Raw genomic sequence first — 288,358 nt, forward strand, 5'->3', positions numbered from 1 at the left:
TTTCTTGCATTTTAATGCATTCTCTCATTGATTCTCACAGCTTTCATTTGCATCTTGTCTTTGAATCATCCGTCCACCATAGCTTCTTGTGCACGTGCTTCTGAGAGCACCCTTAATGCAAAAATAATATCTTGATTTGGCAGGATAACAATGGAGGCAAATCCTTGTTAAGATGCATGTGTATGTGTGTGTTTATTTTCCTTTTTATTTAGTTTTACATGCGAGTTCTTGCTTGTACTCTATTGAGGATGACAAAGAAATCTAAATCTTAATTTAATAAGATCTCGACTCTTTCCAACTGTCTTACATTACCAATTAATATGTCATCCACTTGCAACACATCGATAAAAACTTATCACCTTCTTGTTTAAAATAAACATATAGATCAACTTTAGTTTGGTGAAGCCCAAGTTTTATAACATGTTTATTAGATTTTTTTATTCCAAATCCTTTGTGATTGCACCAAGCCATAAAGGAAAAATTTCATACTACACTCCAAGTCCTCCTTATCCATCACCTACAAATATTGGCTGCCCCATATAAATTTCTTACTTGAGCTTATCATATGAAAATATTGCCCATATGTCCATTTACTCCATTTCAAGATCAAAAGCAACTACAATAGCCGACAAGTATTTGATTGAAGTTAATTTGGAAATAACAAAAAAAAAAATCCCTCCATTTGAGAGAATCTCTTTGCTACCAATTGATATTTATACTTCTCCATGTTATACTTATTCTTAAATACCAATTTGTTACTAACAGTTTTTATGTCATGAGGTGATTCCATCAAGTCCCTTGTTAGGCTTTCATCCAAGGACTCTATTTCTTCCTCAATACAATTCTTCCAAGATTTATTTTTATTTGAGCAAAGTGCCTTGTTTACAATCTCGGGGTCCACATCATTAATCAATAAAGCTAATAAAATAACTGCATAAAAAAATTAAGGCTTATAACTTTTTGGTATTCTTCTCACTCTAGTTAATCTTCAGAGAGCTAAAGTTTCTAGTTATGTATCTTCTAGTTCATCCTCCTTTGATTCATCATAATCTTTCTCACACAATTGTCTTTGATTGAAATTTTGTAAGTACATTGAATTCATACGTAGATTCTCACCCTTCTTATTTGACATGAACATAATTTGGTCCTTCCTTTGGTCAAGTACTTCTAATTTTAGAATCCTCTTAAATGATTTTAAGATTACATTATGATTGTAAATAATGTTTTGTAATTTTGAGTTACACAATATATATCCTTTAACACTAGTAGTATATCCCATAAATTTATGCTTGGTTGATTTATAGTCTAACTTAGTCCTTCTCTCTTTTGGAATATACATATAAGCATTACAATAAAAAAATTCTTATTTTTTAAGATGGGGTTTCTTACTAGTCCATGCTTCCTATGGAGTTTTATTGAACAAGGCTGAGGTGGGTGACCCATTGATAAGGTAGCGAGTAGTCATTATTTCTCTTGCCTAGAAATTCCTATTTAATCACGCAGTAAGCATACTTCCAACTTTATTAGAGGTGTATCGAACCTTTCTACAACTTAATTCAATTGTGATGTATATGGAGTTATCTTCTACATTTCTATTCCAAATTGCATGCATAATTACTCAAATGCACTTTCATAATACTCTCCACCACTGATATCTTTTTCAAAACTTAAATATCTTCTTCTTTGTCTAGTTTTGTACAAAAGCCTTAAACTCTTTGAATTCTTTGAAAACTTAGGTTTATTCTCAAGCCATCCTTATCTATAGTAACACAATGCATAACTTTTCCAAGTGATGGAACCTCGGCAGGTTCAAACACATACCCATATACTAGATGCAAAATCCTTTCTAATCTTGTAGCTTACTAGAAAAAATCACTTGAGTTTGCTTACTAGTTACATAATGCTCACATACATCAAATTTTAATAGGTAATCTTAAATTACCTTAGCCATACCTTTTATTTTTAATTCTTAAAGGCATTTCTCTTTAGTATGTATCATTTGCTAATGTCACACCATTTCTTGTCTTTAGGAAGTGTAGGAGCTTGATCTATAATATTGCTAACCTTAGGAGTCGTAAAACTATTGCACCCATAAGTTACATTACTCGCCTCAAGCTTGAACACCATTCTTATATGAACTCCTCTTGTCAACACCATTGCTCCATGAATAGTGTTGTAACTTTTCCTATTAAATACTACTTGCACACTTGCAACATTCATCTTGCTAACCAAAATTAAGTTTCTAGCCAAACCTAGAATGTGTAGAATACCTATAAGGGTTATAATTATTTCATTTTGAATATAGAATACCTATGATCTTATTTGCCAAGTTGTCTCCTAAGAAGACTCCACCTCCATTAATTTTTTCATATTCAATAAACTACTCCTTATGGGTAATCGTATGAAAAGAGTCACTCAAGTTAATAATCCATGAATCATGACATTCATGTGAGCATAAAGTAACTAAGAATATATCCCTCAAGTCTTTACTGAAGGTCTCTTTCATTTTTAGAAAATGGGCATCATCAAATGATTGACTCATTTCACCCTTTTTAGACCCATAGTCTCTCCCTAAATATCCCATTCACCACAATTCCAACTCTTCCTTTGAGTTTTATTTAGAGTCATAGATTCACCTCTACACTTTCACTTCTTGTTTCTCGACTTCTTTTTATTTCTCTATTGGGAATGACCTCTCACAAATAAGATATCATTTGATTGATAGTCCTTAATGAGTGGGTTTTTTCCTCACTTTTTTTGATAATAAGGTTTCTACTACATTTTCAACTTTTTATTTAGTAATACTAGTAATTATGACAACTAGATTATCCCAAGAGTCAAGTAAAGAGCATAGCAAAATGATACACTTTTCTTCTTCATCCTTCTAATACCAAGAAAAAGTAATTGACTCATCACAATATTGAAAGTATTAATATATTTTTCATAGAGTCACCATCATTGATTCTTAGTGAATATAAAGTTTATAATAAAAAACAATGTTCATTAGAGACTTTGTTTGATATAATGTTGTCCCCAAATTATCCCATAACTCCTCTACAATATTTTTTGAGACTACAATCAATAAAACCAAATCCAATAGACACAATTTGAATGGGCCCCTCAATTTCCTATCATTCTTTACCCAATCCCCATCCTTCATATATGCAAGCTTTGCTCCTAATACAACAACTCATTAATCTTATCAACAAATAGAACTTATAACTTGAGCTTACTCAATATTACCAAATTGTTAATCTCTTTGTGCTTCCCATGAATCTTCTTTAGACAAAATATAATCAAAAGCACAACTTCCACTTAAGACACAATTTATCATAAGACACATAAACTCCAACTCTTCAAACAAAACTAAAACCTACCCTTGACACCAAATAAAGAGAAAAGAACTCAATAAACTTATAGAAGAAAAGTATTATAAACAAAATATATAAGCTAGAACAAACTTAAAAAAATAAGGCTTCACCTAGAAAACCCTTTTGGATAAAACACCCAACATATCAATCTTCTTCCTTATTGCATATTATTTATTTGTTTAGAATATAATAACATAATTTAAATTTTTACTCAACACTAATGTATGTGTGAGTATATATAGACATTTCACTAGATAATTGCTTAAGTAGTTTAATGATATCATGGACCTAGCATACAACCTATAAAAGGACTTAAAAATTTATTTCATGAAAAGTATATAACACATTTCCAACAACTTCAAAACATTTCACTTACACAAATTTTAAACATACACTAGTTTGATATCATAATCTTTTTCAAAGACACTCATTACTTGATCATATAACTAAGTAATCTAATTGTTATAGTTATATTTTCTAGAATAATAAGTAAAATTTTCAAATTATCAATCCCAAATATATTTGATTAATCTAAATTATGCTTAGCTATTTTCAAATTATCAATCCCAAATATAATTGATTAATCTAAATTATGTTTAACTATTTATTTACTTGATCTATATTAATTTTAAGAAAGCCTCATTTTTCTTTACAAACACTTTCTTTATTATTCACTTTCTAAATTAAAAAAATCAAAATTTAAAATTACAATTTATAATTTTTTAAAATAAAACATCAACTTATTACAATTTAATTGATGAATATTCTAAATTCTATTATGACTAAATAAATAGTAAAAAATCTATATCCCTTAATACTATCTTGACCTCATAAATGAAGAAACACATTATGAAGCTTTATTGACATAAACAACCTAGTTTTCCTCAAATTAAAAAAATAAATCCAATTAATCACTGCCTATTCAATTGGATTCTGTACTCTAATAATTTAGTAAAAAACCAAAACCAAAATAAAAATTCCAGTTGAGCAATTGCCACACTTAATATCCAAATTTGCAATTTACTCTTCACGGGACTTAAAGTTACTTCCGTCAGCTAAATTCAACAGGTATATGCGTGGTTGAATACGAAGAAACACAGGGAGATAAAATTGAAGAAAATTAACAGAGCAGATCTGTGTTGAAGCTAAAGAGAACGGGCGGTTTTGCTGTCCAATCGGGTACTTCACATGAATGAGCTATTTTTCCCATAAGATAAATATATTTTTCTTTAAACTAAATTATGTAGTCTTAAGTTCGAACCTTAAAAATTTTGCTCTTTATCATTAGCACTAAAACTGAAGATGAGATCGGAAAAAATTGGAGACAAATTATAATTTGTTGAACCCTTTTTGGCTGATCTTGTTAATTCTTTACTTAAAGCGCGTTGTACGACATAGGATTTGATGATGTTGAAGATTTTGCCCGTTCTGCTCAAGTGCATTGCTTACTATTTCTGCGGTGCGTTACATGAATTGATATCTTTTCTTGAATTCAGTATATTCATTGTGTATAGGACATGCTTCGCTTTTCAAATGCTGGGTTTTCTGTTGCATAGTTTGGACGATTTAGGTCAGGGTCGTACGGAGGGGAATACCCCTAATTTTATATATGCCCTGCTGGTCATACGAAATGAGATTAATTTTGGAGAATGAATAAAATCTTAGGATGTGAGTGATTTGCGAAATGCGAAATTCCCAATCCATAAAACTTGGATTGTATGTTAGTCACCTAATTGGGTGAAATGTATATCTAATTAGTGCTAATCGGAATTTCATTAATTAGGATTAACTAGTGAGGAGGCTTGTAGCAGGACAGGGGGACAGAGAGTATTAGTTTGGAAAACTTGAATGGAATCTCATCATAGAGTAAACAGTTACAATTATTGACATTGCATAAATAATCACCACACGCTAGAGGGATTGCGTGGAACCCTGTGGCATTCTAGTACTGGAGATCAGGAGGAGGCCAAGACATCAATAGGTTTAATTGCCAAGTGTTGACCTGCACAAGGGGTATTTTTTCTTAGAATTTCTTACTAAAATATTCAATGGGAATTTTAGATGGAGCCTTTTCAAGTCTGTAGGGAGGCTGGAATCTCCACATCTCATGGACCAATTTAGTTCAAAGACTCCTAAATTTACTGAGCTGCACCTGCTGAAGATTTTTAAGCAGCTCTCCTCCATGCGTCACTAGGTTAGAAATTGAAAGATTGAAACTACAGAGGAGTTTAAAATAGGGATTTATTTTTTAAGTAAAATAAGTGTTTATCAGAAAGGACCCTTGTGCAGCACTTTGATTCTATCTGATGGTCACGAAGTGTTTTGCATTTAATTCATGCGAGGAAGACGCTAGTGTCAAAACCCTTACACGCTTAAGTAATTCAATTCAGGGAAAGGTATCCAAGCTGGCTTATTTGGACTGAAAATGCATGAACCAAGGTATAACAGTATAATACTAAACAACGGTGTTCACACTCAACCAATATTATTAGGGTATTCTTATTATCCTCTCTGCAGCACGAAAACAATGGTGTTTGCACTCAACCAATGTTCTTAGGGATTCTTATTATCATCCCTGCAGCCTGCGCCTCAACATTTTGAGTACCTTTGGTAGCATTGCAGAAAAGGGATTCATCCTTATCTATGTTGTTGTTTACCGAGCTCTTTCAAAGCATGGTTCAAGGACATGTATCAGAGCTCTGAATAACGTATAACTGCATAACTTTGTTTGCTATAATTCCTACTTTCTCCCTGCACCTTCTTGGGATCAAGTTTGGAATGTTCATCCTATGGATTATTCTCCCTTGACTTTTGGTACTGTCCGCTGCTTATGATAACTGCTTTTCATGTCACATAATGTGTGATTTATGTTATGTTGTCAGTGATTTTAAATCCCATTGCTGTTTCATTACTCTGCTGCCCATCTGCATTGTAGTTTTTGCCTTTCAGTAATTCAGTTAGGGTGAACTCCTCGCTTGCTAGCCAAGGAGTTGGTTTTCTGGAAATTTATCTATGGATGCTCTGCAAGTTTTAACTTTATGTGGTCGCATGGACTTTGTGTAGTTATTTGTAAATTCTCAATAATTGCTTTGAATATGCCCAAACTCTAATGAATTTTAGAGTATGACTTCACATGTAAGAGAAATATGAGTCTTGTTTACTGTAAAGTATTGTTTAAGCTAATGATAGTACGAGGCCTTCTGTTATGCTTATCTTATTTTTATTTAGTCTAAAAGCTGTATTTATTGGTACTTTCAAAATTTGTTTTTTATCAGGATGGAATGATTTTTAGATACAGGGGGTACCTCTGGAAGATATTTTTTGCTTATATATGTTTCGGGTTGAGCTTAATTGTGTTCTCTTTGTATAAATCAGGTGCAATTTTTTTGCATAATGTTGATTAGTTGAAATTTAAGCTGTTGGTGGACCAGCAACCATCAAAATTTAGCAGATTGTTAAAATTCGTGAATGACATAAGTTGAAATTGAGTGGTTGGAGGGTATTTGTTCAGTGAAGATGGACACAGGTGGGTCACTGTTATCGCAAATGTTGCTTGAGACAATGACACCAGTTGTGATGGTGCTTCCAACACCCTTAGCAGAAAAAGCCTTCCGAAAGAACAATTTGAATTTAGTTCAAATTTTGCACCCATTCTGTATCTGTGATAAAATTGATGGTAACTCCTTTTTGCTTGTCTTTTTTCTGTTATTGAACTGATCACTCCGTTTTTGTTTTATAATGACTCATGGCATCATGCATGACACACAATATATGCTTCTCTTTGTGGAATTTGATGAGTGCTTCCATTGGTTTGAAAACTTTCTTTTTCTGTGATTCATTTTGTCTGCAGTTCCAGTACGTACTGCAAGTGATCAACCTTACAGATTGCAGAAGTTTAAGTTACGGTTGTTTTATGCTTCCGAAATTTGCCAGCCACCTGTTCAGGTACTTAGTTTATTTATTCTTATTTTATTTTCCATTCCAGTGTCTTTTTCCATTGCTTACAGCACATCCATTTTATGGGTTCTTCTCTGATTCTAAAATTGATTGAGACTGTCTAGTCATGTCACAAATGGTGTCATTCCATTCCCACATATCTGGAGTAAGTCTATACCAATGATGCAATGTGATCTTCGTTCCTAGATGTTTTCTTCTTAAAATTTTTATAACTTTTCTTGTGTTCATATGTTTGCAGTTATACTCTATGCATTGGTTTTTTTTGTGCAACAGATTGTATTGTTGTTCATTAAAGAGATTATATGAGTGGAACCGTTTTTAAAAATAAATAACAGATATTAGCTTCGGCTAAATAGTCTCTATATACCTACAATAACCTTTAGTTTGCACAGAGTTAATATGCTGCCTCAAGTTATTAGCTTCAGTTGCAAGTTACTGTGACCCATGCCTTAAAGAATGCTCCTTCCATGAAGAAATGTGAAATCTTATGGGGGTGTTATAAGCAAGTAAAAGTGCTAGGAGATTTATGGTGCAGCAATAGTAGGTAGAAAGTTTCCACTACCTACAATATTTGAATTGTAAATCTCCAAAATTTTTGATCATCAAGAGCTACAAACGTTGGAAGCAAAAATGACATAAACTGCAAACTGATGCATGCAAATGAGGATGCAAAACTTCAAGGTCAGAAGACTGGGTGCAAGCAAATATCCTAAAGGGTCATAAAAGATAGCACAGGACATCTGAAGGTCAACTCCTACAAGTGCAGAAAATATGAGGCATTATAGAAGGTATTTTCTTGAGTCATCAAATGAGAATTCTTCATAATGATGGTGGGAATTGTGACCACATTGAAAGCCGGTGATTTTGCAATTAAAAAAATTCAGTATTTGTAGTTCTACCTTGAAATTAAAGATTGGCATGTGTCCTGACCTTGAAATTGAAATGAGTAAAGTGAAACACTAATTGGAAGTCATAACGGTCTTGCAAGAGGGAAACAAAGGAAATACAACAGAAATTCCAAGGGAGAAGCAATTTCACTCCATAACTATAGAGATGATAATTTGAAAGAGGTAAGAAGGGAAGCATGCTTGATAGTCTGATAAATTAAGTGCTATAGCTGGAAATACCAGTGAAGGCAGCAACATTATTTGTGTTAGAGACGGTATATTTTCTGGTCAAACATGCACAAGTGATGTTTGAATTTGGAAATGAATTGTGTTGGTTTGGTTTTAGCTCCCAAGAATTTTTATAATTCCAATGATGAACTGCTTTTGAAGTATGAAATTGTGGATAACATGTTAGAGGATCATAATCTTTTTAGTCTTCCAGAGGTCAATATTATTAAAACAACAACTAAAGCACACACATTGAAGGCATACGATCCTATAAGTTCTTTCAATTCAACAACTGAAGCACAAAATCTTGTAAAATCTTTATACAACAACTGATCACAAAATTCAAACTGCAAGTGTATTAATGTAAAACTAAAATTTGCAACAGAGGGATTTTAGAAAAACAATTTAAATCTTTTATTACCTCTACACTAAGACAATATAGTGAAATATAACAGCAAATCCTTTACTATAGCCTTTTGTGCATCATACTAAGTATTTTATAAACAATTCAACAACTTTTAAGTTTTAACTTTCAATCCTTTGCAATCAACATCTTTCAACATTCATGGTTCTTTATGTGCTACCCTACATCACAATCAGTTGACATGAATTGATATTTTAGATTTCCTACTCTTTAAATTCACTCTGCACCACTACATTTGACTATTTTGATAGATGTTATCAATTTCAAAATCAACTTAAATGTTAATTCAATTTCAAAGTCAACCTAAATGTTAAGTACTAAGATCAGAAAGTTGTCAACACATTAATAGTATATATTAATGACTCACTAACCAAGATTGTCAACATTAATTTACTCATTATGTGACCACGACTAAGCTTGGCTAGTTATGATATGGGTGGCAACTAGCTCATGCCAAATTAACTACAAAGAATGTTGTTACATCTGACAGATCACTCTTGCAAAGTTGCCAGTGATATTGCCACTGAAGAGAGGATCTATATAATTGTATTGCTTTGCTTTCAGGATTGTATATGCTTTATTCGGTAGCTTACAAATGGAGTCCTTGGGTGAATAAAGAATTGGACAGGCAGCCTAAAGAGTGGTTTAGTAGGTGATATAGGGAAAAATTCGATGTTGCCAATGTTGTTACCAGAGAGGAAAAGTTGTTAAGTAAAATGTTGATTCAAACTTTTTTAGTAGACTAGATACGTTGGGATTATAGTCTGACTCTAAAGTGTTGTCAATACTGAAATGGCTGTCATGAAATGAGATTCAAAGAATTGATAGGGGTAGAAAATTGGTTGTGAAAGTATGAAGGTTTTTGCATAAGAATGCATGTGAATGCTTAAATTATTTGGCAGTGGTGGATGTTATTTTAATCAAGAATTTGTGTATTAAAAGGCAGGATTTTGGGACAGGTTTGTACATAGTTTGAATATACAGACTTGGCAGCTCAAAAATTTGACTCAGACTTGGGACTCGGTAAAACATGGTTGAAAGAAAATTTACTCCAAAATTTTTTAGAAATTAATGCATTTAGAGTATGTTACTGATCTTGCAACTGGTTTGGATAATGGGGTTGAATGTTCGGTTTTTTAGATTTGGTCAAATTCTTTTTATGGGATTGGGTTTGTCCATACAAAACTTATAAAAATCAGAAATATGCACTTATTTGTAGCAGTAATTAAGTTTACAATACCACACAGCATCATATGATAAACAAAACCACCATAGAAATTAAGAATTCTACACTTGTAATTAGTCAAACTTGAATGTCATGATATATATTAAAATTAAAAATAATATTAGATGTAGGTACTTGTATATTAGAAGAACCACAAGTAGTGCCATTGACCCTTGCATGCTTGCGAGCCACATTGTCCTAAACATCAAGTGGAACAATTTGGGGAGTGGAAGTATCCAAGTCAATATTGTTCTCCATATTTCATTTGCTTGTGTCCACTTCCTTCTAGCTAGTTTGTTTGTGGAAAAGAAGGCACAAGTTGGAATGCATGTATTCTAAGTCCTCTACCTTTCTTGAGTGTAGTCACTTGCACTTTATTGAGTGGATGGAGGAGTTTGTGCTCCAATTCCTCTTAGATGTAGATAAACTAGCAATCAATTAAGACAATGTTAGAGAGTTAGAATTATAAAATTATTATTTTTTTTAAAATGAGACTTCAAAGGTAAATATAATAAAATATATAAACTTGTGATAAAATTTTGATCATAAGAGATTGTAGATGTTGGAATTGTTGGCCATGAAAGTAACACCATCAATGAGCATATTTCTTGAACTTCTCACAAAGAGTTTCTCAAAATTTTTATTATTAGATTGTACAAAATCAATGAACTCATTCCTAACTACATCTTACAAATTGGGATTAGGGAGGAGTTTACAAAATGTTGCTTTGTACCCTTTGGTAATTTCAAATCTCTATATGGGGCAATTCTCATTATCATAGAAAAGAACTAAGCACTATAGGATTTTGGACTCAATGCAAAAACAAGATGTAGTATTGTGGTCATTGTGTTCCATATTTCTTCACTAATTTTATGCATTTGTTGGAAGAAAGTTTCTTCAAGGTTTTGCTTTTTTACATTTATGATGGTCTTCATCTTCCCAATTATTGAGAAACTATCCATGTTAGTAAAATGGATTATACTCAAAACGGTCTTAGTGAAATTAAGGAGATATTTGACATGATTCCACCAAATATTATCTAGGATTCTATGCTTAATATATGTGTCCCTCAATGTTGGATTGCCTCCAAATGAACCAGTTTTTGCTTGTTGGAGATTATGGAAAGTAAAAAAACAAAACTAAAAACAAAGAAGATAACATAATATTAGTTTTTTTTTTACTAAAGTGAAACATGAATATTAAAATAAATCTTAATGTTTCACTTACTTTCAACAGCTCCAATATCAAGAATGATTTGAATATGCCCTGTAACATGTGGTGGTTGGTGACAAACATTTGGATCTCTTTGTCCTCGACATACACTTGTCCAGAAGATGTGTGAATAACACTTCTCAACCAATAAACCAATTGCACTATGATTTTTTGCATTGCACATTATGACTTGAATAATGTTTTGAGGTCCCACTTCCTCACTAGCTGCCATGAGGAGGCTAGCAATAAATTCACCATCTATTATCTGACCTCTCTCTCGCAATCCATTGTTAAAGTGAAACATAAATATTAAAATAAACTTCAATGTTTCACATACCTTCAATAGCTCTAGTTTAAATATTGATTAGACAATGCCTTTCGACATGTGGTGGTTGATGATGAACTTTTGGATCTCTTTGGCCTTGACATACACCTATTTGATCTAGTAAAATTTTGTACCAATTTTTTGTAACATAAGGTTAAGGGAGTGGACAACAAAAAGTGCTCAAAAGTTGCGCGAATGATGTTCAAGCAATAAATTAGTTGCTTTATAATTTTTGGCATTGTCCATTATGACTTGAACAATGTTTTGAGGCCCCACTTCAATGGCTGTCATGAGGATGTTAGCAATAAATGCGTCATCCTTCACCTCATTCCCCCTCATAATCCTTCACCTCACCTTCCCCTCACAATCTACTATTCAGTCTCTCTTTAATAATTTTATGCAACTGTTTCTTCAAGATCTTACTTTTTCCTATTTATTGTGGTCCTCATCTTTTCAATCATTGAGTTGATCCTTGTAATGTCCCCTTTTGGGAGGACACTAAATCTTGCCCACAACACATGTAGAATTAGTGCAGGTTTTGTATTTTCAATCTGCTGTTGTAATTTGGAGAGATTCAATTCGATGTTGTTTCCCTCTTTGAAAGCTGAATGCTGCTCTCTTGGGTGAGTGCTATTACTGAATGGTTCGAACTGTATTTGATTGTTGAAGATTCTTTGCTTTCTTTGGAGAATTGATGTTAATCGTATTGATTTCCCCCATTGATTGATAAGTCCTCTTGAATGCTTGGAATGAATTCTCCTTTATACTTTATTGGTGGAAGGGTCACCACCTTTCATAAGAATTGAGTCACCACTTTTCATGTTGCCTTTGAGAATAATTTATTATTCCCCAAATTGATCTCCCCATTTTTTTTTATCTCAAATGAAAACTTATCCCCTTTACATCCTCCAATGTGGGGGAGTGTCACACCTCTTCATAATGGTTACAACCTTTCACAATTACCACCCTTCGAAAGGGTCACAACCTTTCATCATTGCTGCCCCTTTGAAAGAGTCACTTCCTTATCTTCTTCCCATTAATGCTTCCTTAATTCCTTTGCTCCCTTCTTTCTCCCTTTTCCCCTTTTTTCCCAAAATGAAGTTCTCTTCTCTCCCTTTTATATCTCATGTTTGAGGGAGTCACAACTTTTTATTTCATGTCTTTTGACTATTCATTAAACTTAACTAAATTTTAATTATATTAAATTTTATTTTTATTCTTTTATATTTAGTTTATTATTATTATTTATGAATAAATCCTATTTCAACAAGGGTGCATCACAATCCTATCACATATCTCTTCCAAACAAGGCTTATCCATGTCAATAAAATGGGTTAATACTCAAATGGGCTTGATGAAATTAAGGAGATATTCAATGCGATTCCACCAAATGTCGTAATGTCCCTTTTTGGGATATTCCTGATTGTTGCCTTTAAACAATAATATTTACTCAAAATGATAATAGCTTTGTCAAAGATTAATAATTCATGATAATATTCAAAACAAAAATCTTAGCATGATTCTCAAAATCAATCATATCGTGGATTCTTTGTGAATATGTACAAATCTGCTGAATTAGAGGTTTTCGTACTTGTTGATGTGTTTTTTATGACACCTCGAACATAGAATAAAATACTAAGTATTCTATCCTCTCTTGAACAAGGAAACCTCAAATGCTAAACAATGTGATCAAATAAGGCAACCTCAAGGTTTCTTTAGTCAGGCTTGACATGCACTTGGATAGTCTAAGTGAAATGATGTGATTTGCTTGTATCACAAAGGGACTTACGCTTTGCTGGAACTGGAAACTAACTTAACTCCTCAAACAAAGAAAGATCAAAAGGGATAAAGGGATAGGAAATCTAATCTAAGATCCAAGGACAATGATGATAATGGATAATGCTTTAGATAGACAAATTCCTTATGGATAGCTCACAATGCCATAGAAAGAGTGCAAGCTTCTAAGGTAGTGAAAGATTTTCATATTGCAAACATTCATTCAAATACCCTTTCGATGCAATCCAAATGAAACATGCACAATCAAACTATTACAAATTATGATGTTCAGACTAACCATGCAAAGCAACTTGCAATCAACAAATCACCAATGGTATGAAACAAGGAATTCATCAAATATCTTCACATATCACCATCATAACCAATGAACTTCAACTAAATTTGAGAAGCAGAAAGAAACCATGCAAAATATAGAAACAAGACACAAAGATCCACCATATCTTCAATGAAACTTATGTATTAATTTGAACATAGTCTTGGCAACAATTTCTGCTCCTCCTACTCTAATCTATTCTACTCTAGTACTTCCTAATTATCAACTCTTAACCTTTACCTCGGAAATCTTGGTCGCCAATTCACTTATGACAAGGAATCTTGCAATATTTCCAAGTGTTAAAAGGAAATTCCTTGAGTGCTAATTCGACTAGGAAGTAGATTTTGTTGCATTTCCATGCAATGGAAAAGAAATTTCTTGTATTCCACAACTTGGAAGTGGAATTGCTAACTTCTCATGTTGGAGAAGGATTTTCCACCATTTTCTCTCTATCTTACCCTCATTTTCTTTCACAATTCTTGATTTTTCCATGATTTTCCTTGGAATTTCCCTTATTTTTCCCTTGAAATTTCATCTTTCAATTGAGCAATTTTCCTGTTTACGGCTACAACTGGTAAATTAAATACAGAAAATAATAATGTACATGACAATGCATACCAGACAACAGTAAAGTATATCCTTATTCGCACATGCAATTACTACAGAGAAGAAGACCAGAGATGGTCGACCAAGGATTACAATAGATCCGACTATATTGTACCACTTTTTGGTGGTACATGACATATTTAAAGGACCCGATGGTTGTTGAGAGGTACACAACTGTTAACCAACTGACACATAACTACCCGAGAGTGACAACCCACTTAACACAATTAATTAATACATTGTCGGGTAACCAAAATTATCAAACATAACAATACGTATTTTATGCCAACTACATTATCCCCCTTAAAATAAAAAGTCGTCTTCCAGATGACAAGTAAACAGCAAGTAATATTTGGAAAGACTAATGACAAGAGTGTAGACAAATACTTGTACTTGACAATCCCAACATGTAGTGTACTTGCCAAATCAAAAGGGGGTTTGGGGCCAATGACCCAAACGGGGTCAAGGGGCAGCGCCCTCGTGGGGTCTTGGGGCAGCGCCCAGGGCGCGCTCCCTGTCGCGGTACAGGGCGGGGTTGAGGGGCAGCACCCCCGTCGCCAACACCAAATTACAACCTTCAATACCACACGAAACTCCACGACGCACATGATTTTTTCGTGATTTTTTAAGAAGCCAAAAATATCGTCGATGAAGCCAAAAAATCTAGATTTCAGTCCCACCACCTGCTTTTTCCTGTCCTTCTTGTATGGCCTAACCACGTACGGCTTGATACACATTGCGTACGGGCTGAAACATGACATGTACAACCTGCACACCTATGTGCCTGTATGGTTCGATGGATGCCTCGTATGGCCTAGGCTTGTCCTTACGTACTACCGAATTTGCATGTTTTTGATGCTCTTCATGTACGGTTTCCTACGAATTCCTAACAATGCTGCCTTGCCAAGCTAATGATTCCGTATGGATTCGTACGACGATTCTAAGTTCCATATGCCCTGCTTTCCGTATAGTAACTCGCCTTTGCCACTGTCCTCTTTTCGTACGGGTTTGTATGGTGAATTTGTCTTTCTTGCAATCACCTCTCACCATACGGATTCGTACGACAACCTTCTGCCAACACCTTGCTCCTTTTGTACTGGTTTAATACCTCCATTATTAAATATTTTCTCATTGGCCAACTCCATATTTTGCTGTCTAAATATTTTTATTTGATTTGATTCCCTTTTCCTTTTACTTCCATTTTCCATCATCATATTGTCAGATGTATTGTCCTTAACTTTACACGCTTTCATTGGTTTCGCTTCAAGGAAATTACATGTTGGCGAAAATACCTCATAGTCTTCCATCTGCCAGTGGAATAGTCCATTCAGGGAACTCGTCTCATCTTTAGAGCAATCTTCCAGTTCAAGCACCCCTTCATCATTGGGTTCCATGCCTTTACTCCCTTCGTCCATACCTAACTCTCCACCCTCAAACTCAGAGTCAAAGGGTGCCAATTCTTCACTCACCGCCTGGTTCCTCAAGTCAATAACGTGCTTCCTCCCATCACTCTTGATTGAGAGTGTGTTTCGCTTCCAGTTATGATTCGCCTTGGCAGTAATTAACCATCCCCTCTCGAGGAGTGCATTGTATGCCTTCTTTTGTAACCAGATGACTACAAAGTCCAAGAAAATTGTTGTGTCCCAATCATTACTTTTTGTGCCATCAATGTTCCCAACAATTGGATGCCATGTTGGTCGGCACCTACCAAGTGGAAGGCTGGCGGCCAAAGCGTCGACTTCCCTAGACATTTCCACGTGTCTTCTGGTAGTAAGTTTACTCCCGAGCCTCCATCAACAATGTTGTTTGTCAACTTCATCCCCATTATTTCCATCTCGACGACTGCCGACTTCCTCCTGATGCTCACTGTGAGCAACATTGGATCACTGGACTCGTTCCCTTCGGGTGGTGGTTTTCCCGTCAGTTCCTCCTCGTGTGGCTTACATTGTTTCTGGATGACTGTATCATCACTAACTGTGTTGGCAATTGCCATTCTTAGTTGCGGCATAGTTTGAAGAAGGTTTGCCACCTTGATGGGTACGGTTGTTTGTAGCACCTGTCGGACTATGTTCTTCTCTGACTCCCACAATGACGTACGTGCAATTCCATTGGAAGTTACTTGTTCCTTCGCCAACACTTGTTTTACTTTGGCTTGTTCCTTTTCCGTACCAGAGTTTGGATACATCGCCTTCTTTGTCTGTGCTCTCGTGATTGCCAAAATTGCGTCCTCTTGTTCCTCCACGTCCAGCATATTAATACCCTTTTGCATCGGGCAATTGGTGTCTTCATGGTCACCTGGTCCACACCATTTGCACAATAATTGTGCGTTGTCTTTCTTGTTCTAGTAGTCTCTCGCAAAGTGTCCCCATTCACTACATTGTCGGCACTGTATGATAGGATGCCCTCTGGAGTTGTACTGTATTTGGTTTTGCTCTCGTTGATTTCCATTGCCGCTAGGTGATACATTTTGAGGTTTTGATGGGCTGGACTCTCCCTGTGTGAAGAGTACTTGTGTAATTCTCATCTTCAAATTGCATGGGCACTCCTTGATTGAATGCCCCAGCATTTGGCAAATCTCACAAAACATATTTCTAGGACAATTGCTTTTCGTGTGCCCCTCCTCACTTTTGCACTTAATACACCATAGTTCATTACCTTCTTTGCTGGTTCCTTTCTCAGCCTTCAATTCTTTCATCATTCTCAACATATCCCATCGAAGGGCTCGTATGGTTTTGGATTCTTTGTCACTGCTACCTTCGGTGCTCTCATCATCATCGGTCTTCCTCTTCTCTCGGGAGGAGGTTTTGTTTTCACTCTCGATGTCCATTGCCTGATTGTAAGCATCGGCGTACGAGGATGGAGGCACTACTTTCATCTTCTTGCGCAATGAGGGTATCAATCCCTCCATGAACCACCTCTTCTTCAACCCATCGGCTGGCTGGTTCTCCATCTTATTCAACAGTTCTTTGAGCCTACGGTTGTAAGCGTGTACACTCTCATTTTTCCCTTGCTTGGTATTATAGATTTCAGCCACGATCTTGTTGTCATCCCTTAGGAGATTGAATTCCTCTTGGAACGCCTTCTTCAGATCACTCCATCTCGTCTTGTGTTGGGTGTCGAGGTCCGTGTACCAGTCAATGGCGATCCCCCGAATGGTGGTGGGAAATGCCTTTAGCCAGTAGTCCTTGTCATCTTGGCCACTCGCCTCCCATAATGTTTCACATGTCTTACAATGCTGTACGGGGTCCTCTGATCCATCCCCTATGAACTTGGGGAGTTTTTGCTTCTCCTGGGTGTTCTATATTGTTTTCACTCGGAAGGTATCATGTGTATTCGCCTTGTGTGCCGGACTTAGGTGGACTGTTTCAACCGCTACTTTCTGGTGCTTTCCCTGCACTCTTGGCTACGTAGGCGTCCTCTACACATCCACCTTCAGCATCCCCAACCCTCCGAGGACTTCCTGGTGTGCCGGACTTGGGTGGACTGTTCTGACCGCTACGTTTTGGTGCTTTCCTTACACTCTCAGCCACGCGCATGTCCTCTACACGTCTAACTCCAGTGTCCCAACACTCTGAGTACTTCCAGGCTCCGACTTGTCTCTGTGTTCCCTTCGACCGAGGGTCGGGGGATCACCTAATTGCTTGGTCTTGACCACCCTATGGCCTCTTCTCACCTTTAATGGGGTTTACAGGCACAAATCACTCAAGGCTGACCCAATTTCTTTTAAGGCAATGACGCCAAAATGTTTACCGCTACAACTGGTAAATTAAATACAAAAAATAATAATGTACATGACAATGCATACCAGACACGACAATAAAATATATCCTTATTCACACATGCAATTATTACAAAGAAGAAAACTAGAGATGGTCGGCCAAGGATTACAATAGATCCGACTATACTGTACCACTTCCTTGGCGGTACATGACATATTTAAAGGACTCAACGGTTGCCGAGAGGTACACAACCGTCAACCAACCGACACATAACTACACTCTCGACAACCCACTTAATACAATTAATTAATACATTGTCAGGTAACCAAAATTATCAAACATAACAATATGCATTTTATGCCAACTATATTTCCTTTCACAACTTTCAAATTCAATTCCTTTCTTGACAATTTTTTCTCTCACAATATTCAACTGCATGCACTATCAATTGAATTCCCATGATCTCACCCCATTTCTCATCCCTTGAAGGTTGTCTTGGATCTTGCAATTTAGACAAAGATTTCCACATTTCAACTTCATCAAACATGGATTTCCAATTAATCATTATCTCAATTCTGGATTTTGGAAGGGGAAACTCAACTTGTGTAAGGATTGAAGGGAAACCCTGACCTAGAGGTGGATTTCCCTTGCCACCTCAAACATGGATTTTTGTCCTTGAGAATAAATCCTTGGAAAATTTCGTCACTCTACATCTCAGGCTAGGAATTCTTGACTTAACTCACCTATTCTAGATTTGAACAATAGCCTAACCAAGGAAGAAATCCACACTTACTTCATGGGTTGACTCATGCATTCACTCCGGATGGACCAGACATCACTACCTTCCTAGGAGTTGGAGATTAAAACTACTACCAAGCTACACAAAACCAAGCAAATGACTAAGCTAACAAGCAAAAAAAGAGGGGGGTCCCCTTTTGCAATGGGGCGTGTTTGTTTGCAACACAACAATCCCTAACTCAACAATGGCAATATCAAGGGTTTTCATCCTAACTTGCCAAGAGCATTCAAGGGTTTTTGACCTTAAAACTCTTAGTCAACCTTGGAGGGTTTTCGCCCTCCTTGATCAAGATTTGGGTTTTCGTTCAAACTTAGTAAGAGCAATAATAGTTTTTGTACTTATCCTCTTGTGAATGTGGAAGGGATTTCGTCCTTAGTTGCAGACACTTCCTCAAATACAAAACTGACTGCTTGATGTATTTGCTAGATTATTGCTGATAGCTTGATTTCTCTTTGCTGATTGATATTTCTTGATGGATTGGTAAATGGATACTTGAATGATGTTTGAATGAATTGATGCTTCAATGATGTCATGGAATGATCTCCATATATATCTCTTCTTTATGGAAGAGTCACACCCTTTCTCACACCATTGCTACTCTTGAAAACATAATTTAATTTACTTGGAAAGTCACACAATTTCCATTCCCAATTGATTGATTGAATGCTTGTTTCCTTTATGAATTGATGATTTATTCAATGATTACCTTAATGAAATGTTTTTCCCTTTATATCCTTTTCTTGCAGGAGTCACCACTCTCCAGGAAATGAGTCACCACCCTTCATTGCTGTTTTTTGAGAATAATCATTTATTTCCAAATTGATTGATTGCTTCTTTCACGTCGTCTTCTCATAGAATGATCTCTCCTTTATTTCATGCCTTTTGACCATTCAACTTAATTAAATTTTAATTATATTATATATTTTTAATATTTTAATTTATTATTATTAATTATTAAATCCCATTTCATTAAGGGGACAGTACCAATGTCATCGAAGATCTTACACTTAATATCCAGAATCCTTAGTGATGGATTTTCTCTGTAGACCAATTTTGGCCTATGCCCATGTTAGAAAGTTCCTCCTGAACCTTTATAAGTTGTCTCAAGATGATTATGTTGGAGGCAAAATGGGTTTCAACAATAGATATGCAAATTAAATAGAAAAATAAAAAATAAAGAAGAAAACGAAGGTAATTTTTTTTAAAACTAAAGTGAAACTTAAATATTAAAATACATCTTAATGTTTCAGTTACCTTCAACAGCTCCAATTTCATGAAGGATATGAATATGCCTTGTGACATGTGGTGATTGGTGATGAACATTTTGATCTCTTTGGCCTAGGCATACACATGTTTGATCCAATCGATTTTTGTACCAATTATCTGTAGCATAAGGTTAGGAGTGGATGACACAAGGTGTTCAAAAGATGTGTGAAGAATGTTTCTCGACCGATAAACCATTTGCTGGACAATTTTTGGTGGTGTCCGTTATGGCTTGAATTGAGGCTCCATTTCCTCAATGCTCGACATGAGGATGTTATTGATAAATGCACCATCATTCACCTCACCTTTCCATACAATCCACTAATCTAAAAAACATAACCTTTGTAGGGGACACTGCAATAACATTTATCAATGACCAACTTTTTGCATCCATATGTCCATTGGAAATGATGAACACCCTTGTATTGGTCCATGAATTCCTTATGGGCTTCAATGAATCATTCCTCTACAAACTTCACCTCCTTTTTCAATTAGGTGCTATGTACTTTCTCAAAATTTGAGCTTTTGTGCCCCTTTGGAGCCCTTTCAATTGTTTTCATTCTTTGTTGCCAATTTGGTGAGCAAAGAACATTGAAATCCAATCCATTTGTATAGATACATTTTACAATCTGTTAGTCGACAATCTCTCAAGACCCATTGTGAAATGACATTTCCAATCGTCCCGAGTCCCTTTAACCTCTTATGTGTAATGGCTGTGGGTTGTTTCTAGGTATGGCAGAAAATGGGAGGCTTTCTACCATAAATTTAGGATTAGATGGGAGAGGCGGGGACCTGGTTTTGATCTACGACTTGCTGCTTCATTTGCTTTCTCCTAGTCGCTAATATATGTGATGACTTGCTCACATGGAATGGGTACTACTCTTTCCTAGGCAAATTCTGACACCTTGTTCAAGAATGCCACATAAATGGGCTTTCACCTGATGTATGAGCTTAAATACCTAATAGCATAGCCATTGCGAATCCAAATATAACCCCCACCACTTGGAATCTGCTATACCATTTCAACATATTTTCAAAGGGGATAATTTGTCTGTTTTGAAGAGGGTTGGCCCATGGAGCTAGAACTGATTGCCATTGTAACCATATGGCAACAAGTTTGGTAAAGAACACATTTGAAACCAATGAAAAAATATAGAACCTAACATAGTTAAATTTTTTAAGTATATGCTAAAGATTAATAGAAGAATGAAATCGAAACAGGAAATTCAAAACAAAACAAGAGAGTTCATTAGTAAAACAAATATGTAGGAAAAATCCAAAAAACTTACTTCTTTTTCAAAAAATCTTCATTTACGATATCCTTGGCCTTTTCATTAGCCCCATATGTATTAGAGAAGTAGAAGTTTGGCTTTAGGTAGTAGACCAAAGCATGTATTGGTTGGTGGAGTTGGTTTGTCCATGTGTGATCAATGATGTATCAAACGATCTCATCTTTTCTTTTGTTTATGCCATAGTAATGCAAAGGCCTTGTTGGCCCTAGCTGTGGCCTCATAGAGGTAACCTATTTGCATGCCATCTCCATCTGCTAAATGCAGAAAGATGATCAAAGGATCTGTACGGCAATGTTAGTAACTTCACTGCATATCTCTGCAACTAAGTATGTAGACAAACTCTTGTTACAAGGACTCTCTGTAGGTGAATATCACCCAAGTCTTAACAATACCACTATGCAGTATGTCATCACATATGCAACCTATTCAGGGATTCACTCATAACCCTTGAGGCATGTTGTGATGACAAAGTACAAGAAATCTACAATATTCTATGGGGCATGTAGAGAAAGCTCTGACATTATCTACTCTTCTGACTTATAGAGCTAATATAGATCACATTATTTAATATTTTGTTTTTTCATTGATTTGCAATTGAGGCATTTTCTTGTAGTACTGCAATTGTTATAATGATTTAGCTTATAATACATTAAAGTTCAAACAATTTATATTGTACCTCCCCGGATACTTATGGATCTGGATTAAGTGCACCTTGAAGAACTTCATACTCATAGTTGTAGATAATGGACAATGTGTGGTTCTTTTCTCTATAAATTTGGTGTATGATATGATGCTCTAGGCATATGGGATTGCTCGTGAGGCTTGTCTTTGGTTCTTGTTTCCAGGTAATGATCTACAGTCTACTAAACTGTGAGCTTATTAAAATAATATTGTAATATTGATATAATGGTCATCTTGGTCATTTAGTTAGTATTTAGAAACTTCCCGTTTATGTCTGTTACAAGCTAGGGTTGCTGTTGCACCAAAAGATCGATCTGTCAATGCCCGATACAACCACTAGACTTACAAAATCCACAGGAGGCTGTTAAACCATGTCGCGAATCCCCGCGAGGGACGCTGGCCCACTGCCAACAATCCCCCTCCCAGCGTCACTCGCCGCGGCCTGCGTGATTCAAACTTGTGACCAAGCTCTGATACCACTTGTTACAAGCTAGGGTTGCCATTGCATCAAAAGATCGACTTGTCAATGCCCGATACAACCACTAGACTTATAGAATCCATAGGAGGCTGTTAAACCATGTTGCGAATCCCCACGAGGGACGCTGGCCCACTGCCAACAATGTCTTTGTTTTTAGTTAGTTTTAGGAAGTTTCCTTTCTGTCTTTTGTGTTTCTATTCTCAATCATTTCCGTTATGGAAAGATCGTCTTGTAATTTTCTATATAAGGAGTATTCCTCTCCTTAATTAATTACAACATCAAATTATCATTTCATGTTATGAGAGCTTAGGTTTGTAGAAACTTCTGTTTATGTCTTTCAACTTAAGTAGTTTTAGGAAGTTTCCTTTCTGTCTTTCTTGTTTCTATTCTCAATTTTTTCTGTTATGGAAAGATCGTCTTGTAATTTTCTCTATAAGGAGTATTCCTCTCCTTAATTAATTACATCATCGAATTATCATTTCAGAGCTACCATGTGATTAGATGATTGTTGGAGTGGTTGTCAGTTTTGAGTTTCATCTTCAGATTTGTAGTTCCTTGTTGCTTTATTAATATGCATGTACTCACCGCTTGTGTGGTTTGGTTTTTATGAATTTTGGGCAAATAAAATCTCCTTTGTTTATCGTTCCATTGCCCTATGCAGAATGACCCCATAGTGTTTCATTCTTGCAGATACCAGTAATGTTTTTGCATCTTCCTGACATATATATTTGCAGCAATGGCAAATATAGATTTGTGGTTCTGTTTACACGTGTAGTCCACAGATGAATGATTTCTGTTTTTGTTTGTGTCAATACACATAAACATTCAGTTTTTACTCCTTGCAAAGAGATCAATGCTTTTATTTCCTTTGTTACTTTTGGATGTTTACTGTCACTAAAAGTGATGGAAAGGTTTGTTTTATACTGAGATATGTATGAAATCTTTGTGAATTTGAACAGTCTGCAGAAGACCATCTAACACAAGTTGTGGAAAATGCAAGTGACAAAGCTTTTGCTGAGATACAAGAAAATCCCCAAGAACTTGAAGTTGTTCGGAAAAGTAAGTATCAATCTCTATTTACACATTGAATTTTCTGTATCAAGAGTAATGTACTGTAAACAGTGAAGCCAAATGGGAAATATGGTTCTGGAATTCATTCCACCTGTTATTTGCAGTAAATGAAAAGGATGTTATCTTGATCCTTAAAAGATGCCATCTTACTTTTGTAACAAATTTGTTCTTTAGGTGCTTGTGATTTTAGTTAACAATGCTCTATTTTTAGAAATTGCCTATTTCTATACAGATAAGTAAATCAAATGATGTCTAGAATGATGATTGAAGAGAAAGTCAACCTTCTAATACATTGATGTGACATGCAAAGATCCATTTTTATTCTATGTTATCTCTTCTTTCAAGGATACAACTATATTTAAGAGCCCATTGGACAGAGAGAGTCAAAGAAACTTATTGTATGGAGGATTTAAAATTTGTTCTCTTGGCAAGAACTAAAAACAAGAAATAGTTTGATACTTGTGCAGTGAATGCAGTCGACATATATTAAGTGTCAATCATCAACATGTTTATGTTTGAATGCAGTGGCAGATTCAGAGTCTCTCTCATCATGGCTTCAGGTATACAACAAGGAATTTATTCACACACTCTCATTTTCAGAGCACGAAGCATTTGATCACCCTGTTGCATGTAAGTTTAGAAAACAACATTCACATGGTGTATACATTTAGTTACCTGGTAGATTCGGGTGGAGGGTTGCTATTCTGTGAAGCTACTTTCTTTTGAGCTTTCATTCAATAAATATGTTTAGGAATATCTTCATTGATATCTACAATGGTTAATGAAGATGATTAAAGAAAATTAAATAGTATAAAAAGCTGGCAAATCATTCAGTTTTATCTTTATACTCACTGTTTCTCCCTTTTGTCAGGTCTTCTGCTTGTATCTTCGAAGGACGAAAATCCTGTTAATAAATTTGTAGACCTCTTCAATACAAATCAGCTTCCATCTCTTTTAAATGAAGGTGCAATGGATCCAAAGATATTGAAGCATTATGTGTTAATACACGACAATCAGGATGCGCCAGCAGACAAGTATTTTATCCCCATGATTATTTTCTATGCTATAGAATAGACATTAACTGTCATTGAATGATATTTTTAAAGCTTTTGGATTAAGCATTTTCAATAAATGATATGTACACTACAAGCATAAGGTTTATTATTATTAAACTAAATCTAAATAAATCCTCTATCTTGCTTGGTACTCTTTTAATAACAGACTTATTCCTTTTAATTGCTAATGTTAGTTCCAATACATCCTGCTTCTTCTGGAAATAGAAAAGAAATCATATACATATTCCTGCATGTCGTTTATATCTAAATCAATAACATATACCAGTGATCAAAATATTTTGTTATAAGATGTCTTTCTGATGTTAAATGGAAACATAATACAATTTACAAGTGTTATCAACATTCACACTTGATCCAATGTGGTCAGTGATGAATTCAAAAGTATTATCCTTTATAGTGATAAGTTATTGCTGTGGTTTTAACATTGATGGGGCATTTTCACATTGAAGTAAAGATCTAGTATAAATTTGCTTTGCAAGGCTAATAAAACTAAAGAGGACCAATAGTAATTTTTGATAAATAACTGCTTGGAACATCGGCAACTTGATCACAATAAGATATTATTAACTGGATATAGTTAAATAGGCGATTTAATCACAATAAGATATTATCAACAGGATATAGCTAAAAAGGTTTAGTGGTGCAATGATAAGTATAGTTTTAGGGGTGAGGCCTCAATTTCAATTCACATAAAGAAAGAAAGAAATTGTATTAAGATCTACTGATGACCAAAAATAAGTCAGTGGGGCTTGAAAAATACATTCTGTTACAAAAAGTACTTTAAGAAGACTCTAGGCTAGAGGGTACTTTACATACACACAAAAATAACAGTTCATAGAAACAACGTGGAATGAGGTGCTGCAAGAAAAATCTTTAGGCATTGGTGAAGGATTGGTATTCTGGCAATGGTAACAGATTATAATTTGCAAAGGGATGACCATGAGAAAATATTAGAAATGGTTTGAAAACAATTTATGGAAACTGAAGACTAGGGAATGATTGATAATAGCAGCAGGATAGATGCACTATAATAAATGGCAACAAAAATATTTAAAAACATGCAGGAGAGATTTAGCATGTGGTCTGCAATGGGAAATCTCGAGGAACATGATGCAAGTATGATGGAGGAAACTCAATGTGGGAATGTAAATGTAGAATAACAAGTCAAATACCCACTTCTATATGTGAGGAATCCAATACAGGTTTATGTCAGCAGGATGATCATTTGAATAAGGAAGCTGATCTTGAGGCTGAAGTGGATTCTTCATGTATTCAGACAAACATCAAAGAAGATGGAACCGATGTAGTATTATTTCAATAGAATGACACAATGGGTTGCAAGGAAAAAGAATCAATTGTTGCTTTAGGTAAAGGTTGCATGAGTCTCTTGGTGGGTAATTTAGAGATTATGATTGATAAACCTTGTAAGAGATGGATTCTCTTGATGATTCTATGTTTGATTATAACGCTGTCCCACCACTTATGCATGAAAAGTGCATGACATCATCTAGTGAGACAGTTGAGTTTGATGGAGTACAAGGGCATAATTGAGCCTAGTTGTGTTTCGACACCGAATGATGATGATTCTGTGTTTTAGGCCTAATGCTGCCTTAGTTCCAAATCAGAAAACCAGTCTTCTATGGCAGCCTCATGCAAAGAACAACAATCTATACAAAGATAATGGAAATCAAACAAATGATTGAAGGAATTAGTGAACTCTATGTGGATGAGATTTTGCACGAAGATTCTCCATACCAAGATGACTCCATATGTTGATAATGATTGGGAAGTACATCAAGAGTATGAACTCTTGAGATTGGAGGAGAAATGTTAATAGGAAGGTGCAGATTGCAGCCTTGGAATAAAGGTTATGACAAGTAATGCATATAATTTTCAGCACGATACACCTCTTGGATCAACATAAGGATAAGTATCCAGCAAGTGAAGAAGTTGTACAGATCTTATGATACACCTCTTGGAGCAACACATAAGGATAAGTAGCCAGCAAGTGAAGAAGTTGTACAGATCTTGGCTTGATAGCATAGACAAATTCATTGAATAACTCATCTGGATAGTTTGTTTTGAAGAGCGACAAAAGGGTCCAAGGTTTGGAGTCTTAGCATCAAGTTTGCAAGCAATCAAACATGCACTCAAAATAATAAAATCAGATTACTTGCATTTGCTTCAGATAGAGACCATGACATCATGTTCGCAAGTAAGTTTTATAGAGCATTTGCAGAGAAAGAGGAACAAGAAGCTACTATGATCATAGAGATTGAACATGAAAATAACACTTGGGTAGAGCATAGTGAGTGCAACTCAGTTGGGCTTGATAAGAAGATTTTGCATGATGATGCAAACTTATTTCTCCACGATTTGAATTGTGAGACTTTTGATTCATGTGGTGAGAATGGTGAGATATGGAATCCTAGTGTTTGTTTAGGATTTGCAATGGAGCTTGTTGATGCATTCCACCATGATTACATTGTGAGGTATGCATATTGTTTTTCTTTCAGCCTAGTTACTAATGATTTTGACCATGTTTTGGATGACACATAAGAATGGGTTGGATAATTGGTATAGGGGTTCCATACATCACTATGTTATGAGGTGCTTCCTTCTATGGAAGAAGGAGCCAAATCTTGCAAGTCTCCTAGGTTGCTTTTAAAAGATGGTTATTATGTTGGGATACAGGATAGAGAAGCAGAGTTTTTGTAGATTGGTATTCCAATTGTAATAAGAGTGGCACAACAGAAGCCATCTGATATTGGAAATAGTGGACTAGAAATTTGGCCTTGGGATTCTGGGATGTTTATTTTGAGTGGATTAATTTACAGTATGCTAGGATTTGATAGAGATGATGGGTCCAGTTGTATCGAAGTAGTACAACACATTTGGTGGTATATTAATGAGATTGATATGGGATCCTGGTGGTTGGTAGATAGATGCAGCTGGTAATTGGTTTTGGTACAGAGGTGCAGATTGCTTGAGGGAAAGCAATATCCTAGAGGGGAGGACTGTACTGCCCCCTTTTTCTGAGTGATTCTTCGACAGGGATGTCTGGTATATTTTTGTTCCGAGTGGATTATGATAATAAATTATAAGGGAATAAATTAATTAAACTAATTATTATAAAGTTGTCTTAATTAAATCATGAAGAGGGCTTTATAAGGAGATTTGAGAGCTCATTTGCATTTTTCTTGGTTTTGTTGTTTTCACTTGGAGAGCTTGAGAGCGTTTGGCTTTCGGTTAAAAAATCTCAGGATGGAAACCCTTAGGATTTCTTGGGAACTGGATGAAAACCCAGTTATAGATGGAGGTTGTTAATCCTATGAGGATTCGGTCAATACTTGAGAGGGGGGGGTGATGAATCAATATTAAGACCAATTGATACTTTAACTCAAAAACAAACTTATCTTAAATCTGAAATCATTTAACAAATAACTCAACTTCTGTAATCAGATCTAATAACCTCTTTATCAGATTTGCTTAACACATTAATCAAATCATTTACCAAAACTTTCACCACCAAAGCAATCATATAAACTTGATCATTTACCAACTCATTAACCTTATCAGTAAGATCAAATACTTTCTCAAACAACTTCTTATCCGTACCGGTAACCTCTAATAAACTTCTGATAAAACATCATAACCGGTGTCTTAGAAATAATGCATGAAATGAAATATAAACAAGAACATCACATGAAAAACATTCCACACATGAACACCATAAGTTTTTGACGTGGAAACCCAAATAGGGAAAAACCACGGTGGGAGTTGGCACCCACAAATATTTGTACTCTTTCGAAGTACGCCTTGTTAGGAGCTTCGCCCTGTTAGGAGCTTACAATACGCTCGGTTAGGAGCAGACCTTGTTAGGAGTTACCCGGTTAGGGGATTTGCCTTGTAGCTTGGTTAGGAGCTTGATGATCTGTTAGGATCCACTCTTTTGAGAGCTGCCCTGTTAGGGGACTTAAATGTTTCAGGCCTGTTAGGACCTACTCGGTTATGGGATTTAACCTGCTGCAACTGTTAGGGAACAACAGTGAAAGAATGATCTGTTACTTGCACTTCTTTGCTTGCTTGATCAGATCCAGTTATACACAACACTCTGCAACTCTCAGGCAGATCTCACACTTCACTTGGACGGCTTAACACAATCTCTAAGACCACTGACATAATGAACATCAACTGTGTCAACATAAATAGCCATCTCAACTAGGCCGGCCATAAAACCTAATTACATCATGAATTTACAATTCAAATCATAAGAGATCATCGTAGATCATTATACAAATCATCACAACAAATTACAATGCAATATCAACCGTTGGTTGATCATAACTCATCATGGAAATCCGATCTGTATCCTCAAAACACTCTACTAAGCATTTCGCTGATTCCCAAGAAATCTTCCTTAAATTGCGCCAAAACAGCTATCAAATCTTTCACGTGGGTTTTGCCGTGTTACCAACTTGATGTAGACTCGCCGTCGATCACCGTCATAACAAAAATCATTACCGGTTTGAGGATTTCATCACCGGTCCTTAAACCCTACTAAAACCTTAGCAAACTTCATCAGAAATTTGAAATACGCCTTCCGCTAGTCTTCTCAAGATCCGGTTCCGGTCATATACACCTCGCCATGATACAAGTTCACCATTCAAACCGCAAATCACCAATCATTGCCAATCGACCGATTTAATTAAAACAACTCCGTTTTACCGGTTAAAGTCCTATGTCACAGACTTTGGTTCTCTGCCGGTAAACCTTGTCTTCCGGTAAACCAAATCACTTAGATGACAAAACAAAACATCAGGAACATCAGTTGACATCAGTTGCCATCAATGACAACACAAATAACTGATCATGTCATCTATTCATAGAATCTCAATCTCTTCATTACAAATAGACTTCTATCCTTTACGGGTGCAGTCATCCTGACTTCACAAATTTGATATTTGTCTATGCAAACCTCTGTGAGATTCCTAAATGAAACCTCCATCTATAACTGGGTTTTCATCCAGTTCCCAAGAAATCCTAAGGGTTTCCATCCTTAGATTTTTTAACCGAACGCCAGACGCTCTCAAGCTCTCCAAGAGAAAATAACAAAACCAAGCAAAATGCAAATGAGCTCTCAAATCTCCTTATAAAGCCCTCTTCATGATTTAATTAAGACAACTTTATAATAATTAGTTTAATTAATTTATTCCCTTATAAAGTTGTCTTAATTAAATCATGAAGAGGGCTTTATAAGGAGATTTGAGAGCTCATTTGCATTTTGCTTGGTTTTGTTATTTTCTCTTGGAGAGCTTGAGAGCGTCTGGCGTTCGGCGTTCGGTTAAAAAATCTAAGGATGGAAACCCTTAGGATTTCTTGGGAACTGGATGAAAACCTAGTTATAGATGGAGGTTTCATTTAGGAATCTCACAGAGGTTTGCGTAGACAAATGTCAAATTTGTGAAGTCATTTTCAGTGACAAATTTCAGAATTTATTATTTTTGAATTCGGGAAAAGAATGAAGTTATTTCTGATATCCATTGCTAAGCAATTTTTGAGTTATTATTTTGATTACATTTGGTGTGGGCTTTGAGATACAGATTGCTCAGCTTTAATTAGTAAAGGAGTTGATTTATAGTTTGTGATACATTAAAATATATTGCCAATTTATTGGAAATAGTATTGAAGTCACTAACTTGCTATGGGCGAATAAAGGAAATCGTGAATATCAATATCATGATGTTAATACTATGAACTGATTCTATTGAGAGTAGGCAAATACTTTTATTTGCTTTCACATGGTCTATATTATGCTAAACCAAAGTTTGCTGGTCACATGCATATTCAGCGTGAGGTTTATTGTAGGAGGACGTTTTGGTGGCTGCCAACCCTAGGAAATGGGTTGTGGAAAATAAGGAATGGTCATGGAGTTCATACTTGGCATGAGGAACCAATTTACATGCCGCTGATATTTTATGAATCTTCCTAGTTTGGATGTGGCTCCTTCCTATATGCAGATATTGTAAAAAATCTTTCATGTTTGGGTGCGGCTATTTCTGGAGTGCTTAAAATCTTGGTGTGAGCTAACTCTCCTGGCATGGGGACATTGCTTTGAATTGACCTGAATTAGGTGAGTCTTCCATTGCCTCTATGCCAGACATGAATGATTAGAAAGTTGATTATTACCTCCAAAGGTAGTGATTTGGGTATTGTATAATGATCTTAATTGCTATATGTCTTGTCTATGGTGGTTTTGGAAAGAATTGGATGTGAGAAGATTTCCGAGTATCTTTGAACGCATATGTCAGATGACAATATTAAGAAGATCGAATTCTAGTTTACTCTTTGGCAAAGTATGGCATTTCTTCCTATTTGAACGTGGTCTATCTATCAGTAGATAGAAACTGCAGTTTCGTGCATCAATATTGACAACCATTAGAAGCCTCGGCTGGATGTGGCAATACCGGAATAAATGGAAAGGTTTGAACAGCATTTGATCCTGTTCGTGGCAGTGATAAAGAAATGTTTGAAGATCAAAGTGCCTCATGGTTGCTGCTGTGTATTTCTCAAGAAATTGTCTTCTATTGTTGCTGTCGAGAACATTGGGATCATTGAATAAGACTGAACACCTGAAGATGAGGCTGTAGCTGTTATTTTTTGTTATGAATATGTTGGTCACTGAGATATACATGTAATTTGCTGTGCATCATTCATATTTGCTGATCAATGAACTTCTGGACTGATATTTGTATCTCAGTTTCATGCAAACAATGCTGCTGTTATATTAAGGTTAGAGTTTTAATTCCAATCTGAATCTGTGCTAGTTTGATATTATCCGAAATATGTTCCTTGATGAAGATACTGCTGTCTTTAATAATTGCATATATGATTGAGTACAAACATCTCAGTTCGAGCTAAACATTTCAAATATATCATCGTGATCTTGTATATTGAACTTCTCTCAAGGAGGAGTCCTGCCAACCGTTTGACATATTGCCTGAATAGCAGAACATTGGAAAGTTAGATAGGAAGGTGCAGAAATTAGGTGCAAGCAGGGTCGCATCTTACACTATTATCCCACACTTTTTTAGATTCGTCAATATCAACTTCTTGTGTTTTCTCAAAAAGTGGAAAGATGAAAATACTTTGTATTACATGCAGATCAAATTTGCAAAGCACTTGATCACACATTGATGGAATTTCTTGCTTTTCGTGATCATAGAATTTAACAAATAGAAGAAATAATTCCTGACTTCATACTCAAATGGGAAAAATGCCAAAAACCTGCTTCGATGAGACCAGTATCTCACAATGTCTTTTCCATTTTTAATATTTTCATGCGAATTCAATTCTTCTACATTCACATGACATAAATTAGTTTCCTTTATTTTGGTAAATTCAGTGACCAAAACCTATAACATATCACTGTTTCGAAATAAAGCTGCATTTTGAAGCCTTAAGGGTTTTATGATAAGCTGCTGTTTTGTTTTTTAATGGATCAATACATGGAGATAAACTTTCTCATTGCTGTCACAAAGTTGCCATGATGACAACAGCTATCGAACTTTTAAAAAATTATTTATGAATATAGGGAAAATGCCTCTTGAAAACCCTCCAATATGGTCACGTTTGTATGTTGATATCTTGCCTTTGATAACTGAACATACTGAAATAGCGACAAAATCCTAGGCAGTTTTTAAGTGCTTAAACAGTTAAACATTTGATGAAAATAAGATGACTGAATATATCTTCAAACCCTAGGCATTTTAGCAACAATACTTTAAAATCTCTGTTTGATGTGTAGAAGAAAATCTAGAATGAATTGCTGCAACGATGAAACTCAGCTGAAACACTCCCAATGCCAATTGAACAATATGAAGACCTTTTAAAACAATGGAGTGAAATAGAGAATGATACAGGTATTTATAAACAAACAACACCTATTTTATCTTACTTTTCTATCTCCTAACACTTCTATATAGAGAAAACCTGTTATTTTTACTTGAGAAATCTGCTCAAAATCTTTATTTTCTTCCAAATGGCACATACACACACATACAAACCTTAAATATCCTAGAACCCTGTCAACCTTTGGAATGGCATGTGCTGGTCAACAGGGAGCGGTTTTTTGATTTTCAAATGATAAATATGTTTAGCTTCTATGAGGCATATGCTTGCAAACAGCTGAACATTTTTATTTTCTGTAAGATAATGTCGATCTTCTATATGGTGTGCACTGTTATATTGGCATTGCATTTTTAATCTTTTGAAAAGTTGTCTTCCTTTTAGGTGGTCTGTGGTGGTCTATTGATTTGAAATCTCAAACTATAAACTTCATATTTACTCCTTACTATAGGCACAAGCTTCTCTACGTGCATTTTTCGCTTAAAATTTTTTATGTTGGTCTTTAACTGGGCAAAACTCCACTATACTGAGATGCAGTTTTTGACTTGAATTTTATTTTCTCCTTCTATCAAGGGTGCACATGTCTATGGGGCAACATATTTTATGACTTGAAATTGTCATTGTTGACATAGGCACACTGCTTTTTATTGAGTGACATTTTTGAATTTTTCACATCTTGATGAATTTTCACCTTTTCTCCATCATCCAAACTTTGATATTCTCTTTGTTGGATGTGTTGGAAAGCTTATTTTGTTTGCCTTGCAAAGACATTGACTATATATGACAAAAAATACATGCTTTGAAATATGACTTCTGATTGAAGAAATTACATGGTTTTAGCTAAAAGCTTGACTCAATATGAGTTTTTTTCATATGGATACAAGAAGCCATTCATATTTAAAGAGGCTGGAACTATAACTAAAATGTGACTATCCAGCATGCCAAACCTGTAGATGTCTATAGAAAATTAAAATTATAATAATATGAAATTTCCAGTGCTCCATGGAGTTTCCTGACGGGGATGGGTTTCGGGGACGGGGGGACCAAGGGCATAAATTTTGGGACGGTGGGGGGACGGCGGCGGAGTGGTGGTGGGGGGTGGTGCTGATATAAAAATTAAAGGTGAATTGAAATCTTCAAGGCAAAATCTGCAATATAACATCTCAATGAGTGCCCCATGAAAGGCCAACTAGTTTTCACGAAGTTAAAGGTTGCAATCAATATGGAATAGCATGTAACATATAGCAAGCGACGCAACAATGTCCCTACCAGAGGTGGCAAAAGTGGTGTTGTTGTGGGGGGACGCATCTCCGTGGTGTTGAAAATATTAGCTAAGTTCGGATATTTGATTATCGAACTTTGATGTTAAATAATAATCAAATATGTATATGATATCTCAATGTATTTGCTAAATGGGCTGGACCCAAATGTAACGTGGGAAAGGCAATTTGATGTGTCATTGGGCTGGGCCCAAAATGTAATGTGCAAAGGCATGTCAGTAACTATTGGTCTGGACCCAAATGTCCAACGTGGCAATATGCAATAACAATATAACATGATTTAAATAAATAATAAGTATTGCAAGCCGACCTAGATGTCTACCGCCAAAAGGAGGATATAAATATAACAACTTCAAGATGAAGTAAAACATATTCATTGTTACATGCAAATGCGATCTCCTCTCCTATCTTAGTGATCTGCTCCTCTACTTTAGCGATCTGCTCTTCTACTCTTGGCGAATCTGCTGTTCTACACTTGAGCGAACTTCAAGGACATTGTTAAGCAAGGTTGTCAAGATTGTTTATAATTCTGCTCCAGTCTGTTGAAGTCATCTTCTGCTGATCTGCACCTTTGGTCTCCTACTGCTGGTTAGGGCAGCATCCTCCATCTTCTTGGCAACTTGCTGTTTGGACAGCAATAAGAGATAAGTCTGTTATGTTGTAATTGCCTATCATTGAGATAATACATTATATAGTTTAAGGCTGGGTTTTTCACCTCCAAGAGGGAGGTTTTCCCAGTGTATTGGTGTCTTGTGTCTTGCATTTCATTACTATTACTGTTTATTCACAGTCTGATTATGGTTAATTAGTTTGTTTAACATCTGAGCACTTAAAATTAACATGGTATCGGAGCTTTAGGTTCATTGCATAATCAGATTATTAGTTGCTCTTCACTTTCAGTTTGTTGTTTTAGTCTTGCAAGATGGTTACAGGTCTGAAAGTAGAGGATAGACTTGAAGGTGCCCTAAATTTCACGTCATGGAAAGTTCGTGTCCTCCTTGCCCTTGAAGAGTTAGAGCTGTTACAGTTTGTGGAAGATACGGATCTGACTGAACCTTCGGATCCGGAAGAGTTAAAGCAACCCAAGAAGAATGCCCTCAAAGCGAAGAAGTTCCTTATTGATTCCGTGAAGGACTATCTTGTTCCAGTCATCTCCAAATTGAAGACAGCCCAAGAGATGTTCAAACATCTAGAAGGGATATATGAGATCAACAACATCAGCCGGACACTCACATTGAGGCAGCAACTTCTTCAAGTCAGAATGTGCAAAGGAGATTCAGTCATGTCCTTCTTCATGAAGATTTCAGAATTGAAGGACCAACTCAGCGCCATTGGAAGTGAGGTTGTGGACAAGGATATTGTCATGATTGCGTTGAATGGTCTTCCCGACTCTTGGGATCCCTTCATTCAAAGCATAAGTGGAAGAGCTGAATTCCCTTCCTTCGATCGTCTTCGGTCAGATTGCATTCAAGAGGAGTCTCGCCTAGCTGCCAGAGAAATGCATAAAGGCTCTCATGGTGGAGATCAACATGTGCTTGCATCTCAACATGTTAGAAGGAAGGGAGGCCATTGGAAGAACAACTTCAAAAGAGATAGAGACTTCAGACCTCCAACTTTCAATTCAAGGAAGAAGCCAAGAGATCTTTCACGTGTCCGTTGCTTCAGATGCGACAAGTTTGGACATTATGCCAAAGAATGTCAGAATTCACCCTTGCAAGGGGAGGCCAATCTGAATGAAGTTGCAAACTCAGAGGATAATGAAGACTATCTCTTCATTTCTGCTTTGTCCAACAATGTGCCATCCGATAGCAACACTTGGTTGATCGACAATGATAAAGCTAGACACATCACGGGATATCAAGAGCATCTCTCAGACTTGATGGAGAAAGAGTCCAATCTTCATGTGGTAATTGGTGATGATGGACAGTATTCGGTAAGAGGCTTTGGTAGTACTTATTTAAATTTAGAATCTGGTATGTCCTTGCATCTTAGTGATATTTTATTTGTCCTTGGAATTAAGAGGAATTTAATTTCCATTTCTGCCCTAGAAGATAAAGGTTATCAAATAGCATTTTCTGAGGGTAGAGTACTTGCATGCCCTAAGAAATCTAGTATTAAATCTGCTCGTGTTATTGGAAATAGATATGATAGTTTGTATAAGCTTTCAGCTAACCCCATTCGAGCACTCATTCATGAAGCTCCTGAATCTAGCGAGTTATGGCATAGAAGGCTCGGTCATCTTCACTATCAGGCACTTCCTTCACTTGAGAAGATGGTTAAAGGTATGCCTAAACTTAATCAATCTCATGATGATTCTTGCAAAGGTTGTGCATTAGGTAAGAACACTAAACGTCCATTCCATAAAAGTGAAAGTAGAGCTAAGGAAAAATTAGCACTTGTTCATTCTGATCTATGTGGGCCTATGTCTGTTCCTTCACCTAGCGGATTTCTATACTATGTTACATTCATAGATGATTTTTCTAGAAAGACTTGGATTTACTTTCTAAAATCTAAAGAATCTGATGAAGTGTTAAGTAGGTTTAAGGAATTTAAAGCTCTAGCTGAAAATATGTCTGGCAAAAGAATCAAAGTGTTAAGATTTGACAATGGTGGTGAGTACACCTCAAGTAGCTTCAATGACTTTTGTGTAGAAACATGAATTAAGAGGGAGTTCTGCGTTCCCTACAATCCTCAACAAAATGGTGTAGTTGAACGAAATAATAGAACCATCGTTGAAGCTGCTAAAGCTATGATTCACGATCAGGACCTACAGACCTTCTTATGGGCTGAAGCATCCAAAACTGTTGTGTACATTCGGAATAGATGTCCTCACCGTGTCTTGTAGAACGTAACTCCCGAGGAAGCCTTCACAAGAGTCAAACCAGATATCAACCACCTAAGGATCTTTGGGAGTCCTGTCTATGTTCATGTGCCAAAAGAAAAGAGGAATAAGTTAGAGCCTTCCGGGAAGAAGGGTATATCCTTGTTGGGTATAGTGAATCCTCCAAGGCATTTCGCATCTACATTCCTGGTCAAGGGTACATTGAGGTAAGTAGGGATGTCACCTTTGAAGAAAATATTGCTTTCAAGAAATCTAAAGGTTCTCTTGTTGAAAATGATAAAGAAGTTAATGATAATCAAAATATGGATATTGATACTAACCCTGAGATTCAGAGGGAGCCTATTGAGCCTCCTGAACCTATTGAGCATGATGATCCTCCTGAGCCTCTGGTTCCAACTGATGGACCTAGAGATATTGCAGTTAGCAAGAAAAGACCACTTTGGTTTAGAAGCACAATTCAAGATGTAGAAAAGTTTGCAGCTCCTAGTGGCACTTTCAGAGAAAGTAAGAGACCTCAGAAGCTCTCCAACTATGTTGCAATGATGTGCAACATCATTGAGGCTGAACCATCCAACACAGAAGAAGCTATGAACTAGCAAGCTTGGAAGTTAGCTATGGACGAAGAGTATCAATCCATCATCAAGAATGATGTCTGAGATGTTGTGCCTAGACCTAAAGGTAAGTCTATTGTTTCTTCCAAATGGTTGTTTAAAATTAAACATGCTGCTGATGGTAGTATAGAGAAATATAAAGCTAGATTTGTAGCTCGTGGTTTTTGTCAAAAGGAAGGTATAGATTATGAAGAAACATTTGCTCCTGTTGTTAGATATACTTCTATTATAACTATTATAGCTATTGCTGCAGCCAAAGGTTGGAAATTACATCAAATGGATGTAAAGACCGCCTTCCTTAATGGTGTCATTGAGAAAGAAGTCTATATTGAACAACCTGAAGGTTATGAGATCCACAATAGAGAAACTCATGTGTGTAGATTGAAGAAAGCTCTCTACGGCCTCAAGCAAGCTCCTAGAGCTTGGTATGAAAGAATCGATAAGTACTTAGTTAGTTTAGGATTTTATAAGAATGATGCCGACCCTAACATTTACTTCAAAGTATTTAATGGTGAAATGCTAATTCTAGTTCTATATGTTGATGATTTATTTCTAATTGGTGAAGATAGTCTCATCATTAGGTGTAAGAAAGAATTAGCTACTGAATTTGAAATGAAGGATCTAGGTCTAATGCATTACTTTCTAGGGTTAGAAGTATGGCAAAGACCTAATGAAATTATTCTAAGTCAAGGAAAATATACTATTGATATATTGAAAAGATTTGGTATGATGGATTGTAAACCTATGTCTACTCTGATGGAAACTAACTTGAAGAAGTTGAGTATTTCTGCAACTAACTCTGATTTTGCAAATCCCTTAGAATACAGGCAGTTGATTGGATCCCTGATGTATCTAGTCAACACTAGACCAGATATTTGCTATGCAGTGAGTGCACTTACCCAATTCATGAACCGACCAAAGCATGTTCACCTGGTGGCAGCCAAGCACATCCTGAGATACTTGCGTGGAACAATTGGCTATGGGCTGAAGTATTCAATCAACACAACAATCAACTTGGAAGGCTACTTTGATTCTGATTGGGTTGGAAGTGTTACTGACAGAAAAAGAAGTTCAGGATTCTGTTTCTGCTTGGGTTCCGCTATTATCTCTTGGGCCAGTAGGAAACAGTCCTCAGTTGCATTAAGTACTGCAGAAGCTGAATACATTGCCTCAAGTGTGGCAACTAGAGAAGCAGTTTGGCTTCGCAAGCTTCTTGCTGGGTTGTTTGGACAACCATGAGAATCCATTGTTATTTATTGTGATAACTAGAGTTGTATTAAAATGTCTAACAATCCCGTGTTTCATGACAAGTCAAAACATGTGGAAACTCATTATCACTATATTCGTGATATGGCACAAAGAGGTGCTATCCAGCTGAAATATATCAGCACTGGTGAATAGGTTTATGATGTTCTCACCAAGCCTCTAGCTCGGGTGAAGTTTGAGTACTTCAGAGAGAAGCTTGGAATGGTGGAGAACACAGTATCGATTGAGAGGGAGTCTCAATCTTAGTAATGCAATTCAGTTTGCTTCTTCCACCTCTGTGGGCAATGCAAGGTGGTGTCACCCTCTGCGGGCAATGCAAGGTGACAGTGTATCCTTCTCTGGGAGAAGGCTGAGGTGTAAAACCTCTTCCACCCTCTGCGGGCAATGCAAGGTGGTTCCATCCTCTGCGGGCAATGTAAGATGGACATCATGAAATGAGTTCATGATATTTATGTGTTTTTGTTGCAGGTATACTCTATGAAGTCTATACATTCACTCTTGCGGGCAATGCAAGATGAAAGTCATGAATGGATCATGACATGTGGCAGTTATCCTCCTTAGCTAAGAGGGAGTGTTGAAAATATTAGCTAAGTTCGGATATCTGATTATCGAACTTTGATGTTAAATAATAATCAAATATGTATACGATATCTCAATGTATTTGCTAAATGGGCTGGACCCAAATGTAACGTGGGAAAGGCAATTTGATGTGTCATTGGGCTGGGCCCAAAATGTAACTTGCAAAGGCATGTCAATAACTATTGGTCTGGACCCAAATGTCCAACGTGGCAATATGCAATAACAATATAACATGATTTAAATAAATAATAAGTATTGCAAGCCAACCTAGATGTCTACTGCCAAAAGGAGGATATAAATATAACAACTTCAAGATGAAGTAAAACATATTCATTGTTACTTGCAAATGCGATCTGCTCCTCTACTTTAGCGATCTGCTCTTCTACTCTTGGCGAATCTGCTGTTCTACACTTGAGCGAACTTCAAGGACATTGTTAAGCAAGGTTGTCAAGATTGTTTATAATTCTGCTCCAGTCTGTTGAAGTCATCTTCTGCTGATCTGCTCCTTTGGTCTCCTACTGCTGGTTAGGGCAGCATCCTCCATCTTCTTGGCAACTTGCTGTTTGGACAGCAATAAGAGATAAGTCTGTTATGTTGTAATTGCCTACCATTGAGATAATACATTATATAGTTTAAGGCTGGGTTTTTCACCTCCAAGAGGGAGGTTTTCCCAGGGTATTGATGTCTTGTGTACTATTACTGTTTATTCACAGTCTGATTATGGTTAATTAGTTTGTTTAACATCTGAGCACTTAAAATTAACACGTGGAACACTGGAAATTTCATTAATATGCATGAATGACCCATGTAGGTGAATGCGATGCCTAAGTTCACAACAATGTAGAGATGCCTAGTTTAATGCCAAAATGAATAAATAAAGAGAGAAAAATTGGAATTTTAATGTTGAATCTGAAAATGCATATTTGAGACAGTAATGTAGAAACAGAAACCCTGTAAGGAGAAACATGTATTGTGGCAAGAAAAGATAGAAGATTCATGAGTGGAAAGAACTGAACTGGCATCCAAATCACAGGGGGTGTCAGCATCCCTGCAATCTACTATAGTGGTGCTGATTCTAAGCCTGATAAACTATACAAAAACCTCTTGTGGATGACATCCTCATGAGGTCATACCTTGATACCATCTCACAGACCATTTGAGCTAAGCATAGAAAGAGTTTATTCGAACCTTTTGTTTAGTGTCTCAACAGAGGGAACATGCATATGGTTTGAAACTTTGTAAATGTATTTTTGTTAAAATTTATGAATAATTTATACTTACCTCTAGCCTTACAAGTGAAAGATAAATTCTTGAGATAATATATATGAATCTCAACGGTCATGAAAACCTTTGTTCTAAGAGTTATATATGTATCTGCAGGGCAAATGAAATTTTACAGGAAATGAAGGCAACTTTTGGACCAAATGATTGCAAGCTTCTCACTATTAATTCTTTGCAAATGGATGAAGACCACTTGCCAGAAGATATCTGGTCGCCTTTTATTTCTCCATCTTTGGTAATTTCTCCTTCCCTCTTATGCATTTCTTATGCATTCATTTTGATGTTGGTTACTACCATCATATGTATATTTTTTCAGGTTTCAAACGTAGGAATATTATGGCATGTGTTTTCTTGCAGGTAAGAAACTCCATGTCAGATAATATTCTAGGCCATTTTCTTAACAAAAAAGACTTGGAAGAGGTATGATTGAGTTTAAGAATATTTGTTTTGTAAAAGTATATACTACTTCCTTGAAGGTGATTAGTTTTATTGCATTTGCATGAGTTTTCTTATAAGCTATTGTGAATGACATTTGAAAATAGGTCTTTGATGCACAAGTGCAATAAATTGAAATTTGTTAGTTGAAATTATAAAAAGTTTTCTGGAATCAGCTGCATGTACAATACTAACTCCACGCACTTTCTTCAAGCAGACTCTTACACTGTAACACACTGGGAACATTCATTTAGAAATTTAGTAAGCATTGGTTACTGGAAACACATTTATGGCTTACTGTTTGGGTCATAATGCAGAATTTAGAAGCATTCTGATGTTATTTGCTTATCTTTGCTTTGTGAATTTGTGCATCGAGCACTCCAAAGATTCTAAGGAATATCTTGGCCTATAGCATTTTTCTTGCATTATTATCACTATCAAAAGAAACAAAACACTGAATGTTTTGGAGACAAATTTTGTCAGCATTAATGATAGTTGTCACTTGAGAATGCCCTAGATCATTCTTTGTGGTCATTCGCAACCAGTGAAATGGGAAATGAGACAAACAGAGGCAATAAAATGGGATGTTCTTAGGGTAATTGAGATTCACCGAGATCAGATGATTGTTTTTAAATCAGGCAAGACATGATGCATGGAATCTAAGGAGGCTAAGTAGAGGCTAATTTCTCATTCAGGGGATTATGCAAGTCTGGGTAAAATATCATATATCTATTTCAAATCCTGATAACAAGTAATTACCAGGATGCTATTTGCCTCGCACTAAGTTAACCTTCAATATGGATGATGCAAGAATAGGAACGCTCTTTACTTCAATCTTAACCCTACTCATTATGGTTTTTTCTGATTTATAGTCTGCACATGTATGTTTGGCCTGGTATATGAGGTCTACTTCACCAATGGCTTCCTTATTTATTACTTTTGGAAATTAATGGTCCTCCCATTGGCCTAAACTATCCTCTAGCAGTGATCTTTGAGCACAAAATTGGCAAGGGTTCCTACTTTTCTCTTGCATGGGGATGTAAGAGAATGCCTTTGTTCATCACTTTTGGTCGGAGTGTAATTTTTTAATATTTTTACCTCTCTCCTTTGTTTCTTATATTGTTGTCTTCTTTTTTTTGGGTGCTCCTATGTGTGATTATTAGTGTTAACATATTTATTTGAGTGATATAATATTACGTAGTCCAACAAGCCCCTCCTTATTACATCATTTTATCAAGAGAATAAATCAAGAAAGTTCAAAAAGCTTTGTACTTCATTGCTACAAGAGATTTAGTAAAGATGTTAGCATATTGCTCTTGAGTGAAACAACACTGGAGCTGAATATTCTTCTATTGGACATGTTTGCAGATGTAGTGGCATTGAACCTCAATGTGTTTAGTGCACTTATGCAAAATCTAATTCCAAACAAGGTTCAACACCACACTTTGATTGTTGTAGAACAAAATTTTAGGATGCATCTTAGGAACACCTAGGGTTGTCAAGATGCAATGTAACCATCTTGCTTCATGGATAGCTACACGTGCTGTAATGTGTCATTTTACTCTTTAAGGCTAAAATGGTGCAAAAGAAATTAAAATTAATTATTTAATATCTTTACTCTAAAAAATAAACTAAAAGGTAATTTTATTAATAATTAATTAATATGACTAAAGTCATTAACAAATAACTGTGTGGGAATGCAGAAACTGAAAATTTTATAAAAGCAACTTTGGGAATTGGTGAAAGGGAGGAAATGAATTATATTTTATTCAGTGAAGATTTGGGAGTTTTCTCAAATTTATTTTCTCAGGGTGTGCATGAGGTCTCCGTTTTCAGCAGTGAGAGATTTGCCCTAGGTGGACCTGGATAAATCAAACAGATTTCTCTGTTGGGCTAAATATGGAGTTATGGAGATTTGAAGATAATTTCAGGGTTTTAGAATAAACTGCCAAGTTTCAGGAAAGGTTATACTATTCTATTATTAAGGTGTTCATTGTTTATTCTTGGTATTATGCAGTTTTGGAAGTTCATTAGTCATTATATGAATTGATGACATCAAAAGGCGATTTATCTTTATTGATACATCTAACATTAGCAGGCTGAGTATTCCTGGTCACGTTATATCTCAATGGAGGCTAGCCTAATAAAAGAATCCTGTTCATAATAAACTATCTGGCATTGTGTGACGTTGTCATCCTTCTTGAAGAAGATTATTATTGAAAGTTTATATTCAATCTATTGGGACAATACATATTGTTACACTCTTTGCAGCGGAACAAAACAATAAGGTTATGGCGGAAAGACCAAGGTACAAAGCATTATTATTCGTAGTTTATTTGAAAGTCAAGACTATTACATGTATTAGTTTGCAGATTATGTGATCACATTCTGTTGTGAATAAATATTGGAAATCATTCCCGATATCGGGAAAATTGGGAGCATCACCAACTATACAAATATCCGCTTGGACTTCGGAGGACGTATCTGTAAATTTGTGAACTGAATTCGAGCATCTTATATCTCTTAGTGCCATCACATGTGATGGTTTTCTGCAAAGTAACAGCAAAGGAAGCACTGTTTCGGGAGTCATTTATAATCTCCTATGACTGGGTGCGGACTCTTTGAGAAGCATCTGTTATATGAGATTCATTGGGAGTTCTAAGTTCGTGAAGCTACTTTTATCACTTCCTTTCTGGTTAATCATCTTTGCTTCTTATTTGCTGGTTGTGGACTATAGCTTATGATAATATTTTCTGATGAGAGTTCGAAACATGTGTGTGGATACTGAAGGAGAAATCGACTAGTGACTGTGGAGTATATTTATGATAGCTGTATCATTTCTAGAAGGATATTTGAGGGAATTAGTTGCTTCTCAGCGTGGTGCAAACTGTAATAGCAAGTCAATTGTATCTTGGATGAGTCTTGGAAGAAAGGTATTTTGAGTTTTTTTGACAGCAATCATTGGCTTTGGACGTGAATGTTAGGTACACAATTATATACATAAAGATCATACAGACATTGTAATACACTAAGATTTAGGATATAAATGTTAAGTTATTTCTTTATCAGCTGAAGACTGTAATGTTTTCTTATTTATTGCCAATATCCGTGTTCGTGTTGAATTTGCACAAATACATCAAAGAGACACAATAGTTTGAAATACATTTTCTGCAAACAAAGGTACTGTCCAGTCCAGAGTATACAAACTGTTTCATGAATTTTTTTAAGGAGGAATAGTGAAAATTTAGATAAGACTTCATAGGGGTATTAGAGCTGGTTTTCCTGCCAGCCTGTTCCTTTCTTGAGTGAAAGGGAGAAGAGGTACTATAATAGAGAATTAAGGAGATAGTGGCAGCCTGCACAGGTCCCGTAAAACAAAACAGCCTCCAACATTTCGGGTATACATGTGAGGTCACATTCAGATAATAGTGCAAACAATTCTGAGATTTTGACAGAGTAGTGAACCAAGGGAAATAAATATGGGTGAAAAGAGTGCCAGAGATTAGGGAGAAGAGAGGTTCTTGAGTTTGTTGGAGACATTGGTCAAAGGGGAGCAAGCTGCCGAACAAAGGGCACAACAAAAAATCAATGTCTAGAGTTATTAACAGAAATGATGGCACGTCAACTAGGAATGAATGTTGGTGCAAACACTAATGGGAGTAAGAATGGTGATAATTCAGTCATTGGTAGGATTCCCAATTGTTGTGACGTTTTCACACATCGCCCATAGCAAATGGGGACCCGCACTTTTTTTTGCTTTCTAGCTTAGTGTTTTGTTTGGCAATAGTTTTAGTCTTTACCTTTTGCTTGTGAGAAGGGTATGTCTTGTCAGTCCGGGATAAGGTGAGTATTGATTACAATGGCTTGTTGTTAGGTGTGTTCATGTCAGGAAGACATGTTTCATGTCTGAATCCACAATCAGGTGTTAGGATCGAGGATTGAAGTTGAAAATGCAAAATGTGGTCTTAGAGCAAGAAAAGTTGTAAACTTGTCAAAACTTGTCAATGGTTGTAAATATTGCAAAATGTCGTCACAACTGTCAAAATGCAAAAAAATGTTGCAAACTTGTGAAGAAAATTGTCGAGTTGAAATGCTGAGTGTGAAAAATGAAAGGAATTTCAAGGAATGTAGCATCTTGACAAGGAAAATTTTCTGACCTTGACAGGAGGGAAAATGAGAAGATTTTGTAAAATTCTTGGGCACAAATGTAAAATGTAAGTGAAATTCTTTGTGTGAGGGATAAAATTTCAAAATCCAACTCAAAGATCAATTTTGGTTGTGGATTTTCACAATTAAAAGATGATTTCTCTTAACAATGATCCACAAAGATCACTTGGAAACAACTCTTCACCAAGGGTTTTGTCCATAACAGGGTTGAATTAGCACTCTATATTCCTTGTTCACTTTGTCCTAGAACTTGTCACATTGGAAATTCCTGTCAAGGTCGGATTTTCTGACCTTGATAGGAGGCAAAACGAGAAGATTTTGTAAAATTCTTGGGCACAAATGTAAAATTTAAGTGAAATTCTTTGTGTGAGGGATAAAATTTCAAAATCCAAACTCAAAGATTAATTTTTGTTGTGGATTTGCACAATTAAAAGATGATTTCTCTCAACAACGATCCACAAAGATCACTTGGAAACAACTCTTCACCAAGGGTTTTGTCCATAACGGGGTTGAATTAGCGCTCTATATTCCCTGTTCACTTTGTCGTAGAACTTGTCACATTGAAAATTTCTAGCTGAACCAAGAATTTGTGCACATGAATCCAGCTGAACCAAGGATTTGCACTCATAAATCCAGCTGAACCAAGTATTTGTGCTCATGAATCAAGCTCCACCAAGGATTACCACTCATCAAACCTAGTATCAGACCTGATTCGCACATGCAGATCAGACCTAAAAATCAGAAAATCAGACCTAATTTGCACATCAAACCTAAGATCAGACCTGATTTGAGGCTAAATTCCATTCAGATTTGAGCTGAGAGCATTCATTTCCAGATTTTTGATTGATAAAGTGTTGAGGTTGTTTTTGTTTATATTTACATGATTCTTAATTCATAATGTTTTCTTTCCAGGTTTGATGCAAGGATGAAAAGCTAGGAAGGAGAGGACTTCACAAGGATGCTCAAGGAGGCAATCAAGAATGTAAGGACCTCACCACATGGGGAAAGATTCAACAATACAAGCTTGCTCAATGATGAAAGAGGATTCATCAACACAAAGAAAACTCAATGTTGCAAGGATATTAGATCAAGATCAAGGTCCGAGTCATGCAAGGAAAGAAGATGGCGAGGAATGAAGATGCAAGATGCAATATGGAAGAGACAACATTATTCTACAAAGCGTGAAAGCAAGCTGATTGCATTTGATCATGGATTTACCTTGGAAATCCAAGTTCAAAATGCAAATTCAAGGTCACACATTGAAGTCTAGGTCTACATTCCAAGGAAAAGACATGTTCCACATTTCAAGATCAAAGACCGTCAAGAGGAAGGAGTCAAGATGTCCAAGATCAATGGAAGATCAAGGTTAAGGACTACACCAAGGAATCCATGTTCAAGACATTCAAGAAGAGGGCAATCAAATGAATGGAACTCATCAAGAACGTTAGAAGGAGATCAAGACAACATTGCTTTACAAAGGAATATTTTACATTGACCTTGGGTTTCCCCTAGAAATCCAAGATCAACATGAGGACTCTACAATTTGTGAGATTGCTCTATGTCAAGATGCACATACATAAGATGATTGCAACTTTGAGAACTACATCAAAGAAAGACAAATTCATGATATGATGAAGATGAAGGCGAGACAAGGATCATTAAAGAGGGAACTTGTTGAAAATTCCGAAACATGAGAGTGAAATGCAAGGCATCACAAAGAATTCCATGCATCATGAAGAATGTCCAAGGCGAGAAATTCCAAGACAAGGTATACATTCCAAAGTGAAGAAATGTTTCAAGATTCAAAGGTTGAAAGTGGAAATGCATCACAAGAAGAAGAATTCCCAAATGTGAAGATGGAAAGTGAAATGTGATTAAGGACATTGTGGTAGTTTTAGAAGAGTTAAGCAAAGTTAGAAACTTGATCACCAAGATGATGCAATTTGGGAATATGTGTTGGTTGAAAATTTCGTACACTTGGAGAAATATACAAAATTTTGGTTTCAACCACAACACACGAGTAAAAACTCTCCTAATTAAGGGAAGGCTCCCCCTATCTAACTAAAACTGAAATAAAAACAGGATGGGACAACAGTCTTCCTTCTTTCTTCAAGAAAGACAATATCCTTTTCTCTTCACAGAAAAGGATAGCGATTGAATATGAATAGCAGTAACTACTTTCAAGTGAAATGAGAGAAAGGAAATGAAGTTTCCTGAAAGTGCAAAGACTTCCGTCACTTCCTTCGGGACGGGACAGCAATATCAAGCTCAAAGACTTGACTATTGAAAATCCTATCTACCCTTTACTATACTAATTTTTGCAATGAATAAAAGACAACAGCTCAAAGATTGGAATAATCTATTCTTTCGACACAAAGACAAGAACTAATGCAAGCTCAAAGACTAGCTGCTATTTCTCATCAAACAATAATTTTTCCTCAAGAATAGACGCAAGCTCAAAGACTTGCTGCTATTTCTCATCAAACAATAATTTTTCCTCAAGAATAGACGCAAGCTCAAAGACTTGCTGCTCCTTCTAGAGATTTTCCTATTTTAATTAATCTTCTCTACTTGTAGCTCAAAGACTTCAAATCAGATTGGACTAAGCTCCTTTAGAAACACTTTGCATAGAAGAAATAAAAAGATTCAAACTCAAACATGTAGCTCAAAGACTCAAAACTTGAGTAATCCTTCTTTATTATTCTTCAAAACCTTCAATTCACATACATAAGCTCAAAGACTTCTTGCTGTAAATTTGGCAGAGTTTTTGCTTGCTTTCCAAAAGATGATATTACAATAGACCTCTCAAGTATTTATAGAAGAGGAGCCTTGAGAAAAAGGTGGGATGATCCTAACTAACTTGAGAGATTCTCTCAACCACGAAGACTCATTCAATAACTAACTGAGACTTCATTAACTAACTAAGAGTTACTCCAACTAACTAAGACTTATTCCAACTACAGTCCTAATCGGACACAACTTGTAGTTGTCTTACATGTAATTACAAAAGTGCAAGTAATGTGTAACTTGCATTTTACAAAAAATACTTTTACATGTAACTTGTCAAAACTAAATTACAACTAAAGATTACAAAAAAAGAATATTCAACTAAGCGTTGAAAAACACTTAAGTTGTATTTTATGAAGACACAAATCCTTGAAATTTCCGGATGCTCGCTTGTAGTTCCTCGGGATTCAGTTCATGGGTGTTCTTAGCAACAACCATAGTTTTCACAATAGTGTCGTGACAGCGGAGGAGCGCAGAATTGTTTTTATCCAGGATAGACTGGATTTCATGCAGAAAGGCTTGGTGTTTCATCAATGCTTGAATCGAAGCTGCCGAGAATTGTTCGCTCCTCCATTCATTATGAATCCTCATCTGTAAATCAGCAAGAACTTCTTCTTTTGGAATCAGCTCTCCATCCTGACTTACTATGTTGCAAGAGGTCCTTTCACAATGTGAGACAATATCTCGGTAAACTTCGCCCCAAAATCTCTTTGCATCACCGATCTCCTCAATGAGGGATTTAAGAACAAGGGTCTTGTTTTCCAGGAGTTCTTCAAATTCCAAGTACATAACCCTGGAAGAGATGATGGCATGCTCCTGCAAAATACTCAACTGTTTTTGGGGCATGGTACGCCAGATTGTCAAACTTTCTTCAACACTTTCCAGATTCTTTTTGAAAGTATTAGAAGTTTGATCTAGTTTCTCCTCAACAGTTTCCAACTTAGACATTATTTGAAAAATGTCTTTCATTACTTGTACACATTGATCATGAAGCTGATCAACCCAGGAATCCAGTGCTTGTACTTTCTGAGCAGCCCTTTCCACTCCACGAATTGATTCTTGGGAACCAGAGGAACCTATGGAGTTACTCCCTTCAGCAGCAGGTTTTGTAATTTTATGAACGGCCGCCATAAGCTGTCGGTTTTCCTCTTCTAGCTTGTCTTTCTTTGCTAGAAGATCATCACACCTTTGCACCAGTGAAGCAACAGAAAACTGAGCATCATGTTTAATGACCTCATGCGTTTGCTTGCCCAACTCTATCCTTGTAACTTTATAATCAGCATCTGACATTTCTTCAAGTGGCTTATCTGCAATAGGTTCCACAATTTCAGCTACCTTTATCTTGTTGCTATCAACAGTTACCCTAGAGATAGTCTTGGCCTTCGTAGCAACTTTGGATCTGGACTGTTTGAGTTGCTGGTAATCAAAGGCATCAGGTGAGATTTCTTGCTTCTTCCTTTTCGGGGTAAAAGAACTAAGCCATGGAGGCAAAGTCATCAACTCCCCTCCAGTCACAGCCGTAGGCAAAGGAGAAGCAGTTTTTGTTTGAATTACCGTGGTCATCCTAGGAGAAATATCTGTTTGGACAGCGACCACGGTTTGCTCAGTTACCAATGGGCATGAAGATTGCCTCATGAATTCTTCAAAACCAGAAGTGGAAGTATCAATTTCTGATAACTGGATGCAAGTAGGAATATCTTTAGGAACTTTCAACACACTTTCTTATTGATGATCAGGAGATGGCTCGTATGTTGAAATGGGAATTGCATTCCGAGGAGACTCATCCACAAGCAAATCAAGAGGAGAAAGAGGCGTCTCAATGGAAACTGGAGGAATGACCTCATGAGGCGAGTCTGAAACTGGAGACTTAGGAGCATCATCAGATTGCTGCCCCTCTTCTGGATTATCCAGATCAATCACCTGGACATGGAATCGTGATTTTTCCTTCCCATGAACAGTTGTCTCCTCAGGAGGAAGCACTACTGCACGACTGACTCGTAACTTGATCCTTGTGCCCGAAGAGGAAGCACCCTCCTTGTTGTTAATCTGAATCTCAGATTTCCGTCCAAGAGGCCCCGTAGAATCATCTTCGTTACCAACCTTGATTTTGATAAGTCTAACAGCATTACTTTTCAACCATGCGTTAGTGTTGGCCAAGATAGGCTGAAATCTGTCAAGGATGGATATGCACTCCTTGTGCGACCATTGGGTCAAAGGAAGTGGAGCTTCCTCAACCCTCCGTGAAGTGTATTCAGGATCAAGTATATGCCCGTCATCAATCATCCCTTGTGGGATATCTGCCAAGTTCAAATCAACAATTTGCTCAACAGTGAGCCTGCAGTAATCCATCTTGAGGACTTCGGCCTCTGTGCGGAGATCTACCCAGATGTCTTCAATGCGATGAACATGCACAAAGGATTTCTCGATTTTCTCCTTCATTCCTCTATAATCAAAATCAGCTCTAGGTTTAAACCTTTTAAGCTTGATTTCCTGCAATTCAGCCTCCATGGCCTTAGCCTTCACAGATGTGACAAGGGAGTATCGACCAATTTTCAATGGGTTTGTGGTAGAGATCCCCATTCCAACCTTGTGTCTAGCAGACTGAAAAGTGTGAACAACCATGATCTGTCTTCCCAACTCCATAAGAATTATCTTATCGGTTGGATATCTCGGAAGCATGTATGGCTAACCATCATAGCATCCTATCCTCATATAGGTGAAGGTGGGAAATTGCAGAAACAAACACCCATACTCAGACACCTTGACCCATGCCTCATTTGATACTCTTTTGTTCCTGAGATTTCTGTCAAACTGACACATGAAATATCTGAAGAATGCATCTTGGACCCTTCTAAAATGCAGTCTACTGGGTCTCAATGGCAACTGGTCATAATATTCCCAAACTGGTATAAGCGAGCGATCACCCTTGGTAGAGAGACCTGGAAAGTGTCTAAGTGATGCTGCTAAATATACCAAATAGGAATTCATGAAGAAGGTCATGGTGGTAGGAACTGCTGCAAGTTGTTCGCACAAGGCATCGCTGATGACTTCCCCCCATGAAATGTGATGTGACTGCCGTATGAACATAATGAACTGATACATCCATGGCTCAAAGACATTGGAATGTTCAAGGCCCATCATCCTGTTGAGAAGAGTGATGGTGTCTCCTATCTCCCATTTGAAATCACAACGGTACAACTTTGCCCACCTTGAGAAGGAAGGTCGTGGCTCTTGGATCCACCTATTGATGTGCCGCTTGCAATCTTTTTGCCTCTTCACGTAATATTCCGCTGCACTTTCTTTGGTGATTTCCATATAAACAGGTGCAAGAGGTATTCTGAAGACCTTCTCGATTGTATCCGCATCGAGACGAATTATAGCTTCACCATCATCATTTTTGATGACTCTTGATTCCTTGTCAAAATGATGGGCGCATGCAAGAACGAACTCAGGTTCTAGGGCTGCCACTGGGAAGGAAGATACATGATGGATATGGCTGTCCAACAGCCGTTGCAAGTTATTATCCTGTGGATCTTCTACCCTGTTGACAAATTCTGCCATATCAACATGCCCTATCTCTGTGTCTCTGATGCGATCCAAAGGAGAAGAAACCTGGGAAGGTGCAACCTCATTTTGATATTTGTCATATTTGTATTTCATTTTCTTTGGAGTTGGAGATGCCGGCAAATCTAACATTGATTGTGAACCTGGAATGCTGTGATGAAGACTTAAGAGAGTTAAGGCAACATCATAGTCAGCTGCAAATATCATTCTTCCTTCTCCAAATGGGTAAAACTTTGATTCTTGAATTTCACGATTTTGTGAGAGGAAGAGGGGAAATATGTAGAAATGGGAAAATCTTGACTTTGACCAATTTCGGATCTTGGGAGAATTTTTGCAAGTATACAAGTTGGAAAGGACATACATGCAATTGGGGTTTTAAAACCCGAATACAAGTACACTTGTAAATTCGAAAATGGAGAAATGGACGAAAAATGAGATTTTGACTTGCGGAAAATGACGGAAATGGAAAGTACGGATATGGGGAACATGAATGGATAGGAATGGGAAAATCCGGGAAAGTCATTTTCATGAAAATGTGAAGAACTCTTCAACATGTAATCCGGTTTTCAAAAACCTGAATTTGCAAGGGAGGGGTATTTCACACTTTTCAACTTGGAATTTTAACCAAAAATGGTTAAATTCCTTAACCGTAGGGGAAGAAAAAGAATTTCCAGCGAAGTTGTAATCGAGATTAAAAATCCCGAATACAAGTAAAGAGGGAATTTTGGGAAGAACAATGCAATTCAAAAATTGCATACCAAGGGGAAAATTTCTCTCACAAAAACCGATTTTTGGGGGAAGAACAACACATGCCAAAAAATGCAACTAAGAACGAAAATGAAAGCAAGAAAATAATAAAATAAAGAAGAGAAAGGAAAGAAGCCATACCTTTCTTGAAAATGCAAATGCTTCTCCAAAAATGCAACCAATTTTTGGAAAAAAGAAGGAAGACCAAAAATAGAAGCAATCCGCAATGCCAAAACCCTTAACACGTTTTTGTAAAAATGCCCCAAACTGATAAATGTAGCAGCAATCCCAAATTTGGAAGATCAAAGTGCCAATGAAAGAGCACGCCCAAAAGGATTGGAGCAAAATGCCTAAGTAGGGGTAGGAGAAATGGAGACAAGTGTTGCAAAACGTAGACAAAGGAATCACGTGAAGAAAAACGTGGCCACCATTTCAATCTTCAACGACATCATTAAATAGCTCAAAACTTCCCCCAAACTCCACGCCTAGGTGAGAAAGGGAAAAACAATTTAGGAGTTTGTAGTTTGTTGAAGATTTAATCCCTCAAAAAGTGGCATTTATGAAAAACGTGGTTGCTGATTTAGGGCGAAAAACCAGTCAATGCATCCTCCAAATGTCATGAAAGGTGTCCAAGAATGCATGGAAATAGGATGCAAACCAAAACGCCTCCTCCTTCCAACAATCTCTCCACAAAATTTGCTTTGAAATGGTCAAAAATCGTTTTTCCTTGCATTTCGGGTTTATTGGAGCAAAAGACAAGTTCAAATTTGCATAAGGGAATGCAAATCGGGTTTTTGGGAGAGAATAACAAGTTTTAATTTCACTTTTTCCACTTACAAGGCAAAATTGGGATTTTTTAGACAAATGACAAGTTTTATTTTTTACTTTTTCACTTGCCAAGCCAAAATCGGGTTTTTTTAAACAAATGACAAGTGTAAAAATTGTCAAAAATGCACTTGCAAGGCAAAATCGGGTTTTTTGGAGCAAACTGCAAGTTTTAATTACTTGTAAAAGGGAAATAAAATCCCTACAACAAGTTAGAAATACTTGCACATATGTAATGGGGATTTAAAATCCCTATTACATGCAAAAACCATTAAAGTAGGGGTTTTTTGACCAAACTGCAAGTTTACTTGTAATTGAGTCAAAAAATCCCTATTTTAACTAAAAAAAGACCAAAAAACAACAAACAAGACACAAACAAGAAAGGGAAATTTAAAACAAATTGCAAGTAACATAAGCTAAAAGTTCCCCTACAACAACCAAAACAATGAATATCATTAAAACTTGTAGTTTGAAGAAAATTTTCCACCTGCAGTCGGGATTTTAAAACCCGAAATTGAAGGAAAGACATAGCAAACGAACCTAGAATTTGACAAAATTCAAAACGCAATTCGAGAATGGACTGAGGATTAAGCCAGTCCATGGATTAGGCAAAATTCTGCCTCGAGAAGCGTGCCACAGAGTAAATTTTTTCATTTTTTCCCAAAATTTTTATGTAGTGGTCCTTCATTTTTGGAAACAAAAATGAGGACAACAATTGGCTCTGACTGGGGAATTCTTTCATTTATCCTTAAAGATTGTGAAAGAAAAGAATCCAGAACTCTAAGTGCCTTCCTCTTATCCATTGGGCCACAAAGTCAAACAAAGCAAAACAAACAAACAAAAGACGCAAAACAAACAAGAGAAAGACATTATTTACAAGAAGTTACCCGATTAATCCTGAATCTTGGAGCTAGTCGATTTATTCCCCAATAAAATCCCGATTCATGAAAAAATTGTTGACCCAATTTTCAATGATTTTTTTGCATTTAAATCACATTAAAAACCCCCAAAATGGTAAAAAAACGTGAAAAAAATCATTGTAAAAACTTGCAAAACCCTAGGAAAATGCGTGAAATTACTGAATTCCTTAGGAATAGGGTTGATTCGAGACGAAATCAGAGTCAATGTGGAATCAACGTTGAAAAAGTTTGTTATTTTGTCCATTCCCCACACTTAACTTGTTCAAACCCACGAGCTCAACAACCCAACAAAGGCGGGAAGCCTGCGAGCTCAATGGCCTAGTAGGGGTTTGAACCTTGGTGGCTGCCTCACCAATGGAGTGTTTCTACCACAACACTAAACGTTTGAAGACATATTTAACATATATAGATATAGATATATAATTTACTATTTGCTCAAACAAAGACATACAATTCATTATGTGAGCAATACATCTAAAGTGCTCCGTGAAATAAATATGAATGACAACAAACAAGCTTACATAGTTGTAATAAAAGAGCCTCCAACACAATCATTAAAATTTGTCTCTACCTAAAATAGTAGTTGCAAGCTAGGTATTGCCAAAACCTGTGGCTTGCTAATTTTTTACTTCAGCTAAACAAATGCCTTTTGTTGAATTCTACCCCATATAAAAGACTTACCAATTGCCATCAGGGAATGTAAAGTGTTGCAACTGTGGAATATGATTGGATAAGCTTTCTCAAATATCGAACTACCCCTAGAAAACTCCTTGCCTCAATCACTTCAAAATGGCTTCCACTTTTACTAAATTCCTAACAATAGCTGGATCTCTGTCTGATAAATTTTGATCTCAGCTACTTCATAGACTTAGCTAATCTTTGATCTCAGACTTAGACAACTAATTGGTGTATTTGGTGACTGCCCTTTTAAAAAGTTAAATGAATATTTGCCTATGTAATCAGCAATATGAATATAAACAACAAAAATCTATTTTCTACAATTCCTGGGTTAAAATCTATTTTATTTACTCTCTATATCTCTATGCTATGGAAATGCCCTTAAGTTTTAAAAAAAATAGTTTTTGTCTATTTTTCTACAAGTTATTACGACTTTTTAAAATCCAATTTTTACCCCTTTTTTCAAAAAATATTATACTTTTGGTTTGCCGATTTTTTCCCCAAACGATTTTTGTTGCTATGATATAAAGCATTGCAATTGTGAAATATGATTTGATAAGCTTTCTAAAATATTGAATTAACCCTACAAAGCTCCTTGTCTCAATCACAATGAAATTCTTGGATCACTTCAAAATGGCTTCCACTTTTACTATTTGTCTGTTAACTTTTGATCTTATTTACTTCATAGACTTAGTTAATATTTGATCTCAAACTTAGACAACTATTTGGTGTATTTGGTGACTGTCCTCTTAAAAAGTTAACTGAATATTTGCCTATGTAATAAGTTTTATGAATATAAACAACAAAAAATTATTTTCTACAATTCATGGGTTAAAGTCTATTTTATTTTCTCTTTATATCTCTATGCTATGGAAATGACCTTAAGTTATTTAAAAAAATAGTTTTTGTCTCTTTTTCTACAATTTTTTATGTTTTTTTTTTTAATTCTGATTTTTTCATGATTTTTTGTCAATTTTTTCAAAAAATCTTATACTTTTGGTTTGCTGAATTTTTCCCCCAAACAATTTTTTGCTACTATGATGTCAGAGACCACAATAATGATCTTAGGAGGAATGTTGGCAAGCTTAGTTTGCCATCCTTTAATGGTTTAGGGAGGATGCCTGCGTGTGCCTGGGTTCAGAATGTTGACACATATTTAGCTTAATCTGATGCTTGAAGATGAAGCAATCCAACACGCTGCTTTACATCTTGACGGAGTTGCTCATGAATGGTGGCATTATGGTATGATCAGCATGGGCCATGATGAGATCACTTCATATGCTGATTTTATAGAGAGACTTATAGAGAGGTTTGACAAGGACCCCAAACTCCATTTGATGGAGTTGGCACAGCTGAAATAGTGGGTTATAGTTAATAGCTACATTACTGATTTTCAAAGGTTCTTTGTGTTGGTCACCGATATATTTGAGAGGAGATTAATTTTCTTGTTCATGGATGGATTAATGTACCCTTTAAGGGTTTGGATCAAAGTCCCTAGTCCTAGCTTGCTTCAGGAGGTAGTCAAGAAAGCTAGGGCCATGGAGTCTTTGACTTCAAAAGATAGGAATCCATCAAGAGATTTCCCACCTAAGAATGAGAGGCAAGATGATAAAACATATATGAGAACTCCCAATCTGCCTAAAACTACACCACTAAAGTTGGATTTTGTATCGAGCAGTGAGTTGTGGAAGAAGAAGCTGTTTTTTCACTTGCCACAAACCATGGGAGTCCAATCATAGGTGTCGTGCGAAAGGCAAAGCTTACTACATTGAGGTCACTTCTGATGTAGAGGACAAGGTAACAGATACCGGATTGGAAAGCGAGCATGAGGAGGCACATGGTACCATTGCTTGCTTATCAGGAGGTTCTATGCATCATCCTTTCTGAGTAAGAGGAATTTTGATGGGACAACAAGCGATTTGTCTGTTGGTCAGTGTAGCAACTCACAATGTCATTAATGAAGATCTTGTAGTGAGACGAGGAATATGAATTGAGGACACTCTAGGATTCAGGATTGAGATGGTAAATGGATTGAAAACACGTTGCACTAAGACGATACTGCAACTAAGTATCTAGTTGGGTGGATACACACTCACCCATGATTCCATGTGATTAGGATTGGGATTGGTGAGACAGATATGATATTGGGCATTCCATGGTTGTTCTCTCTTGGTAAATACAGTCAAGATTTCCAAACAAGAGAGTCAGAATTCACTACTAATGGAAGAAAGGTAGTGTTGAAGGCATGGAACGATGATCCTCCAAAGGTAGTGATAGCAAAGAGACTGGAAGCAATGTGTGCACAGTTCAAAGTCGTTCCTGAGATATGTCATTTCAGTAGACAATATTTTCATGATGGCTCTTCCTTGTCTAGTTTTGGTGAAGACTTGAGAAGTGTGAGAATCAAAGTAGGGTAGCGGTCATTGGATAAGAACAAGAGGTAGGATAGAGAGTTTGACCGTTTGATATAGATCGTTATTCGTTTGATTTATAGGGGGGATAAGTGGATAACAGTTACAGGTATCTTACAATGCAGTGTTTCTAGTAGGAATTCCAACTGGCCTTCGAGATTGGTATCCTTTTTTTTTGGAATTTAAATGCAAGGATACCATTTAGTTTTAGCATGTGATGAAGTTTTTGCCCTAGATGCTGGATTTTGCAGCCCAAATGAAGAAAAATGTAAAAAGAAAAAAAAAAACTGACTTGTGCTTCAAATTTGCCTTCCAAATTCCCTAAAAAACTAGTTAATTTCTTTGCTCCGAGATGCAAAAGCATTTGGAATGTTGTGTTGAAGGTGGCAGGGGCATTGGGGGCTTCAAACAGGAGAAATCGTTTTTTTTTTCACTGTTAAAAAACGTTTTTTACCTCTTTTTATTGACGTGGCCTGCTATCATTCCATCCCTTGTGAGTTTTTTGCTTAGACTTGTCAAGTTTTTGACGTGTACTCACCTAAAACTCGACAAGTTTTTCGCTCAAAAACTCACTGTGAGATTTACTTGGCAAGTTTTTGGCGAGTCTACCAACTGTGGTTCATCCTACATATCTGGTTGAGTTGGAAGAGCCCGAGCCATCTTTCACTACCTTATTATATTGTTTTTCATATAATGTTGACCATGACAAAGAAGGTTGTTTTGTCATGAAATGAAGAAAGACAATTGAAAAAAGTAAAACACAGGAATGCATGCTTGACAAAGAGAACATTAGAGAAACAGAAGATATAATTCCATTAGGCTATCTTTGAGACATTATAAGAAAGAGAGAACTGACATATAGGGGTTCAGGGTTATAGGGAAGGGAGGCCTCTGTCTAGATTACAGATAGCAGTCACATATCTTTTGGAATGTTATAAAGAAGACCCAATATTTTTATTTAAAAGACTGCTCTCCCTTTACTGATATTGACAAAATTACTTTGTATATATTGATTGTAATGTCCCCATTTTGAAATAGGATTTAATAATAAATACCAATAATAAATTAAAATATAAAAGAATTAGATTAAAATAATTAAAATTTAGTTTAGAGTAAAATAATTAAAATTTAGTTAAGTTTAATGAATGGTCAAAAGGCATGAAATGAAAAGTTGTAACTCCCTCAAACATGAGGTATAAAAGGGAGAAGAGAACTTCATTTGAAGGAAATAAATAATCTATATTGAGAAGTGCAGATCTGATTTGAATAATAAGACAGCAATGTGGAGACATGACCCTTTAAATGGATGTCTTTTTCCAAAGAGATTTGTCTCCTCAGTAGAATATGAAAGTATAAAAGATATGGAAGGGAGGAAGGAAAAAAAAGAATGGAGCATAGGAATTAAGGAAGGATAAATGGAAGAAGAAGGGGAAGGAAATGAGGAAGTGACTCTTTCAAAAGAGTATAATTATGAAAGGTTGTGACTGCTACAAAGGGCAGAAAATTAGAAATGAGGAAGGGTTGTGATTCTTTCGAAGGGGGGGTAATTGTGAAAAGTTATGACTATTGCAAAAGGGCAGGCATGATGAAGAGGTGTGACTTTCTCTCTCACATTGTAAGATATAAAGGGGAGAAGGTTTCATTTGAGGGGGACATCCAAGGGTGATCAACTTGGGAAATAATTTATTATTCTCAAAGGTAGCAACGAAGGGCGGTGACTCAATTCTAATGAAGGGTGGTGACTCAAGCCTTATGAAAGGTGGTGACCCTTTCACCAATGAAGTATAAAAGAGATCATTCCAATCATTCAAGGATCACTTATCATTCATCATTCCAATCATTTAAATCAGGCAAACAATCAATCAGAAAATCATTCTATCAAATCAGCTTTTGTTCAATGATCATTCACCAATATATGAAACCAGCCTTCATTACATTATCACTCACCAACACCTCAAATCATACAATCAAAGCAATTCATTCAATCAATCAAATAAGATCAGATTTGGAAATTATAAAAGATTGAACATACAGCAGTTCGATTCTATACTTAGGTTGTGGTATGAGTTCCCCATATATGGCATAATGAATACTATTAATATCTGCATACTACTGACTGATAACATATTGCTGTTATGATTATTTAATATATCATAATGCATGTCACTTCTAATCTGTTCATTGCTGATTCATGTTATGTTTTTGCTTGTCTGTTTAATATAGGATATGTGACATATAATAGGATGCTCTCTCTATATATATTCTGTCTGATTGTTATAAACAGCCATGGTAGGGAAATGAGGGATTACAAGGAGGGGAATGGCGATGGGCAAGGAGGGGACGGCAATGTGGTACTCTTCTTAGTATGCCACCTCATGGTGGTGACTAAATGGTCCCATGAGGCCAAGGGGGTACAAGGGGTATTGCCTTTGGGCTTAGAAGAGATGGGCCTCCGGGGCACCCTATTGTGAATACGCCTCATCCCTCTATCATGGTGAATTAATACACCAAGAAGTCCAATCATAGGAAGTGTGAGATGAATGGCAAGATGAAGGGGGAACAGTTATAGGACACCTCACTAGGTACACCACCTCATATGGATGGTACGGGCCACATGAGGCCAAGAGAAATGGTATATCCACTCTTGGGCCTAGGGTAGAGGATCTCTAGGACAACCTCTCAAGTCACCTTATCCTAGCTCTTCTATGGTTGAACTTCCTTAAACATATTTAAGATATCTTACGATTAAATTGATGTTTCTGCTATATGCTTAATGATTCCTAATTAAGGTCTGCTTAGTGAATTATTGTTGTAAATGGTTTCTAATCTGTTTTGCAGGGCTTCAATCAGGTGAAAGATATCTCCAACCCTGCTCTTGAAATTGAGATTTAGGGCTAGATTAGGGCATTCCCAAATAGGGGACATTACATTGATATTTTTATCTACTTCTTATCACAAAATTGCAGGTTTTTATCATGCAGAAGATTTTTTCTAGTGTAATTATGAGAGAGGATTGTATTACATTACAAGTTTCTCTACCTTGGAAGAAAGTAGTGCTATCAAAGTCCTGCACTCGTGGCCATTATCTGTTAACTTGTTTAGTTATGTAGAGATGAGCTGGAATGGAATAGATTAAAGATAACCCAAATTCAGGATAAATGCCCTTTACAAATATATAATTTTCTATTGTGCTTTTGCATCATATTTTCAAATACTGCAAGACTTTAAACTTTTTCCCGGTAATGTCTTTGTTTTTGTTGGTGTTCTATATTGTATTGGATTTGTGCATCTTCCAGATTTGGGACGTTAGATACCTTAGTAGTACTTATCTTCTGTATGAAGATATTCCTTGAAGTTTTCTAAATATTTTTATGGTCTCTGACTCTTTAACCTGAAATTTCATAAATCAGAAACATTTAACATTTATAGGTCGTTCACATCAAAGTGGTAGTTGAACGTAATATACAATTGGCATTTTGGCAGATGAATGAATTCATGCAAGAACTATCTGTAAAACATATTATCCCATACATGGAGCAGAAAATACGTTCCTTAAATCAACAGGTATGACTTTCCCATACAATTTATCCCATATTTGTTTCATTCTTTGGGTTTCTTTTTTGATTTTGTAGTCCTATCTGTCAGGAATATTGAATACCAAAGTATCTGCTTGAATTGTTTGCTACTGTTTTTTCTGGATAGGTTTTGGCAACAAGAAGGGGATTGAAGAATCAGATTAAAAATCTCTGGTGGCGTAAGGGGAAAGATGATACCTCTGATGTCTCAAATGGCCCGTTGTATGAAATAGTAAACTCCACCCAATCTGGCAAGCAATTGTTTTCCTAGTGTCCTTTGGCCAGTGGCATCAAGTTAGTTCATGTTAACTACTTTTTTTTGAAGGTACACATTCAGCTCAATAGAGTCTCAGATTAGAGTATTGGGAGACTATGCCTTCATGCTGCATGATTATGAGCTTGCATTGGCAAATTATCGATTGCTATCCAGTGATTACAAAATTGATAAGGCTTGGAAGCGTTATGCTGGTGTCCAGGTTTGTGTATTTTTTCTAGAATATTAGCAGTGTAGGAACATTAGGAAAAGGATCCTCTGAAGCTATATCAGTGGGATTTTAGTTTTGATATTGTACTTTTCTTAACACCTTTATGTATTTTGTTGATATGATATTTAGTAATTCCATGTTCTACATTCATTATATAGCAAAAATTTTAGTAGTTCCTTGTTGTTACAAGCAATGGCTTTAAGTTGAGGGCACAGGGATTAGGCATGGACTTTGTATGATATTTGATTCTGTATGTAAATGATCTCTGAGGGTTTATTTGAAAAAGGTTCACCATTCTTATGATTTCAATAATCTTAGAATTTTCGAAAAGAATATATAACCTTTTCATGTAATATAATTTTTTGGGATTCAGTTGCATTGTGTCAAGTCAATCTACATTGACCCGCATTTCATGAGAAGTGTTTCACATGAACTATCCAGGTGATTATCTGTGATGTCCCTTATATTATGTCTATTTATATATTTTAGATATATATATATGTGTGTGTGTGTGTGTGTGTGTGTGTTCATTTTGTGATTACTTTAATCATTTCAGTACATTATTATTACTAAAAAGATTATTATTATTCCCAAGTTAATATTAAAGAATTATCCATGATTTATTATTAATACCCTTGCCTATTAGTGTTTATTATTAACACCCTTGTTTAGTATTAATATCATTGATTATTAATACTTATTATTAATATTCATGTTTATTAATGTTCATTATTATTAATATTCATATTTATTAATGCTCATTTCATTAATGATCATATTATTACTATTCATATTTGTTAATGATCATTATTATTAATGTTCATTTTTATTCACTACCCACCCCTCACCCACGATGGTCAATGCACCGATCTGCATTCTATTGGAATAGATGTGACTCATTGGTGAGGCACGTAGGGAGAAGCAAGGCTTTTGAGAGGGGTCACAAACGGTCAATGGTTTTAAATACCATTGACCCTTCCTCTTCTAGGGACATATAAGAGGCTGTCACCCAAAAGAAGGAAAGAAAGGGACACGGGAGTTAGCGCAGCAGTCAGATTGACTGTAACAAGGAGATACACAGCACGGTAAGGATGTTATCAGCAATTAGTGTTTACGTGGATGCTCACTCCTTAATTAAGCACTATTCTAACAACATAATTAACAATAATAATAATAAAATCTGATCTGGTTAACATTGACAATACTGTTATAAACTAATATGCTTGATACAATAAATATTATTACTGTAATTAATATTAATACAGTTTAAATTACTAACACAATTCAATTATGACGGCATATAATGGTACTATTAACATAAGGTTACCAACATAATATAGTAATCTAAAGCTCACATTGTTAATACAAATAATTATGATATTAAATTGGTATAGTTTTTTTAATACAAATTCAATATGGATAATTCAAGACCAAGCAGATAATATTAAATTACTACCAATATTGATAACATTTATTAAAGTTAATTTATAATTAATATTATACTGAACATAAATGTTTATTATAACAATTCTAAGCATGGTGATGGAAGTATGAAAGTATTGTGTGAGGGGTACGATGTATGAGCACTCTTCTAGATATGCCACCCCAAAGTGGGACAAGATGAGCTCATAGAGGCCAAAGGAGTACAAAGGGTACAGTCTTTGGGTCTAGGAAGAGATGGTTGCTAGGGCACTCTCCGCAATCTCTTTCACCTTCTCCACCATGGCTCTCACATGCAAGGAAGCAAGTCATAAAGGGACTAGGATGATGACTAGATGAGGGTCAGAGGCTTCTTATTGTTGAAGTGAATCAATCATAAGAGGTGAGAGGTTGATATGATGGAGGGGAACGGTGTAAAGCCCTCACTAGGTATGCCACCTCATGATGATGGTTAAGGACCATCAGTTAAGGACCACATGAGGCCACAGAGGATAAGGTCTTGCTGTTGGGCCTAGGGTAGAGGATACTTGGGGCACCTCATCATGTCTTCCAACCCTCGTTATGGTTGAGTCTCCATGTAATTTTTTATATTGGTTGTATATATATATATCCCAAACCTAGGATTGAATGTATTTCATGAGTTATATCTACATTGTTGTCTAATCTCATTGTGGATCTCAAAAAAAATAGACTAATCTTGTTCATAAATGAAGATTATATCTCTAACTATGTTTTGCCCTCATTTCATTCTGGATTTGTGAATTTAGGGCAAAGTATAAGGTGATCCCAAAAAGGGGACATTACAAATGGTATCAGAGCATGTTCCTTATCAATTTTGGAAACCCTAATTAGGTCTTTGTTGTTTTAATCTGGACCTTTGATCTTTGTTTGATCTCGGCCGTTCGTTCTTTTCATGGTGCCTATATAAGACTTCCTCCTCTCATTTGAGAGTGTGAGGTTTTGTTAGATTGTTGCGATAAACTGCTCTGATAATAAAGTTTCTTATGTGCTTATTGGCTTTTAAAAATATATTGTCTAAGTAGTTTGCATGGTTTCCAATTTCTTCAACAAATAGAATAGAATTTGTTTAGAGTTATTAGATGAATGCAAGATTTGATAAGTGTTGATTATGGTAAAATTTGTATGCTCATACTTTTGATAAATAGACGAATTCTATTTATTGTGCAAAGTTAGCTTGAGCCCATTTTGTGGATGCTTAAGTTAAATCTAGATAAATATTGTTCGAATTGATGGTAGTTATTTTGAATATGAAAATCATAAGCACAAACTCTTGAAGATTGCACCTACTTTGTTAAGTTGTTTAAATTGGCGAGCCAAAGTGTGGTTCATTGTACCTTAATCAACGTTGTCTCTTGAATTTTCTAGGTTAGAATAGAATTTCTCAACCCTTAGTCCCCTTTTTCAGTTTCTTTTGAAATCCAGAATTGAAATCTATTGTCAAATATGTCTAAATCCTCATTTGCGAATCAAATAAGTCAAGCGTAAGTTGCTTGGCAGTTTCAACAAACATCACCAAGGAAGCTATATCCAACATAAAGCCGCTTGTTCGCACATATAAACCTTGGACATTTTATTCTGTGTTTGGTGGGTATTAAAACACACACCGACAAGAAGGAGATGGAATTACTCCAAATTTACAAGATAGGAGTTTAAATGAATCAAATGCAGTAAAATGATGTGGAAGTCAATTCACCACCTCACAACGAAGATCCTACACACAATCAGCAAGTAAATACTATTGGAGAGATGCTAGGGATGAACGTAGATGCTCATGAGGAAGAGTTCCATGAAGACACAATCGCAGCCTCAAGAAGAAATCAAGAGCAAGCTGAATTCGAGGAAGATGATGAGCAGTTAAGCCAAGTACTAGAATGGCTAAGGGAGAGAATGAAGAAGCCTATAATAGTGATTCATGAAGTAAAAGATTTAGATACTCTCCTAGCTTGGGTGAGCCAAACTAAAGAAAAGAAGAAACCTAAGAAATATTCCAACATTGTAAATGAAGCTTTTGGTTCTTGGGTGGTATAACTGGCAACTCCAAAAATTGATAAACCAAGAGAAGAGATCACATATGAAGATTATGATGTAAGAGAGATTGATCTAGGTCCTATCACTGAGAGTCGAGCAGTTGATGAGCTATGGGGTTCATTCTTTGACATGGAAGAGCAATTGAGAATGGAGATTGAAAAGAAAAGACAATTGAAGAAAGAAAATAAACAGTTAGTGGACTATATACAATGTTTGACAAAGCCACTCCAGCAAGAAGGTGAGACATTTGTACCTCCTAAAATACTTGACAAGCAAGCAGTTGAAGGAATTGAGGAGACAAGGGTGATGGCTCAAACAACCAAAGGGTGGATTAAGGTACCTTTGATCAAGCAAATGTGTTCACTGGAGAGTTTATGCAAACATATGATAAGGTCACATTATTCTTGTGTTGGATTCATAACACAATAGAATTGTGGGAAGATTTCCAAGTTGTTCAAGACAAGACTATCCCACGTTTGCAAGTATTGAAAAAGATTCCTAAGCAAGCTTTGGTAGATGGAGGAGTAATGGAGGCAAAGGCAGTTGATGACTTTAGCTGATGGTATTGTGCCTTGATAACTAAGAAGGAAACTCTTGAAAGGGTGAAGGATGATTGTATCAGAATGGAAGAGATGCTTAAGGGGATTCAAGATCAGCTCCTTGTGTCAATCAGAGAAGTCTATGGGCAAGAGATACTTGATGAGAATGGCTTGAATGTTGACAATTTGCAAGGTAAAGTGAAATGCAATTTCTTTCCAGCTACAAGCTTTTTGGCCAATCTCTTGAGCAGTGTTTCTTCATTCAGAGTCTTCATGGAAAATTTTCGAAAACAGGAAGTGGAATGGCAAAGAATCTTTGCTACTTGTGCTGAAACATTGGATGTTATTGAGTTCAAGCTTGACATCATGCCAAGTGCATCCATGGAAGAGCTTGAGATGGTCATGTCTAGGTTCATTGTATTTGCTCTCCAGGAGAGAGACATAGGGAACATTTTCCTAGAAGAAAGTTTGTTGGAATCCTAGTTGGCATGGAATTTTTCCATTCGTTTTCTTTCCTCACACTTTGTGCCAAGGAAGATGTTCATCTTTTATTGGCTGGTTTTTAATTATGTTGGGTAATTAGTTAGTTGGTTACAACTAACCCTAATTAGGGTTTAGTTGTCTCAATCTTGGCTGTCGGTTTTAAATCGATCTTGGCCCTTTATTTGTACTTGGAGCTCTATATAAGCTGCCATTTTTTCATTTGTAACCAATGAGAGACTTGTAGAATTGTCGCTACATTGTTACTGGATTAATATAAGACATTGAATCTTGGTGATTTTATGTTCTATCTTGGAGTATTTGCATGGTTATCCATCTTCTCAATTTAAAGTTTAAATTTGCTTAGTTACTTTCAATGAATGAAAGATCTTTGTGCATGACTTATGGTGAAACTTTCATGTTCATACTACTTGTATTTGGCTTATTGTTAAATACTTTGTGTGGTCAATTGAACTCTATAATCAAGCTTAACTTCAGTTGCTATTCATTCATTAGTATGCATTCTTTTGATGGTATTGATGATTGTGAGTAGTGATTTGAACATCATTAGCTATCCTTAGAAGATCGCACTAGCTTTGTGGAGTTGTTCATTGCATGTCAAAGCAAAGCCTAGTTGAGTTTCACCAAAAAGTTTCCCAGTGTCCTTGCATTCGTAGGTTTAGTTTAGTATCTCTCAACCCTTTAGTCTTTCGCACTTTTTTATCAAACAATCATTTAGTAGTAATAAGCAAAGCGTATCATTGAAAAAATCATTCAAATCTAGACTCATTGAGCATTCTTTGTGTTTGAGTGATTCATCTCCTAAGATCAACTACGTAAGTCCCCTTGGATTACTAGCAATCACATCAACCATTGAGCTATTTACACGTCAAGACTTGACAATAGAAACCTCGGAGTCATCTTCGTTGATCACATAATTTACCATGTAAGGAGATTTTGATCAAGAGAGGATATAGTGCCTTTGGTATTTTATTCTGTGTTGCACAGTGCATAAAAACACATCAACACTTAGTACTCTGAGATGTAGTGTTGGTAATTTTGCATTTTTCATCTATTGCTCTTCATTGAGGCTTGTAGCTTTGAGAAAATTACAAGTTAATTGAAATATTTCATAATCTTCCATTTGCCAATGAAATAGGCCACAAAAAGAATTTGTTTCATCCTTCAAACATGACTAACTCCAAAATTACTTTGTTGTTCAGTTGCATCAGACCCTAATTCTTTGTCCATTCTTCTCTAGAATGTGAATCTTACGAATCCAAGGAAGCTGCTTTGTCATTGACTACTTGATTCCTCAAATCAATTATATATTTCAGACCCTTGTTCTCAATCAAGATTGTATTCTTTCTCCAGTTGTGTTCAGCTTCGGCTGCTACTAGTGAACCCCAACCCAGTAATACATTGTACGCTTTTTCCCTAATGAAATGACCACAATGTTCAACAAAAATGATTGAGTTCCAATAATTGCCTTTTGTCCCATTAAAACTTCATGCACCTTAATATCTTGCTGATCTGTAGCCATTGGTTGAAAAGTTGGGGACCAAATGGTTTGCTTACCGAGACTTCTCGAAGTGTCTATTGGAAGTATGTTCATGCCAGACCCACCATCAACAATTGTATTGGTGAGATTCCTTCCAAGGATCTTCATATTCACCGCCATTGGTTTCTTTGTCTTGTTAACAATCAATAAGATTGCATTGATCACTTGGTCATCTGATAGCAAAGGTTCGGTTATTTGATCTTCATTCTTGCCAAATTTCAATTGAGCCGTAGCATGCACCATCCTATTTTTCCCTGATACAATAGCATTTCAAAGTTCAGAATAGCATTTCAAAGTTCAGAAATACTTTGTAATAAATCCTCCACTTTAATTAGTATTGTAGTTTGAAGTAGTTTGAGAGGATGTGTTAGACTGCAGCTGAAAGAAGCACCTTAGTTTAAGGGATATGATAACAGCTAGAAATGACCAAATAAGGATATGATATCAAGAGGTTGCATTGAGAGATGTGCATAATGGAGTTATATGTGGAATCTATTTGGTGATCTATAGAAAACACTACACTTTAAGGTTAAGGATCATTAATGCTTTTGGCCTGGCCACAGCCCAAGTGATATATCTTGTGATGTGATTCAAACATGCCAAAACTCTCTTGCAAACTAGTTAATGATCATTCTTGGTAAATTTAATTTCCTCCTTGTTGAGAGCAAGATTTTACACTTATACAGTAGATGAGTAAAGGAATTGTTTAAATGCCAGCAAATAACAAAGATAGGTTGATGGTACCGAAATATACATTTAGTAACATTACGAGAGAGTCAAGAATGAGCTCTAATAACGTCTACAAGAAAAAAGACAGTAACTATTTAAAAGCACAAAGATGAAAGATCTTAAGCAACTAGAGGGTGAACCCTTAATATTTAAATCTTATATATGGAAGAAAATACAATGCTGTGTTATACAAAAACGACCAAAAATTACGGCCAGGGAAGATTGACACATGCTACAAAAATCATCTAGCAAGGAATATCTACAATAATACAAAACAAATGAAGAAAATAAAGAGGATGCTGCCAAAATTAATACTTTATATGCATTAAAATGAGTATAATGATGGGAATGCATTGTATCTGGATTATGCCATGCATGTGCATCAAGAAAAAAACAAAAAGCTTTAAGTTGATTACATAAATATTTAATAGAGTGAATCTCATCATTTCTACTTGACTTAGAACATGGTCCCCACTTCTACATTAGATGAGGGAACTTTTCTCTATGAGCAGCCTCAAGAACCACTTGATTTATCAGCAGAAAACCTTTGTGACCAAACAAGTAAGAAGTGGCTTACTTATGACTAGTGCTAGTTAAAGATTGAGAAATGTACTGTCAACCTACATATGAAGATATTGACTAGTACATGCAGGATGAGTGATGGAAAACATCTTCTTCCAGGTGAGATGTATTGTACAATTTGATCGGATTCACTCTGACAGCAATGATTGCACTGCTGCTTTAGAATATGTAAGCAAAAGGCATTGGGTCCAAATTTTGGAGAATATTGTAAAACCAATATCTAATGGATATCAGCTAGTGGTATTTTTTGGTATGAAACCTTTGTTTACCTAAGTGAATCCAAACACAGACATTCTTGGAAGGGAGGAGGTATTCAATGACAGTCTCTTGGAGAATATTTGGAATTTTGGCATGAAGCATGCCTAAATCCATCACAGAGGAAGAAGATGCCTAAATCCATCACAGAGGAAGAAGCTTTGTCCTTCCCCTGCTGTGGGATGCATTTGTAGATGGAACTAAAATCGGGGATCTTATAAGGTGCTAAAGGTTCAAAACCATTAGATATTTCAAAAGGTCCAGTAGAGATCTTATAGAGATATGTACAGCCTGATTGTAACAATGTTGATTGATACGTAGAAAGCTGTCCCACTGTTTACTTTGTTAGTTATATATGTGGAAAGCATGGACTAAGGTGTGATTAACAATCTCATTGTATCCATAACCCCTTGATGTATGAATATGATTTTTTAGGTATCTCCTTTTGCATTTTTTCACATGTCTATGCAGTTGTAAGAAAGCATTTTTAGAATTGCTTATATTTTGTTTACTTCCTTCACTTGGGATTTATTGAATTTTGTGCAGTAGGTATCCATCTGCTCATTTGCTAGGGTGTGATATTATGTCACACTAGAGTGTGATATGTGTGTGTGCTTCTTGCTATACTGTATTTTGACGTTTTATGAATCTCTCTTCAAATAAAGGAGAGGAAGCCTTTAATGTCAAATGTTCATTTCATCCCGTGTTGACTGGCAAAATATTATTGAGGGTTAATTGAATTTCAATTTCCTATTCCTACTTATTTTCCATTTTTGGGTTTCAGAGTTTGGAATAAATCCTGTCATTTGCATGCAAGTGGGTTATAATTTTAATATCATTTACAATTGATAAGGAAAATAAATCTGAATCATATTAGCTACTTTGAATCAATTTATCTATACTTTGACTTACCTTTACTGAATTTCATGAAGCAATTAGTATGATGATAAGATTACTGTACTTATTGTGCATGATCATAATATTGTGACTCGCGATTACTCATGCAGGAGATGATTGGTTTTTCACTATTTATGCTGGACCAATCCAGAAAAGAGGCCGAGTATTCTATGGAAACCGCTTTTGCTGCCTATCAGGTTTAATTCTGATTACTTTAACTTTAAATTGAATTAGTATCTGAAGACAAACAATCTCTATTCTACAATATATTTCTTACAAAATTGAATAATATGCTCTACATAAAGAACAATTTTATGTGAAAATTCCTTAGATATATTATAACTTTCTTTATTTCTTCTATAGCTTTAAAAAATGATCATTAAAATCTTGATATCAGGAGATATCTTGATGAGATTGGTGTCATTTACCAAGATTCGTCAATGTGGAATATGTTAGCAACATTAATGATCAAATTGAGCTGTTTCTACTTGAAAATTGAGTGGTATATTTAAATATTGATAAAGTGCATTAATATAGCTCAAAGAGCATCAATACAACCAAGATGACCAGATGAACCAAAGAACCTTAGTGGACAAAACAAGCCAAATCTTATCAACTTAGAAGAACTAACATCAGACCTCTCAGTACAACCAGACAAAATATTCCACCAATATTTAGAATTTTGTCAATGATGGCAGGCTATAGAGGGGAGTTTATTAATTGCGTTGTTGCTATCATATGTTCATCCACCTATAGGTGCAAGGAAATCAGAAATAAAATAAAATAAATAAATTTGTTGCTGAGGGCTGACCCTTAGTCTCTTGGTGCCCTCCCCAAATGATTTAAGAATTGTAAGATATTTTTTTTACTTGATGTGGCTGTAATTTCCCCACTTTGAAATAGAATTTAATAATAAATAATAATAAAATTAAAATATAAAAGAATATAATTAAATATAGTTAAAATTTAATTAAGTTAATGAATGGTCAAAAGATATAAAATGAAAAGCTGTGACTCCTTTAAAATATGAGATATAAAAGGGAGAAAAGAACCTCACTTGAGGGGGGATAATTTGGGAATCAGAAGTGCAGATCTGATTTAAATAAGAAGGGCAGATCTGATTGTGAAAGGTTGTCCCTTTCAAAGGGCAGAAATAATGAAGAGCTGCACTCTTTCAAAGGGTGCTAATGGTGAAAGGGCATGTTTCTTGCCAAAGGGCATACATGACGAAGAGGTGTAACCTCTCCCTCACATTGAGAGATATAAAGGAAAGGAATCAAAAGCCTCCAATGACAGCACCATCAATCACATCAGATCAGAACTGTTATTAAGTTACAGGGAGTAACATCCTTGTTCTTGGTGGTATGCATGCGGATTATGGAAAAGAAAGGAAGAAGCATACACAGCAGATATTATCGAATCACAGGATAAATGTAAATAACAACCTTCAGATAAAGGAGAAGCATCTTCAATAATCAGCTAACTGAAGGGATCAAGAACAGTGGAACACCAAGACATAAATATACGACAGACTGCTACAATAGGCAAACAGGGAGAAATTAGTATTAATATTATAGTTTCCTAAGTTATTAATGCTCAATAATGTAATATATTGTAATTTTAGTTTCTTATTAGAAACTTTCTATTTTGTATTTCTTTGTAATTCTTTATAATGATCTTCATGATCATTCGTAAATACACAATCATTTTTTACCAAATTACTTTCGTAATATGGTATCAGAGCAAAAAAATTTGAATAATTTTTTTTTAGATTGTGAAACAAATTTTTTCTGGGCAGATTTTTCAGATCGTTGTTGAGTTTCGGTCTATGATTTCCTAAACCTGCGTCGGCCTCTGCAATTCTGTGTCGTGATTTTTTCGCGCTCTGTTCTGCGCGATTCTGCCCTTTCACGATCTGCTTATCTTTGGCGTGTTTTTTTTTTTTCTGTGACGGCCTCTGACGGTGCGTGTTTTTGAGTCGCGCGACTGGCTCTCTTTTTTGCACACGACCCGCGATCTCTCCTCTCTTCCGCGCGAGTTTGTGTCGTGATTTTCTGTGCCGACAAAGTCTTTTTTGGCGATTTTTGGTTAAATCCGCGATGCGATTTTGCTTTTTGACTGCGGATTTTGTCCTCTTTCTTCGCACACGCGACAGTTTTTTTCCATGTTTTCTGGTGGCTATGCTCATTTGTTTTTCTGCAACCTTCAAACCTGCGAATTTTTTCACGACCTAGGGTTTCTGTGTTTCGGCTAGGGTTTATACCCTTGTTTCAAGTCGGAATTTTTTTTTAATTACAGATTCCTTCTGTGTTGTTCGAGATCTCAATTGGGTCATCGTCAGAATTTTTTTGGTGCATCGTTTTCCGTGCCTCAATTTTTGAGCCAGCAGATTTTCAATTTTGATTTCAGATTTTTTCTGGGTTTTTCGCAAAGATTTCTGGGTTGTCTTTGTATTTTTCTGGGTCAGCCGAATTTTTTTCTTGAAATCCGTGCCAGCCGTACTTCATATTTTTTTTGAAGTCTGTACCTGTATCTGCCTCTGTTTTCTGCATTGGGATTGTGCTTTGTATTCCGTGCTATCGCCTCTTCTCTGATTTTCGTTTTCCGTGCATTGGGAAATGTGCAAGATGGTGTCATTGACCAACTTGATGTTGGAAGGCAGTTAACGATTTAATGGCAAAAATTATAACACCTGGAAGCAGCGCATGCTGACAATCTTTGAATATCGCCGCCTAGATGATCTTGTCTTGGGAAAATAATCTCGTCCTTCTATAGCCAGAGCCGATCAAGACAAATTTGATGACCGCAATAGGGAATCTGTCATGCTTCTCAAGCTCTCTGTCATAGATGACCAGCTACCTCAAATTCCTTCTAGTCAATCAACCTCAGAAATTTGGAAGCATTTGAAGGAGTTGCTTGAGACATCTGACAATCATTTTTTACCAAATTACTTTCGTAATAATTAGAAATATAAAGGACCAGCCATCATTACAACCATATTATCAGTTAATGCAGATCTGGTATGATCTTTTCTATTCACGACTTTATAGCATAATAGACTATAATTGGAGATCAATGTCTTTTAAGATTATACAATACCTTGTGGCCAATTATATTGGGCATATCATTCTTGGTAATAAACAATGCAATAAGAATTTATTTATAATTACATAATTAGGAATGATATACGTAATTCTTATTACATCTGGCATAGGGAACAATCAATGACGGACAATTATATATATTGAGCAAACTACTATCATAGTAATATAAGGAAGTACAAGGAGGGAGAACAATGATGAGGTCCTCCTCTAGGTAGACCACCTCATAGTAGTTGACCGATGGTCCCATGAGGCCAGGGGGGTGTAGACAGAGTCCACCACTCTTGGACTTAGAGGGGAAGGATGTCCAAGACACCCTACTGTATCTTTCCAAACACTATCATGGTTGATTATTGAATTAAGGGAATTCTAACCACAAGAGAAGGATGAGGATGGAAGTGATGAAGGGGAACGGTGATAGGATACCTCACTAGGTAGACCACCTCATGGCAGTTGACTGATGGTCCCATGAGGCCAAGGGGGCTCTAACTCGCACTCCGCTCTTGGGCCTAGGGTAGAGGTCTCTTGGACACCTTATTGTTCCTCCTTACTCCCACTTTCTTATGGTTGAGTTTCGATAAGGAATTGGACAAAAACTATGGTTAAGTTAATGTTCCTAACCCTAAGTATAGAGCATTTATGCTAAATTGTCTTTCTTAGAAGATTCATATTATTAAATAGATACATTTCAATAGTTTCCTAATCTATTGCAGGATCTCAATCAGGTATGCATCCCGTTCCATTTATTGTTTTACATGGAAATGGTGATTTAGGGCAAAAATTAGGGTTGTTACTAAAAAGGGACATTACAATGGCCAATTCCCTCTCCATCTTGGCACCCATTTTCATATGCCAAAAATAAATAAAACATTTTTGTATACTATGGGTTGACCTTCCCAAGTGTGGTGCCCAACTTTTGTAGCATTTAAAATTAAAATAAAAATATTTACAAGTGGGCTGACCCCCTAGAGATGATCGCCCTATCTTGGTAAGCAAATAAAACTTAAATAAAAAACATTTACATGTTGGCTTGGTCAACCTAGAATGAAGTCTTGAGCCAATTTGCAAGAAGAATTAGATCCTTTTTCAATAAGAAGATCAAGTAATCATTGCTTTATTTTTTTGGAGGTTGGTGCCTACAAATCATCTAGGGGGGATTGGTTTCTCTTGTCGGTTGGTGCCTATGAAGTTTGTAAGAAGTATCTAATATAAGCAGTGAACCATGGGGACATGTTCCCCTCCAATGCCCCCAAAATAAAATCCTTCTGTTTCTGTGATAGGGACATTTTGGGGATGCGGGGGAACATCTCCCTACCGCACCACCATTACCGTGGAGATGTCGTTGAGACTTCAACGACGACGGGGATGACTGGACATCCTGGGGATTTCCAAGAGCCTCCTTATTGTCTTGGGGATGCCTAGGAGTCTCTTATAGCCCCAAGTTAGAAACTCCAACCCTAGTAAAGGATTGGTGAAAAAATTGTGAAAATGACATTTGTAATGAAGTTTTGTGAGGTTTTGGAGGCCTTACTTGTGCTTCTTGGCATGGGCTCCACCCCTTGACCCTGTGTTGTGCTTGACTAATTGTCATTGATGTCAAAGTAGTCTAGCTTGATTGGCAAAGGAAATTTAATCATCAAGAGCAGTGATCAGTTTTAATTAAATAAATTCAAAAATATCCTTTTTGTTTAGGGCCAATCCCCACCTGCTGCCTCCATTTATTATGTAATTAAAACAATTTTTTATTTATTTTTTGGAGCCCCCCTTCAAGGGATGCTCCCTTGTATGGAGCGCCCATCTTGGGCAATACTAAAAGAAAAACTTGTTATTCTGGCCGACTTAGGGTTTTTGAGCGCTCAAATTGACGGGTCGATGTAATTAAATAAAAAATATATTCTCTTGTTGCTGGCTGACCTCATCAAGGAGGTATAACTGTTGGGGTGAAAAGGCACCTTGAAGGTGTACAAATATAGGTTGATTGGAGGTCATTTGAGAGACAAGGAAACGTTTTTGATGCTGTACCATGCCATACCATATTCATACTAGGTACGATAGTACACCTACCAGCGATTGGGGGGGGGGGTGGCGTTTCCGATAATCCTGAATTTCAATGCCATCATTTTCATGTTTTAATGTTTATTAGTATAAACCTTACATGGTGTTTCAAAGTTTCATTTATAGTTCTTATACTTATTTCTTACACATCTTTTTATAACTATTTTTTCAAGTACTATATATATTTGCATCTCTCCCCTGTCACTGTCCGCCCATCATCCCTAAACTTAGGTCCTTGGTCCCATTGTCCTTGAAATCCATCCCCTTGTCCCACCGTCCCTTTGTCAGAAAACTTTGTGGAACTATGGATATAAGCAATATTTTGTTGTGCTTTTCTCCTGCAAGGGTTTCCATGTAAATCATGTGTTCTTCTTGTGTAACTATTTGCTTGATCTTGCATTTGTATTATTGCTATTGATGGTTAAGTTTTTGAAAGTATTGCTATTGTGATTAAGTTTTAAAAAAAAGTTTGTTATATTGATTCAGTGTAAAATTTTCTCTAAACCTGTGAAAACCAGGAATATAGGTAGAGCTGCAAATTACATAATTGCATAAATTGAGATGAGGAAAAAATTGTGTAACTGCTTAATTGACTTAGGAATGAGTACAATATATAAAGAAAGAGACGAGTTGTCTAGAATGGCAATTGCCAACTAGAAAATAGGCATGCAACTCCATGCAAGATTTCACAACTAAGCAATCATGATCTCAACCACCTAACAACTAGCAAACTTATCTAGAGAAATATTGTAGGCAAAATATTCTACACTAACACCCCCCCTTAAGTGTAGCTAGGTGAATAGAGAGATATGGGTCCTGACAACAACGCCTGATCAATAACCCAATTACAAAGAGGAAAGGAGAAAACCTAAGTGAGAAAAAATCTTAACCATTTATTCAAACTAAAGAAGAAAGCCGCAACTGTCGATGAAGAACTGCAAATGAATCTACACTAGAACAGGATTATATCAGAGTCAGAAATCACTGCACAAGTGCTCCAAGGTGCTCTCAAATGTTCAAAATTGCAGTTGTACATATTCTGCATTGCTCAAATGGATGAATAGACAGGTACACAGTCTATGAATACAGAAACTGATTGTCTGAAGACATGAAGATATGATTCTACAGAAATGTGCTCCAAATTGAAGAATTGCAAATATGTCTCCTGGTTGGGATGATGCCATTGTTTATCCAATGTTCAATATTGTCCCACTAGAAAGAAACTTTGGAAGCAGATGAGGATGCGACACTAGAATCTCATATAGTCAGGAACCTTGCTTGAAAGAATCTCAAGGAGCAAACAAAGTTGCAACATTGGAATCTCATGTAGATATTTAGAACAAAAGAACCCTTTTGGCTGCCTATTGGAGAAAGAGTGTGGAGCTTGGTGGTTAATTAACAACTTTTAATATTCTAAGTTTTTTTATTTAGGAAGCATATTAAAAGAAAACTATACTAGATGCTTTAAGCAAAAACCCCCTTATAAAACTTTATATAAGTTCAATTTTTACAAAGCCTCGAATTTTCCCAGATCTTTATCATGTGGTGTTTGCAAAGCATGTGCAATTTTTAAAGAATCAAAATAGGAAGAAAGCATGAAGCGTGCAAAAAATTAGGTGAGGAACATGCATGTCTCTAGAAACAAAGGACTACATTTGCCTCCATGATGATGATAATCTTCACAAAAATATGCCTGTAGAATAAAGAGTAGAATTCGCTTGCAAAAGAGAAATTGAAATAAAATGCAAATCAATGCTGCCTTGACAGAGAAGATAAAGGTGGTCAATGCTAAAATGAAGATCACTTAGCATCCATGCTGGAAAGGCAAGGGATTTAGGAAATCGTGGCCAGCAAATAGAAGATCACGCCATGAAACGCCTTCTCCAAACAAGTCGCCTAGCAGATCACGCCTAAACATGCAATAAATTTGCACAATATACAAACAAATCTGCACTCGTACTAAACTGAGTTCTAATACTATGTAAAATTTTCTCTAAACCTATGAAATCCAAAAATATAGGTAGAGCTGCAAATTACATAATTGCATAAATTGAGATGAAGAAAAAATTGTGGATAATTGCTTAATTGACTTACAAATGAGTACAATATATAAAGTAGGAGATGAGCTGTCGAGAATGGCAATTGCCAACTAGAAAATGGGCATGCGGCTCCATGCAAGATTGCACAACTAAGCAATCATGATTTTAACAACCTAACATCTAGCAAACTAATCTAGAGGAATAATCTAGGCAAAATATTCTACACCAACATTCAACCCCCTAGCCCTCTCATTATAACTGAGTGGTCTTCAATTGATATTAGAGCGGGTTTCTTTGGATATAGCCTATACGTTTGGAGGAAGATTGAAAAGAGTACTTATGGTGGGGCAAGAAGGATGCAAATTGTCAACAAACAAGGCACCATTTTTTGATGGGAGAAATTATGCCTTTTGGAGCACAAGGATGGAGACCTATTTGAATGCCCTAGAGTATGATATTTGGCAAATGGTTGTAAATGGCTATATGGTCCCTTCAACTCCCCCAATGGATTAGGCTGGGAAGAAAGAAAGTGAAAACAATGCAAAATCCAAGCATGCGATTTTGTGTGGATTATTCGAGTCGGAGTTTGTAAGGTTATGCATTTCAAATCAACTAAAGACACGAGATAAGTTGAAGAATATCTATAAAGGAGATGATAAAGTGAGAGAGGCAAAGCTTCAAACCCATGGAAGACAATTTGAAAGCATCGAGATGAAAGAAGCAGAGAACATAGCCTTCTATTTGCTTCATGTTGATGAGATCGTAAATACAATAATAGGTCTTGGTGAAGAAGTTGATGAAAAAGTCGTGATTGTTGAAAAGGTACTAAGGTCCTGCCCTTTAAGATTTGATTCCAAAGTTTTTGTTAATCGAAGAAATGAAAGATCTAGGCAAATTGATAAAGGATGAGCTGCATAGAATTCCTACCGCCTATGAAATGAGGATTGAAGACAAGCCATCAAAAAAGGAGGCATCCTTCAAAGCATAAAGAAAGGTCTAATGCCCCCTTTTGTTTGACCCTCAGAAATAATTAAATGATTTAAACCAAGTGTTCAGAAAATAAATACATTATAAGACTACTAGTTTAAATTATTGAAAAGGGTCACGAAATTAATTGAATACTTGCTCAACTATTTTTTTAAGTGACTTTATATTATGGAAATTTATTAAAGGTCACTTTATTATTAAAATGGATTAAAATTATACTCTTTCTGGAAAGTTCTAGGAAAGGTTATTAAAGGAGGATTGAAGGAGTCATTTGGTATGCTTGGTTTTATTATTTCTCTTGGAGGGCTTGAGAGATTTTGGCTTTAAATTGAAAAACCTAAGGACGAAAACCCTTAGGATTTTTTGGGAATTGGACGAAAACCCAGTTCTTCTTTGGAGGTGGATTCATGTCAGGATTGACTAGTCGCACTACATTGTTCAAAATGTTGGAGGTTTATAGCAAATTTCTGAAGTCTCATTCTGAGGCAAATTTGAAGAACATGATTTCGGTAGTCATCTACAAGCATTATTCTGGAGGTCATTGAGAGTTGAATATATCTGCAAATTATAAGGTAAAGAATTGGTTGCCCTTTTGCTACTATTGGCTATTGAATAGTCTAATTGATTTAATTATTGGAGGAGTCTACTAAATACTGTTGGGTATTAAAATTAAGATTCTTAATGTTAAGCGATAAAGTATTATGTGAAATATATTGAAAGTTTTAAGAGAGAGTCTGGCTCTTCTCTTGGCCGTTTTATGAAAGCATTGTCAGCACTCAAGATAGAGAGATTATTTGGGTGATTTTATTAATGCATTGAATACTATCAATGCTTTGATCTTGGCATATAGGCAAATCGTGGAATATTGAAGGGCAATTGTTGATATTAGAGATTGATGGAAAATTATTTTAGTTGAATAATAATATGGGTGTGAGTTTATTTTTGGTGAAAAATGTTGTAATAATAAGAGCAGATAAATATAAGTTGGATGCCTTTCATTAACTTGATGTTATTATAAGTTGATTTGGCTATTTCTTATAGTCGCAAATATCAAATGTTTCACTAAAGTCTATTTTTGCATTAAAGGAACAAGTTGGGCGATTGAATACATATGCTTGGGGTGATAATAATATTTGCTGCACATGGTGTGAGGTAAGATGAACTGGAGTAGGGGCTTTTGCTAATCACACTATGATGTTCCCTTCTTAGCCAGCGTCAGTCGATCAAGGCTAGTCTATCACCAGTTATGTGTTGACTAACAAGATGGGCAGAGGAACCATTTAGGGTTGGTTTTCTCAGGTTTTAGACTGGATCAGGAGATATCAGGGCATTATTTTGTGATATTAGAAAAGGTTGCTAAATTAATTCAATATTGAACTTATTTAAGACTCCTCGAAAGTACATATTATGATATGATTCTAGAGAGAGAGTATGGATGTCCTAGCAGAGAAAATGGAGCTCACTGCATTTTGTGGTTATTTGTAATATTACAAATGATATTAAAGGTGACTTTGAAAAGTCAGAATTATCAAATTATGAAAATTACTTTATAATAATGTCATTGGGAATAATTAAGGATGAATTTAACTCAATGTGGACGCCACCTTATATGGGACTATTATGTCATAAAGTGAAATATTAGAGGGAGAAAATAAAAGTAAATAAAGTTATAAGCTGGGCACTAGAGGAAACCCTAATTAGGGCGTACATTTTGGGAGACTATTTAAAAGCAACTTGGAGTTCATTTTGAACATGTCTTGGTGAAATATTTTCTTACTTCTGCCTCCTGAGAGTAGCTTCTTTGGACCCTAGGGTTTAGAGCTGCTTGTGGGGACAAAATCCTCCATAAGTAAACACATGTGCAGTTGTGAGAGACCACCTCAGGGTGTGCAAGGGAATCCTATTTGCAAGGATTTCATTAAGGATTAAAAGAAATCAGTTTAGACGTGATCTTGCTGGTTGAAATCTGAAGGAGGTGCTTGCTTGCCTAGCCACCCCCTTTCCTTGACAGTTTGAAGTTGTTTGAAGCCCAAACTTGCTTCTCCAACATTGTTTATTATCAGAACTTCATTTTCAGCATGTGTGGAGTAGCCTTCAACCATTTTGAGTCAGTAGAGGGGTTTCCAACACAAAAGGCCAGTCCATTTGTAGGCCATACAGCTCAAGGGTATTGGAGCTTCATTCCTACCAAACGTTGGGGTTTGGTGAACCAATTTTGACCAAATTTTGGTATCCAGAGTAAACTTATATTTTGGGCAGTATTTTGAGTGGAAAGATGCAGATTTTAAAGTGCTTCAAACATATTTCTGGGTGAGCTACTTGGCTGCCATCTGTCATTAATCATACCTCCTTATCTGCTGTTCTCAAGCACATCAACTACCAGATTCAGGAGTAAACTTTCTGGGTATGTCTGAATTAGTTTTGTAGGCATTTTCTAGTCTTGGGTATCATTATTATCAGGAAATATTGTAAAACTTATCCCCTATCTAAATCTGGAAATTTTAAGGTCTTGGTTGCATACTTTCAGTTTGTTTTTCAGTTTGTTTCTTGAATGCAAAAATAGCTCATTTATTCAATATCATTGTTCAAACATCAAACAAACAAACCATTCTGCAACTTCTGTCTAGCTCTGAAAGATTACAAAAAAATGAAAAGAAAACATAGTATGTTTAATTAGAAATTAATCAGCAGGTTGCTACAGAACAGTTCTCAGTGGTTTCACCTGGGGTGGGACATTACACACTCCTTCTCTGAAGACGCGGGTTTTGCCTGAGCCACACTTTGTAGTGAAGTACTGGGGCTGTATATGAAGCAAAATTATTAGTTTTGCACAGTATTCAAACTCCCTTGGTGCCGTGAGTTGTGGTGTAGTGCTTGGCTTCAACGTGAGTTCCATCTAAGTCGTGGGATCTTGTTTGGTGTGGGTAGGTTACTCTTGGTGTGGACATTACTACCTAAATGTGAGCTTCAGACAGTTTATTCTTTCATTGACAGCAGGGCCTGTTGCTTCAGATAGTATTTCGAAGATTGCAAATACATGGTAGAAGTGCTGGAATAATATCATTCAAGTCTGAACCCTGGGGTGGTTTTCTGAGCATAATATTTGTTGATGATCGTCGACTTTGCTCCTTGTATGGACAAGAGGATCATATGAATGCATAGACAGGGGTTATCTCTGCTCTTGTTACTGCTGTGCATTAATCTGAGCATTCTCTTGGGCTCTATTGAAGTTATATCCGAGAAATAATATGGTTCAATGTTTATATCTGCCGCCATTCTGATTCTGGAAATTGTCATCCCTATTGCAGAATGGAAGATGCAATTCTGGTATTCTGAATGCTGCAATAAAACTTGTATATGTTTCAATCAAAGAAAGAAAACACAATAACAATATTCAAAGGTCAGATATATTTTTCCTTGCTAATAAATGTTATCAGTTGTTGTGAAAGAAACAATCTTATTTCTGATGCATGTGTAAATAATTATATCATTGATTTTTTGTTTCTATCTTTGCATACATATATTAAAAATCAGTAGGGGACTTAGAATAAAGTTTTTGAACTGAGTGAGAATTCAAGCAGTGAAATAGATGAGGAAGAAGCTCAATTCATGAGAAATCTAAAGAAAGGATCTAGGAAATGTCAAGGTAAGTTACCATTCAAATGCTTTAATTGTGGTAGAATAGGACATTTTTCTTCTAAATGTCCACCTGATAAGAATTAAAGCAGCAAGGATGAAGAGGATCACTACGTAAAGAAAGGAAGAAAGCATCATCAAAACAAGAGTCACAAGCAAGGTCAATATGAAAAGAAGGAAGAGGGATTTCACAATACAAGAGTCTCTATTCAAGGAAAGATGATAGTTCATTGAAGGGAAGTAGGAAAGAAAGTTCAATCAGTTATGGAGAATAAATACTCTTCATGGCAATGGAAGTAAAGGATGATAGAGAAGGAGAAAAAGAAGAAAAAAAAGTGTGCAATGAAGAGGAAGTAGATCTTGAGGAGGAACTTCATTATGTTTACAATGAAAATGAGAAGATCAAGAAAAGAATTCCAAAACAATCGGTAAGAATTCAAGAGGATTGTGAAGCCCAAGAAAAGTTAAAACAATGTCTTGAAAAATTGGATAAAATGATTGTAGATCTGAAAGTACAACTAGAAGAGGCAAACGGATTGAGTAGGTTATAAGAGATCTGCTTTAAGGCAAAGGAATCTGATTGTGAAAAATTGGAGCTTGAAATCATTTCTTTAAGAAAGGAGTTGAGAAATCTATTGAATAGTTAAATTGAAGCTTGAAGTTTGACAAAACCATTGAAATATTGAATGATATCATCAATTTGCAAAGGTCACCGTGTATTAAAACTGGTCTTGGTTTTGTTGAAATTCAAAAGAAGACAAAGGAGGCTACAAGATCCATTGCTACGAACCTGCCACAAAAGACAAGTGAAGAAGAGCCAAAAAGCTACATTATGGCTCTCAAGAGTTCCACCAAAAGGGAAGGCAACAAGGAGGAGAATCCACCTTGAAAGGAAAACAACAATAACTTCAGAAAGCCCTATCGTCAACAACAGCCACGTATAACCAGGTTCCATCATTCCTTTCATGGCCATTGTTTTTCATGCAATCATTTTCGTCATAAAGTAGTAGATTGCAGAATCCATACACAGGATAATATTGGTTTCTCCAAAAGGAACTATAATTCATTTGCTCCTCTAATGGATTATAACATTATATGCTACAAGTGCAACAATTTTGGGCACAGAAGATGTTTTTGCAGAACTATTTTTCATTAGTCTGAGACAAAACAAGGAGGAGGATGTTCATGAGAAAAAGAAGAATCAATCAACTAAGGTTTGGAAGAGGAAGGTGCAGGAGCAAGAAAACAAAGAAGAGTCCATGTTTGTTCAAACAACTCTACATGCATGAAACAAAGGAGATAAATGGTATGTTGATAGCGGTTGTTCAAAACACATGGCAGGTGATAAGAGTAAGTTTCTTACTTTTGAACAAGTGGATGAGGGAACTAAGAAATTTGGAGACAATACTAAGGCAAATATAAAAGTTAAAGGCACTCTTAGTCTAGATATTGGAAAAACAAGTACTAAGAATGTCCTATATGTTAATGTGAGTCAAATGTGTGACCAAGGGCATGCTCTCACATTTCATCTTGGAGGATGTGAAATCAAGTAGGATGGGAAATTGATAGCAGATGGATACAAAATAGCTAGTAATTTCTACATCCTCAATGAAATCAAAATTGAAAAACGTTATATGGGGCTAGAGGATGAGAGTTGTTTATGGCATAGAAATATGGGGCACCTTAACTTTGACAATCTTGTCAAGATTAGCCGTTTGGAAGTAGTGATATAAATGACAAGGACTTAAAAGCTCACAAACATCACTTGTAAACAATATCAACTTGGGAAGCAAACCAGAGTAAATTTTAAATCAAAGGAACACTCTGCATTGAAATTGTTGGAGCTTGTACATACGAATGCCTATGGTCGAACTGGAACAAGAAGCATGCAAGGAGAAAGGTATTTTACAATGTTACTTGGGGACGCGTTCTCGGGCCTAGAACCCCCATTCTTGTTTCTGGGATGTCCTAGGGATGTGGGGATGTCTTGGGGACTTCCTTGGGCCATCCTTGATGTCAGTCCCCACGTTGAAAAAAAAAACAATTTCAACTTACAAAAAAAACCATTTTTTTAATGTTTGTGTGGGCCGCCACCTCCTGGCTCGTCCTAAAGGAGGAATAGATGTCCCATTTTCTTTCATTTCAGCATTTGTGTCTCAATAAAAAAAGAGGAGCAATAGGGACTAAAGAGAGAACTTCTTTTGAGTAGGGATAGGAGGAGCCGGTTGTAAAAGAGATTTAATTTAGGACAGTGGGGCTGCAAATCCTTCAAAGAGGTAAGTTTTATCTTTTCATTTTAGTTTTTTCAATTTTTTTGCAAAACTTGGAGCGTGACATGTCTGGCTTTTTTTTTTTTGCATTTTTTAAGGTTAAAGTTGCATTAAATCTCAAAAAAAACATGAGCAGCAATGAGAATGATAGTAGTAGTGAAAATGAAGTGGAGGAAATTGGAGGAAATGCAAGTACAAGTGTTGAGGGTGGTAGTGGACAACAACCAAATCCATTTAAGTGCCCTTCAAAAACCTAAGATATATGCAAAGCGCCCATTCAACAGAAAACAAAATCTCTTCTCCAACTTGTTACATATATGAATAAAAAGGAAAAAAAAAATTGGGGAACCTAGGTGTGGTTTTGTCACATATGCAAGAAAGAGTTTAGAGGCAGCTACACAAGGGTATGGTCCCTTTTTTTGATTATTACAGGCTGTGGAGTTAAAATGTGTCCAAAACTAAAAGAAAATGAGAAGATAGAATGCCATAGACTGCACATGGAGGTGGAAATGGGGGCACAAGGTGTGTTAATGCCGACACCTTTTGCAAGTGCACAATCATCTATGCCTATGCCATCCACGTTTGGTAGTAGTGAAGTTGTCACAAGAGGAAAGAGGAAGATGAGCGGTGGTGAGAAGCCAGGGTCAGTTTAAGCTATGTTTAATGTGCAAGCACGAGATTGTACAAAGTCTTCCATTGTCAAATTCTTTTTTGCTCATGCCATCCCATTTTATATGGCCCATTCCTCTTCCTTCAAACAAATGATTAGAGGTGTAGCCTCTATTGGTCCCTCATTCGTAGCTCCTAGAGATCATAAGCTACGTGCTACCCTCCTAGACAAAGAGTATTCCAAGTTTAATGTGCTAATGGAGGATATGAGGCAAACTTGGATGAGGATAGGTTGTTCTATTGTGATGGATGGGCAGTCTGATATTAGATATTGACCACTAATCAATTTCATAGTCACATGCCTTGTTGGTTCTTGTTTTCTCAAAGTTGTGGATTGTTCAGGGAAGCATACGGATGCAAACTTGTGGTTTAGAATTTTGAGAGATGTCGTAGAGGAGGTTGGGCACTCAATTGCTGTATAGGTGATCATTGATTTTGCACGTGTGTGCAAGTTGGTTGATTTGATGGTGGAGGTGCTTACAAGCACTGCTTTTGGATCCCATGCTGTGTTCATTGAACAATGCATTGAAAGACATAAGGAAAATAGATTGGGTGAAGCAAGTGGTTGTAGAAGCTAGAGACATTCAAATGTTGTTCATTTGCAACCACCACATGTCGCTCTCTTCAAGACATTTTCAAAGGACGAGTTCCTCAAACCTATTGAGACATGGTATGCCACTTACTTCATCTTGTTAGAGGGGATGCTTGAGGTGCATGAGCCTCTACAATTGATGATGGTGAATTTAGAGTGGACTAAATGGCCTAATTCAAGCTCTACTCAAGGAAAATCCATCAAACAAAAGATCCTTGATGATGATTGGTGGTCCACTGTGAGCTAGTACATTTATGATTTTATTAACAATTGAATATTAGATTGCTGATTTTATTTCTGATATTATTATTTTAATTTTATTGTCCAATGTTCCAACTTTTGAAGTTTCTAACATGCCAATTAATTCTTTTGAACTTGTTTGCATTTTGTAGATATTTTTTCTCTTTCATCTCACCTATTGTAGATGTCATTAGATATGCTGATAGAAACTCTCCTAGTCTTGGAGAGATATATGAGACATTTGATAGTATGCTTGGGAAGATAGAGCAAACAATTTTGGCTAAGGATATTGTTTTGGGATCATATGAGCAACATATTAAGCCCATTGTGATGCGGAGGTGGAACACAATGAACACCCCGCTTCATATGGCAGCCTTTGCTCTAAATCCCAAATGGTATGCACCAAGGGATGGAGGGTGCCTCGATGTGACGATGAAGTGGTTGTCAATGGGCTAACACAGGCCTTTGATAAGATGTATTTAGATGAGTCTTCAATACTTCACACACAATTCCTTGACTTTGCAAATCTTCTTGGTCCAACATTCAATAGACCACATGAAGGATTAACAACATTATATTAGCTCAAACAGACCCTAGTGGATGGTGGACATGGCACAGGAGGGATACACCACAATTGAAGATTGTTGCCACTCTCTTCCTTGCACAAGTTGCCAGTTCCTTTGTTGCAAAGACGAATTGGTCCACATATGGCTTTATCCACTGCATCTAGAGGAATAGACTTACCTCTAGAGGAGCAGAGAAGCTAGTGGCCATGCATAGTGCTCTTTGACTTTAGGATCGTCAGACTCTAGAGTATCGACAAACTCCAACTTTATGGTGTTATATCGATCTCGAAGACATGGCCTAGGTAGATGAGGAGATGCCGATGGGATTGGTTGAGATTCTGTTGGACGAGGTGGATCATCATAGTGGCAATGACTTAGAGGAGGATTTTGATTTTGAGGCAATGTTGGAAATGCAGATGAGGGCTAGCAATGTACTTTGTTTTTTTATATTTTCATATTGTATTTGAAATTGAAACTATATGGAAACAATGTAGCCTTTGGGCACTTTGTTATAAGTGAAATTTTTTTTAAATGAATGATTCAATAATCGGATAATTACATTGAACGATATACACACGCATATATAGAGGTTACAAGACGATGTTCTATAATTAGAACATAACGTTAAAGTAAAAGATTAAAGAGCTAAACGCTAAATTAAGCATGAAAGCTAAATTAAGCTTAAAAGCTAAATAAAGCTTAAAAGTTAATCAACTAAAAAGAAAAAGCTAAATGCTAAATAAAGCTTAAAGGCTAATTAACTAAAAAGCTAAATGCTAAATAAAGCTTAAAAGCTAATTACATAATAAAAAGCTAACTTAACAAGCTAAATAAGTCGACAACTTAAAATAGAAGATGACCACTAAAAATAGAAGATGACCATTATAGAAGATATTAATATTATTTTAACAATAAGTTTATAACTTGTATATTATTTTTTAATGTCACATGCATATTGACAGTGAATTCTAAATTTTGAATGCATATTGAGTATTGACAACGAATTTGAACACAAATGTTAGTGTTAAGGTTCTATAATGTATATATGCATTCTTTATCCATGTTTTCATATGAACGTTTAAAATTTCCCCATATATTTAAAATTTTTCCTATATTTTATATAGACGTCCCATATACTATCCTCTAGATGTCCCCAAAAATGGCTTGAATAATTGGGGACATGGAATGTGTCTTCCTGTGCCCCGATCACAGAAACTCGGGGTAATATAGGTGTTTTGTGTTACGATCTGCGATTGGCTCCTTCCTTTTGCTTCCTACAAATAGCACACATTGAAGGCCCTTGGACAGTTGTAGTATCGTCCAAGTCAGTATTTTTCCTTTAGGGTTCTAGCCAGGTGAATGTGTAGGAATCTGGAAGACTAGATTTTGTATGAATATTTTTGTTGCACTATTCCCTGTATCCCCTTCTCGTATACCTTGTTTACCTTATAGGTTTGTGTCTTGCATCATGTCCACCTTAGGAATTGGAATGGAGCATGAATCTTCTTTCATTGCCTTCTCTTAGGTTGATAGTTCCTTTAGTAACAGACTAATGGTGATATTGCCTCTCTTAATTCTTTAGTAACAGACTTGGCAGGGGCTGGTGGCATGGCCAAGAGTCATTAGAAACAAGGGCTTTTGTGCACCGTGTAATTATATTTCAGATGATTTTAAACCAGAGGTTTACTGTACGTACTACAATTTCAAATATGAGATCCTGTTGTATATGGAGAATAAGATTCTTTCAGAATCTGGTGACTCTTAATACTTTTTGCAGCTCCATTGCTAGGAGGCTTCCATAGTTCCATGTACACTCTCCAAGTTAGTTCTTTTGCAAGAACTATGTTCCGGATCTATGCCATTGAGTCCTGCCGCTCCTGAGGATTTTGGTTGGCAGACCCTCAGTTTTGACAGTGGAACATTCCTTTTTGTTGAAATTCTATGGCACTAGTTCTTCATAGTCCTATTTATCCTTACTGTCCATTTTCTTGCGGCCTCATCACAGAAAACATGTAGGTTGGAGAGTATTTCAAATTGTTTTAAGACGTTTCATTCTTCATAGACAGATTCATCCATAACTTCACATTTCCAGCTCCCACAAGGAGAGGACCTCCTAGATACCTGCTACATAAAGAGTCTGTGTAAAATCCCATGACTTTGCAAGTCTCTGTTGATTTTTTCCCCAACATTAAAGGAGATTTTTTATTTTTTATTTTAAAGCATTTTGATTTATTTGCTGTTGTGAGGCTTAAAATAACTATCTGAAATCGTTTTTACCTTTACAGCTCCTTGGAGTTCCATTTCCTAGAGAGTAATGCATAATCCAGAGCTGAAGATGCAAGATGGGATCCATATGTTGGGTAATTGTTGATCCCTTGATTTTGGGGTGTGAATTGAGATGTTTTCTTTGGTCATATTTCCCCACAGTTTCTTTGAGTATTATAAAGAGGTATGGAGATATTGGATCTCCATTACATATGCCCTTTGATCCTTGGAAAAGTAATGCCAGACTGTTTATCCATGGTTTAGAAATATGATCCTGGATGCAATTCAAAATGCACTCACACCATTATTTAGAAAAGCGAAAGCATTTCAGCACTGTTTGAGAAATTACCAGTCCACAGTATCATAAATAAAATTTCCCTTGTTAGCTCGTATGCTCTTTTATCTTCAATGTTGAAATTTCGTTCAGTTTTTTTTGTTTTTGTTTGATCATTTTCGAAATAGTTGACGTTGATAATAAGATCTGATCCAGAGAGTTAGGTAACTCAGGGCAGGGATATGCTCTTTGATGGGCAGAAATGCATAACCATCTTTTCTGTTTCACTTATTTTAATGAATGGGGGAATTAATGTAGAATAAATAATATTTTTTTGTTACCTTTTATTGTCCTTTGTCTTCTTAAATGTTCATTGTTGCTTAGTTTGGAGTGTGTTATGATTGACCTTCATGAAACAATAGATGTTGATGATAAGATCTGATGCAGAAAACAGGCATCCCGGGACAGAGATATGCCACAAGATGTGCTCTTTGGTGGGCAGAAATGCATAAGGCAAGGGGACAGTTCAAGGATGCTGCAAATATATATTTACGTACATCAAGTGAGGTAGATAAATATCCAACCTGTTTGGAATAGAACTGTGCATTGATAGTAGTTCATAAGCGGAAAGATGATTAGTACTAATTTCTTTGAATTTACAGGAACCAAATTTGCGTGCAGGTGTATTGCTAGAGCAGGCAGCCTATTGCTTTCTGCGTGCAAAACCATCCATGCTGAGGAAATTTGGATTCCATCTGGTGCTTGCTGGAAATCGGTACAATATATGTGGCCAGGTGTTCATATTATTAAATAGCATTTGTGCTTTTTTTTTCGCCTGCCACCCTTCTCAAAGTAGCATCAGAATGTATTATCACGTTTTATAGAAAATGAACATGTTCTGATCATGTTTCTCCCTTTTTATGCAACAGAGAAAGCATGCTGTTCGGGCATATATGAGTGTTATTTCTGTGTTTGACGGCAATGGATGGAAATATATTGGAGACCATGTTCATTTCAATCTTGGAAGGTGAGCGTCTCTACTTGATATTTTTTGAAATTTAATGTATTTTTATTCTCCTTTGTACTTTATTAGAATTTGTTTTCATGTTTCTATGCTTTGGTGACATCCTAGGTGGTATGCCATTCTGGGTAAAGCTGACCTGGCAATTGAGCATTTCATGAGTTTACTTCCATGTAGTCATCAACCAACAGTAACACAAGAAACATTTCTGAAGGACTTCCTTCAAATCTTTCAGGTAGTGTTCATAGTTTCCATTGAAGTTAATTACTGTTTCCTCATCTTTTTAAATTCAACTCATGTCATGGTTCTTTTTTTTTAATGATATGCAGAGCCTGGGTAAGAGGGATGAAATGCTTAAACTGGACTTGCCTATTATCAATATGCAATCACTGCAAGTACATTTTCAGGATCATCGCACATATGCCTCTCCTGAAGCTGTAAGCCCTGAATTAATTATTGTGAAATAGTATCTTTCTATTTTTGCAAAAACTTTTGATTGCTCAAATATGAAATGTATGCAAATATAATGTTGTAACACTTTAAAAGTGTCATAGGTTGGGAGATTTCCTTTAGATAAGCTCTTGTACACAGGCTTCTTGAAAGATGAGCAGATGGATTTGTCATGGTCACACAAAGGAAAATGCATTTGGCTCGTTACGATATTGATAAATGTTTACTTAAGAATGGATTTTTAGCCCTGCAATCATAGGTGTGTTCTGGGAAAAGGAAAATCAACATTTTCATCAATTTGTCACCGCAAAATACCAATCAAGCTTGAAAGATACAGTCTAAAATGCATGATAGGGAGTGTACGAGGCATATTCAAATTATAGCAGAAGAATGCAAACAGAGTATAGGCAAATGCTAAGCAAGAAACAACCATCACTCTAACAACTTTAACAAATACAGGTCTACACTGCAAGAGGTGCTCATGGCCTTGCCTGTGGCCTGAATATAATTCAATGACATTCTCTAAAGTCTCACAATAATGTCATGCCTTAGTATTATGCATTATCCAAGGATAGCACTCCAGTGTTACACACATATTAAATGTAAGTTGCATTGTATGGATTGAATTAAGCATATGCTTCAATTACAAATGCTTGGTCATTTGTTGCTACCCTATCCATTTTACTTATATACAAACGCAAAGTGTCTCTACGTTTGACCCATCACAGCTAATACATGGCGATTCTCACCTTAGGAGATGGCCATGCTCCTCTTAATGTGCATTGCCTACAATTGATAAATGTCATTACATTCATTTATATAATTCTTTGTCTGTTTCTATTGTTTGTGATGCCTTTATGCTTAATTGTATAATGTTTCACCTAAATAGTACTCCACTACAAATCTACTGTAACTTTTCTGCCTCTTGTTGGACATCGTAAGCATGGTTTGATGACTTGCTGCATACTCAACAGGGCTAACGGGTCTCGATAGTCTAGAAGCACGCCTGTTTCGTCTTGCCAAGGACTTGTGAGTTGAGTCTCGGAGAGTACTCAACCGATTCTCGTCCAAGGTCTTGCTTAGTCATATGGGCTCAAACTTGGCCGCACAGGAACATCAGGCAAAAAAAAGTGGAAAAAAAGTCAATTAAGTCATAATTTTGCCCTATAAATGCATTTCTTTTTCATTTCTGCTCCATCTTTTCAATCATCCATGTTTTTTCTTTAGAGGCATAGCCTCCAAACCCCCACTTTTGGCCCACAAGGGAACGAAACATTCCCTGACACCCCTTCAATCATTGGGTTTTTCTTACATCTAACACCTTGTGCAACTTATCATTGCTGCCTCTCAAACCCATAGGGTCTCCACTCCCAAACCCCCACTAGTTATTGGGATCTTGTCATATAAAATTTTTTATTACAATGAGGGGGTCTGGGAGTGGAGACCAGAATCGAGAACTTAGACAACTAATTTTATCACTATCATAATATTATTGATCAATGATGGAGTATCATACTATCAATATCAAAGATTCAAATGTGATTATTAGAACCTCAACTCAAGTTTTCACTATACCAGGGAAGAGGAAGGTGTAAAATGCTGTAATATGCATTAATTTCTTTTTTTTTGTGTAATTAATTTTTGTTTTTGTTTTTGCCAAGTCCTTACCGAGTCCGGAGGAGTCAAAATTTCTGAGTTGAGTCCAAGGCCAAGCCATCAAACTTAGATCGTAAGAATGATGATAGAAAAGGCTATGTGCTATATTCATGTGGAGAAGATGAGATGGTACTTGATAGGGGTGAAAGTGTTGATGTAATGGATTTGATTTGATTAGTTGTCTCTTTGGGCTTCTTTATTAGTTCTCTTATTGGTAGGGAGAACCTATCCTCTAGAAGTTCTAATATTGATAGAATTCATGACTATTAGTAGCAACCAACATAATAAACATGATAGGGAAAGTAACGGGGAACGATGGACAAAATAAAAGCTAAGAGAACACTCTAAGAGGAGGGTGAAGCAACTAATTCTGAAAGGATTCTGTTAGACATAAGTAAGATCTTATCATTGACTAGCTATTAATTTGCTGAGGGTGAACACTAGTTAGCAATTATAATGTTGAACAAGAAGAAATGTAAAATTATATTCCATAAATGGACCAAAGCAGGTCAATGTGACTCAAAAGTTCATCCATTTTAATAGAAAACTAAAAAAGGAATCTATTTTTTAAAATATAACTAAGTTAAAGCAATTAAACTAGGGGGTAAACCACAAACCATTGAACCCATGTAATATCCCCAAATAGGTTTATGTAATGTGCCCTCTTCTTAGTCATATCAGTATTTAAGATTAGTCTATTAATGAGTCCTTGTAGACTGATAGGAGGGATAGAGGACACTAGATTTGGTGATTATTCTCCTGTTTCAAATGGCACTCTAGAGTAAACTTGGTGGAATCAGTTAATAGTTATACTATCACCAAAGTTGCCAGTTTAAAACTACATTAAAATCAAGCAAAACACCTCCTAAAAGTGACTTAAGTCTAGTGAGAGAGTGAGGTGCCTCCTTGCTAGACGCCCTTGAGGAGAGAGAAAGTTAATTATGAAAAAAGCTTTTTAAAAAAAAGCAATTGCGTGAGATATTAGAAGAATTAAATATTCGCAAGGTTTAAGGGGGTATTTGTGAATATTAATGAAATGGCAAATTCAAGACATGTTTAAGTGGACGCCCCTTGGAGGAGAGAGGGTAAAGCATGTGAAAATAAAGTTGTAAGAAATACATTAGTGAGTTTATTAAATATTTCATAAACTTAAAAATAAAACATAAAGTGGGCACATGACGGGAACCCTAATTAGGGCATAGCATTTGGAGGATGTTAAAAGGGCAACTTGGGAACCAAAAGAGACATTTTATGGTTGTTATTTTACCTTGCATCCTTAGAGGAGCTTGCTGGACCAAGTTTGAGGAGCTTGTGAAGACGAAAACCTTCACAAGTAATCACACTTGCAGTTATGAAAGACCAACCCAGAGTGTGCAAGGGAATTCCATTTGCAAGAATTTCATTTGGGCTTCAAAGAAATTAGTTTAGAGGTTAATTTGCTGGTTGAAATCAGAAAGAGGTGCCTGCTTGAGAGGCCGACCCCTTTCTTGGTTTGTTTGAAGTGAAGAAGAGGTATATTCTTGCATTTCAATATTTGGGTCTTCAAGTTTCTTCATTTCCAGCAGATTGGTTCAAGATTTATATCAATTTGGGGAAGTTGGAGCAATCTATGAATCATTTTCTGAGTGAGCAGCTTGCTGGTTAGGCTGCACCATTCTTGGGTGTTTGGAAGCTGTTGGAACCTTTGGAAGGCTATACAAAGAAGATCTCAGTTGCAATCATCATCAAAATCAAGGGCTAAACATTACCTAGCTGTGGGAACCACCTTGGAGTGGAAGAAGATGATTAGTTGCTGCTGCAAAAAAGCTTGTTGAGTAACTTATGTGGCTGCCTTCTCCTATATCATACTTGCAAACCACCTTTCTAATCCATTTTCCTACAAGGGTATGCCTAGAACTGTATTGTAATTTTGCATAGTAATCTAGACTACATTTTACTTCAGTTTATGTATTTCAGACTTATAGACTAATCTGAAAACTCTGATTTTAGAAGGCAAATCATCTTGTTAAGTTTCAGATTCACTATTTGATAGCAACATCTATCTCATGCTCTTATATATCATTCAGACTCTGTAAACACAACAAACTAGCTCTGAAAGAACACAAAAAGAAAGAGAAAAGATAGTATGTTTAATTTAAATAAACAAGCAGGTTGCTACAAAGCAGTTTTCTAGTATTCCACCTAGGGTGGGACATTACAGTTTATTGTATATTTCTATTGATTTAACTCCATGGAACACCAATGGCTGAATCTTAATTCCAATTGGATCTAATGCAACAGGTAATATATTTAATAGAATATGCAGAAATGAATTATAAACTCTTGCAAAATGGAAAATCAAAGCAACTCGCTATAACTGATTACTCCTCTTATTACAATGGAGATTGCATTTACAGACAATTCAGTTTTCCAGGCTTTTGGTAACAATATCAGCAATATTCTTATCAAGAAATATGATGAATCTATGACCGATAGTACAACAAAAGCCACCTGAGAATTACAAGCCCTAGGTGCTAAGAGAGCCACTTTAAACTTAGTCAAACATGCACTGTAAGAGCCACTTAAACAGAAAATCAGTGAAACTCAATTATGATCCTTGTGTAGAATTGCTCATGACTGGTTTAGGGGGGTTTTGTCCACTAACCAGCTATGGAAGTCAAGGAGTTTCTGTTTCCCAATCTCCAATGATAGACAAATAGGGTGTGCAATCTATTCAAGTAAAATTAATGGTTAAACAAGCATGCCTACTCTTGATCCCTGTCTTGATTAAATATGTAATTTCAAATTCTTCTCCCTTACCTCCAGAAAGTACACTCACAATCCTTGGCTGACACTATTATTTTTAAATAATCATTTTGTTACAAGACACTCATGTCCCCCATAATTTGGGCACCCAATTTAAACACTTTTCCCTATGATGCTTTCCCTAAGACCATAGGAAATGAAAAAATGGGCTTATTGTTTGATCTGGAATCCTAGGGGAAAAGGGGACATGACAATCCAAGTACAAGCAGAATAGCAATATTGAGTGATGAAGAGAGGTGTGAAATATGGTTATGCATTTGTAGATGAGGATAGTTATGGTAAGGTTGGGGTTAAAGAAAAGGAGATAAAGCCAACTAGTTAGAGGCTTATGACACTTTTGAAAAGGATCTAAAGATAAAGTAGTTCTTTTAATCTAGAGTATATTTTGAAGGCTTATTTGGAAACTGAGAGAAAAAAGTATCTAATGATTATTTTGCATCTCCTTCCTATGTGTGGTGAATTGTTGAATAAGGTACAGCAATGACAGGTAACTTTCATCTCCATTAGGAAATTATACTCCCATTTGACAATAGAATAAAGGCCTTAGAAAGAGGACATTAGGTATGATGAATGTCAAAGATGGGGATAATGATTATGAGGTTGGGGTTGGAGAATACAATGTGAAGCAACATGATGGGGAATTGCGTTGCTTTGGAAATTGATCCACAAATGAAGGATTTTATTTAATCTAGTGCATCTTTTGAACCTTATCTAGAAACCAAGAAGAAGAAGCATGGAATATGAGTATTTTGGACTTTCCTCCCATTTTCAAAGGACTTTCATATTGGATCAACTATAGTAATCATTTATTCAATGGCATTAGAGAATTAAACCCAAATGAACAGGTAGAATGAAGGACTTAGGGAATGGGAAGGTACTAACAAGTAAGATATAGGGTGATCTTTTTTTATATTTAACCATAGTTTCTTTAGTGTGGGAAGGTGTAAGAGTTATACTAATGTTTGCTAATGACCACATTAGATCAAGGGCACCCAAAAATACAAATTATAAGAGTTGGTTAAGTCTATAAGAACAATAGGGAAAAATAAATAAATCTAGATCTGGATCTAAGAAGCAAAGTAAGCTACTGTGTGATAGGTTAACCAAAATGGGTACAAAGCAAAGTTGCGAAAGGGAGGTCCATTTCTTAAAAGAGAACCACTAATAAAGACGAGAGGGTAGGGTCGATGGACCACAGGGCTGTAGTTGATGATTTTCAGGAGAATGACACGGGTCAGGAGGACTTGACTTAAGGATGATGGAGGAAACAAGGTATTCCATCCAATGTCACTTCATATATCCATAACTGATAGTCACCCAAAAGTTGGGAGAAAATTGTGAATGCAGTTTGCTTTTGTAGACTTGACTACAACCTTATACCATAAGAACAAGATTAAGAGGTTTAATAGTTGTTTTGGTTTCAATTTATGTATTTTTGCATATAATAAATATGTTTTGGATTCAACTGCATGTATTTTTGCATATAATAAATATGTTTTGGATCACACTTAGAAATCTATCATCAAACACTTAAAATAAAAATAAATTTTGAATAAGAAATTATATAGATTAGAATATAATATCTATGTATGAAGCAAAGGAGTAAGAAATTGAAAAGTATATGGAATAATCTGAAATGATAATTTATTGTTGTTATAAACAAAGGAGAGGAATACTCCTTATATAAGAAATTACAGAGGATCTTTCCACAATGAAAATGATCTAGAACTAAAGACATAAACGAAAGTTACTAAAATAGACTAACTGACATACATACTAGAAAGTTACTAACTATACTACTTAAATGACTTAAATTACCATTATAAGCTAAATATTACAATATTACTTTAATACCCTCTCTTAATGGTCATTCTACTAACTACCCTACTAAAGACTTGACATAATCTGTACGTCATTTGTATTAGAATAATATTCTTTATTGTTAATTAATGGTCAATAATGTAAATTTTGTAAATTTAGTTTCTTTCTATTTTTTTATCATTGTTTCTTTTAGAAACATCGTTATTGTAATTCTTTATAATGATCTTCATGATCATTTGTAAATACAACTAATTTTTTACCAATTACGTCTCCGTAATATGGTATCAGAGCACATAGGTAATTATTCGTTTTTCTAAAGATTTCTTTCGATAAATATTTCAAGTTTTGAAAAAAATGTATTTTTTAAGCACAAATTTTCAAAAATAATTTTTTTCTGAGAATCGCGTTTTTTTGTGAGCCTATTTTGTGCAAGGTCGCTTCCTTCTTCCGACAGTATTTTTCTATCCGATGCGACTCTTCTTTGCATATTTCACGATTTTTTGTGCTTTTTTACAACCCGTGTCGGATTTCTGGGCAGTTTTTTGTGATTTTTTCATTAAATCGCGTTTTTTACTGCCCTCATTTTTTCTACGCGTCTTCTTTGCTCTGCATGACGTATCTGCAACCTCTGTGTGTTAGTGGTATTTGTTTTTCGTGTGAGGGTTTGTTTTGGCTTGCACGATTTTTCAATCTGTTATTTTTTTTAGTCGCCTTTGCTCTTCCCACGTGATGGAAATAATTTTGGCGGATTTTTTTGGTGACGGCTAGGGTTGTAACCCCTATATTCTGTGATAAATATAAATTTTTGACAGATCCAACTAGGGTTTTATCAAAATCCTTAGATTTTTTGGTCAGAATAAATTTTAAACCATAGATTCTTGGTGGGTTTTTCGAGACCTCAACTGGGTCATCGTCAGATTTTTTGGATATATCGTTTTTGGTGCCTCGATTTTTGAGCTGTCGGATCTGCATTCTGATTTCAAATTTCTTGTGGGTTTTTTGAAAGCTAATCTGGGTTGTTGTTAGATTTTTTTGGGTTAGCCGAATTTTTTTCTCGAAATCTGTACTAGCCGTATTATCTTTTTTCGAAGTCTGTACCTAATTGTGCCTCTATTTCAGATTTACGCCTTTATTCAGATTTTCTCTTTTTTTTGTGCATTGGGAAACGTGCAAGATGGTGTCATTGACCAACTTGATGTTGGAAGGCAGTCATCGATTTAATGGCAAGAATTATAACACTTGGAAGCAACGCATGTTGACTATTTTCGAATATTGCTGCCTTGATGATCTTGTTTTGGACAAAGAATCTCGTCCTATCGCAACCGGATCAGATCAGGATAAATTTGATGATCGCAATCGAGAAGCTGTCATGCTTCTTAATCTCTCTGTCACAGATGACCAGTTACCTCAAATTCCTTTTGGCAAATCAGCGTCAGAAATTTGGAAGCATCTGAAGGAGTTGCATGAGACATCTGACAAAAACCGAGCGTTCTTTTTGAAGAACCAGTTGTTCTCCATCATGATGGATGAACGCATGTCCTTACAGGAGCATCTCACGAAGATTAAGGACATTCGAGATCAGCTTGAAGCTATTGGTTGGCAAATGGACGAAGAGGATATGGTAGTAATAACCCTGAAGAGTCTACCAAAATCCTACGAGCACTAAATAGAAACTCTCAACATTATGTCTATGAATGTTGATCTGAAGTTTCCTGAGTTATGCACCAAACTTCTATAGCAGGACCGTTGGAAACAACAGTTTGGTAGCAGTGCCACTTCGTCCTCCTCAGAGCAAGCATTTGCAGCCAAATACTTTCACAAGGATAAAGGCAAATCTCAGTCCTCCCAGTCATCTCAGTAGAAGGGCTCCAATCAGTCTCAGGATGGTTTGAAGAAGAAGAAGGTTCAGTGCAACTATTGTCACAAATATGGCCATATGATCAAAGATTGTCGCAATCGCATAGCTTCCGAACAATGGAAGCAAGGGGGGTCTCAGCCTAAAGCTAATGTCGCTGAGCACACAGAGCAGAAAGAGTCTCTCTTTTACGCCTTTATGGCTAAAAGACTTGTAGACCATGTGAATGTTGAGACATGGACCAGCTAGGACTCGAACCTAGGACCTTCCATATGCTGCTGGAGTGCTCTACCACTGAGCTATTGGCCCCTCTTGGACCAGTCCATCGTCGGTCTGGGTGTGGCTTATTTCCAACACCAACACCAAGCCAACACCAACAACACCCCTTAAGCCACACCTCTCGTGTGCTTGGTGTTGGTGTTGGAAATAAGCCACACCCGAACCGGCGATGGATTGGTCCAAGAGGGGCCAATAGCTCAGTGGTAGAGCACTCCAGCAGCGTATGGAAGGTCCTAGGTTTGAGTCCTAGTTGGTCCATGTCTCAACATGGTATCGGAGCCTGGTCCAGGCTAAGAGCCCCAAGCACACGAGAGGTGTGGCTTAAGGGGGGGTGTTGGTGTTGGAAATAAGCCACACTCGGACCGATGATGGACTGGTCCAAGAGGGGCCAATAGCTCAGTGGTAGAGCACTCCAGCAACGTATGGAAGGTCCTAGGTTCGAGTCCTAGCTGGTCCATGTCTCAACAGTGAAATCTTCTGCTTGGTATATAGATTCAAGTGCTTCTCGGCATTTCACTCACAGGTGTGATTGGTTTACAGAATTCTCTCCCTTTACTGATTTAGTTATTTTTGGAGGTGAAGAGTATATCGTTGTCGGCAAGGGGAACGTTCAGATACAGTCTGGTGGGAGGAATCTCATATTCCTCAATGTATACTACGTTCTTGGCATGGAACCGAATCTTCTCTCAGTGAGTCAGATAATGCCACATTCTCCTCAGCTTGATCTCATCTTCACTGCACATAAGTGTTCGATAGTTGATTGTGCAACATGCACTATTGTTGCTATTGGTATTGAGGATCATGGTCTTTACAGACTTGTGGATACAAGTGATTCTCTTGAGCATGCCTTCGCAGAAAATCCTCTTCTATCACCAGACTATGGCATCAACGATATGGTCATATGAATATTTACAATCTTTCTCAGCTTGTTCGGGAAGCTTGTTAGGCTGGAAAGCAACACAGGACACCGTTCAAGGATGGTGACTCATGGCGAGCATCTAAGGTACTACAGTTGGTCCACGCTGATTTATGTGGTCCAATGACTACTCCATCTGTTACTGGATGCAAGTATTTATTACTTTTTGTTGATGATTACAGTCGTAAAATGTGGGTGTACTTTCTTAGACAGAAATTAGATGTGTTTCGTGTATTTCAGAAATTTAAGGCCTTAGTAGAAAGAGTCTGGTTGTTCTATTATTACTCTTAGGTCTGATAATGGGGGGAAGTTTTGTTCTACTGCTTTCTCCACTTTCTGTGATACACATGGCATAAAACATCAGTTAACGACACCATACACCCCTCAGCAAAACGACGTTGTAGAACGTCGTGACCACACCATTACAGAAATGGCTACGTCTATGCTGGAACACAAGAATGTTCCTAAGAAGTATTGGGCAGAAGCAGTGTTTACTGCAGTCTATCTCCTTAATATGTCTCACACTCATGCTGTTAAGGGAAGACTCCCGAGGAAGCATGGACTGGTCGCAAACATTCATAGTATTTATGAGCGTCTGACCTATATAGAGGCAAAAGGGATTCTAGAGTGGGAACATGCAATGGAGGCAGAATACCAGAGCCTTCTAAAGAACAAAACCTGGGTTCTCTCTGATCTTCCTCCAGGGAAGAAGCCCATTAGCTGCAAATGGGTCTATAAGGTCAAGTATCATGTAGATGGTACTTTGGATAAGTTTAAGGCCAGATTAGTTGCTTGAGGATTCACACAGCAGGAGGGCATTGATTATGAGGAGACATTTGCTCCTACTGCCAAGATGAGTACCATTCGTCTTCTTCTCGCTATTGTAGCTCAGTTTGGATGGAAAGTCCATCAGATGGATGTTAAGACTGCCTTCCTCATTGGGGAGTTGCAGGAAGAAGTCTACATGACGCAGCCTCCTTGTTTCAAGGTTGCCGACAAAAAACATCAAGTATGTAGACTCCAAAAAGCACTCTATGGACTTAAACAGGCTCCTCGAGCGTGGTACATTAAGATTGATCAGTACTTGGTTGCTCATGGTTTTCAGCGTTGTCCTTCTGACAGTAATTTGTATATCAAACACTCTGGTGACGATATTCTCTTTCTTGTTGTCTATGTGGATGAATTGATCATTATTGGCAGTTCAACACATTTGATTGTAGAAATCAAACAGGACCTGTGCAAGGATTTTGATATGACAGATTTGGGGCTTCTCCATTATTGTTTAGGTGTTGAGGTTTGGCAGACTGATAGTAGCATTTTTATTTCTCAGTCTAAGTATGCCAGGAACTTTCTTGACAGGTTTCGAATGCAGGATTGGAAACCTGTTTCCACACCTATGGAGACAGGATTGAAGTTGTCAGCCAAGTCTGATTCTCCTTTTGTAGATGAAACATAGTTCAGGCAACTAGTGGGCACTCTCATCTATCTTATTGCCACTAGACCTAATCTTAGTTATGTAGTGAGCTACATTTCACGCTTTATGACAGCTCCCAAGGCTGATCATTAGGTAGTAGCGAAGCGTGTGCTGCGTTATGTGAAGGGCACATCTAATTATGGACTTCTTTATACTAGGAGTCATAATCCTAGACTCAGTGGGTTCACAGATTCAGATTGGGCAGGGCCGGTTCATGTCAGGAAATAAACCTCTATATATGTGTTCAGTTTGGGATCCGGTGCAATCACATGGACTAGTAAAAAGAAGCAGGCAGTGGCTCTCTCCTCGACCGAAGCAGAATATCGAGGAGCAGTTAAGGTAGCATGCGAGGCAGTTTGGCTTCGCCGGATGCTTGCGGATATGCAGATATCTCAAGCAGGTCTGACTTCCTTGTTCTGTGATAATCAGGGAGTTCTCAAACTTGCCAAGAATCGTGTCTTCCATGAAAGAACCAAGCACATGGAAACTCACTGTCATTTCATCAAAAAGCTTGTTGAAGATGGTTCAATTCAGTTGCTGTATGTTCCAACAACGGAGCAGACAACAAATATTCTCACCAAGTCGCTCAGTCCAGATAAGTTTGCTAAATTTAGGGGCAGCTTGGTGTTGTTGACAAATTGACCATTAAGGGAGCGTATTAGAATAATATTCTTTATTGTTAATTAATGGTCCATAATGTAAATATTGTAAATTTAGGTTCTTTTTATTTTTTATGATTGTTTCTTTTAGAAACATCGCTATTGTAATTCTTTATAATGATCTTCATGATCATTTGTAATACAACAACTAATTTTTTACCAAATACTTCTCCGTAATAATTTGGCCACAAATGCATAGAAGGCTGACTCCTATTTGTAATGATATGCGACACGAGCATGTTGTTGAGATCCTCCTTGGTTGGACTTCTGATCAACCAATCGCTTTTTGCACAACTTCTTTACATGACCAAGTTTACCACAATAATGACATGTGATAGATTTTAGATTATTTGAGTGGACTCGGCTTTGCCTTTGTTTTTGGCAGTAAATGCTTGTTCCTCACTGGCCATGTCATTGCTGCTACCAAACTGCTGTTTCCACCTGGTTTGCTATAAGAGCTTATTGCACAAGTCATCAAACTTCAAGTCAACATTAGTGGAAGTAATGTTGAGAGTTTCAGTGGAGTGCTCATAGGATCGTGGTAAGCTTTTTAATGTAGTAACTACCACATCCTATTGTTTCATCTTGCGACCAATTGCCTCCAATTAATTGTGAATGTCTTTGATCTTAATGAGATGATTTTGCAAAGACTTTTTGTCATTCATTATAATCGAGAACAACATATTCTTAAGGAAGAAAGCTTTGCCTTTATTTGACATCTCGTCCAGACCCTTCAGGTGAGTCCAATTTCGTGCAACAATCTTGCTAGAAGACACTTCAGAAAGCATCTCATCGGTGATTGATAATTTGAGCAACATAACCGCTTCACGGTTACGCTCATCAAACTTGTCTTGGTTTTTGCTTGCTACTATGGGACGAGCAAATTTACCTAGAACAATTTCGTCTAGACATCGTTACTCAAAAATAGTGAGCATCCTTTGCTTCCAGGTATTGTAGTTCTTGCTGTTGAACCTCTGAGTGCCTTCCAACATAATGTTGGGTAAGGAAGCCATCCCTCCCATTATCTAGAGACATGAAAATCGAGATTAGCTTGTCAAAAGGTTTTGATTTTTGTTGACAAAAAATCAGCAAAATAATCGAACCTACGATTTTGTCCAAAAATCATCAAAAAAAGCTTCTTAAGACCACTAAAATTTTGTGAAAAAATTGTCAAACCTTCAATGTGATGCTGAAATCACACACGATTTTTTGAAAAAATTGGCAAAAACCTTCTTTTTGTAGAAAAAAGGGTTAAAAACCTTTGTTTTGTGGAAAAACGGTAAAACCCATGATATACAAATAATTGTCAAAAACAACAAAAGAAGACCATGATTTTTAGGAAAAAATATTGAAAAATTGCCATGATTTTTGGGAAAAAATCATGCAAAAAACCCTCCATGATTTTTTTGGAAAAACAATATGCAAAACCTGCCAGCAAAGAACCTTTCGTTTAGAAGATCGCATCTTGTGCAGATGACCCGACACGATTTTTCTTTGTTCAAACCCATGTTGCAATTTACAAGAAAAATCGAGGAAAGATAAAGCAGACAAAAACTCGCCAGCTCAAGAAGAAATAACCTTGGCAGCCTGCAATCTCAAACAACAAAGAAAACATGATTTTTAGCAAGAAAAAGACTTGTGATTTCCACACTCAAACCCTCACAATTTTTCATAGAGACATAGGTTGCGATTCACAAAATAAGAAACCTGGGCAACCTTAAAAAATGTAGATAAGAAACCCTAAAAAATCCTTAGAATCAAATCCACAAATTTCACACAACAAAATAATTACAACCTTTAGAAATGACCATGGATAGAGCCGTGATTCTAAAAAAACCTTCGAAAAATCTTTTTACGAATGTGTACAGTAAAAACCCACGATTTTTCATAAAAAGTCGTTTCAGAAAACTTCAAGAAATAAATTTGAGGTAATGTAATCACAAATTTTACGAAAAATTCACGAAACAATTACCTCTGGTCTTATACCATGAAATGATAATTGATTGTTGTTATAAACAAAGGAGCGGAATACACCTTATATGAGCAATTACAGAGGATCTTTCCACAACAAAAATGATTGAGTACTAAAGACATAAACAAAGGTTGCCAAAACTGACTAATTGACATATAGAATAGAAAGTTACTAACTAGACTACTTAAATGACTTAAATGACCATTATAAACTAAATATTAGTAATATAATCATCTATAAAACAATATAGAAATGTGAATGGAAACAAGATATATATAAACAATGAGGTATATAGGAATATTGCAGAAAGAAGATATTGACAGTAAACAATGAAAACAATGAAATTAATAATATGTGTAGAGATGCATAATGACAAACCATATTGAGAATTATTATTTATGTCAATAACGTATGCTGATATTATAATATAGACCCATGTGGATATATATGAGGGATAAATATTTATGTATATGGTAAAGATATATGATAGGAAAATTTTGTATGCAATATATGGATGGATATTTGTAATGTACCCACTTTGAAATACAATTTAATGATAAATGATAATAATAAAACAAAAACAAAAATATAAAAGAATACAATTAAATATAATTAAATTATAATTTAATGAATGGTCAAAGACATTAAATGAAAAGTTGTGACCCCCTCAAACATGAGATATAAAAGGGAGAAGAGAACCACATTTGAGGGGATAATTTGAGGAATCAGAAGTGCAGATCTGATGTAAATAAGAAGTGCAGATCTGAATGTGAAAGGTTGTGTTACTTTCAAAAGGCAAAAATAATGAAGAGTTGCACTCTTTCAAAGGGTGCTAATGGTGGAAAGGGCGTGTCTCTTGCCAAAGGAGCATACATGATGAAGATATGTGACCTCTCCCTCACATTGGAGGATATAAAAAGGAGAAAGTCTCATTTGAGGAGGACATCCAAGGAAGATCAATTTGAAGAATAATTTATTATTCTCAAAGGGCAGCAATGAAGAGTGATGACTCATTTCTTATGAAGAAGTGTGACTTCCCACAAATGAAGATATAAAGAAGAGATTAATTCAATTGAGAAGGGGGAATTGGAGGAACCATCCATAAGATCAAAGATGACAAGAAAGTCAATGGACCAATATTTAATATCAGAATTAATAAGGGTGAAAATTAGCAGAATTTGATATTTACAAAGGCAAGATTCAGGGCAATCCCAAAATGGGACATTACAAGTGGTATCAGAGCATGATCTTGCCAGCTTGCAGGGTAAGGATAAATCGTTTATGCATTCTAATCAATGAGAAGGGATGTATTAACTCTGTCCAAATATACAACTAATTGACAATGGCAAGACAATATGAGAGATTGTTAAACATACGTGTATTGTGCAAAGAAGACAATCAAGTATATAATATATATAATATACAGTAGATTAAGAGAGAATATCATGGAGATCTAAGGTGAAGTATATGAAGAGTTGGTGATAGGCTTTTGAGAGGAGATTGTGGATACTTTATGACAATCTTATGATCAGTTTATGGAAGACTTTATAGCAGATTTGTGGAAGAGATTTATTGTGAATTATGGATTAATGATTACCCCAAGAGATGGTTCTGGTCCTGGTTGGACACTCCCGCCTCTTGTGGATAAAGTGAATTGGCCAAGAGATGCTTATGGTCCAGGGTGGATGTTCTTGCCTCTTGTGGATAAAGTGAATTGGCCCAAGAGATGGTTCTGGTCTTGGTTGGATGCTCTTGCCTCTCGTGGATAAAGTGAATTGGCCCAAGAGATGGTTCTGGTCTTGGTTGGACGCTCTTGTCTCTTGTGGATAAAATGAATTGGCCCAAGAGATGGTTTTGGTTGTTGTTGGACGTTCCTACCTCTTGTGGATAAAGTGTATTGGCCCAAGAGATGGTTCTGGTCTTGGTTGGACGCTCTTGCCTCTTGTGGATTGGTTACTCTGAGAGATGGTTCTGGTCCTGGTTGGATGCTTTTGCCTCTTGTGGGTAAAATGATAGATTGTCTGCCCCAAGGGATGGATCTACTCTCGGTTGGATGTTCTTGCTTCTTGTGGACCAAGTAAACTATATCTACATGTGCATGGTTGTATCTGAATCAAAGTTCCCAGACTCGGACTCGGCAAGGCCAACTCGACTCATGACTCGGCTACAACTCGGCTACAACTCGGCAATGACTCGGCAAACTTGGCAACGACTTGCGGCGAGTTTTGGAACTATGATCTGAATATATCCATGTGTCTACTTCTTGTTTTCATGTGTATGCTTCGTGTTTTATGTGTATACTTTGTGCTAGGCATATCTACTACATGATAATTTATGATTACTGATTTCTATCATTGTGAATTCCATTTTTTTTGTTGACCTAGAAAGATGAGCTTATTTGGGAAAGAATATTGCAATTAAGGTCTTACATGTGTGTCATGCTTCTAATCCTCTTCTCAATGAATGAGGATTTCACCTTTGTTGTCTCAAGGAAACAACCAAACATAGTTCTTACAATTACAATTGACGAGAGGGAACTTGTCTTAAGTTTACATATCTTCAGGGGCTAGTTAGGAATCCTTGCGTTGGGAAAATTTAGTTAAATTGATCATGGCTTGAGGGCAAGCAATCTTGAGTGGGGCGGGCTGTAATGTCCCCACTTTGAAATACAATTTAATGATTAATGCTAATACTAAAATAAAAATAAAAATATAAAAGACTACAATAATATATAATTAAATTTTAAGTTAATGAATGGTCAAAGACATGAAATGAAAAGTTGTGACTCCCTCAAACATGAGATATAATGTTAAATTTTAGATCAGACTGTTAGATATAGATAGCAATAACAGAGAATCAAAGTAATGAACACAAGGAACACCAAAAATACCCTGGGAAAACCTCCCTCTTGGAGGTGAAAAACCCTGCAATAATCTCAGATATGCAATAATCAGTAGGTATCTTTACAAATCTGCTTCAACACTTGAAGCACTTAGAATAGATGAAACCAAACTAGGGCACAATAGTACAATGTACTTATCTGCTGATCAAGGAGGACAGATCATCAACACCATTCGCTGATAATGGATTGTTTGTTGCCTCTGAATGGATTCGCTATCTCTTGAAATTGGTTCTCTGTCCTTGGAATGAAGTTCGCTGACCTTGAATGATGTTCGTTGACCTTGAATGATGTTCGCTGACCTTAGGATATGGTTCGCTGCTGATAAGGATGGAATTCGCTGATCACTGCTGGTGTAAGATCGCTGTGTGAGTGAATGTGAGTTATGCATGATGGATGCTTTGAATATATATGTGCCTTAGCCTTCCAATACACCCTAGGTCGGCTTTCAAGGAGAGCAATTTAATTACAACATAATATCTTAAGTTTGGCGCCCAATATAGGGTCAGCCCCATACATTACAAGTATATTATATTTATCTCCTGATATAGGGTCAGTCCCAAATGTTACAAGTTACATTGTGTTTATTGCATATAAAGCGTGACTAAGACCAAGGGTTAATTAGCCACATACACGTGCTAGGTCGGCCCTAGAAGGGATCCGACCTAGCTATAACATCAACACTCCCTCTTAGCTAGGGAGGAGACCTTCTGAAGATCTGAGTCACATAGTGACAACCACCATGGGTACTCCCAGAGGGTGGATCCATCATGGCTACACCCATGGATGGAAAACAAATGAACACAAGTCCCCATCATGCAATCGTGATTGTCATCTCAACATGACGTTCACCATAGCTACTCCCAGAGGGTGAATAAACACAAGTGCTAGATCATGGAATTTCATCCATGACATCCACCATACCTACTCGCAGAGGGTGGATCCACCATGCCTATTCGCAGAGGGTGAAAGAGGGCTTTCACCTCAAACTTCTCCTAGAGAAGAGTGCATTACCACCATGCCTACTCGCAGAGGGTGGTTCCACCAAGCCTAATCGCAGAGGGTGGTTTCGCCATGCCTACTCGCAGAGGCTGGAAGATACATCTCAATGTATCACTGATGCTGAGACTCCCTCTCAGCTAGAGCTTCATTCTCCACAACTCCAAGCTTATCTTGAAAGTATGCAAACTTCACTCGAGCAAGAGGCTTGGTGAGAACATCTACTGTTTGCTCATCAATGCTGATGTACTTCAGCTGAACAACATTCCTTTGCACCATATCTCTGATATAGTGATACTGGATTTCCACATGCTTTGTTCTTTCATGAAATACTAGATTGGCAGAAAGCTTCACACAACTCTGGTTATCACTATGGATAACTGTAGGCTCCCAAGGTTGTCCAAACAATCTTGCAAGGAGGTTTTGAAGCCACACTGCTTCTCTAGTTGCCACACATGCTGCAATGTATTTTGCTTCTGCAGTACTCGATGCCACTGAAGACTGTTTCCTGCTACACCAGGAAATCATAGCGGATCCCAAGCTGAAGCAAACTCCAGGAAGTGTTCTTACGATCAGTGACACTTCCTGCCCAATCAGAATCAGAATAACCTTCCAAGTTCAGTACTGTGTTGGCAGAGTATGTCAATCCATATCCAACTGTGCCACGCAAGTATCTCAAGATATGCTTGGTTGCAACTAGATGAATCTATCTAGGTTCACACATAAATTGACTGAGAGCACTCACTGCATAGCAAATGTCAGGTCTAGTGTTAACTAGATAAATCAAGGATCCAATCAACTGCCGATACTCAGTATGATCCACAAGATTTGAACTAGCTGTAGATTCACTCAAATTCTTCAAGTATTGGAGTAGACATAGATTTACATGAAAAATAAATTGAATGAATGATTCAATAATCGGATAATTACATTGAAAGATATACACACGTATATATAGAGGTTACAAGACGATGTTCTATAAATAGAACTATTCGTTAAAGTGAAATCAAATAAGCTAAAAAGCTTAAAAAGTTAAATATAGCTTAAAAGGCTAAATAATAAAAAGCTAACTTAACAAGCTAAATAAGTCGACTAAAAAGCTAAATAGCTAAATAAGTCGACAACTAAGATGACTGCTAAAAATAGAAGATGACCATTATAGAAGATGTTAATATTATTTTAACACCCTCCCTAATGGTCATCGTACTCAATACCCTACAAAAGACACTGTAGGTGTTATGATCACAAATGCAAAGACCATTTGCTGCTACAGAGACCCTCCCAGGATTTGCAGAATGTAAATGACCAAGAGTACCAAAAGCCATCCAAGCTAATGTAGCCTTCACACGCGAATTAGAGATTTGGCACATGCGAATTACTGAAGCCTAAAACCATGATTTTGAGGAAAAATCAGCAAACCCTTTTGCAAAAGAGTACCAACTCCAAAATTGACTGCAAGATACCACGGTTGCAGATGTTCCCCCTGGTAGGTGCGACCCAAACTGACTGCAACAAAGCACGATTTTTGAGGAGGAAAATCGGTCAAAACCAGAGAACTTCACGAATCACTAATCCCACGCGAACTTTGCGTATTACAGATGATTTTTGAGGAAAAAATTGTAAAAACCATGCAAGCAATTTTTCAAGAAAAAATCGTGAAAACCCTAGAAATCTGAGGTTACAAAACATCGTTTTTGTGGAAAAAACATAAAACCCAGATAACCAAAATCTTACGCGGACATCGCGGATTATAGATGAGATTAACCCTGTGAACAATTTTTGAGGAAAAAAATGTGAAAACCTGGGACCTATAGGATGAGGTTTGCCCTAAATCAATTTGATCAAGGCGATGATATTTAAATATCGTGAACAAGCGCTGTTTCCAGGTGTTGTGGCAGCTGTTGAACTTGTGACTGTGTTCCAACATGATGTTGGTCAAAGATGCCATCACGAAAACCAAGGTTGAACGAGGTCAACCTAGTGAAGGCATGAGACAAAAGAATCTGATTAAAAAATCAGAATAGAAGCAGCTGCAAAATGAATCTGAAACCCTGGAGTGGAATTCTGGCACGAATTCCAAGGCGCAAATTTCGAGGTTTGGAAGAAACCTAGAAATTAAAATTTTCTGCAAACTTAAAATAGCATAAACGGTGCCCAGAAGACAACATAATTCCCGATGTCCACAAGATTAGCAAAAATCGCTGTCTGTTTTTAAATCCCAAGGCAAATTCGTTGGCACAAAATTCGAGGCATGGAAAACGAGGCACCCAAAAAATTTGAGACCAACCCCAAAAAGATCTCAAAAAACCCACCAAGAATCTCAAATCAGAATGCAGATCCGATGGCTCAAAAATTGAGGCATAGAAAACGATGCACCTAAAAGATCTGACGACGACCTAGTTGAGGTCTCAAAAAACCCACCAAGAATCTGCAACCAAAATAAAATTTCGACTTGAACTGAAGGGTGAAAACCCTAGTCGAAAATTGTAGAAACCTTAGGAAAATTTTCAACTTGCAAAAAAAAAAATAATTTCTAGGTTGCAGGCCCGAAAATCTCCTGAACCCTAAAAAAACATGAACTGCTGCCCAGCACAAAGAAATTCGCCCACGAACCAGAAACCCTCGAAACCCTCAAAAAGCCTTCAAAAAGATAAATCGTTTTTTTATAAAAAAACAATAAAAAAAATTTGGAAAATATTCTAGAAAGAAGGCCATGAATTTTTATTAAAAAATTCTCCAAACTTTAAAGAATCCCATCGAACCGCTCTGATACCATGAAAAATAAATTGAATGAATGATTCAATAATCGGGTAATTACATTGAATGATATACACACGTATATATAGAGGTTACAAGACGATGTTCTATAAATAGAACTAGTTCGTTAAAGTGAAATCAAATAAGCTAAAAAGCTTAAAAAGCTAAATTTAGCTTAAAAGGCTAAATAATAAAAAGCTAACGTAACAAGCTAAATAAGTCGACTAAAAAGATAAATAGCTAAATAAGTCGATAACTAAGATGACTGCTAAAAATAGAAGATGACCATTATAGAAGATATTAATATTATTTTAACATTACAATCTAACATTCCAAACCTCTTCACAATATCAATGGTATATTTTCCTTGACTTAGAATAATCTCATTAGGTCTTTGCCATACTTCTAACCCTAGAAAGAAATGCATGAGACCTAGATCTGTCATTTCAAATTTTGAAGTCAGTTTTTTCTTACATCTAAGAATGAGATGATCTTCTCTAGTCAGAAATAAATCATTAACATATAAAACCAGAATTAACATCTCACCATTGAATTCCTTGAAGTAAATATTTGGATCAGCATCATTCTTACGGAAACCTAAGCTTACCAAGTACTTGTCAATTCTTTCATACCAAGAACGGGGAGCCTGCTTAAGGCCATATAATGCTTTCTTCAATCTACATACATGAGACTCTCTCTCATGGATCACGAAGCCTTCAGGTTGCTCTACCTAAACCTCTTCTTCAATAACTCCATTGAGAAATGTTGTCTTTACATCCATCCGATGTAACTTCCATCCCTTAGCTGCAGCAATAGCAATGATAGTCCTGATAGAAGTATATCAAGCCACAGGGGCAAAGGTTTCCCCATAATCTATGCCTTCCTTTTGTGAGAAGCCATGAGCCACAAACCTAGCTTTGTATTTCTCAATACTTCCATCAGCAGTATGGCTAATTTTAAACAACCATTTGGAAGATACAACTTACTTACCTTTAGGTCTAGGCACAATATCCCAAACATCATCCTTGATGATAGACTGATATTCTTCATCCATAGCATTCTTCCATGCTTGCTGGTTCATGGCCTCTTCAACGTTGGAAGGTTCAGACCCAATTATGTTGCACATCAATGCAACATAGTTGGAGAACTTCTGAGGTCAACTACTTTCTTTGAATGTGCCACTTGGAGCTGCAAACTTTTCTACCTCTTGTACAATGTTTCTTTCCCAAAGGGGTCTCTTCTTGCTCACAGTAATATCTCTAGGCCCATCAGTAGGATCCATAGGTTCAACTGGATCATCATGCTCTTCAGGTTTTGTAGACTCTCTCTGAATCTCAGTATCATGATCAATATCCAAGTTTTGACGGTTATCATGAACTTCATTGTCAATCTCCATACTTGAACCTTTAGACTTTTTGTATGCAATATCTTCTTCAAAAGTAACATCCCTAGTAACCTCAATATACTTCTAACCTGGAATGTAGATTCTGAATGCTTTTGAGGTTTCGCTGTAACCCACAAGAATTCCTCTCTTTCCAGAAGGTCCCAACTTGGTTCTCTTCTCTTAGGGTACATGAGTATAGACAAGACTTCCAAAGATCCTCAAGTGGCTGATGTCAGGTTTGATCCCTGAAAATGCTTCTTCTGGAGTCATATCCTTCAATACACGGTGAGGGCATCTATTCTGAATGTATACTGCTGTTCTAGATGCTTCGGCCCAAAGAAAAGTCTGCAAGTCCTGATCATGAATCATAGCTTTTGCAGCCTCAACTATAGACTTGTTTTTTGTTTCTGCAACCCCATTTCTTTGAGGGTTGTAGGGAACACAAAACTCCCTCTTGATTCCTGCCTCAATACAAAAATCATGAAAACTACTCGAGGTGTATTCACCTCCATTGTCAGACCTAAAAACTTTAATTCTTTTCCCAGATAGATTTTCAGCTAAGGCCTTAAATTCTTTGAATCTACCTAGGACTTCATCAGATTCTTTTGACTTTAGAAAGTAAATCCATGTTTTCCTAGAGTAGTCATCTATGAAGATTACATAATACAAGAATCCACTTGGAGAAGCAACAAACATAGGTCCACTTAAATCAGAATGCATAAGAGATAATTTTTCTTTAGACCTACTTTCACTTTGACAAAATGGACTCTTAGTGTTTTTACCCATAGCACAACCTTTACATGTATCATCATGAATATAACTAAGTTTAGGCATACCTTTAACTATCTTCTCTAAGGTAGGAAGGGCTCGGAAATGAATATGTCCAAGTCTTCTATGCCATAGCTCGCTTGACTTAGGTGCTTCATGAATGAGAGCTTGAACTGGACGAGCTGAAAGCTTATATAGGCTCTCATATCGGTTCCCAATGACACGAGTTGATTTGATGCTGGACTTCTTAGGCCATGCAAGAACTCTTCCCTCAGAAAATGTAATCTGATAACCTTTATCTTCCAATGCTGATATGGAGATAAGGTTCCTCTTGATTCCCGACACAAACAATATATCACTGAGGTGAAGAGAAATTCCAGAATTTAAGTTAAGGGAAGTAGTACCAAAACCTCTTACAAAATAGCGTGCATCATCTCCAATGATCACGTGTAGGTTGGACTCCTTCTCCACCAAGTTTGAAAGATGCTCCCGGTAGCCTGTGATGTGTCTAGATGCTCCACTATCAATCAATCATTTATGACCTACAAGGTAGGGATGAAGAGGAAGTCTTTAGTATCATTATGATTTGAAACTTCATTTATGTTTGCTCCTTGTTGCTTTGGCTGGGATAAGCAGTCCCTAGCATAGTGATCGAACTTGTCACACCTGAAACACTTGATGTGTGAAAGATCCTTCTTCTTCTTCTTTGAATCAGGGGCTGGATCAGACCTTTGGTCTCTATTTCTCTTGAAATTGTGCAGCAAGAACATGATTATCTTCTCCATGAGTGTTTTTGATAACTCCTCTTGCGGCCAGTCTTGATTCTTCTTGTATGCAATCTGCATGGAGGCGGTCAAACTTGGGAAATTTGGATCTCCCACTTATGCCTTGGATAAATGGCTCCTAGGAGTGAGGAAGACCATTTAATGCAAGCATGACAAGATCCTTGTTCACAACTTCATGTCCAATGGTGCTGAGCTGATCTTTTAAATCTGAAATCTTCATGAAGTAGGTGATGACTGATTCTCCCTTTGTCATCTGGACTTGATGAAGTTGCTGCCTCAATACAAGTGCTCTACTTGTGTAGTTGATCTCATACTGCCTTCCAACGCCTTGAACATATTTCTGGCTGAAGACATCTTGGAGATGATAGGAACAAGATGTTTTTTCACGGAGTCAATCATAATCTTCTTGGCTTTGACATCATTCTTCTTGAATTGAAGTAATTCATCTTTGTCTTCAAGCACAGGCTGATCCTCTCCTTGCACAAACTCTAGAATACCATTTTCTTCGAGGGTGACAAGGATTCTGAATTTCCATGAAGTGAAATTCAAAGCTCCTTCAATTCTGTCCTCAACTTTCAGACCGTATACCATCTTGGATGCTGGAAAATGGCGTGAAGAGGATGAGGAAGGAGTGCTGCTATCACAAAGTCTGATCACAACTGAGTCAACCTTAGCTTTGATACCTTGTTAATTTTAGATTAGATTGTTAGATATAGATAGCAATAACAGAGAATCAAAGTAATGAACACAAGGAACACCAAAAATACCCTGGGCAAACCTCCCTCTTGAAGGTGAAAAACCCAGCAGTAATCTCAGATCTTATTATGCAATAATCAGTAGGTATCTTTACAAATCTGCTTTGACACTTGAAGCACTTAGAACAGATGAAACCAAACTAGGTCACAGCAGTACAATGTACTTATTTGCTGATCAAGGAGGACAGATCATAAACACCATTCGCTGATGATGGAGTGTTTGCTGCCTCTGAATAGATTCGCTGTCCCTTGAAATTGGTTCGCTGACCTTGAATGATTTTCGCTGACCTTGAATGATATCTGCTGACCTTAGGATATGGTTTGCTGCTGATAACGATGGAATTCGCTGATCACTGCTGGTGTAAGATCGCTGTGTAAGTGAATGTGAGTTATGCATGATGAATGCTTTGAATATATATGTGCTCTAGCCTTCCAATATACCCTAGGTCGGATTTCAAGGAGAGCAATTGAATTACAACATAATATCTTAAGTTTGGCGCCTAATATAAGGTCAGCCCCATACATTATAAGTTATATTATATTTATCTCCTGATATAGGGTCAGTCCCACACGTTACAAGTCACATTGTGTTTATTGCATATAAGGTGTGACTAAGACCAAGGGTCAATTAGCCACATACATGGCTAGGTCGGCCCTAGAAGGGATCCAACCTAGCTATAACATCAACATATAAAAGGGTGAAGAGAACCTCATTTGAGGGGATAATTTGAGGAATCAGAAGTGCAGATCTGAATGTGAAAGGTTGTGTTCCTTTCAAAATGCAAAACTAATGAGAGTTTCACTCTTTCAAAGGGTGCTAATGGTGGAAAGGGTGTGTCTCTTGCCAAAGGGGCATACATGATGAAGATTTGTGATCTCTTCCTCACATTGGAGGATATAAAAAGGAGAAAGTCTCATTTGAGGAGGACATCCAAGGGAGATCAATTTTAAGAATAATTTTTTTTTCTCAAAGGGCAGCAATGAAGAGTGATGACTCATTTCTTATGAAGAAGTGTGACTTCCCACAAATGAAGATATCAAGAAGAGATTAATTCAATTGAGAAGGGGGAATTGGAGGAAGTTGGAACCATCCATAAGATCAAAGAAGACAAGAAAGTCAATGGACCAATATCTAATATCAGAATTAATAAGGGTGAAACTTAGCAGACTTTGATATTTACAAGGGAAAGATTCAGGGCAATCCCAAAAGGGGACATTACAATATTAAAGATATGTAGAAAGGCAACCTAATATTATATACAAAGAGATGAAATATAATCATATAAAGTAATAATTGATGATTATTTATATGGATATATAGGGTGATATAGATGTTGCAAGATAATATATGAGCCAAAATTCGATATAAATTGAAACAAGAAAAGTTTTAAGAGGTATGAGATGCCTTGTGGGTGCTCCTCATGAATGTTTTAACATTTTCTCTAGTGACTATTGTAGCTAGTGAGCGTTGACCTTTCTAGAGGCTGAAATAGGATAAAATAAGGAAACAAACAATTTTGTGGCTCAAGAAGTGTTGTAAAAGAGACCAATTCTTAGAAGTAACTACTTTTCTATTGTAAAGGGCCTGATGCCTGTTTGTTTATGGCGTAAAAGTGGCTATGAACACTCTTGACCCTGTTTACAAACAATGATATGTCTCTCATAATAGACAGTTTAGATCCATAGTGTTTTTAAAATTTGCAAGGCAGAAACAGGTTTCATATATATCCTTCTTGGACTTGTCTGGTAATGTCAATTAATGATAACACCGAAGCTACATGTCTCTGCTTCTAGATTTTGGTCACCTTATAAAATTATTTGAAGAAGACGACAAAATACTTATTCAATTCACATAATATTTTAGAACTCTAGTACCAAGGGTACCTCTTTTAGCACCCTGTCTGAAGCGGGTGAACCATAATTACTTTTCCAAATCATAATTTCAAACTGATTTGTTTGTGCACGATGCAACTCTACAATCCCCTTCATTATGAAAATCTAACAGTTTTGAATCTTCTTCCCTTGTTGGGAGGTAGGAGGTACTTTTCTAACATGGCCCCTGAATTCAATGTACTAAAATTTGTCAGACATTTATTATGAGTAGATTATCGAAGTAAATATCGTGGCATGACGGATAAGGAATCAGATGATGATGCTCTTTAAAAATATCAGTGTCCTATTATATACTTCTGAGCATGCTTGAGTGTGTTTTGCATATGATCCAATATAGGATGGAGCCATTGATATCACTTCTGTATGTTTAAATTAACCTGCACAGATAAAAACAGTAAAAAGCTCAAAGCATAGACTCTAACAAGATATGTAAAACCTGTTGAAAAACAATTCGAACAATTTTTTTTATTGGGCTTTGTATAATTAAAAAGTTGGCTTTAAACAATCCTCTAGCTCAAAAATGATTTAAAATGTCTAGTGTAATGGCTATCTATTTTGGTCTGAAACATTATCACACTGTTGAGGTATAAGGCACACGTTGAAATGACAACTATGAACATCCATGAAATGTATGTACAGTGGGCATCAAAAGCTGCATAAGTGCTATATATTTGTGTTTTTTAACTATATTTTCTCCCTTCAAAGTTCACAATATAAACCATCCATATCTACCTGCTATTGCTTTCTAACATTGCTACTGATTGTTGCCCATATGTATCTGATTTTTATAGCTGTATCATATGTTCATATAAATGATGCTGTTCTTTTCCTTGCACTGTTTTGTTCAGGCTGTCTTACCAGAAAAAATCTGGCAAACTTTGGAGGAAGGACTTGTTCCATCAATGCCTTCAGCAATGACCAACTGGCTGGAATCTGCTACCAAGTCTTCTTCAATATCTGGAAAAGGAAAAGATAGGAATGTCTGTATTGCAGGAGGTAATTTTATTCTTGAACTTGATTGAATGGAGTTCTCGATTATTTCAATGATGGTTTGAGTTATATTTTGATTTTGCATGTTAAAATAAGCTGGCTAATTTGTAATTGTTACATATATAGAAAAATAAGGACTTGACTTGTGAATCTATTAATTGATGCAAGGGTTGGACCTAGAGTGGCTTGCATTGTGCAGAGGGTCTATGAACATATCTGAATGGCTGCTTAAGGATAAGAAGACAGCATTCTATGTAGGGGAATCCTCTTTCTGCAAAGGAAAGCATAAGATAATGTCAGTCAAGTCTCATTGCGCAGGATACTTGGACGTGTGCATGGATCAGTGCATGTGTGTTAGTGTTTTAATTCATAACTTTTGATGTGATAGAGGACATAACAAATCTGTTTTAGATCTTGCTCTTTGAATTAGAAGATGAAATTCTTTGTAAACAAAAACTAACCTAAAAACGCTATTCCAAATAATATATATTTACTATTTACAATTTGTGCAAGTGTGTTTTTTGGGGTTGTTTGTTGTAATGCCCCCTCCTTAGTCCTCAATTTTTTGGTGGAGGTTGACCTACTATTGGGGTCCCGTAGGTCAGCAGGGTGGTTTGGGACCCAACCCGGGGTTGTGGGATTCAATTTGGGAGCTTCACAGGTCTTCCAGTTGATTTTTGGGAGTTATATCTATGAATAAATTGAAATTCTAATGTTGTCCTTGTGTGAATAGTGAAAAGTGAATAGTAATTGAAAAACATAAAGATGAATAGTGGAAACTGACCCCCTACCTAGTAACTCAAGTTGTTTTTAAAAGGGGTCCCGTAGGTCAGCAGGGTGGTTTGGGAACCAACCCGGGGTTGTGGGATTCAATTTGGGAGCTTCACAGGTCTTCCAGTTGATTTTTGGGAGTTATATCTATGAATAAATTGAAATTCTAATGTTGTCCTTATGTGAATAGTGAAAAGTGAATAGTCATTGAAAAACATAAAGATGAATAGTGGAAACTGACCCCCTACCTAGTAACTCAAGTTGTTTTTAAAAGGGGGCCAAATTGTCAATGAAAAAATAGACCCTCAAGCTCATTTTAAGTTTTAAAGGCCAAAAAGTGACTCCCTTATGGATCGAACTTCTTGGGGAGCTTATAAAAAGCAACTTTCATAACATTGCTCTCATTCTTATGCCTCTATTTTCAGATCAGCAGCTTGCATGTGGTTTTCAGCAGCTTTGGACTTCCAAGAACGCCAACTTCTGGAAGAATTGGGGGATTTGAACAAAAACCCATTTCTCTGGGTGTCAGTTGCCATTAGTATTCAGCTTTAGTGCGCATTTGACAGTGCCTTCTTTGGAGATTTTTGAGCAGATCTATCAGTTTGAAGGCAGGTTTTCTACAATCAGTTACAGGGCAGACCTTCTAGAGGTCATTACCATCTATTTCCAACTCGATTTCAGCTAGCCGCTCCATTTTGGGAAAGAAAGAAAGAAAATTATTTTAATGTCCACGAGACTTAACAAAGTCTATGGGGAAGAAGGGCTTCAAACCCTAGAGTGTATTTAGGGTTTTAATGTTTATTGGAGCTGATTTCCATATTTCTATTGGCTGAAAATTTACATCAGACTTAGAAGTTCATGTTAATGGTATGTACATTGCTCTTTTAAGAAAATGAAAGTTTCTTGATTACCTTCCTTATGTGTTATGCATTATGTTAGATTAAATCAACAATCTCCTTATGTAATATTCAACAAATCTTGCATACAACTTCAAAACCAATCAAAACAAAACAAAACCAGTCAAACCCCATCCAAATATACGCTGGCCAAAGACTTATCAGCAAATAAACATTGCACATAACCTCCTATGTTGGATCAGATTGGGTGAAAATTGGAGTGGGGATCTTTCATTTGTGCATAGCAAACAAAACTGATCTATGTTACCCCGAGTTTCCGGAATGGGGACGAAGAGACGAGTTTTCGGGACGACAAATTTTTTTGCCAATTTTGGGGATGGCGGGGGACAACAAAGGGGACGACTATATAAAATATAGGGAAAATTTAAAATATGTAGGGAAATTTTAAATGTTCATATGAAAAATAGATAAAGCATGTATATATACGTTATATTCATATGAAAACATGGATAAAGAAGGTATATGTACGTTATAGATCCTTAACATACGACATTTGTGTTCAAAATTCATTTTTAATACTCAATATGCATTCATAATTGAAAATACATTGTCAATATGCCAACACTTGTTTGCATGTAGTTCATTGTTTCTTTTTGGTTGGAGGATATTTTGATAGTCTTCCATTTCTATTATGAGTCTATGACCTACAACTGCTTCTTTATGCACTACAAAGTTTTGGGTTTTTGTGAAATTCTATACCAAGATGTTATTCATATTTCTGAGTGCTTTTGCCTATGATTTAGACCTGTTTACCTTTCATAATTGTGAAAAGTCCAATATTGCAGACCTGCAACGAACTTTTTTATGCATTACTGAGTTCCAAGTGTTTGTGAAATTTATTACCAGGCTGCTGCTTATTATTTCTAAGTGCTTTTGGAAGCGATTCAGACATTATTACCCATCATATTAGTGAAAATCCAGTTTTACAAATCTATAATAAAATTAAAAAATGTTTTTTTTTGAGCATTTGAGTCTTTTTTTAAAAAATGTGCTGGGAAAAGGGGGACAATTGGCTGTCCTTGGGACGGTTAGGAGACAGGGGGACGTCCCCTTTGAGAATCATTGTCATCCCCAAGTTTCCGTGACGTTTCCTACAAATTTTGCAATTTTAGGGACGGCGGGGTGACGTCCCCTAGCCGTCCCCAAGTCCTCTAAATGTCCCTGGTACGGGGACGAGAGATTTTAGCCGGGGGACGTGTCCTCGGGTTACGTAGAAACTAAGATGTTTCTTATTGGATTCACCTAACGCAAAAGGCTGACTCACACTTTTACTCAAGTGAAAGGTTTTATGTTTTTGATTGAAAGTAAACTCTACAACAACTATTATGCTTACATTGTTCAGTTAAAGGCAAAGACTGAGCAGTGCAAGTACATATAAAGCTAGGATTGATATAAATAACGTAAAAGTCTTGGTACTTTAGAAGAAGGGAATGGGATAAAAAGCAAAATGGTCCACTTCATTGTGATCTACAAAGAAAAGTTTGCAGCTAACAGTAAAAACATTTAAGTTCACTTCATCTATACATACATCAAACTTTATGAGCTAAAAATATCATTCATATTCAAAGCTGCAACAACCAACTTATCACCTTATTACAATACGTACCTTCCAATAATTTTTAAGTGATATTCAACTTAAAAAAGCACTATAACATATAAGAATACATAATATTTCAACAACAATACAGCAGCAAATCAGACATACTAAATTCTATTGAATGATACTGAATGAATAAACTAAGTGCCAAGAGCATTTGTTCATAACGTTGACAAAAGTATTGCAGGAAAAATAATAAACATGCTAACTACAACTTGTACCCCAAAAATAGTTTGCTTGCATGCAAAACAAAATTTATGGCACTGTCTTGTCCACAAACACTAAATCTAACCGAGGCAATTTTCAGTTGTATAAACAATCACTGAATAATATGAAAAGAGGGGCAAGTGAGGTTCCTTTCTACTCAATTTGTTCACTTTCCCTTCGATTGACAATTGGATGAAAGACACATAAAGGCAAATCAAGCTGCTGTTGGCACTCTTTTCTATTGTTGACTTGCCACCCCATCCTTCCTTTGGACCATACTGAACCCCTTGGCTGGTTGGGTTTCAAAGGCTTTAGTGGAATTGAAATAACTTATTTTTTTGCTATTGGTTGGCAGATTGATCTTCCCTATGCCACCTAGAACTAGGAGAATCACAACCGAACTCTCAATAAATATAACTACCAACTAACAATCGGTGTTTCTCCAAGTTTCCGAGATGGGGGGATGGGGGGATGAGGGACGTGTTTCTAGGGACAACAATTTTTTTCTATATTTTTGAGGGTGACGAGGGGACAATTATATATATTATATATATTTATATATAGTATTTTGAATTTTTACTAAATGTACCTAAATTTCATATTTAAAATTTAATCCAAAAAGTATAAGTTAAATATCAATATAAAGTTGTACTATACTATATTATTATTTTTAACATATTAAATATAATTATGATTGAATTCAAAAAACTGAACTTATATCCTAGTTTTGAAAGCATGGTTCTTTAAATATTAATGCAAAAAAATTTTAAAATGACAAATTAAAGCAATTGCAAAGTATACGAGTCTCAAGATTTTTAAAGGCATTAAAATGTTTTCATTTTTAAATGACAAACTAAAGTTGAAAGTTCATGGCTCAATGTAGAGACATAACACAATTGACAACTCACATGTAGAAATAGAACACAATTGACAACATACACTCAAAAATAGAACAATAATGCAATACAGTTGAACGGATTCTAACTATGAATGAGGTTTCAAACATGAACAATGTCACAGCACATTAAAAGAGGAGACAAGGTTTTTGGAATGAACTTTAGGGTTATTCAAATTAAAAAAGTCATCACAAGATTGTCGAAGATAACCTAGCATCCCCAAATGGGGGGCATTCTTTTTGTAGAGGGGTGTCCCCAAATAGATTTAGAAAATCAGAAACAAGGGGAGTTGAGGGGGTGGGTTATTATATCCTCAAGATGGTTGAGTGATGTCTTAGACTTCCTTGACTATCCTAGGGATGGACAAAGGTCATGTCTCATTGATGTGTGCACCCCCCATGCCCCTTTTAAATGTTTTTGAATAAATGGAAGTATTTTGTTCTGAAAAAGTAGATGATTATTTTTTGAGTCAAGCATGGTTGGATGTCCCTAAGATGCTATAGGGACATCTTAGACTTCCTTGACATCCTAGGGATGGTCAAAGGTCATGCTCCACTAATGTTATACAGATTTACTAATGTTGTATGGAGGTTACAGTTTCTGCAAAAAATGGGGATGACTAGGGGACATCCTAGAAATATCATCATAGATAGGGATGTAGTGTAACCTTGCTTTGTGAAGATCATCTACTGGTGTAAAAATAGGTGCTAAAAATAGATTTCTAAAATATGCTAATCTTGTCGAAAATGGTGATGGCTAAAAATAGTGAGCTATTTTTAGCATAGGTGAAAAATGAACTATCGTGCAAATTGGCCTTGGTGATGATTTTGATGAAGCTTTTATGCTCTGTTAATGGCAAATCCTCTGACCAAATTCTAAAGCTCTTATACAATGCTTTGAATCTAATAAATCCTTTGTTCAAATGATCTCTACACCAAACTCTTCTCTATCATCTACCATCTATACAAACTTGGCAACACCAAATTTCTATGATATTTGCCTTTGATGAACATGGACAACAAACCTTGAAACATTTTGAATGAAGAATGACAACTTGTCACTATTGTCTCTAAACTGAAATGACAAATTGCAATAGTTGAAATCCTAGAAAATCTGCCAGAGTTCTTGGAGTAATACCTCTTCAAACTTGCCTTTACACCAGTAATTTTGCTTGTTAACTTTGTTGAAAAGACATCAAAGTTAATTCAATTTCAGAAGACAACTAGTGCTTAAATCAAAGAACAGCCCCTAATTTTTTTTTGAAATTTTATTCCAAAGTGCAATATCATGCAATGCAATTGAACATGTTTTTACATATATTGACTAATAGAAGTTCTGATATAAATTAGCAAGATGCAACACAAAGCTGATACAAGTTGGATGATAAGGAAACATTCAAGAAAGATTTTCATTACACATAGTAAGCATTGAGCTCTGTACACAACATGGAAAGTACCTTAAAATAAAGGATAACAGTCTGTTTGGGACTGCTATAGCAAAACAGAAAGAACTAAGAACTTGTGAACCAGTAAGAACTTCATTCCATGCCAATGGTAGCCATCCACTGCAACAATAATTCTCAGTACATTCTACTACACCCAGCTGGGTCGTAGGGACTGAAAATCAATTTTTTTGAGGTCTGCAACAACACTGAAAATCAACATCAAAATTTCTGAAGGCAATCCTAGCACCTACAAGGCATTTAGTTTGAACAATCCATAACTGATTCCCACCAAACTAGCTTGCAAAACAGTCCAAATCACTCAACCAAGGTGCCAAAATGTATGTCGTTATTCTGGAAACAAAGGACAGCAAGAATACGGATTGCTACAGCCAAGGGAAGTGCAAAACCAACTTCATAACCTTGTTATGGTACTCTACAAGGGACACTAACAGCAAAAACCCTCAAACAACTATCATATCCTGGTCACCTTGCTTTGGAAAACTGTATGATTAATCATCCACAAATTTAAACTCTTTCTAGCTTCTTTTTTTTTTTACTGCCAAAAGAAGGTTATGCCACTAGGGCATCAACCTAAAGCCTCAGTTGTACAGCCAACATTAAGAGCACCTGAAAACACCACCAAAAACAGCCAAAAATCTTTGCTAATCGCCAAAAAGCAAACTGACAAATTTGCAATCAAAATACCTTGTATATTTTCATTTTCTTCAAACCCTGATTTCGAGAAATCTGTGAAAACCAATGTATTTCCTGAGTGAAAATACCAGACCAGCTAGGGAGGGTTGCTCATTACCAAAGCCAGCAAGATTAAAGCGAGTTTTGTCCTCAACAACACTTCGAAGAACTCCTTTGTTCATTTTGATAGCATCTCCAAGTGTGCAAAATCTAAATAAATTCTAATGGGAGCTTCTGTCCTTTTATAACTTTTTGTGAGCTATTTTAGGAAAAAATGTTTTCATTGTTATGCTACTTTTTCAAAAAGAGTTTTTTTGCTTGTTTTCTGCTTTTTTTTAAAAATAGTGTTTTTTGCTTTGTCACAACTTTTTTGAAAAAACACTTTTTGCTTTTTTTTGTTACTTTTTTGAAGAAGCAATTTTAACACTCGAAAAGGCTTCTTTGAAATATTAGAAACATTTTATGTGCAAAGGCCCTAGGCATCCACTTGAGGGACATTCACTTTTTGTTTAAAAATATTTAAACACTGAAGTGAATAATATAATGTCAATTTATTACTTAGTGCAAATATTAAAATAATATCAATCACCTTATGAAAAGCTTGCCAAGACACTAGAAATGGAAACCACTCACATTGAAGCAGAACTAGAGACAAGGAAAGATTCCCAACGCCAAAAATAACACTTACTAAAAATAGTAGTGTTCTCCAAACTCTGTGGAGAACAATCTAGAAGGCCAAAACACTACAACGAGTGTTGCCACCATGAAGACACCAATTGAACATCCAAGCTGTTGTCAAAAACCAAGAAATTGAAACTCGAGCTGTCCAAGAACATTGGAACACTTCCTGCCAAAGTTTGAAAACTCGGACTTGGCGTGGACTTGGCAGCCCAAAATAGGACTCAAACTTGGGATTCAACACAGACCTGCCAAAAAACTCGGCTAGGACTCGGCAAAAAAGAAAACATTATTTGAACCATTAAAAAAAAGAAGAAATTAATTCATTTAGATAACATGAAAGCCTAATTTGACTATCAATTTGTCACAATTCAAACATTACACATGCGTGAAATTTCATTATTTGTACTCATAGTTTCAGACTTTCAAATGTATAAGAGCATCATAAATTTATAAATGTTTGCATATAATGATATGTCAAAATGAAAAAAACAACCAAATACAATCTACATCTTTCTCTTTCCCCTTCTAATGTAACTCAATTTGTTAGGCGTCAAACTAAAAGGTGCTACAACATAAAAATGATGATGAATTGTTTCTTCAACATTGTCTTTTTGGATCTCAAATGCTCCTCTTTTCCTCTCCTTTCCTATTTTGGCGTTCAGCCTTGTTTTGGCCAAGATTGGACAAAAAAAGGTGAAGGAAAAGTCACTTTTTAATGTTTTTTTTGACCTCGCTAGTGGCACCCAAGTGGACTTTAGAGTCCGTGCCCAAAACTCGGGAGTCCGAGTATGGGACTTGGAGAGTCCTAGGGGGAGACTCGGATGAGTACTCCACAAAACTCTTTCGGACTTGCCTTGGGAGTCAATGGCAAGTGGACTCGGCTAGAGATAGGACTCGAGAGTCTAGAGAGTTCTAGAGAGTCCTCAACTATGCTTCCCGCACACTCGGGAACTCAAGGAAAACCCTGGGAAATTGTCATGCTTGCGGAACAAGATGGTGTAAAAATGGGGACATTACATTAAAGATACCAAAGAGGGAATTGAAAATTAGTTTGAAACCCCTAGGTGTTTTTTTTTGTATGAAAGTCTGAATTTTCCTAATGTAAACATTGTGGAAAACAAAACCATCTTGATAATGAAGGTGGAACCCTCAATCATAATAGAAAAAATCTTTTGGGGATAAAACTAGCAAACCAAAAGATTAAGATTTTTTTAAAAAATTGGGAAAAAATTGTAAAATAAAGGAAAAAAAATTGTAAGTTAAAAAAGGTCATAAAACACCCAAAGAAAGAGAGAAGAGATTGCTACGCTTTAAATTAAATGGCATTTTAATGGCACAAAGCTATAGTGAGCAAACAAAAATGAGAGTTTAGTCTATGCAATATAGAATATAAATTTTTGTGTTTATGTTCATATCACTAATCACATTGCATTGCATAGCATAGCATAATGCATATTGAGTGCATAAATGATAACTCGATACTAATTTGCATTGCACCAAGTTTCTAGGACATGGATGGTAGGGAATGGGAGGATGAGTTTCTAGAACAATAATTTTGGAGACTAGTTTTTAGGTATAGCTGGGGATGACTAATAAAAAAGAAAATTTAAAAAATACAGGAAATTTCAAATATTCATATGATGACATTGATAAGGCATTCATCATATATATTATAAGACTTTAATACATAACATTAGAGTTGAGTTCAGATTTCACTTGAGAGTTGACAAACAAATTAACAAAATTTAATTGCTTTAGTTGTCAATGTGGATATCTATTATATAAAAGGTATAACAAAATTCTCAGAGGCTGCAAGTTTTAACTAGAAAATGACAGAAGCATAGAATATATGCTACTGCCTCTAATCATCATTTGCTAACTTTGCATCAAAATTGGAGTTTGAGTATGAGCCATTGCCATTATGAGGTATTGCATCATCTGATGAAACCCCATACAATCCTTTTTGTGTCACTTCCTAACCAACTCGCATGACATCTTTGGGATCAACATCTCAGTGGCTAGAGTACAACAATACTTAATACACAACATTTATTATTCATGTTGCTTCCATAATTCATTGTGTGTTTTAGTGTATATTGATTAATTTGTTCGTCTCACATGTGAACAAATAATTAATGATCAATTTCAAACTTGTGGTGTTAGAGCCTTGTTCTCTTTGTTTTTCTTCACTTTTTAATATGGTATTAGAGTAGGTCTTTGATTGTCTTCTATCCACTTGTTTTTCCTCTCCAAAGTGGTGTATACAAGGGCCAAGCGGTGCAAACCATGTGCAACAGCCATAGATGTTGATCCGACGTTCTTGCATTTTGACCACAGAGGAGCAGTGTGGACCACATGCAAATCTGTGATGTACTCCATCTTGTGCGCTCTTTTCATAATTTTTCATTCCATTTTGTTCATTCTCATGTCAAATATCAGAAAAGTAAGATTCTAAGGTAGTTTCAGGTGGTTGAGAGGAGCCTTGAGTTTCTATTTGTAGTTGACTTTTTGTGTGTAGCAATTTTCTTTATGTGGTGATGAAAATGTTGATAGGAGACCATCATTCACTTTCACTACAAGGGTGTCACCCATCCAAATCTAAAGCCTAACAATATTCTCTTCACACCAGCCATTGTTCTTTATTTATTTCTCAATTTGATTTTTTCCTTTAATGGCATAATGGCATAAGGTCTATTAGAAGAAGAAAGTACTAAAATAATATTGTTACATTGATATAATGGTCATCTAGTCTTTTAGTTAGTATTTAGAAACTTCCTTTTATGTCTTTCGTCTTTAGTTAGTTTTTAGGAAGTTTCCTTTTTGTCTTGCGTGTTTCTATTCTCGATCGTTTCCGTTACGGAAAGATCCTTTCGTCTTCTTTGTAAATATCAAATATCAACCAATTATCATTTCAGAAAGGCGGGTTTGATATCCCATGAGAATGGGGGAAATGATAAAACATGGCGAAAGTGGAAACAAACAGCGTATACCAGAGAAATATGATGAATTTTAGTTATTGGCTATAGGCCACAACACATTCATGTTAGTTTTAACACTTTCAGATTAATATAAACTCAGAAAACCAGAATTTAGTTTCTAACTAACTTGATTAGATGAAAGATTTATAGTTTTCCAGATTTAGGCATAACAAAGAAATGAGCAAAATAAGAACAAGACATGGTTACCCTGGGAAAACCTCCTAGGAGGAAAAACCCAGCTAGAAAGGATCCTCAGATCTGATTATGGATTATATTCATATGAAGATTACAACACTTATCTCAAGTACTTGAAGGTGATTGCACTTAGGGCTGATAATGTCTTCCACAAGACTGCACCTTCACAAGCATCCCTTTACCACTTCCAACAGCAATCAGATCCAAACCCTAGGTCTGCATAGGAAATCTGCACTTTGTTGGACTGCAACCTTAGCCCTCAGTTCGCTCTCCTCATGGATGAATTTCGCACCCTTTAATGGCAGATGTAATTCGCTGGTATAGCAGATGTGATTCGCTGTGATATTGCTCCTTCAAATTCGCATTAGGCAGATGTAGATATTTCGCATGATGATGTCTTGAATGTATTTGATTGAGGTGAAAGTATCTTTATTTATATGATGCAATAACCTTTTATGTTGGCTTATACTAAAATCCATTTATGTCGGCTTGACCTTTAATTTATTGTTTTTCCTTTAACTGAAATGCATTAGATAGGGTTGGCCCTATTATGTTTAGCACGCTATCTTGAATGAGGCGTGGGGTTTCATTTATGTAGCATGGAGTGAAGTGAGGTATAGGGCCCAACCCTATACGTTGGAGAAGGGGGCTGGCCCCCTTGGGCGGATTCCAATGTTGCCCAAGGCAATTGGAATCCGCCATTCCCTAATTATAATCAACAATTCATACATCTGCTATAATCAAATGATGGTGCAATAGTTTTTGAGAGAATTGTTTCATATGATGTTTCTAAAAGAGATATTATTATTTTGGCAGGCAGTGGCACCATGTCTTTTGCACTGATAATTTCTAACAGCAAGCAATGGCACCATGTATTTCACTCCAACGGTATATTTGGAGATTTTTTTTCCAACATTTTTTGTTGTGAAACATAAAATCGTTCCTCTCTTGTCACTCATTTGCAATATGTCCAAATAAATAAGCCAGCGAGTATCATTTTTATGTCACTAATTGTTCCATATGATTTTGTAGTTGTGTTGGGCATTGAAGACAATTGTAGATGATTTGTTTAAAATCCCTGAAGAAGTTATGAGAGATAGCATATCGACCTTGAGACCAAGGGCATGACTTGATGCAATTTTAGATCTAATGTTTGGAAAAGGCATTAATGTGTCATTTGGAAGAAAGGCACTAGGCATGGCTTTTTAAGTGATGAGCACCAAACCTGATATTAAACTTGGTGTGCAAATACAACACCCATTAGTTTTCCAAACTTGTATACTTGAGAGTCTAAGGTTGTTAATGGAGCTTAGAGGATATTGGAGGGGGCAAATATGGAATAATGGGGCTTCTTACTATATTTATTTTTTCTCTTCATAAAGTTTTGCTGACTTGGTGGTCAACACCTCCTTGGGGACTTGTGACATGGCTTAATCGCCTCCCATGGGTTGGGTTAAATTTGGCGTTTGTATCGGGTGTTGATAGTTCGAGCTTTTGGCACAACGACAATCTATTCCAACAATTGGTATCAGAGCCATGGGTCACGGGTTCGAGTCTCCCTTCAGTGGGTGTTGAAGGCTCAGTTGTTGCTGAGGGGGAGATTGTTGACTTGGTGGTCAGCACCTCCTTGGGGACTCGTTACATAGCTTAATTGCCTCTTGTAGGTCGGGTTAAATTTGGCGTTTGTTTCGGGTGTTGATAGTTCGAGCTTTTGGCGCAAAGCCAAACAATTCCAACAAGGTCAAATAGAGAAATCGACATCCATGAAAAACTAAAGTGTGACAAACAAAAACTTCTTATGTTAGCTAAGATCAAAATTTATTAGACTGAGATCCAACTATTGTTAGGAATTTAGTAAAAGTGGAAGCCATTTTGAAGTGATCCAAGACTTTCATTGTGATTGAGGCAAGGAGTTTTCTAGGGGTAGTAGCTAAGTCTATGAAGTAGCTGAGATCAAAATTTATCAGACAGGGATCCAACAATTGTTAGGAATTTAGTAAAAGTGGAAGCCATTTTGAAGTGACCCAACACTTTCATTGTGATTGAGACAAGGAGTTTAACCCATGAATTGTAGTAAATAGATTTTTGCTGTTTATATTCATATTGCTGATTACATAGGCAAATATTCATTTGACTTTTTAAAAGGGCAGTCACGAAATACACCAAATAGTTGTCTAAGTCTGAGATCAAAATTAGTTAAGTCTATGAAGTAGCTGAGATCAAAATTTATCAGATAGAGATCCAACAATCGTTAGGAATTTAGCAAAAGTGGAAGCCATTTTGAAGTGATCCAAGACTTTCATTGTGATTGAGGCAAGGAGTTTTCTAGGGGTAGTTAAATATTTGAGAAAGCTTAACAAATCATATTCCATAGTTGCAATGCTTTATATTCCCTGATGGTAATTGGTAAGTCTTTTATATGGGGTAGAATTCAACAAAAGGCATTTGTTTAGCTGAAGTAAAAGATTAGCAAGCCACTGGTTTTGGCAATACCTAGCTTGCAACTATTTTTGGTAGAGACAAATTTTAATGATTGTGTGTTAGAGGCTCTTTTATTACAACTATGTAAGCTTGTTTGTTTTATTCAGATTTATTTCGTGGAGCACTTTAGATATATTGCTCACATAATGAATTGTATGTCTTTGTTTGAGCAAAAAATAACTATATCAATTAAAAATTAAAAATCATATATCTATATCTACATATATTAAATGTCTTTGAACGTTTAGTGTTGTAGAAAAACTCCATTGGCGAGGTAGCCACCAAGGTTCAAACCCCTACTGGGCCATTGAGCTTGTGGGCTTTCTACCTTCGTTGGGTCGTTGAGCTCATGGGTTTGAACAAGTGAAGTGTGGGGAATGATGAACCCCCCAAAAATGGACAAAAGAACAAACTTTTTCAACGTTGATTCCGCATTGACTCTGATTTTGTCTCAGACCAACCCTATTTCTCAGCAATTCAATAATTTCATGCGTTTTTCTAGGGTTTTGCAAGTTTTTACAATAATTTCACGCATTTTTCTTTGGTTTTGCAAGTTTTTACATTGATATTTGGGGTTTTTAACATGATTTTAACGTGATTTAAATGCAAAAAATCTTTGAAAATTGGGTCAATGCTTGGTCAACTACTTTTTCATGAATCGGGATTTTTTCGGGGAATAAATCGGCTAGCTCCAGTATTCAGGATTAATCGGGTATAATCGCGATTTTTTGCAGACTATTGCTTCGTTTGTCAAAATATTACTGAGAAGGAATTGGTAAAAATTTAGTTGTATTAACAAATTATCAGGAAGATCATTATAAAGAATTACAACAATGATGTTTCTAAAAAGAAACAATCATAAAAAATAGAAAGAAACCAAATTTACAATATTTATATAGTTGACCATTAAATAATAATAAATGTTGAGACATGGACCAGCTAGGACTCGAACCTAGGACCTTCCATACGTTGCTGGAGTGCTCTACCACTGAGCTACTGGCCCCTCTTGGACCAGTCCATCGTCGGTCCGGGTGTGGCTTATTTCCAACACCAACACCCCCCCTTAAGCCACACCTCTCATGTGCTTGGGGCTCCTAGCCTGGACCTGGCTCTGATACCATGTTGAGACATGGACCAGCTAGGACTCGAACCTAGGACGTTCCATATGCTGCTGGAGTGCTCTACCACTAAGCTACTGGCCCCTCTTGGACCAGTCCATCATCGGCTCGGGTGTGGCTTATTTCCAACACCAACACCAAGCACATGAGAGGTGTGGCTTAAGGGGGGGTGTTGGTGTTGGAAATAAGCCACACCCGGACCGACGATGGACTGGTCCAAGAGGGGCTAGTAGCTTAGTGGTAGAGCACTCCAGCAACATGGTATGAGAGCCAGGTCCAGGCTAGGAGCCCCAAGCACACGAGAGGTGTGGCTTAAGGGGGGGTGTTGGTGTTGGAAATAAGCCACACTCGGACCGACGATGGACCGGTCCAAGAGGGGCCAGCAGCTCAGTGGTAGAGCACTCCAGCAGCGTATGGAAGGTCCTAGGTTCGAGTCCTAGCTGGTCCATGTCTCAACAATAAAGAATATTATTCTAATACAAAAGACATGGAATGAAAAGTTGTGACTCCCTCAAACATGAGATATAAAAGGGAGAACAGTACGTCATTTGAGGGGGAATAATTTGGGAATGAGAATTGCAGATCTGATTTAAATAAGAAATGCAGATCTGATCATAAAAGGTTGTGTGCCTTTCAAAGGGCAGATATAATAAAGAGTTGCACTCTTTCAAAGGGTGCTAATTGTGGAAAGGGCATGTCTCTTGCCAAAGGGCATACATGATGAAGAGGTGTGACCTCTCCCTCACATTTAGAGATATGAAGGAAAGGAATCAAAAGCATAGTGAGAACACCATCGATCAGATTGGATCAGAACTATTATTAAGTTATAGGCACAAATTATATCTAATATTGATATTAATCGATTTCCATTATGAATTATATGCTGATTATATGTATCCTTATGTAATAGTGATTATTATTGACCGATTCATACTTAATTGTCAAAGGACATGAACGAAGAGACACAATAATGTCTCTCCTTAAGGGATGTGTTGATTAAGGAGTCTAAATGGGATTGAATTATGGAAGGAAGTAATAGGGAGGAGGATATATTATTCTTTTGGAACGTTGGAATCAGGATTAACGAATCCCAATAGCAGCAAGTCAGAGACAATATTCATTCGCAGCCGATATATAAATATATAGATATTTGTTTCATTTCCAGAACTCGAATCAAGGAGAGTATTTGACACTTTCACCGTTCAAGGACTCGTTCTTAAGCCTTCATTCCAGCCAAGGGAAATACAGTATTCAGGAGGCACGTGAGCAGATCGGATTCTTCAAGCAGGCAGAGAAACATTACAAGGGAGACAGTCAACGTCCATTCATCAGCAAGATATCTGATCAGATCAGGGTTCGGCCCTGACATTTCAGCAGAAGATTCTCACTGAACAGTAGGTATTTACCATTATCAGTGATTAAGGTCATTCTTAGTGAATGATAAGATTGGATCAGGGACATTCTTAGTGAATGTTGAAACTAGATCAAGGACATTCTCAGTGAGTGTTGAGACCTTGTCAAGGATATTCTTAGTGAATCTTGGTGGCAGGGGAACATTTCATCCTTGAACCTATGTCCTTGAAACTTCCTCATTCTGGAAACTCGCCAAATTCAGGGATTTGGGGGTTGTTTCACAGAAGGGATGCATCCCTTTGGAACTAAGATATTGGTTAACTACCACCTGGAGTCTGCAAGTAATTCATTTACTGAGATTTCTTGTTTTTAGGCAAGAAAACCTGAATTTGATATCTTTGATGATGTGAAGGCAATTTTCTGTATCCTTTAGTTTGATTGATTAATTTTGGACTGATTTTGTTCTGAAGTAGTCATTTTACCTACAAGAAAAGGTGAGTTATAGTGGTCTGATAAGCAATATGGTTTTTGTCTTATTCATTGCAGAAATGATAGATGTGGAGCTTGAATTCAAGAATCCTCTTGAGATCCCCCTCAATATTTCTTCTGTTTCCCTCATATGTAACTATGTTCCTGAAACAATGACAAACAGAGTTGGTATTATTCATCTCTTTGATATACTCCATAAGTGATATAATTGGTCTGTCATGGTATTTTACAAAAATAGTTATTGTTTGATATAATGCTGACAAATTGCTGTTTCCTTTAGATTGTGATGATGTTATGCATGAAAGTGAAGACATATCTGAACATGCCCTGGCTAATCAAGAAGCAAGAAGTATCACAGCAAATGAGTATTTCTGCGACCTAGTATCAATTACATTTGATTTGTTAGTTAATTGAGATATCAGCTATGCAAGTTTAGAATGCTTATCATTTTAAAGGAGAATGGCATGCCTTTGTGTACATTGAATTAATACTGTTGAATATCCTATCCATCTGAATTTTAGAATAATTTTTTTATTATTGACAGGAACACAATTGATCGTGATACATGCTCACTGATTTTATCTGAGGAGGCATTTACTCTCAAAGGAGGCCAATCTATGGTGGTAGGTTTTGCTTTGCATGTTATTAGTTTCTACCATATGACACATTTACTGCCAGTAATAATGCCTTCTAATCGAGCATTGATGAAATAGCTGTCGATTAATTTTCCATTTATTATTTTAAATTTCAGAATATTAAGTATTTTAATGCTCATCATTGAATATTCTTTAAAAAACTCCTTTTAAAAATTAATAAAGATACTGTATGCTAACAAGTCTGTAGGCTGACATCTCTGCAAAAGCAACAGAGTCTTTCTTTTTTATAATCTCTAAAAAATATTTATCCATCAATGGCCAAAGTAGGTAAATGGTGTTGGCAGTGGGCCAGCTTCCCTTGCGGGGATTCGTGACATGGTTTAATAGCCTCCTGTGGATTCTATAAGTCTAGCGGTTGCATTGGGCATTGACAGATCGATCTTTTGGTGCAACGACAACCCTAGCTTGTAAGAAGTGGTATTAGAGCTTGGTCACAGGTTCGAATCATGCAGGCTGTGGCGAGTGACGCTGGGAGGGGGATTGTTGGCAGTGGGCCAGCGTCCCTCGTTGGGATTCATGACATGGTTTAACAGCCTTTTGTGGATTCTATAAGTCTAGTGGTTGTATCGGGCATTGGCAGATCGATCTTTTGGTGCAACGGCAACCCTAGCTTGTAAGAAATGGGACTTGAAAGTACAACCAATAACAATAACATGTACTAGCCAGAAGGGAGCTTGAATTTCTAAAAGGAACTAGAGGTTACAAGCTAAAAGCACAACAATAGGGCATACTAAGAAGGGCTAGTAGATGCTCTTAACATGTTGTGGAAGCTCTTCTAAATAATGATAGATGGCTCTTTAATAGTAGAGAAGAAAATGACTGTGGATGCTCTAGCCCAAGAACAGCCAATCTGTGGTTGAAACACTTGAACTTGGCAAAAGCTTGGCTGATCCAAAATGATTAAAAAACTTGGACTCAGCAAAAACGCTCAATAACTTGATAAATTTTCCAAACATTAAAACATACATAAATTTGTAAGTTTTATTTTCAAGAAAATTCATTCTACTTGATTTAGGTAACTTATTGCTGATTTCCTTAATATAGATTAAAATTGCTGTTTAGTACACATCATAGACCAAAAAATGATCTCAAATACATATCAAATTCAAGTTTTAATATAAATAAAAATTACAAATTATAATTTAGTGTTCGTAATCTACAAATTTCTATTACAATTAAAGCTCAAAAGACTGCCATTATGTAGGTATCTTCTAACTAGATGGTACTGCTGCAACTTCTTGTTGAGTAATAATATCATTCTTAACAAGAGCATGTTGTGAATGCGATGAACTTCTTGTTGATGGCCCATCGTTTACCTTCTCATATGTTGCAACTTTTTATAATGTTCCCTTTTGGGATTACCCTAGATTTTGCCCTAGAATCACATATTCAATTAAACAAGAGGTGTAATAGAGTTTGTAATGTCCCCTAGAGTTTTTCAAATGAGGCCTAGATTAATGCCTTGATTTTGAGCTTTGCAACGAGGTTAGTTTTTAATAGATAAATAAACATATATTTTATCATTGTATCAAAGAGAGTCTTAATCATTATTATGATAGATGAGAAAATATATGTAATTCCACAATGTTATAGAAAGAATCCCTAGCATCACTATTCTTAATATAATATATGATTAGGATTCTCTTAAGATCTTGCCCAATAACTTACTTGCATCATTAAGTACCCTTGTTGATCATACAAGGCACCTTGAGCTTGTCCATCAGGCTCAAGAACACAGAATGACACTTGTTACTCAGCCTTGCAGTCCCTCTTGGTCACCACTACCCAAATGAACCTTATGCCACTTGCCTTGTATGTACCTATTGTGACGTTTTCACACATCGCCCCATTGCAAATGGGGATCCCTTGTTTTGCTTTCTAGGTTAGGGTTTTGGCGTCTTAGCATTTTGTCTTCGATTTCTCATGTCTGCAAATGAGTCAGGGTTTCAAAATTTGAAAGTCGCCAAAGTCGGTAAAGTGAAGGAATGGTCAAAAGGGTGTTTTGATGCTACAGATGTGCATAGAAAGGTCGAAGGAGTAAAATTGCAATTTCTTGAGGTCAATTCTGACAACTTTCTATTTTTAGGAATTTTCCTTTTTTTCCTTTTTTCTAAATTTAGAAAGTTTTGTTTTTGGCATTTTGGGGCCAATTAGGGAACCTTCTTTTTCAGTGTACTTTTTGCTAAAAATAGAAATTTGCTTTTTGCTTTTTCTGGGATCATAGGTGGTCATCAGGTTAGGAAAAGAGTTAAGTCAAAAAGATCATTCAGAACAAATCAAGTGTGAAATAGCTTTCGAATCCAGAGGTAAATTTCTAAAAACCTGTAATGTTCCTTGACCGTACGGTGGGAGACGAGTGGTTGTACGGTGGTAAGAGGAGAGGGATCGTACGGTGTAAATGTCGTATGGTGGAGTGAGGGGTCGTACGGTGTAAGGGTTGTACGAAGGGGTGAAACAGGCCATACGGTGGAGTCAAGGCAGGCCGTACGGTGGAGAGAAGGCAGGCCGTATGGTGGTGAGAAGAGGAGGGGTGGCAGTACGATGTGAGACCGTACGGTGAGGGTGCAGAGGTATGGTGGAATACCCGTACAGTGAGCTTCAGCGGTTGTGTGGTGATTTCCTGTGAGTAATGGATTCTGAATATTAGGAATTCCCCTTATGCATGTACACTAGATTAACAGATACGCAACTGGAGAAAGTAAACAATGCTGAAATTCAAGATTTGCCAGATCCGGAACGAGTACAAAGACAGAATAGGGTGAGAGGTGAAATACCAAATAGGGAGGGTCTTTCACCTCCGAAATGGCGGATAACAAAACTCCAACAGAAATTTGCACAATAAAGAAAAATACCAAAATTCGCATACCTACAACAATGACTAACACGGCCATATATATGGGCTCCGGGAAACTTCTCGAAGGGTTATAAACAGGCCGACACGACCAAACAAAACTTGCCTAATCTAATTAAATAAAAGGGCTTGGAAGATTTGTTATTAAATTTGGGGCCTTACAATAAATTAATTAGATTTATTATTTAATTATATCGCGGACATCACAGTCCTCCTGGGCCAAAAATTGCTTGCTCTCAAGCAATTGCAGGCTTGGATGCTCCAGAATTTGCTCACCTTCCTAGGTGGCATCTTCGATGGGTAGATTCTTCCAGCGTACAAGGAACTCCTTGATTGTGCGTGTTCTCAACCTCTTTTCTCTGACATCGATGATCTCCGTCGGCTCCAGAATTAGTTTCCCTTCTTCGTCGATGGGTGGCAGATCCTTGGACACTGTGACGCTTTGCCCGACAACCTTCTTCAGACATAACACGTGAAAAACATTGTGAATCTGACTCCCCTCAGCAAGCTCCAACTCGTAGGCAACTTCACCCACTCTCCGAACCACCCTGTAGGGTCCATAGAAACGCGGGTTCAACTTCTCCTTACCACTTGTTTTCAAGGAGGATTGTCTGTGTGGTTGAAGTCGGGGGTAAACCAGATCACCAATGTCAAAATTCCGTTCAATCCGGTGTCGGTCAGCATACATCTTTTGCTAGTTCTGAGCCCTCTGCAGGTTGTCTTTGAGAGATGTTAGGATGTCTAAACTCTCCAGAAGCCAATCTTTGGCCATCAATGCACGACTGTCTCCCAATGCTAGGTCAACAAATGAAGAAGGTTCATAACCGTACAGTGCTTTGAAAGGTGGCATGCCTATCGACATGTGATAAGTGGTGTTGTAACAGTGTTCACCCAAGTGTAACCAACAAACCTAAGCCTTCTGTTGAGTTGAGACGTAGTTCTTGAGATAACCCTCTAGCCATTTGTTCACAATCTCGGTCTGTCTGTCTGTCTGCGGATGGTAGCTCGTGCTGGGCGACAACTCGGTTCTTGCCAACTGAAATAACTCCATCCAGAAGGTACTCAGAAAATGGCTATCCCTGTCAGTGACTATGTTTTGCGGTAGACCATGTAGGCAGAATACCTCATGGAAGAACATCTCGGCCACGTGAACTGCTTGATATCCCGCATGGATGGCAAAAAAATGTGCATACTTGGTCAAGCAGTCAACTATGACAAAAATGCAATCCTTTCCTTGCACTCTGGGGAGCCCAGTAATGAAATCCATCGAGATGCTATCCCATTTCTGGTCGGGAATTGGCAGTGGTTGCAGCAGTCCGGTCGGTAGGTTATGCTTAGATTTGTTCTGCTGACAGGTGGAGCATTCCCGCACATACTGCAGGACGTCGTTCTTAAGCCCCTTCCAAGAAAACCTTTCATGGATCTGTCTGTATGTTTTCAAGTATCCCGGGTGTCCAGCCAAGGGAGAGTCGTGCATTTCCTTCAGAATCTTTTCCTTCATCTTGGATTTGGGTACTAGATAAATTCCGTCCGTATAATAAATGATGTCGTCAACCACCTTGTATCGGTCATCCTGCACTTGACCATCCATCAGTTCGCAGGCAAAAGTGTTCTTGGAGTATTCAACCAACAGGTATTCCTTCCAGTCCGCCGAAATCTGGGATAAAGAACATATGGCAGGCCTTCTTGACAGGGCATCAACGACCACGTTATTCTTGCCCTTCACATATTCAATGTCAAAATCAAATGCTTGGACTTTGCTCACCCATTTCTGTTGTCGTTCATTTAAATCCCTCTGTTCCAAGAAGTATCGCAAGTTGTTGTGGTCTGTCCGCACAACAAACTTTGCTCCGACGAGGTACTGCCGAAACTTAGTCAGTGCGTGTATGATGGCGAGCATCTCCTTGTTGCAGATGGAATACAACCGCTCAACTCTCGAACACAATGGGATGACGGTCTTGCATCAACACCGCTCCAATGCCTTACCCCGAGGCATCGTACTCCAAGATGAAAGGGCGAGTGAAGTCTGGTAGTGCCAAAATCGGACACGTACTTATAACTTCTTTTAATTTGTCGAAGGTCTATTGCGCTTGCGCATTCCAACGGAAGGATCCTTTCTTTGTCAGATCTGTCAGTGGTGCCCCAAGCTGTGAAAATCCTTTCACAAACCTTCTATAATAACTGCACAAACCAAAAAATCCACGCAGCTTCGGGAGAGTCTTGGGTGGAGGCCAATCCAAAATGTCCCGAATCTTCTCCTGGTGAACTTGTACCCCCTGGGCGCTGATGACGTGACCCAAGTACAGGACCTCGGTCATTCCAAATTCACATTTGGACCTTTTGGCATACAGTGATTGTGATTCCATAATCCCCAATACTTCATTCAAATGCCCCACATGTTCATCCCAGGTCTTGCTGTAGATGAGTATGTCATCTAAGAATACCAATAGGAACTTACGCAGTTGCTTGTTGAAGATGTGGTTCATGCAGGATTGAAAAGTGACCGAAGCATTCGTTAATCCAAACGGCATGACCAAGAACTCATAGTGTCCGTAATGGCAACGAAAGGCTGTCTTTTCCACATCTTGCTCCCTCTTATGGATTTGATGGTAGCCGGAGCAGAGATCAATCTTGGAGAAATAGATTGCGCCATGTAGTTCGTCCAGTAGCTCATCGATCTTGGGAATGGGGTATCTATTCTTGATAGTCTTCTTGTTCAGTGCACGGTAGTCGACACACATTCTGAGAGTTCCGTCCTTCTTTTCCGGTACCACCGAGGATGCAAAGGGGCTAGAGCTGGGCCGGATCCATCCTTTATCGAGGAGTTCCTGGATCGTTTTCTCTATCTCATCTTTGAACTTCTTTGGGTGGCAATAAGGTGTGGTGATAACGGGTTATGCTCCTTCCTCCAACTCGATGGTGTGCTGAAACCCTCGGTGTAGGGGTATACCAGATGGAATATCAGCGAAGACCAAACTATGCTCATCCAAAATCGACTGAAGTTCCTCATCCTGGTAGTAGGTCGGTTGCTCTTTCACAGGTTTTGTTGAGATCAAGCAATGTGCTGCCCAGACTACTTCATCATGTCTGAAGATAGCTTCCATCCTTTTGGCGGAAATCTCCCTCGGGCCACCATTCTACATTCCCCTGAGAACCACCTTCCTGCCATCCACCTCGAATGAGAACTCCATCCTTTTGAAGCTCTGCGTGTACTGGTCGAGGGTCTCCATCCATTGAATGCCCAATATGACATCCATGTCATCCAGATCTACAACAAAGAAATCGTCGGTCACCGTGTAATTTCTCATGGTGATGCTCAGTTGCGGAACCAGGTGAGTGCATGATAGGAGATTGCCTCCTGCCACCTTGATATCGAACCCTTCATGCTCCTTTGTACGCAAACCCCTTCGGGTGACGAGTGATGAGTTTATGAAGTTGAGCGAGGCCCCACTGTCGAGCATAACAAGAACTCGTTGCCCTTGGAGTGTACCACGTACTCTAAATACACTGCACCTTGGGGTACCCGCCAGTGTGGCAATGATGCCCCCCCTCCGTGCCAATGTGGAGATTCTCTCCGCTAGGCTGGTTTCTTTGGCAGATTCTTCCCTTGGGGGTTCACTTTCCTCATGCTCCTCTTCTCCATCGGACATCACTTCAATATAGTGAATCTTTCCTTTGCCCAAGCATTGGTGTCCTGGTTCCCATGGCTCCTTGCAGGTGAAACGAAGCTTCTTCCTTCTAAGTTCTTATCTTGTGGGTCCATCAATCCGCCCATGAACAAGACCACCGACCTCCGCTTTGAGATGTCAGTTACCAACATGGATAGTCTCTGGAATTCTATGATGTAACTGTCCACAGGTCTCAACTGCTTTAGTTGCGCCAACTCCTTGAAATTGAGTTATGGATTCCCGTCAAATCGATCTATGAGCTTCTCTGTGAGTTCGACATAGGAAGTTATCTGGTCATGGCCAAGAGTGACCATTCCATGATGCCACCATTCATGCGCGACCCCTTCCAGGTGGAGTGCTGCAAACTTGATAGCTTCATCTTCAGGCATCGAGTTGAGTTGGAAGTAGGTATTTGCTTTTTGAACCCAGGCTCGTGCCGAGGTTGCTCCGGCCCCATCAAATGATGATAGGTTGATCTTGCCAACCTTTCGCTTGATGTCATTGTTATAGTGTCCAAAATGGCTCCGACTTTTGCCGTCTGAGTATTTCATCTGGAGCTCCACATAATCCTTGAAGGATATGTCCCCCTCAAGATTTGCATCCCTCCAATCTTGGTTCAACTATGCTTGCATCTCCTGAAAGGTGGGCTCGTGCTCCCTGAGTGGAGCTGATTTCTGAGGAAAAGTTGGCATCAACGGCCGTGAATGTGAGCGTTGGACGTTTGACCTTCCCATGATCGAATCATCGCCCTGCCCATTCTGTTCTCCATTCGTTTTTCCCAAGGCCAATTGTTGTAAGGTTTCCTCCATGATTTGTTGTCGTTGCTCTCCTTTGGTTAAGGTGTCGTTGAGCTGAGCGTGGCTTTTGGTTAGCTCCGTTAATAGTGCCATGACTTCTCTTGCAGGATCCTGTGGTTCCCCCTTTCGATCGGCCGAACGGTACCTCCTTCTGGTGTACACTTGCATTCACTACACGACAGGTTGGCAAGATCACAAGCTCTAATACAACTGTAATGTTCCCTGATCGTGTGGTGTAACTGGCAAAGGCGAAGGGACTATTGAACTGGCAGGGGAAAGGTTGTACGGTGGATAGACCGTACGGTGAGAGAGGAGTGGTCGTACGGTGGTAAGAGGAGGGGGATCGTACGGTGTAAATGTTGTACGGTGGAGTGAGGGGTCGTACGGTGTAAGGGTTGTACGAAGGGGTGAAACAGGCCGTACGGTGGAGTCAAGGCAGGCCGTATGGTGGTGAGAAGAGGAGAGGTGGCAGTACGATGTGAGACCGTACGGTGAGGGTGCAGAGGTACGGTGGAATACCCGTACGGTGAGCTTCAGCGGTTGTGCGGTGATTTCCCGTGAGTAATGGATTCTGAATATTAGGAATTCCCCTTATGCATGTACACCAGATTAACAGATACGCAACTAGAGAAAGAAAACAATGATGAAATTCAACATTTGCCAGATCCGAAACGAGTACAAAGACAGAATAGCGTGAGAGGTGAATCTCACCGAAACTGCAAATACCAAATAGGGAGGGTCTTTCACCTCCGAAATGGCGGATAACAGAACTCCAACGGGAATTTGCACAATAAAGAAAAATACCAAAATTCGCATACCTACAACAATGACTAACATAGCCATATATATGGGCTTCGGGAAACTTCCCGAAGGGTTACAAATGGGCCGATACGACCAACCAAAACTTGCCTAATCTAATTAAATAAAAGGGCCCGAAAGATTTGTTATTAAATTTGGGGCCTTACAATAAAGTAATTAGATTTATTATTTAATTATATCAAGGACATCACAAAAGCTAATTAAAGATCACCAAAATTTGACTAAGTTTGGAACTCAAATTAAGAAATTCCTTGTTCAAATCATGAAGAATGCCTATCCATGGAGGAATTGCATGATGAAGTTCTCTATGGGAAAAGAAGAAATCTCCTTGGTCAAGTGATGAGTTAGCCTTACGAGTCAAGAAAATTCTTGACCAAGCATGAAGTTTGCTCAAGAATGGTGAAATTTTCTTGTTTAAATGTCAAACTTCACTCAGCATGATGAAATGTTCCTTGTGCACTAGCAAAGTCCGCCCAAGGAGTGGGTTAAGAAAGTGATTAAGTGTTAGCACTTTGACAAGTCCGCCCATGGCATGGTAAAAAAGTTTGTATCCTACTGTCAAGTCCGCCAGGGAGGTTGGAAGAGTTCCTTGTCAACATGTCAAGTCCGTCCTCAAGCATTTAAAACTTCCCTTTCCTAATGCAAAGTCCACACATGCTTGGAAGGAAATTCCTTGTCCATTGCCAAGTCCGCCCATGGTATGAGGAGGATAATCCTAAAGCAAGTCAAAGTCTGCCCTAGGTGGATAAGTGAGATGTTAGGCTAAAGATGAAGGCAAGTGTTGGATGTCAAAAAAGAAAAGAAAGCAAAGGGAAATTCGTGCAACTTGAGAAGGAAAAGTCGGTAGAAAATCAAAAAGACTAAAACAAAGTCAAGTTCGCTCAAGAGAGGAGGCTCATTAAAACAATAAAGCAAAGGTGAAAAGCACTAAGAAGAATTCGCTTAAGTGTTGAAGGCATAAATGATTAAAGAAAAAAGGCTGCCCAAGTATTGCAAAGAAGAGATTTTTGCTAAGTAAAAGATAAATAAAACGCAAAAACGAAACAAAAAGGAAAAAAGTGAACTAAAACAAAGGTTGAGCTCTTTATAAGCACAAGCATTGGCATTCATTCATTCACAAGTTGCTTCTCAGAATTCGAAACTGGAGCTCAAGAAAGAATTTCTTTCAAGTTGCAAGGTAGATTCTCGAAGTCAATTTCAGGTGCAAGATGATCCAAGGAAGAAATTAGGCCAAGTTGGAAGCAATTCTTTTTAGGAATTTCCTTAATATTTTCAGGTTTATAAAAAGTTCTAAGGCAGACTTTCAAAGTTTTAAGTTCAAATTGCACTTTAAGACTTCCTTCTTAGTCTAATATTTCTGATTCTCAGACTTGCACATGATTTCCCACCTCAAAATCTTCAAGGAATAGTGTTGCTTTTTGTGCCTTTTCAATTTTGAGGGTGAAAATTTCATAAATTAGACTCAGTTTCACAATCTCCAGAATTTTCCAAGTTTGATTTTAGTTTTCAGAATTTCTCTTACTCTGATTTTTGTTTTTCAAGATTGGATTATGTTTTATTCTGGTCCGGTCCGCCTGTGGTCCGGATAGGGTCCGTGATTCATAGTTCTGTGTTGGTGTAATTAATTATTCATGTTGGATATTATTACACCTTACTTAAGTTTACTTAGGTACATGCATATCATAGTAGTTTGGGTATGAGACACTTGGGTGTTTGTGCCACATTGGGATAGTGTGTGTAGGAGAATTTCCACCTTTTATGATGTGATCTTGTTACTACTCTATCATATCCACTTATTGTGGAGTGATAATTCCACATTTGGTGGGTGATCCACCTCATGTGGAATATTCTATTGTTTCTCCCATAGTTTTAAAACTCGTGGACTCGCCAGGACTCGTCGAGTCCTGGCGAGTCCATCTGAAAGACTCGCGAGTCTTGTGCAAGGACTCGCGCGAGTCTTGTGCAAGGACTCGCGAGTCTTTCAGATGGACTCGTGCGACCTAGAGAAAATGTCATGCAAGCTTTAAAATTGAGTTTAACATGTGAAAAAATTAGGTCTCTCCGTTAGGATTCATATATGGAATATAACATTTAAGTATAAGTGACTTTAAGTTATATTCCATATATACTGTCAGGATGTTTGAGAGTGGTTTCGGACCTCCAGGAGTTATAATGCAAAATCTAGTTTTTGGAGGATTCTTCAATTTTCCAGACTTAGTCAGATTTCAGGATCAGGAAGACATTCCAGACTTAGCCAAATTTCAGGGCATTTGAAGATCAAGATGACATTCCAGACTTTAAGTTATATTCCATATATACTGTCAGGATGTTTGAGAGTGGTTTCGAACCTCCAGGAGTTATAATGCAAAATCTAGTTTTTGGAGGATTCTTCAATTTTCCAGACTTAGTCAAATTTTAGGATCTTTCGGCGATGCCCCTTGACCCCAACTTGGGGGCGTTGCCCCGAAACCCCCGTCGAAAAATATGGGGGGAAATTGCGCCGATGGAAGTAGGGAAAATTTAACCTCCGAGTCTGATTAGGCTCCATATAAAAGCATAATTAGCATTGAAGAAATCTTGGTATTATACATTTTAGAGTTGAAAGTTTGAAACTATGAGTATGTGACATGTGTAATGTTTCAATTATGGCTCTTATGTTCTCTTAATGCATTAATTTCTTTATGTTTTTTTGTAAAACTACGGTTTTTTTTTTTGCCGAGTCCTTGCCGAGTCTTTCACGAGTCCGAGTCCGAGTCCAAATTTTTGGTTTGCCGAGTCCGAGGCGAGTCCGAGTTTTTCAACTATGGTTTCTCCTACCTACCACACCTATTTCCTACCTACCTTTGTTTCTTATTGAGCCACATGTCATGTTTGTGTGCTCACATATCCATATAGACTTGCCTATATAAGTGTTGACGTGTATTTTGTACACTATCAAACACAGAATAAAATACCCAAGGGTACCTTATCCTCTCTTGAGTAAAGTCTCCGAATGCTGAAGATGTCGCGAAAAGGTTCAATCAGGGTGACTTCAAGGTTCTTCGCTGTAGGATCTCTACGTGTGGATAAGCTCTCTATGGTATGATGTGATTTTGTTGGAATCACAAGGGGACTTACACTTGATGACTGAACTTCTGATTTGCTTTGAATATTGCTGGAACACAGGATTTTACTAGCTTTGATTTAAAAAAAAGGAAAAAAGACGAGGGCGAGGAAAGGATCTAATCCTAACACTAAGAATGTAAGAGCAATGAATGATCTTTGATGAAATTCTAACTAAGTCTTGTTTTGACATCCCAGGACCATCTCCACAAGGTTAGTGCGATCTTCGAAGGAAAGCTTTATGATGTTCAAATCATCACTGCAGGCATAGACACCATCAGGCTGATGCATATCAATGAAGAAGCGACAATTGAAGTTAAGCTTAAGCTAAATGATTCCAGTTGACTACGCAAGGCAAGTCTGCAATCAACAAACTGCTAGTAGTATGGATATACGAATTTCACCATCAATCAAGCACATTTCTTCTAGTCATCTAATAACACGAAATCAAATATGAGAAGTATAGAGACCATGCAAATTGTCGAATCGACCCATAAATTTCACCATTTCTTCAATGAAGTTACAAGTCTTTTACAACAACATCTTGGCAACAATCTTTGCCTTCTCTCTCTACTCTACTCTAATTGCTATTCTAATCACCTTCTAACTACTCTCTATTCACTAACTCCTTTCTAACTGCTTCCAACTTACTGCCTTTACAAAATGAAGAGTCGAGGCTTATATAGTGCCCTTAATACAATTCGATGGCTGAGATCAATTTGAGATCAATGGCCAAGATTCAACAATGAAAACCCTAATTAGGGTTTGTTACAACCATTACATAACATTTAATGCTCAACCAATGAAATAATTGTATTGCTTGGACACATGTCCTCTCTGGAAAAATCGACCAATGGATAGCCAGGGTAGGTACATCGGAGTTTGTGCCATCTCCCATGAGTTAGGTACATTGAATCTGGACATGCTGAGGTGGACCACACTGACTGGAGAAATGATGACTAGGATGCCAACTCGTCAGACACTTGGTTGATACTCAATTTGGTAATGTTGAGAAGTTAGCTTTAATTAACTCTTCTGGAATTATCTGCGTCTTCAACGAACCCTTTGCTCTGACTTCTTGTGTCCATGATTTGCAGGATGATGATGTACCTCGCCTTGGAATACTGGACTGGAAGAGGTCGCCCTTATCCTGATGATGCTGGATCGAAGAAGGTCATCCTTGTCGATGCTAGACTGGAGGAGGTCGCCCTTATCCTTGCTTGATCTTCTTGGAGGAGACCGTCCTTGATCTGGCTTGATTTTCCAGCTCCGGGATCTCCATTTGATGCCTACACAAAATATTAAAGTTAGTCTTTTGAGCATCAAACCTCAAAGCATGAAATTTAAGACCTTTCAAAGGTAAAACTTAAGTTATTAATTTGAAAAAAGTCATGATAAATCAAGAACTATACATTTTCAAATTAATAATGAATGGAATTTGGATCTTCAAGACTTAGACTTTACAAAATTGCAATGGGATCATAATAAGTCTTGAATGAGATCTTCAAAAAAGTAATTCTTCATACCTTACCTTGAGTATTAAACTCTAAGAAATGATGCAAAAATAGATGAATTTCGCTAGGCAAAGTGTAGATCATAGCCTCCTCTTGGATGAATCACGCCTCCTCTAGCCTTCAAAAGAATTTCGCCCTCCTTAGTCTTTAACACTTCGTAGAAACTCGCTCCAAACAAGCTATATTTCGCGCCTCCAATTTGCTCTCCAATTTCGCACTTAAAGGAATGATTGAATGATTTGAAATGTGAAGCAACACTCCTCCAATATATAGAGCGCTCACCTTCCACTTACCCATGAGGCCGAGCTAGCAAATAAAAGGTGAAATAATAAATAAAACCTCAAAAGGAGTAGGCCGACTTGTCAAATAAAGGCAAAATAATGCCTTGTGCGCTCAACTTTTAATTTTTTAATTATTTAAATTAATTTTAATACCTCTAGGATGTTTATTTTGATTATTTCATGGTACAAAATTAATTTATTAAATTGAAATGCCTTTAATTTAATGTGAATTTGATTTAATCTTTCAAAGGCTTCGAAGTGAGTAAATTTGGTGAATTTCAAGGAATGTCAACGTTCAATTAATGCAAAAAATGAAGGATATTACCAATTTCGCCCTGGACCCTTGGAGAGGGACAGGAGCGAATTTGCAAATTGTCATCAAAATTTGTAAATCTTGCATCTTAATTCCACCTCAAGGCGTTTCAAACAACATTTCAAACTTGTGCCTTGGCCTAGATTTGTCCAAACTTGGAGAGAAAGGCTAGATATTAGGTTTTTCGCCCTGGTCCCTTGGAGAGGGACAGGAGCGATTTTGGAATTTCAAACTTATCCGTCCTTTGCTAGCCTTCCAAATTATCTTCAACAGGCTAAACATGCCTTCTTCCATTCATTTCAATCACAAAACTTGCCTTGTCTTTGCAAGAAATTTGCACTTTTTAGAAAATCGCTCTGGACCCTTGGAGAGGGACAGGAGCGCCTTTAGTCATTTGGGTTGATTTCCTCCTTTGTGGACTACTCAAATTATATTCAACGGACAAAACATGCTTGCCTTGATCTCTTCTGATCATAAAATCACTTTGATCCTGCAAGAATAGTGCAAATTTGAAAATCAAGCTCCGGACCTTCAGTGAGGGACAGGAGCGAACCTTTGCCTTCTAGGCCAAAATGCTTCGTCTTTCATCATGGAATGTCTTTGCTAGGGAAGATTTCATCTTGTTACATGCCATGAATAAGAGTTCAAGTCCAAGAAAGGTCTAAAAATATGTATATAAAGAAAATCGCTCTGGTCCTTCAGTGAGGGACAGGAGCGCCCTTTTGTCTTTGTTGCCCAAAATTCACCATTTTTCAAACTTTCAAACTTTCAAATGCATCCAGTAACGTCCAATCTTCTCTCTGGAAAACCCTGCACAAAACGAGTTAGCCAAAATTAGTGAGAAATAAACTTGAACAACATTTTCGCCCTGGACCCTTGGAGAGGGACAGGAGCGAAATTTACAATCTAGGCTAAATTGCTTAATCCTTTAGTTTCAAATCACTTCATAGGGCAAGGTAAGATCATTTTCAAGGCTAGGAACAAGGTTTCAAATTCAAGCGAGTTGGCAAACGAAATCTACAATGAATTTCGCTCTGGACCCTCAGCAAGGGACAGGAGCGAAATTCCCAACCTTGGCCAAAATTCATCATTTTCTTGAAGGTGTTCAATCAATTCCAAAGTCCAAACAAAATGCTTTGCAAATCTAAATTTGGTCAAATAAGGCCAGGAATGAGTCCTAGGTTGATTTTCACCCTGGACCCTTGGTGAGGGACAGGAGCGAGATTCACCTTGGACCCCCTGAGAGGGTCAGGAGCGAAATTCGCTCTGGATCCTCAGCAAGGGTCAGGAGCGAAATTTGACTTTTTGAACTCTCTATCAGGATAAATGTTATATTCCATATAACATTTAAGTATAAGTGACATTTCCTTCTTTCTTCTTTCTTATACTTTAAGTTATATTCCATATATACTTTCAGGATGTTTGAGAGTGGTTTCAGACCTCCAGGAGTTATATTGCAAAATCTAGTTTTTGGAGGTTTTTCAGTTTCCAGACTTAGTCAAATTTCAGGATCAGGACATTCCAAACTTAGCCAAATTTCAGGATCAAGACATTCAGACTTAGCCAAATTTCAGGATCAGGACATTTAGACTTCATCACTTACCAACTTGACCTAACTCAAGCAGAACCTGCTATCCAGGTGATCCCCTTGGCGACACTCAAAATGCAAAGGCTAACTGACAAAACCCTAAAAAACCTAAAGAACAAACCCTAGAAAGCAAAAAGCAGGGGTCCCCATTTGCAATGGGGCGATGTGTGAAATGGTCACAACAATAAGCAGGCTCATATTCATTGTATGTAACAACTATTGAACAACTATTTTTATCTATGGATGAGAATACAATTTATTCTTGTTCTATATTTTGTCTCTCTATTTTGTACTTTTCATTGAGCTCTTGATCTTGGCAAAATGTCACCTAATATCAGAGCCATTAGAGCGTCATTGATTCGTCTTTGAGAGGCATTATTGCGACGTCAAGAGGCAGATCTGAGGAGCAACATCTTTTGGAGGCATCCTAGACTAGATTCGACCTTGCCATTGCATTCGGGTGATCGTTTCCATGAAATTTGACTATAAATTCGCATATATTTAGTGAAAAGTCAATTTCGGGTTTGGAGGAAAAAATTTGCCCAATTTGGGCGGTATGGTACGATTTTGCAAAAAAAAAAAAAAAGAAAAAAATTTCTATTTTCTGCGAAAAAAGAAAATGAAAAAATCATTCTGCATAAATTTTTTATTGAAAAAGTTCAAAAAAAAAAATCAAAAAATATATATTATTATGGGGCGGGTTTATTTCACTCCGCTTGACCCGTACCGTAGATTGTTCGTGCAGGGCCCATACATTTTTCTTGGCCACGCGACCGCTCCTGGCTCCACCGGCGGCCCCTCCAATTGCCAACACCGTCTTTCGGCGATGACACCTTCCACGACTCCCGGTCGCCGATTGCCTTATTCTTGCTGACTGCCGCTGACCATCTCTGCTCCCACCGACTGCCGTTTCGACCCACCTTGTTCCTGCCGACTGCCGTCGGCCCCGACCTGCCGCCTGCCCCGACCCGCCGCCCATCGAACTCCTCGCTAGCTCCTTTGCTACCGACGACCCATCTCCCGACGACTCTCTCTGTTTTCCGGCTGCAGGTCCCGTCCGGCCTGTCGAGTGTCTGCCTCCTCCGCCGTGTGCCTTCCTCCCGCCGACGTGCATCTCCCAACTGTCAAGTCGGCGATCCCCGCCGACCACGCGGACCCCGCCATGCTGTTCGTGTGAACCACGGGGACCCCACCACGCAGCCACGCAGTCAGCCTGGTCTTTTTCCAGTAGGCTCTACATGCGAGCAGCCTAGTCAACACCTAGTCATCTTGCCACGCAGACGATGTACGTACGCCCAATCAGCACGACACACAGATCCCACGTCAGTAGCCATACCAGTGATACAACATCACTCAGTATTGCCACCTCGTCATCCGTACAGGACATGTCACTGTCTCATCAAATTTCAGTATAGGCCGTAGAACAAGTGGCAGTATTCGATTGACCCATGTCATTCGTCCGTATAGTAAGGACGCCACGTCAGTAGGGGGTGAAGTTTTTGTGATTGCCATACGACCGTCAAATTTAGGCCCACAGTTCGCTGACGTCATCATTTCTCAAAATTTATCAGCCCCCTCCCGTTGAGCTTTTCAGTTTTGCAGTTCAACTTTGAAAGGCCATATCTTGCTCATTTTTGCTCTTTTTTTGGTGCAATTATTTTTGAAATGGGCTAATTTTTCGTGTACTTTCACATGGTGGCATTATTTTTTGATTTTGATGGATAGATTTTTCAGAATTCTCAGTTTTTGGTGACTGTACCTGTCCAATCCCCGTTTCTGCAACTTTCGGGACTCCGTTTGGGCTCATACGAACTCCTTTTCAGGTGCCGTTTTTTTTGAAAGTGCATAATTTTTTGTCTACTAGCCTTATTTGCTATCATTTTGCAGTGATTTTGAGTAGAAATTGTACTTTCAGCATATGGTCCTTTTTGGCCAATTTGGCAATTGTATTGCATAGATCTATCTTGCTGGTCTTTTGCATTGTAGTTCTCAGCCTATTGGGGCAGTTGTAAAACAAAATCAGAAGTCCACCTTGCCATTGTTTGCAAGTGGCGTATTGTACACACACTACATATAAAGTGCCAAAATCATCAATTTGGGGGGGTGTCTCTTGTGCTTTTGTGCTCTTGTGTTCCTTCCTTTTCATTGCTATGGGTTCTCCTAAGTTTCCTCTCTTAACTCCTCATAATTATGCTACTTGGAAAATTGATGCATGGAGTAAACTTATGGAAAAAATGACTAACTCATTACATTGTTGGAACTATTGTTGCTCACGCTGATCCTAAGGCTGATCCTATTGCTCACTTGGATTGGCTCACTAAAAATATCATGGCAATTAGTACCTTAAGAAAGTATGTATCAAAGGATCTCATCTTTCATATTGAGAAATGTACCTTAATTAAGGATGCTTTGCAAAAGTTTCAAGACTTGTATGATCAAGTTGATGAAATTAGGGGATATCAGATCGATAGTGATCTCACCATGTTAGATCCCAAGAACTTTGATACTATACAAGATTATGTCACTAAGGCAAAAGTGTTGAGGGCACAACTCAAGGATTGTGGCATTGATGAGAAGGATACTCAATTGATCTTCAATTTGATGGGCAAGCTTCCACAAGAATATGCAACATTTGTTTCTAGTTTCCAAACCCATAGGATGACAATGGGTTCAAGCTACACAATGCCTACATTTGATGCTTTCGCTGAAATGTTGATGATGGAACAAACTAAGTTGATAAGCATGGACATTCTTAAGACTTCTAAGTCTCAAGCATTAGTGGCAAATCAAGGGAACAAAAGAAATCAAGGAAAGGATAACTCAAACAAGAAGAAATGGCAATCAAAGCCTAAGGACAAAGCACCACCTTCTACACAACAAGGAGATTCATCCTCTTCTAAGAAGGACAATTCACCAAAGAGGGAGAGACCTAATTGTCCTATTGTAAAATGTTTGGTCATGAGGAGCGTCGTTGCCATTCTAAAAAGATTGATGAGCTCTCACACATCCTCAAAAAGCACAACATTGATTTGCCTAATGCCTACAAGAAGAAGGATTCATCAAATTCCACTTCCTCACATTCAAAAGGAAAAGGGAAAGCATTCATGGCTTCTACAAGTGGGAAGACTCAGTCTTTTGGGACAAGAAAAGGAAAAGCTCTTTGTGCTACTGCAAGTCATGATTCAGGGAGATGGCTTCTAGATTTAGGGGCTTCTCATCATATGACATCTTCGCAGTCTATGTTCTCTTCATTTGAGCCTTGCACCATGCCGCAGATTTTGATGGGCAATCATACATACATGGATGTGATTGGGAAAGGATCTATTGCCATTGGGGATAACTCCTTCAATGATGTGTTGTGTGTACCCCACTTGACAAACAATCTCCTTTCCATCTATCAAATGACACATGGGGCAACTAAGAGAATTGTGGAGTTCACATCCGAGTCAGTTTTCATTAGAGACTTGGAGACTAGAGCTATCATTGCGACTGGGGTGGTTGATCATGCATCTTGATTATACTCCTTTTCAGATTTTGTTGATGAGGATGATTTCACATATGATGATTCTACACATGATGATCACACTTCTTGTGATGATTCAGATTTTGAGGAGAACTTTGGGTACTTGAACTTGGGGATTCTCACATGTGACCCAGTTCTTTAGCCTTGTGTTTGATCTCCTCCTATTGATATCACATCACCTATGCACCTGATGATGTGGATAGTGCGATAGTTTTGGCTTCTTGTGATTCAGTGCAGCAGGATATACCTTGTCTTCCAGCTTCAGTTTCATGGGATGATTACTTGACAGACATTGCAGGTTTGTTTGTGGAATCCTACATTGCAGATCTGGGGGACATCATTGATGATATTCATCTTCTCTTTGATGAAGATGATCCTTCTTCGATTGTTGCGAGGGAACACTCTGACCCTCTTGTTCATTTTCTACATGATCATTCTTTCGAGGTTGACATGATTGTGGTACTTATGTACAACAGCTAGAGGAGGTCTCTTTATGCTTAGAGGAGACATGTGAGTCTTTGGGATTTGTTCTACATTCATCTCCACTAGATCTTGGAGTGCCTTTTTCAGCAGTGTGGAGCAGTTCACCACCTTTGGAGGGGGTATCTTTTAGCTTCGACATGGGGACACTAGAGCAATTTTCAGAGATTCCTTTCGTCATGAGTTTTTTTCATACATATTCCCTTCATGATTGGGGTGACTTCATGGATACACCTTTAGTTTTATTTCTTCCTAAGGGGAGGAATGTTGTTCGACGTTCATGGAGCAGTTTCTTCATACATCATCGAGCTTCTATCATTGGTGCAGATTCTACATTGAGGGGGGGCTACCTAGTCTCTCTTCTTCTTCTCTCATATGGGGGGGACTTTTTCCTCACATGGGGTTTTGTTCCTCACACACTTCTATGAGAGTTCTCTTGTATTGTTTTCATCTCTCTTTTGGGGGAGGTTTTTTTCCCATTGGGTTTTTCTCTCTTTCCCTGCTTTGTGAGAGATTTCATTGCATTGGTTTGCATGCATTTGCATTTGTACATGGGTACCTAATATGGCCTCGTAGCTGGGACCCATCTTGCATTGTTTAGTTGCATTGTAGACTTAAGTGCATTCCCCTAAGTTGAACTTAAGGGGGGGTGTTGGTGTAATTAATTATTCATGTTGGATATTATTACACCTTACCTAAGTTTACTTAGGTACATGCATATCATAGTAGTTTGGGTATGAGACACTTGGGTGTTTGTGCCACATTGGGATAGTGTGTGTAGGAGAATTTCCACCTTTTATGGTGTGATCTTGTTACTACTCCATCATATCCACTTATTGTGGAGTGATGATTCCACTTTTGGTGGGTGATCCACCTCATGTGGAATATTTTATTGTTTCTCCTACCTACCACACCTCTTTCCTACCTACCCTTGTTTCTTATTGAGCCACATGTCATGTTTGTGTGCTCACATATCCATATAGCCTGGCCTATATAAGCAGGCTCATATTCATTGTATGTAACAACTATTGAACAACTATTTTTATCTATTGATGAGAATACAGTTTATTCTTGTCCTATATTTTGTTTCTCTATTTTGTACTTTTCATTGAGCTCTTGATCTTGGCAAAATCTCACAGCTTGGTTCAGACCCAGGTCGAACCCGAGGGTTTGACAACCCAAAAAAGGTGTTTTTTTGCAAATATTTTTTTTTTTGAAATCCACCACATAAAAAATTAAAATATAACCCTAAAAGTGAGTTTTAAAACATTAACTTGGCTCATTTCACGCAAGCAACATGTCTACAAGCAAGGGGAAACGAAGATGTGGGATATAGAGCCAGAGCATACTGATTTGGATGCTTTCGCTTCTCAACTTGCTGCATTTGATGACTCGGATAGCGAGCAAACTTTTAGTGCAAGTGTAAGGGTAAGTAAGTGGCATTGGCTTTGGTTCATCTAATATCAATGTCAATGATGAGGAGAATGAGGAGGAGGAGGAGAATGAGGATGATGAATTAGAGAATCCATTTGATGATTAAACTTTACATTGCTGAAAGTTGAAACAATGATACTTGAATATTTTGTCATTTTGATATTAAACTTGATATATATGATGCTATTATGGTATGATCATGATTGTATGATTACAAGTTTATGCTGGTTTTGTTGTTTATATGATGCTATTATGGTATGATCATGATTGTATGATTACAAGTTTATGCTGGTTTTGTTGTTTATATGATGCTATGTGACATGCTAATCTTAATTCATGCTCATAGGCTGCATATATATATATATAATTTACATGTTTTTGTACTAACGAACCCAAACCCCTTTTCAAAATTTTGCCATACTGGCGTGGCGGTTCTTCGAACCCGAACCCGAACCCGAACCAGCAATGTAGGATTTTAAGTCTGATTTCAAGAATTTAATGAGCAAAATCAGAGTTATCCTTCAAAATTCCTCAAGCGAATATCAAACTCCCTTGTTCTAACTTAGGAATTTTTTCATAATTTTCAAGAGATGGATGTCAGCTTAAGAAGGGATTTCCAAAAAGGTTCAGATGAAGGACAACATTCACGCTTCAAGGTGAAATCCAAGGATGAGAGGAACAAAGAAGGACTTACACTTCATCAAGGCATTCAAGAAGATCAAGTCATCCAAGGATGAAAGGCTCTACATCGACCTTGGATTGTTTTTGGAAATCCAAAATCAAAAGAAAGAACTTGTTAGTATGGAGGATTGTTCAAGAAGCACAAGATCAAAGTGAAGATGAGGATTAGTTCAAACATAAAGAAACCTTTAGAATGATGGTGAACACAAAAGATTCCACACCAAGGAGCGATAAGTTCAATGAAGAAAATGTTCTAATCATCTTGAATTTCCTTCGGAAATCCAAGAGTAAAGTATCAACACTTCTTCATGATGGGGAATCAAATTTGCAAGGCAAGTTGAGGTGGCATCCTAGTCATCAATCAACCAATCCAAGGGTTCCAAGTCAGACATGTCCAGGTGCAATGAACCAAACTTAGCAAGTGGAAGATATTAAATGGCTCCTATTTTCTCATTGGTTATCCAAAACATTGTAATTTTCTCGTTGGTCGTTGCTTTGTAATGGGGTGCCTATATAAACCCGCCTCCTCTCATTTGTAAAGAGAGAGATTTCTAAGAAATTGTTGTAGTGATACTTCCTAAGTGCTAAGACATAATTCATTGTTCAATTGTTGGTGAATCTTGTCTACTTTTGCAAGTTAGCATGATTTTTTTGGCTTTCAATAGAATAGATTTTATTTTCAAGTTGTTAGATTGAATGGAGGTTTTGATGGAATTGCTCGATGTGGAATGATGTGTTCATATTATTGATAACTGGATGATTTTCAATTATTGTACAAAGTTATTCTGAACCAGTAAATGGAAACTCAACTTCTATTGCTATGTTCATTGTTCAAAATGTTGGTGAATATGAGCGATATGAATATCTTTTAAATTCCTTAGAAGATAGCACCATTATTGTGTAGTTGTTGAATTTGGCGAAGCAAGGATTGATTTTGATTCCACGTTTGCAATTTTTGTCTCCAAAGTTAATAGGACTAGCTTAGGGTTAGAATTATCTTCCTGAACCCTCATCTTTTGCCTTTTTTTCAAGTCTTCGTAGAAGTGGGATTGAAAAGAACTTATTGCAAAATTATTTCAAAAAAGAGAAAATTACAAGTGTCGGCAATCAAGAGAATCCTTTGATTGATTCACTCCTCGAACAATTGTGTAAGTTCCCCTTGAGATTATGAGCATATCACAACGAACCAACTGAGACTATTCACATGAATCTGGAACCTTGGAGTCGTCTTTGTGATCACACAGTCCGTTTGTTTAGCACATAGAAGGTTTTGATTAAGAGAGAATAGGATATCTTTGGGTATATTATTTTGAGTTGCGCGTGCATAAAAAACACACCAATAGTACCCTATCCCCCCTCAATAATGAGTTGGTAGATTGGTTGAAGCTTTAAAGGAATCTTTATGATCATTAATTATGCATATATATATATAGTAATGTATATATTAACTTTTATATGTTAATTACATCCATTTATGTATGAATGACAAAATTGCAAAGCAGTAAGATCATGATCCATGCAATATGCTTAAGACCCATACACTCATATAATGCACAGGGACTGTATGCTGAATATCATTTATTTATTTAGATTTCTACTTGATCTCCTTTCACTTCCCCTTCTCAAATGAACCTTCTTCCCTTTATATCTCACAATGTGAGGAAGAGGTCACACCTCTTCATCATGTATGCCCTTTGGCAAGAGACACAAACTTTTACAATTAACACCCTTTTGAAAGAGTGCAACCCTTCATAATTTCTGCCATTTGAAAGAGCCACTTCCTTATCTACTTCCCATTCCTTTTCTTCTTCAGTTAATCTTTCGTTGATTTACATGCTGCCTTCCTTCTTCCTTTCCCTCTCCCCCCTCTTAAATGAGGTTCTCTTCTCCCTTTTATATCTCATGTTTGAGGGAGTCACAACTTTTTATTTCATGTCTTTTGACTATTTAGTAACTTAATTAAATTTTTTATTATATTTTTTATAGCTTAATTTAAATGTTATTTTTATTTTTTTGTATTTTAATTTTATTATTATTATTATTATTTATTATTAAATTCTATTTCAAAGTGGAGTCATTACAGTCCACCCCACCCAAGATTGCTTGTCATCAAGCAATGATCATGGAATGTTCAAAACTATTCCCAATATGAAATGGCTTTGCAAACAAACATGGAATAAACATGCTGGAAACACATCAACTATGAACACAAACAGGAAGCATACACATGGATATATGCAAACACGGAGCATAAACACGAATACACATATTATTAGATTCCTTCTCATTGACTAGAATGTTTCATTGATGCATCTTTACCCTATAGGATGGCGGGATCAAAGCTCTGATAGGATTACAACTAGTTACTAGACCCCAACAATAAATAAAAATAAAACAAAACCAAAACCAAAAACTATAACAATCTAGCAGGAGACATTTAGAGTAAATCCACAAAAACAAAAAAATGGAAATGTGGGGTATATAAACATACTTTAAAATGCCATTGAAAATGTTGCTGAATAGGAGTTGATATGAGCTGATTTGTTGTTCTCAAAGTTTGCAAATTCGAACACCATTACTAAAAAGAAGCATTGTTCCATGGAGTTTCAGAGTGGAGGGACGGGTTTTAGGGATAGGGGGACTGAGGATCTAAATTTGGGGATGATGGCTCAAATATTATATAGTACCTGAAAAATTAGTTATAAAACATTTATAAGAGATAACAGAATTTGTAAACTACATAATAGTAAACACAATGCATTGAACAATGAAAATGTTGAATACCAATATGATATTATATTCTAAAAGTCAATATGATGATTACATTCAGAATTGAAATACAATTGGCCAATCCCTCTAATTGTGATTGCCAATATTGTGGCAAAACTCACCATTGGGATTGTTGGTTCCATCTATCTCAAGCTTCACCAAACAAATGTCAAAAAACCCTATTTCTGCTACATTAATAGCTGTGATGTCCCTGAACTGAACCTCATCAGATATTGTTGATATTGAGAAAGCTCCTTGTATTATCTTTATGATAAACTGATGCAATTGAAACCAAATGATCTATTGACAATTTGATGAGGAATTTGAAGCAGTTAGAAATGCATAGGTTAATAGAGATGTATAAGGAAGTTAACTAATCCAATTAAGAGATAACAATAATCCTTAGTGGTGTGATTTAAATGACAAAACCAATCGATGGTTATGAAGGAACACAATAAATAAATGTCCTATCCTGTAAGACTTAGAATCACCGTTGAGGAAGGTGATTATCAATAGCACCAAGATTATCGACTAGCAACACATAATAGTGACGGGGTTGAAGATAGCAGATCCGACAACAAGCACAATCATTTAAGGGTGCGATTTGTAAGAGGAAGTAAGATAACCACTCCACTAGCATGAGAGTGAATAAGGAGCGGTCAAAGAATATTGACCAAGGCAGAGTCACCATGTACGATAATGAAATTCAATGATTAACAAGCCAACAGTTATGTGTAACAAATAGCGGTGATTACCGGAAAGAACATTACAAATATACTCAGCTATGCTAGAGACGATGAAGGAATCATGTTCTAAAGAACCAGTGATTGGATTTACTAAGCTACTATCCATCCATATGTATGGTCGATGCCATACCATTACACACCGTCGTGGATATGAGCAATCATTCTGGTCACTATAATATTGAGATGTTGAAGACTTAGCCTCCAATACACCGAGGTCCATATTGTCGCCACAAGATAGATTATAGTCACCACATGAATCGTCGGTTGGATAAGAGGTGTTGCTAGACATCGATAAGCACTATCACCGCCAAAGAATGAATGTGGATTAATAAACTAATCGTAGATTTAGGATTGAGGGGACTATTATGGGATCGGATCTCGAGAAAATTCATGTAGCCGATTTGTCACAATCAACCAAATCGGTCGATATAGCTGAATCATACTAATTAAAAGACAACTCTACAAACTCCATTTCTTACGAGGCACAACCAGAAAAGGTATAAGTTCGCAGAAGTAAGATATATTAAGGGTTAACTTCTCCATTGGGAGGGAGAATGGGGGATAGATATAGAGAGGAATTACGTGGGAATTTCCAGACAAGCCGCACAACGGAGAAAAGAAAAGAAGAGAATACTGCCAGAACGTATCAGGTATTTAATATTTGCCAAGGACGTCCTGCCAAGCCACACACAGGTAAGAAGTTTAATCATTTCCATCACAGCGACTATCAAATTCCTTATGGTTTATCTGTAGTAAGGGAATTAAGATATTAAAAGATAAGGAAGTTATTATATTTACAACTCTAAACTATAATAGAATGGTATATTTGTATATACTGGTGTTTGCTAGCAATTGTGTAATATACTGCTAAGTCATTAGGCATTTTTCTGTATACCATATAGAAATGTTAGGATTGTGTTTTTCAACTCTATCTTGGGGAGAGCACTAGAGAAGGTAACCAGTGGCAACACGGGGCTGTCATGTGGTCAGAGACCCATGAAGTCAAGGAGCCAGTTACTATCTCCCTGCCAGTCTTCTCAAGACAGAGAAGTTATTTGAGTGTCTGAAAGTATTAAGGTTTAGAAGGGAAGCATAGGTAGACTACCCATCTAGCAAGAGGGTTAGAAGCAACCGGCCCTTGGATTTGGTAGAGAAGCAGTCCCGTGCTCTCCTTTTTCAGCCTACAATACTTTTTCTCAGTCTGCATGTTAGTGCTGAAAGTTTATGCTGATCTGTAATATAATATATATATATATATATATATATATATATATATATATATGCTTGTAGGTATTGTGTGCATCCTTGTGATTGCAGGGTTATCATCAATCGAGCCATCTATTGCAGATTTTAAGGCCCTGTACTGGTAGGGGACATTACAATAGCATTAATTTGTGTGGCTTCACTAGCTTTAGATCCCATTGTGTTTTTGGATTATCCTTGTATGAAAGCATGTTACGGTCAATTGGTTGCAAGATGCTATGTACAACTACAAGCTTTTCTGCCCTTCTAGAGATATGTTTGTTCCTCTTGATATAATAGATAAATTTGAAAGTAAACCAGTTTCTCTTAATAGTAGAAGAACGAGAAACCTAAGATGGGGCAAATGGTTAGTATGCTTCTCAATAAATGAGGCTCAACATGTAGTCTACTATAGTATTGGGTTCACTTGTCCCATTGTTTTCCTACCCATCCTTGCCTCTTTTGGATATCCCATAAGTGTGGTAAAGTTGGTCCATTCAGTACAAATGGTGGTGGGATCCTTACATTGTACATCTTCTGAATTCCATAGGCCTTCAACATCAATATTTGGCATAGGGGAAACTCTACTAAGCTGATGCATGTATAACTTTGGGTTCAATGCACAGGCAGTTGTAGTCAACATACAATTCTTTACTATGTTTTCTTAATATGATTGTATCCAACTAAATATTAATTGTTGTCAATTTTTAGGTGGTCATAGGAGTTGGTTGATAGATGGTTTTATTCTTGTGGTAACCATTGAATCTTTTAAATAGCCTTTGTATGGTCAAGAAAGGTAGTCTAATGCTTGGTAGACTGGCTTTGGTCTATTGCCATGATAACTTCATATGCGAATAAAGATATACTTTTACTCTGTCTAGTATGCATTTTAATTTTTGTTATTAATCCAAGTACCAATTTTATCAAATAGAAGAGCAAACATTTAGCATCGCCGACTTAAAAGAATTTGGGTTAGATTTAAAAGATTCATGTCTTTAGACCCCAATAAAGGCTGTAAGAGACCACAATGTGGTCAAGATTAAGAGATTAGATAGTCCTCGAGGATTGTAGAACAAAGAGAAAGGAGGAGATAACTATGGGAAAAAACTGAAGAAATCCCAGTCATACAAATCCAAAATTAGAGCTTGTCATGCCTTTGACTTGAATTGCAACACTTAGGAAATTGTAGCATTTAGCATATAAAATCACAGCTTCTATCAGTATTAAACCTAAATGATAATTTTTAATGGAAGTTTGACTAATTTCAAGGAAATGATATCAAGAAGGCCAACTAGTTTAAAAGACAATATTATTTAAAAAGGTGGACTCTTTTAAAGGAAATACAATTATTTAAAAGCACTCAAAGGCAACAATTAATTATGAGATGTACCTCTTGCAAAGGAGGTGATGCTGTTGATACATGATAGCTTCGGTAAGATAAATGATTGAATGAGAGATAAATGAAGTCTCTCATTCAATCATCTATCTCATCGATAGACTATGATAAGACTTAAGTTATCATTCCTTTATTTGATGATTATTCTTCGATATATATATATATATATATATATATATATATATATAACCTTGCATGCAAATTCTGATCAACATCGGGTTCTTAACCAATGCCTAACTACCGATTAATATTGGTTGCAAATCGTAAAGCACAGAATACCGATTGGTATCGGTTTTACTTGTTAATTATATGCACACCGATTGGTATCGGTTAAACTTGTTAATTATATGCACACTGATTGGTATCGGTTAAACGCGATTATGGTTGAAGAGGTGCAATCAAGTAATATCTTGATCGGTCATGACTAATAGACATGACCGGTCAAGGTATTGCTTGATCCTCCTTATTGGCATATATATATATATCGATCGGTGATTGTGAGAAGAACATCGAAATTTATAAATGCTCCTTCTCCATCTGCAACATACCAGATAATAATCACATTTATTATATTGTGAATTAACATATACTTGAAAAGAAAAATAACCTTGAATATAACTTGCAACTTGAATTGAAAAATTGAAATACATTTACAGATGCTAGTGAAAAGATGTGACATTCCCCCACAATCAAAGATATAAAACGGGAGACATTTCATTTGTAGAAGGCATCAATCAGCAATTGAAGGAATTTAGAAATCCATTGAAGAATAAATTTGGAATAGTCAAGCACAATGAAGGAGAAATATACCACAGCATTTGACTATGATAATAATCTCTTAAAAAATTGCCATATTATCATTAATAACTTTGTAAAACACCTTGTCAAACCATTCTACTGTATCTTCTACAAAACCGTTTGTTAATCATTTCTACAAAACTGCCTGGTAAAAACTTGATAGTTTAATATCTCTCAAACGAAATGTATTTTTGATCAAAAAAATTTCCATATTGCATTGAATAGACTCATAAACATCCCTATAAGGCTCGTCTAATTCCTTTCTACCCAATAATTGAAATGCTCGAAAGCCTAGAGTACATCAAAGATCAACATTTAAGTTGTTTTCACAGCTACAGAGCAATTATAGTTTCAGCCAGAAAACATTTGATTTAAATACCATACTGGAATGATATTGGAAGGGAAAGCAGACAGGGTAATGCTTCAATTCTCATGCATGCAATCAGGATTAACTGAGGTTATTAATATTGTGTAATACCAGCTGCAATAGAGCATGCAATACTTCAAATTCATAACATAAATTTATCCTCACTCTATGATTTTCAAATCATGATTTTGACATCCACTTTATCTCCTTGAGATGGAGTATAATCTATCAAGTCCCAAAACTACTCACCCAAGATCTTAGAACATTTCTCACCTTCGAGGCCATGGATTTTCCCTCAAGACGATAAGAAAGGGGGTTCATCAACAAGTTACGTATGGTTAAAGGTTTATGATGAGAGTGGGTAATCTTTCCCACACTTCAATTTGCACTTAAAATCAAGAGGGTGTTTTAGGAGGTCTCCTTAACTATTCTTTTTACATTATTTAAATGCAACAATGAATAGAATAAATAGCAACTATATATTTAACCCCAATTCTCTTAGTAGGTTAAATTTAATTGATTGCAAAGGACATGTATATAGTTGATCATATACCTTTCACATGCACTTCATATATTAGCTTCATTGTAATCCCTTAAAGTGTTCTCATTTTTCTTTACATACATAATGGTAGGGTGCAACCATATTGGTAATGACATGAGGATTTGGTGAATCATGTCTCCCTTCAAGAAGTTAAAAATGTTGTTTTCTTGTTTGGGGCTCTGATCCATGCATCTTACCATTCCTAGAGGACATTGGCACAAAAATAGGACACATGCCAGGATTACCCTTAGAACACACATCAAAAATGCTTTTCACCTGGATTGCCCTTATGGTGTTTCATCTTATGAATTGCTTCATTCAATTTATCTTAGTTAAATCCTGATTTATACCCTGTAGTTGCTTTATTTTGAGCTCTTTATAGGTAGGCAAATTTTTGGAGTAGCTATAATCACCGACATTAATATTTTCCTAAATTTTCTGTTTAATGGCCATATACACATCCTCGTTGTTTCTCTAATCATCTCTGAAAATTCTATTATTTGTCTCTTTACATAGATCTCAAGCCACAAAAGGAGGAAATTGTCTCCATAGATCAACAATGATATTATGCTGAAAGGCGCAGCTGTACTAAATTTCTATAAACTTCTATAAAGACTTAGGAAATACCCAATCATCATAAGTAAAGAAAGGATTTGTGTTCAGAAGAACGCTACAGATTGCTTCAGCCATATATATATATAGTGTCCTGCAAATAGGAAGGATGGCCAGCCTTTCGAGTTAACGGGAGACAAAGGACGACTAGACTATCATGCTCTTATTGGGTTGGACAAAAGGTGGGACGGACGGCCAACCTCCCATGCTTTTGAAACAGGAGCTGGAAGGACGACCACCCTTCCATCCTCTTGGACTCGACCAAGGAGGATGTCCAACCTCCAAGGCAAATTGAGGGATGGAAGGGCGATCAACCTTTCATGCTCTTGTCAAGTTAAAAATGGCGAGCCTTGGGAATTACTAGTTTGCAAGCATTTCCAAGAAATTCATGATGTGATTTGGTATGGGGAACATGCTATAATGTTTTGATTCAAATATTAACGATTCTGTAATATTATGACGTTTTTATGTATGAAATTTGATATTATTAAAATTTCTTTTTACCTAATAATACTATTATCAGTTTTTGGCGAATAATATTGTTTGCAGTCCTAAAATAAGGAATATCTCAAGAAAGGGACATTACAAAGCCCATCCAAGGTTTGTGGCATTTTCGACAACTGTTCCTTGTCATTGTAGGAAAAAAACATGGATGCCAGGTCAGAATTTCTCTACTTCGCATGTTTGCTATCACATAGTCTGAGTATTGTGTGATGGATTGCCTTAATTGGATGATTAAAACATTTTTTAATCAAATCTCCATGATTGAGCCCTAAAAGACCACTTCCCTCCTTTTGTTGAAAAGGTGGAACTTGGGCCTCATTTATAGAAGGAAGTTTTCTGCAAAGAGACACAAAAATTTCACTTGCACATAGGAGGCAAGAAGATAATATTTGGTTGACTGGGTGGCCACTTCATGAAGAAGGCCATACCCATGTGCAAAAGGTGCCCATTGGTGGTGTCGGGAGTGAAAGAACCTCTTGTGCTTTGCCAACATCCCCAACAAGGACCCCCCTTTTCTGTAGTCTGCCCGTGAGAGAGAGATCTCTGAGCAAAGTTGAGTTCTTTCAATCCCTGGTACGCTCGAAAAGAAGCCTCAGGCCATGTTTTGTATTAATGAGTCGAAGCAAATATTGTAGGTTTCTAAGTGCATATACCAAGGTCGAAATTCACGTTAGGGCACAAAAACAACACAAGGCGAAATCTCGTCAAAAGCATCGAAAAGCCAACGCTTAGAGAAGGAAAAGGATAATAAGTTCGAACTTTTTGATAGCACAAGAACCAAAATATGAAATGTATGGATTTCGAACCTTTTAAACCCCGATAGAACCGCCAAAACCAATTTCGGCATCGCATTTTGAATTAAAAGGTCGCGATTTCTGGAGGGGAAGTTAAAATCGTGAATCGTTTGCTTCTTTGTTCCCCCGATGAGAATACCGTAAAATGTCAGGCAACAAATCAAGTAATAATATCCAAGCTTCTTAAATGTAGAGAGCAAATAAAATCGTAGAGGTAGAAAAAATGAAGTCGTTTTTTAAATTTTTATTTCCCTTATGAGCCTCGATAAATATACCAAATTGAGGCAATCAAGGTGGAAATGCAGAATTGTGAAGATGGCTTTTCCACGTGAAGTGTGTTCATTGGCCTGTTGCAATTCTCGTTTTAATCTTGCCTTCCAAGCCCGCGGAAAATAACGAAAGCCAACACTTAGAGCAATAGGAAATAAGTTTAGGTTTTTCCAAAATGCAAGGGCAAAATACTAATTGTATTTATTTCGACCTTTATTACCCCATGAAAAACACTAAAGTGGTGTTGTGGATTCAATGTTTTAAATAATGGGGAGTATTAAAGTTAGAATGTTTTATTTTCTTCCTTGTTCCCCCCCAATATAAATGTTGAAGATGTGTTGGGCTTTAGTAATGAAGTTCGTTTCCAACGCCCTTTCTAACCCTTGACAATACCAAAATATGGGCATTCAAAATTCAAAAGGAGGCAAATAGAGTTTAAAACAAAATTGTATATTACTCCTATTTTGCCAAAGAAACCTTGAATTTCTTCCTGTAGAGTCGTGTTTTTTGAAAAAAAAAATTAATTAAAATTTTCCAAGGCATTTGTGGCTTTTGAAACATAGGCTCCCCATTTAAAACGCATAAGACTCTACAACATTGTGCTACATTATAAATTCTTTGATGAGAAAAACCCTAAATTATCACGAGCGCAATGACCCCAATTCCCCAACATGTATATATTGACAAAATCTTGTGACCTGTGGAGGTTTCGTCTGTGATTTTGACGACTTGGATTATGACAATTATTTAGATATTCTAGGGTAATTGGTTCAGATTGAACTTTCTTTTTGTAGATGAATGCCACTGGAAGGACTTAAAAGGAAGCCTAAGGTGTGGATTAAAGATGTGATCGTGATCAAGTTCAGAGTGTGAAGATGTAGCACGCAAGAACAAAATTATGATCACAAAGTAGTGCCAATGAAGAATGTACTGCAATCTAGGGCACCGACGAAGAAGGGAGATACAACTACCAACAACAAGATTGAAGGCTGGTGATTACACACAATGCTACAGAAGTATCCAGAAGCAGAAATGCACAGTTGGAAACAACAAGAAAAAAACAGTTTGTAAAAACAAAATTGCTTTATTGTAAAATGATTACCTGTGGGCCTGTTGATGTGTTTTTTATGCACAAAACATTTCAGAATAAAGTACCAAGGTAATTTACCCTTTCTTGAACAAAATCACCTCAGATGCTAAGAATGAGATCAACTAAAATGATTCCAAGGTTTCTACATGTCAGGTCTTGATGAGTGGGTAAGTTCAGTGGTTGATGTGAATTGCTGTGTTTCACTTGGGGGCTTACGCAAATGTTTGGATTATCATGAATGATGCAGAATAGGTGTGCTGACAACTTAAGATTTATCAATATGGCTCTGGATTTACTTCTTACTAAAAAAGGACAAAAGGAATAGGGTTCAGGAAATCTATTCTAAGACTAGGAATGTAGGAAATGATGAATGGATAAAGTGGAATCAAACCAGGCAAGGTCTCACAATCAGGTATTGACACAAGCTTAGTGCAATTGTCTAAGGTATACTTAAAGATTTTCAGGTTATCACCATCAAACGTTGACACCATCCAAATTGATGCTTGTCAAGGGACGAGTAATAGTTGAAGTTATGCTTACTCAAATTCCAGTTGACCACACAAGGCGCACTTACCAGCGGCAAGAGGCTAGTGGTATGGATTAAGGATTCCACACAAATGAATTCAACAAATCTTCCACTCAATCTAACATACATGAAAATAAATTCTAATCTAAATTCTAATCTAACTTGGACGAATTGAGAACCATGAATGTAAAGACAACATTTGAAGAGCAAAATCACCAACAATTGAACAATGATTAGGATTCAAATAGTTGTAGCATATACCAACAATTCTACAAAAACTCTCCCTTACAAATGAGAGACAAGGAGGCATATATAGAGTCTCTTACAAAATGGATGGCCCAGATTGATCTAAGATCAATGGCCGAGATCATGCCAACAAAACCCTAGAATTGCCCTAATTAGGGTTACATAAAAAATGGCGCCACCAACATATGGCCCAATGAAAAGATACCTAGTCATCAAATAGGGAATCTTCTAGAAGATTCCTCCCTGCATCTCTCTCTCCTAGCATACTCCAAGAATCTAGCCAATGCTGAATCTAACTCCTCCATGGAAATGCTAGGCAAGGTATCCTGCTATAAATCAATCACGTCCAGTGAGTCCGAGCAAGCATTCAAAGTGTTCTCCCATTCTGGCATGAGCTTCTGTGAACTATGAACATGAATCAACAAAGAGACCAAGTCATCTATCTGACTCTTCTTCAAAGAGTCCAACTGGCAAAAATACATAAATTTCATCTTGTCTCTTAATTCGGCTAAGTGTAAACCACTAGCATCACTAACATCAACACCCAATAATTCCTCAATTGAGGCAAGGATCTTCATCTGAATGTCTTGAATTAACCCTTCCATCTCCATGCAACTCGACTAGGCGTTCTCATAAGTTGATTTCTTCACGGCTAGTGAACAATACCAGCCATGGAAATCGTATCTGTCTCCACTGTGCACAATGTTCTCACTGACCAAGGTGGAATTAGGAACCTTCTTCAAAGCCTGGAGGCGTGGAATAGTCATCTCTTGGATAGGCCGGAATTCTTCCCAAACTCCCTCCAAATATTGGATTTTGAATACAAGCCTTGTTGTCCTATCATATGCATGAACAAACTGAGTAAGGAAATCATTTGCCTGCTTTCTTGTGCTATCAATCCACTTCTCCACCTCCGAGTGTGTACCTCTCGCTACCTCGCAGTGTGAATGTATTCCATGGTCAACTGCAATAGGGGAAATAAGGGTGGGATTTTCATGCCTTGTCCCTGCAATATACTCTCTAAGTCTGATATTCTCTTCTCTATACCTTTCTTTCTCCGCAATCGCTCTGCCTAACCTCGCATCAATTGCCTGGAGGTTTTCACCAATCTCCTGGAATTCCTGTTTTCTGGATTTACGACCAAGGGCGACTGAAGTGATCTGGAAATCCATAGGAGTAGCAATGTCCGCTGTCATGCCTGTAATAGGAACAACAATTTGCGCAATCCACATTCCTGTCTCGTCTCTAGCTATGTGCGACAAAATCTCCGCTCTCTTGGGCTCCTTCCCCTTAGCACTCCTAGCTAGGTAGTCATCAATATCATCAATAGGCTGTACCTCTATTATTTGTTTACTTTTCTCCATACTTCTCATCAGCCATTCAGGAATAGCGGCCATCTCCATACCATCATCAAGACATACTTCTCGATCAAGCTCTTTCAATGCCGAGATAACATCATCATCATCATTAGGATTATTCTTGGTCCAATCATATACCTCATTTCCCAAGCTAACTTCCAAAAGGACAGTAGGGGATCCCGACTGATCATCTTTCTCATTAGGAGGTGCAGATGTCGCTGTGGCATGGAACTCCTGAATATTCTCTGGTAGTATCACTGTGTTGGAACACTGCTGAGTCTCCTTGTTCTGTTCTGTTACTTCAATCACTTCGATTGATGAGACACTAGGAGGGGGTGAAGGAATGATAAGTGGAGGAATGATAGTCTTTTGTTTATTCTTCACCTCCTCAATCTTCTTCCCTCTGGCCTTGACTTCTCTTGACGCGTTCTTCCTTCTCTTGGTTGCTTGACTCTCTTCGTCTACATGAATCCTGACATCATTGATAGTCCTTTGATCATCCTCGGAAGTAGACTCTTCCGGCTTCATCCTTTCATAAGTGAAGGGAACACCCATGTCAACTAACTTATTCATCTGCATATCCACCCATATGCGGGAGAAATTCAAGACTTCTCTCATCAATATATTCAGGTTAATCTTTTCTGACTCTGACCAATTAGGCAATAGGATTGCCTTCTTCATTTCACTCTCATACTGTGGATGTGTATGATCTCTATCATTTAATACCTGGTCAGGAATGAGGAAAAGTCCACACTTCCTCATGAAATCCACTGACATTCTGGACCACATTCTTCTCTTCACTTCTTGCTCGTCCATCAAGTTAGCCCAAGAATCTTCTATGTCAATCTTGTGAGTGAACTTCTCTCCCCTGATCCTTCCGACCTTCTTGTTTGGATCAAATCTTTCTCTCTTCTTATATGTAGCAAATCGATAGAATTCAAGCTCCTCACTCGCATTGCTGGCGGCTATGGCGGACTAACAAATCTCTGACGTCTTCCCAACTGAAATGGGGAATGTTATTCATGTCTGTGCTTCTCTCTCTGAATAACATCGAACTCTAGAAGTTGTCTCACCACTTCCAACAATATCATTCTGTCTGTAGGATACCTAGGAAGTCTGTAGGGTTCAGATTGAAACCCATGAATCCTGAGGTATGTGAAAGTGGGAAACTGTATATACCATGATCCATATTTTTCTAATAACTTTGTTGCCTCCTTGGACAATCTTCTATGGATTCCGCCTTGCAACATCCGTGTGATGTACATAGTGAATGCATCATTCACTCTCTTATAGTCTTCAATTCTATACATGCTCAGCTGGGGGTAGCACTCATGACTCCGGAATTGTCCTTGTCCATTCCCGACTTCACCTTTGCATATTAATCCTCTATATGAAACAAATCGTGCAAGCAGGTACACCAGGTAGGGAGTCATGGCGAATGACTTGGACTGCTCTACATTCCTCAACTAAAAATCCAGGTTGTCACTAATAATCTTTGACCAATTTATTAGTGTTCCTCTAAGACAATCCTGGATGAAGTAGAACATCCATCCATCAAATATTGCTCCCTGCAGCATCCCCATCACTTTGTTGAGTAGGAATATCAAATCACTATATTCTTCCTTAAAATCTATGCACATGAGTGTCTTGGGAGCCGTGGAATGATGAGACCTAGGCTCAATCATCCACTCTTTGATTAATTAAATTCTTGCATACACCCATCTTCTTCGTGTATCTTTCTGCATAATCCTCCTTGGTCACATCCTTCATGTTTGTTCCGTGTGGAATTCCGAACACCTCTGCAATAGCATCATCAGCAAGGTAGGTGATGACAACGCCCTTAGGAGTCTTAATCATTCTTGTGAGTGGATCGTAACATCGTGCACACTCCAGGATAAGCTCACTGCACTGTATGGATTGTGGAAACCCAACAGCATGGAAAATGCCACTCTTCTTAATGTTCGCATAGGCTGGGGAAGGAACTTGATCTCCGACTCCGAACATCCGACGTTGCTTCTGGTCGAAATCTAGGAAATGCATGTTTGTATCTGTGATTTCCTTCCATCTGGATGAAATCTTAAGTTTTGGATAAAATCCAGTCTCCAGCATCTTCAATAGTTATTTCCTTTCCTTATATCCTGACTTTGACATCGCACCTGTATGAAGCTCGAAGTTAGACTTAGGAAAATAAATAATGTTCTTTTAATAAAATTCCCGACTTTCTAAAGATTTTAGTTAACTAGGGCATGGAGTCAGGAAAATAATCCATACACTTGGCAAATTTTAGCAATTAAGTTCAAAGTGTGACAACACTAAGGCATGGAAGCCTTCCATAAAATTCATTGAATACCTCCTTATGCTTAGTAAATATGCAAGCTAAAATGCAAAGGAGTATACCGGATAAATGATGACTAAGGAAAGCTGTGAAAGGTTGTGTTTTCACACAATCAATGTTTGAAGACACCTTCCGCAGTCAACAATGGAGGTCAACAATTTTGAAGACAACCTGAAAATCAGACTTTTAAAACATGTTGCAATCTTAAAAAATGTGCATAATCTTGATATAAATCAGTTCTAATGACGAAAATAATCATATTCAGGAATGTAAGTGTGGCTGGTAAAAATTTAATTTCTGAGGACAAGTCTGAAAATTGAATACTTCAGACTTACCAGCACTTTGCAAAGTAGTTAAAAATCCCTGAAAATGATGAAAATGGCTAAGGAATCATCTCCAAGCAAAATTGCCAAAATGGTTAGGTGGTTGGAAATGAAAATTTCTGAAGACAGCCGCCTAACAATGGAGTTTTCAGACCTACAACATTGATAAAATGGTCTAAAAAATGCACAGAAAACTCATAAAACACCTCCAAATGCAAAATGCCTAAGTTAGAATTGGCTGGGCAATAAAAACTTAAGTCTGAAAATTAATGGCAGCCATTAATGGAGGTCAAGATCTGCAGCAAACCTCAGATCTGAAGCGAATCAACAGGCTAGAAATGATGGCAGCCACCAAGAATGCATGAAAATCATCAAAATGTACCAAATCACTCTCAAACTAAAATCGAAATTTTCACAACTATGGCGCCAAAATGGAAATCTGAAAATGTTGTCAATGGCAGCTTAGATCTGCAGTGGCAAGGATGGCAGCAAATTGGAAAATTGCCCAAGTTGGGATTGGATACCCCAAACACAAAAAATTGCCTTCCTTAGCAAAAATTGAATTTTTCAGCTATGACGCCAAGGTGAAATTCTGAAAAATGTTATTAATGGCAGCCTTGATCTGCAACAATAGAGGTCTGGACAGCAAGCAAATAATGGAGGAAAATATCGCCTAAGTCTCCAAACATAAAATCGGCAACTTTCACCAAAAAATGCCAAATTTGGAAAAATCGCCAAACTTAGCAAAAATCGAAATTCTGGAACTGGTCTTTAATGGCAGCAAAGGGGAATAGATCAGCAAGCTAGAAAAAATAGAGGAGGAAAGAATCCTCAACCCAACACTTCACTTCAATCACTTGCTAAAATTCACCCAACTTGGAGAAAAAATCGCTTTCATGGAGACACCAAGCAGATTTAATAATAAAATAATGCTAAGTCTCCTCTCTTATACTTGCTTTCACCTCTCATTTTCACCACACAAGTAATGTGGGATAAAACATTTGTATAAATACTTGCTTGGTGAAAATCTAACTTGCTTCTAGAAGATTAAAATATTAAATGATTATTGCAAGTTATTAAATTTTGCTTTTAAATTTTAAATAATCATTAATAATTATTTAAAAGAAATTAAAAATGAGGTTTACTTATTAAAATATTGCAAATTAAATCCAAAATAAGCCTCCAGGGGAAAATCGACTTGGGTTGGGATTGAAAAATACCTTCAAAAATCATTAAAATATCAAAATTTACCCCATAAGGGAAATTCGACCCTAGCTTGGACAAAAATCCATGCATAAATTCGTCAAAATTGCACACAAAAACCTCCCAGGGGAAATTGATATGAGCTTAGACAAAAATACACTCTACTTGCAAAAAATCACCCCTAGGGGGAATTCGATGGCAGTCTGGATTGAAAAATCCACACTCCAAACTCACTTAACTTGGAAAAAACCTCCCTGGTGGAATTTTGACCTCTGTCTGGATGAAAATCCGGACTCAAAACTCTTCAAAATATTCCCAGTGGAAAATCGATCTCTGTCTAGATGAAAATCCGGACAAAAATCCTTACAAATGCTCTCAGGGGAAAATCGACCTCTGTCTGGATGAAAATCTGGACAAAAATCTGCACTTAGTTGTCACAAAAATCCTGGTGGAAAATCAACCCAGGCATGGAATTATCCTCAACGTTGTCCGCACTTCAGTCCGTACTCCACTCTGCACTCTTGTTGGAAAATTGATGGCAGTCTGGATAAATCTTGACACTTAGCCAAATTTTAGCACTTCCAGGGGAAATTTGACTTGGGTATGGATAAACAGTGGGGGAAAATAGTAGCCAGTATGGATTTCAAGGGAAACCCATGTGTAGTATGGATTTTGAGTGGGGGAATGGGTTGGGTAGTCTGGAATGTGAGGGGAAAAGCACCTCTAGCATGGAATTTGACCCTTTAACCCTTGGAATAAGTATTTCCCTTAAGATTTTATCATTTTAATCACTCAAAATCACTTAGAGACATTAAATTTACACTGGACTCAGGCTAATTGTCCAAAAATATGAGCAAAACGCTAGGAAAATATTGGAATAAAGTGCGAAATCATCATAAATAATACCTTAGGAGCGAGAAAACAACTCCAAAAGGTCTGTGAATGTCTTGGCACTTTAAAATCGCTGCTGCGTGTGTTTAAAAACACGTTACGCTCAAATAGGTCTACACTTAGACAAAGCTTAGGATCATTAAAATATCAACATTTGCAACATGATCCTATAACTTCAAAAACCCTAGACGGCACTAGGCATGATCAAAACTCCAAGACTCGGGCACGGGAAACGCAAAATTGCCCACTAAGCAGCCAAAACCCTAACCTAACAACGTAGAAAGCCGACAAAGAGGGGGTCCCCATTAGCAATGGGGCGATGTGTGAAAAGGTCACAACAGGGCCCCATTAATGTAATTCAAATCAAAAGGGGGACACATGTTTGTTATTTCTCAGCTACCTGATTTACCTCGAGCCTAGTGAAATCTTGTCTTCTAGCAAAATTGATTGAGAACAGTTGCAGGTAGCTGAAGTGGTTGAAAAGGGATAGCTGGGAAGTTATGAGAATTGCTAGGTATGGGTTAAAGCTGCCAAAAGCTTCTAGAAGGCATACCAGAGCCATTGGATGGATTCAATCGTGGCCACTGATTCAAAATGTAAAACCTATAAATGGCCAATGCCTCTCTATTTGTAAGGGGTTAGATAGTTGGAATTTTTAGAGTTAGCAGGTTAGCAGTTAGAATTAGAAGTAGTTGTAGGTAGAATAGAATGGCTGGACATAAATTATTGTAATGGCAGTTAGAACAAATGAATGAAACATTGAAGCATGGTGTTTTGTCATGTGTCCTAATTTGTTTGCATGGTTTCTCTTCATCTGTTTAATTAGAGTTTAACGATCTTAATGGTGAAATGTGAGGGTACCTGATTTGATTTCAGGTTCATACCCATTGGAGGCTTGCTAATTGTAGGTACTCGTGCAGGGTTAGTCTAAACCAATATTGTTCTTAGTTCAATTGTGGGTGTTTGTCTCACACTGCGCCAGAATTGGGTGCCTGAATGAATATCCATAGTCTGAAATTTTTTATTTCCTAGGAGCTTTCACTATTCCTTTGGAGTTGTGAGTATACCTCTGGCTAAGAAGGAATTAGTTTATTTAAAATCTGTCTACCCACAGCATCAATCATTATTATCATTGTCCTTAGGTTTCCTAAACCCTATCATTTTGCATTTATTTCCCCCGATTTGAGAGTTAAAGCATCGCCAAATGCAAGCCAACTTGTAGCATTTGTAAGTTCCCTCGTGTTTACTAGCAAAACACATCAAATCGCCGAGTTATCCTGAGAAGTCAAGACCTGACAGTTGGAACCTTGAGGTTGCCCCTATTGATCGTTCACAACAGCATTAGGGATTTCCTTATTCAAGAGAGGATACAATGCTCAGCATTTTATTCTGTGTTGACCAAGATTAGAGCGTGCACTTTTCCCACGTGAACAGATCCAATACCCATTGATCTCCTATTCATTCATCATTAAGGCAAAACATTGTAAATTAATATATTTTTTCAATGTTTGCCAACTCATCAAGTAGGAGTTATGTGTCATGCTTCAAATAAATCCTTTGAATTAAGAAAAGGTTTGGTATATTAGAGCTTTCGATAACACCAAAGGCTCCAATTCTTACTATCACTCAATCCTGTGGTCAATGATTAAATCTTTTGAGTCACCATTGTACTATTCGCCAACCAATCTGCTGCTTTGTTTCCTTTCTAAAGCATTGTCCTGCAAAAAGAGATTCCAGCTTCTTCTATAGCTGCCAAACAACCCTTAGAATGCTTTCTATGTTCCAATTAGGAGATCCTTTGGTTTGTATGGCATTTTGATTTAATGTAACCATCAAGTCCCCTTCAATTATGATGTGTTTGATGCCACCTTGTTGTTCCTCCACTTTGTTTGTTAGTCCTTGGTAGAATGTAATAGAACAATTTTATCAATTATATAAAAATATTTAATATATAAATTAGTAATTGATTTACAGTCATATAATAATGTATTATGTTAATTATGTTATATTGATATTGATGAGGAAAAATATTTCACATAACTCAATGGATGCTGAGTTTTATAGGAGCATACATTCACTTCATTCACAATCACAGTACAACTGACCTCATTATGTAGAGACACAAACCCAGTGACCTATGAAGTACAATCCATGTTGGATAAATTTATAGGCCTTAACATACATTAAATCACTGTTAAGGCATAGCTACAATGCAATATTAACATTCTACCATCCTCACTTTGTGTGAAATCAGAGGATTTACATTACAATAGTACAAAGACAATTAAGAGAATACCATGATGATAATCCCTCTTCATGACAAGCACTTTGAGGCACAATTGTTGCTGAAACTTCACAAACTTACTCTTCATCAATGACTTGGTGAAAATATCTGCCACTGAATCATGTGTTTCAGCAGAGCTAGTCAAAATCTTCTAATATTGCTACAATTCTTAAAACCTTGTGATACTTGATCTCAATATTCTTAGTCCTTGCATGAAAGAGTAAATTCTTGGCATCTGAAGAGCACTTTGATTGTCATAGTGAATCATTGACACATAGTTTGTAGACTCTGATTTGGAGAGTACTCGGCAAACCCAAAATGTCCGACTCGTAAAAAACCCAGCAAAAACCAGGGTTTCTCGGAGGGGTAAATCTAGGGTTTTAAATTTTTATAGAAAAGATCCTTGTGAAATACACATTTTAACCTGCATTTTAACCCATGTTGGCATGTTTCAATTCCACATCGTGAATTTTTACCTTGGAAGACTTGTAAGTTAAACTTGAGAGTACTCGCCTAGCTGAAAAATCTGCTAGTACTCCGCAACTTGGTGAGTACTCATAGAGTTTTCTATCTATACATTAACACATGCAAGTGATCTAGTATCTCTTGCAACCACATTGCTTCATTTGAAGCTTGAGCCAATGTACTATCTTTGCTGTCGATTTTGAAACACTGTTCTTCTTCTTGTAAGCTGATGAGATTAAAAAAATGTCCAAACATGAAGATATGACTTGAAGTAGACCTGTTGCATCACGATCTCCTGCCCAATCTGAATTTGTATAGCCATGAAGAATGAAAAGATCAGGAAACATGATGTTAAAGATCTTATCGATGTACCATGCCTCATAATCCCTTATCTGGGAAGCTAAAGAAGATGTTAAAAAGGAAATAGTATCTTTCTTATGGAATGCATTTTCACAAAGTTGCTTTGTTCATTCCTAGTATCTTTCTTATGATGGAAAAATTGATTGCTATTTCCTAGTTATGGAATGCATTTCCACGAAGTTGCTTTGTTCATTGTAGAATCAACGAGAGAAATTATATTAATGATTATGAATAACTAAATCAGAAGAATGGTACTTAATCATTCTGTCAATTATAATAGCAAGAGGGAATGAGAAATGTATTCCAACACCTAATGAATCTAAAGATCACAAGATGAAATTACACCTAGAAAATATTCTAACCAGGTCAACAATAGTTGATTGTACAGCCAATTATAATAGCAAGGGAGAATCGTAAATGGACTCCAACAAATAAATGACTAGACGATGAAAACAGCAATGTGAAACTAACAAGCTTTTTAGGAAGTACAGTTTCCTTTTACAAATAGCCATGTGAAATGAAAATCTATCACTGTAAAAGATGGGTCGATGCATACCAAATTTAATTTCAAGTTTTCTTTGCATTTTGGTAGGGTCAGATACCCGTGAATTTGCTCAGTACATAATTATTATGATTGATTTTTGAAGTGGTATGCCGTAAACTTTGCACTGCAGAAAGTGTGCCTATTTTCTGGTTGATATAGACTAGTGCCTTGTTCTGATCAGCTTATTTCTCTGGGATTTATCAATGGCTCTCCTTTTAGCATGAACGATAGGAATGGTTATATGTTTATTAGTTTAAGCCTCTATTATTAGTGTCTTGTACTTCCTAGATTTATAGTTTGAAAAGGTGTTCAGATTTTTTCTTTGTTTTTAGAAGTCATCTTGTATCACCTGATTAGGTATTTTGAGAACCTTGTATCATCTTATATTGCTTGCTGTTTTGAGAACCTTCTGTTGACCAATCTGCAATTTGTGGTTTTCAATATAATGTTTTTCTACTTTTAGAATGTGGTTATTCATTTCAATTATATATTTTATGTACTTCGTAGGGGAGATGAGCCATCTGTCTCTGCTAGCAATGGATGCAGAGCCCATGTCACAGAAGGACTTTCAAAAAAATTATAAAGATAATCTGTCATATGTAAACGAATAATGGTTCTGCTGTAAACATATGAATCCCACAAGGAAATTTTTTTTTTGACATGTCTTTTTCATGTGGATTATTCCTGTTAGACATGCCAAATGATATCTATATATATGTGCAGGTTCATTTGAAAGCCACTCCAAAAAAGGAAGGTTTCCTCGACATAGTTGGTGTGAAGTGGTTGTTGTCAGGTACTGTAATGGTGCGATGTGATTTTGTGTCCGAGATACCGATGAAGAAGAGGACGAAAGGCAGGATTAAGGATTCTATGGAGCATCCACATAAATGTTTAAATTTTTCTGTACTACAGGTGCAAGCTGATATTTTATGAAGAATTTATTTAGAGTAAATGGCATTTGTGTAGCATATTTTTTGTGAAGGCTATTTGATTTTCTGTGGATAATGTGTTGAATGCTTTGTGTTATATGCAGCCTTTGCCTAGGCTTGAGGGTACAATACATCAAATGCCAACCAGAACCAGTGTTGGAGAACTTAGACGTTTAGTATTGGAGCTATCAAATCGATCAGCCACAACAATAAAGGTATTCCTTCTGAAGACTAGCAATATGAGACAAAAGTGCCGTTATGAATGTTACATACAGCACATAGGTTGTTACTAAATGTATAGTTTGTTTTTTATCAGTTCCTTCATGTGCTTAGAATTTCTGAAGTTTTAATCTGACTGTTGTATTACACAAAATGTTTACAATTTCAAAAATATTCTTTCTAAATCTCAGATTTTATTTCAGGATACAAAATTGAAGATTAACCATCCACGTTTTCTCATTGTTGGAAATCTGGAAGATCTTGATGCTGAATTTCCTTTTTGTCTAGAAACCCAACAAAATGATAAAATTGATGCAATACGTGGCAATGGAAATGATTCAGACATCATGACCAATTCTAGCAACTTCATTTTCACTTTTCCAAAGGTTCTGTAATGTTATTTATAGATAGATGACTATTGTATTAAATCTACAATTTTGCAATTCAATGATGAAAATAATGACAAAATCCTACTTACCTTCAGGATTTCAAAATTGAAGGGGGATCCACAATCTTATGGCCTCTTTGGTTACATACTGGCGAGGCAGGCAATGTATCTTTGAACATATCAATCTACTATGAAACAGAAAAAGCATTGGAACAAATGACTTATCGCACACTGCGAATGCATTATGATGTACAGGTAATTTCTTTATAAAGTCATCTATATGAAGCAATACAAATTGCTATATTCATTTTACTTCTAGCCTTACATTTCTACATACAGAGAAGAAATCTAGTGAAAACAGCAGAGCATTGCTAGAACAGTTTCGTCCACATTATTTTGCATTCTATTCCTTGGAATGTTGGAAGAGGACCTGTAAACATAGTTTCCCTCAAAAAGATGCGATTAATTTTGTTCAAAATATTAGGTTTTATATAGTCAAGGCAGAGCTCCACACTCAATGATTAGCATATCCTTTGTTTATGGGAAGTTGTAATGGAGAATCATTATATTTTTGGATGCATTATGAGTTAGTCGATAGAAGGTTCATGTTTTTGTCCATTGGTTTATTAAAATTTTGACATCTTTATGGAGGTTCTTTACTTTAATATGGCTTATTTTTTATCAAATTGATCTGGCATGTGTTACGTCAAAGAATGCTAGAGTTAGATGAACATCTTGAAAGTTAATTGCCAAATTTGAGTCTGTAACATAGATTTTCATATGTCAGAGATAACCTACGATAATATGTGCAATAGGTTTAGAGTTGTAGTCAGCCAAGACTTCAGGGTTTCAATAATTTATGCTAGTAATACCAGAGTAAATGCAGTTTATCTCTTGGTATTCATTATTCATGGTATGAAATAGGGTATCAGACTAAGTTGCTGGACCTGGTAGGGTTTGTATACACAAACATATAATTGTAACTTTACATATATTGAGTGCGTATATCAAATCTGAGATATACAAGGAGTGATATTCAATAAGTATAATTTATAATTTTTATATATATAAAAATAATTAATGTATAAAAACAGTAATACTCATAATGCCAAACATATATTGAGTGTGTATATCAGATCCAAGATATATAAAGAGTGATATACAATATAAGTATAATTTTTAATTTTTACACAAAAAAAAAATATTAATGTATAAAAACTGTAATACTCACAATTGCCAATAAAAAAAATACCTCGGAATTTGAAAAAAAGATTAGTATTTATAAATTCATAATTTATTGATTTGTCAGATGTCAATACAAAATGAAATTTAATATTGTTTCCTTTTTAATACTTATGTTTTCATCTTGACATGTTGCTTCTATAATAGTTTATACTATATCATTGATTTTGAGCAAGTGTTTGGGAGTATTCCTTAAGTAAATTGTAGTTCCAACTACAAAATTTATTGTAAATTAATTTCATCATCATTTAAGCGTTCCGCTCTTTTAAAAGTTTTTCCTTTGTTTTAAAAAGAAAAAAAGAGTGTCTTGCTTTGGGGCCTGCCTGGGTTTGCCCAGTAATACCTATGTTACCATGTCCTGCTGTTTAACATCTCTTACCCTTGTCCTAATTCTGGCCCCAGATTGGGGCTGCATTGGCCTGGGGTTTGCCTGAGGTCCTCCATGAGCACCCCCAGTACATTGTGCAAAGAACTCTGTGGTAACCCCAGGCCAACCCAGCCCTGAAGTGGACCTGGGTAAATAGCAGGACTTGGTAATATAGGTATTATATTCATCAGAATGGTAATATTTTTTTTTTTTTTCATTTTGGTCAACTTTAGTTTATTTTATTATTCGATGGTTGGATACATTTGAATATGTAATATTTCAATGCTTGCATTCTGAAATTTTCCTTACAGCAAAACTACTCTTTTTTCATCTTACTCTGCTTGCTGCATTTTTTTTTCCTTAACTCGTATTTTAATCTTATTCTAGATTTATCTGAAAAATTGAGCTGTTTCATCTTGAGTTCATTTCTTAGCTATGTTTCAATGAAGCCTATTTAATGCTCTTAAAATTAGATTGGGGAATATTTCTTTGAAGATTATATATTGTTCTTAAAGTGTATCTAAGAGATTGATGGTATCCATGTCAGGTTGTTCCATCATTGGATTTATCTGTGCACATCATTCCCTGCCCTTCAAAGCTGCAGGAATTCCTTTTACGGCTTGATATTCTTAACCAAAATAATTCTGAGAGCTTTTGGCTTCGTCAAATATCTTCTGTTGGAATGCAGTGGAAACTTGCCTCTTTACAGCCATCTTCATTTGATATAAATGCATGTGATAACAATTCTGAATTAAGTGCACCGAACACTGCTTACCTGTCGGCATCTGTTTGCCCCTCACAACTTTTACCTCCAGGCCAGGCGCTGTCTCTTTTCTTCAAGCTTATGGTTGGTATTTGAATTATATTCATCCATTATAAAGTTATTCCAGTTTAAATTTTATACAGGAGGGAAACTTTAATGAGAATATGTGCTTCTATCTAAGGTGAAGCTATTTGTTAGAGGAACGCCAAGTCTCTGTTATTTTAATCTAGAGATGTACCTTTTCTGCCTCTTTTCTATTCTCTTCATCCCTATTTAAAGAATGTTTCCTGTGTTAAATATATTATAATTCATGGTTGTCAATATTCAGACTTGGAAATCATTTGGCAGGCCCTAAAATTTTAAAAACTTGGGATTCGGGAAAACTTGGCAATAACTCGGTGATTTTATCAAACATTTTAAAATACATAGTTTTAAAAAAATATTCTTAAAAAATGCATATTACTAAATTTGTAGAACATATTATTGATGTCCATAATATATAAATCAAAAATTATAGTTTAATGCATATCATAGACCCCAATAAACACAAAAACTATAATAAATGAGGGAAAGAATAAAAGCGGGTACAAAGTCAAACAACAGTAATAGTGATTAGTATCAAAGTAAAGTCAAACAAAAGTGGGCCTGTACAAGAACCAGTTGGTTTTGTGAATTACTTACCATTTCATGAATATTGATTGCAGAAAATTCTGAGTTGATCATGCATTAGATCTACCAGTTATGTGGGCCACAAAAATCATCTCAAATATTTATTCACAATAGGATTTTTTAATGACAAACTAGGGTAAATATTGTCTTATACAGAGAAGCTAGAATAAGGAAGATGGTTCATTTGCACCTTCTATTTGGTGAAGCACATTAGGAAATATATAGAGGATATACATAATAAAAATATACCATTCATATTTCCCCTCAGTTTTTCCAGAGCCTGAATTTTGAAGTTCTTTTTGAAGAACATGAAAAAATGCAAATAAAATTAGTTTTTGAGGTTACACTAATTCATCAGAATTCATGATTCTTCCCACAAGGATTCAAATTGATAGATGTTTGTAAATTGCTAAAAGATGCAGAATTATAGGAATTATAGGAGATATGGTTTTCCTGAAGGCTGCTTCACATTTTCAGGCAAGGTATCATAAACATTGCATTACAATGCATAATCTACCTAAGGCTCATCCACCATTAAATGTCAAAGAATTTGGCCATCTCACAGTGTCTCAACTAGAGTCAATATTTTTGTGTGGTGAATGCTAATAGCTGTAGATTTATGCATTTTGTTTGATTGACATGCCATACTTAGATGTGTTGTATGTTGACATAGGAGCCTTTGATTATTGAACATCTGTATATTGGCCTCCAACATAACAGAAAGATTATTTTGACAAATATGTATTTGTTGAAATTAACCTGTAGATATGCATTATAACTCGTATCATGTAATGTGTCTCTCCAGAGGTAGCTGAGATAGGTTAGAATTTGATGAGTCTGTTAGATGCAAAATACATCTAGACAAGACAAGTAGTTGTGTCTAAGATGAGTCTGTATATTCAGTGTCTGATATTATATAACTGTATGGAAGTCTGTCATTTCTCATGCTTTTAGATGCAAGTGTATATCCATTTCTTATGTAATACAATGTCATCATACTAGTTATAGATCTCTCTTGTGTATATCTAAGTGGTGTTGGTTGTTTCATTATTTCAACTTTGGTCTAGTGGTCTGGTATGGTTAGAAAACAACATCAATTTCATTTTTTCCAATCATGCAATAATGCAACAATTTTATGGTTAAGGAAACTAGAGGACACCCTTCTTTTGCAGATTTGACCCTTGTGCCTTAACCTGAAATTATGGAATTTGTGAGGCCCTTGCAATTATTTTCTCATCAACCACACTATATTTATTTTGTAGATAAAAAATTATCAGCATTCCATGGAGCTGCATTCCCAGGGATCTGAGTTATGTTCCTGGAGACTTGGAGGGGATGCCCCTTGTTTTCAAGACTTATCAATATTTAAGCCTCATTTAGTTTGTTAAAGCTATTTTAATAGCCATCCCTGAAGCTATGTTCCCACATCCATGTGTTCCTCATGCCGTAAACTCAGTGAGACATTGTGAATTAATTCTTCTTTTGAATGAAACTTCTGTTTATCCTTTGTAATTTTGTGCATTGTACTTTCGTCTTGCATCTCTTGTACACTATATGGACATTCGATAGTTATTTGTTCAAACTTCTAAGGTACTGCATTTGTAGAGGTACATCACCACATGTTCTGTTCACCATCACCACATGCATTTGTAGGTTGGTGAAGAGTAGGTTGGTTCCTTGAGACTCGGCTAGGGTCCCTTGAAGTAGTTGATAGTAATCATGCTCACCCATTGATGAAATTGTTATTCACAGTGCTGGGTAGAATCAGATAATGGGGTTCGCTGTAGGGGGCATGACATTTTATTTATCTTCAAATATTTATTGTGATCTTTATATATATTTTATTTTCATCACAAATCTTCTGGTGCATAAATGATATATCTTATTACTACACACTCACACTTCTCTCCATTTTACTATCACCTTTAATATCTACATATCCTTATGCCTCTTCATGAAGAGAGACATCTCTTTGAATAGAGGTGACCTTTTGAAAAGGCATCACCTTTTGTTAACAATTTCTTTATGTTGATTGTCCTTTTAAGAATGCTTTTATTTATCTTCAAATCAATCTGATTTTATATCTTCTTAATTTCAAATAATTTTCATTACAAAACTTATTATATTTCCCATTCATCTTCTATTTATACCATTGCATGGTCTTATGAAGAGAGGCGTCCCAGTCATATAGAGAGACAATTCTTCAAGGGAGACATCCTTTGTTAACTAATCGCTGCCTTCTCTTTTAATTTGCTATTTTAATCGCTGCCTCAACATGGTCGCTACTTTTAAATTTAACAGCCGCTCCATTAATTAGATTACTCCTTTATATCGGTGAAAGTAACTTGGGCGATTATATTTATATTAACTTTGGCAATTATATGCAAAATAAAAGGTGGTTGGCCATCTTGCATAAATTAAATGCCATGCCAATATGACATTAATAAACTTGTCTTGAATGAAATCTAAATCTGAATTGGATTAGCCTTTGAACTTCAATTAGTGGCCTTTGGCCATTATCAATTGTGTTCATATACCTTTGACATCAATCACAATTTTTTCCAATTGTCTATATACCTTTGATGTTAATGACAACATTTCTATCAACAAATTTCTTTGACATTAATGACAACTTCAACTTCCCTTGCGACATCAATGACAACTTCAACTTCCCTTGCGACATCAATGACAACTTCCAACACATAATAATAACAAAACCACCATAAAGATAAAAAATCCTTCTTCAATCTCCGTTTACTAAACTCAATTGTCATGATAGGTATTCATTGCTCAATATTAAAATAATAATATTAGCTGTCAATGTCATATGGATCTCTAGAAATGTCCTCATCATCATTGACACCAAAGATGAAAAACTCTTACTTGGTAATAACTCTTTTGGCCCAAATTTTTTGAAAACTCGAGACTCGGCAAAAACTCAGCAAATTTATCGAACATTTGAAAATATATATCTTAAAATATTCTTGAAAAACACACATATACACTGAATTTGTAGAACATATTACTGATTTCCATCATATATAAATCAAAGTTTGAGTTAGATACATATCATATGCCAAAAAATAAGTGCAACCTCTAAAAGATTACCCAACAAATCATTAACGCAGGTTCATTTGAGTTTTTCTCCCGATTTTTTGCGATTTTTTTCAATAAATCTCCCCCTTTTTTTCAAAAAATTTGCCCAAGAGTTTTTTGCAGATTAAATCGTGGCCATAAATGACTCGCAATGAATCGGGAGTTAAACGATTTTTTGCAGATTTTTTCATCTATTATTGACACCATGATGTAGGTAGAGTAGCAGAAATAGTAGCAACGCCACTACCACTTGCTCTAAAAGAATGTTGGCTATCTAAATCGTCCAAAAATGAAGAATGTTTGGAAGTGCAAATGTCCAAGTCAGAATGCTTTGGCGCTATATCCCACAATGTCAATTCCCTTTTCCTAATCATTTTGTTTGTGCAAAATAGACACAAGTTGGAAAGCACTTACACAAGGTCCCTTGTTTTTCCTTGAGTGCAATTTGTTGCACTTTATTGGTTGGATGGAGTATGCACTCCAATTCTACTATGTAATGTCCCCCTATTGGGACTTATTCTAATCCTAATGTAGGGCCTGCAACCAGGTTAGTATCACAAGATAAATAAACATATAAACCAATATTGTACAAATAGAATTCAAATGCACTATTGTAATATTCAAGAAATGCATATGGGATTCCTTTGAAGCTCTATCCGACCAACTTATCGTCATTATGGAGCACTAGTTGGGAGACCATACAAGGTGCCTCGAGTTGTTCCACCCAGCCCAGGTGCACGGAATGATAACCTTCATCCGGCCTCCCAGCCCCACTTGGGTTGTCTCTACCAGTGTGGCTTCCTAGCTACTTGCGTCCTTCATATGTACTATGTCTCCCCTCCAAATCAGATGACCCAATGGATGAGAATTCTTAAGGAAATTGTCATATGTGTCACATTATATACAAGTAGAGATATAGTAAAGTTATCAACATACAATATGTTGTCTTCATTTTTGTTTTAAAAAATGAAGGACCATTACATAAAATTTTTGTCAAAAAATGAAAATTTTACTCTATGGCACGCTTCCCGAGGCATAATTTTGTCTAATCCTTGGACTGGCTTAATCCTCAGTCCATCCTCGAACCACGTTTCGAATTTCATTGCATTCTGGGTTCGTTTGCTATGTCTTCCCTTCAATTTCGGGTTTTTTCTCCCTGACTGCAGGTGGGAAATTTTCCTCGAATTGCAAGTTTTAATGTTTTCCTTTGTTTTAGTCTTTGTAGGGAAATTTTTGGCTAATTAAAAGTGCACTTTATTCAAAATAGAACTTGTAACTTACCTTTTATTTCCCCCTTGATGCCTTTTGGCTTTTTAAGTTATGATAGGGATTTTTTGGATAAGTTACAAGTTAATTTTAAATTGCATATTTATTTATAACTTGTAATTCTTTTCTAAAACCCCTATTTTAATGTCTTTTGCTTGTAATAGGGATTTTAAACCCCTATTACATGTCTTAAGTTATTAAAATTTCTTGTAGGGATTTTATTTTCCCTTTACAAGTAATTTGTAACTTGCACATCTCTCTCCAAAACCCGATTTTGCCTAGAAATGAAATAAAGTGACATTTTAAACTTACTATTATGCCCAAAAACCCAATTTTCTCCATAAAGTGCAAATTAGGGAATTTAAACTTGTAATTGCATTTCTAAAACCTGATTTTGCCTTGTTGAGAGAAAAGTAACATTTTAAACTTGCTATATGGGAAATAAAACCCGATTTTCTCTATTGCATGAAAAATAAAACTTGCATTCCTTTTCCAAAAACCCGACTGGCTTAAGGAAGGCGATTTTGTTGGAAATTTGAAGCATTTTTTGTGGAAATTTTTTGGGAGATAGAAGGCGTTTAGGATTCTTCCCTATTCCCATGCATTTGCAAACACATATCGTGCCATTTGGGATGAATGATTGCTAGTTTTTTGGTGTTGAATAAGCAAACACGTTTTTTGCCAAAACCACGATTTTCTCTCCCAAGTTGCCACGGATCTCCAATCTCCTAAAACGTTTTTGTTTGCTATGCTAAGGCGTTGGGGTTTGATGGAGGTTTGACCACTCCTTGTGCCATTAAGTTTGCTTTCGTTGCCACGTTTTGCTGGCCAAGGCGTTTTGGTAAAACGTGGCTAGGGTTTGGAATGCGGTTAATCTCTATTTAAGAGTTCTTCTTCCTTCTTTCTAAGATTGATCATCTTTTTGAAAAGGCATTTCAGTTTGAAACAAGGTATGATTTCTCTTCTTTTCTTGTTTCATTTTCTTGTTTTCTTGTTTTTCCTTTCTAGTTGTAAATTTGTGTATATATTTATTTTGCCCCAAAAATCGGTTTTGTGAGAGAGATTTTCCCCGTTGTAAAGCAATTTATGAATTGCATTATTCTTCCCCATTTTCTCTCTTTGCTTGTATTCGGGATTTTAAATCCCAATTACAAGTTGGATGAAAATCATTGTTCTTCCCTTACGGTTAAAAGAATTTAATTATCTTTTGTTGAAATTCCAAGTTGCAAAGATGAAAAATACCCATGCTTCCAAAATCGGGTTTTTAGAACCGGATTGCATGACTAAAGTTCTTCCCATTTTCTTGGAAGTGACATTCCCAAAATCTTCCCATCTTTATCCATCCATATCGCCTATATCCATACTTTCCGTTCACGTCATTTCCCGCAAGTCTAATTCTCCTTTTTCATTCATTTCTCCATTTTCCGTTTTACAAGTATACTTGCATTCGGGTTTTAAAAGTCCGATTGCGTGTGCATTCTTCCCAACTTGTATACTTGTAAAATTTTCCCCAAGATCTGAAATTGGTCAAAGTCAAGAGTCCTAGCATTTCCCATTTATTTCCCATCTTTCTCTCACAAAATCGTGAAGTGTAAGGGTTGGAGTTCTTCCCATTTGAAGAAGGAAAAATGTTAGTTGCAGCTGATTATGATGTTGCCTTAACACTTTTAAGTCTTCATCGCAGTATACCAGGTTGCCCTTCAATGTCAGATTTACCATCCTCTCCTATTCCAAAGAAGATGAAGTATAAATATGACAAGTACCAGAATGAAGTTTCACCTTCGCAAGTTTCCTCTCCTTTGGATCGTATAAAAGATACAGAGATAGGGCATGTGGACATGTCAGAATTTGTCAAGAGAGTGGAGGATCCGCAGGATAGTAATATGCAGCGGCTGTTGGATAGCCACATCCATCACGCATCCTCTTTTTCAGTGGCTGCCCTAGAGCCTGAATTTGTTCTCGCTTGCTCTCATCGCTTTGACAAGGAGACAAGAACCATTAAAAATGATGATGGTGATGCAATAATCCGCCTTGATGCAGATACAGTTGAGAAAGTCTTCAGAATACCACCAGCACTTGTTTATATGGAAATTTCAAAGGATAGTGCAACCGAGTACTATTTCAAGAGGGAAAAGGACTTCAAACATCATATTAACAGATAGATCCATGAGCCACGAGCCACCTTCTCAAGGTGGGCTAAGTTGTATCGCTGTGACTTTAAGTGGGAAATTGGTGACATCATAACTCTCCTCAGCAAGATGATGGGTCTTGAACACTCCTATTTTTTTGAACCTTGGATGTATCAGTTTACCATGTTCATAAGGCAATCCCATCATATATCATGGGGAGAGATTATCAACGATACTTTATGCGAGCAACTTGCAACAGTCCCTACCACTATGAGTTTCTACATGAATTGATACTTAGTGTATTTAGCAGCGTCACTTAGACATTTCCTTGGTCTTTCTACCAAGGGTGATCGCTCGCTTATACCTGTATGGGAATATTATGATTAGCTGCCTTTGAGACCCAACAAATTGCATTTCAGAAGAGTTCAAGATGCATTCTTTGGCTACTTCATGTGCTAGTTTGACAAGACTCGAAAGAACAACAGGGTGTCGGATGAGGCATGGGAAAGAGTGAATGAGTATGGGTGCTTGTTTCTTCAATTCTCGACCTTTACCTATATGAGAGTCGGATGCTATAGTGGGTAGCCATACATGCTCCTTAGATACCCGACTGATAAGATCATTCTTATGGAGTTGGGAAGACAGATCATGGCTGTGCACGCTCATCAGTTTGTCAAACATAAGGTCAGAATGGGGATTTCTACAACAAACCCATTGAAAATTGGCCGGCATTCTCTTGTCACATCCATCAAAGCCAAAGCTATGGAGATTGAGATGCAAGAGATTAAACTCAAAAGGTTTAAGTCTAGGGCAGATTTTGATAACCGGGGTATGAAGGAAAAAATCAAGAAATTCTTCATACACATGCATCGTATTGAGGATATCTGGGTAGATCTCCGTACAGAAGTAGAGGTTCTCAAGATGGATTACTGCAGGCTTATTGTTGAGTAGGTTATTGATTTGAACTTGGTGGATATTCCACAAGGGATGATTGATGATGGGCATGTACTTGATCTTGAATATATTTCACTAAGGGTTGAGGAAGCTCCACTTCCTTTAATCCAATGGTCGCATAAAGAATGCACATCCATTCTTGAAAGATTTCAGCCTATCTTGGCTAACACCAACACTTGGCTTAAAGGTAATGGTGTCAGACTCATCAAGATCAAGGGTGGGAAAGAAGATGACTCTACGGGGCCTCTTGGACGTAAGTCTGAAATTCAGATTGACAACAAGGAAGGTGCATCATCTTCTGGTACCATTATCAAATTGCGGGTTAGTCAGGCAGTAGTGCTTCCTTCTAAGGAGGCGACAGTTCGTGGAAAGGAAAAGTCTCGGTTTCACGTTCATGTGATCGATCCTGATAATCCAGATTAAGGACAACAATTTGATGATGCTCCTAAGTCTTTAGCTTCAGACTCACCTCATGAGATTCCTTCCTCAGTTTCCATTGAGACGCCTCTTTCTCCTCCTGACATAATAGTGGAAGAGTCTCCTCAAAATGCCGTTCCTATTTCAGCATTTGAGCTGCCTCCTGATCATCAACAAGAGGGTGTGCTGGAAATCCCTGAGGATACTCTTGCATGTATCCAGTTGTCAGAGATTGATACCTCCATTTTTGGCTTTGAAGAATTATGAGACAATCTTCATGCCCATTGGTTATTGAGAAAACCATGGTCGCCATCCAAACAGATACTCCTCCCAGGGTGACCGTGGCTGTTCAAAAAGAAACTGCTTCTCCTTCGCTTTCAGCAGCTACTCAAGGAGAACTAGTTGCTTTACCTCCATGGCTTAGTTCTTTTACCCCAAAGAGGAAGAAGCAATAAATCTCTCCTGATGTCTTTGACTATCAGCAACTCAAACAGTCTAGGCCCAAGGTTGCTAAAAAGGCCAAGACAATCTCAAGAGTGACTGTTGATAGCAATAAGATGAAAGTGGCAGAAATTGTTGAGCCCCTTGTGGATAAGCCACGTGAGGAAATGCAAGCTGCTGATTACAGGGTTACAAAGATAGAATTGGGCAAACAAACGCATGAAGTGGTTAAACACGATGCCCAACAATCTGTAGCCTCACTAGTGCAGCAGTTTGACAAACTTCTAGCAAAGAAAGACAAGCTAGAAGAGGAGAATCGACAACTTGTTGCAGCTGTTCATAAAATTACAAAACTTGATGGTGAAGGGAGTAATCCTACAAGTTCTTCCGGTTCCCAAGAACCGATTCGGGGGAGTTGAAAGAGCTGCTCAAAAAGTACAAGCATTGGATTCTTGGGTGGATCAACTTCATGATCTATGTGCACAAGTGTTGGAAAACATTTTCCAAATGATGTCTAAGTTGGAGACCACTGAAGAGAAATTGAATCATACCTCCGACACTTTTAACAAAATTTGGAAAGGGTTGAAGATAGTTTGACAATCTGGCGCACCATGCCCCAACAACAGTTGAGCGTTCTTTAGGAGCATGCCATTATTTTTTCCAGGGTCATGTACTTGGAATTTGAAGAACTTCTGGAGAATAAAGCCCTTGTTCTCAAATCCCTCATTGAGGAAATTGATGTTGCAATGAGATTGCGGGGTGAAGTATTTCAAGGTATTATTTCCCATTGTGAGAAGGCTTCTTGCAACATAATGAGTCAAAATGGAGAGCTGGTACCAGAAGAAGAAGTTCTTGCAGATCTACATATGAGAATTCATAATGAATGGATGAGCAAACAATTCTCAGCTGCTTCAATTCAGGCTCTGATGAAACATCAAACCTTTTTGCAGGAAATCCAGTCCATCTTGGAGAAGAACAACTCCATGCTTCTTCGATATCATGATACCATTGTGAAGATCGTGGTCGTTGCCAAGAACACCCACGAACCGAATCCCACCGAGCTACGAATGATCATCCAGAAGTTCGAAGGATTCATGTCTTCACATGCTACAACTTAAGTGTTTTTCAACACTTAGTTGTGTTTTTCCAGAATTGTAATCTCTTAGTTGTAGTTTTTCTTTTGACAAGTTGCATGTAAAAGCCTTTTGTAAATTGCAAGTTAAGTCTTTACTTGCACTTTTGTAATTACATGTAAGGCAACTACAAGTTGTGTTCAGTTAGGACTGTAGTTGGAATAAGTCTTAGTTAGTTATTGAATAAGTCTTGGTGGTTGAGAGAATCTCTCAAGTTAGTTAGGATCCTCCCACATTTTTCTCAAGACTACTCTTCTATAAATACTTGAGGGGTCTATTGTAATTTTTATCTTTTTGAAAGCATCTGCCAAATTTTCAGCAAAGAAGTCTTTGAGCTTTTATGTGTAAATTGAAGAATTGAAAGGAATAAAAGAAAATTGCTCAAACTTTGAGTCTTTGTGCTACATTCTTGAGTTTGTGTTCCATATTACCTTTCTTGCAAGTGTTTCTTTGAGAACTTAATCGAATCTGATTTGTAGTCTTTGAGCTGCAAGTATTGGAGATTAATTTAGTTAGAGTAGAAGTTCTATTGGGAAAAATCTGTAAGACTTTGTGTTTACATTGGTTCTTATCAGAGTTTAGAAGTAAGTAGATTTTATGAGAAATAGTTGCGAGTCTTTGAGCTCACACTTGTTCTTGCTATCTTGCGTAGAAAAAATAAGATATTTCAGTCTTTATGCTATTATAATTTGTTCTTAATAAAATTAGTATAGAAAAGGGTAGATAGGACTTCATATAACAAGACTTTGAGCTTGATATTGCTGTCCCGTCCCGAAGGAAGTGACGGAAGTCTTTGAGCTTTCAGGAAACTTCATTTCCTTTCTCTCATTTCATTTCGAAAGTTGTTACTGCTGTTTTATATCAAATTGCTATCACTTTTCTGTGAAGAGAAAAGGATATTGCCTTTCTTGAAAGAAGAAGAAAGATTGCTGCCCCATCCTATTTTATTTTCAAAGTTGTAGTTAGATAGGGGGAGCCTTCCCTTAATTAGGAGAGTTTTACTCACACACTGTGGTTGAAACCACAATTTTGTATATTTCCCCAAGTGTACAAAATTTTCAACCAACACAATATACATATATATCAGCAAGGTAGAATATTATATCTAACATTTGTAAGATTAATAATTATCAATGCTAATTACTATGCGATATGTATACATATATCATACCCTAGAATTGGGTAAACACGTAGGTTTCTGTCTAATATGTGTGCAAGATGAAGTGGTATTCTTATGACTCATCTGCTTGAGTCTTTAAAACTCTGAAATCTCTTTCTCTTCACTATATTATGTCAAGTATCGACAACCAAGTATAGAATCAAACTGTTGTGTGTTCAATCTCTTATCATTGTCAAAATCTGATCTTATTCCATGTCTTCTACGATCAAAGTCCTCTATTCTCATATCTTTCCCTTACTGCTGAGAGGTCATGCCTTTTTAGGCAGACATCTTTCTTTGAAGAGTGTTGTCTCTCCCTTATTTGACCGCTGCTTTTCTCCTAATTGATCACTGACTTTGGACCGCTTGTCTAAACTTAATGAACTGTTTCTCAATAATAATTTAATCCACGTCTTAACAACATTTCTTACAGTTAACCAATAGTTTATTACCAATTGTGGGAGACCGCTATTATTAGTAGAGGAGGAACGAACCATTATGCATATGATATTTTCCATTCCTGTTGTAATGATGCAGACTGTTACGATTATTGAAATTGTGAAGTCTTACATAATGTGAGACAATTTCAACGACTGGTTTGCTGCTTAGCATATGTGAGATTGGGGGCATGCCATACTTACATGTAGACAAACTAGCAACCTATTGAGGTAAAGTTAGAGAGTTAAGAGTTCTAAAATTATAAATAAATTTGAAAATGTTTGAGTCTTTTAGATAAGAGAAAGAACTTACTTCCGATAGAACTTTGATTGCAAAGGGTTATAGGTGTTGGAATGTTTGGCCATTGGCAAACCACCTATCATAAAGAGGAGAAACATTTTGACCATTGGCATACACAAAATTGACGAACACAATTGTGATTATATTCTCCAAATCAGACGTAATGAAGAGTCCAGCAAATGCTTGCTTGTACCATTCGTTGTCTTCCAAATATTTCTATGGTTCAATCCTTGTCGGCACAAAATGTATGTCAACATTGTAGTATTTTGTAGTCAATGCAAATGCAAGATGTAGTGGGGTGGTTATTTTGTTCTTTCTCATTTATAACATTTTCTTCTGAACTAGGGCAAATGTTATCATACTCTTTCCCCCAAACATGGCTTATCCATGGCAGCATAACACATCATACTCAAAGTGGTATTGCTGAAACTAGGGAGATATTCCACACAATTCCACCAAGTGTCATCTAGGATAACACTGCTAATATTTTCCACCCTTTTGTTGTTTGATTGCCTCCATATAAACCGAAGTTGGTTGATGATCATGCTAGAAAGTGCTTTCTGTAGCTTCACAATTGGTCTCAAGATGACCATGTTGGAGAACATTTTTGCAACCTATTCGAAAATTTAAAAAAATAAAAAACAAAGAGGAAAAAATGCTTATGTTTAAAAAGTAAATTAATAAAGGGAAACGTAAAATTTAATATCATTATACTTAACTTCAACAACTCCAATTTTGAGAATTTATTTAATATGCCTTGTGATGTGGTGGTTACTCATGAAATTTGAATCTATTTAGCCTCAACATACACTTGTTTGATTTAATCAATTTCATTTCCAATGTATTGTAGCATAAGGTTGAGGGAGTAGACAACACCAGATGTCCAAAAGATGTGTCAATAACGTGCCACAACCAATGTTCAAGCTGTTTTACAATTTTGTGTTGTTCATTATGAATTTAACACTGCTTAAGATCCCACTTTTTCAGTGACTTCTATGAGGACATTAGCAATAAATTTTGCATCATTTTTTTTGCCACTCACAATCAACAACCCCTATAGAGGACGGCCACAGCTATTCTAGCTCCAAAAACAGACCTGTCGTTCAGCGTGTTAGTGACAGGTTAGTCAATCGCAACTGTTAACTGCAAAATCGACGGTGTAAAATGCGCGACGAACACGCGTGTTAGTCAATCCGTACTGTCTTTTTGGAGCCAGAATAGACGCGTCCATAGAGGACATGTATTTTCCCCAATAATGCATTTATGCAATAAATTTTAAAACCCTCTTCAAATGTTATTTAATCAGCTGCTATGATATCCCTGTAGTAACTTATACTGAAACCTTAGAGTAATTTAATTTTTTAATTTAAATGTTTTTCCAATCTCTTATAGGTCGGTCCAATGAAAGAAAGACAACTATGTTGCAGATTTGAGTAGTTGCTCAAAACTAACAAACCTAGACTTAAGTGATTGAGCTGATAAACTTCAGATTTAGATTTTTAATTAGGATTTGGAAAAGACCCCAAATCTTCCTCAATAGTTATGCATTAACATTTAAACTCATATTACAAAATACAATTTTTTGTACTAACAAAGAACACCCAATTTATAGGTCAGGTCCAAAAGTTTGTTGAACAAATCACAGAGCTTTTGCCTATTACATGGGCCTGCAAATAGTGTACAAAATGTTTTAACAAAAACAAATACAATGGCATAAATAGTAGGCTGAGATTACACCAAACTTACAATGCTTAATGCCCAATAATCGACTTCACAAAATGCATAAATGTTTAGAACATTGTAAAACATCTACTGTATTAAAAGGGTCTGTATAAACATTACAGTATTCTACAATAGTAGCTATTACCAACTGGTAAAATAATTAAAATCACATAGAATGATTATCAAGATATTTGGTATCAACAAAGAAGCAAAAGTCTCCTTAAATAAGAGTTACAAATGATTTATCCCATGAGAATAAGATTAACAACTAAGAAAGAAAAGGATACAAACTTATCTAAAAAGAATTAAAGAAATTTCCTAAAACCCATCCTAACAACTTAATTGACCATTATAAACTAACAAACTCATATTTCTTTAATACCCTCCCTTAATGGTCTATCTACTAACTACACCAAGTTTATCCCGAAATTTTTACAAATTTTTCAGAACTCAAGGACTTGGTAAGAATATCTGTAGTCTGGTCCTGACTTGGAGGATATTGAAACATCATTGAACCATCTTCTACAAGTTGCCGAATGAAATGACAAGGAAGCTCCACATGTTTGGTATGCTCGTGGAAGACTGAATTGTCACAAAACAAGGTGAAGGCCTTTCTTGAGAGATGTGCATGTCTGAAAGCATCCTTTGAAGCCATACTACCTCACATGCTACTTTGATTGTTCCTCGATACATTGCTTCTATAGAGGAAAGAGTCATTGCCTGCCACTTCTTACTAGTTCATGTGATTACACCTGTACCAAGGGTGAAAACATATCCTGAAGTGGATTTCTTGTCATCAACAGAACTTTTGCAATCTGCATTTGTGAACCCAGCCAGCCTAGGATCTTTGCTTCTGCTATATAGAATACCAATGTCAATTGTCCGTTTCATATATCTCAGTACCGTCTTTGTTGCAATCCAATGTACAACATTAGGTGTTGCATGAATCTAGAAATGTAACTTGTAGCATAGCTCAAATCAGGTCTAGTGGTTATAAGATAGATAAGGCTGCCCACTAGTTTCTTGAATGTTGACTCATTGATCACCTTTGAGTCTATTTCTAAAAGATTTAGCCCTTTGTCCATAAGTGTAGATGAGATGTTGCAATCTGTCATTTTGAATCTGTTTAGCAAACTCTTGACATATTTAGATCGAGAAATAAAAATACCACCATGTCTCCCAAATCTCTATGCCTAGGCAATAATGTAGGAGGCCTAAGTCTTTCATTTCAAAAGTTATACTCAAATTACATTTGATTTGTTCAATCAAATGTGCCTCTATATTTTTAATGATGATATCATCTATGTAAATGACAAGGAGAATGATATCATTGTCAACACTTTTGATGTACAAATTTGGATCTGAAGGACTTTGTTGGAATCCCTATTGAACGAAATACTTGTCAACCTTTATGCACCATCACACTTTTTCCTCTAAGACACCATTGAGGAAGGCACTCTCCACGTCCATTTGATGGACTTTCTAGCCAAATTGTGATAACATGGTCAAAACTAGACAAATGGTGCTTGTCTTTGCTGTAGGAGTAGAGGTTTCCTCATAGTCAATATGTTCTCTCTAGAAGAACCTTTTTGCCACCAATTGTGTTTTGTACGTGTCAAGTATACCATCAACTTTGTACTTTTGTAAACCCATTTGTAACTAATCAATTTCTTCCTTGGTGGAAGATCTAAAAGAACGCAAGTTTTTTTTTTCATAAGGCTTTGATGTTTGGTGTCCATGGCCTTTTCCCATTCATGTTTGCCTTTTGCAGCCTCAAACACTTGAGGTTGGTAAACTTCTAGAATGTTAGCTATAAGAGAAAAGTTAATTGTGTTTTTGCTCTTGCCCTTGGATGATCTCCCCTTGATCAATTCATCATCGTGAACATCAATAACAAGTTTTTCCCACCATTTTAATCTCTTTGAGAAATCTCTGCTTCCAAATCAACATGATCATCATGACTTGGGCTACCTGGTACTACATCATCTGGATGCTAATCTAGATTCTACTAAGGAAAATCCTTTGATATCGGTTCTTGTTTGGGAGATTCCACATACTCAATTTGAGGTTCGTGGTTAGATTCAACCCCACTTTTGGTGGAGCTAGTGGAAGATGAACGTCTAAATGTGTAATATTGACCTCAAAAGAGAGCAGAAAAGGCCTAGCTTCATCAATCACAACATCTTGGTTGAATGTCAAGTAGTCAGTATCCACATCAATTAGCTTGTAGGCTGTGTGTCACCCTGTAAGTATCAATTTTTGAATTTTCAAATCCAACTTGCTTCTCTTTGCATTTGGAGTCCAAATGTATGCAGTAGAATCAAAATTCTTCAAATGACGCACCTTCGGTTTCCTCCCAAACCATGCTTCCTCTGGGGTCTTCTCCTTCATTGCTTGTGCAAGAGACCTGTTGAGAAGATAAATTGTAGTGTAAAGTGCCTCAGCCCAAAACTTCTTGGGAACACTCATAATCTCCAACATACACCAGGCCATCTTTGTAATTGTATGGTTCCTTCTCTCAATTACTACATTTTGCTATGGAGTATAGGGTTTTATGAATTGGCGTTTAATTATGTGATTGCTGTTGCATTTATGGGACCACAAACATTTGCATGAACCAACTATGTAACTCTTGAGGACTTCCAAGACTTGCCATTTGAAAAAGGAGTTCTATGCCACATCCCTACTTGGCAAGCTCCACAAACACCTTGTATTTGCTGCTGGATTTCAGGTAAACCTTCTACCATATTCTCTCAAGCCAACTGAGAGAGTAAGATAGGTTGAGATGACCATAACATTGATGCCAAAGAGGATTGATAGCAGATGATCTTTTGGCTGCCAACGCACACTCCAAAACCTCTCTAGTATCAACAAGTTGATACAACCCGTGATCTTCTACGCCAATTGCGGTGGTTTTCCTGGACTCCTTGTCAACAATATGGCACTTGTGTGTGCTGAAAATGACATCAACTTGGGAAACTGGTGCATAATCTAACTCACTAAGAGAAAATTGAGCTCCATGCCCAACATGTATTATATGTTGAGGAAAATAAAATTTTCCTCTAGAGGTTATTTGAACATTGCCTTTGCCAACTATAGTATACTACTCACCACCACCAAAGATCATTGAATTGAAGCAAGTCATGTACTCCATGAACCAATCCTTCCCGTGAGTAAAATGTCAAGGCACTCCAGAATAAATATACCATGCAAAAGACTTTTCATAATCGGTTGTTTGTTTGGCCATGAAAGCATAGAAGGCTGACTCCTACTTAGGATGCTCTATGGCATGAGCCTTCTATGGAGGCTCTCCGTGGTTGGATTTCTAATCAGCCAACCTCTTTTTGCAGTGCTTCTTCATGTGACCAAGTTTACCACAATAATGACGTGGTAGCCTTCATCTTTTTTGAAGTATCATCAAACTTCATGTTGTGACATTTTTACACATCACCCCATTGCAAATGGAGACCCCCTACTTTTTAGGTCCTCTTGGTCTTTTCGTTTCGGTTCTTTCAGTCTTTTTGTGGTAATCTCTTCAGTCTCCTCGGTTTGCGAGTGTTTTGGGTGAATTTGATAAAGTTTGCAAGTCGTTTGAATAAATTTGGCTAAGTCTGGAACCTATTTTGTCCATTTTAGGGTTTTGCCCTTCAGACTTGGATTTAAGGTCTTTCCTTTAGGGTTTTGGAAAAACCAAACGTTGCATTGGAATCAGAGCCCTCCAAGGAACCTGCTAGTGAAATTTGAGCAACTTTCTCTTTTTAGAAAGTTCCTATTTTTTAGGGATTTCATTGCCTCCCAGATTGGTCTAATTTTGCCAAAAATCAAACTTACTATTTTTAGCAATTTCTACTTTTAGTAAGTGTCATCTTGCCCCAGTTTGCCCTAATTTTGACGTTTTGAAATACTTACTATTTTTGGCAGGATGAAAAATTCTCTCTACAAGAATTTTCTCTCTCCTGAAATTCCAGAAGAACATGATTCTTGTAGCAGCAGAAAAATTTGTTAAAATTCTTCTAAGACAGGAAAATCTTCCAAAATGTCTTTTGTGAGCCCATGGAAAGATTCTTGTAAAGGATGAGTTGGGGACATGCAAAGAGAATATTCTGTATTAATGAAGCACAACTTGGAAAATTATAAATGATGGTGAGGTCCACTTGCATGGCGAGGATCTATTGAACGCATGGGAGGATGGTGGCGCATTCATTGTTGGAATATTTGACCAAGTGGTGGTTGGATCAACGCATGCTGAGGTAGTGGAGCATCTTTTTGCATGTAGCCGTCACATTTAGGAGATGATGGAGCATTTTTGGCATTATGGCTGATTTTTGCATGCAGGAATATTTATGACATATTGGGCGAACTTAATGGAGAGTGGTGCATTTAATTCACAATGGGTGCCATTTTTAGTAGGGCATGATGGGCATTTATTGTTTATTCCCACCTAGTTGCATCATGTGTGTGGAATCTTTTGGGTTCAACCCTAATTAGGGTTTGCATGTATTCAAGGCTGGAGACCTATATAAGGGGGTGACCCCTTCATTTGTAAAGGAGGGTGATTTATATGAAATTGTTGCGATAAGTTTTTCAGATAATAACAATGAAACATTCTTCTCTGATGGCATCCACTTAAGTTATTTTTCAAAACTTGCATGGTTTCACCTTCCTCACTTAGAGTAGAAGTAGAGTAGTGCTTTGATTTCAATGGAGAATGTAATGATGCTTGATGAATTTCCATGGTTCATGCTTTTTGCATCTTGTTGATTATAAGTTGCAATGTAAAGTTAGCCCGAGCCACTAAATTTGTGCTAAGTTCGATTGTGGATAGTGTTGTGCCTTGTTGATTCAAGTAGCATCGATCAGGTAAAACCATATACCTATCTATTTACATCAAATGAAGAAAGATGGTAATGCAGATATATATTTCATATGAATGATTTATATATCGAACCTCTTCACTATCGAATTGCAATTAATACATGTCCAAAACATTATTGATATATGATCGGGTAATATTAGAATTGACCCGAATTAGTTATCGGGCTTGTTTGCTTTGATACCGATTCATTATCGGGTGTGTTTATATCGATCTGTTATCATTTACACCGATTAGTTATCGTAGACACCGAATGGATCGGTTGCCATTTGGAAGAGTCACGACCAAGTGACATCTTGGTCGGACATGTCTAAAAGACATGTCCGATCAAGGTACCACTTGATCGTGTCTACCTTACTATATATGCATCATTCAAAAGAAAGGGGATGACATTGAAATCGATACATGTTCATCCTCCATACCTGCAGCAAAAGTAAGACAAAAATATTATTGTCATAGTTATAATACCTAAATCTTAAATACACAATCTTGCATATAACTTGTTCATTAAATTGGAAATTGCAATAACATTTACATGGTATCAGAGCCAAGTTATCGAACTTGAGGCTATTCAATTTTGTGGAAAATTTAAGAACTAGTTTATATCAAGCATTCTATTTCTCTAATGGCCAATGCTATGAGATTCGAAGATAGACTTGGTGTGGGTGATGATTTCTCTGCATGGAAGTTCAGAATCAAGATGATTCTAAGGGAGAGCAAAGTCGAAACTTTTATCAAGACTGAATCTACGGAACCAGAGACCGAACCTGACAAAACATCACGGTTAGAAGGAAATGAAAAAGCAATCAAGATTATTGTTGATGGGGTGAGAAATAACATAATGCCCATTATAAAGAAACATGAAACGGCTTTTGAAATGTTCAAAGCACTTGTGAACACTTTTGAGATATCAAATGCAAGTTGAACTCCGGCCTTGAAGCGAGAAATCAATCATATAACCATGAACAAAGGAGAGACAGTAAACGCCTACTTCATGAGGATCTCAACTCTATGAGATGAACTAGCAACTCTAGGATATGAGATCTAGAGCAAAGAGTTAACACTCATTGCTCTAGATGGGTTACCCAGTGCATGGGAAACATTTGTCCAGGGCATCAATGCAAGGGACAAATATCTTGAGTTTGAAAGACTAAGAGATGACTGTCTCCAAGAGGAATCTAGACTGAATAAGAAAGGAATAAAACATAAGAACATAGATGAAGACCTACAAGTCCTAAACACTAACTCCACCAAGCAAAACAAGAAAAGGCAGTTTAGGAAGAGAAAAGGTCGTCAAGGCAAGAACACTTCAAAGAAGGACTTATCTCACATCCAATGCTACAGATGTGATCAGTTCGGACACTATGTTGCAAAGTGCCCGGAAAGAACCAAGCAACATGCTACATTTGCCAAAGCAGGAAAGACTAAAGGGGAAGATGACTCTAGAAAGTATGTATTCTACTCAGCACTCACAAGCCAAGCTTCTAACAAGATCAACTCATGGGTGATTGACAATGGTTCATCCAAGCACATCACAGGGTTTAGAGAAGTACTTGACTCCATGACAGAGGAGAGTATTGAGGAAGTAACCATCGGAGATGACTCCACACATCTAGTCAGAGGAATGAGAACCTGCACCATCAAATTGAAGACAGACATATCCTTACGGCTCGAAGGAGTACTATATGTCCCCGGCATCAAAAGGAATCTAGTCTCTATATCGGCACTGGAAGATAACGGATACAGAGTGACATTCATGGACAACAGAGTATTGGCTTGGCCAAAGAACTCTTCCATCAAGAAGGCAAAGACAATTGGACAGAGACAGGGCTATTTGTATGAGTTGTGCACAGAACCCAACCTGGCCCTAATCCATGAAGCCACTAATGCAAATGAAGTTTGGCATAGAAGATTAGGCCATCTGAATTTTAGGGCTTTATCTTCAATGGAAAACCTTGTCACAGGTCTACCTAAGTTAAAACAAGATCATTCAGGGGCATGCAAAGGATGTGCCCTAGGTAAAAATACCAAGGGTACATTCCAAAATAGTACTAGGAAAACTAGTAAAGTTCTAGAGTTAGTTCATTCTGATGTATGCGGACCTATGTCCGTACCCTCTCTAGGGGGATTCTTGTATTATGTAATATTTGTTGATGACTACTCTAGGAAGACTTGGATCTACTTTTTGAAATGTAAAGAATCAGAAGAGATCCTCTTTAGGTTTAAAGAATTTAAATCACTAACTGAAAACTACTCAGGAAACAAAGTTAAAACCCTAAGAACTGACAATGGGGGAGAATACACATCAGATTCGTTTAGAGAATTTTGTAGAGATAATGGGATTAAGAGGGAGCTTACTATACCTTATAACCCCCAACAAAATGGGGTAGCTGAAAGAAAAAATAGGACTATAGTCGAAGCTGCCAAGGCCATGATTCTAGATCAAAACCTTAACACAAATCTCTGGGCAGAAGCATCCAGCACCGCATCTTGAAGATAAAACTCTTGAGGAAGTATTCACTAAAATTAAGCCAGATATCAGCCACCTTAGGATATTTGGGTGTCCTGTCTATATCCATGTACCTAAAGAAAAAAGACTAAAACTAGACCCTTTTGGAAAAAGAGGAATGCTTGTAGGGTATAGTGAAACCTCCAAAGCCTACAGAATCTATGTACCTGGTCAAAGAAATATTGAACTAAGTAGGAATGTAATATTTGAGGAAGACTTAGCCTTCAAAAGAGCTCCGAGCTCCATAGAACCTGAAATCTATGTCCCTATTACTAACTTAGATGAAGATCCTGCTCCTGAGTTTCAGAGGGAGAATCGAGATGAAACTGAAAATGAAAATGACCACTCACCTAGAAATCTCAAGAAAAGACCACTATGGGCCATCAAAACAGTAGAAGAAGCTCAGAGGTTTGCTGCTCCTTCAGGAACCTTCAGAGAAAGCAAAAAGCCTAATAAATTTACTAGCTATGTTGCTCTTATGAATGATCTATTTAAAAATGAACCTGACAATGTAACTGATGCCCTTAAACATCAAGTATGGAAGGATGCTATGTCTGAAGAGTATCAATCCATAATGAAAAATGATGTATGGGAGATTGTTCCTAGACCAACTAAGAAATCTGTTGTTTCTTCTAAATGGCTTTTTAAGATCAAACGTGTAGCAGATGGCAGTATTGAAAAACATAAGGCAAGATTTGTAGCCAGAGGGTTCTCTCAAAAGGAAGGAATAGACTATGAAGAGACATTTTCTCCCGTAGCTAGATATACCTCAGTAAGGACTGTGCTAGCCATTTCAGCAGCAAAGGGATGGAAGGTACACCAAATGGATGTAAAGATAGCTTTTCTTAATAGAGAGATCTCTGAAGAAGTATACCTAGAACAACTTGAAGGGTTTGAGATTCATCATGCAGAGTCTCATGTGTGTAGACTCAAGAAAGCTCTATATGGGCTTAAATAGGCTCCCAGGGCCTGGTATGAAAGAATTGACACATATCTATCAAAACTAGGCTTCTCTAAAAATGATGCAGATCCTAATCTCTACTACAAACAAAACAAAGGTGATATGCTAATATTGATTTTATATGTTGATGACTTATTAATCACAGGAGAAGATCACCTTATAAATCAATGCAAGAAAGATCTATCCAAAGAATTTGATATGAAGGATTTGGGATTCCTTCATTATTTCTTAGGGTTGGAAGTATGGCAGAATTCTGATAACATTATTCTAAACCAAGGCAAGTATACCTTGGACATCCTAAAGAGATTTGGAATGCTAAACTGTGGACCCATGACCGCTCCAATGGAAACCAATCTTCATAAACTTAAAGAAGCAGCAGCAGAATCACCTTCTACTGACCCCACTCTATACAGGCAGATGATTGGGTCTCTTATGTACCTGGTAAATACAAGGCCAGATATCTGCTATGCGGTGAATGCTTTGAGTCAGTTTATGTGTGAGCCAAAGGAGATACACCTGGTTGCAGTAAAACACATTATGAGATATTTACAAGGCACCTTAGACCTTGGTCTCAAGTATGAGAAAGTTGATCTTAATCTACACGGATTCACAGATTTAGATTGGGCTGGAAGTGTGACTGGCAGGAAAAGCACCTCTGGGTGCTGCTTCAGTTTGGGATCAGCCATGATATCCTGGATCAGCAGAAAGCAGTCTTCTGTAGTGCAAAGTTCCACCTAGGCCGAATACATTGCGGCCTCCATGGTTGCTCGAGAAGCAGTGTGGCTTAGAAAGTTACTTGTGGGATTGATTGGTGATCCTATGAAGCCTACTATTATCCATTGTGACAATCAAAGTTGCATAAAACTTTCAGTGAATCCAGTGTTCCATGATAGATCCAAGCATATTGAGATTCCATACCATTGCATGTGAGATATGGTAGACAAAAATGTGATCCAATTGGAGTATGTGAATACAGGAGACTAGACTGCAGATATTTTGACCAAACCCATTTCCAGAGTGAAGGTTGATCACTTCAGAAAAGGTTTGGGTATGATAGAAAGGTAATATGTTTTGTAACCTATACTTGCATATCAATAAGATGTTTAATGTGTAAACTTCTTTGTCGTGTTAGGACTTCTATGGGTGTAACCCCCTGTGTTCATATTCAAGAAGTGATGACTTCTCAAATATTGTACACTTGTATGGGAACATCATAAGGTGATGATCTTATGATGTTCAAACCAGTTATCGTGATAGGATCTCTGGTATGTCATGGATGTGCCATGATTGTGTTGTGATATTACATTTGAAATAGAATGCTAGTGCACTTATCACAACTTGGATATGTTGAAAATTTAATTATTTTCATATGATTATCCTTAGTATTGCGTGTGTAGGCAATACTGATATCACGTGCTTAGGTGATATCATGTCATTACAAATTGACTAACCCCTTGTATCACATGTTTAGGTGATACTTCATAATTGAATGGTATAATCCTATGTAGAGTAAGATTATGAAACCTCATAAGGAATCCTGACCATTATAAGAAATGAGATGATAGATATGGTAACTTTATCTTCCCTAGCTAAGAGGTAGTGTTGATTCAAGTAGCATCGATCAGATAAAACCATATACCTATCTGTTTACATCAAATGAAGAAAGACGGTAATGCAGATATATATTTCATATGAATGATTTATATATTGAACCTCTTCACTATCAAATTGCAATTAATACATGTCCAAAACATTATTGATATATAATCGGGTTATATTAGAATTGACCCAAATTAGTTATCGGGCTTGTTTGCTTTGATACCGATTCATTATCGGGTGTGTTTATATCGATTTGTTATCATTTACACCGATTAGTTATCATAGACACCGAATGGATCGGTTGCCATTTGGAAGAGTCATGACCAAGTGACATCTTGGTCGGACATGTCTAAAAGACATGTCCGATCAAGGTGCCACTTGATCGTGTCTACCTTACTATATATGCATCATTGAAAAGAAAGGGGATGACATTGAAATTGATACATGTTCATCCTCCATACCTGCAGCAAAAGTAAGACAAAAATATTGTTGTCATAGTTATAATACCTAAATCTTAAATACACAATCTTGCATATAACTTGTTCATTAAATTGGAAATTGCAATAACATTTACATGCCTTGCATACACTCCCCGTTGTCAATAGGGTCCCCCCTTTCTTGTTTTGTTGTTTCGCCTCGTTGAGGTCCTGAGTGGAAAATTTTGTGAGTTCGCAGAGAGGAGTTGCAACTATGAAGATTTTGAGCATTGAGAAGATGATCTGACCTAAGATTGAACTAGCCCGAGTCCTATATCCTAGAGGGTTCACAATTTGAAAATGAGAAGCAAAATTTTGCATCCAGTCCAAACCACTGGGCAAACACGAGTTTTTGAAAAGATGAGAAGAAAGTTGGCTATCTGAGTGCCTAAGGCAACTCAAAAGATCTCACATTTTAACCAAATACGCCGAAGTTTAAAATTTGCAAGATAAGTCTAAATCTACCAAAATGGCAAAAGAGTGCGGAGTTGAATAAGTAAACAAGACATTTCTCGCAAAACGACCAATATAGCTGAACTTTTATTTTGAAGGATTAAAACTTGAGGTTTAAATCTCTCAAAATGGTTAAAATTTGCAATGGAGGTGTTTTAAAATAAGATCTCTCAAAACTCTCAAATTGCCCGAAATTCTAAGTGAAAAGCATCTTATCACTTAAAGAAAATCTTGCAAATGGTTAAAAGTCCGAAATTGCTAAAGGGAGGTGTTATAACTTAAAAAATAGAATCTCTCATTTCGCCTAAAAAGCCCAAAGTTTTGAAGACTTAAGGCGAAATAGAAATCAAAGATAAAGTTCGTACTTTTCGAAAGGATGTCGAGTTTTAAGGCAAAACATTTTAAAACGTTTGGCAAAATCGCACAGAAGGAGCAAATAGCTTGAAATTAGAAAAAGCGATACAGGTAAAACACAAAATCACACACAAAGGGAGCAAATCAAGCAAAATCGTGCAAAACACGTCAATTGGCCGAAGTTTCAATAGTCACTTGGGGGTTATATTTCACTTAAGTGATTTAACTAAAATCACTTTATAATATTAAGTGGCCTCTTAAAATCATAGTCACTTTATGACTTTATAATAATCATGTAAGTTAATTAAATAACTTAACCAGTAGAATATTCATATCTTCTTCATTATTTAGTCTTTTGACTTGCCGTCAGAAGTTGGAGTCAACATTGAATAATCTCCATGTGTCCAGGTGCCCTGACTAAACATAGCACAACTACCAGATTGACTTACTAAAAATAGTAAGCCCCGCAACTAAGCCCACACACCAACTGCTAAGGCCCTGGAATTGAACCCAAGACTGAACTCAAGAAGTGGAACTGCCACTGAGACTCTCTATCTAGAATGTTAGCCTACGAGAGTCCAAAAATAGTAGCCTAACCCATCAGTCACAAAGACTGACTAGGGTGGGGACATCCAGTCCGCCCTCCCTGAATTTGCTTGTCCTCAAGCAAACTCAATGCTCGATGCTGTAAAATACTCACTTTCCCAAGTAGCATCCTCATTGGCAGATCTCTCCACTTAACTAAAATTTCCCTTATGATCCGCCTCCGAAGGTGACGGTCTCTAGTGTCTATGACAGCTTCAGGTTCTAAAGTCAAATTCCCCTCATCATCCAAAGGTGGTGAGTCTGAAGAAGGAGCTATATGTTGTCCCAATGGCTTCTTGAGGCGTGAAACATGGAACACATTATGGACCTTACTATCTGCCGGTAAATCCAACTCCTAAGCCACCTCGCCAACTTTCCTGATAATCCCGAATGGCCCATAATAACGTGGCTTGAGTTTCTCAAAGCCCTTCTTCCTAAGAGAGGATTGTCTATAGGGCTGAAGCATCAGATACACCATGTCCCCGATCTCAAAAGATCTCTCAACCCTCCTCTGATCAACATATTGCTTCTGCTTATGCTGAGCCTTCTGAATGTTCTCACGAAGAGCTCTCCTGATATCCTTCTCCTGCAATAGGTCCTTAGCACTCGGTACTCTGCAATCTCTCAACAATAAATCTAGAAAACTAGGAGCATCATAGCCATACAAAGCTCTGAATGGTGTCATCTGGATAGTCATGTGGTGAGTGGAATTATAACAATACTCACAAAGGTGCAACCACTTCACCCAAGCTTTCTGCTGCCTAGAAATGTAGTTCCGCAGGTATCCCTCCACCCATTTGTTGACAATCTCTGTCTACTTGTCAGTCTGGGGGTGGTAGCTAGTACTTAGAGTGAGCTCTACCCTACATAGTCTGAATAACTTGTGCCAGAAGTTACCCATGAACCTACTGTCTCTATCACTGACAATACTCCGAGGTAACGCATGCAATCTAAAGACCCCACGAAAGAAAAGACCGACACCTGTGTAGCTGATTAAGTAGTCGTGATTGGAAAGAAATGTGCATACTTAGTCAATTGATCAACTACCACATAAATGTTGTCTCTCCCTTGAGCTTACGGCAAGCCCATAATAAAGTCCAGAGACATGCATTCCCACTTCCTCTCAGGAATAGGAAGTGGCCAATACGCTCTCGACATGCATCACAATGAAGCTCAAAAGGTTTGGTGAAATCTGGAAAAGCTAGAATTGGACATGTAGTGATCAACTGTTTGAACTTCTCAAAACACTCCTGTGCTAGAGGTGTCCAAACAAATGCACCCTTCTTTGTCAAATCAATAAGTGGTGCGGCATGTCGTGAGAAACCACTAACAAACCAATGGTAGAGGGCACATAAACCAATAAATCCCTTGAGCTGAGGCAAGGTCTCAGGTGTAGGCCAATCAATAATGGCACGAAGCTTATCAGGATCCATGCGAATTCCCTCTCTGCTGATTATGTGACCCAAATATAAAAGTTTTGCCATGCCCAATGTAGACTTGGACTCCTTGGCGTAAAAAGACTCCCTGTCAAGTATGCCCAAAACAATATCCAAGTGAACCAGGTGCTACTCCCAAGTTCTACTGTAGACCAAAATGTCGTCAAAGAATACCAGAACAAATCTCCTCAACTGAGACTGGAAGACACTGTTCATAGTGGACTGGAAAGTGGTTGGTGTGTTGGTTAAACCAAAAGGCATAACCAAAAACTCATAGTGTCCACAATGACATCTGAAACCAGTCTTCTCAATCTCCTTCTCTCTGACACTGATCTAATGATAAACAGTCCTCAAGTCAATCTTAGAGAAATAACAAGCTCCATAAAGCTCATCAATCAACTCATCGATGCGAGGGATGGGATACCTGTTCTTTATCGTCCTTTTATTCAACACCCGATAATCAATGCATATTCTAAGTGTGCCATCTCTCTTCTTCACCAAAACTATTGATGAAGCGAAAAGAGACTTACTTGGCCTTATGTTTCCCATAGCTAGAAGTTCTTTGATGGTTTTCTCAATTTCATCTTTCAACTACTTGAGTTGCCGGTAAGGTGTAATCATGATGGGCTTGGTGCCGTCTTCAAGCTCAATTATGTGCTCTATGCCTCTATTAGGAGGTCTACCATGTGGTATGCCACTGAACAACTGAGCATGCTTAACTCTAAGCTCCTGAAGATCTGAATGATAAGGTGTTTTATGCTGCTCCTCATAAGTAGGTATTAGCTTACACTTTGCTGCCCACTCGACCATGTCATGTCTGATAAGTCTCTCCATTCTTTTGAGAGTGATTAATTTTAACTTGCTGGCCTTGATAGCTTTAAGAACATGATTAGTCCCATCAACCTTGAATTTCATCGCCATATCTCTAAGGTTTAGTGTAAATTCACCTATTGCATGAAGCCATGTCATGCCAAGGACCACATCCATGTTTCCCATGTTAACCACATAAAAATCAACTTTCAATTCATAGTTATTGAGTTTCATTGGTAAGTCTATAAGTCATTCTATCACAAGTCAAAACGTTACCATCGGCAACTTTCACCCTTATGCCTTTGAACTCTTGAGTTTGAATCCCACACTTCTCCACCAACTGTGCATCTATGAAATTATGAGTTGCACCTGTATCAATTAGAGAAATGACTCTTTGACCAGCCAAGAGTCCACACAACCTAAAAGAACCTTCTCCCTGCATGCTAGACATATGAGCTTCTTGTAGATCAAATTCTCCTTCATTTTCAACTCTTTTCTCTAAATTTTCAGTCTCTGAATCATCTTGATCAGCTTGCTGGTTTGTGTTATTAGTCATCTTTTCTCCCTCATAAAACCACTCCATATGCCTATTTTGACCCTTAGGCTTGAGGGGACAATCATGGTTTTGATCATAAGGGCCCTTGCAATAAAAATACAGTTTCCTTCTACGCAAGTCATTAAGTGTTTCTCTATCCAAAGGTGCTGCAAACTTCTTCTTTTGGTCCACATTTTCTGATTGTCTTTGGATCAGATTTGCTGTCATTAAATGATGAGGACGGTTTTGAGTTGTTTGGAGTGAACTTACTACGAGGAGTGGTAAGTTCCATGCTACGTGCCTTCCTCATGGCTTCTTGTAAGGTAGGGGGATCAAAAGCCTTAATCCAACCCTTCATAGGCTCATAAAGACCTTCAACAAAAAGAATGACCATCCTTCTCTTTGAGATATTAGTTACCATGACCAAAATCTTCTGAAATTCACTAATGTAAGATTCCAAGCTGCCCATTTGTTTCAGCTAAGCTAAATACCTGAAATACAACTCTGGATCTCTTTTATCAAAACACTCATCCAATCTATCAGTGAATTCTTGGTATTTAGTAATAAGGTCATGATGCAAGGTAACCATCCCATGGTGCCACCAATCATAGGCTACCCCATCCAAATGCAAAGCTGCAAACTTAATAGCATCTTCTTCTGACATAGGACGTAGGGTCAAGAAGGTATCCAACTTGCTAATCCAAGATCTGGCTGTGACTCTACCGCTGCCATTAAAAGTAGAAAGTGTGAGCTTGTAGATTGCATATTTGAGATCATTAGTTTTATTCCAAGGTTTCTTGTCATTCCAATTCCACTTGTTGCTGTGTTTCCTCTTCTGATTCATAAGCCTGTCAACGTTAAGATGTTCCTTAACTCTTGGTGGTAATGCATCCCATTCTTCATGAAGTGTTGTCACATTAACTGTAAAAGCCACCTCATCTTCCTCCTCAGCCATGCCCTCTTCTTCAGGTTCATTTCTTACAAAGGTTCAACGTGTAGGCCTATCATAGGTGTGTGTGGGTGTCACTCGTGCCCTTAGGCGACCAACAACGCTTCCATTTTCTTCCTGGTTGTGATTATGCCCCCTTGGCACAGTGATCTGCTGTATGGGTGTAGTCAAATGTTGCAACACATTTGCCACCTGTCGCTGCCCTGTTACTAGACCCCTCATAATAATTTCAGCTTCTCAGTCCTCATCGTTAACAGCCTCTCTGTGTGGCTCATCATCATTCCTGTCCCCCATAATTTCCAATGGTATCTCTTCAATTTGATCTGGATCACCTTGTAAACCAGGTCTCCTGCGTGTATAATACCTGTGAGGCCCAGACTGTTGTTGATGCATAAGAACTTCTAACTCTCCAGGAAGGCAGGATCAAAGCTCTGATACCACTGTAAGAACCCTGCTGGTTCTAACTCCCCTGTAACACTATTGTTGTTGTGTTTTTGGATTTTTAAGGTTTTTGAACAATTTTAAAGCATAAAATAACACGTGCCAGGCAAGAATTGCACATAAAATCAAATAGAAATAAAATTCAGAACAACTGCAACTATATTATTAATAAGATACCCGCTACAATAAATCCTACTGCTAATTGCATACCCGTGGGTCCTCAACTTATTTTAAATGAAGAAATTTGGTGTTTGCCAACCAAAACTGGGAAACTGACCAAAATGGCCGTACAATTTCAGAAAGTGATTTCTCTGAGCCAGAAAGTGGATGGAATAGCTTGAGAGGACTAGGCGTTGGGAAATGTGCATTTAGAATGCACTTTGGGTAGGCGTTCCAGCCTCCCAGGCAAAACGCCCCTTCTTTGGAGCCCACGTGCCAAATTGATTGGTATGACTAGCTAGAAATACTGGTACGACTGCTTATTGAATTGATTTAATGCTGCTAATTCGGCGTCTAACCTGTATTGCCTCCTTATTCAAAATCTGCAAATAACTAACACAAATAACCTTTGATGAAGCACATCAAAACTTCTGTGTGAAGCCCTCTCAGTTTGCAATAATTTAGCTGATCTTTCACAGCCTCAGAATCACAGATCCACGAAGAATGAACGTTCTTGAATAGCAAACCGTTTGAAACCCTTGTCTCAGATAATCCATAGAGAAAATATCAAGCAATGTCAGATAATCAATAATGAGTTTGAATTGCCTTCAATTCGCTTATAACCCCCAAATGGCACGATTTTCCACAAGTACGCCTAAATGCATTTAAATACATTTAAAATGTATTCAATTACGTTTGCATAGTTTCAATAGTCACTTGGGCGTTATATTTCACTTAAGTGATTTAATTAAAATCACTTTATAATATTAAGTGGCCTCTTAAAATAATAAAGTCACTTTATGACTTTATAATAATCATGTAAGTTAATTAAATAACTTAACCACTAGAATATTCATATCTTCTTCATTGTGGAGTCAACGTTGAATAATCTCCATGTGTCCAAGTGCCCTGACTAAACATAGCACAACTGCCAGATTGACTTACTAAAAATAGTAAGTCCCACAACCAAGCCCACACGCCAACTGCTAAGGCCCTGGAACTGAACCCAAGACTGAACTGATGAAGTGGAACTGCCACTGAGACTCTCTATCTAGAATGTTAGCCTACAAGAGTCCAAAAATAATAGGCTAACCCATCAGTCACAGAGACTGAGTAGGGTGGAGACATCACAATCCGCCCTCCCTGAATTTTCTTCTCCTCAAGAAAACTCAATGCTGGATGTTGTAAAATACTCACTTTCCCAAGTAGCATCCTCTATCGGCAGATCTCTCCACTTAACTAAAATTTCCCTGATGACCCGCCTCCGAAGGTGATGCTCTCTAGACTCTATGACGGCCTCAGGTACTAAAATCAACTTCCCCTCATCATCCAAAGGTGGTAAGTCTGAAGAAGGAGCTATATGTTGTCCCAATGCCTTCTTGTTGCGTGAAACATGGAAGACATTATGGACCTTACTATTTGCCGGTAAATCCAACTCCTAAGCCACCTCTCCAACTCGCCTGATAATCCCGAATGGTCCATAATAACGTGGCTTGAGTTTCTCAGAGCCCTTCTTCGTAAGAGAGGACTGTCTATAGGGCTAAAGCATCAGATACACCATGTCCTCGATCTCAAAAGATCTCCCAACCCTCCTCTGATCAACATATTGCTTTTGTCGATGCTGAGCTTGTTGAATGTTCTCACGAAGAGCTCTCATGATATTCTCCTTCTCCTGCAGTAGGTCCCCAGCACTCGGTACTCTGCAATCGCTCAACAAAAAATCGAGAAAAGTAGGAGCATCATAGCCATACAAAGTTCTGAATGGTGTCATCTGGATAGTCATGTGGGTAGTGGAATTATAACAATACTCACAAAGGTGCAACCACTTCACCCAAGCTTTTTGCTGCCCAGAAATGTAGTTCCGCAGGTATCCCTCCACCCATTTGTTGACAATGTTTGTTTGCCTGTCTGTCTGCCTGTCGGTCTGGGGGTGATAGCTTGTACTCGGAGTGAGCTCTGCCCCGCATAGTCTGAATAACTCCTGCCAGAAGTTACCCCTGAACCTATTGTCTCTATCATTGACAATACTCCGAGGTAATCTGAATACCTCACGAAAGAAAAGATCGGCCACCTGTGCAGTTGAATAAGTAGTTGTGATTGGAAAGAAATGTGCATACTTAGTCAACCGATGAAATACCACATAAATGTTGTCTCTCCCTTGAGCTTTCGGCAAGCCGGTAATAAAGTCCATAGACACGCATTCCCACTTCCTCTCAGGAATAGGAAGTGGCCGAAGTAACCCAACAGGGAAAGTATGCTCCTGCTTGTTCTGCTGACAAACAAAACACTCCCTGACATAGTGGAGAACATAAGATTTGAGACCCTTCCAAGTAAATGTCTCCCGTACCTGCCTATAGGTCTTAAAGTAATCGGGATGACCAGGCATGGGTGAATCATGTAGCGATCTCAATACCGTGTTCCTCATATCTGAATCTGGGATTAAAAATACTCTCTCTTTGTAAATGATAAGATCATTCACAAGAGAGGACCTACTGTCCTGTATTGTCCCATCAATAATGTCAGAAGCCCGTGGATTCTTGGCATATTTTGCTATAATCAAGTGTTTCCAAACCTCGGAAACAATTACCATGGAGCTCAATTGGGGACGGCGAGATAAGGCATCAACAACAACGTTCCGAGTCCCTTTGACATAGGAGATGTCAAAATCATAAGACTATAACTTGCTGACCCACTTCTGTTGACCCTCATTTAGATCCCGCTGTCCAAGGAAATGCTTCAAGCTATTATGATCAGTTTTGACACAAAACTTGCTGCCAACTAAGTACTGCTTGAATTTAGCCATTGCATGCATGATGGCCAACCTTTCCTTGTCATAAATACTATTGCTCCTTTGAGGACCCCTAAGCTTCCTGCTCTCGAAAGCTATAGGATGATGATCCTGCATAGTCACAGCACGAATACCCTCTCGACATGCATCACAATGAAGCTCAAAAGGTTCGGTGAAATCTGGTAAAGCTAGAACTGGACATGTAGTCATCAACTGTTTGAACTTCTCAAAACACTCCTGTGCTAGAGGTGTCCAAACAAATGCACCCTTCTTTGTCAAATCAATAAGTGGTGCGGCATGTTGTGAGAAACCACTAACAAACTGATGGTAGAAGGCACATAAACCAAGAAATCCCCTGAGCTGAGACAAGGTCTCAGGCTTAGGCCAATCAATAATGGCACGAAGCTTATCAGGATCCATGCGAACTCCCTCTCTGCTGATTATGTGACCAAAATATAAAAGTTTTGCCATGCCCAAGGCACACTTGGACTCCTTGGCATAAAAAGACTCCATGTCAAGTATGCCCAAAACAATATTCAAGTGAACCAGGTGCTACTCCCAAGTTCTACTGTAGACCAAAATGTCGTCAAAGAATACCAGAACAAATCTCCTCAACTGAGACTGGAAGACCCTGTTCCTAGTGGACTGGAAAGTGGCTGGTGCATTGGTTAAACCAAAAGGCATAACCAAAAAGTCATAGTGTCCACAATGACATCTGAAACCAGTCTTCTCAATATCCTTCTCTCTGACACTGATCTGATGATAAACAGTCCTCAAGTCAATCTTAGAGAAATAACAAGCTCCGTAAAGCTCATCAATCAACTCATCGATGCGAGGGATGGAATACCTGTTCTAAAAGATGCATCATCTATTTGAGCATTAATGACTGTCATGTAGGGAGGTAGGTGAGGTGTGTAGTGAAAAAGATTACAAGAGTGTCAGAGTTTGTGAGTTGGAGATATTTCATCACTCTTACCACTAGTTGGAGAACAAAGTTCAAGTAGGATGCATGATGGTAAGGACAAGTCCAAAATTTTGACAAGGAAAAGGAAAAGAGCAAGGTTTAGAGGAAAAGGATGACAAGAGAGAACTTTTATAGCTTGATAGGAGAAGGCAATGAAGGCAAAGGATGCATGTGAGGTATGCTTGGATGGATATGTTTGACACTTTGATAGGCATAAAGGAAAAGCAGCCTTGGGAGGAAAGGCATGATGGGATGGGCAAGTCTAAAAGTTGGGGAAGGACCAAAAAATGGTTGGGTTTTGATAGGAAAAAATGCTTGGATTAGAACCTCCAAAACTTAGATGACTAACAGACACTTAAAGACTAGGCATGCCTTCAAACTCAAACTTTGGGTACCTTATATTGACACATGGGGAAGGACGAGGAAGAATGCACACAAAACTGGACTAGGGGAGATAGGAAATAGGCATTTTGGTGCATATTATAAGTTAATACAAAAAGGGGACATGATAGTACTTTGCATTTACATTGATCAAGGGCCAGTTTTCAGTATCCTTCCATCCATATCAAACAATGGACACCTATGTCTCTTTCTTCAAATCCCTAATTTGCTTCAATGAATCTTTTGCAAGTTTCACCTCGTTGACTAATAAGACCATATCATAACTCGGTCTCTTGTACCTTTTTGGAACCTCATTGAATAACTAACCATTCTCATAGATGCATCTTACAATGTGTTGATCAGCAATCTCTTAGGATCGATTTTGAAATGCCATTTCCAATAGTCCCTTTGGCCTTTATGTGAAGCAGGCTTTTCTTGAGGTATGCCAAAAATTGAGTGGACCTGTACTACAAGTATTAGATGGGGTAATCATGCAGTAAGGTTTCAAGAGCCCAATGAAAGATAGTTGAACTTGAATCCATAACACCACACAAAATCAGCAACTTGCAACAAATTAAAATATTTATATTATCTCAACATAAATTTATCCTTGGTCCAAAGCATAGTTATGGGAATGCATTTTAACTTGGAAATTTTTAGAACACCTTGTCTGATTGTAAGAGTCCCATATGGCAATAACAAAAGAGGAACTTATCCCTCACACAGTCATTATAATGAACTCAGAATTCTTTGATTTCCATGACTAGTTGAATTTTCTTTCTTCACGTACCTCTGTGCACTTCTATTTCAATCTTCTCCACACTCTGTTATTTCTTGATTCCATATGTGTTGTTCTCAGCTAATTAGGAAAATATTTAGTAATTCCTTTCGATATTCCCCTTGTGTTATCACCAAAAAATTCTTGTTTGTATATAACATGCCCACCAAATAGGCTGCAGCCAACATATTCATGAGTTAAGAACCCAGCAAGTGGTGCAGCGACTAGGAAAGGAAATCCTTGCTTAGGAATTAATAGCATGGTAGAAAATGGTAATTGCTGGTTGGTTAGGAGGTAGGCAATAGAATAGATGCTAGTATAGTAAACAACTACAAGTCTAAGAGGAGGCATGAGAAGGTAATGACTAACCTAAAACAAACTGCCACAAAGGAAGTTGCTACTAGGAGTTTGCAGTGATAAAATGTCTTTGGCAAGAATAAAGTGCCCACAACTTGCATAAAGATACATCTGAATAGAAAATTGGTAACCATTCATCATATTGTAACTATTGTTATAGAATCAAGAGTGGCTCCTAGCGTGTAACCAGGATATGTAAAGCACCACACAAGCCTAAACAAGAGCCTAGTTTTGGCATAGGTGATCAAACAAAGAATTGTGGGTGGTAGCAACAACCTGAAAGGAAACGCTCAAGTTTTAATTTGTCTACATGCAGTGCTTAGAGATGTGGGTCCCAACAAATGTAGCACCCATAACTTATAAGTAAAACCTTTGTTTCATACTGATGCACTAAAAAGGGAACATTGTCAAAAACAAAGCTCAAATGTTAATATGTTAGTTTCCAACCAAAAAACCAACACAAATGAACTAAAATCCTTCAAATGCATATCAAAAGAGATAAAAACACACCAAAGAAAGCATAAACACAATAAAAGAGGAGCAAGAAGACTCCCTAAGATGCTCCCATGATGCTTGATGGCTCTCCCTTGTTCTCCTCTCCAAGATCCAAAGCTATGCTTGAGTGTGGCCCTCAGTTCTTAGCATGAAACCATGGATGCCCAATGAAGGTTGAAAGTGGTTGAAAATGAAATGCTAATGCTATGCAAATGCTTAAACTAGCATTGCTATGAAAAAACTTAAGTGTGTATGTTTTTTAACTATAGTAACAATGCTCATATGCTTCCTCCTTTTGCTTGAGGAATGAGGCTCCTTTTATAGGCAAAATGGTTGAATGAATGGTCAAGATTGATTTGGCTTGTGGAGGGCTAGGATTGCATGATCTTCAATCCATGTGATAGTTTTCAAACCAATCCCATGTTGACAAGTGTCAATATGAGAGGGCTTGAGAGGAGAGGGAAGAAACATTAAATGCTTGAGAAGACGTGAGGGTTGCCTCATGTAGTTGGGGTTATTGGATGAAGCTATTATCCAAGGGTAATGTTAAAATCCAATGGGTAAACTCTTGTGCAAAGTTTACCCATAGTTGGTGAGTCTAGATGTTCTTGCATTAGGGAAGAGGGTGCTTCATTGTTGAAGATCCCTGCTTTGCTAACTGATGATTTTCTCTATAGCTTAATGCTTCATTTGTTTACTCTTGCTCTTGAATATATTCCATCATTTGAGCTGGTGGGATGGATACACCATTCTTTCCTGGGAAAACTTTGATACCTATTTCTAGAATGCCACGCAAATGGGCTTTCACTTGACTGTATGAGCTTGTATAGCTTTTTCATGTAGGTTTGTGGTGGATTCATCTGGGTTTGGTTGGGTTCTTCTTGGGTTCACTTAGGTTCATTTGGGAGGAACTTGTCATGGTTTTCCTATGCATTGTGCAAATCCATGGGGATATTGACTACAAAGTGGACTTGGGTCCAAGCATGGTAGGGGAGGAATCAGCTACTTAGTAGATATTGCAAGATATAGATCAATAAGATCTTGCAAGATGGATTGAAATAACTGAGAATCACACACACAATACTGAGGGTTGCGGGAGGGGGTGGAGGTGGGGGTTGGGTGAGTGAATCAGTATTGCAAAAATTAAAACTTTAAAACTTAAAAGGAGAACAAAACAGATTCAGAAAGCAATCAGCTTGGAGATAACACAAGTATTTCTCATGGAAAACCCTTTCGGTAAAAAAACCATAGCATCAAGAATTTCTATTCACTTCAAAATGGGCTACAACCCAGATTACATGGGTGAGCTACAACTCACTGAAAAAATACACCTTCCAAGAGCACCAACTCAGCACATCAGAGGCACCAACCTCTATAAGAGCAACGACTCAGAATAGACGAGGCACCAACCTCAGTAGAAACTTCAACTCACTGTCCAATAGTAATCTCAAACTTCAGAAACCACTCAACAAACTCATATTCAAAATCCATCCTTTACTGAGATAAAATAATACTTCTGCAGTCTTCAAAAATAACCTTCAGCTAAATTCCAATAGCAGATTGAAACATAAGATTTCTCAAATTAATCTGATTTAGAATCATCCACCTGAAAATTTACAGTCACACACATATCAGCATGATTACATATGCATATGCTCCATCCCATCTTACCATACATAGTAGCTTCTAAAAACCTCAACCAGCCAGCACGATCTCTCCAGAATTCATTTTACACCAAGCACAATAACTCCAGAAAATTAAAAAGCAAATCACCAAAAATCTCCTTTATCTCTTCAACCACAAAACCAAAGTATCTTTGAAGATAGTAACCACATAGATGGAATCCGGCAGACAAAAACCAGGTACAAGGAATTTCAACACATATGTCATCCACACCGGCACCACAACCACAACTCTTAATCTTCCCAAAACAAGAAACGCTATCCAGGACAGAGTGCAATGCCCCCACAGCCTGCAATAAAATTTTAATGCACTGCTATTTTTTCAAAGATTTAAAAAACGGCACCCATTGATTGAAAAATCTATTTTGAATTGATGGATCAGCACCCTATTCACTGCTTGTATCCTCCAAAAAGCCAAAAATCTCACGACTTCATCCAAATTGCGATACTTACAATCTGTTTTTGCACAGCACGATTTAAAAAAAAAAACACACCCCAATTCACCACAATTCCACACTAATAAAAATTCTGAGTTCAAATATTTTTGTTTCTCCCTTCCAGAAGCTTGCACAACCCCACGATCCTTTTTTAAAAAAAAAGAAATGCATAGCCAGAAATTAATTTGATGCAGCCAAGAATGAAAGAGTGGGACAGCAACAAATACGGTCCACCAAATGAAAAGCAACAGCTCAGATTTACACATCAAAAATATCCTATTGCATCTGTCTTCCTTCAATTAAAAAACGTAACCACAAAATTTATTCCTCCACACAAAAATCAAAGCATAGAATTTTTTCGTATTGCCCACTTAGGACACTTGCAGTGCACTACTAAGCACTCAGATTTAAAAATATAACGCAATACCAAACTTAACAGCCTTTACTTATTCATTAATTTAGACGGTGAGCCTGAAGGCATATGTTGATTCATAGCAGCACTACTACATCATAAATCATCACTGACTCCATGAAGATATTAAGAAAGAAAACAATACACCCAGAATTTATTGAGAAGAAATTTAAAATAGCTGCCAAAAAAAACGAACCATCCAGAAAAAACTGATTCCACTCACACAAGATATTCGATGTAATAAAAGATTCCCTTTGAAAAGTCAAGGCTGATTTCATAAAACTGATGTGGCAGGTGACTGGATGACATGTAGGTGCATAAAATGCTGATGCAAACACACACAGCACAAACACACACTTAGGCAGCTCAATCGCACACCCAAGCAGCTCCATCATGCACACAGGTAGCTTCAAGATTTGACATCAATGACAAATATTTCAACAATAACTGTCAAATATACTGTTTCTTTGATTTTTGCTTCATAAAATAGTGTGGATATTCCACTGTGTAGTTCATTACAATGCATTTTACACTTCCCTTACGTAACTTGATCGCATAAGTTGTTGTTCCTGATGTAGATATATGGAAACAAATCTCTACAGTTGAATCTTAAAGCATAGAATAAAGTAATGAAGTAAATATCTACAAGCAAAGAGTGGTATGAAAAATGAGAAATACAAGCAACAAGACCTGGAGAAACCTAAAATGTTGAAAAACTCCTGAAGAGTTGACCTGTTTCTTCTTTACAAGGACTTAATCTTTCATACAACAGCAACATTGTACAGCATACAAGCTCTCACACTCCCTAAACTAGCTACAATTCTCAAGACTCATGGTTTTCCAGCTGTATACCCTCTACAACCAACTTCTTTTGGACACTAGGGAAAAGCTCACACATTGACCTCTCATGGAGGTTTTATAATAAGATGATTTAGAAAGAGTTGAAGAAGGTAGCTCAAACATCATTGAAACCAAAAGGGATCTTTTGGACCTTTTTTGGAGCTCTTAAAGCCTTCAAGCCTGTCTCTATCATTTCTGATATGTTTTTTACTGCAATTAAATCATCTCTGCACATCTAGTTCTTATAGGGACAGTATCAATTGCTGTCAAACCTGTCACTTCTAGCTTTTCATTTGTCAGGTCCAGTTTCCATGTGCAATTAGCTCCTTCAGTATACTTCTTCTTCTGTTCTTTCTGGAAAACAGCTTCTTCAACTCAGCTTATGTCTTTTTTCAAGAATGGTACTTCAAGTCGTGCTAAGCGTAAGTGGTTAGCTTCAAGTAGAACATTAAGTGACTAAGCCCACTTGATGACTAACTTATCCAATCTGTATGTTTTTAGAAAATCTTTGTGATTATAAGTAGATATCGCAAGATATATGTGAAAACAATTGTAGTCAGCACACAATGCCCTTTTTATGTTTTGTTAATATGGTTGTATCTGACTGTGTTAATTGTTTGTCGGTTCTCTATTAGTTATAGGAGTCAGTAGATGGTTGTGTTCTACTTTGCAACTGTTGGGCTCTTTAAATAAACTATTTGTAGTCAGGGAAAGTAGCTTGATCCTTGGCTCATTATCTTTGGTCTACTTTGGTAAGAACATAATATATGAATAAAGATATGTATTATAAAAACCTAATGTGTTAATAAAGATATATATTACCACTCTATCTGTTCATTATTTCAAGTATTATTTTAATTCGAGAAGAGTAAACAAAAATCATTTTGATTATTGCTTCATTAAATTTTAAAAAGCATATAAAAAATCCCAGAGGAATATGACAAACCTTGACGTAGGATGGTCATTCATGATTTAAAAATACAGTATGGTCATGGACCAGTAGTATTGTCTAGTTTAAAAGTGTTAATACATGGTAGCTACGGTAAGATAAATGATTGAATCAGAGATAAATGAAGTCGCTCATTCAATCATTTATCCTATCGATTAAACCATTAAGAAAAACTTCAAGCTATTTTATTTGATAATCATTCCTTATTTATCCTATCAATTAAATCATTAAGAAAAACTTCAAGCTATTTTATTTGATAATCATTCCTCATTTATATCAATATCGATAATCATATTATAGCATGGCACATTGGTGATCAACAATAGTTATGAGGTTAACCATCTATCCCGATCTATATCGGATGTGTTCCCAGCAAATAGAATAATGATTATCGAGTTGCTATCGGGTGGCAAAGTATGCACCGTTTAATGCATATAACCTTTAGTTAGTGATTGGTGTCGGTTAACATAGACATCGATTCACATCGGTTAATATGCCACGCCAACACCATCGTGAATACTGATTGGCATATACACTATGTTACGTGAACCCTGATTAATATCGGGTTGGTAAATAATTAAACACCAGTTGATAACATATATCAAAGGGTGCGATCAAGTAGTGTCTTGATCGGTCATGTCCATAAGACATGACCGGTCAAGGCACTGCTTGATCCTCCCCTCTTGCATATATATATCATTTGGTATTTGTGAAGAGGACATTGAAATCGATAAATACTCCTCTTACCTGCCAAACAAAGAAGATAGTTAGAATTATAATAGTGATAGATAATACATAGATATAAAGAATAAATTTAGAATACATCTTGCATATTGAATTGTAAATTGAACAACATTTACATGGTATCAGAGCTATGGTTAAATCGAACCTGAGGCTGTTCAATTTTACGTAAAATTCAAATCAAGCATATATTCAACATCACAATTCTCTCAATGGCTAGCGCTATCAGATTTGAAGACAGACTCGGAGGAGGTGATGACTACTCCGCATGGAAATTTAGAATTCAAATGATTCTAAAAGAAAATAAAGTCGAATCATTTGTAAAGACTGAAATTGCAAAACCTGAGGCTGAACCTGACAAAGCAATTTGGAGAGAAGGAAATGACAAGGCTTTTAAAATCATAGTTGATGGGGTAAGAAACAATATCATGCCCATTATAAGGAAACATGAAACAACCTTCAACATGTTCAAAGCACTTGAAGACGCTTTTGAGATATCTAATGCCAGTAGAACCTTGGCTTTAAAAAGAGAAATAAATCATATAGCCATGATAAAAGGAGAATCAATCAATGCCTACTTCATGCGAATATCTGCCCTAAGGGATGAACTGGCAACCCTTGGATATGAGATCCAAAGCAAAGAATTAACCCTCATTGCTCTAGATGGGTTGCCCAGCATATGGGAAACATTCGTCCAAGGCATCAGTGCAAGGGATAAATTCCCAAAATTCGATAGGCTAAAAGCTGACTGTCTCCAAGAGGAATCAAGGTAAAATAAGAAAGGGATCAAACAGAAGAATATTGATGAAGATCTTCAAGTTCTAAATACAAACTCAAACAAGAAAAGCAAGCAGAAGCAATTCAGGAAGAGAAAAAGTCGTCATGGCAAGAACACCTTCAAGAAGGACCTTTCTCAGATTCATTGTTATAGATGTGACAAATTTGGGCACTATGTTGCCAAATGTCCAGAAAGAGCTAAACAAGCCACATTTGCCAAAACAGGAAAATCTAAAAGGGAAGAGGACTTCGAGAAGTACGTGCTCTATTCAACACTCACAAACCAAGCATCAAACAAAGTGAACTCCTGGGTGATCGACAGTGGCTCATCCAAACACATTACAGGATTCAGAGAAGTACTGGACTCCATGAAAGAGGAGAATGATGAGGAAGTAACTATCGGAGATGACTCTACACATCCAGTCAAAGAAGTTGGAACTTGCACCATCAAACTAAAGTCGGGTGTATCATTACAACTTAGAGGAGTACTATATGTTCCAGGCATCAAGAGAAATCTAGTCTCAATATCAGCACTGGAAGACAATGGATACAAAGTAACCTTTATGGACAACAAAGTATTGGCTTGGCCAAAGAACACATCCATCAAGAAAGCTAAAACAATTGGTCAAAGACAAGGGTACTTGTATGAGCTATGCACAGAGCCCAACTTAGCCCTAATTCATGAAACTACAGATGCAAATGAAATCTGGCATAGAAGACTAGGCCACCTAAAGTTTAGAGCTTTATCGTCAATGGGAGACCTTGTCACAGGTCTACCTAAGTTAAAGCAATATCATTCAGGGGCATGCACAAGATGTGCCCTAGGTAAAAATACTAAGGGTGCTTTTCAGAATAGTACTAGGAAAACAAGTAAAATTTTAGATTTAGTTCATTCTGATGTATGTGGACCTATGTCCGTACCTTCATTGGGGGGATTTTTGTATTATGTAACATTTGTTGATGACTACTCTAGGAAAACCTGGATCTACTTTCTGATATGTAAAGAATCAGAAGAGATCCATAATAGGTTTAAAGAATTCAAATCACTAACAGAAAACTACACAGGAAATAAAATTAAAACCCTAAGATCTGATAATGGGGGAGAATACACATCATAATTATTTAAAGAGTTTTGTAAAAATTCAGGGATTAAGAGGGAGTTAACAATACCTTACAACCCTCAACAAAATGGGATAGCTGAAAGGAAAAATAGGACAATTGTTGAAGCTGCCAAAGCTATGATTCTTGATCAGAATCTAAATATCAATCTTTGGGCAGAAGCAACTAGCACTGTTGTATACATTCAAAACAGATGTCCTCACTTTCATCTTGAAGATAAGACCCTTGAGGAAGTCTTTACTAAATCAAAACCTGATATTAGCCACCTTAGGATATTTGGATGCCCAGTCTATATTCATGTACCTAAGGAGAAAAGATTAAAATTAGAGCCTTCTGGAAAAAGGGGAATCTTTGTAGGATATAGTGAAACCTCAAAAGCTTATAGGATCTATATACCTAGTCAAAAGAATATTGAACTAAGCAGGGATGTGATCTTTGAAGAAGACTTAGCATTCAAAAGAACCCAAAGCTCTCTAGACCCTGAAGTCTATATCCCCACCCCTAGCAAAGATAGAGATCCTATGCCTGAGCTTCAGAGAGAGAATCTTGAGGAAACTATAAATGAAACTCAAAGTCCACCTAGAGAAAACCTCAAGAAAAGAGCACTATGGGCCACCAAGACTGTAGCAGAAGCTCAAAAGTTTGTTGCTCGTTCAGGAACCTTCAGGGAAAGCAAAAGGCCTAATAAATTCACTAGCCATGTCGCCCTTATGAATGATCTCTCTAAAGCCGAACCAAACAATGTATCAGATGCACTTGAACATCAAGTATGGAAGGATGCCATGTCTGAAGAGTATCAGTCCATTATGAAAAATGATGTTTGGGAGATTGTTCCTAGGCCAACTAAAAAATCAGTTGTTTCATCTAAATGGCTGTTCAAGATCAAACATGCTGCAGATGGCAGTATTGAAAAACACAAGGCCAGATTTGTAGCTAGAGGGTTCTCACAAAGGGAAGGAATAGATTATGAAGAAACTTTTGCACCTGTTGCCAGGTATACATTAGTAAGAGCTGTATTAGCCATTGCAGCAACAAAGGGGTGGAAGGTACACCAAATGGATGTTAAGACAACATTTCTAAATGGTGAGATCTCAGAAGAAGTCTACCTAGAGCAACCTGAAGGGTTTGAAATTTATAATGCAGAGTCTCATGTATGTAGACTCAAGAAAACTCTCTATGGGCTTAAACAGGCTCCCAGGGCCTGGTATGAAAGAATTGACACCTATCTCGCAGGACTAGGCTTCTCTAAAAATGATGCAGATCCTAATCTCTATTACAAAAGAAATAAAGGTGATATGCTAATGTTGATTTTATATGTTGATGACTTATTAATCACAAGAAATGATCATCTTATAGATCAATGCAAGAAAGATCTATCCAAAGAATTTGATATGAAGGACTTAGGACTCCTTCATTATTTCCTAGGATTGGAAGTATGGCAGAATTTTGACAACATTATACTAAATCAAGGAAAGTATACATTGGATATTTTGAAGAGATTCGGAATGTTAAACTGTAGGCCCATGACTTCTCCTATGGAAACCAATTTACATAAACTTAAGGAAGCAACAACAGAGTCACAACCCATTGACTCTACTCAATATAGACAGATGATTGGGTCCCTAATGTACGTAGTGAATACAAGGCCAGATATCTGTTATGCAGTTATGCCTTAAGTCAGTTCATGTGTGAACCCAAGGAGATACATCCGGTTGCAGTAAAGCACATCATGAGATACCTACAAGGTACCCTATACCTTGGTCTCAAATATGAGAAAGTTGATATAGACCTACATGGATTTACAGATTCAGATTGGGCTAGAAGTGTAACTGACAGAAAAAGCACTTCAGGGTGTTGCTTCAGTCTAGGTTCAGCCATGATGTCTTGGATCAGCAGGAAGCAGTCCTCTGTAGCTCAAAGCTCCATCGAGGCAGAATACATTGCAGCTTCTATGGCTGCTCGAGAGGCAGTATGGATTAGGAAGTTGCTTGTGGGGTTGTTTGGAGAACCCATGAAACCCACTATTATACATTGTGACAATCAGAGCTGCATAAAACTTTCAGTTAATCCAGTGTTCCATGACAGATCCAAGCATATTGAGATCCCATACCACTATGTACGAGATATGGTAGACAAAAATGTGATTCAATTAGAATATGTTTGTACAGGAGATCAAACGGCAAATATTCTGACCAAACCTCTTTCCAGAGTGAAGGTTGATCACTTCAGAAAAGGTTTAGGTATGATAGAAAGGTAATTTGCTTTGTAATCTATTTACATATCAATAAGATGTTTAATGTGTAAACTTTTTTGTCATGATAGGACATTTTTGGATCTTATCCCTTGCGTTCATATCTAAAAGATGACGATCTCTCAAGACAATGAACACTTGTATGGGGACATTATAAGATGACGATCTTATAATGTCCAAACCAGTAATCATGTTGGATCTCTGGTGTGTCATGGATAAGCCATGATTGTGTTGTGGTAAATCATTTATATAAAATGTTAGTGCACCTACCACAACTTGGATAAAGATGAGAATGGAATATTTTCTCATATGATTATCCTTAAGTATTGCGTGCTTAGGCAATATCCTGTCATCACAAGATTGATGTGATTGATTTTTGTATCACTTGTTTAGGTGATACTTCATATCATGTGATTAGGTGATATGATTTCCTAGTAAGTTAGATTGTGTAAAGAATGCTAACTATCATTTAAATTGTGATGCTTGATACACTGCTCTCATTTATCTTACCTAGCTAAGAGGGAGTGTTAATACATGGTAGCTACGGTAAGATAAATGATTGAATGAGAGATAAATGAAGTCTCTCATTCAATCATTTATCCTATCGATTAACCCATTAAGAAAAACTTCAAGCTATTTTATTTGATAATCATTCCTCATTTATATCAATATCGATAATCATATTATAGCATGGCACATTGGTGATCAATGATAGTTATCAGGTCAACCATCTATCCCGATCTATATTGGATGTGTTCCCAACAAATAGAATAATGATTATCAAGTTGCTATCGGGTGGCAAAGCATGCACCGTTTAATGTATATAACCTTTAGTTAGTGATCGGTGTTGGTTAACATAGACACCGATTCACATCGGTTAATATGCCACGCCAACACCATCGTGAATACCGATTGGCATACCACTATGTTACGTGAACCCCGATTAATATCGGGTTGGTAAATAATTAAACACCGGTTGATAACATATATCAAAGGGTGCGATCAAGTAGTGGCTTGATTGGTCATGTCCATAAGACATGACCGGTCAAGGCACTACTTGATCCTCCCCTCTTGCATATATATATCATTTGGTATTTGTGAAGAGGACATTGAAATCGATAAATACTCCTCTTACCTGCCAAACAAAGAAGATAGTCAGAATTATAATAGTGATAGATGATACATAGATATAAAGAATAAAATTAGAATACATCTTGCATATTGAATTGTAAATTGAACAACATTTACAAAAAGGAAAGGATATGGATGGGACATCGTAGATGAGGGTAGATAGTGTATGATGTTATTTGTGACATAAGTGGAAGACTTAGAAAATGTATTTGAAGAATCAAAATGATCATAGATTGGAAAGGTTTGTAGATATGACCTGCATGGCACAGGCATAACTGAAAGTTCCAAGAAAGTTTGGTCAAGGGGCAAACTTGGAAATTGAATCGCTTAGAAAACGAGTTAGAAGAGAAAAAAGTCTTTCATGAAACCCACTTTTTGACAGATAATGCAGTCCTGCCTTTCTTCTGTGTTGAGTTCAGGGAGAGGAAGCATCTTGGCTTAGATTTCACAATGAGGGTTAGATATTTCCTTAAGGCACAACAGCAAGATTCCTTCTGCCCATTGGGCCAACAAGACTACCGAATTTACAAATATTGGCCTAACTACACACTGAGTTTGGACCTGAGTCTTCGAGCTGTGACACCCCACATCAATCACTTAACCACAACCCGATGGGCTAGCTGATTGATTTAATTGATTGTATGGTCTTTTCTAGGATATGAATATGCTGCAACAGGTTAATGTTTACATTTTTTTAATATAGGAGTTATCTCTTGTTCTCCATTTCAAAAGAAAGATATCTGAATATTAGAACAGAGATTATTTAATTATTACTTACTACCGCCTTTAACTCATTTGCAACGTTGTGGTCTTTATTGTGTCTTTCTCTTCCTTCACTTGTCAATATTTACACTTTCTCACTGCTCTTTCTTTTGCAGTTATTAAACCAGTTTTAATCATTTTATTTTCAGGATTCCAGTAAATCCTTAGCTCCCCAAGCTTCAGGTTCTATGAACTTCCAGCAATTTAGCAGTGATGTAAGACTTGGTCCTCCTAGCAGCAGTGAACCATTGATTGATATTGCTTCTGGACCTCTTTCAAAATTCCATCGTGAAGAAAGAATAGCTCAAAAGGTCAGTTTGATTCAGATGCCTATTTGTAATATAATCATAAATTTCTTTACATTCACGAACTAAATTGGTACGTTTTAAGTTGACATGTTTTGGGGATATCTTCTGTATTGTGTGTGTATGCTATCATAATTGCGGGAAGATGTCAAATTTCAAACTGTAAATAGCAAAAAAATGAACCTTTATAGTTGTTAAATAAGAGTAACGTAAATGAATGTAAAACCACTAAAGGGCCTTCTCTACACACCAGCCCCAATTGTGAAAAGTGGTACGGAAATGTGGTCACAATTCTGTATAATTGATTATGTTCCAGTTACAACACAAATCTGGGTTGTGTGCAGGTGCATCCTTTAATACTGAAGTACACAGGACAAAATTATAAAAAGATAGATTACAGTTGAATTTTGAAAAAGGAAACTGCAGGGCATCATCCTTAATTTGGCATTAAATACAAGTTGTAAAAATATAAATGGTGAAAAGTGATTGTAAGTCATCTTGTTGCCATGGAGAAGTGATCTTGACTGTTAGGAATCATACACATTTTTGCAGCTCAGGCTTAAAAGGTTTTCATCAACAACAAACTTGATCTGGATGAAGTTCTGAATGTGAAAAACTACCTGTCAGAGTGTGCAATTAGAAGAGTAAAAAAACAATAAACAAACATTGTGTTATGGAATGCCAAAGCGTGGAACGAATATAATTAGATCAAGTAGATTTAAAATGTATAAGAGTCAGTCAAATTGAAAGAGATAATTTCCAAGGGAAAAAATGGCATAAATTTATTATTCTCTTCCTAGAGTAGGGATTGCTACAATTACTTATATTTTATTAGTTATTTTTACCCTGATTTGCATAAGGATTAGGTACCTTGCCAAAAAAATTCAACTATTCTGGAATACGTTGCCGATGTTAACTCCAGATTCCAGCATATCCACTTTTAAGCAGATATGTTAACAATCGTTGCTAGCAAAATCAATATCTCAATCTTTCCAATTCTTGCTTTAACACAGTTATGCCAGGATGTCATTCTACGAATTCCATTGCTGTTATAATTATTACAAGAAGGCCAATCATCTTACAAGTTCATTACAAATATTATAAAATTTTGTGCTGAAGGTCCAGGTTTTTGGAGCCATCCTTTCTTGGTTAGTGTTGCCATGCGTTTCATTCCTATTACAGAGTTGCACATTCTGCCATAGTTACAGGCTTTAGCTACACAATGCCTATTTGTCTCTTAAATTCTTGTTGCCAATCCTTGGTACCCTGTTTTTCTCATCAAAAGCTTCAATGTGCACAATTCTATGTGTTACTGACTTCTTTGGAAGTTTCTTCTTTGGTGTTGGGGTTCTATTAGTTGTTTGTGGTGAACTTATGGAGCCCTATAAGTCAGGCTCGTGGTATTTATTAAGTGTTTGTACCAAGTATACCTTATTCTTTCAAACTCTGAGGGCTTTGCTTTTGTGAACTTCTCAGTTAGTGTGTAATGTCTCCTTTTATTTGACCTTAAAAAATAATGAAATGATTAAAATTAAGTTGTCGAAGAATAAATAAATTAAAACATGACTAATTTTAGGTCATAAAAATAATTAAATAATTAAATTTAAATAGCCTTAAGCTTCTTGGGATTATTTATATTTAATTAATTAAGCATTGATCCTTGACCTTATATTATGTCAATGGGAAATTTATAAGTGATTCGCTTTATTAAAAAGTACCTTCCGGAAGCTTATTATTAAAAATGAATTAAAATTATACTCTTTCCGGAAAGTTCCATAAAAGATTATAGAAGGAGGAATGAAGGGAGTCATTGGCATTTTGGATGTTTTATGAAGATTTGTTTATCAAAGATTGAACCAGGTTCATTCTTTAGCCCAACAAAAACCCTAGAATCAGTTGGTGGATTGGACGAAATCCCAACTCCAATTAAGGGTGGATTCATATCAGGATTTGCATTTGAGCTTCATTAGCGAAATTGGTGAATTATTTTTTAAAGACCAATTTCAGAGTGACCATTCAAAGCATGAGGAAGGAAATTTGGCGTGAGGTGAAGATATCAATTTTCATTATCATTGATTCTAAAGTTTGGCGATTAACTTTTAAATGGATGAGAAGGTCAATCTAATAATATTGGGGCATGGGAGATAGAAGTCTATGCTTAATATTCAATGGATGCAAGCACTGGAGGAAATCGTGAATATGGACATAAATCACTTTGGTTAGTTTGATTTTACATTGTCGTGGCAGAGGATATCAATTGGAAAGGTCAACTAACAATAAGGAGCCATGGGTTAGCAATAAGGTAATATTGGCAGGGAAATTATATTGCTTTTTATTTTAGAAGTCAAGACTATTGCAAGGAGTCTTAATTATTGGGCGATTAAAAGGAGTATGGTGGTGAAGAATTGTATTAACCATTGTCTTCTATCTTGGCATGAGAAATCATTCATATGAGCAGTGCAATTTTAAAGAGGATTTGAGTGAATATTCCTGGGTGTGTATTAGACTGCAATTAGTGAGCTCTATTGAAGGCAATTGGAGCATTTGGTGAAATTTAATTACTGACTCTAGGGTAGCATGGAGTTGGCTTTCTGCAAATCCAACTCTTGGTAGGTTAATACACTCTGGGCAAGTGAACATAAAGACCAGTAGTGGTGCCAAAATATGTGAACTCCAGAACTGCCATGGAAATAAGAGCTTGCTGATGCATTAGTAGTTTATGCTGGTATGAGAGAGATAAAACCAGAGTGAATCTCGTGTGTGGCATGAGAAGAATAGAACTGGGTAACTGGGCACACCATTATTCATTTGACTGAGCGTAGGCTCTCACAACAGCAAGGGCGAATCTAGTGAGAAGATAATAATTGCAATCCAAAGTTGTGGGTACTACATTGAGCAAGGGCGAGTGAGTTTCAGGGATTTGCGTGCCATTGAAGAAGACCTGAGCATTGACTGAAAATAGCGATTGGAGCTTCTTGTGCATAACGTGAGCATATTTGAGGTTGCAGATTATTAACAGTGTGCAAGGTGGGTGTGAAGTCTATTTGTCACTATGTGCTCTAGAGAATTAAACCTGTATATCAATCTTTAGTGGCAGGCCTTTGCTGTCCATGAAAAGAAATAACATTGCAGATGTAAAGACCATCAATTTCTGAATAACAGTTCAGAGTTGTTTGTTTAATTTTTACTCTCATATTAGCATCTTCTGTATGGAATTCTGTCTTACCATTTGTGAGTAGAATTGCTTTCTTTATCTACTGTTATCCTTCACTTCTTGCTTGCAAAAGTTGCATGAATCAAACACTACTGAAACAACAAACTGCAACACAAACATATGAGTCTTTCATAACAAAATGCAAACTGTTTGACAAAATGAACATAGGCAAGAGTATAAAATTTCAGTAAAAAATTTAGAAGGAATTTTTACTGTGGTATCAGAGCTAAAATCCTGCCAGCCTATTGGGAAGCAAATTTATTGCATATATTTAGTTTCAAATCAGAATTTTCAAATTGTTTTCAGTATTCAGTGACCAAATCATGGAAGACATAAATTCAACAAACTTTTGGCTGGAAGCTTTCAGACAAATTCATGCTGAAACTGAAAGGAAGTTGGCAATCATGAAGTCACTCAGGGAAAAGGATGATAGAAATAGGCTTATTACAACTAGTGCTTCTAAAAAAAGGCAAATGAAGGAAGAGATTGTTATTGACAAGCCTTATGAAGGGAGGCATTCTCTTGGTGATACTTCGGTTGATCATAACTCTGACCTACCATTCACACATAAGGATTGCAAGGCATCAACTAGTAAGTTAGCTGATTTTGATGGTGAAATCGTTTCTACAAATGAAGGCAAATCAGAAAAAAACTGTTGTATGATAGGCTAAGTCATTGTGATGAATTGCTAAGAAGAGCCAAGGAAGCTAAGATGACAGCTTCTCAAGCAAAACAACACCTACAAAAAATCAAGGAAAAGATTGCTCACATGGACCATCAAAAGCAAGCTGTTAAGCAAAAACAAGGTTCAGAAATTCTTGAAGATTGGGAGGTGGAATTCCAGAATGATACAAACGAAAGGTATGCAAATGATAAAGTTGATGAGATCACTAATACTTTTTCTGAAAAAGAGAAGATGGAGCAAGAAGATTGTCAAATTGCTCTTCCAGACATTTCAGTGGAGGAGCATGCTAATGCTGAGCTTGCTGAAAATTTCAATGCTTTCATGGCATCTCTTCAGGAAGTTTACAAGGAAACATGGAAAGAGGAATTTGATTCTGAAGGTCTTGTTGCTTCTACAAATAAGGATAAGTAATGGTTCTAGTAAACTTGGAGGAAATGACATTCTCAATTTCATTCCATTATTAGGTGGGGTCGAGGTGGTCATTGATGTGCCTAAGATCATCCTCCTTAAATATTTCTTAAGAGAATCTCCTCCTTAATTTCTTGCAAGTCTTGAAGGATCCAAACTATCTCACCGTTAGTACATTGTGCAAAGCTTTTAGAATTTTTTGTTTCATCTCAGTCTTCATTACTAAAAAGATTGTTTATAAACAAAATGTGACCATCTACTGTCATATGCTTGGCCTCATTCACGTTTAAAATGTTAGTAGCAAAAGTATTCTTGGCATATTTTTCCATGATAGACACCTTTTGAGCACCACAAATGACAAACAGAACAATAAGTGGGCATTTTGGAAAGAACATTAGCAAGCACATTCTTTTTGCTTTTCAGATATCTTATATCTATAAGATAATCTTGGAGTTTCCTTACCCATTTTTCCATTTTTTTGGCTAATCATCCAAGTCATGTTGACCCCTGAATAGCTTCAAGCCATTGCAGTCTATTTTATCGAGCTTTTCCTTACCCATTTTTCCATTTTTTTGGCTAGTCATCCAAGTCATGTTGACCCCTGAATAGCTTCAAGCCATTGCAGTCTATTTTATCAAGCTTATCAAAGGCTTCTTGCAATGTGTTCATCCATGTATAAGCTCCTTTCATTGTTGTAATGTCCCCGTTCAAGATTTACCTCATTTAGTCCTGAGACAACAATTCCAATTCAAAATGAGAATTGTAATATGTAATTTCATTAAATCTGAAGACATTTCATTTTAAATTTTTAACTTAAAAGTCTAAGACTAATTTGGAGCATAGAACTTATCTTGATAGCTTTGACGGATTCTGCTACACTCCAATCTGCATACATTCTTCTTTGTAAATCTTCTATAAATGCTTCAAAGTCCTCTGCAAATTCTTTATAGATCTTCCACTGATCATCTTAATACTTATATTTCCAGGTGTGTGTGATCTAATCCATCTTCTCTTCTGCAATATAGATCTTCAATGCTGTTCCAAACATCCCTCTAAACCATGTGTTGACTCTTACTATTGACCGTGATTTACTGTAGCTTTTATCTGATTGGTATCCCACAAGTAGTGGAGAATGGGTAAAAAACACAAGTAATTTTCCCAAACAAAAATCTTCAATCTTCAACATGTTGTTAACTCCTCTTAGACTTTTGTTGACCCTTTGGTAATGCTGATTACTCAAACCGCAATCAATAATCTGCAGATTCCTTGTGAAAACTTAAGTGGGGCTGAAGTAAAAAAACACAACCAATATTTCAAAGTCTTCCAAGTGGGTCCCATTCCATTTAGTGGAGCTGCTGAAAAAAAACACAACAATAATTGTGTAATCTCCAAAAACTATTTCTAAATGCTGCAGTCACCGTTTGAGGCTTCTTTATTATAGGAATCAGAATAACAAGTATTCAGCTCCTGATTGTTTGGGGCCCACAAAGCACTTTTGGCAAGCTTATTTTAATTCTAATAAATATGAAGTTTTACTGAAGTCCTCTTACTTTAATTCTGATATTTATGTCAGATCAAATGGTGTTGGTAATTCTTCCCATATTATCCCCCTTGATTGACTGAGTTCGAACTCCTTTAAGTATTATGCACAATGGAAAGGGTGGCATTCTAAGAGACATGTCCCTTCTTAATTATGCCTTTCCATAAACGAGTCACATCTCTTCGTAGCAACCAGTTTTGTCTCATCATATTTGTTGTTTAGTATTAATCACCCCAATTGCTATCTTAACAGACGATTATCTTATGATGTGATCAATATGGGGAATCATCTATTAGTCAACCTTAATATTTTGATATCTTGAATGTATGCAATCTTACCCACTCCTTATTACTTTTCTTGAATATAGATCTTCATAGATCTTCCTCAGCAATAATATTGTTGGTCTCAATTCCATGATTGGCTAAGTCTTCTTGCTCATACTATTTCCTTTCCATGAACAAACCAAGCTCTTTCGTAGCACAAGACGTAATTTAAACCTCCATAATGTTTGATATTTATATTAGCCATCGTTAAGGAATCACGATAACATATATATCACTGACATCCTAATGCCCAATACTTTGCGGCTTTGTCATTTGTCGGAGAAACTATATGATTTCTCTGTATGATGTTTGAGCAGAAAGCAATTCCGTGAATATCCTTAGAGTGCTCGACGAATAAAATAGCCTCTTCCCTCTGCAAGGATTGCATATGGAGATCTCCACCATGATGATACAAAGCCCAATATGTCTTTAATCATGATCTTTGTCTATATGATTTTTTCAGCGATGCTTAATATTAATATTCTAACAATTGATTGATTGTATTGATGGTGTAATCAATATGGATAGCCTTCATGTTTTCTTCCTATCCTTCTTGGAAGGGTGATCATCATCTTGAACATATTCTCATATCTCAATGTTTATTAGGAAAATCGTCTTATTCATAAGACTTTACGATTTTCCAATTATCTTATTTCTAATTGTTTATGTATATTTACTTCTAACTATCTTCTAGGTCAAAAATGGGGACATCACAGTTGTTATGACCAAAGTTGCAAAAACCTGAGAGTACTCACAAAACTCCCAAGTTAGAATTTGCAGTAACTCACCAAGAAACTCATCAGCAGGTTTTTTTAAATTTGTGCCAATTTTTGTATGAAAAATCGTCAAAAACTCGTGATTATTGCATGAACAACTGTCAAAAACTTGCCAAAATCTGTATAATTTTTTTTTTCCCACCAAATATTAAAAAGTTGATGTGATTCCAAGCCTTTTGGAGATGCAATTGAAGATGACTGTGATGACTTAGTGCACATGACTAGAAGCATGATAACATAGGTTTTTCTTTTTGCCTCGTCCACTCGACCCTTGCATGAATATCATAAGCCAATTTGCAAGCACTAACAATTGCTTTGTTAGTGCTTGCAAAGCAACTTACAATTATTTTTTGATAAATAATAATTGCTATTATTCTTGTTACTAGATTCATGGCTATACTATGCGTGTGGTAAATTGGTGGTTGATATTTGTTGTAAGGATGAATATCATAAGCCAATTTGCAAGCACTAACAATTACTGTGTTAGTGCTTGCAAAGCAACTTACAATTATTTTTTGATAAATAGCAATCACTATTATCTTGTTACTAGATTCATGGCTATACTTTGTGTGTGGTAAATTGGTGGTTGATATTTGTTGTAAGGATGAACAACAATATTTCTTATATGAAATTAATTCTAATACTCTGCATTTGATGGTTGATATTCATTGAAAAGATGAACAACAATATTTCTCATATGACATTTATTATGATACACTCCATTTGACGGTTGATATTCTTTGGAAACTTGGAAGGATGAACAATATTTCTCATATGACATTTACTAGGAGTTAGGATGATAGAAGAGATTCTTCGCATTTATTAAAAGTTCTAAAATTCGAATAAAAGTTTTTCATAAAGAATGCCATATCATTGACAAACTGTCGAACTCCATTGAGTGTTGGATTCTATCTTTCAGGTCTATTCTTTCTGAGAAATATTGCTACTGATCCTTCGAACGAAATTGTATTTGCTTGAATCTGGGAAGGTTTTACCATGGTGGATTCCTATTCCATGCAATTTTCCAATTGAAAATGATAATAGGAATCCACCACAGTAAAACTCATCAGCACCGAGGAATGGCATGGAAAAATGATTCTTGATTACAACATCTGAAAGAAAATAATTTCATCACATTTTGATGGAAAAATGTGGATAGAACTTAGAAGCTAATCATCAATGTTTTTTGTTTGCCACTAGAACCAAACTCCATTGGAGACAAGGAACCCTGCACAAGAATCAAACATGTTACATGAAAATGAAGATTGAAACTGCAGAAAGCAATCAAACATGTTACATGACAATGATGGAAATCAGTAAAATGTCCTACAAAGTCAGTATATATGTGTGTTTTTGAAGAATAATTTCAAAAAATTATGTATTTTCAAATGTTTGATAAATTTGCTGAGTTATTGTCAAGTTTTTCCACCAGTTTTTAGTGAGCCCCAAGTTTTAAAATTTTTGGGCCTGCCCGAGTTATTGCTGAGTCTGACTTCTTCAATTATGATTATGACAATTGAGGGTGTTATTAATGGTGGGAATCCCCTAGTAAACTTTCTATAGGGGTTGCATAGAATACGTTGCCGCAGCTGACCACTGATTACTTGATTCATTGCAGACTAGGAAGTGTCTTGTGCATTGGTCAAACCAATTGGTATGACCAAGATCTTTCCTGGATCAGAATGAATGCCTTGTCTACTCAACTTTTAGGGAAATGGGAGTAAGATTAGTAACCAGCATGGTCTGTGGAACTGCCTGTGTTGCCATCTGTCTGCCCATTCTTGAGGTTTGTAGCTGGTATTGTCTGTTAGTAAATCCCATGTTATGGAAGTGAATGGTCACTGACTCACTGGTGTAGTTGAAAGTTCAGAAAGTAGTTGGAAGAAGTGCTTCTGTGAAGCCTATGGTTCTGAATCTCTGATAACCATTTGCTTCATTGTCTCGGGTAGATGAGAAAAGAACACTAGATATTTATTCCTATTGATAATTGGTCTAAATACCTGTGGTAGATAATAAACACATATTCCCTTTATCATCATGCTGAACTGTGTTTTGAAATGATAACATGCAACAAACATTTTTAATGGATCTAATTAGATGTTAGAAATAACAAAATAAACCAAATTTAAACATCAGCTCAAAGTTAACGAAGTTTGTGATGTTTTGATTGTGTATAACCTTCTTGGTTATGTCCTCAAATCAATTTTTACCTTTCTTGATGATGATCAGAAGCTAAGGCAGGATTCCAGTTATTCTGATACACCAGAAGTCCAGGTTCAAGAATATGGAGTTGTTGACTTAATTCTAACTGCAGAGCAGCAAGACGAAGCTGGTAGTTTCAGATTAGACAATATGTCAGATATCCAGCGTATCACTTCTCATCATATCTGTAATTGCAGGCAAGAATTTTTCTTTTTCAATGTTTATTTATGTGATGGGTGTATTTTCTTTTCTAGATTTTGCAACTACCTTATTGTTTAAGAAAAGAAAATTCTTTACAAAACAAAAGAAAAGACAAAGGAAATCATTTTCTTTTCATCTAACAAGGATTCTCCCCCATTTTCAATTAGTGCAGTGTCGCAAGTCATTGCCCAATTTGGTGGATAATGGAGGGTCCCAAGAGTGTCCTCCACGACTTCTCTTCAGTTACATTCTGTGAGATAAAATTTTATTTGAGTATCAGGAATTGTTCAAATGAGAGTATTTCGATTAAAATTGAAACTTCTGACAACAGACCAAAATTAAGCCAGGCAAGTGAATCAGTTCAAGCTTCAGCTATGCAAACTCAAAGTGGTTGGCATGATGTATCTTTAGAAACTGATGGCATGGGAAAAGCCATCTCAGATCCAGTACAAGGCCCTTCTATCATATCATCAAATGAACTCTCTGAGTTCCAGACGCTTGTTCCTTGCTGTCCATTCATGTGGTGCTCATTAAGTTCTACAAATATCAAAGAACTAGGGTCATGGTTGTCGGTTACTGTTCCCCTATCAATATCTGTGTTTGCCCCAGGAATTTATGATCTATCAAATTACAGGCTAATATGGAAATTACATCCAGACATTAATGGTCTTTCTACAAAACTTGGAGCTGGATCTATGCTTTCTGCAAATAGATTTGATAGCTTTCATCATCCATTACCAAATATACAGAATGAGATGGAAACAGCATCTTCTGGAGTAGCAATGGGACATCCTTTTCTTTTGACTGTATTGCAATCATCCTAATTGCAGGTTATGTGATTGTGCAAGGCCAATCTATTGGATTTACTTGTGCAGCACAGAGAAAGTGATTTCAGTTGTCTATTTTCATTCTGAACTTGTTCTTTGTAATCTATGCCCATCAATTTTTGCAAATATTTAATTCTGAGATTTAAGTCCATTATTTAAATTTTTAATTCTTTGTTTTAGGTTGAATTGTGTAATTTTTTCAATGTTTTCAATTTCTGACAATCTGCAGGTTTATGGTGATACTTTAGCTGTCAATCATGAATAGCTCAAGAGTCTTCTAAAGAAGGCATTCAGTTTTAGTAAACAAGTTTGTTGTCATCCTAGTGAAAGATCAGAGTGATCTGAAATTTCAATGTCAAAAATTATGATAGTTTTATCCAAGTATCATGGTCTCTGGAAGTATACGTGACAAAGTTTTAACACATCTGAACTGGGGAATCAAAATTGAATATATCAATGTCTCTGCGTGTGAAATATGTCTGTTGATACAAATGCGGAGATAAGGTCCAGTCAGACAAGAACATAGGGTTAGGGTTACAAAATAATGTCTGTGATTTAGGTTCTGGCAAATGGGAGGAACACTTTGTCATCATATTGAGTTGACAAAAAATTTGATAGGCTGCTAATTATATAATTAACTCTAGCAATGATCAGTCAACATGTGCAGCGATCCCCTAAGATAAGGTCAATTCACATAGACTGGTTTCAATCCCTTGATTCATCTATCGTAGTGATTCCATATTCCCTATTTAATAACAAACTTGAAGTAGCTGTTCCATGTTCCATTCTATTGTATGAGCATTTGATTATATTTATGTAAAAATATGGACGTTATGGCAAAAGAGTGTTTAGATATCATTTCTCCTTAATCCATAGCGTTATCCTTGCAAATGAAATCAGGCACATGAGTATCTTGAAGTGCCTGTATTTTTTTGTCACATGTGACCCAGTTTAAATAGAGCAGGAAAAATGAAGCATTGGCTTGTTCACTAGTTAATACTAGTTATGCTATCGAAAACCATGTAGTGCAAAATACTCGCTACTCTATTTAACAAATCTATTAAGCAGCACAACATAATCAACACAATCATGTGCAGTCAGAGGATTCATATTCATTAAGTCATGAAATTTGGTTCGTGGAAAGCAGAAAGCGAAGTATCCCTGTAAGTCCTAAGAACATATTAAACAAAAAAGAACATGGCACCGTGAAAGAAAAAGGGAAAATGAAGGTGAACTGTACCCAATCTTTTATTAAGGAATTGAAAGATCCATAATCTACTTAAGCAATGTATGATTTTAGCATATCAAATGCACAATTATGTTTCACAACTGTAGCATCTTCATAATGGCACTGTCCCTTGGTAAAAGTATCCCAAGCAATCTTTCACACTACCCCAAGCTGTATTCACAATGCCCTAAGGCTCTTATGCAATACAATGGAAAACTAAAAACGTAAATGAGGCTTTTGTTTGTCATGCAAAGTATTAGGTCTTTCCCTTTCCTATTACACCAATTTATATGTTCATTACATTGAGCCCCTATAAGTAAAAAAGTATGGGTCATTAGTTCTTACACATAATATTTAACATTGATTCATTTTTTATGTCAAATATATGAAACCTTATGCTTTAATTGTATTATATACTCTATTTAGGTCACGAACTAATTCTTCCCAATAAAACATCAGCCCTTCTAAATCTCTACATGAGTTACGTCAACAAACAACTCACATTTTTATGTTCACACATAATAAAATAATTTATTTTAAATACAATCCCAACCAATTGTTCTCGTAGCTAAAATAGCTATGAGTAGTTACAACTCTATTTGCCTTATTCACTTTTAACTTAACACACATTATTATTCCAACTCAAGTGAACACTAACATGAATTTTTGATACCACCTTATTGACATAAACTAGAAACAAAATTGTATGCATATGCATATTTTTAGGTTTGTATATTATCACCTACATACGAGAATTTATCTGCTTCTACTTTCAATGATTTTGTCACCAATTGACTACACATTTAAGAAGTTTAACAACCAAAGGATCTTTGTAGCTAGTTGCTCTTCTATACGATTGTTTATAACCATCAATAATAGCTAAATTCTCCTCTTTTTGAACTTAGCAAGGGAACATTTACAATATCTTTTTTCTTTTTTGATACGTAAGAGGTGGTTTATATTGATAAATAAAAATAACATCAATGCATGCCCTTGCCACAAGGGGTGCAACAGAAGGACAACACAAAAGTAAGTTGTCAACAAATTCACAAAAACAAACTAAATAGCAGCAATATTAGATTGATGTGTTCTCAAAGAGTCCCTTCTCTGAAAAATCTCTACTCAAGCCACAATTTCCCCCTTTTGTGGTCAAATTGAGCAACATTTGGTGTTTTCCAAAAAAGGATTTGACAGCAAACACTTCAAATGACTGGCAGACAGTGATACCGGTTTGAAACAGAGTGCAACCGATAAAGCTAAGAATGTCTGAGTCAAGCATTAACCAGTTACTCACTTAGCTTTTCACTCAACTCGAGACTACACTACCATTTCACCCTTATGCATAAACAGGTAATCTATCATCAGACCACAATAACAACTAGTTCAACATGTTTTATTGACAGGCATAAAACACAGAACCATCATATGCTTGACAGACAATAGCAAAGCATCACACATGACACATATTTTTCACGTGGAAACCCAACTGGGAAAAACCACGGTGGGGATGAATACCCACAAGCTGTTTTTGAACTCTTTAGAAGTCCTCTCTGTTAGAAGCCTTGTCCGGTTAGAGACATTACAATAGGTTCTGCTAGGAACCGATCCTGTTAGGGATCACCCGGTTAAGGGATGGCTACAATACTCGGTTAAGGGTTAAACCCTGTTAAAGGTTACCTTGTTAGAGGATTTCAAGAACTCAATAGCTAAAGGATTCCGAACTCAGTAGCTTTGAATTACCTCGTTAAAGGATTTTCAGCAAGCCGGTTAAGGCTACCCTGTTAAGGGATTTTCCAGCTGTTGAGGTGGTTAGAGATCAACAGGTATTACAATGATCTGGTAACAACACTCAATGCCAATGTAGATCCGCTTAAACTCCTCTTCACCTTGTGCAGGTATCACTTCTCTCCTTTTGGTCTAACAAGAATCATGTATCCCTTCTCTTGGATACACACACACAACTTTTGCCAACAACCTCAGAAAGAGACACAACATCGACCTTATAGGAAAATAGATAGGTCGGTAGCATAAACCCTAAACCCTAAACCTGTTAGGTTAAGGAATTCAAACGGTTCAATCCTGACCGTTGAACACATTGCATTAAATGCAGCAGATCTTGATCCAAACTCAAGACATTCTCCATCATCCATTTCCACCGATTTTATGGTGGTTGATAACCCATCACATGTTATCACCGTTTTATAGACTTCGCACATTCCCGAGGTAGATAGGAACAATCTCCTTCATGCAAGATCCTTCACGCACACAGGCTTACATGGCAACACGATCTGTTCTTCTTTACAATGCTAACTCATCACACAATATCATCGGTTGAGCCACACAGGCTTGAAGCACATCAACCGGAAACCCTAAAGTTGAGACTACCAACCGGTAGTCATACAATACTTCCATATGCCGGTTCCAATAACTATATTTCGCTTCATCATGAACAAGCACACCGCTTCACTTTGGCACAAATGTCGGTTCACAGTGTTATATCGGTTCTCACATATGCCGGTTCACACCTCTTCAACATACTGACATCAATGACAACATACAATGTCATTATGTCCTCATATCGGTTCACATAATGCCAACAATCTCCCCCTTTGGCATTGATGGCAATATACAAAGATATCTCTCCGCTTCACATCTTCTCCCCCAATTTCTGCAGATATCTTCTCCGCTTCACATCTTCTCCCCCTTTGACAACAATGCCAAAGTGGAGGCACAAGCTTCCATGTTCCATTATGCTGCTCCCCCTGAGGAGTAGCATCCTTCAACACATCAATCCAAAATAAATTTGACTATGCAATACCTGACTGATGTGGAGCATATGCTTTTAGTTCACCTCCTGAAGGGGCAGTACCCCTAATTCACCTCTTAAGTATGTAAATGTAGTTTTTGGGAGAGACTTGGTGAATATGTCTGCTAACTGCTCCTTACTGGAAACATGTTCCAGTGCAATCTCTTTGTTCTGAAAGTTTTCCCTCAAGAAATGATACTTAAGCTCAAAGTGCTTGGTTTTAGAATGTAAAACCGGATTCTTGGAGATATTAATTGCACTAGTATTGTCACAAAATATACTTACCGGTTCAGATATAGGAACTTTGAAGCCATTCAATACACGCTTCATCCAAATTGTCTGAGTGCAGTTCATGAAAGCTGCAACATACTCTGCTTCCGCTGTAGACTGAGAGATACAACTCTGTTTTTTATTCATCCATGAGACCAGTTTACCACCAAGGAAGAATGCACCACCGGTTGTGCTCTTCCGGTCATCTACATTACCAGCCCAATCAGTATCTGTGAACACTTTCAGGTTAAAATCATTATTGTATGGATACCATAACCCATAGTCAATAGTTCCTTTCAAATACCTAAGAATCCGCTTGACTGCAACCAAGTGGGATTCTCTTGGACTTTTCTGGAATCTTGCAGTAATGCCAACTGCATGTGCAATATCCAGTCTGCTATGCACTACATAATGCAACTTACCAATCATTGATCAGTATTCTTTCTCATCAACCAATGCAGAGTCATCCTCTTTGGATAGTTTACAACCGGTCACCATCAGTGTACCAATCGGTTTGCTATCTTCCATGCCAAAGGTCTTCAACACCTCTTTGACATACTTGGACTGAGTGATAAAGATTCCATCCTTCATCTGCTGGATCTGTAGTCCAATGAAGAACTTAATCTCCCCTATGAGTGACATCTCAAACTCTTTCTTCATTTCATCTGCAAATTCATGACTCATCTTGTCATCTCCACCAAAGATAATGTCATCAACAAATACCTCACAGATTAGGATCTGATCTCCTTCAGACTTCAAGTAGATATTTCTATCTTCACTTGTTCTCTCAAATCCAATCTTCACAAGATGGGAATGCAGACGTTCATACCATGCTCTAGGTGCCTGCTTTAGCCCATATAAGGCTTTATGTAGCCTACATACCATGTCACTGTCTTCAGATAGGGCAAACCCATCTGGTTGCTCTATATACACCTCTTCAAGTACACCATTTAGGAATGCAAATTTTACATCCATTTGATATACTTTGAAGCCTTTAAAAGCTGCATATGCAAGAAGCATACAAACTCCTTCCAATCTGGCTACAGGAGCAAAGGTTTCTCAATAGTCTTCTCCTTCTTCTTGGGCATATCCTTTGCACACCAGTCTGGCTTTGTTCCTAATTTCTGTGCCATTCTCATTCAACTTATTTTTGAAGACCCATTTGGTACCAATGACATTTTTGTGCTCCGGACTGGGTACCAAGGACCATGTACCATTTTTCTCTATTTGGTCAAGTTCCTCTTCCATTGCCTTGATCCAGTCTTCATCCTTTTGTGCCTCTTTGAATGTTTTAGGCTTGAATTCAGAGATCATACATGAGTTTTCTTTGACTTTTCTTCTTGTAAGGATTCCTACATCTTTATCTCCTATGATCTGCTTAGGATTATGATTCAGCTTGACATACCGAGGAATGGTCTTGATAGATTCCTCTTGCTTTTCTTCTTCATCCTCATCTCCATCAGTATCAACATCTACATCTGTCGGTGTAGGAACACTGTTACTGGTACTCGGTTGACTGACAACCGGTTCCCAAAAGGTTGCAACCAGTTCGTTTACCGCTTGCTCACTGTCGGTTTCCTCAGTTTTCTCAGAGGTTTCATCAACTCTTACATTGATGCTTTCCATAATTCTCTGAGTCCTATTGTTGAAGCACTTGAGAGCTTTGCTCTTGGTGGAATATCCTAGGAATATTCCCTCATCACATTTCGCATCAAATTTGCTTTGGTGTTCACTCCTCTTGATGTAACATTTGCTACCAAAGACTCTAAAGTAGCTAACCACAGGTGTCTTACCGGTCCAATACTCATAAGGAGTTTTATCCTTACCCTTCTTGATGAGTACCCGGTTCATTGTGTAGATTGCAGGGCTCACTGCTTCTCTCCAAAAGGTGTGATCTACCTTTCCTTGAATCAACATGGTTCTAGCTACTTCAACCACAACCCGGTTATTCCTCTCTGCTAGGCCATTCTGCTATGGAGTTCGGGGGGCAGACAATTGCCTCTTGATGCCATGTTCTTCACAGTACTTGTTGAATTCACCGGAAGTGAATTCCCCTCCTTGACCAGTTCTCAGGCACTTGATCCTTTTACCGCTTTCCTTCTCCACTAATGCTCTGAAAGCTTTAAACTTTACAAAGGCTTCAGATTTGTCTTTCAAGAATGTGACCCACATCATTCTTGAGCAGTCATCAGTAAGAATCATGAAGTACCTATCACCCTGCACACTCCTAGTTTTTATAGGACCACACAAATCAGTATCCACAAGATCAAGCAAGTTGTCAGCAGTGAAAGATTTACCTTTAAAGGTTGAGGAAGACATTTTCCCCAATTGACACTCTCTACACAAGGTATTATCCGGTTTGCTTAGCACCGGCAACCCTCTAACTGCCTTGATCTTACTGGCCTTTACAATGTTATCAAAGTTTACATGGCAGAGTCTCCTATGCCATATCCAGCTATCATCAAATTTAGCCATAAGACATGTACTTATATTTACATTCAGATGAAATAGGTTACCTTTGGTCTGCATGCCGGTGGCCACCAATTCACCATTCTTTCCTTTGATTCTGCAAACTCCATTCTTGAATTCTAGAGTGAGGCCACTGTCATTCAGTGGGGCAACACTCAGAAGGTTGTGTCTAAGACCATCAACCCAATACACATTGTCAGCACTACTCTTTCCATTCAGAGAGATGGACCCTCTGCCTTTGACCATGCATGGTGCATCATTTGCCAAAGCGAACCACACCACCATCATACTTCTCCAAGGATAGAAACTTGCTCTGGTCACCAGTCATATGGTGAGAACAACCACTGTCAATGATCCACTCATTGGAATTATCAAACCGGGAGACAAAAGCCTTCTTGTCTGACACATCTTCTTTGACAACAACAAACACAATATCTTCATTTTCTTCATCCTCTAATTCTTCATTTGTGATACCTTCATTAATTGCCACAAAACAGTTTCTCCGGTTTCCTCCTTTGAATTTTTTGAACCTTTCTGGTTTGTCCTTGTTGTCGCCATTAGGACAGTTTACAACAATATGTCCTATCCAGTTGCAAGAAAAGCATTTCAAAGGTAGCTTACCTGTGTATTTGTCGGTTCCTTTAGGAAGTTTCCTGGCAAGGAGAGCTTCAAATGCCATCAAAATCTCCTCATCATCCATTTCTCTGCTCTGTCTTGGTTCACCACTAGTTCTAGCTTCTTTTCCTTTTCTGGATGGTATAGCAGAAGCTTTAAAAGCTGATTTAGTCTTTTGAACACAACCATCAAAACTATTTAGCTCATAGGCTGTCAACTTTGCTATGATGGAGTCCAAGGATACCTTAGTCTTGTCTATTGATCTCAACTCCTGAATAGTAGCAACCCTTATTGCATAGACCGGCAATAGGGATCTCAGGACTTTGCTTACCACAGTGGAGTCTTCTATTTTACCACCTGCACTCTTGATATCTCCAACAACGGTTTTGATTTTTATTCCATACTGTTGAATGGTCTCACCTTCAACCATTCACATATCTTCAAACTTCCCTTTCAGACTTTCTTCCTTAGCCTATTTTACATGCTCATCACCGCCATAGATATTTTCAAGAGTATCCCATACCTCTTTGGGATTTATCTTGTCCTGAACATCAATAAACTCAATGTCAGATAAACTACTAATTAGGGCTTCCATGACTTGCCCATTTTCCTGTATCTCTCTCTTTTGGTCATCGGTGAGAGTATCGGTAGGGGCAACATAGACATTCTCAACATAGCTCCAGTGTTGAGCACCCATGCTTCTGATGTATATCTTCATCCTGTCTTTCCATATACTGAAATTTTCCTTGTTAAACTTTGGACCTTCCCTCTTCATCATTTGACTGGGATCTTTACCTCAAGCGGTTAAGCTTATAACACAGAGGACCTGGAGGACGCTCTACTACCAATTGATAACATAATGATGAGCGAATAGTACCAAACCGGTACTGAGATGGGGGGGTGAATTAGTACAGGCAAAAATATAGTCCAAAACCGGTTTGACAGCAAACACTTCAAATGACTAGCAGACAGTGATACCGGTTTGAAACATAGTGCAACCGGTAAAGCTAAGAATGTCTGAGTCAAGCATTAACCGGTTACTCACTTAGCTTTTCACTCAACTCGAGACTACACTACCATTTCACCCTTATGCATAAACAGGTAATCTATCATCAGACCACAATAATAGCTAGTTCAACATGTTTTATTGATAGACATAAAACATAGAACCATCATATGCTTGACAGACAATAGCAAAGCATCACAAGATAAAAGCATCACACATGACACACATATTTTTCACATGGAAATCCAACTGGGAAAAACCACGGTGGGGATTAATACCCACAAGCTGTTTTTGAACTCTTTAGAAGTCCGCTCTGTTAGAAGCCTTGTCCGGTTAGAGACATTACAATAGGTTCTGCTAGGAACCGATCCTGTTAGGGATCACCCGATTAAGGGATGGCTACAATACCTAGTTAACGGTTAAACCCTATTAAAGGTTACCTTGTTAGAGGATTTCAAGAACTCAATAGCTAAAGGATTCCGAACTCAATAGCTTTGAATTACCCTGTTAAAGGATTTTCAGCAAGTCGGTTAAGGCTACCCTGTTAAGAGGTTTTCCAGCTGTTGAGGTGGTTAGAGATGAACAGGTATTACAATGATCTGGTAACATCACTCAATGCCAATGCAGATCCGCTTAAGCTCCTCTTCACCTTCTGCACTTACACTCTGTAGGTATCACTTCTCTCCTTTTGGTCTGACAAGAATCACGTATCCCTTCTCTTGGATATACACACACAACTTTTGCCAACAACCTTAGAAAGAGACACAACATCGACCTTATAGGAAAACAGATAGGTCGGTAGCATAAACCCTAAACCCTAAACCTGTTAGGTTAAGGAATTCAAATGGTTCAATCCTGACCGTTGAGCACACTGCATTAAATGCAGTAGATCTTGATCCAAACTCAAGACATTTTCCATCATTCATTTCCACCGATTTTATGGCGGCTGATAACCTATCACATGTTATCACCGTTTTACAGACTTCGCACAGTCCCGAGGTAGATAGGAACAATCTCCCTCATGCAAGATCCTTCACGCACACAGGCTTACGTGGCAACACGATCTGTTCTTCTTTACAATGCTAACTCATCACACAATATCATCGGTTGAGCCACACAGGCTTGAAGCACATCAACCAGAAACCCTAAAGCTAAGACTACCAACCGGTAGTCATACAATACTTTCATATGCCGGTTCCCATAACTATATGCCGGTTCATCATGAACAAGCACACCGCTTCACTTTGGCACAAATGCTGGTTCACAATGTTATACCGGTTCTCACATATGCCGGTTCACACCTCTTCAACATATTGACATCAATGACAACATACAATGTCATTATGTCCTCATACCGGTTCACATAATGCCAACAATATCCAAGTCCACAAGGATGTAGGCAAATGTTGTATGGGTGAAGTTGGAAGTGTTTGTATGAACAACTAGAAAATCTCCCAAAGAGTTACTAATTGTTTCAAATAAGTCCTCAAACCAAAATCGTAGCAGAAGATTTGGAAGGCAAACCCATACAGGTTTCTCTAAAAAAGATTTTGTGAGAGTTGAACTCTAGATGCTAGGGCTTGAGGAGGAGTAGATTTTGCCCCCCAACACCATATTTCATGTAGAATGGCATCTATGTCATGTTTACAATCATACACCACAATGAAAAACCCTTCTACACAAGGATAAAAAATTTATTACCTTTGAGGATAGGTTGCAATGGAAATGTAATCCAATTGTGTAAATCTAATAATTTTGGCCAAAGATGATTGAATTGGCATATCAACCCATTGGAGATGTAGAACTACTCTCCTTCAAGTACATCTTTCTTAAGCTCTTTAGAAAAAAACTAAAATAGGAGATGAGGGAAACCTTTTAATGAGAGATTTCGAGCAAATCTTGATGTTCCCCAACTCTATAGAGGCCAATTCCCTCTTTTTTAGCTAAGCATCCCAAGCCAAGGGTTTGCCATTGTTCTCCAAGACATTTCCCATAGGAACGATCTTGAAGGAAGCACCCTACATAGCCATATTTGTTATCATCCCAAAGGAATCAATCTTCATACCCAAAGAGTGTTTGGTGTCACCAAAACATTTTGCAAAGTCCCTAGTATGAATGAAAGAAGAGAGAATATGAATAAGAGCTTGGAGTCGCCGCTCTAATCTAGGGCATCCCAAGCCTAGTCATTGAGAGTTGACACCCAAACACTCGATGCCATTAAAGATCCCCACGACTAGGTTGGAGTGAGGAGATAATCTTGGAGAGGTAGAGCAAGATGAAACAACACTTGAACTAGGAGATTTTTCTACTGAGGAAGAGGTAAGGATTTCGTGTGTTGCTAGGAGAGTAGGCGCCATTACAGAAGCGAATACAAAATGTGACCTCATCATTAGTGGTTGACAAGAGGTGCTATTTAGCCTCTTTCCTCCAATGCCTCCTACTTCAATTTTGAACTTATCTAAAATAGGTACTCTTGATCACTACGACAAGATATTTCATCTTTTGCATACTCTTCTCAATTTGTTTCTTCAACCAAATAAACATTTTGATCTAGTTTATAATCTAATAGATCTTGTGCCCTCTTCTTACAATTCAAAATTACATGTCCTACTTCACAATAGTAATATTTGATTTTTTCCTTTTGGAGGAACATGCTTTGATTTGTACTTTTCTTTTTTTTGGTACATATAATGCATTTTGTTTCGAGCATTCATCTCGCTCAAGTAGAGTAGAGATTACTCATTCAAGAATAATTTTTACTATTCTTAATGTGAAAACCATACTGGACATGTTCTATACTATTCAAAAGTTATTTTTATGTCATCTTTTACTTTTTCATTAATGCTAGCTAATTGATTTAGTAGAGTGAAGCTTGCATGATTTGCCATTTTTGTACCTTTACACTTCTTCAATCCGTACAATCTAAGCTTCAAAGTTATCTTGAAACATTTTATTTCAGATCCAAAAAGCTTGTTTAGTGACTCCCAAGTTATTTTTATAGATTTTGTGAGATCCATATGGTGTACGCATGTCTTTAATAAGCCAAGACCAATAGTTTCCAATGCTTTTTGATTTTTTATATTCCACTTAGCATGTTTGTTGCATCAATTAGTGATATTGAGTTTGGCTTCACAACATCCCGAAGATCTTCTTCTATCAAGTGTAATTGCATCTAGATTTTTCATGTATGAAAATCTCTACCTTCGAATTTCTCAATGAAAATCTATCCATGACTACCCCTTAATCAAAAGAAATTGAAGGTGTCAAGTTCCATCAACAATGTACTTTGAAATGGGGTTTCGGGTCCCCTGTTGTATGGGGTTTCGAGTCCCCTCAAAACTTGTTTTTCCCCTAATAAAAGACAATGTACCTTGAAATAATTGATAGTTGTACAAATAATGATATGAATCCCATTCTTTAATAAATCTTTCAACTAAATATAAAAATTAAAACATGTCTAATTCAATGTGATGAATTTAAGAATGGTAATGTACCATCTCTCAAATGTGCCTAAAGAATTTTGATGGCACTTTTATAATTTGTTCTCTCCTATGGCTAGATATTAATTGATACATTAACAATAGAATGTGCTTAGAAAAGCATAAAGTTCTCAACATTTCTTATTTTATTTTTGTTTGTGCCTACACATTGAAATCATATTCACATCCATCATTTTCCATGCAAACTATTTTTTCATTATGCAATATATACTCAAAATGTTTCTCCAAGCTTTCCTTAATGTTTTAAATTTTTATTTTGTCAACAATTGAGAGAGAAATCATAATTTTACTAAAGTAATAGTGAAAAGATTTTTGGACATCCAATCTTTGATACTATATAAGAAAATTTAGGCATAAATTATAGAAATTAAACTAGAAAATGCACACCTATAATATTACTTATATCACTCAATTTTTATTTAGTAATATGATTGTCTAACTCCTATAACGACACCAAACTCTCACACTAAATCTAGGTGGGTTGTTCAACCACCTTCATTCTCTCCCTCCTATTTTCACTCCTAAATCTCATTGACAATTCACTTACATTTTTATGCTCACACGCTATAATATAATATTAATTTATTATAAGTACAATTCCAATAAATTCTTTTCACACAATATCTATGTGAATTATTACAACTCACTTCATCTTATTCACTCTAACACAACGCACATCATTATTCTAACCCTGGTAAGGAGAAAGTAGATCTATGAACTAGAAATAGAATCATATGCATATGCATACTTTAGGTCTACAAATTGCTATTTAGGTCTTATTGTACACAATTACCTACATACAAAAACTTATTCCACTTTCACTTCTATTAAACTTATCATCAACTAACCGCAGTTCAAAAAGTTCTAACAAACAAAAGATCTCTATAGCTAGTTGCTCTTATATCAACTATTTATAACATCAAGGACCTCTAACTTACCCTTTTTTAAACTTAACAAGAAAATGTTTACAATGTTTTATTTTGCTAGAGAGGGGCAGCACCCTTGACAATGATCCAATAGACCCATTAATTTGCAAAACAAGAAGAAGAAAACCAGCTGCCTTTTCAGGATTGTGCTCTACATTTGTCGTGGGAGCAAAGATACATGTTAAAAGAAATTAGAAAAATTAGAAATACTGAGAGGGAGTGAATCAGTATTTCAAAAACTTTTAAAAGATCAAAAGAAGCAAATTACAACAAACACTTATTTGAAATGAAAGACAGAATATTTAGATAGATAACACAAAGACTATCTTGTGGAAAACCCCTTCGAATAAAAAACCACGGTCAAAACAACTTCCATTAATGAAGAATGGGCTCCAACCCAAGATTACAAGAAAAGCTTCAACTCAAAATATGCGCACCAACTCAGAACATCAGAGGCTCCAACCTCCCCTTTTGAGCACCAACTCAATACATCTAGATTGCTAGATTGAGAGCAAAATTACAAATGAGACCTCAGTCTTTTACTGCATAGGATGAGTATAGAACTTCAAACAACATGCACAATACCATCAGAATACAAGAACAATCAATACATTATGATCTGTATGAAACTGCAACATCCTTTTAACGAACCGATCTGCCATTTCCAGCCACTGGGCTGAATGAAGTAATAATGTATCTACAGCATGTTCTCAAAGACTGCAAATATATATTCTTAAATAGAATCTCTCCCAAAATTAAAGTAATCTTCAGAACATTCCTCTCACATTCCCTGGACACCACGATACCACACAGCTTCATAAACTCACTATCAAACGATTCAACTTCAGCTTTTACCCAAAAAAAAAAGAAAAAAAAAAGAGTGTATCAATGTAGCATTATATGCAGCATAAGCTACAAATTCTCTTGAAAACTTAAAGATATGTAAGTCGAACCTGAGCAGCCAAAGCAACTTCCAGTCACACATTCGATGAATAGGTCACCAAGACAGCTAGACTCCAATGCACCTATAAGCATATAATCATTTTACCCTTCGTGTTGTTCTACCCAACACTGTCGCTGCGCATTGAAATCATCCAAATACACTTGTCAAATATGAGTTATCATCCTCATTTTTCAGAAACGTCAAAAGAACCAAACTCCAGCGATACCATACTAATACGTTTTTGTATACGCTTAAACGTTGGAAACCGCTTAGCTAAACAAACTCGGACTAAAATCGATGTGTCTATCTGAGTCAGTGCGCGGACAAATATAGCATTCAGGAATAATCGTTTTCACCAACAATATCTTCAACTTTCACGATACACGGCTCCCATGCATTAATCTCAAAAAGAAACGGCTTCACATAATGAACACCTAGACTACTACCCACGCACTTCACAAAAAAAAAACGGCTCCATATAGTGAACACCCGATGCCAAAAGAAAAAGACGAACACTCAGCAAGAAAAAAAACATTTCAAGAAAAAACGCACTTCACTGTTGTGGGGGTCAACATTATAGGTTATGTCTATAGACGCCAGAGCCTCGAGTTGAGTAATGGATGAGAAGGAATAGGGGGCTTGGATGGCGGTGGGCAATTTTTTTTTGCTATGATTGAAAAGTGGAAGCGTTGGAGAATTCTGTGAAGGAGCTTAGTGAGAAAGTTAACCAAAGCAAGAATACGAAAGACTTCGCAGAGATGGTCGAAGCACTGTAGGAAAATCGTGACACTATGAAGAGAAAAATGGAGGGTATGTTTTTGCAAAACAAGGAGATGGCAGAGAAGAATTCTACTGCTCTTCAAGCTATTCAAAATGAAATTGCGAGGAGGCGTGTCAAGAAAAGGAGACATATGGAGTCTTCCACTACGATAGCGATAGGGCTTCAAGCATCTGTGTCTAAGGTGAAAACCATACCAGACTCCCCGACCATTTCCTCTAGGAAAGGCTCAAATAGAAAGCTCTCTATTTTAGAGAAAGATAAAGATATTTGTCTGCAGAGGAAGTTGGTGTTCTCTCTCACCAGGTAAGCCATTGGTTCGTGCTTTCGGTGGGAGAGTATCTTATCTTGTTTTGCTTGTTTATTCTGTGTCTGTTTGCTCTATTTTTGGGTTCATTTAATGGTGTTGCAAGTCTACCGGGTTTAGCTCTTTTTTTGGTAGTAGCACTTCTGTCTTGGGTCCTCATCCTTCATGTGCCCTTGGTTTTTTTTGCTAGTTGTTGTGCCTCTCCTAGTTTAATATATTCAGAACATTATAGGTTATGTCATACCACTAGTGAAAAGTCCAAACCTTTATCAATAGTAATGATATCTAGTTACCTCATATTTCAAATATAACAATGTCTAAGTATTTACTACATTTGATGGCCATCAATTTCATCTTAATTTGAATAACAAATCAGTTGGTTTTAGTTGCCGAATAAATTATTTTGGTTATTACTTTAATTATTGCTATCATGTGTTTGGGGTCTTTCTAAGTATTCCATGAAGCTATAGCTCTTTGTTGTTGTGATTTTATGCTTGTTCTTGCATTCTTACTGATTGGTGTTTCCTTCTCGTGTCTGGCCTACATTCATTGTAGTGTTGGCTTCTATTTCCTATGAGTGTTCATTTCTTGATTGCTCTTATTTTGTATTCTTCTAGTTGTGACGATTCTAGGTATGCTCAAAATACCATGGATTTGTTGTTGGTGTTTTACATTTCTTGGTTTCATCATTCTTATTTTGTTTCTTCAATTTCATACTCAAATTTAAATTTGGGGTCTTGTAATTTTTTTCCTTTCTATCTTTGCATTTGTGTATTGCTTTTATTTTCTCCACATCATTGTTGCCTTTTTTTTCCATTTTTGTCGAATCTTGTCATTCTGTTGTGCACTAATTAAGGTTGTTATTTTTGTCACCATGCCTCAATGGTTAAGGCATAAATGGAGTGTTCTTATTCCTTAGGACACATAAAATAATAATTAATTAAATATTATGAATGTTAGGAGTTACAAGGTGTATGACACACCTAATCAAAGTAAGCAAACACATTTGTAGAATAGTAGTAAATACCTCTATTTTAATTTCTACCCCTCAAATTTATCTATTGATAACTCAACACCCATAAACCAAATGCCCAAACTGACAATGATTTAGGGCCAAATGGCTCTAATACCAACTTGGAAATATAAAATGCCCCAAATGGGCAAACACACAAAGACTACAACTCTAATTTCTCAATTAGCTGGGAATACAAATGCAAAATAAAACTTAAACACAAATTGGAGACATGCAATGATGATTTACTTCTTTCATTAAAGTCTGGAAATGAAACTTACAAAATAAATTACAGGCTTGGAAACTAAAAAAAATGATTACAACTACTAATTACAAACTAATTTATAGCTAATTTATAGTATTTTGGAACTACTCTCAAACATGAACATCTGGAGCTTCTTTGATCTCTCTTACAAACTATTGTTCCACTTAGAGTGACACACACTTGACTATCTAGAGCTACACTAAGCTTTCTTGTAAAGACTGTTCACTTGGAGCTACTCATGCCTGGAGCAATCACTGCTCATTAGAAGCCACAAAATGGCTAGAGAAATCACATCTCTCAGCACAAGCAAACACACAACTACTATTGCACACTCTAAATCATTCAGAAGACAAAAAAACATTCTCTTTGTTGTTGCTACACAAACTTCTTCAACTTTCTAAGCTACTAATTGATTTGGAGAACATTCTCCTCTTTTGTCTTGGGGCTATCCACACAAAAATTCAAATTCAAATTCACCTAATAAAATAAATTCTACTAATTGTTGTTGCTACAATGTCAAGAGCAAGTGGGAGTTTTTAATCCTAATGAACTGCACGCATGATTCTGGTTGATATAGCTGAGTGTTTGAGAGTCGTGGACTCCTAGCTAGTATCATATACGACCTCTATGAGACCTATGCAACTCTGCACCAACTCAAGGTTTTCAATGAAGCTTTCGAAAGGTCAGCACATTCATTTCCCATCTCATCTTAACAAGCTGGCCAAATTAACTCGTCTTTTTGGCTGCAAAATGATATCCATTGCTAATCGACCAATTACCAAAGGACATGAAAATAGTTTTCATGGGCCTCTATTATACTTTGACTGATTTATCTAAACGAGCATGGGAGGTTCAAGGTCGTGATGTTCTTCCTTTTTTGCGCCAACAGGTATATACTTTTCCTTGAACCTTTACCGTTTTTTCATGGGTTCTTGTTTTCTTTTGAATTGCATTTTTGAAATCGATTCAAAGTTTAGTAAAGATATTAAGTCTAAAGAATTTTAGTCAATTCTGAGTGTTTTAACAATTTTAAGCATAGAAGTGTATTCTTAGTGTGACCACTCACCTTAAGCAACATATTAAGCCTAGAAAATGTCAGCCAATTCTGATTATTTAACACTTTCAAGCTTATAAGTGTAAGCTTAGTGTGTGTGATTTAAGTTGTTTTGAGGAATAGTAGTCTAACAAGGTTTGTTTGTTTACTACAAGATTTATTGGTTGAATCATCTGTTTAGTTTGACAAAAGAAAGAGAATGGATGGTAAAATATTACTCAACATCATTAAATGAATATTGGGATAATGTCGTAGTGTCAATAGCATTGAAAGTAGCTAACTTTTTCCCAATATTCTCTACGGGAGAGATTCTTCCTAATAACATTCTCGAGAAGCTTGACTTGCGAGGTGACTTTCTTAATCTAGGGTTAGTGTTATGATAAGGATTAGAGTTTTAATTACATTGAGGGTTGGAGTTAGGGTTAAGGTTGGGATACAATTATGGATAGTGGATAGGGTTAGGATTAAAGAAAGAATTAGGTTTAGGTTTAGCATTTGAATAAGAGAAAATTAAAATCGGGATTAGGGTTTCAATTAGGAGAATGGTTAGTGTTGTGATTAGAGATAGAATTTGGGTTAGTGGTAGGATTAGTGTAATGACTCCCTCACCATGGCTCGAGTGAGATAATGTTATGGTAATCATTTTATGCTCTAGATGCTACATGGATGAGTAACATTAATCATTGCATTCTAATGTAAATTGTTAAATGAGAATTATCATAGATGTGCATCATGAAGTTGATTAAGGAGGGAATGAAATGTAATAATATGTTGAACAATATTATTGTCCACTTTCATCTTAAAACCAAAAAAAAATTATCTTTATGGAAATTTTAGTACTTGATGCCATGTGAATAAAACAAAGTATTAAAGCCCTCTTCTATTTGTTTTGATGTTTTTTTAGATCAATATGATACAAATATGCATTAGAAAACCAAATATAATCAATGTTGCAATCCTACAATCTTTAGCTATCCATTTTATTGCTTCATCTGCATCATGTGATTTTTTAATGTCTCATATATATCCTTTTCAATTATAAGTATGTGTATCTTTATTTGCCATATATTAAAATTACACCCTTCAAAAATAAACAATAGTAACTAATTTTTTTATTTTAATAACTTTATTACTCCAAAAGACCGAAATAACTTCAAAGGTTTGTGCTCTTGTACCGTTGTATAGATCATTGTATTTTGTGTAATTTCACACATACCTTTAGAAACATGCCTCCCAATGTCCTTTCATATAGTAACATGCATCTTCAGCAATGAATATAAGGCAATTTACTAAGTAACAGTCGTAGCTAAGCGACCAAGAGAAAGATGTTCATGTAATAATCCATCATTAAATTTCTTAGCTAAAATTCTATAACAGACAATGCGATGGGTCCCAAATTATTTAATGCCAAAATCCCTCACCAAAGAGTAAACTTAAAATATATTTAATAGATAAATATTGTGAGTGTTATTTTCTGGGAACTCTAAAATAGAACTGTGTGTAAGTAAAAACTTCTACAGTTATTCTACAACTTTATATGTCAAGGTGTGTTATACATTTGAATATATATAAAAAATGTTTTATTATTAAAAGTCACATCAAAAATCAATCATAAAATGATATTAAGTGTATAAAAATATGTAACATGATACATAATTTAGGCTAACATATTTTTAAATATTTTCAACAAATCAATAAAATAAAAAAATATTTTGAGTACATCCTTTAAGAATATGTAAGATTGAAAAAAAATTATATTCTCTATTTTTTGTATTGATGCAAAGAATAGTGCAATGAAAGAAGTAGCAATAAGGTTGTAAAGGGAAAAAAAATAGAAACTCAAGCAAACAATCAAAGTAAAAGACAATTCACATATAAAGCACATATACCACAAGAAGAGAACCCACAGAATAAGCAACATAGCTCAAAGCACTAAAGATAAGATCTTATTCTCAAAGACAACAACAAAAATGAGATAAAATCTAACAATATACAAATAAACCATAATAATAGATTCTTCAACTAGGAATTATAAATTATTTATATCTATAAGGCTCCCCATAATCACACGAGGCTAATGTTGATATTCCAAAATCACAACAAATGGATTGACTAATATTAAATGTTATTAACAAGGAAATTATTAGAAATATAAATGAAATGCCCTATACACCTCCTAGCTATAACAAAATATTAACAAAATTTTAAAATCAATAAACAAAGAAAAATCCAAATTATCTAAATAGAAATGAAAAATGGAATCATAATAAGCTAACATAAGATTGGTAAAGCAGTTAGTAAAGAGAAATGATGAAATATATCGTCCATCAATAACTAATTGTATCCATTTTCTGACTAAATCAATGAGAAAAGGCCCTACATAAAGGCGGTTGCCTATTTAAAATTAAGATTAAATATGCATAGTTATGAATGCACAAGATAGAATGTTACCTAGAACTTTCAAAACATGCTAAAAACTAATTTGTTTCATTTCCTAATCATCACCAATTCTTCATTTATAACCGAGGAAAAATATAAGACTATAATCTAGCCATCAATAACAAAAATATGTAAAAAGGGTAAGATAAAAAAGAATAGGGAAACAAGTACCTTTGAAGAAGAAATAAACAATTATACTTTCCATTGTTCCATAATGAATCTAATAATGTGGGAAATAATAAGTATCTAGTGAATGACTCTATACTCTCAAGAGTTATATTCAGTATGCTATGCAAGGAAATGAATAAACATAGAAGAAAAGAAAACAATACTTCAAGAATTTTTTTTAAAAAGTAAACTCTTCTTAAAAATTATAGTAAGGTTTAAAATTATTGCTATAAAAAGAACTTTGAAAATAATTTTTCCCATGCTTCTCTATACTTATACTAATATAGTCATGGATGTCTCAACAATATTTGAATCACCACTTAACCTTGCAATCGACCTATATTTATTGCAAATAATCTAGTTACAGATTTGCAACTTCTTCTTATTAACCTTCTTTTTTCTAAAGATGTGTTGAACACGCCATAGGACTGAGAGGTGGGGATGTGAATCCGTCTAGACCTTAAAACAACTTACTGATAATCCTTTAATCTTAAAATAAAAATTATCTTTACAATTATGAAACATGAAACCAAAAATCACAACACACACACACACACACAAGAACACTAGGTTTATATGGAAAACCCAAGAAGGGAAAAACCACAGTGAGAATCACTTTTACAATATGAATAACTTATTACAATATTTTAGGCTCAAGGCCAAGGATGCTTATTGCACCTGATAGGACTTGTGAAACTAAGGGGCACAACCTTAGGGAAAGATAGAAGGGACTTTATTTACTAGGACACAAAATCTCAAGGAAAGATATAAATAACTGCACAAACTACCAAAGGACTCACTGTCTTCCGACAAGTATAGGGAAATGATGTATTGAAATAAACAAGCTCTCTTGATCATGAAACTATCCTAGAACAACTTTGTCAAGCAAACAATATCATGGAAAACACATCTCACTTTATTCATTGTATCAAAACAATGTCACACTGAAGATATGATCATCAAAGCTCATTAAAAATTGAAACTCACACTTCTACATCTTGTCTGGTGCTTGCACAAAATTTACAACACTCCACTACACAATTCCCAAATCCACACTTCCATTTGTACAACGTTATTCATTGAAACCCTCAACTAGATCGACCACAGACAATATATGCTTGAATTACATAAAGTCAACCACCCTAACCAAAATCACACAATGTAGTCAACTCTAGGAGATAAAGGGGACCCAAATACATCACAAGGCATCTTTGTAACTCTATTCCAGCAAACCACACACACTAGAACGTCCTCCAAAGTTGGCATCAAATGTAACATGTAGAAAAAATGAAGCATGTTAACCAATCAACCCAAACTCATCACCCAATGCAAATTACACAATGTAGATCTACACACGCCATAGTGAGACTCATATCAACATTCTAACTCAACCTCCAAAGCTTATCTAAACCAAAAAGATATGATCCAAATAAGATAAACCAACTGAGTCAGCCAAAGACCAACATAGCAGACATAGCAAAAACACAAAGCAACATAACTTCACTTGTCAATCAAACCAACACCAAAAATACAAACTAATACACTGCATGAGTCCTTGAAGTAGCAACACTTGAACCAACATAGTAGAGCAATGCAAAGCATTCTCTACACCAATCTTGACAGATAACCTCTATGTTAGCAAACTGTCACAACCAACTTCATTATCTGAGCAACTAAGGACCTAACAAAATAATAGTGCAACATCCATAGAACATAGTCTAAGGGGGTTTGTCCTCTCCCTTGTGTGAAATCCTCCCTTGTGGTGGTTTGCGGACAAGATGTTGTAGACAACCACTAGTACATTTGGGGCTGATTTCCGACGGCCTATTGTCGGAATATTGACTATTTTTCATCAGACTGCCGACAAACGAAGCCGTCAAAAAATCGTCGTCGATGCTTCTGACACTGCCATCTAACGTCAAACTTTTGATGACATCCTAAACTCTTTCAACAGTGGCCACGACCACTCATCCGATGAGATAATGTCATCGGGCGTAAAGCGTCCTCGTCGGATGGACGCCGGAATGTCGACGCCTACCAGGAACTTGCACCGATGAGGATTACGACGAGCATCCGACAATAGAGTGTCGTCGAACATACAACATCCTCGTCGGATGTTTTGTCGATTGGAGTCGGAATTTCGACTCCTGCCAAGAACTATGCACCGACGAGGATGTTGTTTGTCCAACGGTTTGGTCATCGGTGCAAAGTTGGGAGGATGTCGGAATTTCGATGGTGATTTATTTTGATTAAAAAATAATAATATGCATGCCAATTATAATGGTGCTTGTTGGTTCTAGTATATCGGGAGAGCTAACCCGATCTAGTAATGCCAGTACTGAAGGAGGTAATTGGAATAGCTATACCCAATGCCAATATTGAGAAGCTTGTTGGAATAACTAACAAGGGCGAAATAGCAACATTTTGCAATGGCGATGAGGTGACGTTGTCTCGACGAAAAAAGTATAAGCGTAAGTGTCATTTGAGCTTATCGGGATAACCTGTGAAGTCAAAATAACATATTAGAGACATTCTGACCAGTGAGAAGTATCCCGATGACATGTAAACAAGGTGGTATCGGGGAAACTATCCCGACTATACACCTGCGGTTGGAAGATGGATATCGGTGGAATCTATGGCGATACAGAGAATGATACCCTTATCGGCGAAGCTGATAAAAATCGAAGTAATAGGATCATCAAAAGGCTAATAGAACATCCTATCTCGATAATGAATATGTCTAATAACATTGGAATAATAATGCATCCTCTTCTAAGTACCTATATCGATATAACTTATACAGACGAGATAGCATCTTTCTGCTTCGCCGATGGTAAAGGTAGTTTCGATAAAGCATTGCTTAAGAGGTATTCAGGATAACTTACATAAGCGGAATAGCACATAAAAGTCGCTCTGATCAATGAAGTTATCCTGATGCTTTACAAATGAAACAACGTCAGGAAAGTTATCCCAATCTTACATTCACAAAACAAACAACCCGATAGTAGATGGGAAAAGGATAAAACCCTTATCGGGATAGCTTGTAGTGTCGGGAAAATGAACTTTGGGTATGCTGATAGTTAAAACAATGCCAATGGACACCGACCGGGACATTATAGGTGCAGACAAATAAAAAAGAAAACAAATTGAAGATTACTTGTCGGGATAGCTCAAGCCGAAATGACACAAGAGGCAGATGATTACTAATATAACCATATTTATCTATAGCGACTAATTTGTCAGAAAAGCGCCAAATTTGGAGTAGTGACAGGAGGAGTTAAGCCAATGTCCTACATCATCAGAAAATTCAAATTTCAAAAAGATGTTACATTGATTCATAGAGTTAAGGCACATTTATTGTTGCACGAAAGACACTTTCTGAGAAGCATATTCAGGAGAACGCTGCATTCAGAATTACAGAGACTTTGAGACGATATTGAGGTAGGTTGAAGGCACATTGGACAACGGTGAGTAAGTTCTCTAATCGATTCCCCTGTTATTGTTTCGAATAGTCTGTTAAATTGCCTATGAAATGGAAAACCCTAGTGGTGTCACAAAGAGACAGAGAGGGGAAACAAGCAAGGGTAAGGGAAAGAAACAAAAAACAGGTGAGACAAGTCCTAAAACTAAGGATGAATATAGAAAACTAAATCAGGACTTGCTAGATCAATTGTCAGGTTCCACCCCAAAGCCTAAGAGATCTGCATAGTGGAAATTAGAGGATAATTATACTGATGTGGGAGACGTGTACACAACCATCAGGGGATATGAATTGTTTTTGTTTCACTATCACAAACGAGAGAAACCAGAACCCATCTACAATCCATGATAGTTAGGTGTGGGAAAACTTGTAGTCCCAAATGTCTTTGTTAATATTGATCTCCTAGAATTGTTAGCATTGAATTTTAATCCAAACAAAAGATCAATATGTGACCGAGATGGAAATCCTTGTTTCTTCCTGTCATGAGAAGCAGTTTATGACCTTCCCATCATTCTTGAAAATTTGCTGGAGGAATACAGAAGATTGGATACCACTTATGTTGGGTGGAGATTACCATTTCATTTGCTGAATCCTGAGGTCTCGTTGGAAATAGAGGAAAGTTTGACATTTCATGTAAATCTATTCAAGGACTACTTTAAATACACATATTATTCAGTAGGACAAGTAATGGTGGTAAATACTCCAGATTTCATGAGAATTGAATCTGTGGTCATTGCAGCAGACATTCAATCGCAGAAAACGAGAGAATTTGACTATGCAACATTTGTGGCAGAACAACTTGTCCTTGGACTCACAACCATCCAGAGGGACTCTGCAAAAATTCACTTCTCGCACTATTCCTTACTTATGCATATGGTGTTATTTTATAGGTACGAGATGGGTTTATGGCTCGAAGAGATGAAGATAAGAAGACATGATGGTAACAACCATTCTCTACCAGTCCAATTATGGACTTCAATATGGGATTGCAGATTTGTCAAATCTAATTACATTCATTTTGAAGAATATTTTGTTAAAACACTTTACAGGTTTTATAGTTATCCTTACCACTCTGCGCTTTCAAAAGATGTAAAGAGATTCTTGAGGCCTATAGACTTTGGGGGACCAAAAACTGTCAAACACAATTGGGGAGATTGGTACTGCTTCTTCGATGTAACCATGATAAGGGTTTATGGCCTCAAATATGCCCCACTATTGTTGCCTAAAACAGTTCCCAACAGGATAGCTTATCTGGAGATCATAAGGCAAATAGGGGAATCAAATTCTATGCATCTGGCTTCACATGATAAGCAATCATCTATGCCTGGGACTCTATGTATAGGAGAATCTGTTGTAAATGGAAGAGAAGGGAAAGAGCTGGCATGGAACAAATTGTTCCATTATAACATGAAATTGGGAGCACCAAGAAAAGGCTTTGACCTAGAGGGGTATATTCATTTGGTGAGAAAAAGGCAGAAACTAGGTGCCTATGAACACATCTCGTATCTAAGATATGAATTGATAAGAAAATTGGATGAAAAGCATGTTGAAGTGGCTATAGATGATCACAATAGAGATTTTGAACAAAAGGCTAAGGAGAAGAAGATTGTAAACATATCATCTTCAGAGGATAAGGAATCATCAGAGGAGGATGATATCTCATTGGAACAATTCTCTAAAATACTGATTGAGGAACACATGCCGCTTGTAAGAGATCCTAATGAAGGAGCCCTGGTGGAAGATGATCCAAGGCAATTGGCATGTGACACTCTGATATCTGATGATGATTTCATAGAATCTCCTGATTTCATGTCATTTTTATATAGGATAAAAGGGAAAGCAATCAAAGAAAATGTCGATGAGGTCAATACCTCCAATAAAAGGCAATTATCGGTCACCTTAGAAAATGAAGTAGCACAAGAAATGGCTCTAATGACTCCTGAAAAGGGGAGGAAGCTTCTAAAGGATGTTGTCACAAACCTTATTTTTCCATAATTATTTAATTAGGAAAATAATGTTTATTTTTCGCAAATGAATTGGAAATGAAATAAAATTGGAATTGTCAATGAAATAAGATAGGATATCGAATGTACTGAAATGATTTATATACAATTGAATGATCAGTAATAATTTTTTTGTAAATTGGGATCGTCATTGGTAATGAGCGATTGAGTGCAAATGAATGCAGGAATAGGTGAACGAAGTTGAAGGCGAGAACATGACTCGGGTAGAGTTGTTTTTAACTATTGACTGTGGTAGACTAAGGGAATCTCACACACCACAATAGTGAATTTATGCCTATACATTTATGTCTGCATTGGTGAATGATTTTGAGTCATAAAAATGTTATGTTTTATTTGTCTATGAAAGGTGGAAAAATTGTTAATGATTTGAACTAAATAGTGACTCTATGATTTAACATCCTTTGTGTGGAAATATGTGAATTATCGAAACTATAATTAATGTTTGTTTTTGAAATTATACTATAGTTGTACATATTTTAAATGTATATTAGGAATCGATCATATATATATATATATATATATATATATATATATATATATATATATATATATATATACGTAGGTAAATATGGTTCATGTTTAATTATATTGATTATTTTAATATAATTAATTGGAAGTTGAATAAATTAGAGTTTACGACATAACGTACCATATATCGAATGATTATTGTCTTTTGTACAAAAAGAAATGCATCTTTATTCATGATCATTTTTATATTCATGCAAGTTAAATATATTTGGAAGTTAATAACTTTGATTTTATCGAACACACATATATACGTATATATATATATTGAGGTGAATTTGTAAATTAAATCTATACGATCATTGTTTTTTGATAGAAACATAATTATTCATAAAATGTATTTATGATTGTTCGCATATATGTAAAGTAGGATTATATATTATTTATTAAACATTTAAAGATTAATATTTATTTTGCAAACTATAATATAGTCGCATGTTATATATATTTTGTTAGAAAGGTGGCGCGTTTAGTTGCTATGAGATAGTGACTATGTCGCATGGCAGTTAGGGTGGCCGAATAAACAAAAAAACTATCGGCTAACTCCTAAGGATAGCGACTATGTCCCAATCTAGCTAGGAGTTGATAAGTGGCGATAGACTAACATGTAGGCTTAGACCATGAGTTAAATGCAGAATTTAGTTAGGTATCGACATTAGTGGAGATCATAATGATAAACTAGGCAAGACCATCGGTTTAATGCAGAACTCATAGGTTTCTACATGGAGACAATGGCTTAGACCTGGCAGCATAAACAAGGAACTCGCTCATGACAACTCAAAGTGTTTGAAGACAAGTCTAACTTGCCAACCTCTCCATTTGAGCGGGTAAACTGCTATAGTCACAGTGAATGAGAGAAGAAGCCCATGTTAAACTGCAGATAACACTTTATTCCAGGTAGAAATGGAATCGACTAGTGGTGTCCATGTTGAATAAAGTTTAGTAGACCTCTATCAGTGGAAAATAAAGAGTGGCTTATAACTGCAGTAAGTAATGAGATAACATGCACGTGGTGCCATGAATCTAGGAATATCAACGATAGGAGACAAATGCGTAGTTAAATCATGCACTAGAACAGCAGAAATTGCATCAAGAAATGCCATCTCTATTAGACGTGGAGATGTGGGAGAAGAATTAAACTAAGACTCAAGTAATAGACTTCAAATCAACAACAATAACTGAGCCTCTAAATGGGGAGAGATCGTAGGAAAAATGAGGATAAATAGAGATGTAGGATAGGAAGATAGACTCACAAGAAGAGACATGATAGACACGTGAGAGAGGAAGAACGACAAGAAAAGAGTAGAAAGAATAGAGATTAGGAAGGATTGGAGATTTGGTGTGTTTACGACCGAGTCATAAAAGATCAAGGATGATCATCTCCGATTGAGTGTCGAACTTAGAGGTTACGCTCGGGAATGAGTGTTAATTACTTTATTATCATTAGAGAATTCTCAGAGTGTAGAAGGATAAGGATTAGGAATAGAGAGCTCGTGAGAAAGAAGAGCGCTGAGAAGGAAAGCATTGGAATCCGAACATATTGCAGACAATTTGAAGTTATCAAGGATCATAATAACCATGGATCATGCTTCTTGAGGTAGTATCAAATCTAATATATTTTATTGAATAAATTTAAGAGATTAAGAATGATCTAGATTTAGATTTATGAAATATTCTAATGGAAGAGTTAGAGTCACATTATGAATCAATTTATAATTGTTTAAATTCCGATCATGCAAATAGAGATGCATTAATGATATATTTTATGAAAGTTGGTTGATAAACTTAGTGAAACTCTAGAAACAGAGTCAGAGGATAGAAAGAAAAACTATGAAATTGAACTGCAAAGAAGATGAAATAATAGGATTATGACTTATTTAATAGTGAAGTTATTGGATATCACAGAAAAAAAAAAGACTTACACTTTCGAATTTGATCCTTGCATGAAAAGTGAAAAGATGGTTATCAGGTGTCTCATTTAAAAAAAAAGCCATATAGATAGGCGTTTTATGAACTTGCATCATATTAGATTGTCGTTATGGTAGATTAGTGAAATCAGTGTGTTAAGTTTTAAATCATGAAAAGTCACATATTAATATTAAACCAAATATGATGTTTTGACTAAAGAGGTAAATGAACCACAAAACGAGGAAAGATAGAGAGAGTTTAGACGAGATAAACTTGGAACTCTAAACCGTAAGAAATGGAATGCATGTTAATGATTATGCTATTTAATTGTTTTGATAATTGAATAAAAGAATGTGTACTCATTTTATTCAATTTATATGTAAGATACATACATGTGTTACACCTTCTTAAATATTTAATTTCTGTCTTTAAACTGCTTGAAAGATATAAGGGAAAGATTGTATTCTTTCAAATGTATATTTGTTTATCCATGAAAGACTGCTTCCTGTCAGATAGGATTGGTAGTACTAAAAGATTGATTATTTCAAATTCCATTTAATGAAAGATTGTCTTCTTTAGCATTGTATTTTATCTTACAAGAAATAGGAAGCAAGAATTGAAAGGTGAAATATTGTCTTCTTATTTTGTAGTTATTTGAATGATGTTGATGAAAATATATTTGCTTTTCAAATTATGAAAGATTGTATTCATTTATGAGAAAGTAAGGAAAGAGTGTTTAATTTATGAAAGTGATAGGAAAGATGTTATATCGATTAGTTAAAAGATTCTTGTTTGTGGGAACCAAGCTATGGATAGGCTTGTGTGTAGAAAGTTACCTTCCAAGACGGGTGCCGAATATGGATTCTTAGAGAGAATAGTTGCTTTTTCCAACTATTTATTTTTGTTGTGCATGGCATTATACTCGACCGAGTAATTATTTGAATTATCCATAGAAATAGATGGAATTCATTATTTTATGCTCTCTACCATATCCTTGAATGATAGTGAATGCTTGTTTCTTAAATGAATTAGAAAAATGAAAATGCTTGTTTCATCTAGGCACGCACCAAATTCCCTCTTGCCTTTCGAATTCTTTGGTTAAAACAATTCGTGCAGAGTCAGGTATTCTTGATTGACCAAGAATTCTGGGGAAGCATAAGCTTCAAGGTTGGGTGGAAAAAGTGCCTGAATCTTGTTCTTGTCTTCATGCTAAAGATTGCATTGGCAATAGCTTGGGTTGCAAATCAACAGACGCATCTCACCCTTTACTTCATATTATTTTATTATTGAACTTACGACAACTTGAAATGCGTAAGTATTGTAAGATTGAGATACTACTTTTATCGAATTTATGGAATAAAGAATCTTTATCTTTTATAGAAAATTAGTGTTTATTACGATTTAAATGGAATGATCAAATGAAGCTATGGAAGTAAATTAAGGAATGAAATAAACTTATTAACTGATCTATGTGTTTATTTAAGAATAAAGAGTATTTCGGCTATTATTGAAGTTAGCTCGATTTACGTCTTTACAGATGTTGGTGTTTTGATTTTTCCAGGGTGGGATATGAATTTAGCCCTGATCTTTGACAGTTTTCTCCATGATGTTGATACCAAGCACAAATTATCTCCTGAGGGTGTGACCCAAGTGTATATGGGATCACTATACAACCCTGACAAGCATGCCATGCAAAAATGGTTACTATATCCTCCGAGCAAAAAGCCTATGGTTATTGATACTCAAAAGGCCTTCGGGCACATTATGACCTTACAGGTTGGAGAGGCAGACCCCATGATGACAACAGGTTTAGGGGTAAACATAGCCAAACTGAACAAAGCACAGATTCAATTTTTGGTGAAAGAAAACCAGTCAAATAAGCTTGAAATTGTAAAAATGAGAACAAAGATTGATCGACTTAGAGAAATGACGAAACGGGGGGAGCCATAAAGATTGTTAATACAGGGTGAATCTTCCCAACCCCAAACCAAGGCTAATCAATTGAAGGAAGAAAACTATCAACTAAAGGCCCAGTTGAAGACAACAAAAAGTGAAACCATGTCAGCCCTGATTCAGAAAAGATTCACTAATATGATGACATGGATGGATAAATACTGGGAGACATACAATAGGAACCACACTATCATAGAAGAACATGAGCGGTTGGATAAGCGGCTACATGAGAAAATCCTGGAATTGCAAAATAGGGATGAGAGATAGACTAGTGATATACAAAACTGTGAAGATTTGATAAAGGCTCACAAAGAATACCTAGAGGAGTTGAGAGCAGAAGGAGCAGCCTTCCTCGATGGAAAAACTAATAGTATTCCTTCATTTCTCAACAATAATGGAGAACAAAAGGAAAAGGTGGGTTGGACCTATGACTACCAGCATATACTCCGGAGTGCACTGAAAGCAACATAAGATTGGGATGTTGAAAAGGTGGCAGACTTCGTAGAGAGCATGGTTTTGATGGAAGTAGAAGCCCGAGACACCATCCATGATTGTGATACCAGATACAATGAGAAGTATCTAGCACATCTAACTAGTGTGCATTTGTGTTTAACTAAGTGATTAGTTGTTATTTCTCTTTTATTTTCAAAAGACTTGGATCAAAAGGCATGACCTTTTGATATGTTATATAATATTTGATGTAATCATTTGATAGGGGAGTTTTTTGGTAAGAGAAAATAGATAAAAAAAAAGCGAAGAACAGTTTTTCTTTCTGTACTGAAGAACAATACATTATTTTCATATTAATACAAAGCCAATTCCTTTATTTGCAAATGGTGTTATGAATTCTTTCATTGTGAAAATCGGTTCTTTGTTATAATTGTCTATAATTGATGATTGCTACTCTAGATCTTTGTGCAAAAAGGTTGTGTGTTATACTATTTTGGTAGTGAAAAAATAGTGATTCATTTGCAAAGTTGCATGCACTTTCAAGGATGCAAGTAGTAGCAAAATCCATTAGAGGATGTGAGTTGTGATTCACTTGCAAATCCAAGATGCATAAAAAAAGTATATAGAACTAAAGAAAAAGACAATAAGTTCTTGAATGAATAGTTCAAAACACGAAGCAAAAAAGAACAAATGAATAGTTTAAACCATGAAGCAAAAAAGAAAGGTAGAAGCAGTAGTAATATTATATCACTTGGTACCAATTTGAATACCTGGTTCCTCTCCCTATTACTTAAAATATAATACTATGCTCTAGATGTCAAAGGAAATTTGGTCATGTGCATTGACCGCTACAATTTGGAATGCAAAAGAGGGAATGTACCTGACAGTCCACTACAATTTTAAGAACAAAGAAATTCTATGGCATTGAGAGGTTGCAATCGTAGCCTATGATGGCCATAATCCCTATTGCACCAATAACGAGATGTGAGGTAACAGTTATAAAATTTGGATGAACTCAAATAGACATTTACAAATACAACCTACCCTTTATAATACCTAATTGAAAAAATGGATGCAATGCAAGTCCTTGTATCGATAATGTCTAGCAGATAGTAAAAAAATAGAACAATAAATTCCATATAAAAGTGGTTAGACTTACAATGATAAGGAAAATTTAAAAATGCTAAAGAAAATGTCAACTAATAAAAAAACTTACAAGGATGAGGCATATTCATAACTTTTGTAGTCCCTCCATGGATATCAACGCTAGAAGAAACTCATACTATTAGTGTACATACAAGACAATATGGGAGTTTATTATACCCAGCAACTTGTGGTGTTGTTGTTCGTGTTGGCTCTTTTGGACACTGCAATTAAGATTCAATATACATTATTCAATAAGAATAACTGTGCAACATAATGAAATATTGAAAAGTGTGTTATCTTATTGAGGTTCGCTTGGTTTCAAGAATAGTTTAATATTCTCTACTTAGCAGGGCCAACCACATGAAGGTGGAAGCTCATTTGCGCCCCCCCCCCCAACATCACTCTAAATTCCCCATTAACATCTAACATTCATTCTACCAATAATAAAATATAACATTCATTCACTAATATCACATAACGTTCATTAACACATAACATTGATTAACATTAACTAACACGCAACACTCATCAATATTAATTAGCACATATCATTCATAACCATTCATTAGCACATAATTACATTCATTAACACATAAAAATTAGTCATTATCAAATAAGGTAGATTACAATCATTTATTTTTTCGTTGTTTCTTTGAAGATATGTAAAGAATAAGTGGAGCATCGTGTTCTTCATCATTTCCCCCCTCTTCAGTTGTTCTGCCCTCTTCTCGCGATCTCTATGTATGCCTACTCCTATATTGGGGATGAGGACACTGAAGCGAAGGGGGGTCCTCTGCAATAACAAAGAAATGGGTTAAATTCAAAACATTTTTTATTATTGTTACAAGTATTTCATTAATTTAAAGAACATAACAGTGGATCTCTTTACCTGATGGGGCCACATCATTTTGTCTAGCCTCAACCTCAACATGTTGAACACCCTCTAGATCCTGTGAAGTTGAAATACTAAAGGTTACATTAATGTTGAACACCAATTGCAATTAAATTTGTTTAAAGGAATAACAGTGGTCCTCTTTACCTGATTGGGGAACATCACGTTCCTGATGTTGTGTACCTGGATCATGATCCACTTGGTCACCACCGACTACATGCTCTTAAATATTAACAAAGAGGGTTACATTAATACTACACTAATTAAAATTTAAGATGCTTAATTTTATTAATAATTACATAAATAAATTTGAATAACAAATGAATGCCTCCACTATTGGGATGCACATCCGGACCTTCATGTGCAGGTTGTGTTTCATGATCAGCAGGCTGCATTCCAATGTCATGTGCATTGTTATCATTGCTTTCTTATTTCAAATAGATGTAGTCACTTTATGTTGGAACTCAACATCAATTAGATTATTGGTAAAGTATTCAATTTGAAAGAATTTTCATTTAGCTTATTTACCTGTGTGACGGATGCACCAGAATCTTGTGTTTCCCACTCAATTCTCGTAGTCATTCAACCACGGTTGTATAGCCTTGCTGGTAGGCAATTCTCTTGTCATCTTCTGTGGGCACTCTATTGAATTCAGATCCCTGCATTTTTGCTTGGTATCGTGAATTTTGCTTGCATTGTTTGATAAAAAAAAAATCGTTTTTAATTATAAATATTTTGATGCGATATTTCATTTACTAATACTTACAATTCATGTGGCAAGTTTCATATAACCACTAGAGTCGAGTTTGTGTTGCCCGTGCTTTTCTTGTCTTTCCTTGGTTTCCTTTGACATGTCACTTAGTCTATGAAAAGTTTGAAATATGTTAGATTATATAAATATAAAGAGTAATTAATTAGTACATAATTACATTCTTAATAGTATCCCATACCTTCTTTTGGCATCTACTGATGTATTTCTTTTATTCCTTTCAATTCTCTCCTTGGCATCCAAAATCAGGTCCTTCCACTCCCTCTCTGGAATCATGGGGGGGCGCTCGTACTTTACGTTCTTCTCTAAATGGGTCTTGTATTGGTCCCCCGCATACTTTAGATTTGTGCCAACTTTTTTAAGGACCTTGGTTTTGTCGAATGTATAATTTCCAAACAACTCAACCATATGGTTTGTTAATTCATCTTTTAACCTTTTTTCTTGGTCATTCCACCTTTTAAAGCAAAAACAAACCTGTTAGATTCAGAAATGAACTGAAGCTACCTTTATTATAGTTCAAGAAATGGATCAAAGGAAAACTATTCTAGCAATGATATGAAATCAAAATAGTGGATTAGGGTTAGTTCACATATGATGTTCCACCTTTTACGTATGGTGGGCCCAAATATTTGCAATGCAATGTCATTAAATTTTTAATAAAAAATATCATTTCCTGCAAAAAAATCATGGGATCATTAGTCCAAAATGAGTGATCGGTAAGTAAATTACAATTAGACTATATAATAATAATTTTAAAGTACCTGGAACCTTCTGTATCTTTAAGGGAATCAATTCTTCGTCGCTCACCACCAATGTGGCCTACAACGTTCCCATACTAGCAATACGAGAAGATCCAGGAAATGATGGTATGTTATCAGCAGTAGTCGCCTCTGGCGCATCCTCATGTGCATCTCCTGCTGTAGAAAATGAATCCACTATGAAATACCCCCAAGAAAGGACACTTGAAGGGAAATAAACACATAACAGAAGATAGAGGAAAAGAGGGATCTACCAACAGTGGGCAGGCCAACATGGCGTGCAGTAGAGGATGTATGCATGTTGCGTGTTGCAAACATTGCAGTTGGCAATACAGGTGGGGCTAACCTCTGAGGAGGCGAAATTTGCACAGGAACATTGACAACACCTGAATAATAATACATTAAATATATGAAAACTGCAATAATTGTAAACAAGGATGAACCTTTATTATGAATATTGACAGTATCAAGTATGATGTGTTTTGGGTACTCAATGTGATAAGCTAAGCAAGTGATAAGCCAAGAAAATCATCATCACCTGAACTACCTGCAATACCCTGATCATGGCCACTAGGTTGATGAGGACGCATAAAATCCTATAAAAAAAACACGTACATATTTTAGTTAATGACATAAAAGAGAATAAAATATAAACCATTATTGAAATTTTATTATAGTTAAAGCTTTCATTACTACTTACTTGCAAGTTTTTTGTTGTCCGCATCAAATGTTGCACCCTCTCTTTTATTTCATCGGTATGATGGCTCATGGATGCCAAAGCAAGAATCTCTCTATTAATTTTTGTAACAGACTTTTTCATCATTTCTATAGGGTTTTTGGTTGATGTCATGTCATCATCGCATAATACTATTGGGTCCACATCCCTATAGAGGTGTTGATGTACTACAGGTCCCTTTCCCCAAACATCCATTTGTGACAAGAATATTATTAACACTATCAAAATTACTCCAAAACACTCAAGAAAAGAACATAATAATGTAACAATTTGCTTCTATCTAATATGTACAATTACAATGAGGTTTACCTGCTCAGTAGAAGTGTGGCGACCTACATCCCTGTTTGTGCTATGTGATGGATCCATGTCACCCTGTGATAAAGAAAAATAAATAAAAATGTTAGCAAAATGAAACCAATAGACTTAGCAAAAAACTTAATAATAAAATGGTATATTGGAGTCATTAATTGGAGGTTGGTTAATTTAAATGGTATATGGTATGTACCACCCCCATGATAGTAACTTTGTTTGTATCTATATGATTCAAATTGTAGTCGATTAGCAGCTCTTCCCCTGCACTTATTGATTATATCGCACATACGAATACATGATTTCCCTCACGCACCTCAAATATGCAATTGGGTTGCTTATTAGTTGACCCAAGTCGCATACTATTTATAAAACCTGCAATTTTTCCTGTTTCTTTTGGCCTTCCATTAATGTATACAGCCACTTGTTTACTTTGATCATTATCTTTCTATTGTATATAATTTGTTGATAGTGCACACATATGCATACTTTTTTTATATCAAACAATCTACATCCAACTTTTGTAATTGTAACAAGTTCCGACACACTCCATCAATTCAGCAACTTTGTTGTAACAGACCTTTATATCGTCCATGGAAAATAGGCCCAAACCATGTAATGATGAAGGTGCTATGCAATATATCCTCTCGTTAACACAAAAATTGGTGTTTATTGGAGAAAGTTCCTTGGGTACCCATTCTTTCTCTAGATGTTTGTACCTCAAGGGAACCTCGATGTCTCTTTTGGTCTCATCATCATAAAAACATGACACACCTTGAGAAAGGAAAAATTCCATGTGTTTATTGAATTTTCTTCTAATCTTTTGACCTCTAGTTGATCTCCCTATTTTAAACCTACTACATGTCTCACTTTCATCGACTATTCATACATTTCCCTCACTCGAGGAAGACACATCTGACAAATACCTATTTGGTGGTACCTGCACTCCATCAAATGAGAGAGTTAGTTGGTAATGAGAGAGATATTTTGCAAATGAGGGTAATGTTGATGAAGAAGTCAGCCCTGAAGTTGACTTTGAGATTAAAAATTGAATAAGTCCAACCAGGGCCTCAAGTGTTGATAATTGTATTAGATTTGCTCCTAATGTCAAGGTTTGAAGAACTGAGGAAGTTTGTTTTCCTATTAATTTTTTAAAAATAAACTATTTCTATAGGGTGTATTGACTTAAAGCTATCGTTCCATGAGACTGTGCAGGATCCTCGTCAAAGGGGTTCAAGTTCCTGCACATGTAATTCATTTATCTTATGTTAGCTAAAAATTACATAATATGTATACTAAAAATTACATAGTACACAACATGAACAACATGAACTTTGTAGACAAGAAGAGCATTAAAAAAAAAAAAATGTTGTCATCAAAATCATTGTAAATTTTTTAATTCCTTAACTGTACTTTATGTAGACTATGCAGGATCCTCAACTAAAGGGTTGACGATGTCTGTAGTCAATTACTTGTTTCCACCAAGGGTGATAGAATCACACAAAACCTATACATGAAATCAGCACCATCAATTGAGCATCATAAGCATTACATTTGTAAGTTGATAAACAATAAATACATGTATCATAAGCATCACATATGTATCATCATATATGTAATTGAGCATTATAAGCATCACATATGTGTCATCATAAACATGTAATACATCACATATGTATCATAAATCACCATCCATCACATAGGTAATAAACAATCCACATTCTATAAATAAACACAAAGTTCAAAAAATATCACATGTATCATCATAAACATGTAATCCATCACATATGTATTTTAAATCAACATCTATCACATTGCTAATAATAGTCCAAATTCAATAAATAAACACAAAGTTTTAAAAATGTCACATAAATAGTCACTCTCCCTATCTCCATCTCCTCGGGGTGGCATAGTTCTACTATTAGGACCTGCTAGAGGTGGAACATGAGTTAAAAACATTAAAAGGTGCATCAATATTAAATAGATAATATACTAATCACATACCCCATACATTTAATTCATGTCATTGATCTTCTTCTTCATCCAACTCATCATCATGACCATCATCATCATCATCATCATCATCATCATCATCATCATCATCATCATCATCATCATCATCATCATCATCACCACCACCACCACCACCATCATCATCTCCATCACCATCACCATCACCATCACCATCACCATCACCATCACCATCATCAACTTCTTCTTCTTCATCATCATCGAGTAATTGTCGATCGTGATCATCATCTACATCATCTTCGACTTCTTCGCTATCTTCTTCTTCCATCACATTATACTTTATCGGCCTTCCTCTTGGTTCATGTCTAACAACAAATGACCAACCTAGTTTATGTGGAACCTTTGAGTAAAATACCTACTCACAATGGCTTGGAAGAACATAGGGCTCATCCCCAACTAGTTCAAATGACCTTGTATTAACCATTGTAAAACCATTATCATGTTCAATAACAATTCTATTAGGATCATTTTTATTCAGTCGTATCCTGTACCATTTGACGACGAACATAACTAATTTGAAGGAATTAAAGTCACACTCAAGTATATCATCCAAAACGCCATAGTATTGATTTTGAGACTCTTGAGGATGTATGTCATTTTTCGATGAAATATTTGTCACCTCAAAGACTGCAGTTATCCCAGATTCACAAGTTTTCTTCATGTCATCCAACTTTTTGATGCAAAATTTATGACCATTGCAGCACATAGCATTGTGATGTTTGACCTACAATATGTCAAACATGTAAAAATTATTGCATCGTGAGTTGATAAACATATGGGTGATTAATAAATTTATACATACCTATTTATCTCTTAAACCATATGCTAAATCAATTTCCCTTTGCGTAACATTGGAATCTTCATTACGATGAGCTTCTTTAACCAATGAAGCCACACCTTCCCATGTTAATGTGCGACTAGAATGTTGACAATGTTCAATCCATACCGTCATCCAATCAAGATTGTTTGCAATATACAGATGTAGTGCATCCCACTCTTGACCAACTATACAAAAAATAAATAGACGTCTTACAACCAATTTATTTTGAAGATTAAGAATTAATTAACTACAATAACATCTTATAATTACCTCTCACTTTCCTCAATCTGCCTTTCCTCGTCAAGTACTCCCCTTCAAATTTGTTAATGGGGTTGGGATCCCAAATGCGATCAACGTGGATCTTTGCTACAAACTTAGGAATATATTCAGAAATTTACACCATAGTCTGGTATACCATATATCCCTCCACCATAGAACCCTTAGGATGTTCTCTTTATCAAACCAAAGCCTTCAAAAATTTCAAGTGCCTCTCAACCATCTACATTGACCTAGTGTGTACAGGTCCACACAATTCAATCTCCTCAACTTGGTGTATGAGGTAGTGTTCTCGTGCATTGAAAAAGCTGAAGGTAGACACTTTTGCATTTCACACATTAGATGAGGAATTTTTCTCTTCCAATATTTTATATCTTCTTTATGAATTTCTTTACATGACAACCACCTACAAGATATTCAAGATGCAAAAATATATATTACATAACAAGTAAAACAAATCACAAATATAATATCTATACAACAAATTGAACAAATATCACTACGTACCTCATGTATTTTCCAAGATCATATATGACTTGCTTGACATTATTGTTGAAGTGGTCTGGGAGAGATAGAGGTAGAACGTACTGCAATAATTATAAAATTATCTTTTCATTTTTTTTTAACATAGTACAATGAAAAGTACATGCGCAGTATACAAATATATAGTAAATACACAAGAACATGAATTACCTTAATGAAGGTATTCCAATCATGCGTTTTCATCCCTGGCCCAAATTCACTTTTCTTTGATATGAGATTGTTTATGTTCACAGCAAATCCTGTGGGAAATCGAATTTTTCGTATGACTTCTTTTATAGCATTTCTTTATTTGTCCATTAATAATCAAGGAAGGTCACTTATATTAATATGATCTCCATGGCTATTTGATTGAATGACATTTTTCATCACATGATTGGATTCCTGAATGTCAGCACAAATTTTGACAATTTTTTCTTTGTCAAGCCTTCCATCCAATATTTTCTATATTGTCTCTGTTATATTCTTTCCAATATGCATAGTATCAAACAAATGCATAATTTGTAATTGCTCGTAGTAGGGAAACCTACTAAATTGTCGGGGATAACTTTTTAGTCCCTTAGGAAGGTGGTCATTAATGCCTTGACGACCTTCACGATCATCAATCACATCATTAGTAAACAAAAAATGATAGAAAAGATGTTTTATAACATAAACCATTAGATGGAATGGCATTAACTTGACGATTAATTCAATTATATTCCAACTTCCACATGTGAGGTGTCATTCTTCGTGGCTTTAATGTATTCTCTTCTTTCCCATTGAAAAGATGTTTTTCAGTATTTTGATACTTATGATTTTTGTGGAGAAAGTGCCTATACTCATCAAACACCTACTTTCCTAAACTTTTTGAATGACGAGATTTCATCTTTGGACCACAAATTGGACATGCAAATTTTCCCTTTGTTTGAAGACCTACAAGGTAATGTATAATTGGATTAAATATGTTAATTTTTTAATTATAATTATCATGCGAAACTTGTACACTATAACATACCACAAAAATGTGTTAGCCCTGGGGCATCGTGTATTGTCCATACAAGCATCACATGGAATTGAAATTGTCTTTGTCCTATTGGTATCGAGATGTCATACATAGTGGCACCATTCCATAACTCCAGCAACCCATCAATAAGATGCTCAATATTTACATTCATACTTTAACTTGGCACTTACCTAATCAAATGAGTAAAAACATTACATAATTATTATGACCATTTTACTGCAATATTTATAATTAAATGTAGACGACTATTAAATGATAAAATACCTAGAACAATCATTGCCAACATTATGTGCTCTCTCTTTATTGACATCCATGGAGGAATGTTAGTGTTGATAACAAAAACAAGCCACACTAAGTAAACAGATCTCAGCTCTCCAAATGGATTGACACCGCCCACTTCCAATGAAAGCCTGAGATTACAAGGTTCTTCTTTAAAATGTGGCCACATTTCCTCTATGTCCATAAATGTTGAACCATCCACAGGCATTTGAATAATGTCATCTCGACTTCTATTGTGTGCATGGTAATCCATAAATTGTGCCAAGCTAGTGCATTTGAATAATCGTTGCATACGTGAAATAATGGGAATATAATGAAGAACCTTGTGAGACACCTTTTTTGTTATTTGATATGTTCGATATCTACTAATTTGACATTCAGGGCATTCAGTTCAAAATTCATGTTGTTTGTGATATATAATATGACCATTGGGACAAGCATCTATTGCTTGATACTCCATTCCAATATCTTTCATAATGACAGATAATTCTCGGTATGAGTGAGGTAGAATATTTGATGGTGGTAACAAAAACTCACCTATCAATCTACAACAAAAAAATATAATTTGTTAATATAAAGAATATTAGTGGTACATGATTCACCATTTATTAAGTATAATGACATATATGACATACCTTAACATATGTGAGATTGTTATGTTGGATAAACCATTCATAACCTTCAAGTTCACCAACAACAATATAGCGGAGAGAAGAGTTGTATGGGAGCCTTTGGAAAGGGCCTCATATGCCTTCTCAAGTAGAGGTAAATCACGAACAACATCAACATCATCTTCATTATCATGATCAACTGAGCCAGTACTAAATGTGTCATGGATCAATGTATTTGTACCATCATCTTTAATTGTTTTTTGTGGCTCATGATCATCATCTTCCATGGGATCATTATCTTCAGCTTCGATATTCACACCTCCATGTTCCTCCACTTTGAAAACCATATTATTTGGGTTGTGTTGATCCATATCATGTGCTCTGGGGTGCTTGACCTATATAAAAATGATCAACATAAATAAACCATGATCATGATCTCATCATCAAGTGATTTCTTATGTATAGAAATTGTTAAAATGATATAATGAAAAACTTATCAATGGATTATAATCATGTCCCCCTTCAGTGTGACCATGCAGCCTACAATGTTTCTTAGTTGTTTTGATTAGAAGTCTTCTAGTCTTTAACCCCTTACAAATTTTGCAAGGACAATAACATTTTCCATCACCTTTTCTTTTCAAGTTAGACCACAATCTAGCAATTGTCTCCTTATTTTGTTGTTCGTTGATATTGTCTAACATGGTCTTCCTTCACAGGCAAAAAAATAGGCTACAGAACTAGTTATATAGAAGTAATACCAAATTAAATTACTTGAACATAGAAATAATGCAAATTGAACCAAAACCATTTAAATCTTTTTTTTCATCTGAAAACATATCTAATGGCTTTGTGGTGATTTAGAGCAGGTGATATGCTAATGGCTTTGTGGTATGCAATCATTGTATCATATATTAAGTTGACTAATGTCTAATTGGGGTAATCCATGAGTGTCTAATGTGAATTCATTATCAATGTTGTGAAGACATCGAGAGTATGGTGATAGTCATCCTTATAGGATCCTCTCAATACTATCCAAATTAGTGACAAGTAAGACAAAATTCTATTAGGACAGTAAATAAAATGCTTATTCTTTTTCCACCCTTTGAAACTACAACAAGGTATTTGACTTGGCAGGGTCCCCAAACAACACTTCAACACCAAACATTAGACAATTCAACCTTTTGCCTTCTCAATGCATTTTTTTTGTCTTTCATTGGTTTTCTCAGTTTGATACATAGGGATATCAGACCTTTCATGGCATCATCACATGCACAAACTTCCCCATATGTCCCTATAAGTCTAAGATATTAAATACATTTCACCTAACACTATCTGGTACAGATTCTTTTGTCCTATCCATATAGGATGTTTGCACACAACACTATCATCCTTGACTCATGTGTATGATGCAGAGGTAGGGACATGTATAATGGTTTCAACATACAAAGTCAATGATCATACACTCCATTCTTCTAGACACCCTTGGATACATTACTTGGCTTCTAGGCTTGGGAAAACTAATATGAATTGAGCTAACACCATAAGGATAGGGTCAAGTATCATGGCAATTGATCATAATTTGTGAAGACAGGGTTCACACCTAAGTGTTGACTCTCGACAATGCCACACTTCGAAAATTGTCAGTCTTAATGTTGAAATGCGATAGTTAGATCAGATTGTATTGATTAAATTTTAATGTTGCCTAAGTGGCAATTAAAATTTAATGTATATTGTAATAACAACAATATCAACCAAGGCTTATTGCCGGAAGATAGAATATATTCTGAACTGGGACAAAAAAATCTAGCTGGAGTAGGGTTCTTTGATTCCTCCCAACATCAACATAGTGTCTAAATGTGTCAAATGTACAAATGCCAATTGGACACCCCCTATGACAGGATGACTCAAAATCAATTTCGACGGCGCGGCTAAAGGAAACCCAGGGACTACGGGATATGGTTGTATTGCTAGGAAAGATACAAGAGACATTATGGGTAGTGTATCGGGAAACATGGGCATTGCTTCCAATAATGAGGTAGAAGCAATGGCTCTGGCCAGAGGTCTCATATTTTGTGTTAATAACAGATTTAGATCAGTGGAAATAGAGGGGGACTCACAAATTATAATCAATTCCACCAAGAACAACTCAACACCCAATTGGAAGCTTTGTCGCTATTTGGTTGATATTGCAATGCACCTTAACCAATTTTAAAATTATAGAATTTCCCACACTTTTCGCGAAGGAAAGAAAGAATTTTATTATCTAGCTAATGTTGGTGTCTCACTGGAATCATACACTGAGAAAATCTTGACTTTTGACTGGCAGAATGAGCTGAAACAAATTGTAAAGGACGATTTGGTTGAATCGGTCTGCAAAGTCAAGTCAAGGATCAGATAAGAAGAAGGAAGGTACATGGGCCATCATAGAAACTTTTGATGGGTAATTATATGGCCCAAGGTGTAGACATAACCAACACGGATCTCAAGCTCTCTTATGATTGCGCATCGGATGTCCGTGAATGTGGATCGCGCATGGGAGCTTTGTTTTAGCTAGAGGTAGGCCATACCTTAGTGGAAGGACAAACCAAAGACCTCTGTTTTTTCATGCACTTTGGCAAATTGGTATTAGACTGGTTAGATAAAGTATGTATGACCAGCGACCTGACAAGTTCTCAGAATAGTAAAGATATGTTGTTCGGATGAAGATTGATTGGAAGTCAGGCCTATTCTGGTCTCTAGACTTCTCTAGAAAGTCCAAAACTTTATATAAGGAATGGTTCAGATTGCAGTCTTACGCCTGGAAATATCGATCTCAATCGATGGTGCATCATTTTGGTCTCAGTTGCTTGTGTAGAGAGGAATCGATCCAGGCCCAATGCAGCCGACTATTTCAAGAAAATGATGTGGTCTGGAATATTGTATGGCAAGTGGCTAATGGTATACTGGGTGATAATCAACACTGGTGTGATGGGTTTGTTTATGAGGTTGTCATTTACCCTATGGTTGACATATTCAATTCAAAGGAAGTGAGCATACAGAGGATCGACGACTTTGTCTGCCCTTATGATGGACAAGCCCCGGCAAATTCCATTCTAGAATTGGATTTTGATTGTTGGGTAAACACCCTCGGCATCTATTTTAAGCACACCAACTACATCTCCTCTGAATCAGAGGAGTTAGATAGTGAAGACGAGGAAATTTCTCAAAAAAGGGCAGCATAGGAGAGGAGGAAGAACTTCATCCAGGAGGCATGGGAGGTGTTTAGGGTAGGGGTCAGGAATGGGAATTTGGATCCCTTCCGCAGACTACTCAACTCTGATGATAAATGGCTCTCAACATCAGCCATTGTCAAACTAATGGAGATTGGAGAGAACATGGCTGTCATACTCCAACACATTGGGAATTAGTTTTTCTCTTTATCTACAATTTCTTGTTTTGCATATGTCACTTGAAACTACACTTATATGACCCTATTGCAGACAATAGGAATAATTTTGTAAAATTAGTAGTAGCACTATCTTTTCACCCAACTATAGTGAAAGTCCCAAATCATCTTTGGTGGTTCCTTAGTGAGAATACAAATGTGTCTCATGTAGTATAGGAGCTCATTTTCTATGTGAAAATCAAGAACCTACCACCTAACTATGAATTTTTGGTATATGTCAAAGAATTCAAGATCTCTAATGTTAAGTTAAGGTCATTCTAATGTTTCATGCTTGCAAGAACCAAGTGTTGTTATCAAAGCCATAGATAAAAGATAAGTCAAGTAGTCAACAACCTTATCAATACTCCCGTTCTTGTGTCAAATGTTCAATTGAAAAAAATGTTGTAGGTATGTGGACCACCTTTGATGATGGTAATTTTAAAACTCACCTCAAGTATACATGAACTGCAAAGGCTTGTAATAAGTATGAATGACTATCTCCTTACCCAAAATATAATCCTTCCATTGCATGCAAACCTAAATGATAGCATATATCTCTTTGTTATATTTTAGGTACTTACCCACTATGTTATAAAACATCTTGTTATGGTAAATAGAAAAAGTCTTAGGTGACACTATGTTAGAAATGGCTCACCATTGTAGGTACATGGAGCACCTTTGATGGTCATTTTGCAACTCAGCTTGAGTCTACATGAGTTGTAGAAGCTTGTGATAAGTATGGATGACTGTCTCCTTCCAATATGTAGTCCTTTCATTGTATGCAGACCTAAACAATAGCATAAACCTATGTCATATTTTAGGGCCTTTCTTACCTTTGGGGTTGATTTTATCTTCAACCAATATTTTGGTGTTTAAAGATGTCATTTTCATCTAGATGTACTGATGACGGATGCTAGACTTTACAATTTGTAAAGAACCAATGCTTCTTAGAGTTCTTGATGCCAATTTTTTAACACAATGTATGTTAAGTATTGATGTAGTCAAATACAAATTTTCTCTCACAGTTGCCACAAAATTTACTTTTCTTCATTTGTATCTTTTGGAAAAAACTTCCTTGATGACCTCCATGAAACCACCCAAACTGAAATTCACCTCCATCACTAAATCAAGTGGAGTTCCTTCAACTCCTCCTTGGCTAGCAAGCTAGCAATCCAACATTGTTGAATTGGAATTCTAAATTAAGTAGGGGAGACATAATTCTCTCTAATCTAAGAAATTACAAACACTAGTACATTCGGGGCTAATTTCCGACGGTCGATCGTCAGAATTGCGACTACTTTTTGTCAGACTGTCGACAAATGAAGCCATCGAAAACTCATTGTCGGACTTTCTGACGATGCCTTTGAATGTCGGAATTACGACAACACCAGGAACTCTGCCGACGACGGCCATGATCACTCTTCTAGTCAAAAATGTCATCGGACATACAGTATCCTCGTCAGATGTTTGTTTAGTTTGCATCAGAATTTCGACGGTAGCCTAAAACTTTTCACCGATGAGAATGTTGTTGGTTCGACGGTTTGGTCGTTGGTCCAGTAATATGCATCGACGACCATCCGACAAGGAAGTGTCATCGGACACACAACATCCTTGTCGAATGTTTGTTTAGTTGGCCTCAGAATTGCGACAATAACCAGAAACTTTGCACCGACGAGAATGTTGTCGGTCCGACGATTTCATCGTCTGTGCAAAGTTTAGTTTCTGTCGTAATTCCGACGGCTATTTATTTATTTTTTTTTAAATTATTATTATCTAGATGTAAAGCACACCTCATTGATATGTACAGTGAATGATATTCTATCCCCATCAACTACCAATAGGGGGCATAGGTTTCAAGCTAATATGAGGCACACTGGTCTTAAGCTAATATGATCAGGCCCACCATGGTTGAGATGGTCCAACTCCTAAGAGGACTGTATGAACCACTGAGTACTAGTAAACCTATTAAAAATGGTGTTGATAGGGAATTAGCTAACCCAAATACAAGAGCCTTTAAAGCCAATTTTTTGGAAAAGGAAGGGACAACACCAATGGAAGAAGAGAAACCCAATCAGGGAGATGAAATGACTTTATCTACATTATCTAAGTTAGTTGTTCTTGGGAGCTACCAAAACTTATCTACTATATATATACATGAAATGAATTTATCTACTATATATACACAAATTTCTTATAAGTATATCCCAAATTGATAATCTCGTATAAAGTGTCATCCTATGTCAATACATGACATATACCTATTGAATGACATGTATATATCTCATACGAAGTAGTCACTCGTTATTATATATTCAACATATATTCAAAGATGATAATCATGCATTTCGGACTACATGAATATCCTCTTTAATAAAATAAATAACATGTACAAGGTTATTGGGTTGATTGAGTCCAATAGCAAAGTACAATAGGTAAAGATAGTATTAAAAATAATGTTACTAGCATCTTAAAAGAAAATAGAAATTCATTATGACCACCCACAAAACACTTGATATAAAATAGTTCCCACCTTTCTTTTGTTTAAGTAACTAGGGTATTTGAATTTAAATTTTGGTATAAAAAAATAAAATTTTAAAGGTCATCTCTCCCCTGTATAGTTCAACATGTCCACATGTTTACTCCTAAAAATTTTCAACTCATTTAGATATCTTGTTTTCTAGTTATGAAATTGGTCTTGGGACCTATGGGTTATGGGCCCATAATATACTTAAATTTGACACATATAAGAAGTCATGATCCCAAATTGAAAGACATACCAAACATAGTAAAGCCATTTTCTCAAAATAGATAGAAAACCAATATTAATTAATTGACATGATACTACGAGAAATTTGTAGTATAATAGGGTGCTAGCTAACACTACTAAAGTTATGCTCAAGTTTGTTCGAGATCTCATCATGGTAGAAACAAAGGGAATCAAAAAAATATTTTTTGTTGTAATTTCTTATGTATTTTATATTATGTGTGATCAATAATATTAAAATGTTTAATAGTAGTATCTATAATAATCTTATCTTATCTTTTACCTTGACATCCTTTTCCTTTATAAAAGGGAGTAAACTTATTTTGTTCATTTTGATATGATGAGGATAGGATACTCTTTTGTTAAGAAATTGTACAAATCTTCTTTTTTTTTGTTTAGTAAGATTAAAAAAAAAGTTATCCAAATATAAATCTAAAAAATATTAAAATGGCAAGAGCTTCAAGGAAGATTAATTGATGACTTGGTAACAATGTTTCAATGGTTCATAAGATAATAGAATCGACACATTCTTAAAGTGGTTCCCATACGTGAAACCATATATATTCATGAATGATAGAATTTCATCAAGCTAGGTGATAAAAATACTTTTTAAAATCTTTTATCCAATTATATAATCTCTTATATGTACCAAGTTGAAAATTTAAATTGAAATTTCATTAAATCTTAAGCACATTCTAGTGGTTTTGGATATAATATAATATATAAAATGAAATATTGTAAAGCCTCAATAGTCATCCCGAATTGATTTTAAGGAAACAGTTTTGAAGAAAACCATCCTTTCAAATATGGTGTGAATACTCTTCTAAAAATAAACAATAAAAATAATCTAGATATTTCTCTTTCATTTCTATAGTCTTCTAACTTTATATTTCTTTGTTTTCATTCAGTGTCATTACTTCATGCAAATGGTGGAAACAATGTCTTTTCAAGTGAAAGCAACATGAATGCTTTGATAATTTAGTAATTTAAAGAGAAAATACTAGATACAAACCCCACCGTCTGGTCAAATATCTATTAAGAAAAGGGTAATCTAGAAGGACAAAACTTCTCTGCTCAAAATGGAAGCATTTCAAGCAAGATAATTTCTTCATACATGAAAGAGGAGCAGTTATGAGACCTCAATCCATGGTGAAAGCCCTTGCTAGAACCATCAAGGATGTTGATGAAACAGAGATCAAGATTTCTAAGGATTGAATGCCAAAGAAATTATAAGGCTACAAAGAGAAAAATGTTTTGGACAATATTTACAATTATAACAGTTGCTGAAATAGAAGACATGAAGGCCTACATATTCTTTTGGTTGCCACAATCACAAGGGAGGTGTTTTTCGGTGAGTGCCTCTTCACTGGAGACAGGATGATTAACTTTTCAGCCTGTGACCCATCTAATGGCATACTTAGGATGAGTTTTGACAACATAAACCAATATTATAAATCAATGCTAGCTAAGAAGATCAAGTGTTATCATCAACACTTATATACGTTTCTACTCCATGACTATCCTCATACACAGAGAGTGAATATAATTTTAATTTTAAGGTTCTACAACACTTATATATAAGGTGCAAATTAGTCATAAATTGAATCCTATTGAAATAATTTGTTGATTGCAAAATCACCCACAATCTGAATGTGGTTGCCCAAAATTTTGTCTAGCAAGTGCAATAATGCCTTAAATGTTTAGCACAAGGAAGGAAAATGAAGTTATAATATATTATGTGATAGATCATTGATCAAATATACATCAACGACCTCAAATTGTCCTACCATTTATTGGACTTTAATGGGGAGATGCAACGTTTGGAATTTTTTTTCTTTTCTCCCTTGGATACCATCAAGTATTTGTTACACCAATATTATTGGCAGCATCAAAAATTATATGAGAACCTTGTATATATTCTTAGAGTTAACTTCTTAGCCAGCATAGTTTGTCGAATAATACGACCCACTTCTTTAGGAGCTGATTGCATTTAAAATAAAAAAGAATCAGAGATGAGCTCACCATGTTGAGGATGACAAAATATCCATAGCGTCCAACTAATCATTATAGATGTATTAACAAGGGCCAATAAAATTTGATAGAGCTTTTAACTGAAACCAGTTCTTTTGGTTTCATGTTGAAATAGCTTTGGAAATGTTGTATTACTATGAAATACAGGATTGCATCCTTGTTTGCTCTGGTTTGTAACTTTCTAACCAACATGAAACACATGATCGAGTGTTACCCAAAAAGGACATGATCTGATGGAAATGTTCTCAACCCTTAGAGATGAGACATGAGTTTCTTAAGTGATGTTACCCATAAACTATGTACAATTGTTTGAATTCTTTTAGCATAAACCACAATGAATATACACTTATAGTCCAAAGTAATCTAGCGAGGCATGCTATCTAAAATCCAAAATCATGAGTATTGGATCCAAGAGTATAGCACAAAAATTCAGTTATAGCAATATGTTATACATAATATATCAAAGAAATTTGCAACCATATCTATTTAAGAACGGTTCAACATATAAACTCTTATCTTTGTTTTTTTTGGTAAGCATTATCAGCTATAATGAATATATAATATTGTAAATAAGTCTTTATTGTTCATTATATAAAAATATATATATTTAATTGTAATAGATAAGATTTGAAAAATATGTTTTATGTTTATATGTATTTATTCAAATAACTGATATTTTGTCATTGAAATATAAGGATATATACCACTTTATTACTATTGAAAATTACTCACTGAGAATATATTTAATTGTAATAGATAAGATTTGAAAAATATGTTTTATGTTTATATGTATTTATTCAAATAACTGATCTTTTGTCATTGAAATATAAGGATATATACCACTTTATTACTATTGAAAATTACTCACTGAGAATTAAAACAAAATAAATCTAGGATATGGAACAAAATTTTCTTAAGGTTTGACAATGGATGTATCCCTCAAATCAATCACAAAATTAACTATATAGATCAATATCTTACTTGAAATCACATAGAGAAAGCTTATTGATTGACTATGAAAATGTTACCTTAGGACGAGCTTAGATATGAATTTGGAGTTATCAAAGCAATATTAACTTTTGGGTGGAATCTTAAACATAGATATGAAAACACATATAGGATTTTCAAAAAATTTAATGCCACTGAGCAAAGAGAGTAAAATTAGCATATGAAAAAAAGTTATAAGTTAGGTCTTATAGAATAATTCTAATGAATCAAAGGTTACGAAAAAAAAATATATTCTAGATATACATATTTTTAGGATTGACTAATTAAAAAAATTCAAACATAAAGAAAATTTCAAAGGTAGGAAGGCTTGATCGTTACGCTCTGACTTTATCTACTTTATCTAAGTTAGTTGTTCTTGTTCTTCTTTGTTCTTTTCATATGAATACTTCTTTGTAAATTCCTCTAGCACTTTATTACTGCTACAACCTACAAAACAACTTGTCTAACCTCCTAGACCAAGCTCCAATTCACAAAATAAATAAAGGTAAAAACATGGGATGGTTTTGTAAAACATTTTACAAGCCCAATTTCGCATCTCACCAATGAAAAAGGTATGCATTTTGATTTCACAGTATAGAATGGTTTCTTAACTTGTCTATTATGTTTGTCACTTGAGGATAGGCCAATGGGGAGATTGTTAAATTCATTTGTTGAAGGGTTTGGGGGAACTCTATGAATCATTGAACACTTTCTTATCAATAATGAGATTTGTGGTATTTTTTTCTTTATTGAGAGGTAGAAATATTTATAGCTTCTCTCATTAAAACTTCCAAAACACATTTGTTTTTGCTAATTCACGTTGTTTGATGGTGCAAGAGCACCCTAGAGACCTAGGTTTGGCCAAAACGGTCAAAATTTAAGATTTTAGTTTTTATTGTGTTATTTTATGTAAATAAGGCCATTTGAGGCCATTATGATGTATTTGGACCTAATTGGGAAAGTTTGAGGTCCATTGGGCAAAAATTGTAAGAAGTTATCATTATTGTCATGACACCTTTTTAAAATTTGGTTGGGATGTTGGTTTTTGGCGGTTTGAGATTGTAACCCATTTGGATGGGCATAAATAGGCCTTTGTCACACCACCCAAGTTTGTCTTATTGAATTTTGAAAGTTTTACTAAATGAAGTTGAAGATTTTTGTTCATACAAAAATGTTTCAATCTAATTGTCATTATTTTTAATTGTGAAATTCATCATATTTTCATTAGAAGTCAACTGGATATGGTAGAGAAGTGAATTACCTTCATTTCATCTTTTGTAGCATTGATATCCATTGAAATTTGAAGAAGATATCACTATTTTTCCAAAAACTATCAAAACACTCACTAGAGTTTCCAATGAGTGGGAAAAAAATGTATTTTTGGCCTTTTCACCGTTAAAAAATCACACCACTGGTTGGAAAGGTTCTTGGAAATATGTATTTTCATTTCTCTTTCTTGCAGGTCTCCAAAACCTCTCAGACACATGCTAGATTTGATTGATTGGTCTGATATTCTTCATTTATCGAACCTCTGGGATAGCAGCATAGAGAAATTAGAATATAAGATAGGTGAGAGTGAAGTGCCTTGGATGAAATATTGGAAGAGATGTGTGGGACCCCTGCACACCCCATAGAAGCATTTAGAAGCCATAAAAAAGTTCCATAGACCAAATATTAATGATTGTCCTAAGGGTACCAATTGTGACAATCACAATTTTACCAGTGATATTGCCTACTCAAACAAGTTGTGTTTGGAAACCCCACTAGGTGTGGATATGTAATGGTAATGAAATATCCTAAGAGTATCCCTTACGCACAAACCTTGGTGTCACAACGGTGTTGGTATGGCCTTGGGCCAATGGTGTTTGACTGTTACAATTAGGACAATGATCTCAAACACAATTTACGGTGTTTATAACTCTAATGTCCCAATCTACTTGTATATATTTTCACAAAACAATGAACAGCCCAACCATAGCTATTAATAAGATTTCCCCATAAAATGCATGCAAAACGTATCATCATTGATAGGATAACTAACTTGCATTTAGTAAGAGACCTCAATGAGTGGAGTTTCATGTTGAAAAGAGTACTT

At 36.6% G+C, this 288,358-nt stretch overlaps 1 protein-coding gene across 3 annotated transcripts; it reads left to right on the forward strand.

Annotated features, from left to right (window-relative positions):
- The first annotated feature begins 4,348 nt into the window (after positions 1-4,348).
- LOC131036088 (uncharacterized) lies at positions 4,349-236,924 on the forward strand. Of its 3 annotated transcripts, XM_057967894.2 has the most exons (30): positions 4,353-4,550; positions 4,753-4,830; positions 6,747-7,047; positions 7,222-7,316; positions 23,537-23,636; positions 24,174-24,278; positions 24,520-24,682; positions 40,591-40,726; positions 40,849-40,911; positions 60,509-60,589; positions 60,728-60,822; positions 60,926-61,076; positions 69,728-69,814; positions 88,759-88,878; positions 88,974-89,105; positions 89,241-89,338; positions 89,444-89,567; positions 89,662-89,769; positions 116,308-116,455; positions 132,327-132,437; positions 132,550-132,634; positions 132,814-132,892; positions 176,364-176,552; positions 176,674-176,784; positions 176,992-177,174; positions 177,273-177,431; positions 179,333-179,632; positions 226,426-226,587; positions 235,757-235,926; positions 236,103-236,924. In XM_057967894.2, exons 3-30 carry the CDS (start codon positions 6,888-6,890, stop codon positions 236,752-236,754), a joined length of 4,167 nt encoding a protein of 1,388 aa, XP_057823877.2. In that variant the 5' UTR covers positions 4,353-4,550; positions 4,753-4,830; positions 6,747-6,887; the 3' UTR covers positions 236,755-236,924. The 3 variants fall into 3 exon arrangements, with proteins under 3 accessions (XP_057823876.2, XP_057823878.2, XP_057823877.2); XM_057967893.2 differs by lacking the exon at positions 4,753-4,830 and having other exon boundaries at positions 4,349-4,550; XM_057967895.2 differs by lacking the exons at positions 4,753-4,830; positions 226,426-226,587 and having other exon boundaries at positions 4,349-4,550.
- Positions 236,925-288,358: the final 51,434 nt, after the last annotated feature.

Source organism: Cryptomeria japonica, chromosome 4 (genome assembly GCF_030272615.1).
Source record: "Cryptomeria japonica chromosome 4, Sugi_1.0, whole genome shotgun sequence".
NCBI classification, from domain to species: domain Eukaryota; kingdom Viridiplantae; phylum Streptophyta; class Pinopsida; order Cupressales; family Cupressaceae; genus Cryptomeria; species Cryptomeria japonica.

Excerpts from the sequence above, each read along its gene's own strand:
- LOC131036088 (XM_057967893.2), top strand. The coding sequence starts at position 6,888 with ATGGACACAGGTGGGTCACTGTTATCGCAAATGTTGCTTGAGACAATG. Across the intron at positions 40,727-40,848 it reads CTTTTATTTCTCCATCTTTG|GTAAGAAACTCCATGTCAGA; the intron begins GTAATTTCTCCT and ends GTTTTCTTGCAG. Across the intron at positions 60,823-60,925 it reads GATGTCTCAAATGGCCCGTT|GTACACATTCAGCTCAATAG; the intron begins GTATGAAATAGT and ends TTTTTTTTGAAG.